The 218,831-nt window shown below is 47.5% G+C and overlaps 3 protein-coding genes, 1 long non-coding RNA gene and 1 other non-coding gene across 9 annotated transcripts; 2 read left to right on the forward strand and 3 right to left on the reverse strand.

Annotated features, from left to right (window-relative positions):
• The first annotated feature begins 67,599 nt into the window (after positions 1-67,599).
• PAFAH1B1 (platelet activating factor acetylhydrolase 1b regulatory subunit 1) lies at positions 67,600-175,803 on the forward strand. Its single transcript, XM_003912082.3, has 11 exons — positions 67,600-68,008; positions 118,863-119,085; positions 149,641-149,725; positions 150,279-150,353; positions 151,251-151,457; positions 160,147-160,315; positions 162,223-162,325; positions 163,318-163,546; positions 165,605-165,706; positions 170,336-170,492; positions 171,910-175,803. Exons 2-11 carry the CDS (start codon positions 119,054-119,056, stop codon positions 171,981-171,983), a joined length of 1,233 nt encoding a protein of 410 aa, XP_003912131.1. The 5' UTR covers positions 67,600-68,008; positions 118,863-119,053; the 3' UTR covers positions 171,984-175,803.
• LOC116271167 lies at positions 136,292-136,392 on the forward strand. Its single transcript, XR_004179602.1, has one exon. It is a non-coding gene; the product is annotated as a small nucleolar RNA U13 (small nucleolar RNA).
• Positions 175,804-179,823: 4,020 nt separating the features above from the next.
• Positions 179,824-202,785, reverse strand: CLUH (clustered mitochondria homolog). 5 transcript variants are annotated; one of them, XM_009189343.4, is made up of 26 exons: positions 197,398-198,241; positions 194,668-194,870; positions 193,690-193,861; positions 192,264-192,407; positions 191,970-192,094; positions 191,723-191,877; positions 191,498-191,623; positions 191,044-191,191; positions 190,747-190,839; positions 188,272-188,966; positions 187,103-187,326; positions 186,820-186,924; positions 186,543-186,643; positions 185,807-185,959; positions 185,651-185,713; positions 185,290-185,534; positions 184,935-185,019; positions 184,582-184,735; positions 184,359-184,498; positions 183,282-183,362; positions 183,082-183,207; positions 182,874-182,995; positions 182,518-182,611; positions 182,237-182,371; positions 182,075-182,148; positions 179,824-181,256 (listed from the first exon to the last, which is right to left on the reverse strand). In XM_009189343.4, the coding sequence occupies exons 1-26, from the start codon at positions 198,200-198,202 to the stop codon at positions 181,073-181,075; spliced, it is 4,752 nt and encodes a 1,583-aa protein (XP_009187607.2). In that variant the 5' UTR covers positions 198,203-198,241; the 3' UTR covers positions 179,824-181,072. The 5 variants fall into 5 exon arrangements, with proteins under 5 accessions (XP_009187607.2, XP_003912130.1, XP_031513134.1 ...); XM_003912081.5 differs by lacking the exon at positions 197,398-198,241 and adding an exon at positions 201,790-202,785 and having other exon boundaries at positions 181,073-181,256; XM_031657274.1 differs by lacking the exon at positions 197,398-198,241 and adding an exon at positions 201,790-201,889 and having other exon boundaries at positions 181,073-181,256; positions 186,820-186,921.
• Positions 202,786-211,618: 8,833 nt separating this feature from the next.
• LOC103878594 lies at positions 211,619-214,066 on the reverse strand. The gene is made up of 2 exons (XR_638823.3): positions 213,497-214,066; positions 211,619-213,051 (listed from the first exon to the last, which is right to left on the reverse strand). It is a non-coding gene; the product is annotated as an uncharacterized LOC103878594 (long non-coding RNA).
• A 1,157-nt stretch (positions 214,067-215,223) lies between these two features.
• On the reverse strand, positions 215,224-215,928 carry CCDC92B (coiled-coil domain containing 92B; the record flags this gene model as incomplete). The annotated part of the gene is made up of 1 exon (XM_031657216.1): positions 215,224-215,928. A coding segment is annotated over one exon (705 nt), but the record flags the coding sequence as incomplete, so codon positions are not given.
• Between the last annotated feature and the right edge of the window lie 2,903 nt (positions 215,929-218,831).

Below are 218,831 nucleotides of genomic sequence, written 5' to 3' on the forward strand. Positions count from 1 at the left end.
ATAGCAAATAATGTTTTTCCGCTTGGAAAAAAATTAAAATTACACCATACAAAAAATAATCCCATATGGATTAAGAAACAAAATAACCATAAAAACAAATAAAATTGACTAGGTACGATAACTCATTCCTGTCATTCCAGCACCTGGGGAGGCTGAGGCGGGTGGGTCGCTTGAGCCCAGGAGTTTGAGACCAGCCTAGGAAGCCAGCATGGCAAAACCCCATCTCTACAAAAAACACAAAAATTAGCCGGGGGTGGTGGTGTGCGCCTGTGGTCCCAGCTCCTTGAGGGGCTGAGGCAGGAGGATGGCTTGAGCCGGAGAGGTTGAGGCCACAGTGAGCCATGTTCATGCCACTGCACTCCAACCTGGGTGACAAAGCGAGACCCTGTCTCATTAAAAAAAAAAAAAAAAAAAAGGGAAATCTATATCTACTGACACGGAAAATTTCCAAAATACGGAATAAGGTAAAAGGAAATTGTGAAACAGTAGGTTCAGTTTGATATTGTTTGTATAAAGTAAAACCAGAACACATTTCAATATGAAAATTTAAAGCATAAAAGTAGCCATAGAAAAAGATCTGAAAGGAAAAACCCTAGACTGAAAACAGTGGTTACCTCAGGGAAACCTCAGGGAAACTGGGTTGGAATGTTAGAAGTGGGACATGAGAGTCTTTAATTTTGTCTATATCATTTGAATGTTTTACGATGATAATGGATTCATACATCATTTGTACGACTTAAAAATAGATTTAAGGCTGGACGCAGTGGCTCACACCTGTAATCCCAGCACTTTGGGAGGCCGAGGTGGACAGATCATGAGGTCAGGAGATCCAGACCATCCTGGCTAACACGGTGAAACCCCATCTCTACTAAAAATACAAAAAATTAGCTGGGAGTGGTGGCAGGCGCCTGTAGTCCCAGCTACTTGGGAGGCTGAGGCAGGAGAATGGCGTGAACCCAGGAGGTGGAGCTTGCAGTGAGCCGAGATCGCACCACTGCACTCCAGCCTGGGCGACAGTGAGACTCCATGTCAAAAAAAAAAAAAAGATTTAAAATAAGAAAAAGAAGAGAAGATCAAATCTGTCGGAAAAAAAACATCACAGCCTGACACTTACGCAAGAAAAGACAGTTCAGAGGGGAAGCAAAGCCTCCTGTGGCCTCAGCCTCAGCAGCTGCTCAGGACAGCCATCCTCCGTGTGATGATTCTGTGATCCACATAAGCCACAGCCTGTGGCACCACCATGTCAACGTGGGCTCCCAGGACCCCTGCAGCAAGGAAAGAGAGAGGATGGCTTTTCAGAGCTTCCACTCAGAAGTGACACACATCATTGACAACCAAATCAAGTCAGATGTCCCCACCTAACTTGGGTTGGGGAAGAGGCAGGTGCGCCGTCCCTCCATGTGCTCAAAATATTGCTGAAGAGTGATGATGTTCACTACACACGCCTCATCCAGAAGCACCACAGACAGACAAAACAGAATCAAAATGTAGACGAATATGGATTATACTCTAAAATAATCAACTCCTCAAAAAATTAAAGATAGGATTACCCTATCATCTGGCAATTCCACTTCTAGGTATATACCCCCCAAAACGGAAGGCAGAATCTCAGTGATATTTATACACCCTTGTTCACGGCTGCATTCTTAGCAACGGCCAAAAGGTGGAAGCCAGCCAAGTGTTCGATGATGAACGAATGGATAAACAAATTGTGGCACATACATACAATGGAATATTGACATTATTCACCTTCAAGAGGAAGTAAATTCTGACATGCTACAACATGAATGAACCTTGAGGACATTATGCTAAGCAAAATAAGTCAGTCACAAAAAGACAAATACTGTATGATTCCACTTCTATAAAGTACCTAGAATAGTCAAATTCATAGAGACAGAAAGCAGAAAGGTGACTGCCAGAGAATGGGGGAAGGAGGGAAAAAGGTTTTGTTATTTATTTTATTATTATTGTTTTTTTTTTTTTATTTTTTGAGAAGAAGTTTCACTCTTTTTGCCCAGGCTGGAGTGCAATGGCACAATATCGGCTCACCACAATCTCTGCCTCCCAGGTTCAAGCGAGTCTCCTGCCTCAGCTGGGATTACAGGCATGCACCACCACGCCGGGCTACTTTTTTGTATTTTTAGTAGAGATGGGGTTTCACCATTTAGGCCAGGCTGATCTCGAACTCTTGACCTTGTGATGTACCCACCTCAGCCTCCCAAAGTGCTATGATTACAGTCTCGCTCTGTCGCCCAGGCTACAGTGCAGTGGTGTGATATCAGCTCACTGCAACTTCCACCTCGCGGGTTCAAGCAGTTCCACTGCCTCAGCCTCCCGAGTAGCTGAGACTACAGGCACGTGCCACCACGCCTGGCTAATTTTTTGTATTTTTAGTAGAGACAGATTTCACCGTGTTAGCCAGGTTTGTTCCGATCTCCTGATCTCATGATTTGCCCACCTCAGCCTCCCAAAGTGCTGGGATTACAGGCGTGCGCCACCACACCCAGTCTGGAATTGTTTTCTTAATTTCCTTTCCGTGTTGCTCATTGCTAGTAAGCAGAAATGCAACTGATTTTTCTGTGTTAATGTTGCATCTGGCAACTTTGCTAAATTCATTAGTTCTAACAGTTTTTTGGTGGAATCTTTAGGCTTCCTACATATAAGATCATGTCACGTATGACTAGAGATACTTTTACATCTTCCTTTCCAATTTAGATGTCTTCTATCTCTTTTTGTTTCCTAATTATTCCAGCGCGGTACCATGTTCAGTGGAAGCAGCAAAAGCAGGCATCATTGTCTTGTTCCTGACCTTAGATGAAAAGCTTTTGGGCCAGGCACCATGGCTCACACCTGCAGTCCCAGCCATTCAGGAAGTTGAGGTGGGAGGATTGCTTGAGCCCAGAAGTTTGAGGCTGTAGTGAGCCCTGGTTGTGCCACTGCACTCCAGCCTGCATGACAGAGCAAGACCCTGTCTCTTAAAAAAAGAAAAAGAAAAAAAAAGGAAATGTTTTCGGTTTTTCACCATTGAGTATAATGTTAGCTTGAGATTTTCATATATGGCCTATATTATGTTGAGATAGTTTCCTTCTATTACTAGTTTTTTGAGTGTTTTTCTTAAGAAAGGGTGTTGAGGGCTGGGCGCGGTGGCTCCGCCTGAAATCCCAACACTTGGGAGGCAGGCGGAGGAGGCGGATCACGAGGTCAGGAGGTCAGAGACCATCCTGGCTAACTTTCACAGTGAAACCCCGTCTCACTAAAATGCAAAAAAGTGCTTGAGCTGAGGCGGTAGCCTGTAGTCCCAGCTACTCGGGAGGCGAGGCAGGAGAATAGAAGCGTGAACCAGGGCCGGAGCTTGCAGTGAGCGAGATGCGGCGCCATAGCACTCAACTAGGCGTCATGAGAGACTCTGTCTCAAAAAAGAAAGGGTGTTGAATTTTGTCAAATGCTTTTCTGCATCAATGGTGATAATCATATGGGGATTTTTTTCCTTCATTCTGTTAATGTGGTATATTCGTTGATAGATTTTCATAGGTTGAACCAGGCTGGAGTGCAGTGGCATGACCCTGGCTCACTGCACCCATGCATACCTGGGCTCAAATTATCCTCCCACCTCAGCCTCTTTTTTTTTTTTTTCTTTTTTTGAGACCAGGTCTCGCTCTGTCGCCCAGGCTGGAGTGCAGTGGCTCGATCTCTGCTCACTGCAAGCTCCACCTCCTGGGTTCATGCCATTCTCCTGCCTCAGCTTCCCAAGTAGCTGGGACTACAGGCGCCTGCCACCACACTTGGCTAATTTTTTGTATTTTTAGTAGAGACAGGGTTTCACCGTGTTAGCCAGGAGCCAGGATGGTCTTGATCTCCTGACCTCATGATCCGCCCACCTTAGCCTCCCAGTGTGCTGGGATTACAGGCATGAGCCACTGCGCCCGGCCTCCACCTCAGCCTCTTAAGTAGCTACAACTACAGGTGCGCACCATCACATCCAGCTAATTTTAAAAAAAGACAGAGTCTTGCTATATTGCCCAGGCTAGTTTTGAACTATTGGCCTAGAGCAATCCTTCCTTCCACCTCAGCCTCCCAAAGTGCTGGGATTATAGACATGAGCCACCACACCCAGCATGAATACCTTATTATTACTATTTTTTTTTTTTTTTTTTTAGATGGAGTCTCACTCTGTCACCCAGGCTGGAGAGCAGTGGCATGATCTCAGCTCACTGCAACCTCCACCTCCTGGGTTCAAGTGATTCTCCTATCTCAGTTCTCTGAGTAGCTGGGACTACTGGTGCATGCCACCACACCTGGCTAATTTTTGTATTTTTAGCACAGACGAGTTTTTACCATGTTGGCCAGAGCAGTCTCCTGACCTCAGGTGATCTGCCTGCGTCGGCCTCCCGAAGTGCTGGGATTACGGGCATGCGCCACTGCGCCCGGCCTGCGTGAATACCATTTTTAACACATCGATTTGAATTGTCCTGTTGGTAATTTATGTACTTCCCACATATGCTTGAGTTTATTTCTAGGCTTGTTTCATTGATCTGTCAGCTTATTTCTATACATGTACACATTTGTTTTAATTAGTGCAGCTTTCTATTACTATACAGTATCACATAACATAAGGCCGCTATGTTAATCTTGTTTTTCAGAATTTGCCTAACATGTTGATGCTTCTAAATAAACTCTAGAACCATTTTATTAAGTTTTCTACAAAAATCCTTTTGGGATTTTGTTATTGTCATTACATTTTCTGTAGAGAGATCGGTTTCGAGAGGATTGGCATTTCCTCAATATTGACTCTCCTACCCACATTTAATAAGACTTCACCCCAGAATCCAAGGCCATTCACAACAGTTCCAACCTACCGCCTCCTTCAGTGTTTAACCACCTTCCAGCCAACTTCACCATGGTCTGGTCTCTGAACACACTCTGTGTTCTTTTCTGCCCCTTTCTCTTCACCCAAACTAGTCTCTCTTTCTGAAACATCCTCCTCCTCTTCTTCCCACAGTTTCCTGGCCGGGCGCGGTGGCTCACACCTGTAGTCCCTAGCACTTTGCGGGGCTGAGGCGGGCAGATCACAAGGTCAGGAGATCCAGACCATCCTGGCTAATATAGTGAAATTCCGTCTCTACTAAAAATACAAAACATTAGCCGGGCGTGGTGGTGCACGTCTGTAATCCCAGCTACTCGGGAGGCTGAGGCAGGAGACTCACTTGAACCCGGGAGGCGGAGGTTGCGGTGAGCCCCGAGATCGCACCACTATACTCCAGCCTGGGCAACAAAAGCAAAACTCCGCCCAAAAAAAAACCAAAACCAAATCCCCACAAGTTGTCTGTGAACCCCTCGTTGAAACACTGTTTTATTTATTTCTTGAGACAGTGTCTGTCTCCATCATCCAGGATGGAGTGCAGTAGCGCAATCTTGGCTCACTGCAACCTCTGCCTCTCTGCAACTTCGACTTCCCTGGGCTCAAGCCATTCTCCCACCTCAGGCTCCCAAGTAACTGGGGCTACAGGCGCCCACCATCACACCCTGCTAATTTTTGTATGTTTTGTAGAGACAGGGTTTCACCATGTTGTCCAGGCTGGTCTCAAACTCCTGGGCTCAAGTGATCCACCCACCTTAGCCTCCCAAAATGGTGGGATTACAGGCATGAGCCACCGTGCCTGGCCCAAACGTTACCTCTTCTAATCTTTCTTTTCTCTCTCTCTCTCTCTCTCTCTCTCTCTCTCTCTCTTTCTCTCTCTCTCTCTCAATAGAGACAGGGTCTCACTGTGTTGCCTGGGCTGGTCTCGAACTCCTGAACTCCAGTGATCCTCCCACCTCAGCCTCCCAAAGTGTTGGGATTACAGGCTGGAGTCACCACGCCCAGTCGAGATTAAGAATTTTGACCGGGCGCGGTGGCTCACGCCTGTAATCCCAGCACTTTGGGAGGCCAAGGCGGGCGGATCATGAGGTCAGGAGATCGAGACCACAGTGAAACCCCGTCCCTACTAAAAATACAAAAAATCAGCCAGGCGCGATGGCAGGCGCCTGTAGTCCCAGCTGCTCGAGAGGCTGAGGCAGGAGAATGGCATGAACCCGGGAGGCAGTGGAGATTGCAGTGAGCCGAGATCGCGCCACTGCACTCCAGCCTGGGCGACAGAGCTAGACTCCGTCTCAAAGAAAAAAAAGAATTTTAAAGAAGGTATTGCAGCATTGCAGCCAGTAAGTGGCTGAATCAGAGCTCAAATGACTGTCTGGCTTTTAGGCACCATCTTCCCTCTCCGCTATGTACTTGTCCTTTCCAGCACCTCTGCAGAATAGGCTCTCCGATTACTTCCAGGGCCCTGTGTGCAGGGGTCTGGGAGCTTAGTAGTCTCTTAGGCCCTGGAAGAGTAAAGGAAAAGATGCACGTGGGGTATTGTGTTTTTAAATACTCTCGGCTGAGCGCGGTGGCTCGCGCCTGTAATCCCAGCACTTTGGGAGGCCGAGGCGGGTGAATCATGAGGTCAAGAGATCGAGACCATCCTGGCCAACATGGTGAAACTGCGTCTCTACTAAAACTCTAATAAAGATACAAAAGTTAGCTGGGCATGGTGGTGCGTGCCGGTAGTCTCAGCTACTTGGGAGGCTGAGACAGGAGAATTGCTTGAATCCAGGAGGCGGAGGTTGCAGTGAGCTGAGATCGTACCACCGGACTCCAGCTTGGGCGACAGAAGGAGACTCCGTCTCAAAAAAATAAATAAATAAAAAATAAATACTCTTAACTCAAAACATATATTTTATTGTTTAAGGCAGCTTGAGTTGGGTGTTCTCTTACAATTGAACGTTTCTTTTATTTATTTATTTATTTTCTGAGACAGAGTCTTGCCCTGTTGCCCAGGCTAGAGTGCAAGGTGTGATCTCAGCTCACTGCAGCCTCTGGTTTCTGTGTTCAAGTGATTCTCCTGCCTCAGCCTCCCAGGTAGCTGGGATTACAGGCACGTGCCACCATGCCCAGCTAATGTTTGTATTTTTAGTAGAGATGGGGTTTCACCATGTTGGCCAGTCTGGTCTCAAACTCCTGACCTCAGGTGATCCACCCGCCTCGGCCTCCCAAAGTGCTGTGAAATGGAATTTTGCTCCTGTTGCCCAGGCTAGAGTACAGTGGTGCAATCTTGGCTCACCGCAACTTCTGCCTCCCAGGTTCAAGCGATTCTCCTGCCTCAGCCTCCTGAGTGGCTGGGATTACAGGTATGTGCCACCACGCCTGGCTAATGTTTTGTATTTTTAGTAGAGATGGGGTTTCTCCATGTTGGTCAGGCTGGTCTCGAACTCCCAACCTCAGGTGATCTGCCCACCTCGGCCTCCCAAAATGCTAGGATTACAGGCGTGAGCCACTGCACCCAGCCAAGAATCTGCATTTTTTTTTTTTTTTTGAGTCAGAGTCTCGCTCTGTCGCCCAGTCTGGAGTGCAGTGGCCGGATCTCAGCTCACTGCAAGCTCCGCCTCCCGGGTTTACGCCATTCTCCTGCCTCAGCCTCCCGAGTAGCTGGGACTACAGGCTCCCGCCACCTCGCCCGCCTAGTTTTTTGTATTTTTTAGTAGAGACAGGGTTTCACCGTGTTAGCCAGCATGGTCTTGATCTTGTGACCCCGTGATCCGCGTGATCCGCCCGTCTTGGCCTCCCAAAATGCTGGGATTACAGGCTTGAGCCACTGCGCCGGGCCATGGAATCTGCATTTTTAACAACACGCCAGCTGATTCTAATGTGAGTGGCTTGTGAGCCACACTTGGAGAAACACTGTTCAAGAGTAGAGGGAAGTAAACAGAGTTCACCTGAGAAGCAGGAGAGGCTGTCGTGGGTCGGAGAGGAAACACAGTTACTTAGGCATCTTCAGTCATTCCCAGAGGATCAGGCAGTCGTGTGCTTTGGGTTAGAACAGAACTGTTAATAACAAATCCACCAGCTGGCCTCCACTCTCTAAGAAAGTCCAGGGATTCTGAGAGTCACATAGAAAGACCCCAAGTCCCCTAGTCTCTCCCTAATCTGGCAATTCCTCCCCTCCCTTGTCCTCTATGTCATTCAGTTAGGACTACAGGACTAGAAGTATCTCAGCATGTTCACTGGAGCATTAAAAAGTTCACTGGTGGCCGGGCGCAGTGGCTCATGCCTGTAATCCCAGCACTTTGGGAGGCCGAGGCGGGCGGATCACCTGATGTTTGGAGTTCAAGACCAGCCTGACCAACATGGAGAAACACCGTCTCTACTAAAAATACAAAGTTAGCTGGGCGTGGTGGTGCATGTCGGTAATCCCAGCTACTCGGGAGGCTGAGGCAGGAGAATCACTTGAACCCGGGAGGCAGAGGTTGCAGTGAGCCGAGATTGCACCACTGCACTCCAGCCTGGGCAACAAGAGTGAAACTCGGTCTCAAACAAAAATGTCCACTGGCTGTGGTTGGGAAAGGTGAGAGCCAGTCCGGGTGCACCAGCAGAGACAGGCTGCTGGAAACTGGGAGAACAGAACCTAGTCTTGGTGAGGATGTGGCACAATAGGAACACTGATGGGGGGAATGTAAGTGGGTCCGACCACTCTGAAAAATAATTTGACCCAATAGTTCCACTCCAGGGTACATATCCCAGAGAAATTCTTACACTTGGAGTCTAGGAAACCTAAACACCCAGGATGCTTTTAGCAGCATTGATTTTTCTTTTTCTGTTTTTATGAGACAGGGTTTCCCTTTGTGCCCAGGCTGCAGTGCCGTGGCACCACTGTAGCTCACTGCAGCCTCAACTTCCTGGGCTTAAGTGATCCTCCCACCTCAGCCTCCTGAGTAGCTGGGACCGCAGGTGCACGCCACCACACCTGGCTAATTTTTGTACCTTTTTTTTTTTTTTTTTTGGACAGAGTCTCCTCTGTCACCCAGGCTGGAGTGCAGTGGCACAATCTTGGCTCACTGCAACCTCCACCTTCTGGGTTCAAGCAATTCCCCTGCCTCAGCCTGCCAAGTAGCTGGGATCCTCCCACCTCGGCCTCCCAAAGTGCTGGGATTTCTGAGCCACTAGCTCAGGAAAAAATTAATTAATTAATTAAAAAGTAAATAAATAAAATGAGAGAAAGACAAAGTTCCTTTGCCACTACTGGAATCTCTTGAGGTTATTTACCCTCTGTACCTCATCTCTCCTCCATCAGGCACTAGCGACCAGGGAGCAAGATGTTAGGCCTCCGCCGGGCGTGGTGGCTCACGCCTGTAATCCCAACACTTTGGGAGGCTCAGGTGGGCAGATCATGAGGTCAGGAGTTCGAGATCAGCCTGGCTATTATGGTGAAACCCGTCTCTACTAAAAATACAAAAGCTAGGTGGGCATGGTGGCACAAGCCTGTAGTCCCAGCTACTTGGGAGGCTAAGCCAGGAGAATCGCTTGAACCCTGGAGGTGGAGGCTGCAGTGAGCCGAGATTGCGCCACTGCACTCCAGCCTGGCCAATAGAGGGAGACTCCATCTCAAAAAAAAACAAACAAGATATTAGGCCTCAAGAGGCCAACGGAAGCTTGTAAAACTCCACCTCCGCCTCCACCACGCAGACTGCGACCAGCCCCTGTCCTGCTCCTCCCAGTCTGTGTCTCACAGCCTACATCTGTCACGAAAGCATGGCCTCATTTCCCAGCCGAGCTGATTGCATGTTTGGCTAATATGACATTTTTCTCTGATGACAACAGGACTATGTGGGACACTGTATTTTTGGACAAGTAAGTCATTCCAGCATCTACCTTCTCCTATCGTACTGCCTCCAAACCATTCCCACTGTTCCTCTTTTGCATCCTCCAGCCTCACATCTGGCTGGGCCTCTAGGTTTCCTTTTGCATTTCTCGTGATGAGCCTTCCTTGGCTCTTTCTCACTGTTTGTAAGCTCAGCAGCTGGCCTAGAGCTCTCCTGAGGCTTGCTTTCTTTTTTCTTTTTTTTTTTTGAAACGGAGTCTTGCTCTGTCGCCCAGGCAGTGGCGTGATCTAGGCTCACTGCAGTCTCTGCTTACTTGATTCAAGCGATTCTCCTCCCTCAGCCTCCCCAGTAGCTCGGATTAAAGGCATGCACCGCCACGTCTGGCTAATTGTTGTATTTTTTAGTAGAGACGCGGTTTCACCATATTGGCCAGGCTGGTCTCAAACTCCTGACCTCAGGTGATCTGCCCACCTTGGCTTTCCAAAGTGCTGGAATTACAGGCATGAGCCACTGCACCCAGCCCCAAAGTGCTGGGATTTTAGATGTGAGCCACTGGGTCCAGCTCCATCTAGTTGTAATCATTTGTCTTAAAAATGGAAAAAGTAATGCTAGGGTGGGAAGGAGACTTGGATGGACCAGGGATGCTTAGCTCTTCCATGGCAGATTTTGGACCAGAACCCAGATACCCTGTGTCTCCTGAGGGATAGAGGTGAGGGAGAAGGACCCACAGCCACTAGCTGAGCCTTGCCCCAGCTCCTCCCAAGGCCTCAACACTCAGCCCTTTGAAGATGCTGGCTACTAAGCAGTTAATAAGGCTACCACTCTGGGGGCAGGAAGAGCCCGCCTCACCTGTCAGCCGGTCCATTGCACAACTTGACAAGTTGAGGCCAGGGACTCTTCCACACTAGGTCCAGCTGTAGAGGGGAAAGGTTAGGGTGCGGGGAATAACAAGGAAGCTGGACACTTGTCCTACCTCCTCCTCAGGTCCTACTCCCTCTCCCTGCAGGGATTGGCATGGGTTGAAGTTAAGAGAGGCCTATCAGAGAAGCAGGGGTAGGAAAATAGTTTCTCTGTAAGAGTTGAAGGGGGCAGGGCTAGTACTCTTTCTCACCTCTGAATTGTCTTTTATTTCAGGGAGGAAATTTGTGGACAAGATAGAAAAGAGGCTGGGTACAGTGACTCACACCTGTAATCCCAACACTTCGGGAGGCTGAGGCGGGAGAATCGCTTGAGCCAAGGAGTTTGAGACCAAACTGGGCAACATAGCGAGATCCTGTCTATACAATTTTTAAAATTAACCAAGCGTGGTGACGCATGCTGGTAGTCCCAGCTATTTGAGAGGCTGAGGCAGGAGGATGGCTTTAGGAGTTCGAGGCTGCAGTGAGCCGTGATGTGCACCACTGCACTCCAGCCTGAGTGACAGAGCAAGACCTTGTCTTAGAGACAACAACAACAACAACAAAACACCACGTAGGCCAGGCGCAGTTGTTCACCCCTGTAATCCCAGCTACTCAGGAGGCTGAGGCAGGGAGAATCTCTTGAATCCGGGAGGCGGAGGCAGCAGTGAGCTGAGACTGCGCCACTGCACTCCAGCCTGGGTGACAGAGTGAGACCTTGTCTCAAAAAACAAAAAACAAAACCATGGAAAGGAGAAGGAAGCGCCGGGTGCAGCGGCTCACACCTGTGATCTCAACACTTTGGGAGGCCGAGGCAGATGCATCACTTGAGGTCTGGAGTTCAAGACCCCCCTGGCCAACATGGCAAAATCTCGCCTCTACTAAAAATACAAAAATTAGCCGGGCGTGGTGGCGGGCACTTGTAGTCCCAGCTACTCAGGAGGTTGAAGCAGGAGAATCACTTGAACCCGGGAGGCGGAGCTTGCAGTGAGCAGAGATCCGGCCACTGCACTCCAGCCTGGGCCACAGAGCGAGACTCCATCTCAAAAAAAAAAAAAAAAAAATGAGGAGGAGGAAGAAGCTTTTGGCTGGTCCTTCTTTCAGGCCATGAGGTGTGAGTTTTTGTACAAAATGAAGAAATGAGAGATTAGACGGAGAGCTGACTTTGTTGGTGAGGCTGCCCATGTAGCCTCTAACAGAGGCACTGGAGAGTGGACTCAGTGCAAAGATGTCTGGGGTCCCAGTTTGGTTCTCTGAGCTGGGAGGCAACAAATGCAGAGGCCAGACACGCCTTTCCCAGGGCCACGGCCTTTCAGGTGTGCCATGAAGACGGCCATACTTAGCCACTGTTCAGCAATTCCATCACAGCCTCTGAGCAATCCAGTGAGAGGCTTTTTGTTTTGTTTTGGTTTGGTTTTTTTGAGACGGAGTCTTGCTCTGTCGCCCAGGCTGGAGTGCAGTGGTGCCATCTCGGCTCACTGCAAGCTCCGCCTCCTGGGTTCACGCCATTCTCCTGCCTCAGCCTCCCGAGTAGCTGGGACTACAGGCGCCCGCCACCACGCCTGGCTAATTTTTTGTATTTTTTAGTAGAGATGGGGTTTCACTGTGGTCTCGATCTCCTGACCTCGTGATCCACTGACTCGGCCTCCCAAAGTGCTGGGATTACAGGCGTGAGCCACGGCGCCTGGCTTTCATATTTTTAAAGTAGTGATAAGTGTAAAGAGCATTTCAACATAGTGCAACCATCATGATATGAAAATATCTGATTTCTGCTGAGGACAAAGGCACAGGTACCATTAATACTTCAGTAGTTTGTTGCCTATGCTCATAATGGAAAGAAATGCTATATTTTATTTATTTATTTATTTTATTTTTCACCATGTTGGCCAGGCTGGTCTTAAACTCCTGACCTCAGGTGATGCACCTGCCTGGGCCTCCCAAAGTGCTAGGATTACAGACGTGAGCCACCTCGTCCAGCCACAAGTCTATGTTTTAGATACAAATTAGTGAATACAAAGATGTAATTTTTTCGCTGGGTGCAGTGGCTCACGCCTGTAATCCCAGAACTTTGGGAGGCCGAGGCAGGTGGATCATGAGGTCAAGAGATTGAGACCATCCTGGCCAACATGGCAAAACCCCGTCTCTACTAAAAATACAAAAATTAGCCAGGCGTGATGGCGGGCGCCTGTAGTCCCAGCTACTGAGGAGGCTGAGGCAAAAGGATCGCTTCAACCTGCGAGGCCCAGGTTGCAGTAAGCTGAGATCATGTCACTGCACTCCAGCCTGGTGACAGAGCAAGACTCCATCTCAATAATAATTTTTAAAAAGATGTAATTGTTTTTCCCATCCATATTCAAGGACCCCAGGTCATAAGACATCCTGGCCTCAAGAAATTCATCCCTTCTCAATCCAACTCTTCCCCAGGAGTCCCAAGACCTCCAGAGACAAGCAGCCCAAGATCTATTACCTGCTTGAACGAAGAGCGGGAGACAGTGGGTTCGCAGTTCTCACCCAGTGCCAGCCCTTGGTGTGTCTCTGGGCTCCCTCTGGCAGGCCCCAGTCGAAGGGCAAAGTGGAGGACATTTGGCTTTAATTGGAAAAGATTTCAGAACTATGTGGTTTGGTGCTCTCTGACCATGAGTGGATAGGTGGGAGCCACTGATGGTTAATATCTCAATATAACATTTTCCCATGTTACCTTTACGGTGTTTACACACAATCCTAACATGCCTAATCATCTTCCCTTAGCTCCCATCCCCTCCCTTCCTCTCCCCTCCCCTCCCCTCCCCTTCCCTTCCCTTCTCTTTTTGAGATGGAGTCTGGCCCTGTTGCCCATACCAGAATGCAGTGGCATGATCATAACTCACTGTAGCCTTGAACTCCTGGGCTCACAAATAATCTTTTTTGTTTGTTTGTTTGAGATGGAGTCTCACTCTGTCGTCCAGGCTGGAGTGCAGTGGTGTGATCTCGGCTCACTGCAACCTCCGCCTCCCAGGTTCAAGCGATTCTCCTACCTCACTCTCTTGAGTAGCTGGGATTACAGGCACGCACCACCACACCTGGCTAATTTTTCTATTTTAGTAGAGACGGGGTTTCACCGTGTTGGTCAGGCTGGTCTCGAACTCCTGACCTCATGATCCACCCACTTCGGCCTCCCAAAGTGCTGGGATTACAGGCATGAGCCACCGCACCCAGCCCTATCTCTTTTCTTAAAGGAAAATAGAAGCAGCAGATTAGAAAAGTCCGATCAGCAGCTGCTAAGAAAACACATAGGCCAGGCGCGGTGGCTCAAGCCTGTAATCCCAGCACTTTGGGAGGCCGAGACGGGCGGATCACAAGGTCAGGAGATCAAGACCATCCTGGCTAACACGGTGAAACCCCGTCTCTACTAAAAATACAAAAACTTAGCCGGGCGAGGTGGCGGGCGCCTGTAGTCTCAGCTTCTAGGGAGGCTGAGGCAGGAGAATGGCGTAAACCCGGGAGGCGGAGCTTGCAGTGAGCCGAGATCTGGCCACTGCACTCCAGCCTGGGTGACAGAGCAAGACTCCGTCTCAAAAAAAAAAAAAAAAAAAAAAAAAGAAAACACATAATACTGAGGCTGGGCGTGGTGGCTCACACCTGTAATCCCAGCACTTTGGGAACCTCAGGTGGGAGGATTGCACAAGACCAGGAGTTGAAGACCAGTATGGGCAACATAGCGAGACCCCTGTGTCCACAAAAAATGTTTTAAAAACAAAACAAAAAACTAGCTGAGTGTGGTGGCATGCCCCTGTCATTCTAGGTACTTGAGAGGCCAAGGTGGGAAGATTGCTTGATCCCAGAAGTTCGAGGCTGCAGTGAGCTATCATTGTGCCATTGCACTCCAGCCTGGCCAAGACAGCAAGACCCTGTCTCTAAAAAAAAAAATAAAAATAAAAATGGCCGGGCGTGGTGGCTCACGCCTGTAATCCCAGTACATTGGGAGGCCGAGGCGGGTGGATGACCTGAGGTCAGGAGTTCAAGACCAGCCTGGCCAACATGGCAAACCTCATCTCTACTAAAAATACAAAAATAAGCTGAGCTTGGTGGTGGGCGCCAGTAATCCCAGCTACTCAGGAGGCTGAGGCAGGAGAATCACTTCAACCCAGGAGGCGGAGGTTGCAGTGAGCTGAGTTCGCACCACTGCACTCCAGGCTGGGAGACAAGAGTGAGACTGTTTCAAAACAAACAAACAAAAAACAATAGAAATAAATAAATAAATAACACATCATGCCTAAGATAACTGAAAACACCCTGAAACATACAGAAGATTTTTATTTTTGTTTTTTTTTTTTTGAGACGGAGTCTCGCTCTGTCGCCCAGGCTGGAGTGCCGTGGCCGGATCTCAGCTCACTGCAAGCTCCGCCTCCCGGGTTCACGCCATTCTCCTGCCTCAGCCTCCCGAGTAGCTGGGACTACAGGCGCCCACAACCGCGCCCGGCTAGTTTTTTTGCATTTTTTAGTAGAGACGGGGTTTCACCGTGTTAGCCAGGATGGTCTTGATCTCCTGACCTCATGATCCGCCCGTCTCGGCCTCCCAAAGTGCTGGGATTACAGGCTTGAGCCACCGCGCCCGGCCTTGTTTTTGTTCTTTTTTGACACATGTCACTCTGTCATCCAAGCTGGAGTGCAGTGGCGCAATCTCAGCTCACGGAAACCTCCGCTTCCTGGGTTCAAGCGATTCTCCTGCCTCAGCCCCCCAAGTAGCTGGTATTGCAGGCTTGCACCACAACACCAGGCTAATTCTTTTTGTATTTTTAGTAGAGATGGGGTTTCACCATGTTGGCCAGGCTGGTCTCGAACTCCTGACCTCAAGTGATCCACCTGCCTCGGCCTCCCAAAGTGCTGGGATTATAGGCATGAGCCACCACGTCCAGCCAAAGATTTTTTTTTTTTTAATAGCAGATGAGAATTCAAAAAATCATAGAAAATTGGAAAAGCCTGGGCAACATGGTTAAACCCTCATCTGTACAAAATATATATATATAAATACTAGCTGGGCATGGTCGTATGAGCCTATAGTTCCAGCTACTGGGGAGGCTGAGGTGGGAGGATTACTGACCCTGGGAGATTAAGGTTGTGATGAGCCATGATCCTGCCCCTGCACTCCAGCACTCAGGGTCGACAGAGCAGGACTCTGTCTCGAAAAAAAAAAAAAAAAAAAAAAAAAGCCAGGCGCAGTGGCTCACACCTGTAATCCCAGCACTTTGGGAGGCCGAGGCGGGCAGATCATGAGGTCAGGAGATCGAGACCGTCCTGGCTAACACAATGAAACCCTGTCTCTACTAAAAATACAAAAAATTGGCCGGACGTGGTGGCGGGCGCCTGTAGTCCCAGCTACTCGGGAGGCTGAGGGAGGAGAATGGTGTAAACCCAGGAGGTGGAGCTTGCAGTGAGCTGAGACCACACCACTGCATTCCAGCCTGGGTGACAAAGCGAGACTCTGTCTCAAAAAAAAATAAAAAACAAAGGGAAAGATTTAGTTGGTATAGGAGCAGATAATTATATGTATTATAATTTCCCTAATTGCTTCTCTGACATCGCAATAACTGATATTTATCACTATAATCCTATATTCTGAACAAAAAGCCAGAGAACATAGATTTGTTAACCTATACCTAGGAAAGAAGAGATGGGTAGAATATATTTAGCACAGTTTCCAAGCAAGATGGTAAAAATAAAAAGTTTTGGTGCTTAGAGAGGTAAATCTGTAGGTTCTGGATAGTTGAAGTTTTGAAATTAATATTACACTCAAGACCACATCTGCCCTTAATCCTGGGGTTCGTCTTACAGGATACTTTGCTTTTGTTTTTGTTTTTGAATAGGAGTCTCGCTCTGTCTCCCAGGCTGGAGTGCAGTTGCACGATCTCGGCTCACATATTGGCCAAGCTGGTCTCAACCTCCTGACCTCAGGTGATCCTCCCGCCTTAGCCTCCCAAAGTGCCGGGATTGCAGGCGTGAGCTACTGCACCTGGCCTTCTTACAGGATACTTTTAAGTTTCCTATGCTCCCCTACGAGGAAAAGGAGGTGGTGGGGATCATAGGACCCCTGGAGGAGCACCCACTTCAGTTCACATGGGAACATCCATGGCAGATTACAGACCATGGAGAACAGAGCCCAGGCGGCTTTCACTCGTCCTCTGATGATTAGCCGGTACCAAACCACACAACCTTTTTTTTTTTTTGAGACGGGGTCTCACTATGTTGCCCAGGCTAGTCTTGAACTTCTGGGCTCAAGTGATCCTTCCACCTTGGCCTCCCAAAGTGCTCGGATTACAGGCATGAGCCACCGCACCCCGCCATATCAAACCACAGAATTGTGAAGCCTTTTTCAAAGTGAAATATCTTCACCTTTGCTCTTGCCCCAGGCCTCCCAGTAAACAGCCAAGAGTGAAACTTGAATTTAGTTGGTCCAACACCTGCCTTACACAGATGAGAAAACTGAGGCCCAGGTATGAAGTTAGTATAAAAGTAGCATTCTTTCTTCTTTAACTATTTTGGTAGAATTCAATGATAAAGCCATCTGGGTCTGGAGTTACTTTGTGGGATTGGATTTAATTTCAATAATATTTCTTTCTTGGGACATTCTTTTACCATTCATCATTTCTTCTTGTGATAATTTTCGTTTTCCCAGATTGTGCCTGTTTCTACAATATACAGAAATTACTGAAATAATGTGGTTTGTAATGTTATATAAAAATATTTAAGGAGCTGGCTGGGCGTGGTGGTGGGGCCTGTAATCCCAACACTTTGGGAGGCTGAGGCAGGTGAATTACTTGAGTCCAGGAGCGTGAGACCAGCCTGGTCAACATGGCGAAACCCCGTCTCTACTAAAAAAAAAAACACAAAAATTAGCCAGGCATGGTGGCACTGGCCTGTAATCCCAGCTACTCGCGAGGCTGAGGCACGAGAATCGCTTGAACCTGGGAGGTGGAGGTTGCAGTCAGCTGAGATTGTACTTCACTCTAGCCTGAGCGACAGATCGAGACTCCATCTCAAAACAAACAAATAAACAAACAAACTGTCCTGCTACTTTTAACCATTTACATTCGCACCAGCAGTACATGAGGGTTCCAATGTTTCCACATCCTCGCCCACACTCTTAACTCTCTGCTTTTTTTCTGTAGTGGCCATCCTAATGGGAATGAGGTTTTGATTTACATTTCCTCAAAGATTAGTGACTTTGAGTATCTTTTCACATGTTTCTTGGCCATTTGTATACCTTCTTGGAGAAATGTCTGTTTAAGTCTTTTGCCCTTTTTTTTTTTTTTTTTTTTTTTTTTTTTGAGACAGAGTCTCACTCTGTCGCCCAGGCTTGAATGCAGTGGCACGATCTCAGCTCACTGCAAGCTCTGCCTCCCGGGTTCAAGCCATTCTCCTGCCTCGGCCTGCCAAATAGCTGGGACTACAGGTGACTACCACCACGCCCAGCTAATTTTTGTATTTTTAGTAGAGATGGGGTTTCACCGTGTTAGCCAGGATGGTCTCAATCTCCTGACCTCGTGATCTGCCTGCCTCAGCCTCCCAAACTGCTGGGATTACAGGCGTGAGCTACCACATCCAGCCTTGTCCGTTTTATTATATTATTATTATTTTCTGTTATTGAGTGAATGATGTACCTTTCTGCATCCTTATATTTAAAGTGTATATTATAAGTGGTGGCTCATGCCTGTAATCCCAGCACTTTGGGAAGTGGAGGCAGGCAGATCACCTGAGGTCAGGAGTTTGAGACCGGCTTGACCAACGTGGAGAATCCCCATCTCTACTAAAAATACAAAATTATCCGGGCGTGGTGGCGCATGCCTATAATCCCGGCTCCTTGTGGGGCTGAGGCAGGAGAGTCGCTTGAACCCAGGAGGCAGAGGTTGTGGTGAGCCAAGATAGCGCCATTGCACTCTAGCCCGGGCAACAAGAGCGAAACTCCATCAGTAAATAAATAAATAAAAGAAGCATATGCTTCTTTTCAAAATCCAGTTTGAGAATGTTTTTCTTCTAATCGGAGTGTTTAGCCTAATTGCAATTATTGATTGTTATCTTTTGCTGGATAACAAATTACCCCGAACATAGAAGGGGGAACATGTTAAGCAACAATAAACACTGATTATCTTACACAGTTTCTGGGGTCAAGGAATTTGGGAGGAGCTTAGATGGATGGTCTGGCTTGTGGTTGCTCAGGAAGGTTCAGTCAACATATCAAGATATCTGCTGAGGCTATAGTCATCATAAGGCTTCACTGGGACTGAAGAATCCGCTTTCCCAGCCTGGCCAACATGGTGGTCTCTACTAAAAATACAAAAAATAACTGGGCGTGGTGGTGCATGCCTGTAATCCCAGCTACTCAGGACGCTGAGGCAGGAGAATCTCTTGAGCCCAGGAGGTGGAGGTTGCAGTGAGCCGAGATCGCACCATTGCCCTCCAGCCTGGGTGACACAGCAAGACTCTGTCTCAAAAAAAAAAAAAAAAAGTCCACTTCTATCATATTTCATTCACACAGCTGTTGGCAGGAAGCCTCAGTTCCTCACCATATAGACCTTTCCACAGGGCTGCCTGAGGATCCTCACAGCATGGTGGACCATGGTAACCCCAGGAGTGAGTAATACAAGAAAGAAAGCAAGAAGGAAACCTCAATATCTTTTATGACCTATTCTCGGAAGTCACATAACCATTACTTCCACTACACACTATTAACCAGAAGCAAGCCACTAAGTCCAGCCAACATCCAAGGCAAGGGAAATTAAGCACTACTTTTTGAAAGTAAAAGTAGGAAAAGGATGGCCGGGCAGAGTGACTCATGCCTGTAATCCCAGCACCTTGGGAGGCCAAAGCGGGCAGATCAGAAGGTCAAGAGATCAAGACCATCCTGGCCAACATGGTAAAACCCCGTCTCTACTAAAAAATACAAAAAAATTAGCCGGGCGTGGTGGCGGGTGCCTGTAGTCCCAGCCACTCAGGAGGCTGAGGCAGAAGAATGGCGTGAACCCGGGAGGTGGAGCTGGCAGTGAGTCGAGATCGCGCCACTGCACTCCAGCCTGGGCGACAGGGCAAGACTCTGTTTCAAAAAAAAAAAAAAAAAAAAAGGCTGGGCACAGTGTAATCGTAGCACTTTGGGAGGCCGAGGCAGGTGGATCACAAGGTCAGGAGTTCAAGATCAACCTAACCAATATAGTGAAACCCCGTCTCTACTAAAAATACAAAAATTAACTGGGCATGGTGGCGCACGCCTGTAGTCCAAGCTACTTGGGAGGCTGAGGCAGAAGAATCACTTGAACCCAGGAGGCAGAGGTTGCAGTGAGCCGAGATCTCACCACTGCACTCCAGCCTGGGTGACAAAGCGAAACTCTCAAAAAAAAAAAAAAAAAAAAAGAATTGCGTTGCATGGTTTCAGCTTGCACTGTCCTATCTGTGGTCCTGCATGGCCATGCAAAGTGAAGGCTGCTGGGTAAGCAGTTTCTACATGGTTGTTGTCTTTACATCTGATGCTGGAGTTTGAGGTCCCCAGGGCTAGCTGGAGACCGTGTCAGTTCTTATTGCTTCTAATATTGGTGGTGTGGGTGTCCGGGAGAAACCAGGGCTCATTGCACAGAGATAAACACTGACACCTGGCCCAGGAGTCAGAGAGGCTGAAGGAAGATTCAGGGGAAGGTGAAGCAATTCCAGGTGTAGCTGCTGCCTCCTGCCAATGAGTTGAGGCATCAGATAACCAGCACCAAGTGTCACCTGCGGAACAGCTGCTGCTTCAATCCAGCCCTCCAGTCTCTCACAAGACTCTCTTGTGTAGTCTTCAATTGGGTTCAGGGGTGGGAAAAAAAAAAAAAAGAATCATCTGTGGCCCATGCTAACTGGAAACACACAAGAAAGGGAACTCGGGAAGGGATTCTGGGAAAGGGAATTCAGCCGCCATATTTACCATATAGTTTAATGGCTGTGGATGGAGGACCCGAAGTCGGACTTCTCAGATTAGATCTGTTTCCTTTATTTCAAGTCGTACGTCCAAGGGTAAGTTTCTTAGTGTTTCTGGGCCTCCGTTTGCTTGTCTGTAAAATGAAGATCTAACAGTAGTGCTTAGTTATTTGAGTTTCAGGGTTTTTAAAATTATTTTTATTTCCTTTTCATTTTTTGTTTTGTTTTTGTTGTTTTTGAGATGGAGTTTCGCTCTCATTGCCCAGGCTGGAGTGCAGTGGTGCAAACTCAGCTCACCGCAACCTTCGCCTCCCAGGTTCAAGCGATTCTCCTGCCTCAGCCTCCTGAGTAGCTGGGATTACAGGCATGCGCCACCATGCCTGGCTAATGTTGTATCTTTAGTAGAGACAGAGCTTCTCCATGGTGGTCAGGCTGGTCTTGAACTGCTGACCTCAGGTGATCCGCCCGCCTCAGCTTCCCAAAGTACTTGAATTATAGGCGTGAGCCACCACGTCCAGCCTTTTAAATTTTTATTTGTGTAAAAACTTCTATGCTAGTTTGAGGCTTAAATGAGATAATACATATAAATTGTTAACATATTATTGACACATTATCAATAAGACTTGCCTTATTGGAAATGTTTAATAAGCATCAGCCATGTCGGCCAGGCGCAGTGACTCACACCCGTAATGCCAGTACTCTGGGAGGTTGAGGCAGGAGGATTGCTTGAGTCCAGGAGTTTGGAACCAGCCTAGGCAACATAGGGAGACCCTATTTCTACAGAAAAATTTAAAATTAGCAGGACGTGGTGGTGCACACCTGTAGTCTCAGCTCCTCGGGACACTGAGGCAAGAGGATCGCTTGAGTCCGGAAGGTTGAGGCTGCAGTGATCCAGCATTGTGCCAGTACGCTCCAGTCTGGGCGACTGAATGAGACCCTCTCTCAAAACAGAACAAAACAAAAACAAACAAATAGACAAAGACACATCAGCCCCATGATTATTAGTTGTGTGATCTTTCTGGTCCTCAGTTTTTTTCATCTGTAAGGTGGGGATAACTTCCTTGGCCTACTTCACAGGCATGTATTGAGAATCAAATGAAATAATTCAAATAAAATAGAAATAATTAGACGAATAACATATCACCACTTCATGGCAGAGGTGGCGGTGAAAATGATGATAAGCATAGTTCTTAGTTACTTCCAGCCTCCATACTGGTATCCACTCCAGTGACTAATCGAAAGCCAGCTCTTCCATGATTATTAATCAAAAAAGCAGTTATCCACATGTACCATATTATTGTAAGGTGTTAATAGGGAAACTGAATGCAGAGGATATTGAACTGTCTGTACTTACTATCTTTGCCATTTTTCTGTAAATATAAAACTGTTTACCGAAAAAAAATAATAAGTTTACTGAACAAAATTTGATGTAAAAAAAAAAAAGAATGTCATTGTCAAACTTTAGCAGGATTCTCTGGAAGGCTTATTAAATACACTTTGCTGGGTCCCAGCCCCAGAGTTGCTGATTCAGAAGGTCTAGGGTGGAGCCAGAGAACTTGCATTTCTTTTTTCTCTTTTTCTTTTTTTTTTTGAGACTGAGTCTTGGTCTGTTGCCCAGGCTGCAATGCAGTGGTACGATCTTGGCTCACTGCAACCTCCGCCACCTGGGTTCCAGCGATTCTTCTGCCTCAGTCTTCTGAGTAGCTGGGATTACAGGCATGTGCCACCATACCCGGCTAATTTAATATTTTTAGTAGAGATGGGGTTTCTCCATGTTGGCCAGGCTGGTCTCAATCTCCTGACCTCGTGATCCACCTGCCTCGGCCTCCCAAAGTGCTGGGATTACGGGCATAAGCCACTGTGCCCTGCTGAGAAGTTGCATTTCTAACAAGCATTGCTGAGGCTGCTGATCTGAGGATGACACTTTGAGAGCTGCTGACTTAAAATGTAAAGTAGTACGTGGGTTTCCTGCCTTTCCTATGAACAAAGGCTCCTATTCATCACAGTCTGCCATTTCTTGGTTCGTTCTGTCCATGACATCACCCAACATTTACCACGAGGCAAGAAGAAGGAGACAGCTGATGACTGGCTGAGCAAGACGATACTAAACGGGGCCTGCAGAATCCCTTTTACTCTGCTTTTCTCCAGCCTCTTCAAAGCATTAAGCCATGGATCCAAACCATGCTTAAAATAACACACAAATACATATTTAAATATGTATATGTTAAATATATAATACATATATATTTGATGCATACATTTCATTACAGGTTGAGCATCCCAAATCCCAAAATCTGAAACCCGAAATGTTTCAAAATCTAAAAATTTTGAGCATCAACATGACACTCAAGGAAAATGCTCATTGGAACACTTCAGATTTTGAATTTTTGGATTTGAGATGTTCAACACATAAGTATAATGCAAATATTCCAAAATCTGAAAAAAAAATCTGAAATCTGAAACACTTCTGGTTGCAAACATTGCAGATAAGGGGATACTCAACCTGCAAAAAGAAATACATGGGCTGGGCATGGTGGCTCATGCCTGTAATCCCCCGCACTTTGAGAGGCTGAGGCAGGAGGATTGCTTAAGGTCAGGAGTTTTAGATCAGCCTGCACAACATGGCAAGACCCTGTCTCTGCAAAAAAATTACAAAAATAAGCCGAGTATGATGGTGGGTGCCTATAGTCCCAGCTACTCAGGAGGCTGAGGTGGGAGGATCACTTCAGCCCATGTTGTCAAGGCTGAAGTGAGCCGTGTTCATGCCTCTGCACTCCAGCCTGGGTGACAGATCTCAGGCTGTCTCAAAAATAAATAAATAAATAAATACATACATGCATACATACATACATGCATAATACATACATACATGTTCATAGAGGAAATTTAGGAAAAAAAAGAAAAAAATTACTCACAGCTTCCCAAAGACAAACACTTAACACTTTGTCTGTTTTGTCTATTGACTTCCCAAATTTTATTTCAACTATGTTTTGAGGGTTTTCTTTTAAACATCGCTTTTGCTTCTTTTGTTTTGTTTTGTGGTTTTCTTGTTTGCTTATTGTTGTTGTTGTTTTGAGACAGAGTCTTACTCTGTCACCTAGGCTGGAGTGCAGTGGTACCATCTTGGCTCACTGCAAGCTCCGCCTCCCGGGTCCCGGTTCAAGCAATTCTCCTGCCTCAGCCTCCAAGTAGCTGGGATTACAGGCGTGTGCTACCACGCCCGGCTAATTTTGTATTTTTAGTAGAGATGGGGTTTCACCTTGTTGGCCAGGCCGGTCTCAAACTCCTGACCTTGGATGATGCACCTGCCTCAGCCTCCCAAAGTGCTGGGATTACAGGCATGAGCCATCGCGCTCGGCCCAGGTAAACTGCCTTAATCAGACTCTGCTGTTCTCAAGTCTTCACCTCTCTGTTGCTGAGGGAGTTATGTAAATGTCACCAAAGAGCCAATGGGGAGGGGTCATGCTTCTTGATCTTGGTCGGCCTTGTTCCATGGTGGTCTCCTGTTCCAGGTGTACAAGATAAGTCATCCCTGTCTGTCTCAGGCTGGGGTAAAAGAGGGTAGGACAGCAGCACTGAGGGAATGTATGAGTGGGAGGCAGGAAGGGTCTGCCCTGAGTTTGGATAACCTGCTGTGTGGCCACATCCTCATCCATCCATGTGTCATTCTCTTATCACAGCCATGAGATCCCCCCCTCTCTAAAGGAGTAGAGTGTAGAAGCTGGAAGAATCTATTTCTTGTTTTTTTTTTTTGAGACGGAGTCTCGCTCTGTCGCCCAGGCTGGAGTGCAGTGGCCAGATCTCAGCTCACTGCAAGCTCCGCCTCCCGGGTTCACGCCATTCTCCGGCCTCAGCCTCCCAAGTAGCTGGGGACTACAGGCGCCCGCCACCTCGCCTGGCTAGTTTTTTGTACTTTTCTTTAGTAGAGACGGGGTTTCACCGTATTAACCAGGATGGTCTCGATCTCCTGACCTCGTGATCCGCCCGTCTCGGCCTCCCAAAGTGCTGGGATTACAGGCTTGAGCCACCGCGCCCAGCCAAGAATCTATTTCTTTTTGTTTTTGTTTTGAGACAGAGTCTTGCCCTGTCACCCAGGCTGAAATGCTGTGGCATGATCTCGGCTCACTGCAACCTCTGCCTCCTGGGTTCAAGTGATCCTCCTGCCTCAGCCTCCCAAATAGCTGGGATTACAGGCACCTGCCACCGTGCCCCACTAATTTTTGTATTTTTAGTAGAGACGGGGTTTCACCATGTTGGCCAGGTTGGTCTCGAACTCCTGACCTCGTGATCCACCTTCCTCAGCCTCCCAAAGTGCTGTGATTACAAGCGTGAGCCACCACGCCCGGCCGAGAATCTGTTTCTGATCCCAAGCCTAGACATGCCAAGCTACCATTTCTACTCCATAGTGTCCATGCCATTGTGGTAGGAGATTTGCCTCTGGGGCTTGCTGCCCTCCTGGGGCTTGCTCAGGAATCAAGATCTTTTCAATAGCCAATTAAAAGGGGTTTATTGAACTTCAGATGAGGCTGGGTGCACAGTTCCTGCTCTTTTGCTTCGTCTTCCAACGCCCCACCTGTCTTTCCTCTCTAATAAAATCTTATCTGGAGCGGAGGTGGGGAGAATTGTGTCCAGCTATAATACCTCTTCTGAGTCTTTTGGTTTTACTCTTGAATGCACAGCTTGTGCATTTAAAAGCCAAGATGTTGTTGACTTTTTTCTCTGGTTCTATCCTAGAAGGGATGGTGGCCTTGGATTCAAAGGGATTTTGAGAAAGGGAAAGAAGAAACTCGTTATCATCTTAAATTATTATCCCTCCTCATAATTAATGCTGCAAAAATATCTGGGCACATGTCACCAGTGACCTTTGGCAGACAGGGTGGGGCAGACAGCTGTGTATGAGCCAAGACCTGATGTCATTGAGGAAGCTAAGGAGAAGCTGGGGAGGCTGATAGTAAAGACAGCAGCATAGGCAGGTGGTTCACTCTGTGAAAAAGGAGAAGGGTGCGGACTGTGGGTGTCTGAACAGCCGTGGTTTGTACTGTCTGCGGAGCTGCAAGTTGTTGCCCGCCCCTCCTCCCTCAGTAAGACAGCTGGGACACAGACTCAGACAATTAAGGCCGCCCTTTCCAATCCACCCGATACAGAGATGATTGTCCAAAGCAATCGGCTTGCTCAGACAGCCAGAAAAAAAATCTACTAGTCTATCAGCATAAACTTTTTTTTTGTTTGTTTGTTTGTGGTTTTTTGAGACGGAGTTTCACCCTTGTTGCCCATGGAGTGCAGTAGCGCCATCTCGGCTCACTGCAACCTCTGCCTCCTAGGTTCAAGTGATTCTCCTGCCTCAGCCTCCCCAAGTAGCTGGGATTACAGTCGTGAGCCACCATGCCTGGCTAATTTTGTAATTTTTTTACTAGAGACAGGGCTTCACCGTGTTGGTCAGGCTGGTCTCGAACTACTGACCTCAAGCAATCCACCTGCTTTAGCCTCCCAAAGTGCTGGGATTACAGGTGTGAGCCACCGTGCCTGTGTAAACTATTTATGTGTATGTAATCACATAAAGAGTGATTACAATTTGCAGTGAGCCTCAGCATAAACTCTTTATGTGTATGTAATCTGGATATTTTCTTTAAAATTTTTCCCATTAGTAGAATTGCTGAGCCAAAGGATAAAACTTATGCAATTATGATGTTAAAAAAGAAAGGTCAGTGGCTCATGCCTATATTCCCAGCACTTTGAGAGGCCGAGGTGAGCGGATCACAAGGTCAGGAGATCGAGACCATCCTGGCTAACATGGTGAAACTCCGTCTCTACCAAATATATATATATTTGTGTGTGTGTGTGTGTGTGTGTGTGTGTGTGTGTGTGAGAGATGAAGTCTCGCTCTGTCGCCCAGGCTGGAGTGCAGTGGCACAATCTCGGCTCACTGCAAGCTCCACCTCCCGGGTTCACGCCATTCTCCTGCCTCTGCCTCCTGAGTAGCTGGGACTACAGGCACCCATCACCACACCCGGCTAATTTTTTGTATTTTTAGTAGAGACGGGATTTCGCCATGTTAACCAGGATGGTCTCAATCTCCTGACCTCGTGATCCTCCCGCCTCAGCCTCCCAAAGTGCTGGGATTACAGGTGTGAGCCACCGCACCCAGCCTACTAAAAATATATTTTAAAAAATTAGCCTGGCACGGTGGCGGGCACCTATAGTCCCAGCTACTCGGGAGGCTGAGGCAGGAGAATGGTGTGAACCCGGGAGCTGGAGCTTGCAGTGAGCCGAGATGGCGCCACTGCACTCCAGCCTGGCCCACAAAGCGAGACTCCGTCTCAAAAAAAAAAAAAAAAAAGTCTCGCCCTCGTGACACCTCTCTTAAGTGGCTCAGCCTGGAAAATCCTCTAGGAGAGTTGCCCTTGACAACAGACAGACTCAGAGGTCACAGGTCCTGTGGGGTGTGGGGCCCGGTGTGGATGAGGCTGTCAGCCAAAGTGGTACTTCTGGGGCACCTAACAATAGATTACACAAAGTCCACTGCCAAGTAGTCACTTGGGCTGGGCCGGTAAAAGGCCCTGATCAGCAGCCGGGAAAAGCTACTCTTCAACCCTTGGACTCCAACCGTGGCAGGACTCAGCAGAACTCAAGGTCGTGCTCATGAGGCTGGCTTTGGGTCTCGCGTGTGCCAGTTCCTGCCCTGAAACCTCAAGTTTGACAGTAAGATGGGAACAAATGACCAGGAAGACGCCCATGAATTCAGGAAGCGCCCAAAGATCTCAGGAGCAGCCCCTTCATTAACTGAGAGCTTTTACTTTCCTTTCTGATTTACTCCCCCAGAAAAATGTTAGGGCTGACACCTTCTTGGTGACTTTGGGTCATGAGCTTAAACAGGATCTCAGAGCTGGAAAGGCCATTAGCGATCATCTGTCCTGGCTGGTGCAGTGGCTCACGGTTATAATCCCAGGACTTTGGGTGGATTTGAGGCGGGTGGATCACTTGAGGCCAGGAGTTTGAGACCAGCCTGACCAACTTGGTGAAACTCCCTCTCTACTAAAAATACAAAAATTAGGGCCGGGCGTGGTGGCTCACGTCTGTAATCACAGCACTTTGGGAGGCTGAGGCGGGCAGATCACGAGGTCAGGAGTTCGAGACCAGCCTGGCCAATATGGTGAAACCCTGTCTCTACTAAAAATACAAAAATTAGTCGGGTGTGGTGGCAGGTGCCTGTAATCCCAACTACTCGGGAGGCTGAGGCAGGAGAATCATTTGAACCTGGAGGCAGAGGTTGCAGTTAGCCAAAATCATGCCATTGCACTCCAGCCTGGGCAACAGGGCGAGACTCCATCTCCAGAATAAAATAGGCCAGGCACAGTGGCTCACTCCTGTAATCCCAGCACTTTGGGAGGCCGAGGCAGGCGGATCACGAGGTCAGGAGATCGAGACCATCCTGGCTAACACAGTGAAACCTGTCTCTACTAAAAATACAAAAATAAAATTAGCTGGGTGTGGTGGCGGGTGCCTGTAGTCCCAGCTACTCGGGAGGCTGAGGCGGGAGAAGGCATGAACCTGGGAGGTGGAGCTTGCAGTGAGCCGAGATCGCGCCACTGCAGTCCTGCCTGGGCGGCAGAGCGAGACTGTACACATGCAGTTGCAGGTACTCAGGAGGCTGAGGAAGGAGGAATGCTTGAGCCCAGGAGTTCAAGGTTACAGTGAGCTACGGTCACACCACTGCGCTCCAGCCTGGGCGACAGAATGAGATGCTGTCTCTAAAAAACAAACATAAAATAAAATCAGGACTGTCTTCTTTGTAGACAGTTTGAAATTCTGAAAGAGGCCGGGTGCAGTGGCTCATGCCTGTAATCCCAGCACTTTGGAAGGCCAAGGCGGGCGGATCACCTGAGGTCTGGGGCTCGAGACCAGCCTGGCTAACATGGTGAAATCCCGTTTCTACTAAAAATACAAAAAATTAGTCAGGCGTGGTGGCACGCACCTATAATCCCAGCTACTGGAGAGGCTGAGGCATGAGAATCGCTTGAACCTGGGAGGCGGAGGTTGCAGTGAGCCACGATCGTGCCATTGCACTCCAGCTTCGGCAATAAGAGCGAAACTCCGTCTCAAAAAAAAAAAATTCTGAAAGATAGCTGTTGAATAATTGGCTCATCTGGATCACTGAGACCTGACAATTGCCAAATCTTAGAGCAGAAAATGACATCGAATCATAGTATTCTGCCCCTGGCTTCTAGGTTAGTAAATATCCCAGCAGTCCAAGATAAATGGCTATCCCTGCCCTTCTTGGCTGTCTCCAGGGATATGCTATCATGTCCTTTCACATATTCTGTAAAGAATTACACACCAAGCAAGAACAGGAGATGGAGTATACTAGTTTTAAGGGAGGAGACCACCCCTCATATTGTCTTATGCCCAATTTCTGCCTCCAAAGAAAGAAGAAGTAAAAACTAAAAGGCAGAAATGAAATCCACAGGCAGACAGCCCAGCGCCACGCCCTGGGCCTGGTTAAAGATCGACCCCTGGCCTAATCGGTTATGTTATCTATAGATTACAGACATTGTATAGAAAAGCACTCTGAAAATCCCCGTCCTGTTCTGTTCCGTTCTAATTACCGGTACATGCAGCCCCCAGTCACGTACCCCCTGCTTGCTCAATCTATCACAACCCTCTCATGCAGACCCCCTTAGAGCTGTGAGCCCTTAAAAGGGACAGGAACTGCTCACTCGGGGAGCTCAGTTGTTGGATACATGAGTCTTGCCGAAGCTCCGAGCCGAATAAAGCCCTTCCTTCTTTAACTCGGTGTCTGAGGGCTTTTGTCTGTGGCTTGTCCTGCTACAGTTTATTTATTTATTTTTGAGACAGAGTCTCAAACTCCTGCTTAGGCTGGAGTGCAGTGGTGCAATCTCAGCTCGCTGCAACCATCACATCCCAGGTTCAAGCGATTCTCATGTCTCAGCCTCCCGAGTAGCTGGGATTACAGGCATGTGCCACCATGCCCTGCTAATTTTTTTTTTCTTTTTCTTTTTTTCTCTTTTTTTTTTTTATGAGACGGAGTTTCGCTCTGTCGCCCAGGTTGGAGTGCAGTGGTGCGATCTCTGCGCACTGGAACCTCCTTCTCCTGGGTTCAAGCGATTCTCCTGCCTCAGCCTCCTGAGTAGCTGGGATTACAGGCGCCCGCCACCATGCCTGGCTAATTTTTGTATTTTAGTAGAGACAGGCTTTCACCATGTTGGCCAGGCTGGTCTCGAACTCCTGACCTCAAGTCACCCACCCGTCTTGGCCTCCCCAAATGCTGGGATTACAGGCAGGAGATGGAATATACTAGTTACTCAGGGTAGGTACCTGTGCCCTCCCCTGGGACTGGGGCCTGGCGTCAGCCACGCCCAATTATATGCATTGCAAGTAGGAGAGGTGGCTCCTCAAAGGAAAGCCTTCTATTATTAGAAGAAAGGGCTACAGAGAGCAGGAAGGGCAAAAATAGCTCTGCACATCACAGAGACCATGAGATTTCCTAGAGGTGACCAGCCTCTGCTGGATAGCGTAGGGTGAGCCTCAGCAGCTATTCCAGCGGGCCTTCCTGTGCTGTGGAGGCTGGGAGGAGAAAGCTGCCCTTCCCAGATTGCATGCAACTCAACCTGGGTTCTAGGTTGCTACTTATTAATAAATGCATTTCTTCGAGATTTGAAAAGTGGAAGTGGGCCAGGCATGGTGGCTCACGCCTGTAATCCCAGCACTTTGGCAGGCCGAGGCGGGTGGATCACCTGAGGTCAGGAGTTCAAGACCAGCCTGGTCAACATGGTAAAACTCCACCCCTACTAAAAATACAAAATTTTTTTTTTTTTTTTTTTTTTTTTGAGATGGAGTCTCGCTCTGTCACCCAGGCTGGAGTGCAGTGGCCGGATCTCAGCTCACTGCAAGCTCCGCCTCCGGGTTCCCCTACATTCTCCTGCCTCAGCCTCCGAGTAGCTGGGACTACAGGCGTCGCCACCTCGCCCTGGCTGGATTTTTGTATTTTTAGTAGAGGCGGGGTTTCACCGTGTTAAGCCAGGATGGTCGATCTCCTGACCTAAGTGATCACCCGTCCTGCGGCCTCCCAAAGTGCTGGGACCACAGGCTTGAGCCACCGCGCCCGGCCTAAAAATACAAAAATTAACCAGGCATGGTGGCAAGCACCTGTAATCCCAGCTACTCGGGAGGCTGAGGCAGGAGAATCATTTGAACCTGGGAAGTGGAGGTTATGGTGAGCTGAGATCACACCACTGGGTGACAGAGGAAGACTCCATCTCAGAAAAGAAGAAAAGAAGAGATGAGGGGAGGGGAATGGGAGGGAGGAGAAGGAGAGGGGAAGGAAGGGGAAGGGAAGAGGAGAGGAAGAGGAGGGGAGGGGAAGGGGAAGGGAGGGAATGGAAGGGAAGGGAAAGGAAGGGGGTCTTGCTGTGTTCTTGTTGTTCTTAGCTGTTTGCTTTTGGCAAGAAGGCCATGTGATACCCATGTCACGTCTCCAGGTCTGAGGAGGTAGCAGTGGCAGAATTCCACATTCTTGTGTATAGGTGGGGGCGGTGGCAGCAACCCCTTGGGCCCAGCTTCCTGGTACCTAGATTGTCACTAGAACAGAATGTCCTACGACTCAGCGTTCCTGTGGGTGACAGAGATCATGACTCCATTGGGAGTGTTCTGGGAGTCACTCCTGAAAGAAATCCTTGAGTCTGCTCCTCCTGCCCTTCCAGGGACTTGGTCATCTTTCAGTTGCGTAGATTACGTGTGCCTAGAACAGGCACGGTGGCTGATGCCTGTAATCTCAACACTTTGGGAGGCTGAGGTGGGAGGATCACTATAGCCTAGGAGTTGGACACCAGCCTGGGCAGCACAGTGAGACCCCATCTCTAAAAAAAAAAAAAATTTTTTTTTTTTTTAATCAGCTGAGAGTGGTGGCACACACCTGTCATCTCAGCTACTTAGGAGGCTGAGGTGGGAAGATCGCTTGAGCCCGGGAGGTCAAGGCTTCAGTGAGCTGTGATGGCACCACTGCAGTCCAGCCGGGGTGACAGAGCAAGACCCTGTCTCTACAAAGGAAAAACAAATTCCTCAGATTTTTCAAGGAGCTAGCTCGTTGTTGAATGTGTGGAGGTTCTCAGTCTCTACTCTGCCACTCCTATTCTGCTTTCCCACCATGCTGTTCCATGCTGTGCCATCTCATTCCTTCATTTCTCCCAAATACTCTACCACTTCTCTCAAACCAGGTGTACAGCAGACTTTACTGAAGATTTTTTTTTTCCTTTTTTTTGAGATGGAGTCTCACTCTTGTTACCAGGCTGGAGTGCAATGGAGCGATCTTGGCTCACTGCAACCTCTACCTCCCGGGTTCAAGTGATTCTCCTGCCTCAGCCTCCTGAGTAGCTGGGACTACAGGAGCACGGCACCACGCCCAGCTAATTTTTGTATATTTAGTAGAGACAGCTCACTGCAACCTCCACCTCCTAGGTTCAAGCGATTCTCCTGCCTCAGCCTCCTGAGTAGCTGGGATTACAGGCACCTGCGACCATGCCCAGCAAATTTTTGTATTTTTAGTACAGATGGGATTTCACCATGTTGGGCAGGTTGGTCTTGAACTCCTGACCTCAAGTGATCCACCCACCTTGGCCTCCCAATATGCTGGGATTACAGTCGTGAGCCACCGCGCCTGGCCTTTACTGAAGATTTGAGGTAGAGAAACACAACACACTACAGTGTGCAGTACGGCTCAAAATTGAACATTGGATATCACTGTCCAAAATAACCACCTGCCATTCTCTTGCCTGAAGATATTTCTTTTTTTTTTTTTTTTTTTTTGAGGCGAGTCTGGCTCTGTCGCCAGGCTGGATGCAGTGGCGGATCTCCAGCTCACCTGCAAGCTCTGCGCACTCCGGGTTTCGCAGCATTCTCCTGCCTCAGCCTCCCGAGTAGCTGGGACTGCAGGCCCGCCACCTTGCCCGGCTAGTTTTTGTGTTTTAGTAGAGATGGGGTTTCACCGTGTTAGCCAGGATGGTCTCGATCTCCTGACCTCGTGATCCGCCCGTCTCGGCCTCCCAAAGTGCTAGGATTACAGGCTTGAGCCACCGCGCCCGGCCAGATATTTCTTATTTAGTTATTTGCAACAGAGTCTTGCTCTGCCACCCAGATTCGAGTGCCCAGGTGTTGCTGACTCACTGCAGTCTCGTCCTCCTGGGTAAAAATGGGGTTTCACCATGTTGCCCAGGCTGGTCTCAAAATCTTGGGCTCAATCGAACCTCCCACTTTGCCTCCCAAAGTGCTGGGATTACAGGCGTGAGTCACTATGCCAGGCCTATTTATTTTTTCACATGCCTGCTGCCTCAAATGAAGATATTTCCACCTCATGGGCAGATCACTTAAAGTCAGGAGTTTGAGACCAGCCTGGCCAACATGGCAAAACCCCGTCTCTACTAAAAATAAAAAAATCAGCTGGGCGTGATGGTGCGTGCCTGTAATCCCAGCTACCCTGGAGGCGGAGGCAGGAGAATTGCTTGAACCCGGGAGGCAGAGGCTACAGTTAGCCAAGATTGTGCCATTGCACTCCAGCCTGGTTGACAGAGTGAGACTCTGTCTTTAAAAATATAGGCTGGGCGCAGTGGCTCATGCCTGTAATCCCAGCACTTTGGGAGGCTGAGGCGGGTGGATCACCTGAGGTCTGGAGTTCAAGACCAGCCTGGTCAACATGGTGAAACTCCGTCTCTACTAAAAATACTTTAAAAAATACAAAATTAGTCGGGTGTGGTGGCAGACACCTGTAATCCCAGCTACTCAGGAGGTGGAGGCAGGAGAATCACTTGAACCCAGGGGGCGGAGGTTGCAGTGAGCAAAGATCGTGCCATTGCACTGTAGCCTGGGCAACAAGAGTGAAACTCCGTCTCAAAATAAATAAATACATTAGTTAATTAATAATAAATAAATAGCTTCATGAGGTTAGTGACTACCATAGTAGACTGTGTGACTCTAGACACTTCTTCAATGTCTTTAATTCCTACCACTGCCTCCCGGCAAAGCATTTGATAGCCCTGTTTTTTCAAAAGCATTTTCTCTCCTGTGCTCTCTTAACCGCGTCCTGGGGCAGGCGGCACTTTTGCTATTCATCAACGGATGAGGCCCAACAAGCCATTTTCCTGCACAGCAGAATCTTCCTGCTGCTCTTCCGGGATCAGAAATGCAGCACCCCCGAGCCTGGTTTTCAAAATAGCATCCCCCCCGCCTCCCCCACACTCTGCCCTCTTTGATGTATATTGATGTGTAGAAAAAGACCAAGAAGATATCTACCAAAATGTCAATGGTTATGTTTGGGTAGAAAAATTATATATCACCTTTATTTTTCTTTCTTGTGCCTTTTTAGTTTTTCTACAATGAACCGGTCGGGCTTTTGAAAGGTATAAAAATAGTTATAAAACAATCCTCTTTGGGGTTCCCAGGAGGACAGCAAAGGAAAGTTTCAGAAACGGAACCTTGCGGCGGCCTGGAGAGCAGCCTGTCCAGGTGGGGTGAGGGGCTGCAGAGGGGCCCGCGAGGAAAACAGAACCGAGGGACTAGCTGGCAAGTTTGACTATGCGGAAAATTGGATTAGGACGGGTTTCCAGAGTCGCTGGAGAGTGTGGGAAGACTCAGGTTCCAACAAAGCTAAGCACGTGAAAAAAACCAAGATGTTCACCCCAGGGAAAACAAAAGAGAAATACATGTACTTGTCACTGGTATCTACATAGCCATCATAAGGAAGACGCTAAATACGGCTTTAGCCAAAACTGTGTTAAAAGAAGTTGAGAAGGGCCGGGCTCGGTGGCTCACACTTGTAATCCCAGCACTTTGGGAGGCCGAAGTGGGCGGATCACCTGAGGTCGGGAGTTCGAGACCAGCCTGGCCAACATGGAGAAACCCCGTCTCTACTAAAAAGGCAGAATTAGTCGGGCGTGGTGGTGTATGCCTGTAATCCCAGCTACTCAGGAGGCTGAGGCAGGAGAATCGCTTGAACTCGGGAGGCGGAGGTTGCAGTGAGCCAAGATTGCACCATTGCACTCCAGCCTGGGCAACAAGAGCAAAACTCAGTCTCAAAAAAAAGATGTTGAGAAGGTAGGCGAAGAGGTGAAGTAAGACAGTTAAATCCTTCAAGTTCATAAATCCTTAAGTTGCCTCCAAGGAAGCCCATGGGTGATATCTGCAACTGAAATTTTAAGAAATGCCGATATAAGCTTGTTATTGGAGATATGGTGATAAATACCAGAAAAAAATAGCTAAAAAGGAGTTCAAAGTGGTGGGATCTGAGAAGCAGGACTTGGGTAGGGAGTTGGGGAGCAGAAGGCGGCTGCTTTAAGGAAACTTTAAGCCTTTTCCTTCTAGTGGACTCTTAAAAAACTCTGTTCCTATATTATTTTATTAAAGATAAAAAATTTTGAGGCTGGGTGCGGTGGCTCATGCCTGTAATACCAGCACTCTGGGAGGCCGAGGCGGGCGGATCACCTGAGGTCAGGAGTTCAAGACCAGCCTGGCCATGGTGAAATCCCGTCTCTAATAAAAATACAAAAAATTAGCCGGGGGTGGCAGTGCACACCTGTAATCCCAGCTACTCGGGAGGCTGAGGCAGGAGAATCGCTTGAACCTGGGAAGCGGAGGTTGCAGTGAGCCGGGATCACGCCACTGCCCTCCAGCCTAGGCAACAAGAGTGAAACTCCATCTCAAAAAAAAAAGAGGTCGGACGCGGTGGCTCACGCCTGGAATCCCAGCACTTTGGGAGGCCGAGGTGGGTGGATCACGAGGTCAGGAGATCGAGACCATCCTGGCTAACACAGTGAAACCCTGTCTCTACTAAAAAATACAAAAAACTAGCTGGGCGTGGTGGCGGCACCTGTAGTCCCAGCTACTCGGGAGGCTGAGGCAGGAGAATGGCGTGAACCCGGGAGGCGGAGCTTGCAGTGAGCAGAGATCGGGCCACTACACTCCAGCCTGGGCGACAGAGTGAGACTCCGTCTCAAAAAAAAAAAAGAAAGAAAGAAAGAAAGGAGGATGGTGGGAGGGTAAAGGCTGGTTGAAGCTGCTAATTGTAATTTGTAGTGTTCCCTGCTTCTTCTCCTACCTCTCTATTTTGCCCCTTTGGTCTGAGGACCTTCCTCAGCCATCCCTTCTTCCAGGCAGCCTTTGCTCAGTCCCCCACACCGTGTGAATCCCGTGCCTTCCACCTCCCTGTGTAATGTCCCCTAAACTTCACTGGAGTACAAATTCAGCTGCACTGCGGTGCTCATTTAGTTGTCTTTGTTCTTCGCTCGATCAAATATTCTTGAGGACAGAAAAACGATTTCCTGTCAAGCGATTTTCCCTTCAAACCTTGGGTCTAGCACATGGCACATGATATTTACTAACTAAAACATACATTGAGTAGGTGGTAGGAATGATCAGTTGTTTACAAAGGTGGCTGTAATCGTTTTTTGTTTTTTGTTTTTTTGGGTTTTTTTGCAACTAAGTCTTGCTCTGTCACCCAGGCTGGAGTGCAGTGGCACAATCTCAGCTCACTGCAGCCTCTGCCTCCCTGGGTTCCAGCGATTCTCCTGCCTCAGCCTCCCGGATAACTGGGATTACAGGTACACGCCACCACGCCTGGCTGGCTGCAATAGTTTTTCCCATTCCTTTATGCAAATCCCTTTTGCACATGACTACGCTGCATCGAAGGATAGGGAGGGATTATTCCTCCACCCCTTGAATCTGGGCTTGGCCACCGGGACATTAGCAAATGTGATGCAAGCAGAGGCTTGAAAAGCGCTTGCACAAAAGGAATTACCCCTTTTTGACAGTGGCTGTAACCCTAAGACCGGTGATGTGAGCAAGCCTGAGCTGGCCTAATAGAAAGGCCTTATGCCAACAGGGCTGAGCCCAGGCAGCAGCCTGCCTATGTCCAACCAGCCAATTGCCAGACATGTGAGTGAGGTCATCTTAGGCCATCCAGCCCCATTTAAGACCCTAGAGGACTACAGACACATGAATGACTCCAGGAAAGACCAGCAGTGGAAGCACTGGGGTGACCCCAGCCCAAATTGCTGATCCAGATTCATGAGCAAGCCATTAAGTCTGGCCATGGTTTGTAAGGCAGTGATCAATAACTGATATAGACGGTACTTTATAGATGATCGTTCCTTCATTCGGTGTCTGTTCCTACCTTACCTTTAGTGGCTAGCTCTTGTTTTTGCCTGTCCAGACTTTATGTCACTTTCTTCTTGTAGCAGCAAGTAGGTACTTTCTATAGGAAAAATTCTTAGAAATCCAATGCTGAATCAAAGAGGAGTTGACATTCTGATTGTCTCTCCAGCGTCCACTCCACCTTCTCCGGGGTTAGTCATATCGTTTGGGTAGGGCCAGGCACGGTGGCTCACGCCTGTAATCCCAGCACTTTGGGAAGCCTAGGCAGGATTACTTGAGCCCAGGAGTTTGAGACAAGCCTGGGCAAAATAGTGAGACCTCACTGCTATTTATTATTATTATTATTATTATTTGAGACAGAGTCTCACTCTATTGCCCAGGCTGGAGTGCAATGGTGCGATCTCGTCTCATTACAACCTCTGCCTCCCAGGTTCAAGTGATTCTCCTGCTTCAGCCTCCCAAGTAGCTGGGATTACAGTTGCCCACTACCATGCCCAGCTAATTTGTTTGTATTTTTACTAGAGATGGGGTTTTACCATGTTGGTCAGGCTGGTTTCGAACTCATGACCTCAGGTGATCCGCCCACCTCGGCCTCCCAAAGTGCTGGGATTAGAGGCGTGAGCCACTGTGCCCAATCTGTTATTATTTTTTTAAACGAAAAAATGGTTTCGGTAGGATGTAACTCACCTGTAGTTCCAGATGCAAGCCACATTAGGTCTACACTTGATCTTAACCAAAAGGCCAAGAAGCAATACCACATTAGGTCTAAATAAATCAAGCAAAATAATCCTATCTTCCTCTCTATGATTGTGGAAAACCCTCCAGATTTGAATGAGAATCCACCCCCCACAGTCCTAAATGATCCCAGCCCAATATCTTGTTACTCTGTAGAAAGCCAGCCTGAGGATTTGACAGCACAGGAAGGAGGTGTAGAATCCAGAGAAACAGAACCAGGCTTTATTGTTCTACCCCTGAAGCTGCATTACCTGTGGACTTTCTTTTTTTTTTTTTCTTTTTTTGAGATGGAGTTTCACTCTTGTTGCCCAGGCTGGAGTGCAATGGCACGATCTCGGCTCACCGCAACTTCTGTCTCCCAGGTTCAAGCGATTCTCCTGCCTCAGCCTCCCGAGTAGCTGGGATTACAGGCATGCTCCACCATGCCTGGCTAATTTTTTTGTATTTTTAGTAGAGACGGGGATTCACTATGTTGGTCAGGTTGGTTTCGAATTCCTGACCTTGTGATCTGCCCACCTCGGCCTTCCAAAGTGCTGGGATTACAGTCGTGAGCCACTGCGCCTTGCTGACCTGTGGACTTTCAGTTACGGAATTTGTTATGTTATGTTTAGTATTCAAGCCACGTTGTTTGGGTTGTCTCTGACTTTCAATAAGAGCTTTCTCACTGACAAGAACAAAAGGTTATACACGTTGATCAAATATTTTTCCATTGCGTCACGAGGGTTATCAACTTCCTTGTTACTATAATTAGTAACACTCTTTGCTGTCAAAAGCCCTATTTTAAACATTCCAAGGCCGGGCGTTGTGGCTCATGCCTGTAATCCCAGCACTGTGGGAGGCCGAGGTGGGTGGATCACTTGAGGTCAGGAGATCGAAACCATCCTGGCCAACATGGTGAATCCCTGTCTCTACTAAAAATACAAAAATTAACCGGGTGTGGTCGCGCATGCCTGTAATCCCAGCTACTCGGGAGGCTGAGGCAGGAGAATCACATGAACACAGGAGGCGGAGGTTGCAGTGAGCTTAGATCTCGCCATTGCACTCCAGCTTGGGCGACAAGAGCAAAACCCTATCTCAAAAAAAAAAAAAAAAAAAAGAGAGAAATATAAGGATGTACGAGTGCCATGGCTCACGCCTGTAATCCCAGCACTTTGGGAGGCTGAGGCAGGTGGATAGCTTGAGTCCAGGAGTTTAAGACCAGCTTGAGGAAAATGGTGAAAACCTCTCTCTACAAAAAACCCACAAAAATTAGCCAGGTGGCCGGGCACGGTAGCTCACACCTGTAACCCCAGCACTTTGTGAGGCCGAGGCAGGCGGATCCCCTGAGGTTGGGAGTTTGAGACCAGCCTGGCCAACATGGTGAAACCCTGTCTGTACTAAAAATACAAAAATTAGCCGGTGTGTTGGTGGGTGCCTGTAGTCCCAGCTACTCGTGAGGCTGAGGCAGGATAATCTCTTGAACCTGAGAGGCGGAGGTTGCAGTGAGCCAAGATCATGCCACTGTACCACAGCCTGGGTGACAGAGCAAGACTATCTCAAAAAAAAAAAAAAAAAAAAAAAGCCAGGCATGCTGGCACAGGCCTATAGTCCCAGCTACTTGGGAGGCTGAGGTAAGGGGGTCACTTGAGCCCAGGAGCTGGAGGTTGCAGTGAACCCAGATTGTGCCACTCCACTCCAGCCTGGACAACAAAGTGAGACCCTGCCTCAAAACAACAATTTTTTTTTTAAAAGGAGTATAAGGGCAAGCAGGTACTGTAGGCAGAAGAGTGGCCCCCAAAGATGTCCATGTCCCAGCTCCCTGTATTTGTGAACGTGTTACCTTTCATGGCAGGAGGGATTTTGCAGATGTGACTATTGCAATAATTTTGAGATTGGGAGATTATTCTGGATTATCTGGGTGGATAATATGATCACAAAGACATTTATAAATGCAAGAAGGAAAACGGAGGGTCAGAGTGATACTGTGAGAGAAAGACTCTGCTGGCTGGAGGTGTGGAGTTTTTTGAGACAGGGTCTCTCTCTGATGCCCAGGCTTGAGTGTAGTGTCTCAGTCTCAGCTCACTGCAGCCTCGACCTCCTGGGCTCAGCCTCTACCTCAGCCTCCCGAGTAGCTGGGACTGCAGGCACATGCTACCATGCACAACTAATTTTTTTTTTTTTTTTGTAGAGACAGGGCTTTACCGTGTTCCTAGGCTGATATCAAACTCCTGGGCCCAAGTGATCCTCCTGCCTTAGCCTCCCAAAGTGCTGGGACTACGGGTGTGAGCTGCCAGGCCTGGCACACTGATGGCTTTGAAGATGGAAGGGGGCCACCAGCACAGGAGTGCAGGCAACTTCTAGAAAGTGGAAAATGTCAAAAAAAAAAAAGAATTTTCCTCTAGAGTTTCCAGAAAAGAATGCAGGGCTACCAGCACATTGATGTTAGCCCAGTGAAATTCATTTTGGACTTCTGATAGATTGTAATAAGATAACAAAAGTATGTAGCTGTAAGCCGTAAGATAACCAATGTATGTTGCTTTAAGCCATTAAAGTTGTAACATTTATGTCATGGCCAGTAAAATAGACCAAATTTAAAAATGAGAAATATAAGGATGTCTGGGTGCAGTGGCTTAAGCCTGTAATCCCAACACTTTCGGAGGCTGAGGTGGGCAGATCACCTGAGGTCATGAGTTCGAGACCAGCCTGGCCAGTATGGTGAAACCCTGTCTCTGCTAAAAATACAAAAAAATTAGCTGGACATGGTGGCGGGCGCCTTTAGTCGCAGCTACTCAGGAGGCTGAGACAAGAGAATTGCTTGAACCCAGGAGGCGGAGGTTGCTGTGAGCCGAGATCACGCCACTGCACTCCAGACTGGGTGACAGAGCAAGACTCTGTCTCAAAAAAAAAAAAAAAAAAAAAAAATATATATATATATATATACACACACCTTACCAGAATCAACAAGATCTTAGAGATAAAATTTAGCAGTAAGACCAAATAGAAGATCAATACTCTAAACTCAATAACAATAAACGGATGAGTGGATAAATAAAATGTGGTATACAGGTACATGAAATATTATTCAGCCTGAAAAATAAAAATTCTTTTTTTTTTTTAGATGGAGTCTCGTGCTTTTGCCCAGGCTGGAGTGAAATGGCGCGATCTTGGCTCACTGCAACCTCTGCCCTGTGGGTTCAAGTGATTCTCCTGCCTCAGCCTCCCGAGTATCTACAAAAAATGCAAAAATTAGCTGGGTGTAGTAGTGCACGTCTGTAATCCCAGCTACTCAGGAGGCTGAGGCACGAGAATTGCTTGAACCCGGGAGGCAGAGGTTGCAGTGAACCGAGACTGCACCACTGCACTATAGTCTAGGTGACAGAACAAGGCTCCATCTGTCTCAAAAAAAAATAAAATAAAGTAAAATAGGAAAAATTCGATAATGAATGTCTGGTTAAACATGCCTATCAAATCTTTTTTTTGTTTTTTTTGAGACAGGGTCTTGCTCTGTCACCCAGGCTGGAGTGCAGTGGCGTGATCTCAGCTCACTGCAGCCTCCATATCCTGGGCTCAAGTGATCCTCTTGCCTCAGCCTCCCGAGTAGCTGGGACTCTACAGACATGTGCTACCACACCCAGCTAATTTTTACATTTTTTTGTAGACACAGAATTTCATCATGTTGCCCAGGCTGGTCTCAAACTCTTGGACTCAAGCGATCTGCCTTGCTCGGCCTTCCACAGTACTGGGATTATAGGCAAGAGCCACAGTTCTGGCCTAAATCTGAATATTTATTTGGTTCTTCCTGTTACTCCAATAAAGTCACAGCAAAGAACTAAAAATGTAATAAATCCACAGGTCAAAGAGAACAGTTGCAGAGAAGATATATGAGTGATGTCGACCCCATTTTGGAAGACGGGAAGGATTAGCGATAATTGATTTAGGTTTCAGCTTTTTCTTTTCGGCTAGGTCCTGCAGAGAGGTAAGACCATGAGAAGCAAAAAACAGCAGGGTGACTGGAAAGATTTGGGAATTGGGAGCAGTGAATAACTCAAAGTGCAGTGGGGGTTAGTGCTAAACATCATCATTAGCTGACAACTTGTAAAAGAAGCAGTTCCCGGCCAGGCGCCATGGCTCATACATGTAATCTCAGCACTTTGGGAGGCCGAGGAGGGCGGATGGCGAGGTCAGGAGATTGAGACCATCCTGGCTAACACGGTGAAACCCGGTCTATACGAAAAAGAATACAAAAAATTAGCCGGGTGTGGTGGCACGGGCCTGTAGTCCCAGCTATTCGGGAGACTGAGACAGGAGAATAGCTCTAACCTGGGAGGTGGAGGTTGCAGTGAGCCGAGATCGAGTCACTGCACTCTAGCCTGGGAGACAGGGCCAGACTCCATTTCATAAAATAATAAAATAAAGGCCAGGTGCGGTGGCTCAAGCCTGTAATCCCAGCGCTTTGGGAGGCCGAGATGGGCAAATCATGAGGTCAGGAGATCGAGACCATCCTGGCTAATGCGGTGAAACCCCGTCTCTACTAAAAGAATACAAAAAACTAGCCGGGCGAGGTGGTGGGCGCCTGTAGTCCCAGCTACTCGGGAGGCTGAGGCAGGAGAATGGCGTGAACCCGGAAGGCGGAGCTTGCAGTGAGCTGAGATCCGGCCACTGCACTCCAGCCTGGGCAACAGAGCAAGACTCTGTCTCTAAAAAACAAAACACAAGCCAGGTGCAGTGGCTCAAGCCTGTAATCCCAGCACTTTGGGAGGCCAAGACGGGCGGATCACGAGGTCAGGAGATCGAGACCATCCTGGCTAACACGGTGAAACCCCGTCTCTACTAAAAAAATACAAAAAACTAGCCGGGCGAGGTGGTGGGCGCCTGTAGTCCCAGCTACTCGGGAGGCTGAGGCAGGAGAATGGCGTAAACCCAGGAGGCAGAGCTTGCAGTGAGCTGAGATCCGGCCACTGCACTCCAGCCTGGGTGACAGAGTGAGACTCCATCTCAAAAAAAAAAAAATAATAATAATAATAAAATAAAATAAAATTAAGAGATGTTCAAACTCATTGGTAAGCAATGCAAGTTAAAACAATGAGATACCATTTTATACCTCACAGAGGGGAAAAAATTAGCGTTAGAAAATAGCAGAGTGAAGATCAGAGAAATTATCATCCTTCTTTCTCATTATGGGAATGCAGACTGGTGCAGGTATTTAAGAAACAAATGTGGCTGAATTGGGGAAGTCAAGGATACAAGACCCAGCAATCAGCAATCTCAGCCTAGGTTGGGAGGTGAATTCTGTACATCTGAGAGTTCGCCCATCCACAAGGGGTCGTGTCCAGGGATGTTCACTGCAGCTTTGTTGTAAAAATGAGGAGCTGGTGTCCAGCACTAGTGGAATCTTTGGGTTTATCTCATGTGCTGCTGTTCGGCAGTAGGATCTAGGAGCGAGGTGGACAGGCAGCGGCTGGAGAAGGTCAGAAAAACAGTGTTGGGGCTGGATGCAGTGGCTCACGCCTGTAGTCTCAGCACTTTGGGAGACCGAGGCAGGTGTATTACTTGAGGTCAGGAGCTTGAGACCAGCCTGTCCAACATGGTGAAACCCCGTCTCTACTAAAAATACAAAAATTAGTTGGGCGTGGTGATGCGCCTGTTATCCCAGCTACTATGGAGGCTGAGGCAGGAGAATCACTTGAACCCAGGAGGTGAAGGCTGCAGTGAGCCAATACCGGGCCACTGCACTCCAGCCTGAGCAACAGAGCGAGACTCCGTCTCAAATAAACATGAAAACAGTATTGGAAAGGAATAGAAAAAGATTCTTGGACCAATACTGTTTATTTAAATTGAAAACATACAACAAGTGTGGCTTTTATTGCAGAAATAACAACAAAAATAGAAAAGAAATAAAAGAGGCCGAGCGCAGTGGCTCAGACCTGTAATCCCAGCACTTTGGGAGGCCGAGGCGGGCAGATCACCTGAGGTCAGGAGTTTCAGACTGGCCTGAGCAACATGGAGAAACCTGTCTCTACTAAAAATACAAAAAATTAGCCGGGCATGGTGGCAGGTGCCTGTAGTCCCAGCTACTCGGGAGGCTGAGGCACAAGAATCACTTTAACCCAGGAGGCAGAGGTTGCAGTGAGCCGAGATCGCACCACTGCACTCCAGCCTGGGCAACAAGAGCAAAAACTCCGTCTCCAAAAAAAGAAAGAAAAAAGAAGGAGGAAAAAAAAAAAACCATATACAAATAGCAGGAGTATGTTTTTCACTACACCTACGTTTCCAAGGGCACATTTCAAACACGTAACGGTGGGTGTTTATGTGGGAGGGGAAGGGGAATGTGGACTAAGGGTAAGGGTGGGGTTCAAATGAATGAGAGATCGTGCACGACCACGTGCACCACGAACAGAGGAACTTGATGAGCTCAACTCTCACCTCACAAGACAGCCTCAGCCCCCAATAGCCTTTCTCATGCAATTTCAGCAAAAACCTGAGTGGAATTTCTTTTTTTTTTTTTGAGACGGAGTCTCGGGGCTGTGTCACCCAGGCTGGAGTGCAGGCCGGGATTCCCGCTCACTGCAAGCTCTGCCTCCCAGGTCTCAGGCCATTCTCCCGCCTCAGCCTCCCAGTAGCTGGGATCAGAGCGCCGGGATGCGGCTCCGCACCACTCGCTAGTTTTTTGCATTTTTAGTAGAGACAAGTTTCACCATGTTAGCCAGGATGGCCCCCTGACCCCTGACCTCTGATCCTACCACCGCCCCAAAGTGCTGGGATTACAGGCTTGAGCCACCGCGCCCGGCCAACGAATTTCTTTTTTTTTTTTCTTTTAGACGAAGTCTCTCTCTGTCACCCAGGCTGGAGTGCAGTGGCATGATCTCGGCTCACCGCAACCTCTGCCTCCCGGGTTCAAGTGATTCTCCTGCCTCAGCCTCCTGAATAGCTGGGATTACAGGCAAGTGCCACCATGCCTGGCTAATTTTTTGTATTTTTAGTAGAAATGGGGTTTCACCATGTTAGCCAGGCTGGTCTCGAGCTCCTGACCTCAGGTGATCCACCCACCTCGGCCTTCCAAAGTACTGGGATGACAGGTGTGAGCCAGCGGCCCGGCCAAAAACCTCGGTGAAATTTCTGGAGGACTTTGCAATATAATTCTAAAGATTTTCTGGAAGAATACATCATGAAAGAAAAATATGAAAACTTTGAAAAAGAAGAGCATCTCTCAGTGACTTGGCCTCTACCAGATAATAGAATGTATAAATAATGCAGCAGTCCCTAGAACAGTATGCTATGGGCACTGGAATGGACACAAGAATCAATAGAAAAGAAAAAAGGGCAGAAATAGACCTCAAAAATTATCAAAAGCTATTAGATAATAAGAGTGGCATCACTCAGCCCGAACTTCGTGATCAATCAATTGACCGAAGCTCATGCCTGTAATCCCAGCACTTTGGGAGGCCAAGGTGTGTGGATCACTTGAGGTCAGGAGTTTGAGACCAGCCTGGCCAATATGGCAAAATCCCATCTCTACTGAAAATACAAAAATTAGCCGGGCATGTGGTGGCGGGTGCCTGTAGTCCCAGCTACTCAGGAGGCTGAGGCAGGAGAGTTGTTTGAACCCAGGAGGCAGGGGTAGCAGTGAGCGGAGACTGAGCTACTGCACTCTAGCCTGGGTGACAGAGCGAGACTCTGTCTCAAGAAAAATAAATAAATAAATAAATAATATACAAAAAATGAGCTGGTGTGGTGGTACGTGCCTGTAATCCCAGCTACTCAGGAGGCGGAGGCAGGAGAATTGCTTGAATCCAGGAAGCGGAGGTTGCAGTGAGCTGAGACTGCACCACTGCACTCCAGGCTGAGCAACAAGAGTGAAACTCTGTCTCAAAAAAAAAAAAATGGCATTAACCAGTGGAGGAAAGGCTGAATTGACAAATGCTACTTGAAAAAATGACTGACAATTTGAGGGTAAAGGTAGAAAAATACAGAGCAATGATTAAGACCCTTGAAAGTAAGGTGGGGCAACACAGGGAGACCCCATCTCTACGAATAATTTTTTTTTTTTTTTGTAACAGAGTCTCGCTCTGTCGCCCAGCCTGGTGTGCAGTGGCACGATCTTGGCTCACTGCAAGCTCCGCCTCCCGGGTTCACGCCATTCTCCTGCCTCAGCCTCCCAAGTAGCTGGGACTACAGGCGCCTGCCACCACACCCGGCTATTTTTTTCTATTTTTTAGTGGAGACGGGGTTTCACCACGTTAGCCAGGATGGTCTCGATCTCCTCACCTCGTGATCCACCTACCTTGGCCTCCCAAGGTGCTGGGATTACAGGCGTGAACCACTGCGCCCAGCCTCTACGAATAATTTTTTAAAAACAAGCCAGGCTTGGTGGCGCATGCCTGTGGTCTCAGCTACTCAGGAGGCGGAAGTGGAAGGATCACTTGAGCCTGGGAGGTTGAGGCTTCAGTGAGCTATGATCGTGCCACTGCACTCCGCTTAGGTGACAGAGGAGAAGCTGTCACACATGCACACACAAAGACCTTTGAAAGTAAACAGACTTGGGGTTTGAATGCCAGTTTTGCCACTGATTAGCTGTGTAAATTGCAGGTAAGATCCTTAACTTCCCAAAGCCGAATTTCTCCCATATTTAAAAGCAAGGTAATAAAAATGACTACCTCACATGACTATGAGGATTAAAAGGGATAATGAGTATAAAACAGTAAAACCATGGTGCCTATTACACAGAATGTGCCTCATACAACTTAGTGATTATTATGTCTACTCTGTACCACATGCAAGTAATGTGGAAAATGAAACCATAAATGTTCTAGAAAGAAAATGAAAACTATTAGGATTGTGGGTGGTAGAGAACTTCCTAAACATGGCCCTAAGGGTAGAAAACAGGAAGGAAAAGATAATACTTCTGATTACCAAAACAAAACAAAAAGCCCACCAATTATTTTTTTGAGGCAGGATCTCACTCTGTTGCCCAGGTAGTGCAGTAGCGCTGTCTCGGCTCACCCACAAGCTCCTCCTCCCAGGTTTGAGCAATTCTCCCGTGTCAGACTCTGGAGTACCTGGGATTACTTACAGGCACACTCTAATTTTTGCTTTTTTTTTGAGATGGAGTTTCACTCTTGTCACCCAGGCTGGAGTGCGATGGCACAATCTTGGCTCACTGCAACCTCCGCCTCCTAGGTTCAAGTAATTCTCCTGTCTCAGCCTCCTGAGTAGCTGGGATTACAAGCACCCGCTACCATGGCCTGCTAATTTTTGTATTTTTAGTAGACATGGGGTTTCACCCTGTTGACCAAGCTGGTCTCGAACACCTGACCTCAGGTGATCCACCCGCCTCGTCCTCCCAAAGTGCTGGGATTATAAGCGTGAGCCGACGCGCCCAGCCCTAATTTTTACATTTTTGTAGAAACAAGGTTTTACCATGTTGGCCAGTCTGGTCTCAAACTCCTGGCCTCAAGTGATCCACCTGCCTTAGCCTCCCAAAGTGCTGGGATTACAGGCATCGGCCACCACATCTGGCTCACCATACTTTTGGATGCCAAAATCTCTTCACAAAGTCAAAACACAAATGGCAAACTGAGGGAAATACTTGCAATATATGTAATAGATAAATGGTTAATGGTCTCTTACTATTAAGAGTCTGTAAGGAAAAGGTGGATATGGCAATAGAAAAATGCACCAAGAACATTAACAAATAAACAGGCCAGGGGTGATGGCTCACGCCTGTAAACCCAACACTTTGATAGCCCATAGCAAGTGGATTGCTAGAATTCAGGAGTCAGAGACCAGCCTGGGCAACATGCAGAAACCCCGTCTCTACCAAAAACAAATACAAAACAAAACAAAATATAAACAAAAAAGAGGTTACAAATATATAAATGAGGGGGGATGGTGGGGCGCGGCGGCTCACGCCGGTAATCCCAGCACTTTGGGAGGCCGAGACAGGTAGATCTTGTCTCCCTGAGGTCGGGAGTTCAAGACCAGCTTGGCCAACATGGTGAAACCCCATCTCTACTCAAAATACAAAATTAGCTAGGTGTGGTGGCGCATGCCTGTAATCCCAGCTACTTGGGAGGCTGAGGCAGGAGAATCTCTTGAACCTGGGAGGCAGAGGTTGCGGTGAGCCAAGATTGCGCCATTGCACTCCAGCCTGGGCAACAAGAGAGAAACTCTGTCTCAAAAAAATAAAAAATAAAAAAAATAAAATAAATGAGGAGGGATGTTCGACCTCCCTAATAAAGAATGTAAACAGAAAAGAAATCCCATTTACCAAATATTAAATTAGTACAATACGTTTTTATGATACTATTCCACTTCACTAAGCATAGTTTTTTTGTTTGGTTTGTTTTGTTTTGTTTACGAGATGGAGTCCCCCTCTGTCACCAGGCTGGGGTGCAGTGGTGCGATCTCAGCTCACTGCAACCTCCCCCTCCCAGGTTCAAGTGATCCTCCTGCCTCAGCCTCCTGAGTAGCTGGGACTACAGGTGTGTACCACCACGCCCAGCTAATTTTTTGTATTTTCAGTAGAGACAAGGTTTCACCATGTTGGCCAGGATGGTCTCGATCTCTTGACCTCATGATCCACCCACCTCAGCCTCCCAAACTGCTGGGATTACAGGCATGAGCCACCATGCCCCACCTTGTTTTGTTTTGTTTTTTTGAGACCGAGTCTCTCTCTGTTACCTAGGCTGGAATGTAGTGGTGCAATCTTGGCTCACTGCAGCCTCTGCCTCCCAAGTCAAGCGATTCTCCTGCCTCAGCCTCCCGAGTAGCTGGGACTACAGGAATCTTAGGACTAAGATTCCTGTAGTCCCAGCTACTCGGGAGGCCAAGATGCAAGGATTGCTTGAGCACAGGAGGTCAAGGCTACAGTGAACTATGATCGTGCCACTGCACTCCAGCTTGGGTGACAGAGCAAGACCCCATTTCAGGAAAAAAAAAAAAAAAAGGCATAAAATCCAGTGGAAGACAGTTGGCAGGAGCTGGAAGAAAGCTAAGCAGATGCACCCATCACAGAGATAAAGCATCACAGAGACATACAGAGCGGCCGGCTCCCAGTCGAATGACTGTCTCCTGCTCTCCCGGAGGCTCTGTGGTTCATTTTTGCTTGTCTCAAATTCCATTATCTTTCTCACTGAGCCTTCATTTACTTGACCTATTTCCAGCTGGTTTCTTTTCCTTGCAACCAAAAAGCATTCTGACTGGGACACGATATTGGTGAGACGGAGGCAAGACGGTTGCTTTCATATGACCTGGAGGCCAGTATCAGACGCTTTGAAAAGCAGATGCTGGCAAGGCACGGTGGCTCATGCCTGTAATCCCAGCACTTTGGGAGGCCGAGGCGGGCAGATCATGAGGCCAGGAGTTCAAGACCAGCCTGGTCAACATGGTAAAACCCTGTCTCTACTAAAAATACAAAAATTAGCTGGGTATGGTGGTGCGTGCCTGTAATCCCAGCTACTCGGGAGGCTGAGGCAGGAGAATCACGTGAACCCAGGAGGTGGAGGTTGCAGTGAGCTGAGATCTCACCACTGCACTCCAGCCTGGGCAATAGCGTGAGACTCTGTTTCCAAAAAAAAAAAAAAGAAAAAAAGAAAAGAAAAGAAAAGAAAGGGAGATCCCGTAATTCTGCATTTTTTTTCTTTTTCTTTTTTTTTTTTTTTAGATTGGGTCTTGCTCTGTTGCCCAGGCTGGAGAGAAGTGGTGTGATCTCGGCTCACTGCAACCTTCGCCTCCCAGGTTCAAGCAGTTCTCCTGCCTCAGCCTCCCGAGTAGCTGGGATTACAGGCTCCTGCCACCATGCCCAGCTAATTTTTTTTTGTATTTTTTTTTTTTTTTTTTGAGACGGAGTCTCGCTCTGTCACCCAGGCTGGAGTGTGGTGGCCCGATCTCAGCTCACTGCAAGCTCCGCCTCCCGGGTTCACACCATTCTCCTGCCTCAGCCTCCCGAGTAGCTAGGACTACAGGCGCCCGCCACCTCGCCCGGCTAGTTTTTTTTTTTTTTTGTATTTTTTAGTAGAGACGGGGTTTCACCATGTTAGCCAGGATGGTCTCGATCTCCTGACCTCGTGATGCACCCGTCTCGGCCTCCCAAAGTGCTGGGTTTACAGGCTTGAGCCACCGCGCCCGGCCTTTTTTTTTTGTATTTTTAGTAGAGACAGGATTTCACCATGTTGGCCAGGCTGGTTTCCTGACCTCAAGTCATCCGCCCAACTCGGCCTCCCAAAGTGCTGGAATTATACACGTGAGCCACCGCGCCCGGCCTGCCTCTTGTTATTAACACTCAGGATGAAATCATGGGGCCAGATAGAACGTAAGATTTACCGAGTGTTCACTATGTGTATAAACACTTTGTCATTTTGTCCTCATGACAACCCCGAGATTGAAAAATTCCCAGGCTTATTTTATAGTTGAAGAAACGGAGGTACTAAGAAGTGTGGCAGCAACAGTGCTGCTCACCAGAGTTCCACTTGCTTCTCTACATTTCTAGCCCTTCCCATCAGGCACAGGGCTGCCAGCCAGTAAAGCTCCAGGTTTCCGCAGGCTTCCCAGGCCCCAGAAGGCAATAAATTAAGAGACGCTTTGAGTGTCTCTTGAGTGAAGGGTCTCTCACTTCCCAATAGACTGACCCACACCGGGATAGGAATATAAACTTTATCGAAGGCCGGGGTGACTGCCCAGTAATCCCAGCATCTTGGGAATGTATGGGCTGACGAGGTCAGGAGATGGAGACCATCCCATGAACACGGTGAAACCCCGCCTCTGACGCTGGGGTGGCAATGCAAAATTAGGCCAGGGATGAAGGGCGGAGCTGCAGTCCCAGGCTACCTCGGGAGGCTGGAGGCGGAGAATGATGTGAACCCGGGAGGTGGTGGAGCTTGCAGGTGAGCCGAGATCGCCACTGCACTCCGTGCCTGGCTACTGCCGCAGACTCTTGTCTCAAAAGTTGAATATAAACTTCTTTTGGGAAAAGACAGAAAACTCATCTCTTGTTGCTTTGGGATAGCAGTGGCTGATTGTAGCTCATCACGCCTTGAGAAAACTTCCACATAAATCCCACCGCCTGGTGGCTGTCTATTATGGCATACCATGCCCTCGGCTAATTTATGTTATTTTAGTAGAGACAGGTCTAATACAGTTGTCCATACTCGATCTCTAGTCCGGCTCATGATACTCCTCGGCTGGCTCCCAACACGCCTGGAATTATAGGTGCCTGCCCTTATTCCTCTTTATGCATTAATAATACCTGAATGTGGCTATGGATTAATATATGTCACATTTTCATGGTAGCACGCACTCTGTAATCCCAGCTACCGAGGCTGGGAGGCAGGAGAATCAAGAACCTGGGAGGGCAGGAGGTTGGCAGGAGCTGAAGATCACACACTGCACTCCGTGGCCTGGTGACAGAGTGAGACTCACCCCGCAAGAGCCGAGACGACACGCCGTAATCCCGTACATCTTGGGGATCGGTACGTAGATCAATTTGCGTCAACAGACGAATTATCCTGATGGTCACCGACGGTGAAACTCATCTCTGAGCGAAAATGGCTGCAATTAGCTGGGCGGTATTGATGTTTTAGTCCTTGGCGTTTTCACGCCGGAGGCTGAGGAGAATGGCTGAACCCGGAGGTGGAGCTGCAGTGAGCCGAGATGATGCCACTGCACTCCAGCCTGGGTGATGAGCAAGACTCCATCTCAAAAAAAAAAAAAAAGAAAAGAAAAAGAAAAAATATATATATACCACATTTTGTTTATGCATTCATTCTTTGATGGGCAGTTGAGTTGTTTCCACCTTTTGGCTACTGTGAGTAACGCTACTATGTGTAAGTCCCTGCTTTCAACTCTTTTGGCTATACACCTGGGTGTGGAATTGCTAGACCATATGTTTATTCTGTGTTTAACTTTCTGAGAAACTGCCAAACTTGTTCTTGTTTTAAAAGTCAGGTTTATTAAGAAATGATTTACATGCAGTAAAATTCACTTTTTAGGTATACAGTTCTATGAGTTTAGTTTAGTTTTGTTTTGTTTTTTGAGACAGTTTCACTCTTGTTGCCCAGGTTGGAGTGCAATGGCGCAATCTCAGCTCACCGCAACCTCCGCCTTCCAAGTTCAAGCGATTCTCCTGCCTCAGCCTCCTGAGTAGCAGGAATTACAGGCATGTGCCACCACGCCCGGCTAATTTTGTATTTTTAGTAGATACGGGGTTTCTCCATGTTTGTCAGGCTGGTCTCAAACTCCCAACCTGAGGTGATCTGCCCATCTTGGCCTCCCGAAGTTCTGGGATTACAGGCGTGAGCCACCGCACCCGGCCAGTTCTATGAGTTTTGCCCAATACATGCAGTTGTATAACTATCACCACAATCAAATTATAGTAGAGCTCGGCTGGGCACGGTGGTTCACGCCTGTAATCCCAGCACTTTGGGAGGCCACGGTGGGTGGATCACCTGAAGTCAGGAGTTTGAGACCAGCCTGGCCAACAGGCGAAACCCCATCTCTACAAACTACAAAAATTAGCTGGGCATGGTGGCGGGCGCCTGTAGTCCCAGCTACTTTGGAGGCTGAGGCAGGAGAATCATTTGAACCCGTGGGGCAGAGATTGCAGTGAGCTGAGATTGTGCCACTGCACTCCAGCCTAGGCAACAGGGCAAGACCCTGTCTCAAAAACAAACAAACAAAAAGATATAGTATAACTCCATTCCCCAAAAGTCCTCTGTGCTCCTTTGTACTTCACCCTGTGCCCTTACCCCGGCAACTACTGACCTGATATCTGTCCTTATAATTTTTTGTTTTTCAGTCAGAATCTTGCCTTGCCCAGCCTTGAGTGCAGTGGTGCAGTCTTGGCTCACTACAACCTCCACCTCCTGGGGTCAAGTAATCCTCCCACCTCAGCCTTTCAAGTAGCTGGGACGGCAGGCGCACGCCACCACACCCAGATAATTTTTGTATTTTTTGTAGAGACAGGGTTTCACTATGTTGCCCGGGCTGGTCTTGAATGCCTAGGCTCAAGTGATCCTCTCACCTTGGCCTCCCAAAATACTGGGATTATAGCCATGAGCCACTATGCCCAACCTGCCCCTATAATTTGATTTTTCCCGAATGTTATATAAATGGAACCACTGGAGCTTGGTTCCTTTTGTTCAGTGCAATGTATCTGAGATTCAGGCAAGAGAGTGTAGTAATCATTTGCTCCTTTTACTGAGGTATAGTATTCCATTATATGACTGCTCTATGTGTACTTATGCGTTCACCAGTTGATGAACATCCATTTTTAAATTTTTTTCGAGACAGGCTCTCTCTCTGTCACCCAGGCTGGAGTGCAGTGGTGTGATTTCGACTTACTGCAACCTCTGCCTCTTGAGTTCAAGCGATCCTTCCACCTCAATCTCTCGAATAGCCGGGATTAAAATCATGCGCTGCCACACCTAGATAATTGTTGTATTTTTTGTAGAGATGGGGTTTCACCATGTTGGCCAGGCTGATCTCGAACTCCTGATCTCAAGTGATCCGCCCGCGTGAGCCACCACACCTGGCCTGTAAAGCAATCTTGCGTCTCTGTTCCCCCAGTCCTGCTACAGTCCTTTTCTCTCTGCATATCTGCTTTTTTTTTTTCTCCTCTGCTCCATTTGACAAGCGGAATATGGCTGCTGTGTAGCTCCCAGTCCACATGTTAAAATCCTAGCCACCTCCAAACTGATTCGCTGCTTCTCAGTCCAATCCTAAATTCCCAATGAAACAATCTAGTAATCACCTGGGTTGGGGCTGTGGTCCAAGCAGCCGTGGCCAGGGAGGCACAGTCAGATGAAGCGAAATGGCTCCCAAGAACCCATTCCCGTGATGTGATCTGTGGGTGTGCTTCCCAGAGAAAAGGCGTGGCTACGAGGCTGGGGAAATAACCCAAAACATAAAACAAATCAGTTTATTGCTCTGATGCTTGGAGTATTTGAAGCTCAGGATTTATTTTTTATTTTTTATTTCTATTTTTATGTATTTATTTTTCTGTGTGATGGAGTCTCGCTCCGTTGCCCAGGCTGAAGTGCAGTGGCACGATCTCAACTCACTGCAACCTCTTCCTCCTGGGTTCACATGATTCTCCTGCCTCAGCCTCCCGAGTAGCTGGGATTACAGGCACATGCCACCACGCCCAGCTAATTTTTGTATTTTTAGTAAAGATGGGGTTTCACCACATTAGCCAGGATGGTCTCGATCTCTTGACCTTGTGATCGTCGGCCCTGGCCTCCCAAAGTGCTGGGATTACAGGTATGAGCCACCACGCTTGGCCAGGAACGTTTTGTCTTGTTTTGTTTTGAGACGGAGTCTCACTCTGTTGCCCAGGCTAGAGTGCAGTGGCACTGCAACCTCCACCTCCCGGGTTCAAGTGATTCTTCTGCTTCAGAGTAGCTGGAACTACAGGCACCTGCCACCACGCCCAGCTAATTTTTTGTGTTTTTAGTAGAGACGAGGTTTCACTATGTTGGCCAGGCTGGGCTTGAACTCCTGACCTCATGATCTGCCTCCCAAAGTGCTGGGATTACAGGCGTGAACCATTACGCCCGTCCGACCAGGAATGTTTTAAAGAATATAATTCCAGTGATGTTTTTGTAAAATGAAGTTTGCATAACCACGGCCAGTTCATATAGCAGGGTGGAAACAAGAGACCACGTCTTGTGGGCAGCCCAAATGACCATCGTCTCAGATCCCAGCTACACCAAATCTCTGTACCTTTCCAGCCTTCGAGGTGCAGTAAACTCAAAATTAAATAGTGAGCATTAACTTTTGCTTCCAGGGCTCCCAAGTAGAGTCTATTTTTAGGAACAGCTTGGATCTTTGAAAATGCAGCTTGGCCCAGCGCGGTGGCTCACGCCTGTAATCCCAGCACTTTGGGAGGACAAGGCAGGTGGATCACCTGAGGTCAGGAGTTCGAGACCAGCCTGCCCAATGTGGCGAAACCCCATCTCTACTAAAAGTACAACAATTAGCCGGGCGTGGTGGTACACGCCTGTAGTCCCAGCTACTCAGGAGGCTGAGGTAGGAGAATTGCTTGAACCTGGGAGGCGGAGGTTGCAGTGCCCCGAGATCACGCCACTGTACTCCAGCCTGGGCGACAGAGTGACACTCTGTCCCCACCCCCAAAAAAGAAAAAAAAGAAGAAGAAGAAAATAGCACTGACTGCAGAAGACCTGGGTTTGAATCTTGATACTCTTACTGAATGCTTTGTCATCTTGGGCAAAGCACCCAGCTACTCTCCATCTCTTCATCTGAAAAATGGAAGTAATAATATTTTATTCTTACCTCAAAGGGCTAATTGAGATTCAAGTGAAATTATGTAATTAAATAAACAGTACTTTGTAAATTGTACAGAATAGCAAAGTGTGTCACTTGTATATCCACAAATCTCACCAGACTTTGGTACAAATAGGGAAGAAATCTGTTGTATGTAACATAATGTGATAGTTAAGAACAAGTTGGCTTCTGCAAATGGTGCTGGAACAATTGGATATTAATATGTAAGAAAGGGAACCGTGATCCATATCGTGTACCACATACAAAAATGAACCTGAAATGAATCATACATCTAAATTTAAACCTAAAACTATAAACTTTCCAGAAGAAAATATTTATAACTTATGGATAGGCAAATATTTCATAGATAAGACACACAAAAAACCATGCACCATAAAAAAATGTTTCAATTAGACTCAATAAATGAAAACCTCTGCCCTCCAAAAACACTGTTAAGAAAATGAAAAGATGGCCGGGTGCGGGGGCTCAAGCCTGTAATCCCAGCACTTTGGGAGGCCGAGACGGGTGGATCACGAGGTCAGGAGATCGAGACCATCCTGGCGAACACGGTGAAACCCCGTCTCTACTAAAAAATACAAAAAACTAGCCGGGCGAGGTGGCGGGCGCCTGTAGTCCCAGCTACTCGGGAGGCTGAGGCAGGAGAATGGCATGAACCCGGGAGGCGGAGCTTGCAACGAGCCGAGATCGCGCCATTGCACTCCAGCCTGGGCGACAGAGCGAGACTCTGTCTCAAAAAAAAAAAAAAAAAAGAGAAAATGAAAAGATAAGACACAGATTGAAAGGAAATATTTTAAAAGCACACATCTGATAAAAGCTTTGTATCCGGGGCTGGGCATAATGGCTCACACCTGTAATCCCAGTGCTTTGGGAGGCTGAAGGGGGCAGACCACAAGGTCAGGAGATCGAGACCATCCTGGTTAACACGGTGAACCTCTGTCTCTACTAAAAAATACAAAAAAATTAGCCAGGCATGGTGGCGGGCACCTGTAGTCCCAGCTACTCGGGAGGCTGAGAATGGCGTGAACCCGGGAGAGCCGAGATTTTGCCACTGCACTCCAGCCTGGGTGACAGAGCGAGACTCGGTCTAAAAAAAAAGTAAAATAAAATAAAATAAAATAAAATAAAAATAAATTCATAATATGAAATGTTATAAAGGATACAGAATAACTGGAAGTTTCATACATATACATTGCAAGTGGGAATATGAAAAGGGTACAGTCACTTTGGAAAACAGGCAGTTTATTATTTTTTAAAATTTATTATTATTATTATTATTATTATTATTTTGAGATAGGCTCTTGTTCTATTTCCCAGGCTGGGGTGCAGTGGCAGGATCACAGCTTACTACAGCCTTGACCTTCTGGGCTCAGTCAATCCTCCCACCTCAGCCTCCCGAGTAGCTGGGACCACAGGTGCACACTACCATGCCCAGCTAATTTTTGTCTTTGTTTCCAAGAGCTGGGGTTTTGCCTGCGCTGGTCTCCAACTCCCAGGCTCAAGTGATCAGCCCTCCTTGGCCTCCCAAAATGCTGAGACAACAGGTGTGAGCCATTAGCCAGGCGTAGTGACCCATGCCTGTAATCCCATCTACTCAGGAGGCTGAGGCATGAGAATTACTTGATCCCAGGAGGTGGAGGTTGCAGTGAGCCGAGATAGCGTCACTGCTTTCCAGCCTGGGCAACAGAGCAAGACTCCATCTCAAAAAAAAAAAAAGAATAGAAATGATAAAGATTGCTTTGGTGGTCCTGGTTCCAGATGCTTTCAGGACTCTGCTGCATACCTTTCCATCAGTGCTATGAAAGCACCTCTCTATCCTTTCAAAACTGCCCTTTCTTTTTCTTAGGCTCACTCAAATGGGTTTCTGTTCTTTAGAACCAAAGAGTCCTACCTACCACAATAGTAACATGAGTTATCATGGAGTAGAAAGACAAGGCTTGGACCCAGCCCATGGGGACTGAGAAGCAGAGCTGACTTTTTGGGCAATGGGTGCTGTGAGCCAGAGACGGAATCCTCCCCTCTTCTGTTCCTTATAAAATAAATTGCATGAAAGGTTTAGGCCAGCTGGGTGAAGATGAGCCCTACAAAGTGAACAAAGGAGGGTATTATCCAGGTTAGACTATCATTTGTTTCCAGCTGGGAAGGAGCAGAGAGGATGAAGAGGAGGAGAGAGGAAAAACTGGGAGGAAGAAAAGGCAGTGGAGCGGGGAGGAAAAAAACTGACACAATGTGGTGCCAGAAAATGTTTATATATTCACGTTTGGAGGCTTCTTACCTTCGGATGAAAAATGCTGGTCAATTGCCAGGTATTCGTTTGTAAATTAGGAATTTACAGTACGTTTAAGTTTACTGTAAATAAATGAACCTTCCATAAAATCAGCTTTCTGACACATTTCCAGACATCTCTCCAAAGCAGCCCGTGAGAAATCCTGACTCTCCTTACAAGCAGAATTAAATAGGAGTTTTAGTTTCTCTGCCATGTTCCTGCCTTTGCCGTTAGCTGGGATGAACAGAATGAATGATGTTAGCTGGGATGAACAGAATGAATGATGTTAGCTAGGATGAACAGAATGAATGATGCACAGAGACGGGTGAGACAATGGGGCTGATTCATGGTTTGGGAAAACAGAGAATTGTCACAGAGCTAACACTGGCCCTCCTTTTTGCCGAGGACACTGCAATGTTTAGCTGAAAGCATCGTGTTTAGATTCTTCCAACCACTGGGTAAGCATCTAAATGAGAAAAGCAATATGGGACTCCCAGGATCCCTGGAGACGCTTAAAACAATCCTGAGATACGCTGGCAAAGCTTGTGATCTTTGTAAACAAGTGGAGAGATGTTTTTCAAACAGCTGTTAATTTCATTAAGAAGCCTAATTTTAAGGTCCCAGAACAGGCATTTCTTTTTACGCCAGGATAATCTCTGAGTTTTATATTTCCATCCAGTCCTGGTAGCTTAGCTTGGATGTCAGTGTTAGTTAAGCTTACATTTGGATGGGCATTTTCACTTGTGCTCTGAAAAGAATTTACCCTTAGAATAGACTACATTTGACCAAACTAAAGTTAATGGGCAATTTAGAACTACTTATTTATATTTTTATTATCATATTGCACAAACTGTTTTGTGACTTTTTCATTGAACACTGTAGTTTGAAAACATTAACTTGTCAACAAATTTTAATCTATAAGATAACTTCGGGCCGGGTGTGGTGGCTCATGCCTGTAATCCCAGCACTTTGGGAGAAGGCAGGCAGATCACTTGAGGTCGGGAGTTCGAGACCAGCCTGACCAACATGGAGAAACCCCGTCTCTACTAAAAATACAAAATTAGCTGGGTGTGATGGTGCATGCCTATAATCCCAGTTACTTGGGAGGCTGAGGCAAGAGAATCACTTGAACCCAGGAGGCGGGGGTTGCAGTGAGCCAAGATCGTGCCATTGTACTCCAGCCTGGGCAACAAGAGCAAAACTCTGTCTCAAAAAAAAAAAGATAACTTCGAATAAATGTGTAGTGTTTGATTCTGTGGATCATTTGTTTATCTGCTCCCTTGTTGTTGGACAATTAGGTTGTTTGTATTTTTCATAGCAATAAACTATGCTTCAGTAAAAATTACTGTAGATAAATCTTTGCACACTTTCTTATTTTCCTAAAAAAAAAAATTCTGGGCCAGGCACAGTGGCTCATGCCTGTAATCCCAGCACTTTGGGAGGCCAAGGTGGGGGGATCATCTGAGGTCAGGACTTTGAGACCATCCTGGCCAATATGGCGAAACCCCATCCCTACTAAAAGTACAAAAATTAGCCGGGCTTGGTGGCAGGTGCCTGTAATCCAGGTAATCAAGAGGCTGAGGCAGGAGAATCGCTTGAACCCGGGAGGTAGAGTTTGCGGTGAGCCAAAATCGCATCATTGCACTCCAGCCTAGGTGACAAGAGTGAGGCTCTGTCTCAAAAAAAAAAAAAAAAAAAGAAAAAAAAGGTTCTGGATTTTGTGTTGCTGGGTCAGAAGAGAAGCATTTTTTAATGTTTTTTGTTTTGTTTTGTTTTTTGTTTTGAGACGGAGTTTCGTTCTTGTCACACAGGCTGGAGTGCAATGGTGCGATCTCGGCTCACCGCAAACTCCGTCTCCCGGGTTCAAGCAATTCTCCTGCCGCAGACTCCTGAGTTGCTGGGATTACAGGCATGCACCACCATGGCTGGCTAATTTTTATTTTTAGTAGAGACGGGTTTCTCCATGTTGGTCAGGCTGGTCTTGAACTCCCGACCTCAGGTGATCCGCCTGCCTCGGCCAATGTTTTTGACTCATTTCATACTGAGAAATTGTCCTCTGGAGTATAATTTATACCTTTGCCAAGCATAAGAGTGCTTTCCTTCACACACACTTGGCTCTCCAGTTTAACTTCATTTATTTATTTTATTTTATTTTTTTTAAGAGAATTTTCTTGAGTTTTCCAGGAAAGTGAGCATATAATCTACAAATAATAATAATCTTTGGGTTTTTTTGTGTGTGTTTCATCTAGTAGATGAGCAAAGTTGCAAGAATTTATGTTTCAGCATTGGTAAGAATGGGAGTAAATGGATGTTCTCAAACCCTATGAGTATACATTGGTAAGTATTTTTGGAGGATAATTTGAGACTGTGAAAAATTTAAAATTGCATATCCTTTCACCCAGCGATTACACTTCTAGAAGATTATTATTCACAAGTGAGCAAAGACACATGGATAAAGGTATTCATTAAGCACTTTTCCTTAATAGCAAAGATTAAAATAAAATAAAACATTCATCAGTAAGAAATGGTTAAATAGGCCAGGTGCAGTGGCTCACGCCTGTAATCCCAGCACTTTGGAAAGCTGAGGTTGCGGATTACTCGACCTCAGGAGTTCGAGACCAGCCTGGCCAACATGGTGAAACCTCGTCTTTACTAACAAAACTGAAAACAAACAGAAAAAAAAAAAAAACAGAACAAAAAAATAGCCAGGTGAGGTGGCACAAGCCTGTAGTCCTAGCTACTCAGGAGGAGGCTGAGGCAGGAGAATAACTTTAACCCGGGAGGCGGAGGTCGTAGTGAGCCAAGATCGCACTACTGCACTCCAGTCTGGGCAGCAGAGTAAGACTCTGTCTCAAAAAAAAAAAAAAAAAAAGAAATGGTTAAATAAATTACAGTAGCTAATACTATGAAATACTATGCAGCCATTAAAGAGAATAAGGTAGATCTCTAGGACTAAACTGGAAATTGGTCCATGCGATTTTGTCAAGTTGATAAAATATGTTGCAGGATAATAATATTTTATGATCCCAGTTTTATTTTTCAAAATCAATGTATATACACTCAGAAATATATACGCCTAAATATGCATAGAAAAGCATCTGAAAAAGACACATTGAACTGTTGAAGGTGATTACGTCTGAGAAATGAAATAGATACAATAACGGGAATGTTCACTTTTAACTTTACATGTTGTTTTAACTTTTTTTTTCTTTCTTTTTTTTTTTGTTTTGAGACGGAGTCTTGCTCTGTCACCCAGGCTGGAGCGCAGTGGTGTAATCTTGGCTCACTGCAACCTCTGCCTCCTGGATTCAAGCGATTCTTCTGCCTCAGCCTCCAGAGTAGCTGGGATTACAGGCGTGAACCACCATGCCCAGCTAATTTTTTGTATCTTTAGTAGAGACGGGGTTTCACCATGTTGGTCAGACTGGTCTCAAACTCCTGACCTCATGATCCGCCCACCTCGGCCTCCCAAAATGTTGGGATTACAGGCGTGAGCCACTGCGCCCAGCCATTTAAACTTTTTATGAATATTTATTCCTCTAAAAAAGAGGAAAGTAACATGTCTCTTCCTTTCCAATTCTATGTCATTTCTTTTTCTTATCCTATTGCATTAGATTAGAATTTTGAGAGCAGTTGTTACTATGAATAGTAATAGATGACATCCTTGTCTTGTTCCTGACTTTATTTTATTTTTATTTTTGAGAGCACGTCTTGCCCTGTCACCCAGGCTGGAGTGCAACGGCAAGATCTCGGCTCATTGCAAACTCCGCCTCCTAGGTTCAAGCGATTCTCCTGCCTCAGCCTTCGGAGTAGCTGGGATTACAGGTGCAAGTCACCATGCCTGGCTAATTTTTTTTTTTTTTTTTTTTTTTTTTTTTGAGATGGAGTCTTGCTCTATCTCCCAGGCTGGGGTGTAGTGGCTCAATCTCAGCTCACTGCAGCCTCTGCCTCCCGGGTTCCAGCGATTCTCCTGCCTCAGCCTCTCAAGTAGCTGGGATTACAGGCACACACCACCACACCTGGCTAATTTTCGTATTTTTAGTAGAGATGGGGTTTCACCATGTTGGCCAGGCTGGTCTCAAACTCCTGACCTGAGATGATCCTCCCGCCTTGACCTCCCAAAGTGCTGGGATTACAGGCATGAGCCACTGCGCCCAGCTGTTGCTACTGAGTTCAATAGTTACACCTTTGGCTGGATGTGGTGGCTTATGCCTGTAAAGTCCTACTTTAAACCACTCCTTCATGAAACCTCCTTTAAGCCTTCTAGGTGACAATTAATCTTTTACTCCACTAGTTAAATAAAACTAGCAGAAAGGGACAGAAAGTTTGTTTTACCTGGCCAGGTGCAGTGGCTCACACCTGTAATCCCAGCACTTTGGGAGGCTGAGGTGGGTGGATCACCTGAGCTCAGGAGTTCAAGACCAGCCTGACCAACACGGAGAAACCCCATCTCTACTAAAAATACAAAATTAGCCAGGCGTCGTGGCACATGCCTGCAATCCCAGGTACTTGGCAGGCTGAGGCAGGATAATCGCTTGAACCTGGGAGGTGGAGGTTGCAGTGAGCTGAGATCACGCCATTGTACTCCAGCCTGGGCAACAGAGTGAGACTCTGTCTCAAAAAAAAAAAGGAAAAGAAAGAAAGAAAAGAAAAGAAAAAAGAAAGTTTGTTCTACCCTTTGCCTGGTCTATGTGGTAGCATGCCAGATCAATTTAATACATCCTTTTGTACTGTTTCTTCATATTAGAACTTCAAAAATTATATATATATATACACACATATGTTTGCCTCAAAAAGTGACAAGTATCCAAAGAAAAAATGACAAGATGTTGATCCCTTGGCCCCCTTCCATCCCCCTTCCTGCTGCTCCTCAGCCGCCTGAGATTGAACCCTGGCTGGGGCTGGGTAGCAGGACAGCCCCTCAGATGAGGTCAGCAACACTGAGAGACATTTCCTCAATGGGGGTGTTGTAGACGGTCTCGATGTCTCAAAGAGTCCTCTTGTCTTCTTCTATCACCATGTTAACAGCCACACCCTTACGGCCAAACTGTCCACCTCAACCAATTCTGTGGATATAGCTTTCTCCGTTGGTGGGAAGGTCATAGTTGATGAGTAAAGAAATCTGCGGCACAGCAATGCCTCTGGCCAGCAGGTCAGTGGGAACCAAAACTCTGCTACAGCCAGAACAAAACTCCCTCATTGGCCAGGCGCAGTGCCTCGTGCCTGTAATCCAGCACTTTGGAAGGCCAAGGTGGGCAGATCACCTGAGGTCGGGAGTTCGAGACCAGCCTCACCAATATGGAGAAACCCCATCTCTACTAAAAGTAAAAAATTAGCCGGGCGTGGTGGCGCATGCCTGTAATCCCAGCTACTTGGGAGGCTGAGTCAGGAGAATCACTTGAACCCAGGAGGAGGAGGTTGTAGTGAGCCGAGATCGCGCCACTGCACTCCTGGAGTAAAGTGGTGCGATCTCGGCTCACCTCAACCTCTGTCTCCTGGGTTCAAGGGATTCTCCTGCCTCAGCTTCCTGAGTAGCTGTAACTACAGGTGTGGGTTACCACACCCCGGTCATTTTTTTTTTTTTTTTTTGAGATGGAGTCTCACTTTGTCACCCAGGCTGGAGTGCAATGGCATGATCTCGGCTCACTGCAAGCTCTGCCTCCCAGATTCACACCATTCTCCTGCCTCAGCCTCCCGAGTAGCTGGGACTACAGGCGCCCGCCACCACGCCCGGCTAATTTTTTGTAGTTTTAGTAGAGACAGGGTTTCATGGTGTTAGCCAGGATGGTCTCGATCTCCTGACCTCGTGATCCGCCCACCTTGGCCTCCCAAAGTCCTGGGATTACAGGTGTGAACCACCACGCCCGGCCCTTTATTTTGTATTTTTAGTAGAGATGGGTTTTGCCCCATTGGCCAGGCTGATCTCGAACTCCTGGTCTCAGGTGAGCCACCTGCCTTGGCCTCCCGAAGTGCTGGGATTACAGGAGTGAGCCACCATGCCCGGCAAGTGCTGCTTTTAAATATTCCTTCTAGGTCTAGGCTGAGTTTCACTCTGTTAATAGCCTTTAATTTGTTTTTATGGACGCACAGTGTTCGTAACACAGGTGGATGTCATGATGCTGAGATGAGGAAGGATGGGTCTAGTTGGACTTGCCCTCACTGGCATATCCACACCTTGGGGAAATGCAGGTACACACAATAATTAGTAAAATCTCCCAGAGTGAGTCCCATGACAGGTGGGTTGTGATTCTCCTTTAAATGGGACTTTGATTCACATAACTTGTATGCCCAAAAGCTTCCTTCTCACAACTTGCTAATTGCTTTCTATCAAATTTGCACACATAACAACGTACATTTACCTATAAATTATAAAGAACAGTTCTCAAAACAACATTTTAATATTTGCACTTATCATAAATAGACTTTTACTCTGGAGATACCTTAGAAGAAGATACTCCTCTTCCCAATAGAAGTATTTTTGGAGTGCTTCTTCCAGTCAGCTTATTTGCAGAATTGTTTAAACTGACACTAATTTTACTACAGCAATTGAATAAATGTTTCCAGGCTGGGTGTGGTGGCTCACGCCTGTAATCCTAGCACTTTGGGAGACTGAGGTGGGCAGATCACCTGAGGTCAGGAGTTTGAGACCGGCCTGGCCAATGTGGTGAAAACCCGTCTCTCCTAAAAATGCAAAAATTAGCTAGGCGTGGAGGCGGGCATCTGTAATCTCAGCTTCTCAGGAGGCTGAGGCAGGAGAATCGCTTCAACCCAGGAGGCGGAGGTTGCAGTGAGCTGAGATTGCGCCATTGCACTCCAGGCTGGGTGACACAGTGAGACTCTGTCTCAATAAATAAATAAATAAATATTTCAATTTTGAAAATGTCTACTGGAAAAATAAAGATTTGCAATTAAAATGAATGGGGAGATTCTTAGATTGTGGTAAGTAAAATGGATGTTTACACTTAATTTTTTTTTCAAGAAACATCATCTAAAATGTCCATTATTAAATATTTCCTGGATGGATATAGTAAGTTCTATCTAAGTCCTTACAAATTCTGATTGATAGCATAGATGTCCTAATTCTACATTTTCAATAGACAAGGGTTTATTAAGATAGATCTGTCATCCTAGCAGCTAACTGAAGGGAAGGTGCATAGAACCATAACACATCACTTCACATCAAGGTAAGCACATTAACAGTTTTCTGTTCAGAAAAATCATAATCCAGGGAGAAAGTTTTATACCTTCCCCCAAAGGGAGTTTATTATTTTTTGAAGGACCGCTATAGAAATAAAATTTGATATAAATTTAGTGCATAATTACATAATATAGATTTTAAATTTTTCTAAGTATGAGTCTGAGAGCTCAAGGTTTATAGGAGTTAGTGCTACCTATTTGTATGAAGTCAGTGTTTATAAAAGTGTTTCTGATTTCTTTCTGGGCAATTTTGTTTACTTTTAGAGCATTCGTTTAAAAAATAAAGAACTGATTTACTCAGCTAATTAAATATTAAGTAGCATGATATCAGACCATAATAAATATTTTAAAAGGTAAAAATGAAGGGAGGGTGGATTCTTAGAACAAAGGGATGCTAATTTATTGTATGTTTATTGACTGTTACTGAACCAAAGCAATAGCACAGACCAAAGCTCTATGCCTCATTTTATTGTCCTTATCTGAAAATCCCAGAAATGTAAAACTGGACAAGACTTTCTGGAGACAATTTGATTCATCTCTGGCAAATCTTCGTGACGCAAAAACCCAAGCCCTTCATGCAATTGGCTCATGTTCCCTTTGAACACTTACAGGGATAGAGACAATCTTTCTTTTTTACTCATTTTACTTATTTAATTTAACTTTATTGTGAGACAGGGTTTTGCTCTGTCACCCAGGCTGGCGTGCAGTGGTGCCATCTCTGTTCACTGCAGCCTCCACCTCCCGGGCTCAAACGATCCTCCCATCTCAGTCTCCCAATGGGAGGAACCACAGGCGCGAACCACCACGTCTGGCTAATTTCTCTATTTTTCCGTAGAGACGGGGTTTCCCTGTGTTGCCCAGGCTGGTCTCGAACTCCTGGGCTCAAGCGATTCTCCCACCTTGGTACCCCAAAGTGCTGCGATTACAGGCTTGAAGGACTGATCCCAGCCTATTTTTAGAGATGGGGGGCCAATCTGCCCAGGCTACAGTGCAGTAGCCTGACCGTGATTCACTGCAACCTGGACCTCCTGGGCTCAAGTGATCCGCCTGTCTCCACCTCCTGAGTAGCTAGGACTCCAGGCACGGGCCACCACACCCAGCTAATTAAAAGTTTTTGTTTTTGTTGTTTGTTTTTCTGAGACAGACTCTCGCTTTGTTACCTAGGCTGCAGTGCAGTGGCATGATCTTGGCTCATTGCAACCTCCGCCTCCCGGCTTCAAGCGATTCTCATGCCTCAGTCCCCCAGGTGGCTGGGATTACAGGCGCACACCACTATGCCTGGCTAATTTTTGTATTTTTAGTAGAGATGGCATTTCACCATGTTGACCAGGCTGGTCTCGAAATCCTGACCTCAAGGGATCCGCCTGTCTGGGCCTCTCAAAGTGTTGGGATTACAGGCATGAGCCAACGTGCCCGGCTGTTTTTCTTTTCTTTCTTTTTTGTTTTTAGAGATGAGATCTTGCTGTGTTGCCCTGGCTGGTCCGGATCTCCAGGGCTTAAGCAATCCTCCCATCTCATCCTCCCCAGTAGCTGGGACTACAGGCACGTGCCACCACACTTAGCTAATTTTTAAAATTTTTTTGTAGAGATGAGGTTTCACTATGTTGCACCTGCTGGTCTCCAACTCTTTGGCTCAGGTGATCCACCACCCCCGCTCCCAACCTCCCCATCCCTGCCTTGGCCTCCCAAATTGCTGGGATTACAGGGGTTAGCAACCTGTGCCTGGCAGAGATAACCTTTCTTTTTTTTTTTTTTTTTGAGACGGAGTCTCACTCTGTTGCCCAGGCTGGAGTGCAGTGGCACAATGTCAGCTCACTGCAAGCTCCGCCTCCAGGGTTCACACCACTCTCCTGCCTCAGCCTCACCAGTAGCTGGGACTACAGGCGCCTGCCACCAGGCCCGGCTAATTTTTTTGTAGTTTTAGTAGAGACAGGGTTTCACGGTGTTAGCCAGGATGGGAGATAACCTTTCTTGATCAAAGGAAGCTTGTTTTGGTATCAAGCAACAGTAATAATGTTTACATGAGTTACCGATGAGTCCCCATGAAACTGGGATACTTTGCACAGGCTGCATCCCCTCTCTAATTCTCACAAAAGACGGGTTAGTTATTAGGTGTCTTTTATTGAGAAACTGAGGCCAAAGAGAGGTATGATAATTTGCCCCAGGTCTGGCTTCTGGCAAGTGCGGGGTCCAGGATTTACACCTAAGTTGTCTCTTTCATTAACTCTGTTGCTTCTCAAATGCAGTGTATATATATTTACCTATATAAAGTGATGCAATAAAATCAGTACACATAAGGTTAAGCCTGTTTGAAGAAAAGAGCTTCCTTGGACAATAAAATTAATGATAAGATAATCTCATTTAAACCTGTTATTAAAATAATAGCCCATATTGAATTATTCAGAACCCCAAATCTCGCTTTTTAAAAATCAAGGGTCGGCAGGGCGCGGTGGCTCACGCCTGCCCAGCACTTTGAGAGGCTGAGGCAGGCGGATCACGAGGTTAAGGGATCGAGACCATCTTGGCCAACATGGTGAAACCTTGTCTCTATTAAAAATACAAAAATTAGCTGGGCGTGGTGGCAAGCGCCTGTAGTCCCAGCTACTCGGGAGGCTGAGGCAGGAGAATCGCTTGAACTCGGGAGGCGAAGGTTGCAGTGAGCCGAGATCGCGCCACTGCACTTCAGCCTGTCGACAGAGCGAGATTCCGTCAAAAAAAAAAAAAAAAAAAAAGGAAAAAAAAAAAATCATGGGTCTCTGTGCGGAATAAATTAACTGCAAATCCCCAAGACGACTCTCTCATCAATATTTCAATCCATAATTTAACAAACACACACAGACATCCCTTATAGTGATACAGTTCCAGGCCTTTCTTTGGGCATCCTCTGATGTGTGTGTGTGACTAAGAAGAAGAATAGCTGAATCACATCCAAAAGCGAGTCCTCCCAATTAAAAATCTATAATAAAAATCAAGACAATGACAGCATTCCATCTGCCTTTTAACCTCAACAGCTCCTCCTCCCAAGCCGACCAACCTACTCCCTTCCCTCATTTCCCCCCAAACTGGGAAATCATCTCGGAGGCCGGAGGCAGAAAGGGACGGTAGGTGGCCGGGCCCCGCTGCCTCTCGCGCCTCCCGGGGCCCGCCACGCACGGTGCCAACCGGTCCCCGCGGTCGGCCGCATGAGCGCAAAAGCAGGGCAGGGAGGTGAGCAGAGCCAGAGTTCAGAAGGGGCCACAAGTTAGACGAGGGGCTGGGAAAAAAGAGCCTTTCCCAAGGTTACAGAAGCGTGCCGAGCGTGAGAAGCAGCACCTCGCGCGCAGACTCGCCCGCCGGCCCGGGGGCACCGCGGAGCCGCCCACCCGCTAGAAGGCAGCGCGGCCCCGGCTCGGCCCAGCCCGGCGCATGCGCCGCAGCCCCTCCTCCGCTCCCGGCGTCCGCCCCTCCCTCTTCCTGGCGGGTCTGGGGCGGCGGCGGCGGCGGTGGCGGCGGCGGCGGCGGCGCGGTGACGTCAGGGCGTTGGGGCAGCTCCTGTGACAGACGGAGCTGGAGCGGCGGGGCGGCGGCGGAGTCCGGCGGCCGGGAGAGCGAGTGAGCGAGCGGAGGAGCAGCGACCCGGGGGTCTAGGGAGCGAGAAGGAGAAGGAGGGGAGCGCCCGGGCGCGAGCGAGAGAAACCGCGAGCGCCGAGCTTGGGCTCGAGCCCCGGAACGGCTGAGGAGCCCGCCCGCTCCCCTCCCCTCCCCCTCCCCGGGCCCGGGCCCAGCGCGCCATCCTCCCCCCCTCCTTCCCTCCCTCCCTCCTTCCAAACTCGCCTCTTCCGCCCTCCCCCCCGCCCCACGATGGGAGTGAAGGACGGAAGAGGCCCTGCGGAGGCGGCGGTGCAGCGCTCCGGTAAGGCGGCGCGGGTCTGCGCCCTCCCCTCTGTCTCCTCCACCGCGCCCGGGCGGCTGCAGGCCGGACCCGGCGGCCTGACGATGTGGCTGCGCCGGTCCCCTCCCTCCCATTCTCCCCTCCCCCTGCCGCCGCCGCCGCCTCCTCCTTCTTCTTCTCTCCTCGCTCTCAAAATGGCGGCCGCGACGGCCGTTGAGTGAGAGACCCGGAGGAGGGGGACTGTCCGGGGAGGGCGCTGCCCTCGCTGCTCTCTTCCCGGGCCCGGCTTTGGGGGCTGCCGGCGCCGCTGCGACCCTCCCCGCGGCCCTCCCCAGGAAGGGATCGCCCTCCTCCCTGGGTGACTTAGCAAGAAAAGTATTCTTGGGTAGGAAGGGCGTGGGGACCAGGTAGCTCTCTGATCCCGGAGAAAGGGCTCGGCCCTGCTCTCTCCGGCCGCAGAGACGAGCACCGCAGTCCCCACCCCACCCTCAGTTGTGGGCTCGGGGACCGGCTCAGCCCCTCGCCGCCGGGGCACCCATTGGGCCTTCCAGGCATTCCGTCCCCGACTGGTCCTTAAGATGGGGTGGCCCAGCGTCTCCCCGGCCCCCAGTGCGGCGGTCCAGCCTCAGCACCCGCCGAGGAGAGGCAGCCCGGCCCACCGAGCAATCCGCAGCATCCACCCACCGAATCTGGCAGGATTTTCTTTCTGCCACCGGCTCCTCGATCGGGAGTTGCCTTTTGATGCTGTTAACATTCAGCTTCGAGGCTCCCTGCCATTCCCCTTCATCTAATCTCCTCTCCCTGCCCCTTTGGGAAACGCAGTGCCTGTGCATATTTACCCTCTTAGCCTCCCACATGAGAAAATGCCTTTGAGGTGGTCGGCACATTTTGACTCTGCCCCTCTAAACGTAACAGTAGAGGGGAAGAGGTTTTCAGTATTTAGTAGGAGAGAGCAAGGTACCTTCGCTTTATTTGTTAGGCTGCCTTTCTTCAGTGACTTAGCAAGAAACTCCTTGGGAAGAGGGCAGGAATTTTTCTTTTGGGGTTTGGGTCCAGTTTATATCAGTCTTTTGGTTAAGAAAATATGCCTTTGAAGCGGAGGACCAGATTTGTGGTCTCGTTCTCAATGGGCGATGTCATGCCAAGGTCCCCCCTCCCTCTTTCCTTAAGTGGCAGTCCGGACAAATAGAGATACTACTGTTATTCCCATCTCTCCTTTAAGCACACAGTCTTTGAGATTCATAAGGTTTTAAACGCCAAACAAAAAATTTATGCCATTTTTGGCAATTCTGTTTTTGTTGGGGGAGTGGGTTATTTTGTGTGAATTTCTTTTCGAGGCTAGGGCGGAGGAGAGACACTGCTTGGGCCTTTCATACCAATAATAATGTCATCCCTCCCTTTTTGCCATAGGAGTGTTTGCTTTTTTTTTTTTTTTTTTTTTTTTTTTTTGCTGCAGCAGGGCTTGATCGCTGCGGGGTCCAGTCTCATCATCAGGAAAATTTCTTGTTGACTGTGTCATAGTGATGTTGAATATATAGTAAAAGCTTTTACTTAAAAAATTCTGATTTGGTTTTAAGGCATCAGCTAGCTTTTAATCTCTAACGGGTGTCTTTTAGGACACGGTTTCATAAAATAATTGGCAGTTGGAAATTGCAGTTTTTAATAAAGCAGAAGAGTAATCTGTATTTAGGGTGATTTCTTTCGTGTTTATCAATGATCATTGTTTGGATTGCTCAGAAGGGGGGAATCTCCTAAAAGAAATTTAAGGCTGGTATATATTTTTTAAAACCAGAAAGGAACCCGGTTTTTCACATGAAGTATTTCTGTATATGCTGATTTTGATGGAGCAAGCCCTACGTTGGTACCTCCCCCCACATCCTTTTTTTAAAAAATGGGCTAATATTTGTGGATGCTGTGAACAGCCATTGAGCCGAGAAGACTGGGTGGAGTAAGGGAGCAGAAGCTGTGAAATGCTGGATTGCCCTTTCAGAGCGCCTTTCTCTAGCTTGTGTTTTGTAAGGTTATTTGATATGAATGGTTGCTACAACTAAGTAATTTCTCTGTCGTAAATCTTAAAATCTAATGTTTTCCACCTTTTTTTCATGATGGGCATTGAATGATTGGAATAAAAAGCAATGTCCTTGCTTTAAAATAGACACTTATTGTCTCTGTATTTGTCCCTGTGTGTGTGTGTATATATTAATATATAAAGATACACATACATCTACACTCTTGTTGATGTTTTTTATTATTCTAGTCATGTAAGTATAAATTAATGTCAGAAATATTTGGCAAGAAATAGGAGGTACAGGAAAACTGCAAAAATCTAAGAAGAATACTGCAATTGTTTTACTTAAAACAGTAAATCTATTTGCGATTTTAAAATAGTGAACATAAAAGGTGGGAAAAAAAGGAAAAGATAATTTGCACGAAAGGCCCTTTGGACCTTTTCTCTTCTGTTGCTCCTTGAAAGGGACCTTTTTGTGAGATACTGTCATAAGAGGGTAGGTCATTTTAATGCCTTGTATCAAGCATTCACATGAGTAGACATCTTCAAAAGAATTTCACCTATATGTGGTAAATGTGATTTTGATTTAGCCTTATGAATGCTTGTCAGTGTATGATTTGCTTTTGCATTTTTGTTCTTTTTAATATGATTAGAAAGTAGAAGAGTTAGTATGGTGAGGAAATGAGTAAGGTTGGGAATGATAATTCACTTTATTATGTGTCTGACATATCCCTATTCCTACTGTTTGTAGGTATCAAAGCACACTAAGGTCCAGGTGCAATGGCTCACGCCTGTAATCTCAGCACTGGGGAGCCCGAGGCGGGTGGATCACCTGAGGTCAGGAGTTGGAGACCAGACTGACCAATATGGTGAAACCCTGTCTCTACTAAAAATAAAAAAAATTAGCCGGGTGTTGTGCCATGCACCTGTAGTCCCAGCTGCTTGGGAGGCTGAGACAGGAGAATAGATTGAACCCGGGAGGCGGAGGTTGCAGTGAGCCGAGATCACGCCACTGCACTCCAGCCTAGGTGACAGAGCAAGACTCCGTCAGAAACAAACAAAACCCTACACACTAAGAGTGGTGATTTTTCAGTAGCTTATTAATCAGGAGCTTAAGATAATTTGACGTAAATAAGAGAGCTTTAGTTCCAAGTGTATGTAGTGTATGTAGTGTTTTTTGATACATGTTGCAGAATATTATACTTAATTTGGACATTAATTTTAAAAATTATTCATAGTTCTTATATACAACTTTTAATGAGGTTGGAAGGAATTTTTTAGTACAATTATTTGTTACCTATTTTTCCAGATAAAATATCTCCAGTTTAAAGAGATTTTGAGATGTTTCTGGGAAGGAAAAATCAGAACCATAATTTTTGGTTTTCTATTTAGAACGTTCGTGTCTGGTTTTTCTTTTTTTTTTTTTTTTTTTTTGAGGTGGAGTCTTGCTCTCTTGCCCAGGCTGGAGTGCAGTGGCGTGATCTCAGCTTACTGTAACCTCTGCCTTCTAGGTTCAAGCGATTCTCTTGCCTCAGCCTCTGGAGTAGTTGGGATTACAGGCGCCTGCCGCTACACCTGGTTAATTTTTGTATTTTTAGTAGAGATGGGGTTTCACCATGTTGGCCAGGTTGGTCTTGAACTCCTGACCTCGTGATCCGCCTGCCTCTGCCTCCTACAGTTCTGGGATTACAGGCGTGAGCCACCACGCCCTTCCCTATTTTCAATTTTTAAAAATAATATAAGTGTCTCTCTCTCAGTTGTATACTAAGTGACAGAGAGAGAAAGAGTGTGTGTGTGTGTGTGTGTGTGTGTGAGACTTCATGGCTTATATTTTAAGTATCCAGCAAAAAATAAGACCCTCTTGTTTACACGTGGTTCATCTTATTCATAGTTTGTCATCTTTGTAAATAAGCCATGGACGCTATAGAAATTGTGAACATTAAGATGAAGCTGTCTGGCCAGACACGGTGGCTCATGCTTATAATCCCAGAAATTTGGGAGGCCGAGGCAGGTGGATCTCCTGAGGTCAGGAGTTGAAGACCAGCATGGCCTACATGGTGAAACCCTGTCTCTACTAGAAATACAAAAAAATTAGCCGGGCGTGGTGGCACACACCTGTAGTTCCAGCTACTGGGGAGACTGAGGCAGGAGAATCGCTTGAACCCAGGAGGCGGAGGTTTCATTGAGCCGAGATTGCACCATTCCACTCCAGCCTAGGCAACAAGAGCGAAACTCCATCTCAAAAATAAATAAATAAATAAAACAAGATGAAGATATCTTAAAAAACAAACCTAAAGCAAAATCTTAGGGCAGAGTGAATTTTCCATATCTTCCCATTGAGTTCTAAAGCAGTGAGTCATGCGCTCTTTTGCCAAAGGGACTTGAGGCTGGGTTGGTTTTAAACCAAGCTGGCCATTTCTGCTTCTGGTCCTAAAGTATTTTTTACTTGCCTGTACGTCCCTGTTACAAAAAAATTTCATTATGACAGGTAACTTATTTTTATGTGCTTTGGAAAGAGAGAAATAGTTAAGTTTTGAAGTGGAAATTCTTTGCCACTGTTCTTATTATGTCATCTATAATACAACTGTTACTTTTTTTTTTTTTAAACTTAGAAAGTTGCTCTATTTAAAATAAAGCTAATGGTATATAATATGAGCTCTGAAAAAAGGCGAACCTACCGTTCTCCAGAAGATGTTTAGCTGTAAATTGAATCCTCGTCATTGAAGGCCAAACATTTTGAGAAATCTATATTTCATGAAGAAAGATGCTGCATTATGTAAGCATAATAGTTAACTGCAGTGAAGGCTTTTTGGGTTGTTCTGACTTTGTTTCTGATTTGATGTGACACTTTTTGGCTAGTCATTGAAATGGAACCTTAGTTTAACTTCTGTTACATATGTAATTTTTAACCTTGGCATGGCAGTTATAGAATTTAATTGATATTTGTGAAATGCTTTCTATTCATTGGTGGCAGGCATCGTAAGCACTTATTTTATTTCTTGTTTTCTTTTTAAAAGATGGTGGCTTCTTGTTGAAACTTACCTAGATAGGACTAATCTGCATTTGTCAAGGATGCTTCTGGAACGGTACTCTCTATTGTCATTTAACATTGTCATAAACATTTCTCTAGAACTTTATAAATATTGAGCTTGGTACTCATTTTCATTTGTTCTTCTGTCAGCTGCTTTTTGAGGTAGATTGGTATTTTTACGGATGAGAGAACTAAAATCCAGAGAATTTTCCTGTCAAATGTTAGGTTAGTGACTAGAATAAGGTAAATATTGTAGTCACAGAACTCTTGGGTACTGCTTTGTAAGATCACACGTTCCTTCTTTCTATAACGATTGGACTCCTTAATCTTTGTTAATCTCTTCTAAAATGGTGAAAGTTGGTGGCATTTATTGCCTACATCATTTAAATTGGCGTTTATTAACATATGGTCTTGTGTTGTTGACTGCTTTGCATGCATAAGCCTTTTAGCATTTGAGTAGCTTCTCCCAAAAATGCCTAATACTGCTTTACAGATAGTATTAGTAAGTAAATAAGTACTAGTTGCATTTGACTGAACGAAGGATTATATGAAAGGAAATGTGCTATCCTGAAGATCTCTGTAATAGCTCCAGTGATCTCGAGAGAATTAAGGTGATGGAAGGAAGAGTGGCCGCCTTTCCTATATGGAGATTTTATGTTCTCTGAGGGAACGGTATTACACTTTGACAGAATTCTTTTTTTTTTTTTTTTTTTTGAGATGGAGTCTCTGTCTGTCGCCCAGGCTGGAGTGCAGTGGCGCAATCTCGGCTCACTGCAAGCTCCGCCTCCCGGGTTCACGCTATTCTCCTGCCTCAGCCTCCTGAGTAGCTGGGACTACAGGCGCCCGCCACCTCGCCCGCTAGTTTTTTTTTTTATTTTTTAGTAGAGACGGGGTGTCACCGTGTTAGCCAGGATGGTCTTGATCTCCTGACCTCGTGATCCGCCTGTCTCGGCCTCCCAAAGTGCTGGGATTACAGGCTTGAGCCATTGCGCCTGGCCCAGAATTGTTAAGTATAAAAAGTGAATTAACTCAACTGGACAAATTACCTATACATTTTGATTATCTGCTTTTGGGGCTCTTATGTTAAACAAGAATTGACAGTTAACTGAGGCCATTCAGAAGTTTTCTGAGACTTTTTACAAAAGTAAAATTAAGAATCTTTGAATATTTTAAGAAATTTAATTTTTGGAAGCATTGTAGAAAGTTATATGTTTATTAAAATTTTACAGTGTGGATTAATCCATTTTTAACCTTTTTTTTTTTTTGAGGTAAGAGTCTCACTCTATCACCCACGCTGGAGTGCAGTGGCTCGATCTCAGCTCACTGCAACCTCCACCTCCTGGGTTCAAGCGATTCTCATGCCTCAGTCTTCTGAGTAGGTGGGACCACAGGTGCATACCACCACGGATGGCTAATTTTTGTGTTTTTACTAGAGAACTCCTGGCCTCAAGTGATCCGCCTGAGTTGGCCTCCCAACGTGCTGGGATTACAGGTGTGAGTCACCACGCCCAGCCCAATCCATTTTTAATCTAAGGCAAAGATAGAAGAATATGTTTTATGGGCTGAGTGCGGTGGCTCATGCCTGTAATCCCAGCACTTTGGGAGGCCAACGTGGGCAGAAGGCGATCAGGAGTTCCAGACCAGCCTGGCCAACATGGTGAAACCCTGTCTCTACTAAAAATACAAAAATTAGCCAGGTGTGGTGGCGGGCGCCTGTAATCCCAGGTACTGGGGAGACTGAGACAGGAGACTCACTTGAACCCAGGAGGCGGAGGTTGCAGTAAGCTGAGATTGTGCCATTGCACTCCAGCCTGGGCAACAGGAGTGAAACTCTATCTCAAAAAAAAAAAAAAAGAATATGTTTTATGATATGCTAGTGTTTTATCTATTTCTCTTTTCTTCTCTTTTCATATTTTTATAAAAAATATGCTAACTACAAAAGAAAGAAGGTGGAGATAAATGAGTCAGATGTTTTGATTATTTAGTATTTTGGTTTTCTTTTTCTTTTTGAGACGGAGTCTTGCTCTGTTGCCCAGACTGGAGTATGGTGGCGCGATCTCGGCTCACTGCAACCTCCGCCTCCTGGGTTCAAGCGATTCTCCTGCCTCAGCCTGCCTAGTAATAGCTGGAATTAACAGGCGTGTGCCACCACGCCCAGCTAATTTTTTATTGTTACTAGAGACGGGGTTTCGCCGTAATGGCCAGGCTGGTCTCAAACTCCTGACCTCAGGTGATCCGCCCACTTTGGCCTCTGAAATTGCTAGGATTACAGGTGTGAGCTACCATACCTGGCCTTGGTTAACTTTTTATGCGTGAGAAAAGGCTATACATTTAGCATAGTCAGAGAAAATGAAATAATTTGTTGACTAAACCCATATATGAATATTTATTTATTTATTTATCTTTCGAGAATGAGTCTCGCTCTTGTTGCCCAGGCTGGGATGCAATGGTGCGATCTTGGCTCTCTGCAGCCTCTATCTTTTGGGTTCAAACAATTCCCCTGCCTCAGCCTCCTGAGTAGCTGGGATTACAGGCGTCTGCCACCATGCCCGGTGAAGTTTTTTGTATTTTTAATAGAGATGGGGTTTCACCTTATTGGCCAGACTGGTCTCGAATTCCTGACCTAGTGATCTGCCCTCCTTGGCCTCCCAAAGTGCTGGGATTACAGGCGTGAACCACCGTGCCCAGCCACACCTGGCTAATTTTTGTTTTTTTATTTTTTTGTTTTTTGAGACGGAGTCTCACAATCTTGTCGCCCAGGTCGGAGTGCAATGGCGCGATCTCGTCTTACTTCAACCTCCACCTCCTGGATTCAAGCAATTCTCCTGCCTCAGCCTCCCAAGTAGCTGAGATTACAGGTGCCTGCCACCACGCCTGGCTAATTTTTGTATTTTTAGTAGAAATGGGGTGTCACCATGTTGGCCTGGAAGGCCTTGAACTCCTGACCTCAGGTGATCCTTGTGCCTCGGCCTCCCAAAGGGCTGGGATTACAGGTATGCACCACTGTGTCCTGCCTAATTTTTGTATTTTCTGTAAGAAGTGAGATCTCGTCATGTTGCCCAGGCCAGTCTCAAACTCCTAGCCTAAGCAAACTGCCTCAAGCCATCTGCTCACCTCAGCCTTTCGGTGTGCTGGGATTACAGGCATGAGCCACTGCTCTCAGCCTAAGAAAAAATATTTTTAAAGTTGACAAATGTAGAAATAAGGAGCTAAGATTTGTCAAAGAGATGAATAAGTAATGAAATATTCTGGTTATCAAAGTTTATCATATATGAATGAACAGTGAAAAAATTGGAAATAACAGAATTAACAAATTTTAATTTGTCTTTAATGGTTCAGCAGTCACTTAAAAATTTTTACAGTATTACCATGATGCTATAATCTTTATCATCACAAATCCCAACGTAAAAATAAAAAAACCCCCACATAATAAAATGATTATTCATGCTTTCTGGCTCTTCGACTTGGGCTAAATAAGTGTTCTGCATAATGTATGTCCTTAAAGAGAAATTATCTCCACCTACTGAAAAAAAGAAAGAAGACAGCAAGGACCTGTAAATGTGAGAGTTTCAACAGGCCTGTAGTTCCCATTTTTATGGAAGCATCATAATACCACCCCAAGACATCAAATGCCACTAGCACAGAAGACACCTAAGATCCGAAGTTCTTAGAATAATATTGCTTTTAAAAACAGCAGAAATAATACTTTACATGGCACTCAACCTTGACTTTTTTCTTTCTTCCTCTGTATTTAATTACCTTGTCTTGCCAATTTTACCTTCTCAATATTTGTTGAGTTAGTCCCGTTCTATCCATACTTACCGTTACTACTACTACCATCATAGTTCACATAATCTCTTACCCAACGAATTTCACATAGTCTCTCTAACTCTTGTCTTGCCCTGTTAACATCTTTGTGCTACGTAGTCCCCAGTCATCTATCTAAAATGAAATCTGACCATATCACACTTTGCTACTTAAAAAGAACCGTTCCTTGGCTCCCTTTGTATTTATTTAACAAATATTTACTTAGCACTTACTAATATGCCAGGCACTGTTTTAAGTGCTTTACAAATACTCCTTTACTCCTCACAACATTCTAGGAGAATTTAGCGAGCCCTTTGTAACAGCTTTGTAAATAGCAGAGCTAAAAGTCTAACCTCAGGTACGGAGGCTCCACAGTTGGGGCTTTCAGCCACCCTACTGTGCTGACTCCCTCTTTCCTGTAGTCCACATACTTTAACACAGTTTTCAAGGTCTTCGATCACTTCGTTTCATTTCTAATCAAGCCCCACCTTACTCAGTCTAGTATATATGTGCCTTCTCCCTCCCCACTGTGTGATCTTTATGATTCTACTCCTGCTGTTCTCTCTGTCTAGAGCAACTTCTAGTATCTCAGAACAGAGTGCAGTGAATACATTTTGACAAAAGAATGATTTTTTTTTTTTTTTGAGACAGGGTCTGGCCCTGTTGCCCATGCTGGAGTGCAGTGGCTAACTACAACTCTGCAAATCCTGTGCTCAGGCAGTCTTCTCGCCTCAGCCTCCCAAGTAGCTGGGTCTGCAGGCCTACGCCACCATGTCCGGGTAATTTTTGTGTTTTTCAAAATATAGGCCAGGTGCGGTGACTCACGCCTGTAATTCTAGCACGTGGGGAGGCTGAGGCAGGTGGATCACCTGAGGTCAGGAGTTCGAGACCAGCGTGGCTAACATGGTGAAACCCCGTCTCTACTAAAAATTAAAAAAAATTAGCTGGGCATGGTGGCGGATGCCTGTAGTCTCAGCTACTTGGGAGGCTGAGGCAGGAGAATTGCTTGAACCCAAGAGGTGGAGGTTGCAGTGAGCTGAGATTGCACCACTCTACTCCAGCCTGGGCAACAAGAGCAAAACTCTTGTCTCAAGAAAAAAAAAAAAGTGTGTATATGTGTATACACACACACACACACACACACACACATTGTTTTTATTCAATTTCATAAGAAGGGGGACAATCTTCATTGACATTGGGTACTTTGAAATTTTCTCCAGATTCTTTTTTTTTTTTTTTGGAGACGGAGTCTCTGTCTCCTATACTGGAGTGCAGTGGTGCGATCTCGACTTACTGCAACTTCTACCTCCCAGATTCAAGTGCTTCTGCCTCAGCCTCCTGAGTAGCTGGGATTACAGGTGTGCGCAACCACGCTCGGCTAATTTTTGTGTTTTTAGTAGAGATGGGGTTTCACCCTGTTGGTCAGGCTGGTCTCGACCTCCTGACCCCATGATCATCCCACCTTGGCCTCCCAAAGTGCTAGGATTACAGGCATGAGCCATTGCACCCGGCCAGTTTTTTTTGAGATGGAGTTTGACTCTTGTCACCCAGGAGTATAATGGCGCAATCTTGGCTCATTGCAACCTCCACCTCCCGGGTTCAAGAGATTTTCCTGCCTTAGCCTCCTGAGTAGCTGGGATTACAAGCGTGTGCTACCACGCCCAGCTAATTTTTGTATTTTTAGTAGAGACGGGGTTTCACCATATTGGCCAGGCTAGTCTACAACTCCTGACCTCTGATCCCCCCACCTGGGCATCCCAAAGTGCTGGAGTTACAGGTGTGAGCCACCGCACCCTGCCAAGATACTTAATAAAATGATTAAATGGCTAGGAAAGTCATTGTGCTTGCTATTTTAAAGCTGTCATGAGTTGTTATGGTATACCTTGTATATGATCTATGTCACTTAGGCTATTGCACAGCCCATCAGATCTCCCCACTGAAAACAGCCGAAAGATGATGCTTGATCTGAGTCTTAAAGAATGAATAATTGGGCCAGGCATGGTGGCTCATGCCTGTAATCCCAGCACTTTGAGAGACTGAGGTGGGTGGATCATTTGAGGTCAGGAGTTCGAGACCAGCCTGGCTAACATGGTGAAGCCCTGTCTCTATTAAAAATACACAAGCTGGGCGTGGTGGCTCACGCCTGTAATCGCAGCACTTTGGGAGGCTGAGGTGGGCGGATCACGAGGTCAGGAGATCGAGACCATCCTGGCTAACATGGTGAAACCCCGTCTCTACTAAAAATACAAAAAATTAGCCAGGCGTGGTGTCGGGCACCTGTAGTCCCAGCTACTCAGGAGGCTGAGGCAGGAGAATGGCGTGAACCCGGGAGGCGGAGCTTGCAGTGAGCCGAGATTGTGCCACTGCACTCCAGCCTGGGCGACAAAGTGAGACTCCGTCTCAAAAAAAATAAATAAATACAAATAAAAATACACAAATTAGGTGGGTGTGGTGGTGCATGCCTGTAATCCCAGCTACTCGGGAGGCTGAGGCTGGAGAATCGCTTGACCCGGGAGGAGTATTGGAGTGAGCTGAGATGGCCACTGCGCTCCAGACTGCTGAGCGACAGCAAGACTCTGTCTCAAAAAAAAAAAAAAAAAAGAATAATTGGAGTGAACGTGGGAGGTCGTTTTAGGTAGAGGGAACAGCAACAGCAACATACATAGTCAGAAAAGCTTGAGAAACTATTTTGTGTATGCTGGTAATAGTTTGGAAGAGGGGATTGTAGAATTTGAAATTGGAGAGGCATGTCTGAGCCAGATTGATATAATTTGTATATTCTGTATAGCTTGTAGGCAAGTTGGAAGTCATTAAACAATTTCAAGCAAAAACAAACATTGTGAGATGATGTGTATTTTAGAGAGATTATGTGGGTGGCAATGAGGAATGTGGATTTTGGAGGTCATGTAGACCTTTTCAGGAAATAACGATTAGTACTTGAAGCAAGACAGTGACAATGAAGGTTGTTGCGTGGAGAAAGGTTTAGGAGGTCCAGGTGTGAATGAGTAGTGTGATGGGAGAGGCAAGTTTAAGCAATTCAGATTTGTAGTTTGGGTGACTGAGTGGAACTGAGAAACTAGGTGTTATTAGCCAAAGCAGAGAATAAGAGGAGGAGTTGTATAGAATATTACATAAAGCAGCCAGATAAATGTTCCTGAAACACAGTTTTCAAGTCACTTTGTTGCCAGAAACCCATCATCAGCTTTTTACTGTCTTTAATGAAAATGCAAAGAACACAATGGCAAAACATGGGACTGAATAGGTGTTTGTTGACTCCTAAATGGGCACTCAAATACTTTTCCTACATGGCCTGGCTTTTCATTCTTTTTCTTATTGCCTTCCACGTCTACTGTGATTCAGCTTTGGGAAGATGTTTTCTGTTCCTTTTGCTACTTTGTTCCTGCCCCACCCCCCTTATGCTTCAAATATGCCTACCACGTTTTCCATTTCCAGGCAGTCTGTTCTAATTTTTTCCACCTGGAAGAAACTTTCTTTTCTCTGAGTTCGTAATCTTATAATAAGTACCTATTTTTCTCTTATAGCATATATAAAATATATTATCTGACTTGTGAAGTGAGTTAGTGCATTTAAAGAGTCTAGGAATGACACCTGGAACATAGTAAGTACTCAGTCAATGTTGTTATGGTGATGATTGGTGATGATGATGATTAAGATGAGGTGACCTTTACTTTCTGCTTTCTTGTGATGGCAAAAATGATTTGTTGTCTATCCTTAGACACTAGGAAAGCAAAGTCGTTTACTTTGCTTATGTATATAAAAGTGCAAAAGTGAAATGATTCTTGAGCTGTAGGTGAGGGATATTAAAAGGTAGACAAGCCCTTACATATTGACTGTTTTGTTAAGCTTCACCACAGCTGTTTGAGGTAGGTGGTAGTATTGGTCCCTTTTTAAAAAATGGGTAAAGGGGTTAGGAAGTTTGCAAATTTCCCCAAGGTCACACAGTTTGTAAGGAGCCAGATTGATGTATGAATCTTAACTATTCGACTCCAAAGTTCTTCACAGGAGGGCTTCATATATGTAGGACTTACCCTTCAGGGCTTTCATTTCATTTATATTTCCAACTTGTTACCTGTCAGAAAGCCTATCATGAGACCTATGCCCAATGAAAAAAGTGCTTTTTGAGTTTTCTTTAATTTTTTTTTTTTTTTTTGAGACGAAGTTTCACTCTTGTTGCCCAGGCTGGACTGCAATGGCGCAATTTTAGCTCACTGCAACCTCTACTTCCCGGGTTCAAGCAATTCTGTCTCAGCATCCTGAGTAGCTGGAATTGTGGGCGTCTGCCACCATGCCCAGCTAATTTTTGTATTTTTAGTAGAGATGGGGTTTCACCACATTGGCCAGGCTGGTCTTGAACTCCTGACTTCAGGCCCGCCTTGGCCTCCCAAAGTGCTAGGATTACAGGTGTGAGCCACTATGCCTGCTAAAGTTTTATTTTGTGTATTTATAGTTTAATTTATTTTTTATTTTTATTTTGGAATATGTCAAATATTAAAAGTACCTGCAGTAATATAACAAAATAGCCATGTAACTATTACCAGAATTGACAATTGACAGATGTTAATTAACATTTTGTCATATTTGCTTCAGAGCGGTTTTTTTTTTTTTTTTTTGAGATGGAGTCTTGCTCTGTCACCAGACTAGAGTGCAGTGGCGTGATCTTGGTTCACTGCAAGCTCCGCCTCCCAGGTTCATGCCATTCTCCTGCCTCAGCCTCCCGAGTAGCTGGGACTACAGGTGCCCGCCACCACCCCCGGCTAATTTTTTGTATTTTTAGTAGAGACAGGGTTTCGCCATGTTAGCGAGGATGGTCTTGATTTCCTGACCCTAGTGATCCACCTGCCTCAGCCTCCCATAGTGCTGGAATTATAAGCGTGAGCCACCACACTCGGCCTAGAGCTTTTTTTAAGAAGACATTATTACAGTTGATGTCTTTTTGTTTTTTATTTTGAGACAGAGTCTTGCTCTGTCACCAAGCTGGAGTGCAGTGGCGCAATCTCCGCTCACTGCAACCTCAGCTTCCGGGGTTCAAGAGATTCCCCTGCCTCAGCCTCCTGAGTAGATGGGACTGCAGGCACGCACCACTACGTCCAGCTAAATTTTTTGTGTGTTTTAGTAGAGACGGGGTTTCACCATGTTGGCCAGGATGGTCTCCATCTCCTGAACTCGTGATTCACCTGCCTAGGCCTCCCAAAATGCTGTGATTACAGGTGTGAGCCACCATGCCCGGCCTTTTTTTTTTTTTTTTCTTTTTCTTTTTTTTCCTTTTTTGAGATGGAGTCCCGCTCTGTCACCCAGGCCGGAGTGCAGCGGCACCATCTCGGCTCACTGCAGCCCCCACCTCCTAGGTTCAAGCGATTCTTCAAGCGATTCTCTGCTTCAGCCACCCGAGTAGTTGGGATCACAGGCCTGTACCACCACACCCAGCTCATTTTTGTACTTTTAGTAGAGACAGGGTTTCACCATGTTGACCAGGCTGGTCTCAAACTCCGGGCCTCAAGTGATCCTCCTGCCTCAGCCTCCCAGAGTGCTGGGATTACAGGCGTGAATCACCACACCTGGCTTGATGTCCCTTTTGTACTTCTTTCCAATCGTGTCCGCCTTCCTCTTCTCAGTAGTAAAGTTTCTAAATGTTGTATGTAGCCCTTTGTTTCATGTTTTTATGCATTTGCATTTGGGTGTATCCATAAACAATATATAGTAGTGCTTTATAGATTGTTAGAATTTACATGAATATTCTACTGTATACCTATATTCATCTACTTGGTTTTCTTTCCTGTGTTTTAGATGCATTATTGATATATATAGATCTAGTTTAGTTGTATAATTTCTTATGTATGATACCATATTTTCTTTTCTTTTTTTTTTTTTGTGAGACAAAGTCTCACTTTCTTGTCCAAGCTGGAGTGCAGTGGCGCAATCTCAGCTCACTGCAACCTCCACTTTCCGGATTCAAGCGATTCTTCTCCCTCAGCCTCCTGAGTAGCTGAAACTACAGACACGCACCACCATGCTCGGCTAATTTTTGTATTTTTAGTAGAGACGGGGTTTCACCATGTTGGCCAGGCTGGTCTTGAACTCCTGACCTCGTGATCTACTGGCCTCAGCCTCTCAAAGTGCTGGGATTACAGGCGTGAGCCACCACACCTGGCCCTATACCATATTTTCTTAATGTTTAGACTACAGAAATGGGCAATTAGGTTGTTTACAGCTTTTTACTATTACAGACAATGCTGCAGTGAACATAAGGAAGGTATTTGCTAATGAGATAATATGATGTGTGTGTTTGGGCTGGGCGTGGTGGCTCACGTCTGTAATCTCAACACTTTGGGAGGCCAGAGCAGGGGATCGCTTGAGGCCAGGAATTTGGCACCTGCCTGGGCAACATAATGAGACCCTGTCTTTACAAAAAATAAATTAGCCGGATGTGGCGGCGTGTGCCTGTGGTCCCTAGGAGTTTGAGACTGCTGTGAGCTGTGCTTGTGCCTCTGCACTCCAACCTGGACAACAGGGTGAGACCTCATCTCTAAAAATTAAAAATGATTGTTTTTTGCACTGCAGAATTCACCCTTAGGTTAATTAAATAAAATATTTCTTCTTTGGTGATATTTATGCCTTGAGTTGAATAAAGAGAATGGATAATATTATTGCATCAATTTTAGAGTATAAATTTCTAAACTTTGTTCCATTTTCTTCCATCTCTTCAACCATTCAAACAACCCGACCGGGCGCGGTGGCTCAAGCCTATAATCCCAGCACTTTGGGAAGCCGAGATGGGCGGATCGTGAGGTCAGGAGATCGAGACCATCCTGGCTAACACGGTGAAACCCCGTCTCTACTAAAAAATACAAAAAACTAGCCGGGCGAGGTGGCGGGCGCCTGTAGTCCCAGCTACTCGGGAGGCTGAGGCAGGAGAATGGCGTAAACCTGGGAGGCGGAGCTTGTAGTGAGCTGAGATCCGGCCACCGTACCCCAGCCTGGGCGACAGAGCAAGACTCCGTCTCAAAAAAAAAAAAAAAAACAAACCCATATTTATTTATTATCTAGCCTGGGATTGAATACTGGCAGCCTTATATTTCTCTTTGCATTGATGGTTAATATTTTTTTGAGCCAACATTTAAAAACTAGCTGTTTTACATAAAGTCGCTATTTTTTGGTTATCTTGTAAAACTAGGAGCTCTCTCAACAGGCAGCCCACATTTTCCCGTGACAACTGTTAACCTAAGCTGAATTACAGCTGCCTTCTTGAATTTTTTTTCCCCCCCCGTGCTGGAGATAGGGTCTCATTCTGTTGCTGGGGCTGGTCTCAGACTCCTGGGCTCACGTGATCCCCCTACCTTGGCCTGCCAGAGTTCTGGGATTGCAGGAGTGAGCCACTGCACCCGGCCCCAGCTGCCTTCCTTTAGATGAGCACAAGCTCTCCAGTGGAACAAGTTTCTGGTACTCTCTGTTGGTGTTTATTATTGCCCTTATATTGTTTATGGTGGAGAAATACTTCTCTATTGATAATGTTTCTTTCAAAAATGACAAAAAGTATAGCTTGACAGCTGTAATATTCAAGAAAAGTGGAAAAGAGTATATTTTTCTGGAAATGAAGAATTTTTTTTTTTTTTTTTTTGAGATGGAGTCTTACTCTGTGGGCTGGAGTGCAGTGGCACTATCTCGGTTCCTGCAACCTCTGCCTCCTGGGTTCAAGCAATTCTCCTGTCTTAGCCTCCCGAGTAGCTGGGATTACAGGCGCGAGCCACCAGGCCCAGCTAATTTTTGTATTTTTAGTAGAGACAGGGTTTCACCATGTTGGTCAGGCTGGTCTCGAACTCCTGACCTCGTGATCTGCCCGCCTCAGCCTTCCAAAGTGCTGAGATTACAGGTGTGAGCCACTGTGCCCGGGGCCGAAATGAAGAATATTTTAATATATATCTTTTTTAAGACAGAGTCTTGTTCTGTCGCTCATGCTAGAGTGCAGTGGTAGGATCTTGGATCACTGTAGCCTCTGCCTCCTGGGTTCAAGCAATTCTTGTGCCTTAGCCTCCCCAGTTGCTGGGATTATGGGCGTGTGCTACCACGCCCTCCTAATTTTTATATTTTTAGTAGAGACAGGGTTTTGCCATGTTGGCCATCTGGTCTTGAACTCCTGGCCTCAAATTATTTGCCCGCCTCAGCCTCCCAAAGTGGTCAGATTACTGACTTGAGCCACTGTGGCTGGACAGTAATTTTGGTTTTAATTGAACTTTGAAAACGCAACTGTATCACTGGTGTTCCATTTCTAGCCGACTCAGACTTTCACCTGGCAAGTTGGTCTCTGTATTTGATTTGTAACTCCTTATTTAAAGCAAATTTATGAGGATGCATAAAACTACAAAATGCCTCAGATTAAAAGTGAGGAGAAAGAAGAAACAAAAACAAAAGGTAAAGTCCAGTCAGGATATGGGCAAAAAAGGTTTGTTATAATTTTCTTGCTACAGGCAGAGCACAGATTTGACTCTGAGCTTTCTAGGAGCCAGCAGGAGAGAAAAACTTGGTAGTTTATTTTTTTACAGTGTCCTCAAGATAAAAAATAAACTAGATAGTTCAGAAAGATAGCTAACCACTTGGCACTATCAGGCTAGAGCAGGAGTGTCGAATATTTTGGCTTCCCTGGGCCGCACTGGAAGAAAAAGAATTGTCTTGGGCTACACATAAAATACACTAACAGTAGTTGATGAGCTTAAAAAAAGTCACACACAAAAACGTCAGTGTTTTAAGAAAGCTTACGAATTTGTGTTGGACCACATTCAAAGCCATCCTGGGCTGTGGGTAGCACAAGCTTGGGCTAGAGTTTCTCATGGGGTTCTCATAAAGAGGATTATATTGTAATTATTATTATCCTCTTCAACATCTCTAAGGTAGATGGATGACAAGTATTTAAGTAGTGTTAGTATGGGAGACCAATCACATCACATGAGTCAGTCTTGAAAGAGTGGATAGATTTGTCTTTCAGTGTCTGATGAGTGGATGAGTTTCCCTCAACCCAGCTTTTTAACCTCCTCGGCAGGTACCTCCATACATCAAATACAGACCATTCATATGTAGGATTTAAATTATTCTGTGAAAATCTAATTTTACCCAGAATAGAATTTGTGGGAGTGACTACATTAAAATCCTTGTTAGAAAATAATTTCAAATCTTCTTCATCCTTGTCTTTCTTCTAATTCGAAGGTGGGTAGAGAATATTCTTCCAGAATATCCAAAAGTGGTAAAACATGAAGAAATATAGAAAAAGGCCAGGCGCGGTGGCTCACGCCTGTAATCCCAGCACTTTGGGAGGCTGAGGCAGGCGGATCATGAGGTCAGGAGTTCGAGACCAGACTGACCAATATGGTGAAACCCTGTCTCCACTAAAAATACAAAAATTAACCCAGTGTGGTTACGCGCACCTGTAATCCCAGCTGCTCAGGAGGCTGAGGCAGGAGAATCGCTTGAACCTGGGAGGCGGAGGTTACAGTGAGCCAAGATCGCGCAGTGCGCCACTGCACTCCAGCCTGGGCGACAAAGTGAGACTCCGTCTTGGGGCAAAAAAAAAAAAAAAAAAGAAAAATAAGAAATATATATATATATATATATATATATTTTGAGACTGAGTCTCATCGCCCAGGCTGGAGTGCAGTGGTGTGATCTCCACTCACTGCACCCTCCGACTCACCGGCTCAAGCGATTCTCCTGCCTCAGCCTCCTGAGTAGCTGGGATTACACTGGCATGCCACCACACCTAGCTAATTTTTGTATTTTTAGTAGAGACATGGTTTTACCATTTTGGTCAGCCTGGTCTTGAACTTCTTTTTTTTTTTTTTTGAGACGGAGTCTCACTGTGTCTCCCAGGCTGGAGTGCAGTGGCGCGATCTCGGCTCACTGCAAGCTCCGTCCCCCGGGTTCACGCCATTCTCCCGCCTCAGCCTCCCAAGTAGCTGGGACTATAGGCGCCCGCTACCGCGCCCGGCTAGTTTTTTGTATTTTTAGTAGAGACGGGGTTTCACCATGTTAGCCAGGGATAGTCTCGATCTCCTGACCTTGTGATCCACCCACCTCGGCCTCCCAAAGTGCTGGGATTACAGGCTTGAGCCACCGCGCCCGGCCTGGTCTTGAACTTCTTACCTCAGGTGATCTGCCCACCTCAGCCTCCCAAAGTGCTGGGATTACAGGTGTGAGTCACCTCCCTGGCCAATTTTTTTTTTTTTTTGGAGACGGAGCCTCTCTCTGTTGCCCAGGAGTGTGCAATGCGCCATCTCAGATCACTGCAATCTCCGCCTCCCGTGTTCAAGCGATTCTCCCTGCCTCAGTCTCCTGAGTAGCTGGGATTACAGGTGCCCACCACTACGGCCAGCTAATTTTTTGTATTTTTAGTAGAGATGGGGTTTCACCATGTTGGCCAGGCTGATCTCAAACTCCTGACCTCAGGTGATCTGCCCGCCTCAGTCTCCCAAAGTGCTGGGATTACAGTCGTGAGCCACCGCATCCAGCCCTAATTTGTTGTTTTTGTTTTGTTTTGTTTTGTTTTGTTTTGTTTTTCAGCCCTAATTTGTTACGTCTTACTTTCAAAGCTTGATTCCTTACAAACATTTGTTGAATGCTAGAAACTGTGCCTGATGCTAAAGATGCAAAGATTGAATTTAGTTTAGTGTTTGCTGCTAAGCAGGTCAGTCTGGTACTAGTGACAACTTAATATACGGTTACAAATAATGTGAGAGGTAGCACAGTTTAGAATGAGTGATCTTTCAAATTTGTCTTAATAGTGGAGAAGTTTCTCCAAAAAACTATGCAGAAGCCAAATGTATAAACAGATAAAAACAGAATCTTGCCTACTTGGCCTCCTCTATGTCTTCATGCCTACTGTTTGAACAGTTGGTGTGGAGACAAAAAAAACCAAACCTGGTGTGCATCCTGGCCCTGCTACTTTCTAGCTGTTTGACCTTGACCTAACTTAGTTTCCTTGCTCCGTATTGTAAGAATTAATGTAGGAAGCGGCCTGGCATGTAATGTCAACCAGTAAATGATAGCTATGAGGATTATACTTATGTGGCGCAGTGAGACTAAAGGAGACTGGATTTACCACTGCCAAGGGAGATGGGCTAGTCAGGGAAGGCTTCACAGGAGTGGTGATAGGCTGCCTTCAGGCCGAATCTTAAAAGTGATCAGAGCTGGGCACGGTGGCTTGTGCCTGTAATCCTAGCACTTTGGGAGACTGAGGCAGGAGGGTCACTTGAGCCCAGGAGTTCAAGACTAGCTTAGGAACAAAAAAATGAAAAAATTAGCCCAGCATGTGGGCATGTGCTTATGTTCCCAGCTATTTGGGAGGCTGAGGTGGGGAGGATCACTTGAGCCCAGGAGTTCAAGACCAGCCTAGGAACAGAAAATGAAAAAAATTACCCCATGCGCTTGCCTCAGCAGCACATATACTAAAATTGGAAAAAATTAGCCCAGCATGTGGACGTGTGCCTATGTTCCCAGCTACTTGAGAGGCGGAGGTGAGGAGGATCACTTGAGCCTAGGAGGTCCAGCCTGGTCACAGAGTGAAACTCTGTCTGTGAAAAAATAATAATAATAATTAAAAGTGAATGGAAAATGGTCAGATATAAGAGTTAGGGACACGTACCCAAAACAAACCATTTTAGTAATGAAGACTTGTGAATGTGGAATGCATCCTCATTATACCTTTTTGAGGATAAGAGCCTTCACCTGCATTCTAGGATGCTTTTCTGTGTGTGTGTGTGTGTGTGTGTGTGTGTGTGTGTGTGTGTGTGTATTTGGAGACAAGGTCTCACTCTGTCTTGCGGACTAAAGTGTAGTGGTGGGATCATAGCTCACTGCAGCCTGGAACTCCTGGGCTCAAGTGCTGCTCCCACTTCAGCCTCCTGAAGTTCTGGGAGAACAGGCGTGAGCCACTGTGCCTGGCTCATCTACAGTTTTTGACTCAAATTTTACTGTTACGGTGGGTCAGGCCAAAGCGAGAGACTAACTTGCTTTGGTAAACTGAAGTACAGGTTGAGTATTCTGTATTTAAAATGCTTGGGACCAGAAGTGTTCTAGATTTGGTTTTTGGATTTTGGAATATTTGCATATACCTGATGAGCTATCTTGAGAATGAAACTCAAGTCGAAACACAAAATTCATTTGTATTTCGTATATTCTTTTTTTTTTTTTGAGACGGAGTCTCGCTCTGTTGCCCAGGCTGGAGTGCAGTGGCATGATCTCAGCTCACTGCAAGCTCTGCCTCCCGGGTTCACGCCATTCTCCTGCCTCAGCCTCCCGAGTTGCTGGGACTACAGGCGCCCGCCACCTCACCTGGCTAGTTTTTTGTATTTTTTAGTAGAAACGGGGTTTCACCATGTTAGCCAGGATGGTCTCGATCTCCTGACCTCGTGATCCGCCTGTCTCGACCTCCCAAAGTGCTGGGATTACAAGCTTGAGCCACCGCACCCAGCCTATATTTCGTATGTTCTTTATACACAAAAGCCGAAGGTAATTGTATACAATATCTTAAATAATTTTGTGTATGAAACAGAGTTTTAACTTTGACCTGTCATATAAGTGTGGAATTTTTCCACTTGAAGCATCTTGTTAGCACTAAAAAATTTCGGATTTTGGAGCATTTCTTTTTCTTTTTCTTTCTTTCTTTCCCTTTTTTTTGAGACAGAGTCTTGCTCTGCCACTCAGGCTGATGCAGTGGCACGATCTTGGCTCACTGCAGCCAACCTCTGCCTCTCAGGCTCAAGCGATTCTTATGCCTCAGCCTCCCGAGTAGCTGTGATTACAGGCATGTGCCACCACATTCCGCTAATTTTTGTACTTTCAGTAGATACAGGGTTTCACCATGTTGTCCAGGCTGGTCTTGAACTCCTGACTTCAAGGGATCCGCTTGCCTCACCCAAAGTGCTGGGATTACAGGCGTGAGCCACCATGCCTGGCCCATTTTGGATTTTTGTGTTAGGGATGCTCAACCTCTACTGTAAACCTGAACTTGTAAGCTGTGTATGATCATAATGTAGTGATGCGTTTATAGACAAGTTCTTCCTAAGTGCAGTTGAAAATTAGAAATCTTTATATTCTCCTCTGAGGTCTTAGGTAGGAGATTTAAGTTAAATGGGAGTACTGCTATGGTTAAATTGCAGGTGAATACTTAAAATTTTTTTAATGTGTGGGGGCACATGAAAATTTTAATTTGTGTGGGTACGTTAAAAATTTTTATTTTTAATTTTTGCAGGTGGATACATTGGATTTCTGAGAAAGAACTAGAAAATTAGTTTCTAGGAAAAACTGATGACTCATAATTGGATACTTTTTCTATCTTAACAATGAAAGATCTTTCTTTGTTTATAACAGTCCGATTTACGCAAAACATTTTGATGTTAGAGGCTAACACAATGAAGGGTTATTAAACAAAATGGAGGCGATAAACTAAGAGTGACATACATATGGATAAAATCATATAGAATTTAATATGTACCAAGCACTGTGTTCTAAGTATTTTACATGAATCAACTCATTTAATCTTCCTGACAATCTTTCTTTTTTTTTTTTTGAGACAGAGTCTTGCTCTGTTGCCAGGCTGGAGTGCAGCAGTGCGATCTTGACTTACTGCAACCTCTGTCTCCTGGGTTCAAGTGATTCTCCTGCCTCAGCCTGCCGAGTAGCTAGGACTACAGGCGTGCACCACCACGCTTGGCTAATTTTTTGTATTTTTTAGTAGAGACGAGGTTTTGCCATGTTGGCCAGGCTGGCCTCAAACTCCCGACCTCAGGTAATCCACCCACCTTGGCCTCCCAAAGTGCTGGGATTAAAGGGGTGAGCCACCACGCCCGGCCCTATCTTCCTGACAATCTTATGAAATAGATACTACTATTAGAAGTAGCTGTATCTGATAATTTCTAGGTATAAGAGGGTTTGCAGACTATAGCTAGCAAGTCAAATCCTGCTGTTTTTGTTTTGAGAAGGGGTCTCTGTCCCCCAAGCTGGAGTCCAGTGGCCTGAACATGGCTTTTCTGCAGCCTTGACTTCCTGGGCTCAAGCAGTCCTCCTGCCTCAGCCTCCTACGTAGCTGGGATCACAAGATGCACACCACTACGCCTGGCTAAGTTTTGATTTTTTGTGGAGATGGGGATCTCACTTTTTTGCCCAGGCTGGTCTCAGACTCCTGGGCTCAAGTGATCCTCTTGCCTTGGCCTTTGCAAGCGCAGAGATTACTGGTGTGAGCCAGCATGGCCGGCCTGCCACCTGATTTTGTACCATAAGCCTAAAAATGTTTGTTGTTGTTTTTTTCAATTTTTAGTGGTTGAAAAATCAAAAGAAAATATTTTGTAAAATAATTTTATAAAATCCATTTGATAAACTAATAATTTAAAAAAAAAAAGTGAAATTCAAATTTCAGCGTCCATAAAGTTTTGTTGGAATAAAACCATGTCTTCTTCTTTTTTTTTTTTTTCACATTTTCCTTTAAAAATTTTTTTGTTTTTGTTTTTGTTTTTGTTTTTTGCATCTAAAACTGAAAGAAAGCAAACAAGCTGTGGGAGGCAGGGCCGTCACATCAAGTGGTGGCTCCTGGGAGTTTGTGTGGCCCCACCCGCCACCCCTGGGCACCTCAGCACAGAGGCTGGGAAGGGTCGGTGGCCCTTGGAAGCAGAGCCAGGGTCCCATTTTCTTGCTTGGGTGAAGCTCGGCTCACAGGGGCGTGACCCCCTCCATAGGGGGAAGTGGCCGTCATGGGGGACAAAGGCTGCTCTCCTGTGCTGAGTTCCCGCTCCGGGCCCGCAGGGTTGGTGGCTGCAGCGGCAGAACCATGGGGAAGCTGGCCATGTAGAAGATGCGGCCCAGGCGCCTGGCCACCTGGGCCTGGGCCTTGAGGGCGGGCTCCAGCTTCAACCCCATGGTGGTCAGCAGGTGCTCCTCTGTCAGCAGTGGCAGGGTCTCCCCATCGATCCCCTGCTCCCTGAAGACCGCAGTGTACTCTCCACAGCCAGACAGGACCCCTGCACGAAGCTGCAGGCATCATCCACGGTCCACTTGCTGATGTCCTCAGGGGCCAGGACCTCATTCCCATCCATGGAGAGTCTTACGGCGCCGGGCCAGGTTCTGCTTCTGCAGGAGCTCCTGCTGCCGGGCGAACATCTCCCGGGCAGGGGGCAGGAAGCCATATCCTGGGGTCTGGCACAGAGGTGAGGGCACCCCCAGAAAGGGGGCCCTGAAATGGGGGCCCAGGGTGATGTGAGGGCATTCTGGGGCGACAGCAAGCGGGGGCGGCTGTGGCAGCTCCCTGTGGACAGTAGCTCAATGAACAGCCTCTATATCTTATGTATTGTTTGTATGTTGGGGTTTTTTGTTTTGTTTTGTTTTGTTTTTTTGAGACATAGTCTCACTCTGTCGCCCAGGCTGGAAAGCAGTGATGTGCCACCATTCCTGGCTAATTTTTAAATTTGTGGTAGAAACAAGGTCTTGCTGTTTTGCCCAGGCTGATCTCAAACTCCTGAGCTCAAGGGATCCTCCTGCCTCAGCTTCCCAAAGTTCTGGATTAGTGAGCCGTGGCACTTACCTAGCCAATACATAGTTTATTGTTGCTTTCTTACTACAGTGGCAGAAGAGTTGCTACAGAATCTGAATGGCCCACAAAACCTAAAATACTTACTATCTTTGCAGAGTTTGCTGATCCCTGGTCTAGATACAAAGGGGAGAGAATATAAGATAGAAAGCAACAAAGTTAATATAGATGCAAAGAATGTGTCTTTATTACAACTTCCCAGAAAGACTAGATAGTTATATAAAGAACAAGGCAACTGTGTTTTCTTCTTGAAGGATTTTTAAAGACGACTTTTATAAAAAGCCTAGGCTGAAGTGTAGTGGTGTCATCATAGCTCACCAAAGCCTTGAACTCCTGGGCTCAAGTGATCCTCCCACCTTAGCCTTTTGAGTAGTTGGGACTATAGGCACATGCCACCATGCATGGCTAAATGTTATAATTTTTTCTTTTTTTTTCTTTTTTTTTTAGAGATGGGTCTTACTGCATTGCCCAGGCAGGTGTTAAACTTCCGGCCTCAAGCAATCCTCCCACCTCAGCCTCCCAAGGGGCGGAGATTATAGTGTGCCACCACTGCAGGCCAACATTAAAGTAAATTTAAAAGAAAAAAGTGATCCACAATCTTGAAAATCATACTAAAACAGTGAATGTTTGTCCTCACATTCCCTCCCACTATTTGTGGCATATGCAGTTGGCCCTCCATATCTATGGGTTTTGTATAGTGGATTCAACCAACTGCAGGTTGAAACTATTCAGACAAAATGATAGTTGTGTCAGTACTGAACATGAAGTTTTCCTGTCATTATTCCCTAAACAATACAATATAATAACTACTTATATAGCTTTTATTTTTTTTTAGGTATTCTGAGTAATCTAGAGATGATTTAAAGTATATGACAGTATGTGTGTAGGTTATATGCAAATACTACGCCATTTTATGTAAGGGATTCGAGCATCGTTTTTTTGGTATCTGAGGGGTCCTGGAAGGACTGTACATGTGTATGACACACAACAGCTGAGATAAAAAGTACAAGGAAAAAGCGATTTATGACATAATCTAAAGTCATAATTCAGTTTCTTTAGAACCTTCAGGTGTTCAAAATGGCTTCATTTCGAAGACAAAAGTAGGAAACTTTTCTTTTTTTTTTTTTTTGAGACAGAGTCTCGCTTTGTCGCCCAAACTGGCATGCAGTGGCCGGATCTCAGCTCACTGCAAGCTCCGCCTTTCAGGTTCACACCATTCTCCTGCCTCAGCCTCCTGAGTAGCTGGGACTACAGGTGCCCGCCCCCTCGCCCGGCTAGTTTTTTGTATTTTTTTTTTAGTAGAGATGGGGTTTCACCATGTTAGCCAGGATGGTCTCGATCTCCTGACCTTGTGATCCGCCCGTCTCAACCTCCCAAAGTGCTGGGATTACAGGCTTGAGTGGGAAACTTTTTATTTTTTTTTTGAGATGGAGTCTCATTCTGTCGCCCAGGCTGGAGTGCAGCAGTGCAACCTTGGCTCACTGCAACCTCTGCCGCCCGGTTCAAGTGATTCTCCTGTCTCAGCCCCCTGAGTAGCTGGGATTATGGGGGCCTGCCACTGCGCCTGGCTAATTTTTGTATTTTTAGTAGAGACATGATTTCACCATCTTGGCCAGGCTGGTCTCGAACTCCTGACCTCATGATCCACCCGCCTCGGCCTCCCAAAATGTTGGGATTACAGGCGTGAGCCGCCGCACCCAGCCTGAAACTTTCTCTTTTTTGAGGGACGGTGAAGAAGTAGTCTTTGAGCACCCATCAATAACTGAACGCATCTGGGATGAAGATTATCCCTAATGTGTTTGATCAGTCTGGTGTGGCAATAAGGATGCACCCAGGAGGTGATAAGGAAATCCGCGAGGTGATAAGGAAATCCAGGAGGTGATAAGGTAGACCGACTGAGAGAGAAGACAGAAGGAGAGAAAAGTAAGGAAAGGAAAGATCGGCAGTAATGAGAGGGTGCTTACAAGCTGCAGCGGCAGTGAATGTTAAAAACTTAGTGGAAAGAAAGCAATGAAGGAACAAGAATAGGATGAGTTCTCAGTTACCTACTTTGTTCTTCAAGTAGCCCTTCTTCAGCACATCTTTCTTGTTTGTTGTAGAATGGAGAGCAGTTTATTACATTTGATAATCTTTGAAAGCATTAATTTGCTTGGAGGGTACCCAGGGAGTAGAGTTCAAGCAGTATAAAGAGTGAAAAATGTTCATTCTGGTAGAGTTTACGGACAGACTAAGCTTATATTAATAAAGGTTCTATATTATAGGAGAAGAATACTGCTGCTGGAATATGGCAGTATATTAGGGTTCTCCAGAAAAACAAGACCAGTAGGGTGTGTGTGTGTGTGTGTATGTGATTGTGTATGTGTGTGTCTGTTGTGAAGGCTTGCAAGTTCAAAATCTGTAGGGTAGGCCGACAGGTCGGGGACCTGGAGAAGAGGTGATGTTGCATCTCAAGTCCAAATGCAGTCTGTTGGCAGAATTGTATCTTCCTTGGGAAATCAGTCTTGTCTTTTTCTATTAAGGCCTTTAACTGATAGGATAAGGCCCACCCACATTATAAAGATAATTGACTTTACTCTGAGTCTGCTGACTTAAATGCTAATCCTATCTAAAGAAATATCTTCACAGCAACATCTAAACTAATGGTTGATCAAATATACTGGGCCTAGCCAAGTTGGAATGTAAAATTAACCATCACAAGGCTATAATAGAAACCATCTGGCCGGGCGCGGTGGCTCAAGCCTGTAATCCCAGCACTTTGGGAGGCCGAGACAGGCGGATCACGAGGTCAGGAGATCGAGACCATCTTGGCTAACACGGTGAAACCCCATCTCTACTAAAAAATACAAAAAACTAGCCGGGCGAAGTGGCGGGCGCCTGTGGTCCCAACTACTCGGGAGGCTGAGGCAGGAGAATGGCATAAACCCGGGAGGCGGAGCTTGCAGTGAGCTGAGATCTGGCCACTGCACTCCAGCCTGGGCGACAGAGCCAGACTCAGTCTCAAAAAAAAAAAAAAGAAACCATCTCATAATGTATATTTGGGACTTCTGGTGAAAGGCAAAGGGCAGGCCGGGCGCAGTGGCTCACGCCTGTAATCCCAACACTTTTAAGAGACCGAGGCGGGCAGATCACGAGGTCAGGAGATCGAGACCATCCTGGCTAACACGGTGAAACCGCGTCTCTACTAAAAATACACACAAAAAAATTAGCTGGTCGTGGTGGCGAGTGCCTGTAGTCCCAGCTACTCGGGAGGCTGAGGCAGGAGAATGGTGTGAACCCGGGAGGCAGGGGTTGCAATGAGCCGAGATCACGCCACTGCACTCCAGCCTGGGCGACAGAGCAAGACTCTGTCTAAAAAAAAAAAAGGCAAAGGGCAAAGCCAAACATGATTGCTCTTAATAAGAAAAAAATGGACATCCAGATATGACTTACATTGTGTTACTTAAATCTAAGTCTGATTGATTTCAAAACCCCAAAACTATTTCTACTTTTTATTTCTTCAGATTTAAAGCTGTGGACCACCTATTTGCAGCACTTGCCTTTAATGCTGGAGTTAGGAGATTTGAGGTCGGTAGGAATGCTTCTCAGTGAAAAAAGTGGTAGCTTAATCTTTGGCTCAAGGCTAATTGTAAAATAGAAAATATTTTCATATGTAAATTTTGGATGGGTAGCTTAAATCTTGCAAAATGAGTGAAGTATAGTGGTTAGCTGTAACTAATAGAAAAGTGAAGAGTGGTGAAGCTGTCAAATAAATTTACATCTTTTTCAATGAACCATACCTGAGCTCAGTCCATTCCTCAGTGATTTTACCATACTGATAAACCAACCTGATCTCTTTTTTTGTTTTTGTTACCTGCCGACAGCAGATGCTAGTGAATCATAGATGGGCTTCTAAGCTGAAGCAGAATAAGAAGTTAGATATGTTCAAGTCTCAGTGTTTGAGGCTGGATGCAGTGGCTCACGCCTGTAATCCCAGCACTTTGGGGAGGCTGAGGCAGGCAGATCACTTGAGGTGAGGAGTTTGAGACCAGCACAGACAACATGGTGAAACCCCCTGTCTCTAATAAAAATGCAGCATTTAGCCAGGCGCGGTGGTAGGTGTCTGTAATCTCAGCTACTTGGGAGGCTGAGGCAGGAGGATTGCTTGAACCTGGGAGGTGGAGGTTGCAGGGAGCGGAGATTGCGCCACTGCACTCCAGCCTGGCCGACAGAGCGAGACTCAGTCCCCCATCAAAAAGTCTCAGCATTGGATTAAAAACTTTCATTTAGGCTGGGTGTGGTGGCTTACGTCTGTAATCCCAGCACTTTGGGAGGCCGAAGTGGGTGGATCACGAGGTCAGGAGTTCGAGACCAGCCTGTCCAACATGGGGAAATCCTGCCTTTAGTAAAAATACAAAAAATTAGCCGGGCGTGGTGGCAGGCGCCTGTAATCTCAGCTACTCAGAAGGCTGAGGCAGGAGAATCGCTTGAACCCAGGAGGCAGAGGTTGCAATGAGCCGAGATTACGCCATTGCACTCCAGCCTGGGCGACAGAGCAAGACTCTGTCTCAAACAAACAACCAACAACAAAAAAAAACTTTCATTTATCATTTGTAATAGTGTGAATGGGAGAAGTCTAAAATCTCTCGTGTCTTCAGTTATTCATACAGAGCACATGATACTTCAAGAACGTGAAGTTAATCTTTTGATAATTTTGCCACCATTTTTTCAGAAAACAATTTTAAAACTCTAGAAACTCACCTCTCTGGGTAAGAAAGGAAATACAAAGATTGATCTCAGGAAATGAAGTTACTCTCCTGGAGTGCTTTGTCTTTCTGTGTAATCTCTTGGATTTAGCTATGGACTGGAGTCTTTCAGATACGTGATGCAATGATTTTATAGGAAAATTTACTTTTTTTAAAGAAATCATTTGACTGCATTATACTACAGTGTTAACGATGGAGTTTTATTTATTTATTTATTTATTTATTTATTTTATTTTGAGACAGAGTTTTGCTCTTGTTGCCCAGGCTGGAGTGCAGTGGCGCAATCTCGGCTCACTGCATCCTCCACCCCCTGGGTTCAAGCGATTTTCCTGCTTGGGCCTCCTGAGTAGCTGGGATTACAGGCGCCCGCTCACTTGGGAGGCTGAGGCAGGAGAATCACTTGAACCCAGGAGGTGGAGGTTGCAGTGAGCCGAGATCATACCATTGCACTCTAACCTGGGCAATGGAGTGAGACTCCGTCTCAAAAAAAAAAAAAATGCCAGAGCAGCAGTCATATGACACTCCCACAGGAGATAATTCTTCATGATGTTGAATGAAAACAGTGTCACAAAGTAAGCCAATTTCAGGGACTTTTAAAAGAAAGCATGTCTCAAGTTCATTGTTTTAGCTGGGGTTTTTTGCTTGTTTTTTTTTTTGTAATTTTGTTATTTTTCTTTATTTATTTTTGAGACAGGGTCTCACTGTGTCTCCCAGGCTTTTGTGCAGGGGCGTAATCACTGCAGCTCACTGTAGCCTCCAACTCCTGGGCTGAGGTGATCCTCCCACCTCAGCCTCTGGGTAGCTAGGACATAAGTATGTGCCACTACGCCCGGCTAATTAAAAAAAAAAATTTTGTTTGTAGAGATGGTATTTCACTAGCTGGGACTACAAGCATGTGCCACCATGCCTGGCTAATTAAAAAAAAATTCGGGCCAGGCACGATGGCTCACGCCTCCCGGGTTCCTGCCATTCTCCTGCCTCAGCCTTCCGAGTAGCTGGGACTACTGGCGCCGCCACCACACCCAGCTAGTTTTTTTGTATTTTTTAGTAGAGACGGGGTTTCACCGTGTTAGCCAGGATGGTCTCGATCTCCTGACCTCGTGATCCGCCCGTCTCGGCCTGCCAAAGTGCTGGGATTACAGGCTTGAGCCACCGTGCCCGGCCAAAATGCTATTATTTTGAAACTACCTTTTAAAGCTCAGGGGTGTATGTGCAGGTTTGTTACATAGATTAAGCCTAGTACTCATTAGTTATTTTTGCTGATTCTCTCCTTCCTACCACCCTTCACCCTCCGGAAGGCCCCAATGTGTGTGGTTTCCCTCTATGTGTCCACACGTTCTCATCATTTAGCTCCCACTTATAAGTGAGAACATGCGCTATTTGGCTTTCCGATCCTGCGTTAGTTTGCTAAGGATAATGGCCTCCAGTTCCATCCATGTGGAACTACTATTCTAAACATCTAGTAACTTGCAAGGTGTCATGGAACCCAGCTTATCGGGAGACATTGCTTGACAGATTCTTGAAAGCAACTGGTCTGAAAAGATACTCGGTTCTTGACTGAGAATAGCTTCTGCCTTGCTTCATTGTTGCATCTGGAAAATATTTGGATTAAGATTAGGAGCCATAATATATAATATGTGCTATTCAAGCACGGTGTAGATAATCCGTGTTTTTTTTTCTTTTTTCTTTTTTTGAGACAAGGTCACCCTCTGTTGCCCAGGCTGGAGTGCAGTAGTGTGATCTCAGCTCACTGCAACTTCTGCATCCTGGGCTCTGGTCCTCCCATCTCAGCCTTCTGAGTAGCTTAGACTATAGGCGTGTGCCACTATGTCCAGCTAATTTTTGTATTTTTTAGTAGAGATGGGGTGTATGTATTAGTTCGTTTTCACGTTGCTGATAAAGACATACCCGAAACTGGGAACAAAAAGAGGTTTAATTGGACTTACGGTTCCACATGGCTGGGGAGGCTTCAGAATCGTGGCAGGAGGCGAAAGGCACCTGTTACGTTGTGGTGGCAAGAGAAAAATGAGGAAGAAGCAAAACCGGAAACCTGATAATCCCATCAGATCTCATGAGACTACCATCACCAGAATAGCATGGGAAAGACCAGCCACCATGATTCAGTTACCTCCCCCTGGGTCTCTCCTGCAACATGTGGGAATTCTGGGAGATACAATGCAAGTTAAGATTTGGGTGGGGACACAGCCAAACCATATCATTCCACCCCTGGTCCCTCCATATCTCATGTCCTTACATTTCAAAACCAATCTTGCCTTCCCAACAGTCCTGCAAAGTCTTCACTCATTTCAGCATTAACCCAAAAGTCCACAGTCCAAGGTCTCATTTGAGATAAGGCAAGTCCCTTCTGCCTGTGAGTCTGCAAAATGAAAAGCAAGCTAGTTACTTCCTAGATAAAATGGGGGTACAGGTATTGGGTAAATACATCTCTTCCAAATGGGAGAAACTGGCTAAAACAAAGGGATTACAGGGCCCATGCAAGTCCAGAATCCAGCGGGGCAGTCAAATTTTAAAGCTCCAAAATGAACTCCTTTGACTCCAGGTCTCACATCCAGGTCACGCTGATGCAAGAGGTAGGTTCCCATGGTCTTGGGCAGCTCTGCTCCTGTGGCTTTGCAGGGAATGGCTTCCCTCCTGTCTGTTTTCACGGGCTGGCCTTGAGTGTCTGCAGCTTTTCCAGGCGACAGTGCAAGCTGTCGGTGAATCTACCATTCGGGGGTCTGGAAGGCAGTGGCCTTCTTCTCACAGCTGGGACTCACAGTAGCGACTCGTGTCGAGGGCTCCTCTTCTGCACTGCCTTAGCAGAGGTTCTCCATGAGGGCCCTGCCCATGCAGCAAACTTTTGCGTGGGCATCTAGATGTTTCCATGTATCTTCTGAAATCGAGTTGGAGGTTCCCAAACCTCAATTCTTGACTTCTGTGAACCCACATGCTCAACACCATGTGAAAGCTGCCAAGGTTTGGGGCTTCCACCCTCTGAAGCCACAGCTTGAGCTGTACATCGGCCCCTTTAAGCCACGGCTGGGCGGCTGGAACACAGCATGGGGACCCTGGGCCCAGCTCATGAAACCACTTTTTTCTCCTGGGCCTCTGGGCCTGTGTTGGGAGGGGTGCTGCCAGGAAGTTCTCTGACATGGAACGGAGACATTTTCTCCATGGTCTTGGGAATTAACATTGGGCCTCTTGCTTCTTATGCAAATATCTGCAGCCAGCTTGAATTTCTCCCCAGAAAATGGGTTTTTCTTTCCTTTTTTTTTTTTTTCTGAGACAGAGTCTTGCCCGGTTGCCCAGGCTGGAGTGCAGTGGTGGGATCTCGGCTCACTGCAAGCTCCGCCTCCTGGGTTCACACCGTTCTCCGGCCTCAGCCTCCCAAGTAGCTGGGACTACAGGCGCCTGGCTAATTCTTTTTTTTTTTTTGTATTTTTAGTAGAGATGGGGTTTCACTGTGTTAGCCGGGATGGTCTTGATCTCCTGACCTTGTGATCCGCCCGCCTGGGCCTCCCAAAGTGCTGGGATTACAGGCATGAGCCACCGCGTCCAACCAAAAAATGGGGTTTTCTTTTCTATCATATAGTCAGGCTGCAGATTTTCCAAACTTTCATGCTCTGCTTCCCTTTTTTTTTTGTTGCGGGGGGGATGCAGTCTTGCCTGGAGTTATCCAGGCTGGACTGCAGTAGTGCAGTCTCTGCTCACTGCAACCTCCACCTCCTTGGTTGAAGCTATTCTCCTACCTCAGCCCTCAGGTAGCTGAGATCCCAGCCACAGTAGCTGGCATTAGCCACCACTCCTGGCTAATTTTTGTATTTTTAGTAGAGATGGTGTTTCACCGTGTTGGCCAGGCTGGTCTAGAAACTGCTGACTTCAAATGATCTGCCCACCTTGGCATCCCAAAATGCTAGGATTATAGACATGAGCCACTGCCCCTGCCTGCTCTGCTTCCCTTTTCAAATGAAATACTTTTAAAACACCCAGGTCACCTTCTGAATGCTTTACTGCTTAGAAATTTCTTTTGCCAGATACCCTAAATCATCTTTCTCAAGTTCAAAGTTCCACAGATCTCTAGGGCAGGGGCAAAATGCTGCCAGTCTCTTTGCTGAAACATTACAAGAGTCACCTTTGCTCCAGATCCCAACGAGTTCCTCATCTCCATCTGAGACCACCTCAGCCTGGACCTTATTGTTCATATCACTATCAGCATTTTTGTAAAAGCCATTCAACAAGTCTCTAGGAGGTTCTAAACTTTCCCATGTTTTCCTGTCTTCTGAGCCCTCCAAACTGTTCCAAACTCTGCGTGTTACCCACTTCCAAAGTCACTTCCACATTTCTGGGTAACTTTTCAGCAATTCCCCACTCTACTGGTACCAATTTACTGTATTAGTTCGTTTTCATACTGCTGATAACAGACATACCCGAAACTGGGAACAAGAAAAGGTTTAATTGGACTTACAGTTCTACATGGCTGGGGAAGCCTCAGAATCATGACAGGAAGTGAAAGGCACTAGGCACTTCTTACATGTCAGGGGCAAGAGAAAAATGAGGAAGAAGCAAAAATGGAAACCCCTGATAAACCCATCAGATCTCGTGAGACTTACTATCGCAACAATAGCACGGGAAAGACTGGCCCCGTGAGTCAATTACCTCCCCTGGGAATTCTGGGAGCTATAATTCATGTTGAGATTTGTGTGGGGACACAGCCAAACCATACCACCGGGTTTCTCCATGTTGCCCAGGCTGGTCTTGAACTCCTGGGCTCAAGTGATCTGCCTGCCTCAGCCCATCAAACTGTTGGAATTATAGGCTTCAGTCACCGCGTCCGGCCTCTGCTGACCTTTTTTTTTTTTTTTTTTTTTGAGATGGAGTCTCGCTCTGTAGCCCAGGCTGGAGTGCAGTGGCGGGAACTCAGCTCACTGCAAGCTCCGCCTCCCGGGTTTACGCCGTTCTCCTGTCTCAGCCTCCTGAGTAGCTGGGACTACAGGCACCCGCCACCTCGCCCGGCTAGTTTTTTGTATTTTTTAGTAGAGACGTGGTTTCACCGTGTTAGCCAGGATGGTCTCGATCTCCTGACCTAATGATCCGCCCGTCTCGGCCTCCCAAAGTAATGGGATTACAGGCTTGAGCCGCGCCCGGCCCCCTTTTTTTTTTTTTTGAGACGGAGTCTGGCTGTGTCACCCAGGCTGTAGTGCAGTGGCGCGATCTCGGCTCACCGCAAGCTCTACCTCCTGGGTTCACGCCGTTCTCCTGCCTCAGCCTCCTGAGTATCTGGGACTACAGGCGCCCGCCACCACGCCCGGCTAATTTTTTGTATTTTTAGTAGAGACAGGGTTTCACCGGGTTAGCCAAAATGGTCTTGATCTCCTGACCTCATGATCCGCCCACCTCGGCCTCCCAAAATGCTGGGATTACAGGTGTGAGCCACTGCACCCAGCCTCTGCTGACCTTTTAAACGAAGCTTTGGCAAGTGACAATTTGAGGTTAGGAACCATTGATAATTGATGAATTACCGGAGAAGTCTTTATTTCTCCCTTCTACATCTAATAATAAACCTGATGATTTCCATTTTCATGTCATTGTGCCTCTACTGTTAACATATAATTTGTTAATTTTTGTCTTCCCTCACACACATCCTTTATTTTCTGTATTTTCCCATTTCATAAACTTCTAGTTGTCAGGGACCAGTGTAAAAAGTAGGGTTTTGTTTTTTTTTTTTGAGACAGTCTTGCTCTGTCACCCAGGGTGGAGTGCAGGGGCGCTATCTTGGCTCACTGGAACCTCTGCCTCCCGGGTTCAGGTGATTCTCCTGCTTCAGCCTCCTGAGTAGCTGGGATCACAGGCATGTGCCACCACGCCCGGCTAATTTTTTATGTATTTTTAGTAGAGACGGGGTGTCGCTATGTTGGCCAGGCTAGTCTCGATTTCCAGACCACAGGTGATCTGCCCGCCTCGGCCTCCCAAAGTGCTGGGCAGGTGTGAGCCACCGCGCCCAGCCAAAAAACAGATTATTAATGATTATTTTGTAAAGGTTGTTTTGATAAGTGTGAAACTTGTTTTGTTTAACACATTTGGAAACATAAGATGGGAATAATTTAATAAATGATCACCATCTTGTTTTATAAAATTATTTTAATGCTCTGTTGTTTCCTTTCTTTTTTTTTAACTCCTCCACTTTCTCTTTTTGTGGTGGGGTACTTACCCTAGCAATAAACACATTGTTGTTTTAGGTGCTGCACTGGATAGCAGGTACATGGATATAGTACTAGAATAGAGAATGCTTAAGAATTCTGCATTCCAAAAGCATACCAAAGCCTGTGTTTCTACTGCTTAAGCAACAGTGATCTTGATCTCTAAGATAGTCTGGATATTGACATGCAAATGAAAAAGTCAGACTGTTCTTTGAATTATGTTTGTCATATATACAAGTTGCTTAAAAGAGAATATTTGGATACTGCCAAAATACATTTCAAAAATATTAAATCATCTTATTCATTATTTTGACTTTGGAAAGATTTGTGAACCCCCTTAAAATACATGCAATATTTTGTTTATTTTCATATGTGCTTCTTTGAGAGGAAAGATCTTAGCTTTCATTATATCCTCAAATGAATCCAGTAACCTCAAAAAAGGTTGAGAACTTCTATGCCAGGTAGTTTGAAAATATTACCTGATTTATTTGTACTGTTTGTTAATGTAGACTGTTCATTGCAAAATATTAATTCTAAACTCTTTCTTTAAAAATGTTCACTCCATTTAAGAACCATTTATTAGAGGCTGGGCATGGTGGCTCATGCCTGTAATCTTAGCACTTTGGATGGCTGAGGTGAGAGAATCGCTTGAGCCCAGGAATTAAAGACCAGCCTAGGCAACATAGCAGGACCCCATCTCTAGTGGGGGTTGGGGGGAAAATTAGCTAGGCATGGTGGCATGTATCTGTGGTCCCAGCTACTCAGGAGGCTAAGGTAGGAGGATCTCTTGAGCCTAGGAGTTAGAGGCTGCAGTGAACTATGATCGATCATACCACTGTCCTCTAGCCTGGATGACAGAGTGAGGACCCTGTCTCAAGAAAAACAGAAAAACATTAATAAAAACTGGGCATGGTGTTTCACGCCTGTAATCCCAGCACTTTGGGAGGCCAAGGCAGGTGGATCACTTGAGGTCAGGAGTTGGAGACCAGCCTGACCGACATGGTGAAACCCCATCTCTACTAAAAATACAAAAAAAAAAAAAAAAAAAAATAGCTGGGCATGGTGGCATGTGTCTGTAATCCCAGCTACTCGGGAGGCTGAAGCAAAACAGTCGCTTGAACCCGGGAGGTGGAGGTTGCAGTGAGCTGAGATCGTGCCACTGCATTCCAGCCTGGGCAACAGTGAGACTCTGTCTCAAAAAAGAAAAATTATTTCTGTTTTCATGTGGTATTTTGCAATTATGTGTTAAAACATTAAAAGGCAACTGGAAAGGTATAATTGTATTCTTAAAATAAGTATGATAGCTCAATCATATACTTGCGCTTTCTGATAGCACAAATACATGTTAAAGGTTAGAAAGGTTAAAGTTAGAAAATTCACAGGATGAAATGATCTGAGTTAAAGGGTGCCTTAGATGTTATCTACTATGTAGAAAATTTAGATTAATTACTCGGGTTAGATAGTTGATGATAAACTTGAACCAACATCATCTTTCTTTTTTTTTTTTCCCCTGAGGCGAAGTCTTGCTCTGTCACCCAGAGCTGTAGTGAAGTGGCGTAATCTCGGCTCACTGTAATCGTCACTCCTGGGTTCAGGCAATTCTACTGCCTCAGCCTCCCAAGTAGCTGGGATTACAGGCGTGTGCCACCTGTATTTTTTGTATTTTTCGTATTTTTAGTAGAGATGGTTTCACCACGTTGGCCAGGCTGGTCTCAAACTCCTGATCTCGTGATCCAGCCGCCTCGACCTCCCAGAGTGCTAGGATTACAGGTGTGAGCCACTGCGCCCGGCCAACACCTTCTTTCTTAATCTGCATCCAGTGCTCATCATACCCATCATCTCTCTTTACTGTGTATCACCAATACTTCGTTTCTAATCAAAACATGAAGTACTCATCATTACACTGGGAAATATTAAATGTAGTTCGCTCTTACTGTAACCTTCCAGGTTATAGTCAGGACGAAGAGACCTCTAGTTTCTTGACCCCTCTAATCGCTATTTCAGCTGTCTTCATCGTGCATTTATTGCATATACCTTGCAAACCCTCAACCCAACCCTAGATTCTTTTAAATGTGTGCCATTTCAGTGTCTGCTTTCAGACTGTCCATACTTCCTGAAGAAAAATCACGTCTTTGGAGATTGACACCACTAAAAATTCATGGTCTCTAATCTAAAAAATGTCTTTTCTCTACTTACTGTTCAGTTTCTTTTCTCTTATTATTCATTGTAACTATATCGAGCCTCTTAATGTCTCTTCCTTATTCCTGCTCTTCAGTAAATGACCTTGCTGTCTGTTTTCCAGAGATGTAAAAACATATATACATCTTTTTCTCCTTTCTTTCCAACACCATGTAAGAAGTGACCCATCTTTATGTGTAACGCTTCTGTCCTACACCTGGATCCCATTCTTTCCCCTTCCTCTTCCCTTAGGTCTTTCTTCTACTGAGTTCTCCTTCCGATCTTTTTTTTTTTTTGTTTTATTTTTCCATAAGTTATTGGGAAACAGGTATTGTTTGGTTACATGAGTAAGTTCTTTAGTGGTGATTTGTGAGATTTTGGTGCACCTCTGTCATCCGACCAGTATATACTGGACCATATTTGTAGTCTTATCCCTTGCCCCTCTTGCACTCTTCCCCTCAAGCCCCCAAAGTCGATTATATCATTCTTACACCTTTGCATCCTCATAGCTTAGCTCCCACGTCAATGAGAATATATGACATTTGGCTTTCCATTCCTGAGTTGCTTCAATTAGAATAGTAGTCTCCAGTCTCATCCAGATCACTGCAAATGCTGTTCATTCGTTCATTTTTATGGCTGCATAGTATTCCACTGTGGATGGATCGATAGAGTTTGGTGTGTGTGCGTGTGTGTATATACATGTATATATGTGTATATATATATACTCACACATACATAAAACATATACACACACACATATATATAAAACATACGTGTGTGTGTATATACATATACACACACACACCAGTTTATTCACTAATTGATGGGCATTTGAATTGGTTGCACGATTTTGCAGTTGTGAATTGTGCTGCTGTAAACACGTGTGTGCAAGTTATCTTTTTAGAATAATGACTTCTTTTCCTCTGGGTGGATACCCAGAAGTGGGACTGCTGGATCAAATGGTAGTTCTCTTTTTAGTTCTTGAAGGAATCTCCACACTGTTTGCCATAGTGGTTGTACTAGTTTACACTCCCACCAGCGGTGTTCAAGTGTTCCATGTTCACAATATCCACCCTAACATCTGCTGTTTTTTCATATTTTGATTGTGGTCATTCTTGCAAAAGTAAGCTGGTATTGCATTGTGATTTTGATTTGCATTTCCCTGATCATTAGTGATGTTGAGCTTTTTTTTTTTCTTTCATTCTTTTTTTTTTTTTTGAGATGGAGTCTCGTACTGTTCCCCAGGCTGGAGGGCAATGGCACGATCTTGGCTCATTGCAACCTCCGCCTCCCAGGTTCAAGTGATTCTCCTGCCTCAGCCTCCCTAGTAGCTGGTATATCAAGCGCCTGCTGCCACGCCCAGCTAATTTTTTGTATTTTTAGTAGAGATGGGGTTTCGCTATGTTGGCCAGGCTGGTCTCTCAAACTCCTGACCTCGTGATCCACCCGCCTCAGCCTCCCAAAGTGCTGGGATTACAGACATGAGCCACCGCGCCTGGGCGCAGTTTTTTTTTTTTTTTTGAGACGGAGTCTGGCTCTGTCGTCCAGGCTGGAGTGCAGTGGCCGGATCTCAGCTCACTGCAAGCTCCACCTCCCGGGTTTATGCCATTCTCCTGCCTCAGCCTCCCAAGTAGCTGGGACTACAGGCGCCCGCCACCTCGCCCGGCTAGTTTTTTTTTTTTGTATTTTTTAGTAGAGACGGGGTTTCACCGTGTTAGCCAGGATGGTCTCGATCTCCTGACCTCGTGATTCGCCCGTCTCGGCCTCCCAAAGTGCTGGGATTACAGGCTTGAGCCACTGCGCCCGGCCCTGGGCGCAGTTTTTTTTATATGTTTGTTGGCCATTTGCATATCTTCTTTTGAGAATTGTCTATTCATGTCCTTAGCCAACTTTTTGATGGGATTATTTGTTTTTTCTTACTGATTTGTTTGAGTTCATTGTAGATTCTGGATATTAGTCCTTTGTCAGATGTATAGATTGTGAAGATTTTCTCCCACCCTGTGGGTTGTCTGTTTACTCTGCTGACTGTTCGTTTTGCTGTCCAAAAGCTCTTCAGTTTAATTAGGTCCCAGCTATTTATCTTTGTTCTTATTGCATTTGCTTTTGGGTTCTTGGTCATGAAATTCTTGCCTAAGCCAATGTCTAGAAGGGTTTTTCCAGTGTTATCTTCTAGAATTTTTAGTTTCAGGTCTTAGGTTTAAGTCCTTAATCCATCCTGAGTTGACTTTTGTATAAGGTGAGAGATGAGGATGCAGTTTCATTTTCCTATATGTGGCTAGCCGATTATCCCAGCACCATTTATTGAAAAGGTTTATGTGTGTGTTTGCTTTGTTGAAGATCAGTTGGCTATAAGTATTTGGGTTTATTTCTGGGTTCTCTATTCTGTTCCATTGGTCTATGTGCCTATTTTTATACCAGCGCCACGCTGTTTTGGTGACTATGGCCTTATAGTATAGTTTGAAATCAGATAGCGTGATGCCTCCAGATTTGTTCTTTTTGCTTAGTCTTACTTTGGCTATGCAGTCTCTTTTTTGGTTCCATATGAATTTTGGAATCATTTTTTATAATTCTTTGAAGAATGATGGTATTTTGATGGGGACTGTGTTGAGTTTGTAGAAAGCTTTTGGCAGTATGGTAATTTTCACAATATTCTACCCATCCATGAGCATGGGATGTGTTTCCATTTGTTTGTGTCATCTCTGATTTCTTTCCGCAGCGTTTTGTAGTTTTCCTTGTAGATGTCTTTTGACTCTTTAGTTAGGTATATTCTTAAGTATTTTGTTTGTGGCTGTTGTGAAAGGGGTTGAGTTCTTGATTTGATTCTCCACTTAGTCGCCCTTGGTGTATAGAAGAGCTCCTGATTTGCATACATTAATCTTTAATCCAGAAACTTTGCTGGAATCTTTTATCAGTTCTAGGAGCTTTCTGGAGGATTCTTTAGGGTTTTCAAGGTAAACAATCATATCGTCAGCAAACAGTGACAGTTTGACTTCCTCTTTACCGACTTGGATGCCCTTTATTTCTTTCTCTTGTCTGATTGCTCTGGCTAGGACTTCTGGTACTATGTTGAAGAGGAGTGGTGAGAGTGGGCATCCTTGTCTTGTTCCAGTTCTCAGAGGGAATGCTTTCAACTTTTCCCCATTCAGTATTATGTTGGCTGTGGGTTTGTCATAGTTGGCTTTTATTATGTTAAGGTATTTCCCTTGTATGCTGATTTTGCAGAGAGTTTTAATCATAAAGGGATGCTGGATTTTGTTGAATGCTTTTTCTACGTCTATTGAGATGATCATGTGGTTTTTGTTTTTAATTCTGTATGTGTTATATCACATTTGTTGACCTGTGTATTTAAACCATCCCTGCATCCCTGGTGTGAAACCTACTTGATCATGGTGGATTATCTTTTTGATACGTTGTTGGATTTGGTTAACTAGTATTTTGTTAAGGATTTTAGCATCCATGTTCATCAAGGATATTGGTCTGCAGTTTTCTTTTTTGGTTGTGTCCTTTCCTGGTTTTGGTATTAGGGTGATACTGGTTTCATAAAATGAATTAGGGAGGGTTCTTTCTTTGTCTGTCTTGTGGAATAGTATCAGAAGGATTGGTACCAACTATTCTTTGAACATCTGGTAGAATTCTGCTGTGAATTCGTCTGATCCTGGACCTTTTTTTGTTGGTAATTTCTTAATTACCGTTTCAGTTTCACTGCTTGTTATTGGTCTGTTCAGGGTATCTTAATTCTTCCTGATTTATGCGAGGAGGGTGTATTTTTCCAAGAATTTATCCATCTCTTCTAGGTTTTCTCATTTATGTGTGTAAAGGTGTTCATAGTAGCCTTGAATGAACTTTTGTATTTCTGTGGTGTCAATTGTAATATCTCCTGTTTCATTTCTTAGTGAGGTTATTTGGATTTTCTCTCTTCTTTCCTTGATTAATCTTGCTAATGGTCTATCAATTTTGTTTTATGTTTTCAAAGAACCAGCTTGTTTCATTTATCTTTTGTATTGTGTTTTTTTTGTTTGTTTGTTTCAATTTCGTTTAGTTCTGCTCTGATCTTGGTTATGTGTTTTCTTCTGTTGGGTTTGGGTTTGGTTTGTTCCTGTTTCTCTAGTTCCTTGAGGTGTGACCTTAGATTGTCTGTCTTTGCTCCTTTAGATTTTTGATGTAGGCGTTTAGGGATATGAACTTTCCTCTTAGCACTGCCTTTACTGTATCCCAGAGGTTTTGATAGGTTGTGTCATTATTGTTATTCAGTTCGAATGATTCTTTAATTTCCATCTTGATTTCGTTTTTGACCCAATGCACATTCAGGAACAGGTTATTTAATTTCCATGTATTTGCATGGTTTTGAAGGTTCCTTTTGGAGTTTATTTTCAATTTTATTCCATTGTCTGAGAGAGTGCTTGATATAATTTCAGTTTTCTTAAATTTATTGAGGTCTACCTCGTTTTGTGGTCTATCTTGGAGAAAGTTCCATGCGCTGTTGAAATTCAGAATGTATAGTCTGTGTTTATTGGATGAAATGTTCTGTGTATAGATTAAGTCCATTTGTTCCAGGGTATAGTTTAAATCCATTGTTCCTTTGTTGACTTTCTGTCTTGATGACCTGTCTAATGCTGTCGGTGGAGTATTGAAGTCCCCCACTATTATTGTGTTGCTCTCTGTCTCATTTATTAGGTCTGTTAGTAATTGTTTTGTAAATTTGGGCACTCCAGTGTTAGGTGCATACATATGTTTAGGATTGTGGTATTTTCCTGTTGGACAAGGCCTTTTACTATTATATAACGTTCCTCTTTGTCTCTTTTAACTGCTGTTGCTTTAAAATTTGTTTTGTCTTACATTAGAATAGCTGCCCCTGCTTGCTTTTGGTGTCCATTTGCGTGAAATGCCCTTTTCCACACCTGTACTTTAAATTTATGTGAGTCCTTATGCGTTAGGTGAGTCTCCTGAAGGCTGCAGATGGTTGGTGAGTTCTTATTCAGTCTGCAGTTCTGTATCTTTTTTTTTTTTGAGACAGAGTCTCGCTCTGTGGCCCAGGCTGGAGTGCAGTGGCCGGATCTCAGCTCACTGCAAGCTCTGCCTCCCGGGTTTACGCCATTCACCTGCCTCAGCCTCCCGAGTAGCTGGTACTACAGGCGCCCGCCACCTCGCCCGGCTAGTTTTTTGTATTTTTTGGTAGAGACGGGGTTTCACTGTGTTAGCCAGGATGGTCTCGATCTCCTGACCTCGTGATCTGCCCGTCTCGGCCTCCCAAGGGCTGGGATTACAGGCTTGAGCCACTGCGCCCAGCCGGTTCTGTATCTTTTAAGTGGAGTATTTAATCCATTTACATTCAATGTTAGTATTGAAATGTGAGATATCCTTGCATTCATCATGCTCTTTGTTGCCTGTGTACTTTGGGTTTTTTTTGTTTTTTGCTTTTGCTTTTTAACTTGTATTTTTGTTTTGTAGGTCCTATGTGATTTATGCTTTAAAAAGGTTCTGTTTTGATGTGTTTCAAGGATTTGTTTCAAGATTTAGAGCTCTGTTTAGCAGTTATTGTAATGGTGGCTTGGTAATGGTGAATTCTCTCAGCATTTGTTTGTCTGAAAATGACTGTAGCTTTCCTTCATACATGATGCTTAGTTTCACTGTGTATAAAATTCTTGGCTGATGATTGTTTTGTTTGAGGAGGCTGAAGATAAGGCCCTAATCCTTTCTAGCTTGTAGGGTTTCTACTGAGAAATCTGCTGTTAATCTGATAGGTTTTCCTTTATAGGTTACCTGTCTTCTGTCTCACAGTTCTTTCCTTCCTCTTAACTTTGGATAACCTGATGACAGTGTGCCTAGTGAAGATCTTTTTGCAGTGACTTTCCCAGGTGTTCCTTGTGCTTCTTGTATTTGAATGTCTAGGTCTCTAGCAAGGCCTGGGGAGTTTCCTCAGTTATTCTTCCAAATATGTTTTCCAAGCTTTTAGAATTCTCTTCTTCCTCAGGAACACTGATTATTCTTAGGTTTGGTCATTTAACATAATCCCAGACTTCTTGGAGGCTTTGTTCATATATTCTTATTCTTTTTTCTTTGTCTTTGTTGGGTTGGGTTGGGTTGGGTTACTGTCTTCAAGCTGGTAATTGAAAATAGACATGATTTAAATATCTAGCAATAAAAGATTGTTAAAAATAGTACATCCACATGATCAAATATCATGCAGTCATTAAAAATTAAGACAAGGCCAGGCGCGGTGGCCCACGCCTGCAATCCCAGCACTTTGGGAGGCTGAGGCGGTGGTTCACCTGAGGTCATGAGTTCGAGACCAGCCTGACCGACATGGTGAAACCTTGTCTCTACTAAAAATACAAAAATTAGCCAGGTGTGGTGGCGTGTGCTTGTAGTCCCAGCTTTGGGAGGCTGAGGCAGGAGAATCGCTAGAACCCAGGAGGCAGAGGCTGTGGTGAGCCAAGGTGGGACCACTGCACTCCAGCCTGGGTAACAGAGCAAGATGCTCTGTCTCAAAAAAAAAAAAAAAGAAAAGAAAAAAAAAAAAGAAAAAGAAAACTTGGCCCAGGCTATCTGCCTTCCAGCAGTGAAAGAAAAGGGCCTTAGTTCTTCCCCAGCCTGTGATATCTGCATGCCGGATTTGCACCCTCCCCTGAGTTCTGGCCAGGAGGCTTCCCACCCCATTCAAATGGGTACAAAATTTGGCTAGAGAATTCCTTCTTCCTGTGGGGTTTTACCCCCTGCTCCTCTGGCCACCCTCCCTGTGGTGCCAGGCAAGAATGGGCTGCTTGGGGACCCAGTGAGCTCCCAGGGCCTTTTTGCTGCTTCCTCTACCCCTGCATTTCGCTTGGCTCTCTAAGTTAAAGTCTGAAACTTCAACCGCAAACAGACCTTCAGTTTCTCTAGTGGGGGTGTGCTCAGGAGAGGAGGGGCTTTCTTTCTCAATTCTGCAGCTGGGGCACTCACAGTACTTGGGGTGTCTCCCGGGTCCTGCAGGAGCAGTCCGCTTCCTTCAGAGGGTCTGTGGATCCTCTTGGGACTGCTGGTTGGTTCTTGCAGTGGATCTGGAGCTAAAATTCACAGTGCAAGCCTCTGCATGCTGCTCTGTCCGGAGCTGCAATCTAGTCCTGCCTCCCGTCTGCCATGATCCTTTAATTCCTCTCCTTCTGATTTTTAAAACATGTTTTATTATGGAAAACGTCAGACCCTTACACAAAGTTAGAGAATAATGTAATGAACCCTTATGTACCCGTTACCCAGCCTCAACAGTTAGCAGTTCAAAGCCTGTCTTGTTTCATATATCTGTCTCATTCACTGTCATTACCCAAGTCACAGACATGATATTATTTTACTTTGATTTTATGTAGTTTTTTCATTGTGTATCTTCTTTTTGTAGAGATGGGGTCTTGCTGTGTTGCTCAGGCTGGTCTTGAACTCCTGGCCTCAAGCAATCCTCCTGCCTTGGCCTCCCGACATCTTAGGATTTCAGGCGTGAGCCTCCACACTCAGCCTCATTGTGTATTTCTGAAAGACTTTTAAAAATAACCACAATACTGTTATCACTTCTTTAAAAATTCAGTTATTTAGTATTACCAGATGTCCAGCCAGTGTTCAGATTTCTCCAAGTTTGTTCGTTGGTTTATATTACAATTTGTCCAAATCTAGATCTAAATTAAGTCTGTAAATTGCAATTGGTTGATATGTCACTTGTCTCACTTGATCCATAGGTTTCCCTTTCTATCTCATTTTTCTTCCCTTGATATTTATAGAAGAAATTTGGTCATTTGTTTTATAGGACTTTTCACAGTCTAGATTTTGCTGATTGTATCCTCATGGTGTTCTGTAACATAGAGTTGGTCCTCTGTATCTGTGGGTTCTGCGTCTGTGAATTCAATCCCGGATCGAAAACAGTAGAAAAAATACATCTGTACTGAATATATACAGACTTTTATTCTTGTCATTCTCTTAATAATATAACAACTATTTACATAATATTTACATTGTATTGAGTATTATATGTAATCCAGAGATGATTTATATTATAGGGGAAGATATGCATAGGTTATATGAAAATACTACACCATATTATACCAGGGACTTGGGCAACCTCGGGTATCAAAATCCTGGAGGTCCCAGAACCATTGCCCCATGGATACTGAGGTGTACACTGTATTCATCTACCCTCTATCCTTCTTGCAGATTGATAGTTGAAGCCAGAGGCTTGATTCATGTTTGATTTTTGTGGCAAGAATACTTCATAGGTGGTAGTTGTTATTCTATCACTACACCAATATAAACTACAGTTACATAGATATAGAACTGTAATCATACCATGATCTGGTTGTCTTGTTGTTTTACTAGGCTTTGGTTAATTCTTTCTTCATTTCTCCTATGGTCTTTTTCTCCACCATCAAGATTTCTTTTTTCTTTTTCTTTTTTTTTTTTTTTTTTCTTTTGAGCTGGAGCTTCACTCTGTTGCCAGGACTGGAGTGCAGTGATGCAGTCTCAGCTCACTGCAACCTCTGCTTCCCAGGTTCCAGCACTTCTCCTCCCTCAGCCTCCCGAGTAGCTGGGATTGCAGGTGCCTGCTACCATGACTGGCTAATTTTTGTATTTTCAGTAGAGATGGGGTTTCGCCATGTTGGTCAGGCTGATCTCGAACTCCTGACCTCAGGTGATCCACCTGCCTGGGCCTCCCAAAGCGCTGGGATTACAGGCATGAGCCACCCCGCCCAGCCAGGATTTCTCTCTCTCTTTTTTTTTTTTTTTTTAAGTTGTAAGGCGTCATACCTAGATTATTAGGATTTAAGTATCTAATTTGGCTGGGGGGGGGGAAAAAACAGGGAAAAACTGCTTTTCAATATTTTCATCTACTTTAAAAATATTTATTTATGGTACCATCACTGCTTCATCTCTTTCCTCATTTAAATATTATTTCTGCCACGTGAAACCATTCTCATCAAGGTTATCAGTGAACTCCTTGCTGAATACAACAGACCCATCCAACCTTACTTTGCTTGATAGTTGGACAGCTTTGGATACTGTTGATTGCTTCCTTGAAATACTCTCTTGGCTTTTGAGACATACTCCCTCCTCTTTTTCTTTTACCTCTTGAACTGTTACTTTTAGCCTTAGTTGTAGGCTCTTTTACATATAGGTGTTGCTCTGCACAATCTCCATGGGTAATCTTATCCACTGCTGTGGTTTCAGTAAACATGTCTAAATAGTACCAAATCTTTTCTTTTTTTTTTTTTTAAATAGGTTGGTTCTCTTCAGAACTAACTTGTTTGTTACAGCTTCGTACTGGAAATTTCACAGGCATCTTAGAATCAACATACCTAAAATGGAGTTAATCATACTTTCCTCATCCCCTCACACATTCTACTTTCCTGTTCAATTTAGTTTAGTTTTTTTGTTTTTTGAGACGGAGTCTCGCTCTGTTGCCCACCCTGGAGCGTGATTTCGGCTCAGCTGCAACCTCCGCCTCCCAGGTTCAAGCGATTCTCCTGCCTCAGCCTCTCAAGTAGCTGGGATTACAGGCGCCCGCCACCACACCCAGCTAATTTTTGTATTTTTAGTAGAGACAGGGTGGTTTCGCCATGTTGGCCAGACTGGTCTTGAACTCGTGACCTCAGGTGATCCACCCACCTTAGCCTCCCAAAGTCCTGAGATTACAGGCATGAGCCACCGCACTCCGTCTCAACTTAGTTGTAAGCCAGAAATCACTTGACTCCTTGACTGACTTTCTCCCTTTCTTACTGTCCACATTGAGTCACTAGTCCTGTAAGATTTACCCAGTAAACAACTTTAATGCATCTCATTCTCTTTATTTACTCCTGTTGTCCTAACATAGACCTCTGTCATCTGTCACCTTCATTACTGCAAGCTTCCTTTCTGGTCTATTCTTCACTATGTAAATGAGAGTGATTTTTTTTCTAAAAAACTTATCTAATGGCTCCCCATTGGCCCTGGGATAAATTATAAAGACCTGAGTTTATTTTGTGGCCTGTTTGCTTGCTGAGCTTCACCCTGTGCCATCGCCCACAGGTGGCAATACTTGTCACATTATTCACGCTGTTTTAATTGCCCTCTTGGCTGACTCTTCCAGTAGACTGTAACTTCTTGAATGTAAAGACCAAGTTCAGCCTGGCGTGGTGGCTCACACCCGTAATCCCAGCACTTTGGGAGACCAAGGCGGGCGGATCACTTCAAGTCAAGAGTTTGAAACCAGCCTGGCCAACATGGTGAAACCCCGTCTCTACTAAAAATACAAAAAGTAGCCAGGCATGGTGGTGGTTGCCTGTAATCTCAGCTACTCAGGAGGCTGAGGCAGGAGAATCACTTGAAACTGGGGGGTGGAGGTTGCAGTGAGCTGAGATTGCGCCACTGCACTCCAGCCTGAGCAACCAGTGAAACTCTGTCTCCAAAAAAAAAGACCAAGTCCTTTTCCCCATTAAACATGGTATTTAAGACAATACCTAGCACGTAATATAAATTAAGTGTTCTTTATATGTTTGTTGAATGAATAAGTTTGTTCAGTACACCAATGTATTTAATGATTTGTGTATGTGTTTTATCATTATTAGATAATCCTACTGTGCCAGTACTGTCATCATTCTTTTATTTTTATTTCTTAAGAGACAGAGTTTCTCTCTGGCACCCAGCCTGGAGTACAGTGCCACAATCATGGTTCACTGCAGTCTTGACCTCCTGGGCTCAAGCAGCCTTTCTGCCTCTGCCTCCTGAGTAGCTGGGCCTGACTACAGGCGTGTGCCACCATGCCTGGCCAATTTTTTTTACTTCTTGTAGAGACAGGGTCTCTCTGTGTTTCCCAGGCTGGTCTCAAACTCTTGGGCTTAAGCAGTCCTCCCACCTCAGCCTCCCGAAGTGTTGGGATTACAGGCATGAGCCACCATGCACAACACTGTCATTATTCTTGTACATTGATTTCCTTTTTTGGCTAGCAGAGGTCTGTTTATAATTAAATTGGACTCTGTAATATACATCATATGGGGGGAGTTTTTTCTGATTAAAGCAGGGATTTTTGCCATACCTCATTTTCACTCTATATAATTGGACCAGGCATGGTGACTCACGCGTGTAATCCTAGGACTTTGGGAGGCCGAGGCAGGAGGATTGCTTGAGTTCAGAAATTTGAGACCAGCCTAGGCAACGTGGCAAAACCCAGCCTCTACAAAAACACACACACACACAGAGAAAATTAGCTGGGGTTGGTGGCACATGCCTGTAGTCTTAGCTACTCAAGAGGCTGAGGTTGGGGGATACCTGAGCCCAGCAGGTTGAGACTGCAATGAACCATGATTGTGCTGCCACTGTATGCCAGCCTGGACAACAAAATAAGACCCCATCTCAAAAAAGAAAAATATGAAGAAGAGTGAGGCTTGAATAATTGGGAGTTATTAAGTACCAAAGAAGTATGGTTTACTGGGTTGTTTGTTGTGTTTGGTTCCACTTCCACTATTTCTTAGTGATACCAATCATATTTCTCAGAATTTAGATGGAGTGATAGTGATGGCTTTCGGCTGTCATTTGTAGTTAGCTGGACTCCAGGTCAGAAGAGTCATTAAGGATTATAAAATAAATTCCTGCTTTTATTTACTAGAATTGTTCTTCAGATGAGGGTCTCTAATGGAATAGCAGTTGCCATAGTGAGCTGTCACTCTGTCACTCAGGGCTCATGTTCGTTTTTTGTTTGTTTGTTTGTTTTTGAGACGGAGTCTCTCTCTGTTGCCCAGGCTGGAGTGCAGTGGCATCATATCAGCTCACTGCAACCTCTGCCTCCCAGGTTCAAGCGATTTCTGGCAAATTTTTGTATTTTTAGTAGAGACAGGGTTTCACCATGTTGGCCAGGCTGGTCGCAAACTCCTGATCTCAGTGGTCCGCCCGCCTCAGCCTCCCAAAGTGCTGGGATTACAGGCGTGAGCCACCATGCCTGGCCTCAGGGCTCATATTTGAAACCCGAAGGTATGCTCCCCTCCCCCCCCCCCCGCTTTAAAAGAAATTGGGTCTCGCTTTGTCACCTTGACTGGAGTGCAGTGGCATGATTTTACCTACCATAACCTTGAACTCCTGGGTGGCGAGCACTCCTCCTGCCTTAGCTTCTGAAGTAAGCATGCACCATCACACCTACCTAATTTTAAACATTTTCTGTAGAAACGGGGCCTCCTATGTTTCCCAGGCTGGTCTTGAACTCCTGGGCTCAAGTCATCCTCCTGCCTTAACCTCCCAAAGTGCTGGGATTACATGTGTGAGCCACCATACCCGCCTCTCATTTTTCTTTCTTCACTGGCTTCATTACTGTATTCCCAGTGCCTGGAGCAGTGACTACAATGGCATTTGAAAGGTACTCAGGAAATGGTCCTTTAACTCTTCTGTCCATGATAGGTTTCTAGATTGGTTATCCCACAGGGTCTTCATTATATGTTGATTTCATATCATTTGGAGGATGGTTTTTTTTTTTATTGCTTTGAATTGCCTTTTCCACTGGTAGCCTCTATTTTATATAAGACCATCTCAAATACGTTTCTTAATTCGGTGCATTGGTTAAGAGAGCATAAGATTCTAGCACTTTGGGAGGCTGAGGCAGGAGGATCCCATGAACATAGGAGTTTGAGATCAGCAATGTAGGGAGACCTGTCTCTACAACAAAAAAATTAAAAATTAACTGGGCATGGTGGTGTGTGCCTGTAGTCCCAGCTGCTTGGGAGGCTGAGGTGGGAGGATCGCTTAAGCCCAGAGGGGAAAGGCTGCCATAAGCTGTGATCATGGCACTGCGCACTCCAACCTTTGTGAGAACCTGTCTCCAAAAAAAAAAAAAAAAGCCTAAGATTGCTAAGCAGTAGTGTATGTTATAAATACCGGCCATTCTCAGGTTGTTGGTGACTAACATTCAACATTAAAGGTTACTTCAGTTATAGTTGGCACTGTTGGGCTTGTGCAGTTCATGAAACCCTTATCTGTTTTACCTTTTATACCTTTTTTGTAAATACGAAATTTTACTTTTTGTCTCTAAGAGAGAATTACAGTCTTTTAGAGTTATATGTTAATATTTGAAATCAAATGTATCTGGCAGGTTAACATGATTGGGATTGGGTAAATGTATGTTAAATTTAAAAGTAATGCTGTTTTGGCTCATTGAATTATTAATTTAAAAGATATAAAACAGTATGGTTTTTGACATTAGTTGACTTTTACTGTAAGTTGAAAATCATCATGTGATATTTATACTAACATCACAATAAATTTTATCTTTGAAAATGAGTACTACAACTAATAATTTAGAAATAAATTTTAAGTGAAATAACCTTTTTTTTTTCCTTCTCTTTTTCTCCTTAGGTGGAATGAATCTTACTTGTTGAATATCTCCTGGTTACTAGTTGGATTCATTTGTAAAAGAATCATTTTCCCCTGTGTGGAAGACATTTAGTGGCATATTTAAATTATAAGTCCACGGATCAAAAAGCTTTTTGATTTCCCAAAGGAGGGACATTACCACTATATCAGATAAGCTTGACATTACAGCCAAGATGGTGCTGTCCCAGAGACAACGAGATGAACTGTAAGTTTCTTTGTTTTGTGCTTTAAAAAAAAATTGCCCTCATGAGAGAGAAAGTAGTAAATTAAAATACAGCTTTGGGAGGTCTCTTCTAAGATTAAAACTATTTTTACTAGTGTTCCAATATTGGTTTAGGCAGTTTGGTCTGATTTTAAAACAGAGTCTTGTTATGATACAGCATTATTTTTTAAATTTATTCATTTTTTTCTGAGAAGGAGTTTTTCGCTCTTGTCACCCAGGCTGGAGTACAATGGCACCATCTCGGCTCACTTCAACCTCCGCCTCCCGGGTTCAAGCGATTCTCCTGCCTCAGCCTCCCAAGTAGCTGGGATTTCAGGAACCCGCTACCATGCCCAGCTAATTTTTGTATTTTTAGTAGAGATGGGGTTTTACCATGTTGTCCGGACTGGTCTCGAACTCCTGACCTCAAGTGATCCACTCACCTCGGCCTCCCAAAGTGCTGGGATTACAGGCATGAGCCACTTTGCCTGGCCATGATACAGCATTATTCACCCTTGTGACTTCATTGTATGTAAGTTTAACGCAAAACAGACAAGTCAGTTGGGATAAGTTTTACCCTAAGTGTATCTTTTTTTGTTTGTTTTTTTGAGACAGTCTCGTTCTGTTGCCCAGGCTGGAGTGCAGTGGCGCCATCTCGGCTTACTGCAGGCTCTGCCTCTCGGGTTCATGCCATTCTCCTGCCTCAGCCTCTCGAGTAGCTGGGACTACAGACGCCTGCCACCATGCCCAGCTAATTTTTATATTTTTAGTAGGGACGGGGTTTCACCGTGTTAGCCAGGATGGTCTCGATCTCCTGACCTTGTGATCCGCCCGCCTTGGCCTCCCAAAGTGCTGGGATTACAGGCATGAGCCACCGCGCCCTGCCCTGAAGCTTATCTTTTAAAATATTATGTTCAATAGGAAGTTAGGTACTTCAAAGCTCTTCTAAACTTTTTTTTTTGGTCTGGAATCTATGTCTTAGAAAAGTGAAAGCTGTCTTGTTCTTGTTATCACTGATGCCTTTCCTTTGCCTTGTTGTGTTTCTGTTATCTTCCAATGGCCATTACAGAATTTGAACTTCATGAGGTAGCTAATAAAATAATTAATGCGGATGCTTTAATGAGAGAGGTGTGCAATGGTTTGACCCCTTCTGTTTTAGAGTATTTTATAGCATTCCTTTTTTTTTTTTTTTTTTTTGAGACGGAGTCTTGCTCTGTCGCCCAGGCTGGAGTGCAGTGGCTGGATCTCAGCTCACTGCAAGCCCCGCCTCCCGGGTTCACGCCATTCTCCTGCTTCAGCCTCCCGAGTAGCTGGGACTATAGGCGCCCGCCACCTCGCCCGGCTAATTTTTTTTGTATGTTAGTAGAGACGGGGTTTCACTGTGTTAGCCAGGATGGTCTTGATCTCCTGACCTCGTGATCCGCCCGTCTCGGCCTCCCAAAGTGCTGGGATTACAGGCGTGAGCCACTGCGCCCGGCCAGCATTCTATTTTTATAGGTGAAGAACATAGGGGGATTTTCCACTCCTCCTGCTTCACCTGACTAGCCTTAAAAACAAAAAAACAAAACGGGAAAATGTGGCTTTATGTTCTACTTTTTCTTTTCTTTTTTTTTTTGAGACGGAGTCTCACTCTGTTGCCTAGGCTGGAGTGCAGTGGTGCGATCTTGGCTCACTGCAACCTCCGCCTCCAGGGTTCAACCAATTCTGCTACCTCAGCCTCCCAAGTAGCTGGGATTACAGGCGCCTGCCACCGCTCCCAGCTAATTTTTGTATTTTTGGTAGTCAGGGTTTCACCATCTTGGCCAGGCTGGTCTCTGACTCCTGACCTTGTGATCCACCCGCTTTGGCTTCCCAAAGTGCTGGGATTACAGGCATGAGTATGTTCTACATTTTTAAAATTAAAAAAAAAATTTATGTGGCTTTTCAACAATTTTTATTCGAAAGTAATTTCAGATTTATAAAGTTGCAAGATTAACACAAAGCATGCTAATGTTTTTTGAAATACACCCATTGTTAACATTTGTACCATTTGCTTTATCATCTGCACTCTGTGTGTTGGGGGTGTGCGTGTGCAGTACACAATAGGTTTTCCTTAAACCATTTGAGAGTAAGTTGCATATATCACAGAAATGCCTTTTCCCACAAATAAACGTAAGTAGTTCCCAAGAATAAGGATATTCTATAAAACCACAGTATAGCTAGCAGTTTTATTAAATTTAACTTTCCATGTTCCAGTTTTGTCAGTTGATTCTGTAATGTCTTTCGTGGTGCTTTGTGACTCTGGTGCATCATCCAGTCCAGGATCAGGCATTGCATTTAGCCCTCATGTGTCTTCAGTCACACGTAATCTGGAACAGTTCCTCAGCTTTTCTTTGTCCTTTTTTTTTTTTTTGACCTTGATGTTTTTGAGGAATAGTCTTTGTTTTAAAATAGAGTATTTCTCATATTGTCCTTTTTTTTTTTTTTTTTTTTTTGAGACAGAGCCTCGCACTGTCGCCTGGGCTGGAGTGCAATGGTCCAATCTCGGCTCATTGCAACCTCTGCTTCCTGGGTTCACACTATTCTTCTGCCTAAGCCTCCCGAGTAGCTGGAATTACAGGCACCCGCCACCACACCCGGCTTATTTTTTGTATTTTTAGGAGAGGCGGGGTTTCACTATGTTGGCCAGACTGGTCTCAAGCTCCTGACCTGGTGATCCGTCCACCTTGGCCTCCCAAAGTGCTCATATTGTACTTTTCTAGTGTTTCCTCATGATTAGATTCAGGTTATGCATTCTTGGCCAGAATACTACGTAAGTAGTTTGTATTCTTCTTAAGACAGTTGCATTTAGAGAGAGATATGGTCATCTGCCCCTCAATTTTCATCCTCAACCAAAATGATTGATTTTTCCACTGTGTAGTTACTGTTGTTTTCTTTACCACAAATAAGTGGGAAGTACTTTTAAGACCATACAAACATTAATGTTTTCCGTCAGTATTTCCCTTCTGGATTTGACATCTGTTGATGAGTCTCGCCTGAACCATCATTACTACAGCGGTTTTTATAGAGATTCCACACTACAGGCGGCACTCATCATTTTGCTGTAAGCAAGGGACTTTATTTTTCTTCTCTTTATTTACTTGTCTTTCTTTTCTTTCTTTTTCTTTTTATTTACTTGTCTCCCTCCCTCCCTCCCTCCCTTCCTTCCTTCCTTTTTTTTTTTTTTTTTTTTTTGATGGAGTCTCACTCTGTTGCCCAGACTGGAGTGCAGTGATGCGATATTGGCTCACTCCAACCTCTGCCTCCTGGGTTATTCGATTCTCCTGCCTCAGCCTCCCAAGAAGCTGAGATTACAGGCACCTGCCACCGCGCCCAGCTAGTTTCTGTATTTTTAGTAGAGACAGGGTTTCACCATGTTGGCCCGGCTGGTCTTGAACTGCAGACCTCAGATGATGCGCCCACCTTGGCCTCCCAAAGTGCTGAGATTACAGATGTGAGCCACCGCGCCCGGCTGTCTTTTCATCATTGATGTGAACTCATGAGTTCTCGTATTTTCCATCGTTTATCATGCATCACTGTTCTCACTGTTTTCGTACTTGAATTGTCCCATGTTTGGCCCGTGAGAGCCCCCTTAGTTGATACTTTTGTATGCTCCTATCATTTTGGGGGATTACTTCCTTACCTTCTAGAATAACAAGATGTTCCAGGTTTACTATGTACCTATCCTGCCTTAATTCTAGAATCAGCTCTTTCTCCAACAAGCTTTGGTTCTTAGTGGCGCATGATATGTATTAGAGACCAAGATACGGGCACTAGGTATGGACATTATTACTGGGATGTCTTTGCTTCTGAGCTCTTTAAGTAGAGACAGAGGTAGAAAATACATGCATGTATGAATACATATACCGACACCCTGGTAGAGACATATACAAGTGTTTTCTCAGTCTTGGCAAGATTGACATTTTGGGCCAAATAATTCTTTGTTGTGGGGGCTGTCTTGTATAATGTTGGTTGTTAGCAGCATCTCTGGCTTCTACCCACTAGATGCTACAAAGAAAATTATCTCCAGACATTGCCAGTGTCACCAGTTGAAAACCACTGATAAGTACCTACATGTACACATACTTACTTTAGAAATCATTAGGCTACAGTGATGCTTCTAATTCCGGTCTGTCCCCACAAAATTCTTTATCTTCTCTCATTCCATTTATTTATATCCCTCTTCTTCCATAGCGAGAACCCTGACTCCCAATAATATCAATAGATTGACTCATTTGCTCAATTTTGTAATATAGAATGAGCACCCCAAGTCCAAAAATCCAAAATGCTTCAAAATCCGACACTTTTCGAGTGCCAACATGACACTACAAATGGACGGTTCCACACCTGACTGACCCCATGTGACCAGTTGCATATGTTATTTAAAATATTGTATAGAATTACCTTCATTAGAACTTGGGGATAAGTGTTCAGAAAAAAATAAATAAAATTGCCTTCAGGCTGTATGTATAAGGCATTTATGAAACAAATGAATTTTGTGTTTAGACTTGGTTGAGGCTTATCCCCGAGATACCTCATTAGATATATGCAAATATTCCATAATTTAGAAAAAATGTCGAAATCTGAAATACTCCTGATCCCAAGCATTTCAGATAAGAGATACTCAACCTCTACTTCTAAAATAGTTTTAGAATTGTTTCCCTCATACTTCTACGAAGACCAAACATCCGGGAAAGGATTGAGAATGCGTATGCAGCTCTACTCCTGCCTGTCCTGCCCACGACATGATCATCAAATGTGTTACTAGGTTACTTAGAATTTGTTTTGTTGTTGTTTTCCCTCTTTGCATGATGGTATTACTCATTTGAAATATAGTTGAGTTCATCTTGTTTATTTTGATCCTCCCCCTTACTCCCCGCTGTCCTGTCTTTAATTTTTTTTGAAAAACATATACCCAGAAGTGTTATTCTCTTCTGAATCCCTTTCACCATGTTACCCCTAACTCCTTTCATCCCTTGAGGGAATCAAGCTTATTGTTTTTAAAAATATGAGATATATGTCTTCTTATTTCTCCCTTTTTCTTAAATAAAAGGTAGCATACTATATATGTTTTTTGTTTGTTTGTTTGTTGCTTGGTTTGTTTTGGAGACAGAATCTTATTCTGTCTTCCAGTCTGGACTGGAGTGCAGTGGTATGATCATGGCTCACTGTAGCCTTGACCTCCTGGGCTAAAGTGATTGACACATTTCAGCCTCCTGAGTAGCTCCGACTACAGACACATGCCATGCCACCATGCTCAACTAATTTTTTCCTTTGCCTTTTTTGTTTTCCCCCTTTTGTGGAGAATGGGGTCTCATTATATTGCCCAGGCAGGTCTCGAACTCCTGGGCTCAAGCTATTCTCCTGCCTCTGCCCCCCTAATAGCTGGGATTACAGGCATGAGCCACTGCGCCTGGCCACACTCAACTGATTTTTCTTTCTTTTTTGTAGAGACGGTCTCACTGTGTTGCCCAGGCTGCCTCTGGACTCAGGTGATGCTCCCACCTAGGCCTCAGAAAGTGTTGGGATTATAAGTGCGAGCCAACACACCTGGCTTCCCCCTCCCCACCCCGGAGACAGAGGCTTTCTCTGTGGCCCAGGCTGAAGTGCAGTGGGGCGATCTCAGCTCACTGCAACCTCTGCCTCCTGGGTTCAAGTGATTCTTGTGTCTCAGCCTCCTGAGTAGCTGGGATTATAGGTGGGCACCACCACACCCAGCTAATTTTTTGTGTTTTTAGTAGAGACAGGATTTCACCATGTTGGCCAGACTGGTCTTGAACTCCTGACCTCAAGAGATCCACCTGCTTTGGCCTTCCAAAGTGCTGGGATTACAGTTGTGAGCCACCGTGCCCGGCCCATACCTGGCTTTTTTTGATGTTGTTGTTAAAGACAGATTCAACCTCTTTTGCCAAGCTGGAATACAGTGGTGTGGCATTTAATTTCTGGGCTCAAGTGATCCTCCCACGTCAGTCTTCTGAGCAGCTAGGACTTCAGGCTCCTGCCACCACATCTGGCTAATTTTTTATTTACAAATTTTTTTTGTGAAGATGAAGTCTTGCTATGTTGCCCAGGGTGGTCTCACTCTTGGGCCCAAGCCTCCCAAGTTGCGGGGGTTCCAGGCTCAAGCCACTGGGCCTCTCTTGCTCTTTTTTTTTATCTTACCAATCCAGTATCTCCTGGAACTTTCTCCATGTAAGTTCATAAAACTTTTCCTCATTTTTCTCTTTAAAATAGTTGTAGGCTGGTCACAGTGGCTCACGCCTGTAATCCTAGCACTCTGGGAGGCTGAGGTGGGTGGATCACCTGAGGTCAGGAGTTCAAGACCAGCCTGGCCAACATGGCAAAACCCCCTCTCTACTAAAAATACAAAAAATTAGGTGGGCTTGGTGGCAGGCGCCTGTAGTCCCAGCTCTTCGGGAGGTTGAGGCAGGAGAATCACTTGAACCTGGGAGGTGGAGGTTGTGATGAGCTGAGATCACACCATTGTACTTCAGCCTGGGCAACAAGAGTGAGACTCCATCTCAAAAATAAATAAATAAATAAAACAGTTGTATATGTAGCACCTAGTTCTCGACTTATACCTTAATGTATTCAAGCAGTCTCCCGTGTTTGGTATATTTAGGTAGTTTTCAATATTTTGTAACTCCAAATAATACTGTATATAATACATAACCCTGTATAAGTGTACCTTTGTGTTACTTGGAGCTATATCTGTTTTTTAGTCGTTGTTATTTCTGAGTCAATTCAGATCTTCCAGATGCTTTGTATGAACTCACTGTAGTCACACTTACTACCGTCATAATCGGGATAAGTATTTAAACATTATGACATTATGACCCACAAGAGAGCTTTTAATTTGAATAAAAATGAAGTGAAAGAGGAGAACCTAATTTCAGATGACTAAATGTGTGGAGAGCTTTAGATAAATAAGTTAAAATGTTCATCAGGCCAGGTGTGGTGACTCACACCTATAATCCCCAGCATTTTGGGAGGCCGAAGTGAGAGAGTGGCTTGAGCACAGAGGTTCAAGACCAGCCTGGGCAACCTGGTGAAACCCCGTCTCTACAAAAAATACAAGAATTAGCCAGTCGTGGTGGCACATGCCTGTAGTCCCAGCTACTCAGGTGGCTGAGGCAAGAGGATTGCTTGACCTTGGGAGGTTGAGGCTGCAGTGAGCCATGATCATGTCATTGCACACCACCCCGGCAACAGGGCAAGATCCTGTCAGAAAACAAAAACAGAAGTGTTCATCAAGCAAAGAAAATTTGTCTTATGATAAGATTTAAATGTAAATCTGGGGCTGGGCGCGGTGGCTCATGCCTGTCATCCCAGCACTTTGGGAGGCTGAGGCGGCAGATGACTTGAGGTCAGGAGTTGGAGACCATCCTGGCCAACATTGTGAAACTTCACCTCTACTAAAAATGCAAAAATTAACTGGGCGCGATAGCGCATGCCTGTAATCCCAGCTAGTCGGGAGGCTGAGGCACAAGAATCACTTGAACCCGGGAGGCAGAGATTCAGTGAGCCGAGATTGCACCACTGCACTCCAACCTGGGGGACAGAGGCAGACTGTCTCAAAAATATATATATTTCTCTTTTTTTTAGACGGAGCCTCACTCTGTCACCCAGGCTGGAGTGCAGTGGCACGATCTTGGCTCACTGCAGCCTCCGCCTCCTGGGTTCTCCTGCCTCAGCCTCCCGAGTAGCGAGCAGCCTCCGCCTCCTGGGTTCTCCTGCCTCAGCCTCCCGAGTAGCTTGGACTACAGGCGCATGGCACCACGCCTGGCTAATGTTTTGTGTTTTTAGTAGAGACGGGGTTTCATTGTGTTAGGATGGTCTCGTGATCCACCCGCCTGGACCCCCCAAATTGCTGGGATTACAGGCATGAGCCACCACTCCCGGCCAAATATATGTATATTTCTAAATAGCTCCGGAGTTGAGATTAAAATAAAACTTAGGAACTGAAGACATCAGTAATAATGAGGGTACTGACAACAAAAACTTATCAGATACAGCCACCATAGCCTACAGAAAGTCTTCAGTGAATCTTTATAAAAATAATGACAAAAAATGAACTATGTATTCAATTTAAGAATAAGAATGACAAGATAAGTCTAAAGAAAGCAGGAAAGGGGAAGAATTAATAGTAAAAGCGACCGGGCGCGGTGGCTCAAGCCTGTAATCCCAGCACTTTGGGAGGCCGAGACGGGTGGATCACGAGGTCAGGAGATCGAGACCATCCTGGATAACACAGTGAAACCCCGTCTCTACTAAGAAATACAAAAAACTAGCTGGGCGAGGTGGCGGGTGCCTGTAGTCCCAGCTACTCGGGAGGCTGAGGCCGGAGAATGGCGTGAACCCGGGAGGCGGAGCTTGCAGTGAGCTGAGATCCGGCCACTGCACTCCAGCCTGGGCGACAGAGCGAGACTCCGTCTCAAAAAAAACAAAACAAAACAAAAAAAACACAATAATAATAATAAAAGCAGACCTTAATAAAACAGAAAATAGTCCAGTAAACTTAATTAATAAAACCAAAAACTAGCTTTTTAAAAAGACCAGTAAAATAGACAAACCAATTTAATAAAGAGAAAAGACATAAATGAACTATATAGGAATGAGAAATTCAACATAAAATGAATTCAGATGATGTTCAAACTTATGAGAGTACGTTACCCTATTTGAAAATCTGCCGGGCGCAGTGGATCTCTTGAGGTCAGGAGTTTGAGACCAGCCTAGCCAACATGGCGAAGCCCCATGTCTACTAAAAATACAAAAATGTATTTTTTTGTATTTTTATTGTGTGGTGGACACGCCTGTAGTCCCCACTACTCAGGAGCTGAGGTATGAGAATCGCTTGAACCTGGGAGGCGGAGGTTGCAGTGAGCCAAGGTTGTGCACTCTAGCCTGGGCGACAGAGTGAGACTCTCAAAAAATAATAAATAAATAAATAAATAAATGAATAAATAAATTTGAAAATCTAAATGACCTGGGTGCTTTTTCTAGGAAAATATGTGATAACATTGGTTCAAGAAATAGTAGGAAACTTGAATAGATAATTAAATGTAGAGGACATTGTAACATTAAAGACTTCAAGCCCAGGCAGTTTTTAAGCCTAGATGCTAATTTTTTCAAATCTTAAGGACCATTTACTTCCCAGATTCCATTGTCTTTTCCAGGACATAAAGGTAGTAAATTTAGGAGCTTATTCTATAAGGCGGGCACCACCTTCATAGAAACACTGGGCAAGGCCAGGCATGGTGGCTCACACCTGTAACCCCAGCACTCAGGCCAGGGTGGGTGGGTCTTTTGAGTCCAGCCTAGCCAACGTGGCAAAACCCTGGCTCTACTAAAAATAAAAAAATGTGGCTGGACACAGTGGCTCACGCCTGTAATCGCAACACTTTGGGAGGCTGAGGCAGGTGGATCACCTGAGGTCAGGAGTTCAAGGCCATCCTGGCCAACATGGAGAAAGCCCATCTCTACTAAAAATACAAAAATTAGCTGGGTGTGGTGGTGCACACCTGTAGTCCCAGCTACTTGGGTCAGGGCTGAGGCATGAGAATCGCTTGAACCCAGGAGGTGGAGGTTGCAGTGAGCCGAGATTGTGCCACTGCACTCCAGCCTGGGAGACAGAGTGAGACTCTGTCTCAAAAAAATGAAAGTACAAAAATTAACTGGGGTTGGTGGTGCACACCTGTAATCTCAGCTACTATTTTGAAGGCTGAGGTGTGAGAGTATTTTGAACCTGGGAGGCAGAGGTTGCGGTGAGCCGAGATCATGCTGCTGTATTCCAGCCTGGGTGACAGAGTAAGACCCTGTCTCAAAAAGGAGAACAAGAAGGTTACAGTCTAATTATTTCTGTGAACTCAGATATAAACATACTAAATAATATAATAGTGGAATCCAGTAGAATATGAAAAGCATTATGCATGGCCAAGTGTATTTGTTCACTCATGCTGCTAATAAAAACATACCCAAGACTGGGTAATTTATAAAGGATAGAAGTTTAATTGACTCACAGTTCAACATGGCTGGGAGGCCTCAGGAACCTTAAAATAATGGCAGAAGGGGAAGCAAACATGTTGTCCTTCACATAGTGGCAGAAAGGAGAAGAATGAGAGACGAGTGAAGGAGGAATCCCCTTATTAAGCCATCAGATCTCATGAGAGCTCACTGTCATTAGAGTAGCATGGGGGAAACCGCCCCCATGAGTCAGTTACCTCCCACCGGGTCCCTCCCACCACACGCGGGGATCATGGGACCTACAATTCAAGATGAGGTTTGGGTGGGGACACAGCCAGATCCTATCACCAAATACAGTTTTCCCCATGATTACGAGGTTGGTTCAACATGAAGAAATTTATGGCTGGGAATGGTGGCTCACGTCTGTAATCCCAGCACTTTGGGAAGCCGAGGCAGGTGGATCACTTGAGGTCAAGAGTTCAAGATCAGCCTGGCCAACATGGTGAAACCCCATCCCTACTAAAAATACAAAAAATTAGCCGGGGCCGGGCGCGGTGGCTCAAGCCTGTAATCCCAGCACTTTGGGAGGCCGAGACGGGCGGATCACAAGGTCAGGAGATCGAGACCATCCTGGCTAACACGGTGAAACCCCGTCTCTACTAAAAAATACAAAAAAACTAGCCGGGCGCAGTGGCGGGCGCCTGTAGTCCCAGCTACTCGGGAGGCTGAGGCAGGAGAATGGCGTGAACCCGGGAGGCGGAGCTTGCAGTGAGCTGAGATCCGGCCACTGCACTCCAGCCTGGGCGGCAGAGCGAGACTCCGTCTCAAAAAAAAAAAAAAAAAATTAGCTGGGCGAGGTGGCGCACACCTGTAGCCCCAGCTACTTGGGAGGCTGAGGTGGGAGACCATGAGCCCAGGGGGCATGATCGTGCCATTGCACTCACTCAACAGAGTGAGACTGTATCTAAAAAAAAAAAAAAAAGTGAAACACCATATGATTAATCCAGAAAGATGTAGAAAATGATAATTTTTAGTACCCATTCCTGATTGTTTAAAAAAAAAAAAAAAAAACCCTGTAGAAAATAACAGGATATTTTCTTAACTTGATTATGGCTACCTACCAGAAATTTACAATAAACATTAAAGTATAAATAGTAGGTGCATTCCCATTAAAGTCAGGAAGAAACTAAGAGTTCCTGTATCTCTGCATCTGTTTTAGGTATTTGAGATTCCAGCTCATGTAGTAAGGCCACAAAAAGAATTAGAAATATTGGAAAGGAAGCAACCAAACATTTATAGGTGACAGCATCTACAGGGACAACCTAAGGGAACCAACAATGAGAATTAATGGGTTCAGGGCCAGGCGGGGTGGCTCACACCTGTAATCCAAGTACTTTGGGATGCCGAGGCTGAGGCAGGAGAATTGCTTGAAACTGGGAGCGAGATCATGCCACTGCACTCCAGCGTGGGCAACAAAGCAAGACTGTCTCAAAAAATATTAATAATAATGAGTTTAGTATGGTGACCTGAAACAAGATGGCATACAAAAATAAACTGTTCTTGGCCAGGCACAGTGGCTCACACCTTTAATCCCAGCACTTTGGAAGGCTGAGGCGGGTGAATCACCTAAGATAAGGAGTTCAAAACCAGCCTGTCCAATATGACGAAACCCCTTCTCTACTAAAAATACAAAAATCAGCCAGGCGTGGTGGTGTGTGCTTGTAGTCCCACCTACTTGGGTGGTTGAGGCAGGAGAATTGCTTGAACCTAGGAGGCAGGGAGGTTGCAGTGAGCGGATATCATGCCACTGCACCCCAGCCTAGGCAACAGTAAGATTCTGTCTCAAATAAATAATAAACTGTTCTTGTTATTGGATAATACAGTAGAAAAGATTTTTTTCCTTGTTTCTGGATGAAAAAGTCAGTATTGGACAGATACCACAACTCTTAAAATAATAAAATGCAATCCCAATCAAAATTAAAACTAAATTTCTCATTAGCTTGACCAGCTTGATCTTAAAAATCATTTGGAAGAGAAAAATGAATATTTTAATTGATAGATGGGAAAGGAACTGTATCTATCAGATACACAAATATGATTGTAAAATGTGGAATAGGCAAATAGGTTAGGGGAACCAAGTTGAAAGACATGCCCATTTATGAAATTTAGAATGGGATAAAGGTGGTATTATTAAAAGCGTTAATGTTGAACACATACAGAGTAACAGTATAAAGTGGTAGAGAAAGTATAGACTTTGGGTAGAAATGAACTTCCTCAAGGTATAAAATGTAGAAACAAAAGGAAGAGTGGTAAGTTTGACTATATCAAAATAGAAAACTTCTGTGTGAAGAAAGGCCTTAAAACAGGCCAGACACTGTGGCTCAGGCCTGGAATTCCAGTACTTTGGGAGGCCAAGGAGGGAGGATTGCTTGAGGCAGGAGTTTGAGATGGGCCTGGGCAATGTAGGTACAAGATTTTATCTTTACAAAAAATTTGTTTAAAAAATAGTCTGGTAGCCAGGGGTGGTAGCTCAAGCCTGTAATCCCAACACTTTGGGAGGCTGAGGCAGGTGGATCACCTGAGGTCAGGATTTTCAAGACCAGCATGGCAAAACCCCGTCTCTACTAAAAATACAAACATTAGCCAGACGTGGTGGTGTGCACCTGTAATCCCAGCTACTCGGGAGGCTGAGACAGGAGAATCACTTGAACCTGGGAGGTGGAGGTTGCAGAGAGCTGAGATTGCACCACTGCCCTCCAGCCTGGGCGACAGAGCGAGACTCCATCTCAAAAAAAAAATACGGGGATGTCGGGTACGGTCTTGGGACCTACTTGGGAGACTTCAGTGGGAGGATCTGGGGAGGTCTTGTGCCACTGCACTCTAGCCTGGATGACAGAGCAAGACTCTGTGTCAAAAAAAAAAAGTAAGTTAATTGAAAAAATCAAATTTTATGTGGGTATATAAAAGTAATCCTACAATTGATACAATTTTTTTTCTTTAAAATTATTGTGAATTCAAAACTTTTTCTGTGTGTATAATGCCATTCTCTTACTCTGTGAATTGCCTGTTTGGGGTGTTGCTACATTTTTGTTTTGTTTTGTTTTCTGTTGTAGTGTTTACATTTTTCTTGTCAATTCATAAGAGGACTAGTGTACTAAGTCACTCATGGTCATATGTTGCAAAGAAATGTTACAGAGTAAAACTGTGTTTTCCTTGATACTACCTTTAGATTCATGTTTGGGAAGACCTTCGCAATTCATGACTACATAAGTATTCACTTTTACTTTCTTAAGGCATTTTTGTTTTCGTTTCTTTTTATAGTAATGTCTAAGCCATCTGGAATTTATGTTTGTGGATTATACAAGGAAGGGATTCAAGTGCTTTTTCTCTGAGTCATTATCCACATGTCCAAACATTTATTGAATAGTCCTTTCCTTATTGATCTGAAAACACCTTCTTATAAAACCTTGCATTGGTTTTTGGACTTGCTGTGCTTTCAGAAGCCAGAAGAACACTCTTGATTATTGTAGCTTTATATTAATAATATATTTTGGCCGGGTGCGGTGGCTCACGCATGTAATCCTAGCACTTTGGGAGGCTGAGGCAGGTGAAACACCTGAGATCAGGGTTTCAAGACCAGCCTGGCCAACATGGCGAAACCCCATCTCTACCTAAAAAAAAAAAACATTAGCTGAGCATGGTGGCGCCTGCCTGTAATCCCAGTTACTTTAGGAGGCTGAGACAGGGAGGTAGAGGCTGCAGTGAGCCGAGCTCGCACCACTGCACTCCAACCTGGGTGACAGAGTGAGACTCCATCGCAAAACAAAAGAAAAATACATTTCAATATGAGGTGATAAATTCTCCTAAATTTTTTGTTTTGTAAACCACCTTGCTTCTCTCAAATTATTTTCCCAAAAAGCCTTAAATGTTTTCCATAGGAATTCTGATTTGGGAATAGAGTGAATGAGTTGGTAGAGGGTGCCAATATGCCTTTTGTCATGCCCCACCTCTTAATTTTGCCTTTCCCCAGTTTTCCCTACTGTTACCATCTCACATTTATGTGGTATATTTATTATAATTGATGAGCCAACATTGACACATTATTACTAAATCTACAGTTGACATTAGAGTTTACTCTTTTTGTTGTATATTCTGTTGGTTTTGACAAATGCCTAATGTTAAATATCCATCAATCGTACAGAATAAATTCACTGCCCTAAAAATCTCAGCCTCCACCTATTCATCCCTCCCTGCCTCCCTAAAACCCTCATATTTTTACTGTTTCCATAATTTTGTCTTTTCCAGAAAATTACAGTTATATAGCATGTATCCTGTTCAGATTGGCTTTGTTGACTTAGCAATCTGTACTTAACATTTCTCAGCCGGGCTCGGTGGCTCACACCTGTAATCCTAGCACTTTGGGAGACCGAGGCGGGTGGATCACGAGGTCAGGAGATGGAGACCATCCTGGCTAACACGCTGAAACCCCGTCTCTACTAAAAATACAAAAAATTAGCCGGGTGTGGTGGCGGGCGTGTGTAGTCCCAGCTACTCGGGAGGCCGAGGCAGGAGAATGGCGTGAACCCGGGAGGCAGAGCTTGCAGTGAGCCGAGATTGCGCCACTCACTCCAGCCTGGGCAACAGAGCGAGACTGTCTCAAAAAAACAAAACAAAACAAAACAAAAAACCAAAAAACATTTCTCCATGTCTTTTCATGACTGTAATATATTTTTAAGCTTGTTTTTTTGTTGTTGTTTGCTTTCTTGCTTTAAAAAACTGACCTCTGCAGTTAGTTGAGGTATTCAGGGTTTCTCCTGTGAATCTGTTTGAACATCAAACATACTTGGCAGTGATTGGAGAGTGGTTTTTCCCTGGCCTGTGTGAAATACACTGAAGGTCTGCACCTGCCCGCGCACTTCGCATTTTACATGGGAATATACTATAGCTGCACATGTTCATGCAGTGGTGTCAGATGCCAGATAGTTCTAGGGCTTAGTTTAAGATTTGGGTAGTCTTTGCCTGACTTTGTGATCTATAGAAAGGCATGAAAGGAATTTTTAGATCTTGTTAGTGACTCAGCTTTCTAACAGGTATTTCCCACTCCTTTTTAAATCTTCTGGCTCAGTTTAATTGCAGAATACTCTGAGACTGCAAGTTGAGCTGTTTAAATCCAGGTACTGTTTGCACTGTTTACCTGTGTGAATTTGAATTTTATTAACATGGGGCCACAGAAGCAAAGTACATGAAAATGAATTGGATAGTAAGGTTGAAATAAGACTATAACTGTAATCTAAATTTCAGATGTTTGTTTATATTTATAAAAACACCTATGTATTTTCATTTACTGTCAAAGTAAGTATACATTTTTTATTTTTATTTTTTAATTTATTATTATTATTTTTTGAAACTGAATCTCACTCTGTTGCCCAGGCTGGAGTATAGTGCAATCTCGGCTCACTGCAACCTCTGCCTCCCGGGTTCACGCGATTCTTCTGCCTCAGCCTCCTAAGTAGCTGGGATTACAGACGGGTGCCACCATGCCCGGCTGATTTTTTATAATTTTAGTAGAAACAGGTTTCACCATGTTAGCCAGGATGGTCTCAATCTCCTGACCTTGTGGTCCACCCACCTCGGCCTCCAAAAGTGCTGGGATTATAGGCATGAGCCACTGTGCCCGGCCAGTAACTATACATTTAAACATAAACTATTTAATATGCTGCTTCTCTCCAGCTTACATGTTGAAGTCCCTGTTGTCTTTAAACTTTTTTTTTTTTTTTATAAGACAGTTTTGCCCTTATCGCTTAGGCTGAAGTGCAATGGCGCTATCTTGGCTCACTGCAACCCCTGCCTCTCAGGTTCAAGCGATTCTCCTGCCTCAACCTCCTGAATAGGTGGGATTACAGGCACACACCATCACACCCGGCTCATTGTATTTTTAGTTACACCATGTTGGCTAGGCTGGTCTCAAACTCCTGACCTCAGGTGATCCACCCGCCTCAGCCTCTCAAAATGTTGGGATTACAGGTGTGAGCCACTCCACCTGGCCTGTCTTTTCAACTTTAAAAGTTTGATAATGATGGAATCTTTAATCAATTGCCTATATTTTCACTTTCTATGCAGTGACTATTGTTTCTGATTATTACGGTAAGGTAAAAAATTTAAAAGGCCCTTTCGGTCTTCAGAGGAGGATTAAAATATTCTCAGTGTGTGTTTTTGTTTGTTTTTTGAGATAGTGTCTGGCTCTGTTACCTGGGCTGGAGTGCAGTGGCTCGATCTTAGTTCACTGCAGCCTCCGCCTCCCGAGCTCAAACCATCCTCCCACCTCAGCCTCCCAAGTTGTTGGGACTACAGGTGTGTGCCACCATGCCTTGCTAATTTTTCTGTTTTTTATAGAGACAGAGTTTTGCCATGTTGCCCAGGCTGGTCTTGAACTCCTGGGCTCAAGCAATCTGCCTGCCTCAGCGTCTCGCAGTGCTGGAATTACAGGTGTGAGCCACCCTGCCCGGTTTTTTTTTTTCTTCTTTGTCTTTTTTCTTTTTCTTTTTTTTTTAAAGAGACAGGGTTCAGGCTGGAGTGGTGCAGTGGCATGATCATAGCTCATAACTCTGGGGTTCAAACAATCCTCTCACCTTAGCCTTTCAAAGTGCTGGGATGACAAGTGTGAGCCACCACGCATAGCCTGTGTTAGATCTTTCTATTCTTTAGAAATTTTTGATTTCCAGAATGAAATTGCTCATCATTTAAAATATATATATATGTTAACTTTTTTATAAGAGTGAAATGTAGGCATCTATAAGGATGATCAAGATATGATCAAGGTCAAAATAGTTGACTTTCTGGAAAATTCATACAAAACCCTTTTACATACCACATCACATTGCATTTCATTGAAGGATGGAGGGTATTCTAGAGAATTGTATTAGAAAGAGAAGACACATGGTAGGCCAGGCACAGTGGCTCACTTCTGTAATCCCAGCACCTTGGGAGGCCGAAGCAGGTGGATCACCTGAAGTCAGGAGTTCAAGATCAGCCTGACCAACATGACGAAAACCTGTCTCCACTAAAAATATAAAAATTAGCTGGGTGTGGTGGCACATGCCTGGTAATCCCAGCTACTCTGGAGGCAGAGGTTACAGTAAGCTGAGATTGCACCACAGTCCTCCAGCCTGAGTGACAGCGAGACCGTGTCTCAATAAAAAATAAAACACATCATAGAAGAGGAAGGCAGATTCTTTTGTAGTTGCTAAGTGTGATGGTTATGTGTTCACACACATGTATAAGATGTGCCATCCTCCAACCTTGTTATAATGTCACATTACCCGACTGATGTGGAAAAAAAAAATACAAGAGGAAAGCAGTGCCAGAAACACAAGTAACTACATTGAGAAAGTTATATGCTGAGTAGCTTCTATTTTCTGTGTGGAGTTGGAGGTCAGCTGAAGGGTGGGATGCAGTTAGGTGGGTTTTTTCATTTGGTTTTTGTTTGTTTGTTTTGAGATTGAGTCTTTCTCTGTCACCCAGGCTGGAGTGCAGTGGTGTGATCTCGGCTCAACTGCAACCTCCGACCCTGAGATCAAGCCGTTCTCCTGCTTCAGCCTCACAAGTAGCTGGGACTACAGGCGTCTGCCACCATGCCTGGCTAATTTTTTTGTATTTTTAGTAGAGATGGGGTTTCACTATGTTGGCCAGGCTGGTGTTGAACTCCTAACCTTGTGATCCGCCCGCCTCACCTCCCAAAGTGCTGGGATTACAGGTGTGAGCTGCTGTGCCCGGCCAAAATTAGGTATTTAAAAGGGAAAAAAAGGACCAGTCTAGGCAACATATTGAGACCGTATCTCTACTTAAAGAAGAAAAAAGAATGACTGATCATGGTGGCATATGCCTGTAGTTGCAGCTACTCAGGAGGCTGGAGCAGGAGGATCCATTGAGCCCAGGTGCTTGAGGATGCAGTGAGCCATGATTGTGCCACAGCGCTCCAGCTTAGGCAGCAGAACAATACCTCATCTCTTTTTTTTTTCGAAGAGTGAGGAAAGGGGCCTGGGACAAGTAAATGATTCATCAGGTGGCAATGGAATGACAACCATATACTATGACTTGACCTATCCTAATTCTAAAAATATAAATCGGTTATTAGCAGTATTGTAGATAATTGAATATCCTGCTGCTCAGTGCAGAGTAAAAACTGCTCCATCAACAATTGGAAGCTACATTTAATCAGATAATTCAGGGGATGCCTATTATGAATATGACCTGATTTTAAGGGATCTTCATTGTTTTTTAGGGTTTGACTTACTATGCAGTGGTCTTCCTTTGTTTGGTTTGCTATTTCATGTAATCTGCCTGTATACTTCTGATACTTCTGATAAATAGGTCTTTTAAAATTACTGCTTTCATTAAATTGCTTTTTCTTGCCTTGAATGTCCTACATAGTCTGTTTCTCTTTCTAGCCATTTCTCTCATTATTTTAATGCCACCTTTCTAATGTTTTTGTCTATTTTTTAGATAATTTGCTTTTAGAGCAGTTTTAAGTCATGGTAATGATTATAGCATCTTAGCCTTGTTCTTTAACACAAGTGTTTCTAGTGTTCTGCCATTAACTATTAGATTTATTGGTTGAAGGTTTGAGAGATTTCTTTTTCCTGATGTTAATGAACATTCTTAAGACCTTTCCGTTAATAAGGAATGTTTTAAAATCAAGAATGTTGAATTTGTTTCTGTTTTTTGAGAGAGAGTCTCACTGTGTCACCCAGCCTGTAATGCAGTGGCGCCATCTTGGCTAACTGCAATACTCCACCTCCCAGGTTCAAGTGATTCTCCTGCCTCAGCCTCCCAAGTAGCTGGGATTACAGCTGTGCGCTGCCGCGCCGGGCTAATTTTATATTTTTAGTAGAGCTGAGGTTTCACCATGTTGACCAGGCTGGTCTCAAACTCCTAACCTCAAGTTATCCACCCACCTCAGTCTCCCAAAGTGGTGGGATTACAGACGTAAGCTACTGCACCTGGCCGAGAATGTTGAATTTGATCAGATGTTTTTAGATAAACATTGAGATCTCCATAATGTACCATTCTGATTCACTTGGTCCGCATCAGCTCCCTGCCTAGGTAATACCTACTACTTCCTTTAAGGCCTCGCATCTTACCTTTATAAAAAGATTCTTCCATCCAGTCTCTCTTCTCTTGGTTTTGAATTAAATTTCATAGACTTCAGTAACTTTTATTTTGCTCCTCCAATAGGTTTACAAGATCCCTAGGAGGCAAGGGACCATATATAACTTAACCTTCTTTTATATTCCCTTGTATAAAACTGGGAATAACAGACACTCATCCCTTCTTCCTCTCTCCTTTTTTCTTTACATGTTTTATAGTGAAATTTTGGTTTACATTTTAAAAATACAAATGTTTCAAACTATTCAATACATGACAGTTGTACTGGCTATCTTATTGTACAACCTGACTTTTCCTTATGAGCTTTTGAAATAATGCAAAATATTTTTACAGGAATATATCCTGAAAGGATCTCACAGTTGTAAATTATGCTGAACAACTAAGGCAAAATCTCTCTGTCTCTGGAAACATAGCTGACTTCTGGCCTGTAGCAGGCCATGCAGGTTTTTTCTAAGTGTCAGTCAATAATATAGTAACTTTAAAACAACATAATTAGGAGTTCAGCCCGGTTAGTGTGACATTCTCTCTCCCACTCCCCCAACCCCCTTTCTCTCTCTCATACCTTTAAGTATTTTAGTTTTCAGTAAAGTTATTTTTCTTAACAGGTTAAAGGGTAAAGAGGGAGACACAATAAAAAAGGGTGGAGGCTGAAAACAACTGTTCAGTGACTGCCCTCTGTTTTGTGTTTCTGTAACTCAAGAAATTTAATCCAAATATGAGAATGAACAGTAATGCATATTTTTTGTTTATTTATTTGGTTTTGCTTTTTTGAAAATGCAGTGTGATATACTTATTTGGTAGATCATTTTTGGCTTTTGTTGCTGCTGTGGTCTGGAGGGTATATCAGGATGTTACCTCAGACCCAGCTGTCTGATGAAAAGAAATGGGAGCCAGCAGGCTGGGTACCAGGTACAGGGTTCTTTTTGCTTGATGGGGAAGATAAAGTTCCACTCACCCGGAGTTGCCTGAATTTCGTTCTTCTTCATTTTGTCTCTGCCATGGATAAGGTCTCATTATAGCCTCTTGCTGAACTTGTACTTGTCCCAAGATTGGTAGTAGTTGTAGTAGTTGAATCCTGAACTGCCTTTTGGAAGTAGTTATCTTAAAATGTGATGGTGAAGGATGATAATGGCAATCAGTTTGTCAGACAGATTTCTTAGAGTACCTGAGGTTGGAGGAGGTATAAGACCTATGGCCAGGAACTCATCACATCTGTGCTGCCCTTTCCCTGAAGACGCGGTGGGGTATTTTAGCATAAGAATTTAGGAAGTCTTGGCTGGGCACAGTGGCTCACACCTGTAATCCCAGCACTTTGGGCCAAAGTGAGCGAATCACCTGAGATGATGAATTCGAGACCAGCCTGGCCAACATGGCAAAACCCCATCTCTACTAAAAATACAAAAATTAGCAGGGTGTGGTGGCACACACCTGTAGTTCCACCTACTTGGGAGGCTGAGCCAGGAGAGTCGTGAGGTTGTGGTGAGCTGAGATTGCACCACTGCATTCCAGCCTGGCGACAGAGTGAGACTCTGTCGCAGACAAAAAAAAAAAAGAAAATATTGGCAAGCCTTGGCCGGGCGTGGGGGCTCATGACTGTAATTCCAGCACTTTGGGAGGCCAAGGCAGTCAAATCACTTGAGGCCAGGAGTTCGAGACCAGCCCAGCCAACACGGTGAAACCCTGTCTCCACTAAAAATACAAAAAAAAGTAGCTGGGCATGGTGGTGCTCGCCTGTAATCCCAACTCTCAGGAGGCTGAGGCATGAGAATACTTGAACTCGGGAGATAGAGGTTGCAGCAAGCTGAGATCATGCTACTGTACTCCAGCCTGGGTGACAGAGTGAGACCCCATTAAAAAAAAAAAAAAAGGCCGGGCGCGGTGGCTCAAGCCTGTAATCCCAGCACTTTGGGAGGCCGAGACGGGCGGATCACGAGGTCAGGAGATCAAGACCATCCTGGCTAACATGGTGAAACCCCGTCTCTACTAAAAATACAAAAAACTAGCCGGGCGAGGTGGCGGGCGCCTGTAGTCCCAGCTACTCGGGAGGCTCAGGCAGGAGAATGGCGTAAACCCGGGAGGCGGAGCTTGCAGTGAGCTGAGATCTGGCCACTGCACTCCAGCCTGGGCGACACAGCGAGACTCCGCCTCAAAAGAAAAAAAAAAAAAAAAAAAATTAGGAAGGCTTGATACCTGTTTGAGACTTGGTTGATACCCTGTGGCCGCAGCTTAGGGAATGATCCCCTGTATATTTCTGCCCTGGAAATAAATTTTATTCACATACTCTCCCAAGACTATAACAAGTTTCATCTTGTTATCTAAAATGGTATATCCTGGGTTGGTGTGAGAGATGGCTTTTGGAGGAGAGTACTAAAGATGACTCCAGGTGTGCTCCTGGTGGTGTCATGCTTGATACTGCCTGGTCTTCTGTGTTACCTTCACAGAGCCTTCAACAGCCCTGCAGACATCTCAGATTTGTTGGGCCCCTGGACCTTTTAGAGTAATGCATGTTGTCTCCGTTGTTGCCCTGAATATGCAAGCTTAGCCTTTTCAGTGTATCTTTTTTTTTTTTTTTTTTTTTTTGAGACGGAGTCTCGCTCTGTCGCCCAGGCTGGAGTGTAGTGGCTGGATCTCCAGCTCACTGCAAGCTCCGCCTCGAGTTCATGCCATTCCCCTGCCTCCAGCCTCCCGAGTAGCTTCCTGGGACTGGTAGCCACCTGCGCCCAGCTAGTTTTTTTTTTTTTTTTTTTGTATTTTTAGTAGAGGCGGGGGTTTCACTGTGTGTTAGCCAGGATGGTCTCGATCTCCTGACCTCATTGATCCACCGTCTCGGCCTCCCAAGTGCTGGGATGAGCTTGAGCCACAGCCCGGCCCTCTTTTTTTTTAAGTTTTTATTTTACTTTAAGTTCCAGGATACATGTGCAGAATGTGCAGGTTTGTTACACAGGTAAATGTGTGCCATGGTGGTTTGCTGCACCTATCAAGCCATCACCTAGGTGTTAAGCCCCACATGCATTAGCTGTTTGTCCTGATGCTCTCCCTCCCTTTGGCCCCCGCCCCCACCAACAGACCCGGGTATGTGTTGTTCCCCTCCCTGCGGTCCATGTGTTCTCATTGTTCAACTCCCAGTTAGGCGTGAGAGCATGCGCTGCTTGGTTTTCTGTTCCTGTGTTAGTTTGCTGAGGATGATGGCTTCTAGCTTCATCCATGTTGCCGCAAAGGACATGATCTCATTCCTTTTTATGGCTGCATAGTATTCCATGGTGTACATGTACCACATTTTCTTTATCTAGTCTGTCATTGATGGGCATTTGGGTTGGTTCCATGTCTTCGCTATTGTAAATAGTGCTGCAGTAAACATAAGTGTGCATGTGTCTTTATAGTAGAATGATTTATATTCCTTTGGGTATATACCCAGTAATGGGATTGCTGAGTCAAATGGTTTTTCTGCTTCTAGATCGTTGAGGAATCACCACCCTGTCTTCTATGATGGTTGAACTAATTTATATTCTCACCAACAGTGTAAAAGCATTCCTATTTCTCCACAGCCTTGCCAGCATCTGTTGTTTCTTGACTTTTTAATAGTCACCATTCTGACTGGTATGAGATGGTATCTCATTGTGGTTTTGGTTTGCATTTCTCTAATGATCAGTGATGTTGAGCTTTTTTCCATATGTTTGTTGGCCACATAAATGTCTTCTTTTGAGAAGTGTCTGTCCATATCCTTTGCCCACTTTTTGATGGGCTTTTTTCCCCCCATTCTGTAGGTTGCACATTCACTCTGATGATAGTTTATTTTGCTGTGCAGAAACTCTTGAGTTTAATTAGATTCCATTTGTCAATTTTAGCTTTTGTTGCAGTTGCTTTTGGCATTTTCATCAAGAAATCTTTGTTCATGCCTATGTCCTGAATGGTATTGCCTAAGTTTTCTTTTAGGATTTTTATGGTTTTGGGTTTTGCATGTAAGTCTTTAATCCATCTTGAGTTAATTTCTGTATAAGGTGTAAGGAAGGGGTCCAGTTTCGGTTTTCTGCTTATGGCTAACCAGTTTTTTGAGCACCATGTATTAAATAAGGAATCCTTTCTCCGTTGCTTGTTTTTGTCAGGTTTGTTGAAGATCAGATGGTTGTAGATATTTGGTGTTATTTCTGAGGTCTGTGTTCTGTTCCCTTGGTCTGTTTGTTGGTTTTGGTACCAGTAGCATGCTGTTTTGGTTACTGTAGCCTTGTAGTATAGTTTGAAGTCAGGTAATGCGATGCCTCCAGCTTCGTTCTTTTTGCTAGGATTGTCCTGGCTATTAGTGTATCTGTTTAAATGGGTCTAGTAAGAAAACATCTCAGTTCATCAGCCTTTGACTTAACCTTGTTTTTTCTTCATATGAGCAGTGAAAGTAAAATGGTTACAGAACTCTTAGAACTTTTTTCATTCTTAGAATGCTAGAGTATACAGTTTGTAAAACACTATTATTGGCAAGGCATGGTGGCTCATGTCTGTAATCCCAGCACTCTGGGAGTCTGACGTGATGAAACCCGATCTCTGCAAAAAATACGCAAAATCATCAGGACGTGGTGGCGGGTGCGTATAATCCCAGCTACTCAGGAGGCTGAGGCAGGAGAATTGCTTGAACCCAGGAGGCGGAGGTTGTGGTGAGCCAAGGTCGCGCCATGGCACTCCAACCTGGGCGACAGAGCAAGACTCCATCTCAAAAAAAAAAAAAAATCTTATGGGTGGTATTGATGAGGTGTTAAGACTAGTATTACAGCTGCAGAAATTACCCTAGGGGATAAAAACAACAATGAAAAGAGTGTAGGAAGTCAGATAAAATCAAATCCTGGCATTTTCATAAACTTCTGATAGTTTAGAAAATAATTTCATTCGTTATGTTTGTAATAGTTTGATATTTAAGCCTAGGCTATGTCTAGCTAGGATCTGTTTGCTCATGGATAAAAGTCCTTCATCTCAGTTTTGATTTTAACCATTTTCTTTTTTATTTTGCTTAACCATTTTTCTTTTTTTAACCTCTCTCTGTGTGTGTGTGTGTGTGTGTGTGTGTGTGTGTGTGTATGAGACAGACTTTTGCTCTGTCGCCCAGGCTGGAGTGCAATGGCGCAATCTCAGCTCACCGAAACCTTTGCCTCCCAGATTCAAGCAATTCTCCTGCCTCAGCCTCCCAAGTAGATGGGATTACAGGTGGCCACCACCATGCCTGGCTAATTTTTTGTATTTTTAGTAGAGACGGGGTTTCACCACGTTGGCCAGGCTGGTCTGGAACTCCTGGCCTCAAGTGATCCGCCCTCCTGGGCCTCCCAAAGTGCTGGGATTATATGCATGGGCCACCGCACCCAGCCTTCTCTGATTCTTTACAGTATTACTGGTTTTGGTCTACTCTGTTTTACTTCTGTGTGAATTTCTGTTTAATTCTAGTGACTGGTTTTAAAGAGGCAAAGATTCCATCCTTAATAAAGCTGATGAGGCCAGGTACAGTGACTCACGCTTGTAATCCAAACACTTTGGGAGGCCAAGGTGGGCGGATCACTTGAGGTCAGGAGTTTGAGAAGACGAGCCTGACCAACATGGAGAAACCCCACCTCTACTAAAAATACAAAATTAGCTGGGCGTGGTGGCGCATGCCTGTAATCCCAGCTACTGGGGAGGCTGAGGCAGGAGAATGGCGTGAACCCGGGAGGCGGAGCTTGCAGTGAGCCGAGATCGCGCCACTGCACTCCAGACTGGGCAACAGAGCGAGACTCTGTCTCAAAAAGAAAGAGAGAGAGACAGAGAGAAAGAGAGACAGAGAGAAAGAGAGAAAGCAAGCTGATGAAAATCTACTCTAGGTCAACTGAAATTACTAGCAAGCCTTAGAAGCACTCTTTAGGCTGTTAGAACCAAGAATTTTGTGGGTTTTTATTTTGTTTTGTTTGTTGCTTTTTTGAGAGCGGGTCTTGCTCTGATAGACAGTCTAGAATGCAGTGGCTCACTCATAGCTTGCGGCAACCTCAACCTGCCAGGCTCAAGCCATTCTCCTGCCTCAGCCTACCAAAGTGCTAGGATTACAGGCGTGAGCCACTGCCACCTGCTGAGGTTCTTCAGTCTTTACTTATTTCTTACTTTTAGTAATAGTGGTAAACCTTGCTGAAGTTAAAGGTTCTGCATTAACTGGATCCAGTTGTTGGCTTAAATATTGAGAGGCAGGGCATCAAAGGTGGTAGTGCTAAAATTCTCTGGATGTTTTTTTATGTTGTTGGTTTTTTTTTTTTTGGAGACAGTCTCGCTGTGTTGCCCAGGCTGGAGTGCAGTGGCGCAGTCTTAGCTCACTGCAACCTCCACCTCCCAGGTTCAAGCAATTCTGCCTCAGTCTTCCAAGTAGCTGGGACTATAGGCGCATGCCACCACACCTGGCTAATTTTTGTATTTTTAGTAGAGACGGAGTTTCACCATGTTGGCCAGGCTGGTCTCGAACTCCTGACCTCAGGTGATTTGCCCACCTCGGCCTCCCAAATTGCTGGAATTACAGGTGTGAACCACCACGCCCAGCTGGAGTTCTTTCCCTAACCCTGACAATATTACTTACCTGATATGTGGCTAGAAGTGTGGCTGTGGCTACATTGCTGGTAGGAGAAGATATATATATATATATATTTTTTTTTTTTTTTTTTTTTGAGACGGAGTCTCACTGTCACCCAGGCTGGAGTGCAGTGGTGCAATCTTGACTCACTGCAAGCTCCACCTCCCGGGTTCATGCCATTCTTCGGATGCCTCAGACTCCTGAGTAGCTGGGACTACAGGCACCTGCCACTACACCTGTCTAATTTTTTGTATTTTTAGTAGAGACAGGGTTTCACCTTGTTAGCCAGGATGGTCTCGATCTCCTGACCTCGTGATCCACCCACCTTGGCCTCCCAAAGTGCTGGTATTGCAGGCGTGAGCCACCGCGCTCGGCCGAGAACAGAATTTAATAGAACTAAAACAGTGTTATTATTTCTATGAAAAAACAAAAACAAAAAACCTGTACTGCTGTACTTTATGGTTGTTTTAGAATGTGCTCCTTCTTCTTTAAAAAAAAAAAAAGATTAACTGTGAAACAGCCTCAGGTCTTCAGGAGGTATTCCAGAAGAAGGCATTGTTATCCTAAGAATGGTAGTTCCATGCATGTTATTGCACTTGAAGACCTTTCAGTAGGGCCTGATGTGGAGGCAGAAGAAGTGGTACCGAAGATTCTGTCCTACTGATTTTAAGAAGGAAAAGGGAGTAATCATTTTTCTTATTTTTCCTTTAATATTATCTTTACCTGGAAAAGTGTCACCATTTAACTTTTCCTTTACAAAAAAATGTTCCTTAAGACCGTAATTGTTGGCCTGGCATGGTAGCTCATGCCCATAATCCTAGCACTCTGGGAGGCCAAGGTGGGAGGATCTCTTGAGCCCAAGAGTTTGAGACAAGCCTGGGCAACATGGCAAAACCCTGTCTCTACAGAACAACAACAACAAAAATGCCTACATGGTGGCATGCACCGGTGGTCCCAGCTACTCAGGAGGCTGAGGTGGGAGGATCACTTGAGCCCAGAGGGGTTGAGGCTGCAGTGAGAGCCATGGTGTGTCATGCACTCAGCCTGGGAGACAGAGCTTGAGACCATTTCTCAGAAAAAAAAAAGATTACAGTTGTTGTAATTTGTATATATGTTACACATATGGATTATGTGTTATGTGAGCTTCATTGTTTTTTTTTTTTTTGTTTTAATTTTTTTTTTTTGAGGCGGGTCACCGGCTGTGTCACCCAGGCTGGAGTGCGGTGGCGATCTCGGCTCACTGCAAGCTCCGCCTCCCAGGTTCACGCCATTCTCCTGCCTCAGCCTCAGTAGCTGGGACTGCAAGCCGCCACCGCGCCCGGCTAGTTTTGTATTTTTAGTGGGGAGGCGGGGGTTTCACCATGTTAGCCAGGATGGTCTCGATCTCCTGACCTCGTGATCCACCATCGGCCTCCCAAAGTGCTGGGATTACAGGCTTGAGCCACCGCGCCCGGCAAGCTTCATTGTTTGAGCTGTGTAGTGTGTTTTCAGGCAGAGTTTCAGGCATTAGGACTTGACCCCAAAATAGCAATTGAGCTAATAGAGTTTGGTAGGAACGTTAAGTATTTAAGAATAATATATATGATTTCTTGACATATTCTTCTTTATTTGCTTGAAGTTTGTTTTTTATATTAAAAGAAAATGAAGCTAAGAAATAAATGTGTTGCAGCCTTTTTTTCCTCTTACTACTTTGGAATGCAGGTTTTTTTTTTTTTTTTTTCCTTTTTGGAGACAGGGACTCACTTTGTCACCCAGTCTGGAGTGCAGGTGGTGCAATGACAGTTCACTGCAGACTTGACCTCCCAGGCTCAGGTGATCCTGCCACCACACCCAGCTAATTTTTTGTACTTTTTGTAAAGAAGGGTTTTGGCCATGTTGCCCAGGCAAGTCTCAAACTCCTGGCCTTGAGCGATCCGCCCAACTTGGCCTCCCGAAGTGCTGGGATTACAGGTGTGAACCACCATGTCCAGCCAGGATGCAACACTCTAACAAAAGGAAAATTTATTTTTGTTGAAGGTTTGTAGTACAGGCTTTGACAAAAGAAGATATTTGATTGCACCTCGTGAGAGAGCCATTGCCTTCTTAACATTGACTTGGGGTCAGGCGCGGTAGCTCACATCTATAATCCTAGCACTTTGGGAGGCCGAGGCGGGCAGATCACTTGAGGTCAAGAGTTCGACACCAGCCTGACCAACGTGGCGAAACCCCGTCTCTACTAAAAATACAGAAATTAGCTGGGTATGGTGGTATGTGCCTGTAATCCCACCTACTCAGGAGGCTAAGGCAGGAGAATTGTTTGAGCCCGGGAGGCAGAGGTTGCAGTGAGTCGAGATCGACCCACTGTACTCCAGCCTGGGTGACAGAGCGCAACCCCTGTCTCCAAAAAATATATATGTATATTGATTTGGAAGGCCCAAGTATAATTACTTGGTGGAAATCAAAAAGTAGAGTCAGCTCTGTGTAAAGAAGATACTTCAGCATGAATGGAGTTAGCCATTAGTAGAAACAGGCCAGAAGGAAGGTACAAGCTGTAGTATGAGTAACACACAGACACAGACTTGTAATAACATTAAGATTTACCTCTCCTCAATGTCTTTGAATGTGATTGTCTAACACTGTAATTATTTTTAATTACTGTTATTATTTTTTGAGACAGAGTCTTTAGCTGTGTTGCTGAGACTGGAGTGCAGTGGTGCAATCTCGGCTCACGGCAACCTCTGCCTCCCAGGTTCAAGCAATTCTCCTGCCTCAGCCTCCCAAGTAGCTGGAATTACCGGCGCCTGCCACCATGCTCGGCTAATTTTTGTATTTGTAGTAGGGACGGGTTTTCACCATGTTGACCAGGCTGGTCTTGAACTACTACTACTTTTTTTTTTGTTTGTTTGTTTTTTGAGACAGTCTTGCTCTGTCACCCAGGCGGGAGTGCAGTTGCACAATCTTGGCTCACTGCAAGCTCCGCCTCCCAGGTTCACACCATTCTCCATGCCTCCAGCCTCGAGTAGCTGGGACTATGAAACCCACGCCATCTTGGCTAATTTTTTTTTTTTGAGGCGGAGTCTCCCTCTGTCGCCCAGGCTGGAGTGCAGTGGCGGATCTCAGCTCTGCAAGCTCCGCCTCAGTTCCAGCCATTCTCGGCCTCCAGCCTCCCGAGTAGCTGGGACTGGCCAGCCACCTCGCCCGGCTAGTTTTTTGTATTTCTTAGTAGAGCGGGGTTTCACACGTGTTAGCCAGGATGGTCTCGATCTCCTGACCTCGTGATCCACCGTCTCGGCCTCCCAAAGTGCTGGGATTACAGGCTTGAGCCACCGCGCCCGGCCTGCGCAGCTAATTTTTTTTAATTTTTAGTAGAGATGGGGTTTCACTATGTTAGCCAGGATGGTCTGGATCTCCTGACCTTGTGATCTGCCTGCCTTGGCCTCCCAAAGTGCTGGGATTATAGGCTCACGTGAGCCACCGCTCCCAGCCTCTGGTCTTGAACTTCTGACCTTGTGATCTGCCCACCTCGGCCTTCCAAAGTGCTGAGATTACAGTCATGAGCCACTGCGCCCGGCCTAACCCTGTAATTATTATACGTTGATTTTTGGCATGCTGATAATTACCTGGAACATAAAGTGTTTGCTGGTAATTCCCTGTTATCTTTGTTTGCTGATTTGTTTTAAACATACCATTGAGTTAAAGTCAGTAATCCCACCAGTTCTACAATACTACTGGAACGTGTTTTGTATTGTTTTTTGAGATGGAGTTTTCACTGTTGTTGCCCAGGCTAGAGTGCAGTGGTACGAACTGGGCTCACCACAACCTCTGCCTCCCAGGTTCAAGTGATTTTCCTGCCTCAGTCTCCCAAGTAGGTGGGATTATAGGCATGTGCCACCACGCCTGGCTTTTTTTTTTTTGAGAAGGAATCTTGCTCTGTTGCCCAGGCTAGAGTGCAGTGACAGGATCTCGGCTCACTGCAATCTCCACCTCCCAGGTTCAAGCAATTCTTCTGCCTTGGCCTCCCAAGTAGCTGGGATTACAGGCATGTGCCACCACACCAGCTAATTTTTGTATTTTTAGCAGAGATGGGCTTTTCACCATATTGGCCAGGCTGGTCTCCAACTCATGACCTCGTGATCTATATCTATATATCTATCTATATATCTCTATCTATCTGTCTGGCTGGCTGGCTGTCTATCTGTCTATCTATCTGGCCCAAAACATTTTTGGTCCCAAGCATTTTGTATAAAGGGTACTCAGACTGTATAAGGCAAACATGAAAAGGCTAATTCAGCTTCTCTAACCTTCAAGTTCTAATTCTCAATGAATGTCTCATTCTACGACAGTAGACTAAGTTTATAGTGTGTGATTTCTTTTCTTCACCGACTCCAGTGGTTCAAAGTTATTTCTAATATGAAAATACTTTAGTTTTCTCAAAACTTTTCTCTGCAAAACTAAATTCCAGCTGTCAGCCTTTGAGTGTATAACAAGTAGTAAAGAAAGACTAAATGTAAATGTTAGCAAAATTGATGATTGTTGTCACAGAGCCATAGCTTGATCTATAGAGTGCCTACAGCTTGTGAGGTAAGCAACACATTTGAAACTTATAAATATGTAATTTCTCTTCTGATGTTTAAAAAAAAAAAAAAAGAAAAACTTATAACTAAGAATATAATATTATGGATGTACTATGACAGGGGCTAAAAGTTCTGAGGGCTTTGCGGAGGTGTCCTTTTTAATGAAACACTTGTATGATTTGAAAGGGAATACTCTCAAGAGTATCTTGGCTTAATGAGATTTTAAATAAATTCTATTTCTTCAAAATAGAAATGAGGTCTTTTTTTTAGGAGTCATTTGAATTTGTTTTCTTTCAGAAATCGAGCTATAGCAGATTATCTTCGTTCAAATGGCTATGAAGAGGCATATTCAGTTTTTAAAAAGGAAGCTGAATTAGATATGGTATGTTTTACTTTTTAACAATTCTTCAAAGTAGAGTTAATGAGTGGATTTTTACTCAGGTATCTGTAGTTAACAGTTATGCACAATTTTGTCATTTGTTATTGTGGTCTACTTGGTACTGAACTTGATTTTCACTCCCTTTTTTTATTTTTTATTTTTATTTTTGAGATGGAGTCTCGCTTTGTCTCCCAGGCTGGCGTGCAATGGCGTGATCTCGGCTCACTGCAACCTCTGCCTCAAGCGATTCTCCTACCTCAGCCTTCCGAGTAGCTGGGATTACAGGCACGCACCACCACACCCATCTAATTTTTGTATTTTTAGTAGAGACGGGGTCTCGCCATGTTGGTCAGGCTGGTCTTGAACTCCTGACCTCAGGTGATCCACCCTTCTCAGCCTCCCAAAGTGCTGGGATTACAGGTGAGCCACCGTGTCCAGCCACTCCCTTTTTTTATAATCAGATTTTTAGTAATGTTTGGGCTTAAAGATGAGTAATCTTTGGCTTGAGGATCATAGTTAAGCCATTCTTAAAAGGTTCTAACTTTATTTTCTCTAGAATGAAGAATTAGATAAAAAGTATGCTGGTCTTTTGGAAAAAAAATGGACATCTGTTATTAGGTTACAGAAGAAGGTAACTAAGTCTTGTTTCTTTAAAATTAGTTGTATTCAGTTATATAAACTTTCTGAAAATAGCTATTCATCTACATTAATTAATAATTGCATCTAATCTTTAAAAAGCAAATAAAAATACATTTTCTGTGCTTTATGAAAAGTATGACCTAGGCATATTATTGCAGATACATGGTAACTCGCATATCCGGAGTTGCTGACTGGGTGGAATCTGCATAGTCCTGACTTGGAGGAATTGATACTGAAAGAACTCATTTGTGCACTTAGAAGGAAAGAACACATGGAGCCATTGTGATTGATGCTGGGAAAAGAGCACTACAGTGTGCTCTTAGACAAGTCATTTTTATCTCTGAGCTTTTCTTCTTATCTGTAAATACAACAAATAATATTCCAGTCCTAAAATGTATACTTCATAGGCAAAGTTAGAATAAGTAAATAACATTGTTATGAGTTGATCATTTATTACGAAGCTCTTAGAAAAGTGCTTAGCACATAGTAGATGCTCAATAAATATTAGCTTTTATTATTAATATGATTACCATATATAATGTGGTTTGGAAAGAACTTACTAAGAGTAGCAGCCTTAGAGGGACCAAGGTAAATTCACTGCCCTTCTTTGATTAGAAGACTCTGTCACCAGATATAAATTGAAGTTTTTCTTTGTGTTAAAGAGTTAAGGCAATTGTACTGAATTTTTCTCAGTTTTTAGTTTCCTCATGACTTAGGTTTTGATGCTGTATAAAATAAATAATTTTCATTTAAATTTGACAAATGCTTGGAGATTACTGAAATTTTTTCAAGTATCCTGCATATATAGTTGCAAAATGCAGTTTTTTAAAATGTCACATGCTGTTTTTATTGAAATCTATCTGTACATAACTACGTGCTCTTTTTCAAGGTTATGGAATTAGAATCAAAGCTAAATGAAGCAAAAGAAGAATTTACGTCAGGTGGACCTCTTGGTCAGAAACGAGACCCAAAAGAATGGATTCCCCGTCCGCCAGAAAAATATGCTTTGAGTGGTCACAGGAGTCCAGTCACTCGAGTCATTTTCCATCCTGTGTTCAGTGTTATGGTCTCTGCTTCAGAGGATGCTACTATTAAGGTAATTTTTTGCTAAAAGCAGACTTAAAGTTAATAGGGTGAAGAAAATTAAAAGATCCTGAAAATAAGCGGGCCGCGATTGGCTCAAGCCACCTGTAATCCCAGCACTTTGGGAGGCTGAGGCAGATTGGATCAGTCAGGAGGTCGAGACCATCCTGGCTAACACGGTGAAACCCGTCTCTACTAAAAATCGAAAAATTGGCGAGGCGAGGTGGCTGAGCGCCTGTAGTCCCAGCTACTCAGGAGGCTGAGGCAGAGGAGAATGAAGTGAACCTGGGGCCGGAGCTGCAGTGAGTGAGATCCGGCCACTACACTCCAGCCTGGGCGACAAGCGAACTCCGTCTCAAAAAAAAAAAAAAAAAAAAGAAATGTAGTGATTTGGTTCTGAATCTTAAAGACAGAATTGGAATAAAATACCATTGTGGCTCCTGAGAGGCATGCTGCCAGGTAAGTTCGATGGTGAATTTGAGAAAGTCGGGTGTCACTGAGTTGATGTCAGTAGATCACCTTGTGCTTGAACAGTTTTTGTTCTTAGAGGATGAAAAGTGTGTGCCTTACCTTTAAACAGAGGTTGTGTGTGAAATACCATTTGACAAAACTAGTAATTGATAGGGTGAATCTATACTGCAAACGAATTCAGTAGAGGATTCATTTAAATTGGACTTTCCTTGATGTATTTAAAATTGGCTTTCCAGGAGTAGGGGAATATAAGAGCTTTTCATTTTATAAATTATATATTTCATTAAAAATTTTTTTTCCACAGTAAACATATAGTACCTTTTAATGTTGTGCTTTTTTAATTAGGAAAAGCGTTGTTTTTAAGTTGCCTTTGTTCCAGACACAGTAAAATGACAGTTGTATAAACCTCCTACAGAAAGATAAGATAGTTGCAATATAGGTAGATTTAGGTAGGTCTCTCTATACTAAGGGTTGTTTCAAAGTAAGTTAGTTACAGATATTAAGTTTCATTTACAAAAGTGTAACCAATCGGCTGGGCGCAGTGGCTCACGCCTGTAATCCCAACACTTTGGGAGGCCAAGGCGGGTGGATCATGAGGTCAGGAGATCAAGACCATCCTGGCTAACATGATGAAACCCCATCTCTACTAAAAAATACAAAAAAATTAGCGAGGCGTGGTGGTGAAGCCTATAGTCCCACCTACTCGGAGAGCTGAGGCAGAAGAATAAGCGTGAACCGGGAGGCAGAGCTTGCATTGAGCCCGAGATCCATGCTGCACTCAGTCTGGGTGACAGAGCAAGACTCTGTCTCCAAAAAAAAAAAAAAAAAAAAGTATAACTAAGAAAATGTGAGTAGATTGTATATGTCATATAGCAGTTCAGCATAAAATGCAGGCATAGGCCTGGCGTGGTGGCTCAAGCCTGTAATCCCAGCACTTTGGGAGGCTGAGGCGGGTGGATCACAAGGTCAGGAGATCAAGACCATCCTGGCAAACACAGCTGAAACCTGTCTCTACTAAAATACAAAAAATTAGCTGGGTATGGTGGGCGGGCTCCTGTAGTCCCAGCTACTCAGGAGGCTGAGGCAGGAGAATGGCATAGACAGGAGGTGGGGAGCTTGCAGTGAGCGAGGCTCAGCGCCACTGCACTCCAGCCTGGAGGGCAGAGCAAGACTCCATCTCAAAAAAGAAAAAAAAAATACAGGCATAATTTAAATGCGACTGTACTTAACTAGTTCTTCAAATTAAACATTGTTTTACAGTGTGTTTATGTGATTTCTTTAGTTTCTAAATCAGTGACTTGCACCCTGTGGGCAGCCCTTGTGATTTAGGAGGGTGGCTGTGGAGTCATTGTAAGGGAGTCTTACATTCATACAAGCATCATGGATTTCTAGAGGGTAAAATAATTATATGCCTAATACATTAATATACTCCATTTTTAAAAATAGACATGCATTTAAATTTTTTTCATTATAGTCTTTCATCGTTATGTACTAAAACACTACAACTGGTCTTGTGAGGTTTGGGATGGAGGTAGACATTCTTTAATAGATGGAAAATTGGCCAGCCGTGGTGGCTCATGCCTGTAATTCCAGCACTTTGGGAGACTGAGGCGGGTGGATCACGAGGTCAGGAGTTCAAGACCAGCCTGGCCAAATGGTGAAACTCTGTCTCTGCCAAAAATACAAAAATTAGTCGGGTGTGGTGATGGGCATCTGTATTCCCAGCTACTCAGGAGGCTGAGGCAGGAGAATTTCTTGAAGTCCGGAGGTGGAGTTGCAGTGGCAGGCAGTTAGCATACTGCACTCCAGCCTGGGCGACAGAGCAAGACTCTCTCAAAGAAAAAAAAAAAAAAAAGGTGGAAAATCTAGAATCTAGGCTTAACTGTTGATTTTATAACAGTATTATAAAAGCATAAACAGAACTGTAAATGTACCCCCTTAAAATGTATCTATTAAGTCTGATTTAAAATTATTACAAATGGAAGTTTTAGAACTTTTTATTTGTAATCATACCACGTATCACAGCAACTACTTAGAGTCCACCCTTCAACTTGGTCTTTTTATTTTTATTTTTTTCTGGCCACAGGAAACCTCCTCATACCATTTAGTCTTTAAATGTGCACACATGTGGTTGTTTCATTAATGAAAAGTAGTTATATATGGTTTTGTTAACTTTTGACTGATTTATTTTAGAAATACTTTTCTTTGTTTCTAATGAATCATCATTTTAGTAACTTTAAGCTGATCATCTTATTTATATAGAGAGGCTTTGTAGGATAGTTAGTGGTCAGGGGCACTGGCTCTGGGTTCAAATCCTGGCTCTACCACTCAATAGTTAATGTGATTATGGGCAAGTTAACTTTTTGTGGCTTTCTTGATTTATTAAATGAAGATTATTAATAAATACCTACCTCGTAGGGTCTGGGGGAGGATTAAATGATTTAGGACATGGAAGCTGTTTAAAACAGTTTTTGCTGGCCAGATTCCAGGGGAGCACTCAGTGTCAGCAGTGTATCAGCATCAGTAACAAGCTGTCCTCTTTTGGACTTCGCCTCCCGAGTAGCTGGGATTGCAGGCACCCGCCACCACGCCCAGCTAATTTTTGTATTTTTAGTAGAGATGGGGTTTCACCATCTTGGTCAGGCTGGTCTCAAACTCCTGACCTCATGATCCACCTGCCTCAGCCTCCCAAAGTGCTGGGATTACAGTCATGAGCCACTGTGCCTGGCCAGCTAAGTTATTTTTAAATGACAACTGCAATAGAATGATTTTCCAAAATACTCAAAGGACAACATACAGAAAGTGTTTTGTAATTTTATGACTATCTTGGGCAAAGGGGTTGATACAGTTAAGGCTCAATTTTCTTATTTAAAAATATCTGTGTGGTCAGGTGCTGTGGCTCAGATGCCTGTAATCCCAGCACTTTGGGAAGCTGAGGCGGGAGGATCACTTGAGTCCAAGAGTTGGAGGCCAGCCTGGGCAACAAAGTGAGACCTCGTCTCTATTAAATAAGTAAATAAATAAATAACTGTATTATATTCTGCAGTGTAAAAGTAATGCATATGTAATGAATGTAACAGAACAATGCCTGGCAAATAGATGGTAAGGGCTCAATAAACTGTTGCTGATATTATAATTATTAATAACAATAAAATTGTCTTAAATAATGTCTTACATGCATTTGATGAATAAAACTGGTTTCTTTTAAAAACATTCAGTTGTCATCAACCTTTGAACAATAATTTATGAAAAATATTATAGAGGGATGTATATTTAGACCAGTTCATGACAGTATTTTTAATTACATTATTTAAATTTTTAGATTGATTTTTCTGATTGTCATTTAGAGCTAATTTATTTTGAGATGCTCTGTTGCCCAGGCTGCAGTGCAGTGGTGCGATCTTGGCTCACTGCAACCTCTGCTTCCTGCGTTTAGGCAATTCTCTTGCCTCAGCCTTCTGAGTAGCTGAGACTACAGACGTGCGCCCCTAAACCTGGCTAAATTTTTTGTATTTTTAGTAGACACGGGATTTCGCCTTGTTGGCCAGGCAGGCTGATTTTTAACTCCTGACCTCAAGTAATCCACCCGCCTTGGCCTCCCAAAGTACTGGGATTACAGGTGTGAGCCACCGTGCCCGGCTAGAACTAATTTAAACATGGAGAAAGAAGAGGTGAGGTGAGAGGATCGCCTGAGCCTGGAAGGTCAAGGCTGCAGTGAGCTATGGTCATGGCACTACACTCAAGCCTGGGCAACGAAGCAAGACCCTATCTCTAAAAGATAAGTAAATAAACAGCAAACAAAACTGGAAAATATGTTCAACTAATAAGCAATTGAAAGATTGCCGGCTGGGCGTGGTGGCTCAAGCCTGTAATCCCAGCACTTTGGGAGGCCGAGACAGGCGGATCACAAGGTCAGGAGATCGAGACCATCCTGGCTAACATGGTGAAACCCTGTCTCTACTAAAAAATACAAAAAACTAGCCGGGTGAGGTGGTGGGCGCCTGTAGTCCCAGCTACTCAGGAGGCTGAGTCAGGAGAACGGGGTAAACCCGGGAGGCGGAGCTTGCAGTGAACTGAGATCTGGCCACTGCAGTACAGCCTGGGCGACAGAGCGAGACTCTGTCTCAAAAAAAAAAAAAAAGAAAGATTACCAACTTTTTTTGTGTGTAAAACAAGGTCTCATTCTGTTGCCTTGGCTTAAGTACAGTGGCACAGTCATGGCTCACTGCAGCCTCGACCTCCCCAGACTCAAGCTATCCTCCCACCACAGCCTCCTCAGTAACTGGGACTATAGGCATGTGCCACTATGCCCAGCTGATTTTTTATTTTTTGTAGAGAGGGGATCTTGCCATGTTGCCCAGGTGTCAAACTCCTGAGCTCAAGCAGTTCTCCTGCCTTTGTCTCCCAAAGTGCTGGGATTACAGGTGAACCACCTTGCCCAGCTGGATTGCCAACTTTAATATATAACATGAAGAATTCAGATGTGTAAACCACTAACATCTCAGAAAAATGGACATAGTACAGGAGCAGACAATTCACAAAAAAAGGTAGTAACAGGCCAGGCGTGGTGGCTCACGCCTGTAATCCCAGCACTTTGGGAGGCCGAGGCGGGCAGATTGCCTGAGCTCAGGAGTTCAAGACCAGCCTGGGCAACACGGTGAAACCCATCTCTACTAAAATGCAAAAAAAAATAGCTGGGCATGGCAGCGTGCACCTGTAGTCCCAGCTACTTGGAAGGCTGAGGCAGGAAATTGGCTTGAACCCAGGAGGCGGAGGTTGCAGTGAGCCGAGATCACTCCACTGCACTCCAGCGTGGGCAACAGAGCAAGACTGTCTCAAAAAAATAAAAGGTAGTAACAACTAACCAAATAGTAACAACAGTTTGGCCTTACTACTAACAGCAGAAGAAATAAACACTGAAATTATGGGCCGGGTGTGGTAGCTCATGCCTATAACCCTAGGACTTTGGGAGGCAAAGGTGGGAGGACTGTTAAAGCTCAGAAGTTAGAGACCAGCCTGGGCAACATAGCAAGACCTCGTCTGTACTTAAAAAATTAGCCAGGTGTGATGGCCTATGCCTGTAGTCCCAGCTACTCGGAAGGCTGAGGTGGGAGGATCACGTGAGCCTGGGAGTTGGAAGCTGCAGTGAGCTATGATTGAGCCACTGTACTCCAGTGTGGGTGACAGAGTGAGACCCTGTCTTAAAAAAATTGCGCCAGGCCCGGTGGCTCACGCCTATATTCCCAGCACTTTGGGAGGCCAAGGCACGTGGATCACAAGGTCAGGAGATCAAACCATCCTGGCTAACATGGTGAAACCCTGTCTCTACTAAAAAATACGAAAAATTAGCCGGGTGTGATGGCAGGCACCTGTAATCCCAGCTACTCGGGAGGCGGAAATTGCAGTGAGCCGAGATCACGCCAGTGCACTCCAGCCTGGGTGACAGAGCGAGACTCTGTCTCAAAAAAAAAAAAAAAAAAATTGCCGTGTGTGTGTGTGAAATTGTCAAGATATTTTACCTATTAAATAAGAATCCCCAGTGATGAGTTTGATAAAGTAGTCATTCTCATTACATTTGATACAGTCTTATGGGATATCAGTTTAACAGAGTATATGAAGGCTTTAAAAGTTTATACTTTTTGACCCACTAATTCTTTTTCCCCATTGCTGTCTGACCTAAGTATTATAAAATGAGGACAGAATTTTTTTATATTCAGAAATGTTCACCATAATGTTTTCTATAATGGTGGTTTAGCCTGCAATTTTTTTTTTTTTTTGAGACGGAGTTTTACTCCTGTTGCCCAGGCCGGAGTGCATTGGTATGATCTCGGCTCACTGCATTTTCTGCTTCCTGGGTTCAAGCAATTCTCCTGCCTCAGCCTCCCGAGTAGCTGGGATTACAGGTGCCCACCACGAAGACCAGCTAATTTTTTGTATTTTTAGTAGAGACAGGGTTTTACCATGTTGGCCAGGATGGTCTTGACCTCCTGACCTCAGGTGATCCACCCGTCTCGGCTTTCCAAAGTGCTGGAATTACAGGCATGAGCCACCATGCCCAAAGTAATACTTTCTGAGTTTTAATGGCACAGAAAAATATTTGTGATAAGAAGCAGGAGGAGGGATGAGCACAGTGGCTCACACCTGTAATCCTAGTGGCTCAGAAGGCGAAGACAGGAGGATCAATTTGAGGCCAGGAGCTCTAGACCCACCTGGGCGACATAGCGAGGCCCCGTCTCTACAAGAAAGAAATAATTACCTGGGTGTGGTGGTGTGTACCTGTAGTCCTACTTCCTGTGGAGGCTGAGGTGGGAACAACACTGAAGCCCAGAATTCGAGGTTGCTGTGAGTTGTGATCACACCACTCCACTTCACCACGGGCCACAGAGGGAGACCCTGTCAATTAAAATAAGAGAAAGAGAAGAAAGAAAATAGGGCCAGGTGCAGTGGCTCACACCTGAAATCCCAGCAGAAATCCCAGCACTTTGGGAGGCCCAGGTGGGTGGATCATGAGGTCAGGAGATCAAGACCATCCTGGCCAATGTGGTGAAACCCATCTGTACTGAAAATACAAACATTAGCCAGGTGTGGTGGCACACGCCTGTAGTCCCAGCTACTCAGGAGGCTGAGGCAGGAGAACTGCTTGAACCCGGGAGGTAGAGGTTGCAGTGCGCTGAGATTGCGCCACTGCGCTCCAGCTTAGGTGACAGAGTGAGACTCCATCTCAAAAAAAAAAAAAAAAAAAGAAAATGGAAGAGTTTGAGATAAGCCTGGGCAACATACTGAGACCCCATCTCTACAAAACATCAAAAAGTTAGCCAGGCATGGTGGTGCACACCTGTGTAGTCCCAGCTACTCGACAGACTAAGACAGGAAGATCTCTTCAGCCCAGGAGTATGAGGCTACAGTGATCTCTGATCATACCACTGCACTCCAAAATTATCTTTTTAAAATGTGACTGTTCTTTTTTTTTTTTTGAAACAGTCTGGCTCTGTCGCCCAGGCTGGAGTGCTGTGATACAATCTCAGCTCACTGCATCCTCCGCCGCCCGGGCTCAAGTGATTCTCCCACCTTAGCCTTCCATCCCGATTAGCTGGGACCACAGTCACGCACCACCACACCCAGCTAAGTTTTGTATTTTTAGTGGAGACCAGGGTTTTACTATGTTGGCCAGGATCGTCTCCAACTCCTGACCTCAGGTGACCCGCCCACCTCAGCCTCTCAAAGTGCTGGGATTACAGGTATGAGCCACTGCACTTGGCCAAAATCTTTATATATATATATATAATTATATATATTTATATATTTTTATATATAATATATTTTTATATATATAAAAATATATATATATAGTTTTTTGAGGTGGAGTCTTGCTCTGTCGCCCAGGCTATAGTGGATCTCAGCTCACTGCAACCTCTGCCTCCCAGGTTCACGGCGATTCTGCCTCAGCCTCCCAAGTAGCTGGGACTACAGGTGCCCGCCACCATGCCCGTCTAATTTTTTGTATTTTTAAGTGGAGACGGTGTTTCACCGTGTTAGCCAGCATGTTCTCGATCTCCTGACCTCGTGATCCGACCGCCTCGGCCTCCCAAAGTGCTGGGATGACAGGCTTGAGCCACCACGCCCAGTCATATTTCACTTTTTAACTCAAAATGACATATGCTTTTGTTCATTTGCTATTCGTGAACAGTTTACATCTTCTGAAATCTTTCCTTGGCTCTTCAGATGTCTGAGTTTTGCTGGTCTAGTAGGATTGAGTATTGATCATTATTCCTCAAATACTCTACATACAAATACCTGCTATAGCCCCCTTAAGGTCCTTTTTCCCTTCCCCTTCCCCTTTCCTTTTCTTTCCCTTTCCTTTCCATCTCTTTCTTTCTTTTCTCATATTTCTTCCCCTAAAATTTCCTTATTTACATGTCTTTCCTGCTCTGAGACAGGAAACGGACTGTGTTTTGTGACTTTATTATACTTTATCACTATTACAGTTGGTTATGTGATAGAAACCTTGCAAATGTGGTACTAGAGATAGATTTTAATAATTGCAACGTTCGTTTTCCCTGTAGAAAAAAGACCAATTTGTACATGAGATACAGTATTTCTAAGTTAGTTATCTTTTGTTACTTGTTTGGTTAATTGCTCAATAAGGTGCCAGATTGGCCTGCTGAGTGCAAATATGAAACAAGAAAAGAGTGATGGAGTTGGTGTTAAACAGTTTTCTGTTCACTTGACAGGTGTGGGATTATGAGACTGGAGACTTTGAACGAACTCTTAAAGGACATACAGACTCTGTACAGGACATTTCGTTCGATCACAGCGGCAAGCTTCTGACTTCCTGTTCTGCAGATATGACCATTAAACTATGGGATTTTCAGGGCTTTGAATGCATCAGAACCATGCATGGTAAGGGGTAGAGGATAGTACTTTAATAGTAATTTCTATCATGGTACTTCAGAAAGAATATTGTTTCTAATAGTGTACGGGGTTCCTTTATGCACCTCTTAATTGTCTGTATTGGTGGAAGAGTGTACGATGTAGATAGTCCAGGGATAAGTCACAGTAGTTGAGAGTCGTTTCTATTACGAGGTTTTAAGTACTTTATATAAAATATTTGTATGAGTATTTTTTGATAAGAAAAACTGCCAGGTTGTTTATCTGTATTTGAGTTAAAAATGGTTTTGTTTGTGTTTTATTAATTTTTCGTAGTTGGGAAACTGAAGACCAGAGAGAGTAGGTATAGTGAAAACTGGAACCCAGTTTATCTTGCTCACTTAAATGAAATAAGGGTACATATCCCGTGCCCTCATTCATTGTTAAGTTGTTTCCTGGGTCTTGTTGTGGGAACTGTTTTCTGAGGCAGTATGTTTGTGGAACGAGAGTATATTTGCTTTAGAGACAGATACCTGGGTTCAGATTCCTACTTGTCTCCTTATGGCATTAGAAAATTTAAACCTCTTTCATCAGCAAAACAGAGGTAATAATACCAGAGTCATACAGTTGTCATGAGGATAAAATGAAGTCATAAGATAAATCATCTTGGTGTAGTACCTGCCACGTAGGAGATGCTCATTACGTAGGGATTTTTGTTGTTTCTTTACACATGATGACATTTGAATGTTGGGATTTTGTACAAGGAGTGCATACAGATTATCCATGATGTTAACACATGAGTAAACTGTGTGTTTACCTAAAGGGCATAATTTGAAGATTGTGTTCTCCTCGCCCCCCGCGCCCAATTAAATGCATTGGGGAAGTTTATAATTACAGGAATTCCACACATGAACACTTTTTTTCTTTTTTTGAGATGGCCTCTTGCTTTGTCACCCAAGCTGGAGTGCAGTGGCGTGATGTTGGCCCACTGCAACCTCTACCTGCCGGGTTCAAGTGATTCTCCCACCTCAGCCTCCCAAGTAGCTGGCAGTACAGGTGAGCACCACCACACCCAGCTAATTTTTGTATTTTTAGTAGAGACAGGGTTTAACCGTATTGGCCAGGCTGGTCTTGAACTCCTGACCTTGGATGATCCGCCCGCCTTGGCCTCCCAAAAGTGCTGGGATCACAGGCGTGAACCACTGCGCCTGGCCCACCATTTTAAACAGAGAACCAGTTCCCCATTTTTCTTACCCATTCGTTTTATCTTTTTTATATTTTAGAATATCAGTCTAGAGGCTAGGCACAGTGGCTCACACCTATAATCGCAGCACTTTTAGAGGCCAAGGCAGGAGGGATTGCTTGAGGACAGGAGTTCAAGACCAGTGTGGGCAAAATACGGAGATCTTGTCTCTACAAAAAATTAAAATATTGTGGGTGTGGTGGTGCCACACCTGTGTAGTTCCAGCTACTCAACGGCTGAGGCGAGAAGAGCTCGTGGGCCCAGGAGTTTAAGGCTACATGAGCTGTGATTGCGCCACTGCACTTTAGCCTGGGTGACAGAGCAAGTCCTTGCCTCACCAAAAAAAAAAGAAAGAAATTGTTTTTCCTAGCGTTTGTATGTAAACATTCAGACTCACTGAGGTAAGTATATGAATATATTTCAAATGTTGATAATCCTGATGCCTTACATTTTTAAACCATTTGTACAGGTTGAAATTTAATCCTAAATGGAGTTGACTGTTTCCTTGTGGATTGCTTTTACTGATTTTTTTAACTTTATCGTGTAAATCCAGGTTTCTTATCAAATTTGTATAAAATCCAGTGTATTTAGAACTTGCTTTGACGTGGGGAGACCCCATGGTGAATTGATGTCTCGCTGCTCTTGGGGGTGCTGCTTCCTAATGTGCCGTAACGTCCCGCCGTGCTGTGTGTTTCAGGCCACGACCACAATGTCTCCTCAGTAGCCATCATGCCCAATGGAGATCATCTAGTGTCCGCTTCAAGGGATAAAACCATAAAAATGTGGGAAGTGCAAACTGGGTAAGTAAGCTTGGTTGAAAAGGCATCAGTGGCTCACACCTGTAATGCCAGTGCTTTAGGAGGCTAAGGCAGGCAGATCACCTGGTCCGGAGTTGAAGACCAGCCTGACCAAATGGTGAAACCCCGTCTCCACTAAAAATACAAAAATTAGCCAGGCTTGGTGGGGCACACCTGTAATCCCAGCTACTTGGGAGGCTGAGGCAGGAGAATCACTTGAACCCGGGAGGCGGAGGTTGCAGTGAGCCAAGATCATACCAGTGCCCTCCAGCCTGGGCAACAAGAGTGAGACTGTCTAAAAAAAAAAAAAAAAAAAAAAAAGGCATCAGCTTAAAGACATATTTATAAAAAACAAAACAAAATTGTGTTCTGGTGTTTCAGTCATTTCAGCTTTAACCCAGAATGATCACTATGACAGTCATATTAAATATACTTTAAAACTAAGCTTGGTCTGTATCTGTCTTCCAAAAAGGAGCACAGAGACATGGTAAGGAGAGACTCCATGTCCTCGAGAGGCATTTCTGTGTAATGGCTTCTTTCCTCTATGGTCTTCTTTTAGGTAATCTCTCTGTGGGTTTTAATGAAAATGTAAATAATGTTTGTGCTGGTATACCTCTGTTAGACTGAATTTGGTTGTGCGTAGAATTACACTTGATTTTTGTCACACAAACTTACTAGTTTTACTCAGATTAGTAGAGCATAGCTTTTTTCCAATATGGCTAGAAATATTTTTAAGTATGTGTTTAGTTTTGAAATATTTTATTTCTTATATATATTTTATCTTCTAGATGTTGATTTTGTTAGCTCCTTAATGATGCGCCTGTTAGCTTGTTGTTCCCACTTTAATTAGCCAGGATTGTACATTTATGCTGTCGACTTGCATCTCTGACTTGGTACCATTCTCTTCATCCCAGTACATAGCTATTTTTATATCACTTCTGGAAAGTGTCCCGATGATTGTCATTCATAGTGTAAGTTATTATTTATATTGACAGCTACTGTGTGAAGACATTCACAGGACACAGAGAATGGGTACGTATGGTACGACCAAATCAAGATGGCACTCTGATAGCCAGCTGTTCCAATGACCAGACTGTGCGTGTGTGGGTCGTAGCAACAAAGGAATGCAAGGCTGAGCTCCGAGAGCATGAGCATGTGGTAGAATGCATTTCCTGGGCTCCAGAAAGCTCATATTCCTCCATCTCTGAAGCAACAGGATCTGAGGTACTGTATATATAAACTTGTCTTCACGGTTTTACTGCTGATATCTTAAATCCTTAGATAACTTTGCTGATTCCCAGTTTCATGGCTGTTAATGCATTTAAAAATCTGCATCCCAGATTTCTGAATCTTGAAATTCTCTACTCTTCACAGTATCTGTCAGAAAAATAGCCTTCATTAATGAACATAATAATTTTATTTATAAATTTATGGTAAAATGCAGTTCAGTATTTATTTTTTAAAATTAATCCCAGATGTGATGGTATAAATGTTTCTTTAAATGAAGACTATTTCATATGGTGGCCTCTGATGTTCTTGATCATTTAAAAGTACTAGCTGAGTCTGGAGCTTTAACACATTTCTTTGTGATTCTTTGTGCTCTTTATGATTTTGGTCTTTCTGATTAACATGTTAAAAATAAATTACCTACAAGGTACAGCGGCACATGGCTATAGTCCCAGCTACTCAGGAGGCTGAGGCAAGAGGATCACTTATGTCCAGAAGTTAAAGTTCAGCCTGGGGCAACAGAGCAAGATCCCTGTTTCTAATAAATGAATGAAAATGAATGGTCTAAAAGTTTTGGTTGTTTTTGAGACAGTCTCACTCTGTTGCGCAGGCTGGAGTATAGTAGCGTGATCTTGGCTCACTGCCACCTCTTTCTCCCGGGTTCAAGCGATTCTCCTGCCTCAGCCTCCTAAGTACCTGGGACCATGGATGCATGTGCCACCCTGCCAGCTAATTTTTTATATTTTTAGTAGAAACAAGGTTTTGCCATGTTGGCCAGGCTAGTCTCAAACTCCTGACCTCAAGTGATCTGCCTGCCTCAACTTCCTGAAGTTCTGGGATTACAGATGTGAACCACTGTGCCCAGCTCCACACTGATTTTGATAGAGGCATTCCTATCGTGTATTTTTAAAACTACATTTCAATAAAGAAAAGAGGCAGTTCCCTCTTAAATGAATCTTCTCTTGTGAGTTCTCTTTATTTTGGTTGGCCCATTGCATTTTCAGATTCTGTTTACTGCCCTTTGGTGGTGGTTACATGCTGTGTGTCATAAATTTGATTCTGGTGCATCACACCACCAGAGGTATGATGACTCACGCCTGTAATCCCAGCACTTTGGGAAGTCAGGGAAGGAGGATCACTTGAGCCCAGGAGTTTGAGCAACATAGCAAGACCCCTGTCTCTACAGAAAGCTTTTTTTTTGTTTTTGTTTTTAAACTCACCACTATACTAATGAGGAAAAAATTTTCAATAACTCAGCCAGGTGTGGTGGTGCACTCCTGTAGTCCCAGCCACTCAGGAGACTGAGGCAGGAAGATTGCTTGATCCCAGGAGTTCAGAGCTGCAGTGAACTGTGATTGTTCCACTGCATTCCAGCCTAGGTGACAGAATGAGACCCTGTCTTGAAATAAATGAATATTCCCTAATCCAGATCAAAAAAAAAAAATAAATTTGATTCTGGTTGGATTTGTAAAAGCTAAATTAAATAGTGATTACAGAAATGTTGAAAAGTAAATGTATTATCTGTTGGTTTTATGAAAACTGAGTCCTAGCCTAAACAGAGATTTTCTGTTCTTATATTATCTGGGTCCTTCCTGTATAGCCTAGGTATGGTGTTAAAGACTTGTGTATTTCAACAGATAAAAACAAATTGGGCTGGGTGCAGTGGTTCAAAAGCCTGTAATTCCAGCACTTTGGGAGGCCGAGGTGGTCGGATCACCTGAGGTTAGGAGTTCGAGACCAGCCTGCCCAACATGGCAAAACCCCATCTCTGCGAAAAATACAAAAATTAGCCTGGTGTGGTGGTGCACACCTGTAATCACACCTACTCAGGAGGCTGAGGCAGGAGACTCGCTTGAACCCGGGAGGCGGAGGTTGCAGTAAGCCGAGATTGCACCACTGTACTCCAACCTGGGCAATAGAGCCAGACTCTGTCTCAAAACAAACCACCAAAATGCAACAAAATTGGAAATATAGATCATTATTAGGTAGAAACCATTTAAAGTCTGTACCTAACTTCTTGTGTAGGCAACTTAATTTTTATTATGTTTTCTGTAGACTAAAAAAAGTGGTAAACCTGGACCATTCTTGCTGTCTGGATCCAGAGACAAGACTATTAAGATGTGGGATGTCAGTACTGGCATGTGCCTTATGACCCTTGTAAGTTTGCATAATCCTACCGTTTCTTTTGTATCTTCACTGTTTATACCTTTTTGGATTAATTCTTTGTGATATCTTATTAAATCTGAACTATACTGGGTTTTAAAATAACTTCTTTATAAATATAGTTTTCCTTTAGCTTTTGTCGTTACAGTGATGTGAAAGTTACTTCTCTAGAATGCAGGTTCTATAAAGAATCTGTAGAGCTAGTCGGTGTTTGAGGGAGAGATGCTAAAAAATTGTGTTATATCTCTTATGGAGAAGCAGCAGCATTCTTAGAGACCTGTTCACTGTTGAAGATGTTTGTTTGTCTGTTTCACTTTATTTGAATCCTTTTAACTGTTATATATCCTTGCTCACATAATCTAGTTTATTTGGCTTACTTAGGAGCATATTTCCATAGAAAGATATGTCAGAACTAGTAAGGGATTGTTGACACTGCTGTGTGCCTAAAGGAGTTCCAAAAAGATCTATGGATGTTCATTTAGTAGTAGTTTTTATAATTTGGCATCCACGTTTGTTTAGAGATTTTTTAGGTGCTAACCATACCTTGAAGTGATTGTCTCTCTGTAGGATATGACAGACACATGTAGAAGCATCTTCAAGAATTGATTAGAAAATGAAACTTTCCTCTAGTAGTATTCTGAGTTCAGCTGTACCATGTTGCTGTTAAGAAAAGATGATATATAATTAAAATAAAGCTGGCCAGGTGCAGTGGCTTACGCCTGCAATCCCAGCACTTTTGGAGGCTGAGGCAGGTGGATCACCTGAGGTCAGGAGTTCAGGGCCAGCCTGGCCAACGTTGTGAAACCCCGCCTCTACTAAAATTACAAAAATTAGTCGGGCTTAGCTGGGTGCGGTGGCTCATGCCTGTAATTCCAGCACTTTGGGAGGCCGAGATGGGCGGATCACCTGAGGTCGGGAGTTCAAGACCAGCCTGACCAACATGGAGGAACCCCGTCTCTCCTAAAAATACAAAATTAGCCGGGCTTGGTGGCGCATGCCTTCAATCCCAGCTACTCAGGAAGGCTGAGGAAGGCGAATCACTTTAACCTAGGAGGCGGAGGTTGCGGTGAGCCAAGATCAGGCCATTGTACTCCAGCCTGGGCAATAAGAGCAAAATTCTGTCTCAAAAAAAGAAGAAAAAAAGCCGGGCATGGTGGTGCATGTCTGTAATCCCAGCTACTCGGGAGACTGAGGCATGAGAATTGTTTGCACCTGGGAGATGGAGGTTGCGGTGAGCCGAGATCGCACCATGGCACACCAGCCTGGGCAATAAAGCAAGACTCTGTCTTAAAAAAGAAAGAAAAACATACTCTTGGCCAGACACAGTGGCTCACGCCTATAATCCCAGGACTTTGGGAGGCAAAGGCAGGAGGAGCCCAGGAGTTTGAAGACCAGCTTGGGCACCGTAACGAGGCCCTGTCTCTACCAAAATAAAAATTTTAAAATTAGTTATGCATGATGGTGCATGCCTATAGTCCTAGCTACTTGGGAGGCTAAAGCAGGAGGATTACTTGAACCCAGGAATTTGAGGCTTTAGTGAGCTGTGATCATGCCACTATACTCCAGCCGGGGCAACAGAGAGAGTTGCTGTCTCTTTTTAAAACAAAACAAAACTTTGCAATGCTGTGCTATAACCGCACTATCCAGCATGGTAACTGCTAGCCACGTGCAGCTGTTATACTCTTGAAATGTGGCTAGTGAGACTGAAGAACTGAATTGTTGGTTGTATGTAATCTTAACTATTATATATTAAAGTAGGCATACATGGGCCGGGCGCGGTGGCTCAAACCTGTAATCCCAGTACTTTGGGAGGCTGAGACGGGCAGATCACGAGGTCAGGAGATTGAGACCATCCTGGCTAACCCGGTGAAACCCCGTCTCTACTAAAAAATACAAAAAACTAGCCGGGCGAGGTAGCAGGCGCCTGTAATTCCAGCTACTCGGGAGGCTGAGGCAGGAGAATGGCGTGAACCTGGGAGGCGGAGCTTGCAGTGAGCTGAGATCCGGCCACTGCACTCCAGCCTGGGCGACAGAGCAAGACTCCATCTAAAAAAAAAAAAAAAAAGAATTATCTCTTTCAAAATATTTTAAAGTAAAAACTTTCTTTCTCATTGCCGAGTCTAGTGCATGAGAACTTTTAGATGTCAGAAAATTTGTGAACACTCTGCTACTCTCATGCCCCACTGTTACAGGGTTTGAATTTTATGCTACAAGCATGCTTCTACAATCAGAAAAATTAATAAAGAATTATCTCTTTCGGCCAGGCGCGGTGGCTCAAGCCTGTAATCACAGCACCTTGGGAGACCGAGACGGGCGGATCACGAGGTCAGGAAATCGAGACCATCCTGGCTAACACGGTGAAACCCCGTCTCTACTAAAAAATACAAAAAACTAGCTGGGCAAAGTGGCGGGCGCCGGTAGTCCCAGCTACACGAGAGGCCGAGGCAGGAGAATGGCGTGAACCTGGGAGGCGGAGCTTGCAGTGAGCTGAGATCCGGCCACTGCACTCCAGCCTGGGCGACAGAGCGAGACTCCGTCTCAAAAAAAAAAAAAAAAAAAAAGGCGTACATGGACAGTAGCTACCATGTTCAACTGTGCAGTTCTAAGCCTTTTTCTTAAATTAATGTGTAGATGAATGTGCTGTTTTTTATAAAAATGGTATCATACTTAATGTAGCTTTGTAGCAAACCTTTAATTTAGAAAGTATGTGATCCTTGCTCGTGTTGTTAGATGCTCTTCTTGTACATTGATCTACAGACAGCACTTTACAAACATCTTTGTTAACTAAATCTCTGGGCATGTGCTTAAAGATAAATTGCAAGAACAGAACTGCTGCGACAGGGGAAATACGGATGGATGGATGGATGGATGATTAGATGGATGATTGGATGGATGATTGGATGGATGGATGGATGATTGGATGGATGATTGGATGGATGGATGGATGATTAGATGGATGGATGGATGGACGCATGCATGCATGGATGGATGGATGATTAGATGGATGATTGGATGGATGATTGGATGGATGGATGCATGGATGGATGGATGCATGGATGGATGGATGGATGGATGATTGGATGGATGGATGGATGGATGGATCATGGATGGATGGATGATTAGATGGATGGATGGACGCATGCATGCATGGAGGGATGGATGAGTGATTGGATGGATGGGTGGATGGATGGATGATTAGATGGATGGATGATTGAATGGATGGATGATTGGATGGATGGATGAATGATTGGATGGATGGATGGATGGATACATGGATGGATGATTGAATGGATGGATGATTGGATGGAATGGATATAGACAATTAGATGAATGGATAAGATGGAATACATGATAGATGAATACATATAGATAGATGATAATTACATAGATAGATACATAAGATGATTAGATAAGATAGATAGATAGATAGATAGATAGATAGATGGTCGTCGTCGGCGTCGTCGATCGATGGTCGTCGATCGATCGTCGTCGATCGATCGATGGTCGATCGAATGTCGATCGATCGATAGTCGTCGATCGGCGTCGATCGATCGATAGTCGTCGTCGATCGTCGATCGATCGATGGTCGATCGTCGATCGTCGATCGATCGATCGATCGATAGTCGATCGATCGGCGTCGTCGATCGATAGTCGTCGATAGATCGATCGATCGATAGTCGTCGATCGATCGATCGATCGATCGATAGTCGATCGATCAGCGTCGATCGATCGATAGTCGATCGATCGATCGATCGATCGATCGATCGATCGATCGATAGTCGATCGATCGATCGATCGATCGATAGTCGATCGATCGTCGATCGATCGATCGATGGATGGATGGATGGATGATTGGATGGATGATTGGATGGATGATTGGATGGATGGATGGAAGGATGGATGGATGGATGATTGGATGGATGGATGGATGATTGGATGGATGGATGGATGGATGATTGGATGGATGGATGGATGGATGGATGATTGGATGGATGATTGGATGGATGGATGGATGATTGGATGGATGGATGGATGATTGGATGATACATGGATGGATGATTACATGGATGATTGGATGGATGGATGGATGGATGGATGATTGGATGGATGGATACATGGATGGATGGATATATAGTGAATGCCTGTATATCCTTCACCTAGTTAACATTTGTTTGTTTTCCTTCATGTATGTGTGTATATTTTGCTGAAATCATTTGAGAGTTCCTTGGAGACATCATACACTTTACCCCCAAGTATTTTACCATGAACCACCTAGGAACAAGGATAGTATATAAATAACCACAATAAAATTAATCACACTCAAGAAATTTACCATTGATAGACTACATATTCAGATTTGTTCTTGTTATTTCCATAATGCCCTGCGTGACTTCTCTTTAACCCTCATCCAGGACCCAGTCAAGGATCATACATTATATTTGCTGGTCATGTCTTACGAGTTTTCAGTTTCCTTTAATCTAGAATTCCCTAGACTTTTATTTTCTTTTGGTCTTTCGGTGTCTTTTGATGTTTTTGGTATGTATAGTTTTATCGTATTATTAAATAGATGCTATTTAAACATTTTGTCCTTTCACTAAGTCAAGTAACTTTTTTGTTTTTAAGGTGGGTCATGATAACTGGGTACGTGGAGTTCTGTTCCATTCTGGGGGGAAGTTTATTTTGAGTTGTGCTGATGACAAGACCCTGCGTGTGTGGGATTACAAGAACAAGCGATGCATGAAGACCCTCAATGCGCATGAACACTTTGTTACCTCCTTGGGTATGTACGCCTCGTGACGTCTCTGACATTAGATTTTGGAGTGCCAGACGTAACAGTGTTTTACATGATCATGTGAACTTTGCCAGGTAAGAAATGACCATGTGCTTTCAGAGCAGAATAGAGAAGACAGATGAAAATTTTGTGGATTCCTACCATTTGTTTTAAATTCTCCTTTCCTTAACTCTTTGTATCGTTAGCCTTATAATAAAAACATTACTTTCTGCACTGCACAACATTGGTTTTGGAAACCAGAGTTTATGAAGAGGATACTTAACACTCTGATGGGTAATTTTTCCTCCCCTATTAGTTTGTTTCTCAAAATCTTCCTCAGCCTTTCCCTCTGGCAGGTATATACTGTCAGGTACTAGAAACTCAGAAAACTGTATTTGATTTTAGTAAACATCCTCACTGTCATTTGGACTTGCATCTGGAATTTAAGATAGTGAATACAGTCAAGTCTAATAAATACACTGAAAAGTATAATGGACCAAAGCCTCGGTAAGGTGGAGCTAATGCCTGCCCCACAGGATTGTTTCAAGGATTAGACACGAATATGGAGCATTTGTGCTATGCCTGGAACTTAGTGTTCAGTAAATAGATACGGTGAGACTCTTTATTGTTAGATTTGAGCCCTGCTATGCCTTTAGTCCCAGCTACTCAGTAGGCTGAGGCTGGAGGATTGCTTGAGCCCAGGAGTTCTGGGTTACAGTGTGCTGTGCTGATCGGATGTCTGCACTAAGTGCAGCATCAATATGGTGACCTCCTGGGAACAGGAGACTCCCAGGTTGCCTAAGGAGGGGTGATCTGGCCCAGGGCATGAACAGAGCAGGTCAAAACTCCCCTGCTGATCAGTAGTGGGATCATACCTTTGAATAGCCATTGCAGTCCAGCCTGGGCAACACAGTGAGACCCTGCCTCTAAAAAAAGAAAAAAAGAAAAAAGATTCGAGCACCATTTGGGATGGGCCAAACAGGAACAGGCGTGTTTGTAGAGATGTTAATACAGGTTTTGATCATTGAGTCTCAACTTCCCTAACTAAATTGGCAAACTAGATACCTTCTTGGAGTGTGTGTATATTGGAGAAACCTGAAAACTCCTGGTATTTGGGCTTTCTTATTTTGTGGCTCATTAAAAATTGTATCTGGCTCAGAGTGATGGAGGGTTGGGGACCAGGCAGGGTCTTGCTCTGTCACCCAGGCTGGAGTGCAGTGGTGCAGTCATGGCTCGCTGCAGCCTCGACTTCCCAAGTCAGACAGTTCTGCCTCAGTCTCCCGAGTAGCTAGGACTACAGGCACACACTACCATGCCCGGCTAATTTTTTTTTTTTAATTTTGTATTTTGTAGAGAGGGAGGTCTCACTTTGTTTGTTGCCCAGGCTTACTGTGGTTTTTAAATAAACCGTTTCTTTTTCTTTCAGATTTCCACAAGACGGCACCCTATGTCGTCACTGGCAGCGTAGATCAAACAGTAAAAGTGTGGGAGTGCCGTTGATTGCGTCTCCTTCGGCCCCTCCTCCCTCTTTTCCTCTGGATGCACTCTGATGATACCATGGTTACCCCCATTGAGCTCTGTTTAAATAAATATTGTCCTTTCATGTAAATTATTCTGGATGTAGATTGAGCTTATTAAATGTTACACACAAAGTATTCATGCATGGTGAATCCAAATTGTATACTGTAAATTTACATACGTTGTCTAGAAGTACCATAGGGGTTTAAAAACCTGGGCTGGCATTGGTCACACCAGGCCTAAGAAGGCAGAAGTTGAATCATTGAATAGTTGACAGTGTCATTTTATGTTGGATTATTAATTCCTGTTTTTCTTTCTGCTATCTGTTGGTGCCTGACTTGATGGCCTCATTTGGGGAAAAGTGGTGGTTATTAGGGCTTTTTCTGAAATGTGTATCTATGTAACATCACTTAAGTGTGCTTAATAAATCTTTAAGGATTTTAGATAATAAGGCAACAATTCAGAATCTTCTGAACCATCTATGTAATGAATGGGGATTACACATTGGATTTTTCTCATGACACATTTGCCAAATCAGTAGGATATATTTGTTTTGGCAGCCTATCAAGCAAAGGCTAGTGGTATATTTATGTAAGAAAATGACTGTAAATCTCAAGAAAAATCTCAGCAGCTAATTGCAACTCATTTATTTCATTTCGGTCTTAATGCTTTGTAAACAGGTCAAAAAATCCTATCATACTCTAAGCTTCTATTTTACACACTAGACATACTTCTAGTTGTATTCTCCATACTATTAGACTGTAGTGATGTGACTTCCAAGTAGAATGTAATCTTCCCATTGAGTGTGTCATGGTACAAATCACTATTTGTTTTTGGTGTTTTTTAGGGATGTGCAATGTGCATTACATAATGACAGAAGTACTGAGAAGGTTCTGTGTGCCCATTTGAAAGGAGAGGGAGGAATACAGCAGTTGGTTTTTCAACATGAATCTGATAATTGATTTAAACTGTGTTTCACTTACAGGTTTTTAAAAATGACAGGGTTTAATGGAGCGTGCATAAAAATGTACTGTTTTCACCTTTTGTTTATATGTAAATGTTTGTAAGTATATGGGCCTATCTGTAAGTGGATAAGTCTATATGTGTGTATCATACACATCAACCTCCACGTCCTTAGTCCTGGGTTTTTGAAAAAGTGCTAAAACGGACAAGTAGAATAAATCTTGCTGTGGAATGCCATGCTTTAGAACAAACCCTTTTTGATCTTAATGCTTCTGAAAACTAGGTCTGACTCTGGGGATTTTTTTCCAGCCGAAGGAAAATCACTTCCATTATTTCCCCCTCTAATTTAGCCGCTTGACATTTTACACAGCCCAGATGTATTGTATATTTTGACCCAAAGTTACAAGTAGGTTTAAGAGAATGTTTACCCATGACTTTTGGAGCACTAGTCCATTGTCAGTTATTAATAAAGAATTCCATTGCTTAGCTAACCAACGGGTTTTTTTTTTTCCCAAGAAAGTTATTTGAAAAGTTAACAGAACAGTGAGATAACAGTGACAGTTTAACAGAGAGAAAATTCTGAATTGCATTTTATTCATTTGTGTACTATGTGATTTTTTAAATGTCCCCTTTAGCATTTAATGGAAATTTGGTTCCTGCAAAAGACGAAGGGTGAGAGTTAACGTCCTGTAGATACACACAGAGACTAGGCCGTCTATTAACTAGAAGCAACTTTATGTCTAGCTTGTGTCTTTTTGTTTGTTTGTTTGCTTGTTTGTTTTTAGATTCCTGAGATATGTCTCTGGAAGGGAAAGTTTTGAGAACTAATGGCTATTTTTGAGGACAAAAATTACATCTTAATTAAGCTAATTCCTTAAATACATACAAGTAGGTGAATTTTCAGGACAATATTGCCTCACAACCCTGCTTACATTGAAAAGTCTTTTTCCCTTAGCTCTTCTGACTGGATTTTTCTACAAAAACTATGGAAAATATCTTTGTTCTTGTTTGCTGCTATTTTCTGTCCTATTTTGAGAAATATAAATACATAGAAATGGTGCATCTTAACATTTGTTTGTACATGTATAAATGTCTTGTATTTTAATTCATTTTTAGCATGAATTGTTTAAGGGTAAGCCACAACATCTAGAAATCACTCATAGATAATTGAACAATAAAGGAGAATGGTACCGATGCAGGAGGAAGCAAGCGTGTCTTCCCCTGCGGCACACAGCGACTTGCGTTGAGAAGGAGGAGGAAACGATTACTCTAAACAAAGTTATCCTTACTTGGGAGATTGCCACAGCCTGCTGCTGAGTTGAGTTACCAGACATCCTCCATGTGAGAAGCAGCGAACATTGAATCTCAGGGATGGCCCACAACTGGGTCCACATGTAACGAGCCCTGTTTAATAACGAAGGGGTTGGGGAGAGCAGTCCGTCTACAACCTGGAATCAGATTTGCAAAGGTTTCCTGCACTGCTGTCTGACACTGTCCTGTTGATGCCCTTTCTGACTGTGTTCTCTGTTTTCTCTGTCTGCTGTCTAACCCTGTGCCTTGCCTGGGATAAGGACAATGATGAGGTTACTGGTTTGGATTGTAAGTAGAGGACTTTTATTAATTGGTTTAGAGGTTCACTGCTGCTTTGTCACTTTCTCAATCAAATTGGCCACTTATTTAAGAAATAAAAAGCTGGTAGAATTGCATCCTCAGATGATTATTGACTGTGTGTGTGTGTGTGTGTGTGTGTGTGAAAACAGACATTCCAGTGCCACCCAAGTATCTCTAACGTGCCCAAGAAATCCTAGCTGTGCTCTGGAGAGTGCAAGCCATGGAAACTGTTCAGACAGCGTGTGGCGCCTAGTTGCCTGTTGTCACAGCAGCTTGTGCTTTAGGAGACTAAGACCGTCCTGGTTCGTCTGTGTGTGGTGTGACCAGTGGTGTGCCCAGAGCACTCCTCTCAAAATCACTAGTGTTAGCAAGTCGTCCCAGGCTGGGGAGCACTCGCTGTAGTCTTTGGAAAGCTTTGGCTTTAGATTTACCAAGCCCCGTCTCCCCACTGCCAGTGCCCTGCTCTCCCGTTCGCCTCTTTCTGTTTCTGTGTGAACTTCCCAGTAATATCACTCGTTAAATAGATTTTCTTTAAATTTATTTAAAGAACAACTATTTAAAAGTAAAGGATATTTTGTTGACATTGGTGGCTTGATCGTCCTTAAGCAACTGAAGTTAAAATTGTTGAAGGAAAAGGCACTTAAACTGGTTACTCTTTCTTGTCCAGCTGTATATAAGTCCAGTGTGTTCATTAATCTAGCTGACACAAAGAAGAATCTCCTGGTAGAGAAGCGATGTGTAAAAAACTGGTGGAAAAAGGTTTTGGATTTTTTTCCAGTGGGGTGGGGGGAGGGCAAGCTGGATTTACAGGTCACGGCTGGACTGAATGGGCCTTTTTATCTTCCCACCGTATCATGGAAGTAGCTGCTTGCTTGTACTGCCTATCCTTCAGGCATCCCTAAAGCTCACTCTGAAGATGGTAGAGACAAACACAGACTCTTGGAGTCAAAGTTGATCCTGACACTGACACGAAGGCAAGCCTTGATTTCATATGAACATTGCAGAGGTGACGATTGAGAAAACAGTTCCCCAGATTGTAAGAGTTCCCTGAAGATATTGACACAATTTAAAAAAAAAATCAGTAAAGGAATGTATATAATATTGCTCTCGTGTTTTACAGTAAGATTTGTTGCTCTCAGACTGTGTAAAACAAAATTTATTCATGTTTTCTGCATATTAAAAAATCTTATTGTACCAATTGGTAAACTATTAAATGCCTATAAAACTAGATGTGATTTTTTTTTGGGGGGGGGTCTTCCTTTGCACAGGTGAAATCCTGACGGAAAGTGGGGCTGTATGTAGCACCAGTCACAAAGAGTGACACGAATTGGTGTGAGGGCGGTAGGGCCTGATGAGCTGCTTTTCTTGAGGGCAGCACCCGGACTGGCTTTGCTGTCCCCTTTCCCCCAGGTGGAGGAGGGAGTGCCGTAGCGTGGGCCCTTACCATGGCGGGCGTCTGTGGCACAGGCCAGCTCTCCCCCACCCTCCCAGCAGCCCATTCTGACGATGGCTATTGCTGTGGCCAGAGTCAAACCCAGGATGACCGGTTACAGGCCCAAGACTAGACTCTTGGGGTCAGAGTCTAGAGATAAGGGACCCTGCCGGGCGCGGTGGCTCACGCCTGTAATCCCAGCCTTTAGGGAGGCAGAGACGGGAGGATAGCTTGAGCCCAGGAGTTCAGTACCTCTGGGCAATATAGCGAGACCCCGTTCTCCACAAAAATGGGAAAAAAAGAGATGGGGCCCTACCCTCTTTGTTCTGTGAGTGAACCTCTTGCTCAGTGGTCTTGGATTCATGAAGGTAAATCCTTAATACTGTTTTCAATTTTGGTTGCAACATACCAAAATAAGAATGTTCATCTTTGTCCCAGAAACCCCAGCTCTGTACTTTACACGGGGCTGTATCTTGTATTCGGGGCAGCTACCAAGGACAGTTTGGTGATGTGCTGGTTCCTTTCTTACAGCCCAGCTGTTTTCCTGCCTCCTGTTGGGAGTAGTAGCCTCCCCCAGAATAGGAGCCTGGCCCAGAGCGAAAAAGAAATGGGCTGGGCGCAGTGGCACGCCTGTAATCCCAGCACTTTGGGAGGCCGAGGCAGGCAGACTGCCTGAACTCAGGAGTTTGACACCAGCCTGGGCAATACGATGAAACCCCGTCTCTACTAAAAATACAAAAAATTAGCCAGGCGTGGTGGCGCGCACCTGTAGTCCCAGCTACTTGGGAGACTGAGGCAGGAGAATCGCTTGAACCTGGGAGGTGGAGGTTGCAGTGAGCCGGGATTGCACCGCTACACTCCAGCCTGGGCAATAGAGCAAGATTCCGGCTCAAAAAAGCAAGAAAAAAGAAATGGGCCTGAAGTTAGTTCACTGCACTTTTGCAGCTTTTCCATCTCCTTGCAAGACTCTTCAAGGCTGAGATCCAGATGACAAGGCTCTGGGGCAGCATTAGTATCACTATCCAGAAATGCTATTAGCTGTTCAAAACCTGGCAAGTAACTCGCTGGCAGGTGACAGCCTCAAACCTCCTTCAGGAGTCATGACTGTATGGCCTTTGATGCAGGGGGAGGGTAGCTGGCTGTGGCAGCTCTGTCTGTCCCTGCCTAGCCTGGCGAAACCTGACTTGTGTGCAGACAGTTCTTAACTGCTGACACACCAGAAGCTCTAGGACAGGGATCCTCAAAGTGTGTTCCTTGGTTCAGCAGCATTAGCAGCAGCTGGGAGCTCGTTAGAGACGCAGGTCGTAGGCCCCACCTCAGACCCCCGAATCGAAAAGGTGCAGCCTGCTTGCTTTATTTATAATCTACTTTAACAAGCCTTTCCAATGAGTCTGAGGCAGGCTCAGGTTTGAGAACCACTGAGCTAAATGATTCAGCTTCTCACGAAAGAAACTTGGGCACATCACTGGTCCCTTGGCCCCACAGCTCAGGTTTGGATCCTGATTTTTCCTCTTTCATCCTTTGTTTACTTTTTGAGACGGGGTGTCACTCTGTCACCCAGGCTGGAGTGCAGTGGGGTGATCTAGGCTCATGGCAACCTCTGCCTCTGGGGTTCAAGCAATGCTCCTGCCTCAGCCCCCCAAGTCGCTGGGATTACAAGCGCGCGCCACTGTGCCTAGCTAATTTTTATATTTTTAGTAGACACACGGTTTCACTATGTTGGCCGGGCTGGTCTTGAACTCCTGACCTCGTGATCTGCCCGCCTGGGCCTCCCAAAGTGCTGGGATTACATGTGTGAGCCACCGTGCCCGGCCCATCCTCACTTTGAACATGTGGGGTTTATTCCTTTGTGACAATTTCCTATCATCTTCGTTCCCACTTGATCACCTGACCTTGAGACTCTGTCTCAAAAATAAAATAATGGCTTACTCACAAATGAGGGCATTTCACCTGCCATTCAAGGATGGCTGCGCCTGCACTCTGGGCGGGGTGAGGCGTTGGAGGGGGAGCCTGATTGATTTGGTAGTTTAGACCTTAGAGGTAGGGGAGAGGAAAATTTGGGCCACATCAGGATACCTTACTTTCCAGCTGTAGGATATGTAGAAATTTCCCCAATTAAATATGTGTGTGTGTGTGTGTGACAGTCTCACTCTTGTTGCCCAGGCTGGAGTTGGAGTGCAGTCGTACGATCTTGGCTCACTGCAACCTCTGCCTCAGCCTCCCGAGTAGCTGGGATTACAGATGCCCACCACCACACCCGGCTAATTTTTGTAATTTTAGTGGAGATGGGGTTTTGGCATGTTGGCCAGGCTGGTTTCGAACTCCTGGCCTCAAATGAGCTGCCAGCCTCGGCTTCCCAAAGTGCTGGGAATACAGGCATGAGCCACTGCGCCTGGCCCAGGACCCCACTTTTTAAAAAATTGAAACCTGTCACCTAAAAGAAGGGAAGGCAAAAGAATGGATTTCATACCTAGAGCCTCCACTTGCTTTATGGAAACAGCCCCTTGTGATTTGGGTGGTGAAAAGATGTCTGAGGGCACTAATACGCGTAAAGGATCAGCCAGGAAACAGGTGACGGGAGGTACAATGGTAATCACACCTGATCCGTTCGCACCTTCACAGGAGGCCCCATTTTGAGAGGTGCGTGAACGTGTGGTCCACATTCCCAACACTCAGGAGAGGGGAAAGCATGTGTAGGAAACGCCGGTGAGATGGCGAAAGCTGCTGGGGCTGGGGCTGCTGGAAGTACGGGAGGTTTCTGGAGCAGGCCACTTGCTGGTGGCTGTCCCCGGCTGTCACCTAAAACCTCCAGGTCAGAAGCACCTTTTCTCCAGTTGGCTCAGGAAAACTAACAGACTCAGGGTTGGAATTTTTTTCTTTTCAGAATTTCCGAGACGTACAGATCTCTCCAAGCATCCCAAAAGGCGTTTGTTCCTGGTGGGGCCGAGGGCCTGTTCTTGGAGACAGATGGCGAGCCGCGGCCAGCAGCTGCCCTGAGTGCTCAACTTCCCCTCTAGAGACAGGCTTTGCCAGGCGCGGTGGCTCACGCCTGTAATCCCAACACTTTGGGAGGCTGAAGCGGGTGGATCACGAGGTCAGGAGTTCAAGAACAGCCTGGCCAAGATGGAGAAACCCTTCTCTGCTAATACAAAAATTAGCCAGGTGTGGTGGTGCATACCTGTAGTCCCAGCTACTCGGGAGGCTGAGGTAGGAGAATCATTTGAACCCGGGGGTGGAGATTGCAGTGAGCTGAGATTGTGTCACTGCACTCCAGCCTGGGCGACAGAGTGAGACTCTCAATAAATTAAATAAATAAACAGAGACAGGCTTTGCCCCTCAAGTCCGCCTGAGTCTCGGCTCTCTAAATCCCACCCAAGGGTGGCAAACTTGAGGCCCTCCTCCCTGCCCCCAGTGTCTCACCTCTGTGAGTGCTAGTCAACCTCCTTTCCACCTCGAATGAAGCGACATGGGCAGGTGCCCAGCCGGGGGTGTGTTAATGACCTCACGGGATCAGCATGCACAGGGCCTGGCCCCACAGCCCAGCACCCCTCCCCACCTGGCCTTCACTGCATTTCTTCTATGCCCAATGACAGGTGACATTCGCCTGCACGACACTCCAGCGAGCCTGGTGACTGGCAGCTCGGTGAATTCCAGCTGAGTGCCTGTGATTCCACCCCCTTACCTCCTGCTCGAGTGACAATGTAAGCATGACCTCGAAATTGACCTCACTTGTATCTATTCCTCTCCCAGTCACATTCCTGTCAGCCTTCACCATCCACCCAGACCGGGTTACAGAACACACAGGTGAGCCTGCGGCCGCAGGTTTCAAAAACTCACTTTATTCCAATGTGAAATGAGGACGTGATGGTTTAAAAACAAGAAAAAGTTCTTGCTCAGCGGTGGGGATACTTTGCTTGCTAGCTCACGCCCATCCCCTCTGAAACAAGGTGTCTGCACAGACCACACCCAAAAGCAGCTCTCCGTAAACCCAGGCGGACGCCCGTCTCCTCCAGGTCTCAGGGTGGTCACATCCTCCCCAACCAGGGCTCTGACAGCAGGCACAGAGCAGCAGCACAGGAAGGGGGGAGCGGGAAGAGCGAGGCCTGTGGGGGCCCCCACCACCCCCAGAGCTAGTCTCAGACCAGGAAGGGAGCTGGGCTCCAGAGAAGTGACATCACGTCGGCACCTGTAACTTCCCCCAGCCCCGCCCCCCGCCCACTGTGCGTTAGGCAGCTCAGGTTCGAACGAGGAGAGGGATACATTCAGACTGCAGACCCCAAGGGTATGCCCAGCTGGGTGCAGGGAGCAGGGAGCCGAGTCAGAGCCTACGGCAGCGCCACCCACTGGGCTTGAGGGCAGACAAGCCAGGGCCGGGCACACGGGCTCTGAGGGCCCAGCACAGCCAACCCCGACCCCTTCATTTGAGAGCAGCAGCCAGACCAGGCCAATCACAACTAAAACAGCCCTGCGGCTCCTGCCCTGCCCCAAACTAAAGTGCACCCCAAACCCTCCAGCCCTGCCACAGAGCTCTGGCTCCCCATCCCAGGACACAGGAAAGGCCCCTCCCCACCATGCTTTTTGGCTTTAAACCTGAACTTTCAGAGAGGTTGGGCCTAGGGGTAGTGGCAGCAAAAGCAGCAGCCATCATGTCGACCATACAAACGACCTGAGAAATCCCACCTGTGCACCACCCACGCAGGACTGGCTCGGGCTACGTACAGGGGAGAGGAACGGCCAACACGCACAGCCACGGGCGCACGCGCACACACCTGCTGGAGGGTGGGGGCCTGAGGAACACCTGCCCCCCGGCCGGGAACGGATGGCTGCACGCGCCATTCACGTGTCTTCCATGGGGCCTCTGCATCATATATTCATTGAACCAGTGCAAAAACACCATTTGCGGGGCAGGCAGGCCAGGGTCCCAGGAAGATACGGGGGTGGGGTGGGGTGAAACGTGGAAGAAGAGGGCCTTGCTTCCTCTTCCGCCCGCAGGCACGCCCCCTTCTCCTGGAGTCTGGCTCCCTGGTGACGGGGCCGCTGGCTGACTGTCCGTCTGTCTCCCTCTCTATCCCTGCACGCTCGGAGAAGGGTCCTTGGCAGCCGGGGGCTGGGAGCCCAGGTCCTCTGGGGCCCCCGCTGGCGCGGGCTCGGTGGCCATGGGCTCCTCGGCCCTATCCTTGTTTCTGCTGGCCTCCTGGAGCTGCTGCCGCCGCGCCACCTCGGCTTTCAGATTCTCCAGGTCTTTTTGGCTGAAGAGAAGGGTGGGGATGGAGGTGGGTCTCAGGAGTCCTGGGCCCTCCACCACCCTCCTGGCTTTTGGGATAAACTCAGGCTCTGTGCTCTATTCAGTGGGAAACGTGTGTGAACAAGTGCTTCCCTCCTGAAGGCCGAAGGTCCCTGGACATGGAGAAGGTAAGGACCCCGCACCTGACCCAGTCTCCGGGCTCCCCTCACACCCAATTCCAGTCACTGCCCTCTGCGGCCTCCCTCCAGAACAGATGGAGGAAAGTGGAGTCGCGGCGCTGCTCCCAAGCCCTGCGGACCATTTTAAATCCACTCCCCCCATGAGGCCACACTGCTTGTGAGCACCCGGGGAGCCCGGGGCCTGCTCCTCAGGCACACCCCGCCGTGGAAGGGGAGGCGGCGGGGAGGGAACGAAGCGGCTTCGTAGGTACTGGATGGGAAGACGCCAAGATACACTGTGTGAAGCCGAAACAGCAAGGTCTTCACTCACGGAATAGGAGGATGCTGAGTAAAATAGGGGTGCGGCGCGGTGGCTCACGCCTGGAATCCCAGCACTTTGGGAGGCCGAGGCGGGCGGATCACGAGGTTAAGAGATTGAAACTATCCTGGCCAACACGGCGAAACCCGGTCTCTACTACAAACACAAAACTCAGCCGGGTGCGCGCCTGTAATCCCAGCTTCTCGGGAGGCCGCTGAGCCCGGGACCCGGAGCTGGCAGTGACAGAGATCGCGCCACTGCACCCCAGCCTGGGCGACAGAGCGGGGCTCCCACTCAAAAAACAGAAACCACCAGGACACGCTTCTGAGCGGGGCGGGGGCTCACCTGAGAGGAATGAAGAGGATGCCGTTAATGACGTTCAGCTGCTCCAAGACGCTGGCCATGCTGGGGGCTGTGAACTGCGGGGCGGGGAAAGGAGCCGTGAGCGGGGCTCCCGCGCCCGCTGGGCTGCAGGGGCCGCTCCGCCCGGTCTCCGGCAGGTCTCACCTTGAGCGGCGGGATGTTGGCGCTGGAGCCGTTGCGGTAGATCTCATTCATGGTGCGCTGCAAGGCCACGGCCTGCTGGGTCAGGCACTTGAGGTACTCGGAGCTCTCCTTGGTCTTCTCATGGTCCTCGCCCAGCTGCGGGGAGGCGGGCGGAGGCAGGAAGGGATCGCGCCCCGCCCCGTGGCCCCTGCCGCAGCCCCGCCCCGTGGCCCCTGCCGCAGCCCCGCCCCTGCCGCAGCCCCGCCCCGTGGCCCCTGCCGCAGCCCCGCCCCTGCCGCAGCCTGCGTCTTGTAGATGGTGTAACCCTCCTTCTCGTGCTGCAGGGCCGACCGGAACTCAGCTTTGCTCTCGTAGACGCGGGCGACAAGGTGGTGGCTGCCGGGAGGCGCCGGGGCGAGGAAAGGGCATAAGAGGGCTGGGCGTGGGGGCCTGACTCGGGGGCCGGGGGTCTCCTCTAGATCCCTCCCTGGAAGCCACCGAGGGGAAGATCAAGTCCAGGCTCAGCAAAGAGGGGGAGGTGGAGAGAAATTTTCTCGGGTGTCCGAGGAAGCCAGAGCACTGGGCCGCTCCCATGCCCCCACCGGACGCCCCCACCGGCCTCTGTGGCCCTTGGAGTTTGGGCGAGCGGCCGCCTCACCTGAGGGCCACCTTGAGGGCCTTGGGCCCGTGGTACTTGGTGCTGACGGCCAGCGCGTTCTCCAGGAAGCGCAGCGACAGGTCGTACTCCATCACCCCGTGCAGCACCAGCCCGATGTTGTTCTGGGGGCAGGCGGGGGGGCCCTGGTCAGCTCCCGGTCCCCTGGGACAGAGGTGGGTCCCTGCTGCCCCCCTGCCCTGGCACTCACGTCCAGCAGCGCCATCTCGGGGTGGTCTTCCCCGAACACCAGCAGCATGAGGTAGCGGGCGCGGTACAGCAGGCTCAGCGCCGTGGACAGCTGGCTGCTGGCGAAGCAGTACAGGGCCAGGTGCATCTGCGGGCAGAGTCGAGACAGGTCAGGGTGGCCGCGGACCCCAGCCCCTCGCGGCCCGCCCAGGCGGCACTCACGTATTCCTGGATGGTGTTGGGGTGCTCGATGCCCATCACCCGCTCACTCATCAGCACTGCCTTCTGCTGGTTACTCAGGGCCTGGGGAGAGACGGTGGTGGTTGCTGTGGCGTGGGAACACCCCTGCACCCAGAGCCCGCCTGGCCCCCGCCCAGCAGCCCACACGGCACTGCTCTGCACACTCCTGTCCTCTCCAGCTGCGCTCTGGGTCTGTCCCTTGCACAAGGCAGCAGGGGGGTCAACAGCAGCTGCTGCAACACCTTGAGGGGCGGGTCACACTCACAGAGAGCTCCACACACCCGTGGTCTTACGCCCAACATCATCTCCACAAATACCCAAACACAAACCTAAAACTACTAAAAACGTTAGAAGAAAAAAAAAGCTGAGCGGGGGCAGGTCCCTTGAGGTCAGGAATTTGACACCAGCCTGAACATGGCGAAACCCCATCTCTACTAAAAATACAAAAATTAGCCAGGTGAGTGGCGGACGCCTGTGGTCCCAGCTACTCCGGAGGCTGAGGTGGGAGAATCGCTTGAGCCCAGGAGGTGGAGGCTGCAGGGAGTCGGTATCACGCCACTGCACTCCAGCCTGGGTGACAAAGCAAGACTGTCTCAAAAACCAAAAACACCCCTTTATAAACAAAAGACAAAACAGTCCCTTTGACTGCAGGGATGGGGATCCTAAGACATGTGGACCCTGAAACAGCCTCCGCCGGCCCCCGCCAGGCAGGGCACCCAGAACCCCACAGCCTGCACTGGGCACAGAGGACGCGGGAGCTCGGTGGCATGCTTCCTGCCCACTCACGGAGTCTCAGTAGGCAGTCTTGCTGACACCCCGTGGGGGATCCCCTGCCATCGCCTCCCAGAACTGACCTCACCACAGCACAGGGGGCTCCTGAGCTCTCCCCAGGACACAGTTACACAAGGGTGGAGCCAGAGGTGACCTGGGCAGAATGATCAACTTCCTGGGGTCTCCCTGGACTCCACCCATTCCTCCGCCGGGGGCCCCCTCACTCCCCATCCCCCAACAAGAGGCCAGGCCTTTGCTGCCACAGCCCAGAGGGTGCCTGAGGCCCACCTCTGCATAGTCGCCCATGATGTAATGGAGGCGGGCGAGGAGGCGCAGGCAGGCGCAGGTCTCCACGTGCATGGCTCCGTAGACGTTGTTAAACAGGTTCAGGGCCTCGTTGATGAGCTCACAGCCCTCCTTCAGGAAGCCTGCAGGGCACCCCCAGGGGTGGCAAGGTCAGGACGGGGCATGAGGAGCCCCCGCCTCCACCCAGCCCCACCCGGCCACACACCCTGCTGCACTTTGGCCTGGCCGCTCTGGAAGAAATGGAAGGCATCCGAGGCCTTGGGGTTGACGTGCTTGACCACGGGGAAGATGTTGAGCACGTCCTCCTCGGTGAACGCGGGCTTGTGGCGACTGTCGAAGCTGTACTCCTTCAGCAGGACCTGGAGAGCAGCCCCCACACACAGGAAGCCTCAGCCCCAGGCTCAGAGAGTTGGCACCTCCCAACCCACCAACGCTTGCGCACAGATGGCTACTATGAAAAAGCCACCTCCCCTGTGGCCCCGGTCGGGGGTGGGAGCCTGCAGCAGGGACGCGGCGGGGATGCAGTGGGACGCAGTGGGGACGCTGAGCCATGCCCACCTGGATCCCTGTTTTCAGCGAGATCTCCCGCAGGAGTGTTATCTTCTGCAGGCCGTAGGTCTCCACAGCCTGGTCCACAGTCTCACTGAGGAGGGAGCAGGAGGCCTGAGCAGCCCAAGCACCACTGGGCCCCCCAACACTGTCCAGCCCGGGCCCCCAACACTGCCCCACCCTCCACCCAGTTCCTGGGAGCCTCCGGGCTGCCCTCACCCTCCAGCACCCAGTGATCTCCACACCTCTTCTCTCCTCTGACTCCCTGGCCTATGACCACAGGCCTTAGATGCCATCTGGGAGCCAGTGGTGGCCACCTCATTTGCCCCACCCCAGCCATGTCCCAGCCACGCCCTACACGCACCACTCGAGGTGGAAGTCAAAGTAGTTCTTGGCCTCCTGGCAGATGTCCTTCCAGAGCTCCTGGGGGGTCACGACAGCCCAGGCTGTGTTATCTGCAGCCCCAGGGGGCCGGTTTTTCCTCCTCTTATTCCTCTTCTTGGAGACCAGCTCGTCGGCGGGCAGGTGGGCCACGGGGTTAGGGTAGGAGCTCAGGAAGCAGTTCAGGAAGTGGCTGATGGCGGCTGAGAGGCCGGAGAGCTCGACTCCCTGCAAGACAGGTTGGATCCAAGTCACAAGGGCCCTCAGCCCCACCTCAGGCTCTTTCCCGAGGCCCCACACCATGCTGGCAGGCCATGGCCAGCCACGGGGCGGACGGGTGGCACCTGTAAGTACGTCTTGAAGATGTGCTTGGCCGAGCGGGTGATGAGTTCTCCAATGCCGATTTTCTGGAAGGATTCAGAAGGGAGGTCTCGGTCAGGCCCCCCGCCTCCATCCCAGCCCCGCAGCTCCCGTTCTGCCCCCGCCCAGGCAGCACTCACGTAGACGTGGTCCAGCTGGTGGCGGGCCGGGCTCCGCAGCACCAGCTCCAGCACCTTGCCCAGGTAACGCATGTTGATGCCACGCTGGCGCATCACCTCAGCCAGCGTCGCCCCGTCCATGGGCAACACCGCGTGCTCCACGCAGTCCTTCACCTGCGGGCTGCAGCAGGTCAGGCCCCCCCCCGGCTCCTCTGCCCCCACCCAGCGGAGTCTTTCTAGGGGAGCACAGCTATCCTGGGAGCCTCTGGAGAAGGACCCCCAAGGCTCTAGCTCCCAGTCAGGATGTGGGAATGTGCCCAGCCTCTGGCAGAAGCAAAGGTGGGAGACGCAGAGGTGCCTGCTTGGGGCCACTACCTGACCCCTAGCCCCGTGTCCTGAGGCTTGGAGGCCACGGTGTTGGGGGAGCACCCAGCACCCCGGGGCCAGGCGCAGAGCCTGCGAGAGGAGGAGGATGGGCAGCCCCCACTGAGCTCCTGCCCCATCCCCCAGCCGTGTCACCACCCAGGGGTCAGAAGACTGGCTCCCCAGCTGCCGGTCCACCCGGTGGGCTCAGCAGGGCCCGAGCCCTTGACCTCCGGGAGTCAGGCTCCCCATCTGTCAAACGGGGAGGCCCACTCAGGGAAAGATGAAGAGGTCACTCCTGCAATCCTGTGTTCATGGGCCTCCAAGTCGGAGACGGATGAGGGACCAGCACCCACCACACAAGCCCCACCTAGCCCCGCAGCCCCTCCCTCACCAAGCCAGGGATCTGGCAGGAGAGCAGGAAGGCAGCCGCGTCCTTCAGCAGCTGCTTCTGGTCCCGAACTTCATCCTGGCAGGACTCAGGGAAGCGAACCCCTGGAGAAGGGAGAGCAGAGAGGCTGAGCCAGGCGGTAGCAAGACAAATGCTGCCTGTGGCTGGTGGGGGAAGCGCTCAGATGGGGGACAAACCCACCAGCCCCAAGAGGCCCAGTCCCCCCCAGAGAAGCTGTGGTCCTGGAGGGCTCCTGCACTGGCCGGCCCCTACCACTTGCCTGGTGAGAAGATGTCAGGATTGAAGCGAATGTCGAAGGCGGTGCTGCTGATGGAGCCGACCGCCTTGCACGCGTTGCGGATCACCTCCCGGCTCCGAGGGTCTGCTGTGGAGACACGGCTCCATGAGACGCGGGTCCCCTCTGCCACCGGCGGAGCTGGGCTGCCCCACGCCTCGCCCCCTAGCTCCTCGCAGAGACGTCTGCCAGCCTCTCCCAGGTGGGGTCATGAGCCACCCTGGCAGGGCCAGCCCGGGCTCTCCCCCGGCATCTGCAGCAGCCTCACCTGTGCCGTCGTCTGCGGCGATGGTCTCTGCCAGCTCCTTCACCTTGGCCAGGCCGCTGGCACTGCTACCCTCCTCCTCACTTCCCGCCTCCGGTCCTGGAGGGTCCTCAGACTTGGACTCCAAGGAGGAAGGACCACCATTTTCCAGGGAGGAGGGGGTCTCCAGCTGGCTGGCTTTCTGCTGCATCAGCTGCAGGGCAGCCAGCTTCATAAAGAGGAGGTACCTGGAGCAGAAGAGACAGGGCAGAGCAGGAGCTGGGAATCGGGCAGAGGAGCTCTGCTGGCCCAAGGCTCCCGGTGGCTGGGGCTCCACACCCCGCAGGCATGAGGCACCTTCTGGCCGGTGTTCACGAGTCAACGCAGAAAAACCAAGATCTCCCAAGAGAGGAAATAGAAGGTGGCCGGGGGTGGTGGCTCATGCCTGTCATCCCAGCACTTTGGGAAGCTGAGGCAGGTGGATCACCTGAGGTCGGGAGTTCGAGATCAGCCTGACCAACATGGAGAAACCCTGTCTCTACTAAAAATACAAAAAGTTAGCTGGGCGTGGTGGCGGTCGCCTGTAATCCCAGCTATTCGGGAGGCTGAGGCAGGAGAATCACTTGAACCCAGGAGGCGGAAATTACGGTGAGCCTAGATCACGCCATTACACTCCAGCCTGGGCGACAAGAGCAAAACTCCATCTCAAAAAAAAAAAAAAAAAAAAAAAAGGCTGCATTATGGAGGGGATGGGACAAGAAGGGCTCCCCATCCGGCTCAGGGCTCTCGAAAGTGACAGGAAGCCACTGGCATTTGAAAGAGTTACTTACACTGTGGGACCTCTGACATGGCCATTTCCTAATCCTACACACCAGCGGCAGGGACCCCCGGTGCCCCACCTGCCCGCCCCAGCACTGGGAGTCACAGCCACCCAGACTTCCTAACGCTCCTTAAGAGAACAGCGCCGTTGCAGCCGGGTCACCCGCCTGGGTGCTCACGAGTCTGCAACCCTGGTTTCTGCACTTAGGAGCCTGACAACAGGGCAGGTGGGGACGGGTCTCCAATGACTGTGGCCAGACGGAGCCCTTCTTCACTCGCCGGCGCTTCTCCAAGGACCCAGCCCTAGCCCCACCCAGGGCGCCCACATTCCCTGCAGCTGGCCCTGGCCCTGGCCCAGCAAGGCCGCCCCTCACCTGTGCTCCACGAAGGCGTCCACCAGCTCCTGGCGCAGGCAGCAGAGCTTGTGTCGGTGCGCGCGTGGGAAGCCGGCGCGGGCGCATTCCTCAGGCAGGTCCTCGCCAGGCACCGGCAGGAAGTTGAGGTCTGGGGGGAAGGTGCGCAGCAGGTCGAGGATATAGTGGCGCCCGTCATTGCCAATGATGCCCTTGCACTCGACCGAGGAGCAGAGCTCCACCTCCTCGTCCCGGTCGTTGAGCACCCGGTGCCGCAGGATCTTGAGGGGCCGACTCGTGCGCTCCAGCAGCTCCAGGTACCGCGGGTGCGACACCACGGTCTTCCCGAAGTCGATGGAGCCGTAGATGACGCTCTGCTCCTGGTCCCGCTCCAGGATGCCGGGGATGATGGACTGGGCCGTGACGCGGTAGCCGCGGTAATCCACCACCACCGTGCCCAGCGTGTACAGCCCCTCCACGTCCACCGCGTTGTAGGTGCGGACGCCGTTCAGGTCGTTGGTGGGCGCCACGTAGGCTGCCACGTCCCCCCCGAAGTCCTTGTAGTGGTCTCGGACGTCGAAGCCCAGGCTGAAGAAGATGTTGTTCCAGATGAACATCTGCATCTTGGTCTCCTCGCTGGGGTTGATGGCCATCACATTGCCGTCAATGACGGCCATGGCACCCCGGGTGGCTGCCGCGGTGAAGTCGCTGTGCACCTGCGGGGGTCGAGGAGGGGAGGGTAAGAGGCCCTGCCCAGGAGAGCCTGCATCCACCTGGCCAAGCGCACCTAGACCGCCAGGGCAACCAGCCCTGCCTTGGAAACCCAGGGACCCAGAGCCTGAGTTTCCTCATTATGTAGAAAAGGGCAAGAAAACCATGTTTTGGCCGGGCGCGGTGGCTCACGCCTGTCATCCCAGCACTTTGAGGGACCCAGGCGGGCAGATCACCCGAGGTCAGGAGTTCGAGACCAGCCTGACCAATATGGTGAAACCCCATATCTAATAAAAATACAAAAAAAAAAAAAAAAAAAAAAAAAAAAAAGCCAGGCATGGTGGTGCACGCCTGTAGTGCCAGCTACTTGGGAGGCTGAGGCAGAAGAATTGCTTGAACCCAGGAGGTAGAGGTTGCAAGGATCACACCACTGCACTGCAGCCTGGGGGACAGAGTGACACTCCATCTCAAAAAGGCAAGCAAACAAACAAAACCTCCATGTTTTGAAAATACACTTGTGCTCAGGGAGACAGCAGAGCTGAGTGATTAACAAGTGTGGGCAAGTTTGGGACCCACAAGTTATGTGCCAGGTGAACTTGAACAGATAAAGGTATTTACAAGTCCAAAATATTACACAAAATAGTGAAAATAGTGTCTATAACACACTTGGCACCATCTCTAGGGGAAGTTGGTAACTGAGAAATGAGTTTTTGTTTCTACAATTATCATCTCTAGACAGTAAAACGATGGAAAGTTTTGTTTTTTCTTCAGACAGGGTCTCATTCTGTTGCCCACGCTGGAGTGCAGTGGCACGAGATCTGAGCTCACTCGACTTCCCCTGGCTCAGGCGATCCTCCCACTTCAGCCTCCTGAGTAGCTGGGACTACAGGCACGTGCCACCATGCCCGGCTAATCTTTTGTATTTTTTGCAGAGACAAGGTTTCACCAAGTTGCCCAGGCTGGTTTCCAACTCTTGGGCTCAAGTGATCCCCCCGTTTCAGCCTCCCAAAGTGCTAGGATTACAGGCGTGAGCCACTGTGCCTGGCTGAGATGTTTTTTGAGATGCAGTCTTGCTGTCGCCAGGCTGGAGTGCAGTGGTGCAATCTCAGCTTACTGCATCCTCCGCTTATTGAGTTCAAGCGATTCTCCTGTCTCAGCCTCCCGAGTAGCTGGGACTACAGGTGCCCACCACCACGCCCAGCTAATTTTTGTATTTTTAGTAGAGATGGGGTTTCCCCATATTGGCCAGGCTGGTCTTGAACTCCTGACCTTGTGATCTGCCCGTCTCGGCCTCCCAAAGTCCTGGGATTACAGGCATGAGCTACCGAAGCTGGCCTGAGATTTTTTTTTTAAGCAACTACTTCTCCTCATTTCTCTTACTAACCCAGTGCTAATAACTTTTAAACCCCAGCCAGCTAAAAGTGTTAATGCAGATGAGCTCCCACCCTAGAAGGGCCACGGTTGGCCAGCGCTCGCCCAGGCAAAAGCCCCGCAGCAGTCAGTGGAGGGCGGGAAGCTGGATGGCCCTGGACACTCAGTCCCTACGGGAAGTAGGGCCCGCTCCTCCCAGGGACTCAGCCTCAAAGAGACCAGAAAAAGGTACTGGGATGGTCTGCTGGGAGGCAGACGGCTAGCAGACCCTGCAGGACACCCTGACTGGCCTTTGGGGAACCTGACAGGGTTAGGGCTGCCCCTGCCTCCCTTGCTTTCCTCCTGTCCACAAGAAAACCCGCCAGCAGGTAGACGGTGGGCCTGAGACTGCCGGTCAGCAGAGGCTGCAGGCACCTTGAATATGGCCCTTTCTCGGAGCAGCCGCTCAGGCAGGTTCTTGCGAGGCAGCTCCCTCGTCGTCTGCAGCTCCTCATTCCAATCTCGGGTCTGCAGAGCGATCAGAGAGGGAGATACGGGCTCAGCCTGTGCCCTGTGACCTGCTCTGGGCAGTCCCTCCTTCCACCTTCCTGAGAAGAGCCCCAGACTCGCAAATGAAGAGTCAAGCATGGGGCTTCCAGGAAGTGCATGGAACCAGCCCAGCACCCAGGAGGGCAGGGGTGCCCAGCGAGGGCAGGGCCAGGCCGCAGGCACCTGTCCAGGAATGTGCTCCTCGTAGCCCAGCCTCGAGGTATAGGCATCCTCTGCGCGCACGCAATCCATGGCATGCTCCGCCTGGGGTGCTGTCCAGCTGTACACCTGGAATGGGGTGGCGATCCTCTCGAACGGGTGGCGCTGGACCCTGTGGCAGGCAGGGGAGGGGAAGATGGCGCAGCCCACCAAGCTCAGAGCCCTGCCACGGGCCCTCTCCTCAGGCCCCCGCCTGCCCCGGCATCTCCTACCCTGAGACACCGCCCTGAAGTCCGAGGGAAGCGCACGCGCCCTCTCCCGCAGCTGCTGTCTCGGCACCGACTGACAGCTCCCTAGAGCGGGGAACTCCAACACTGGGGGCCCAGGGCGGCTTCTCCAGACAGAAGCACTGGAGTGCAGGGCCGGCTCACCCCATGCCCCGTGTGCCATGAGACAGGCGGGAGGGCGAAGGCACTACCTTTTCTTCTGCAGCACGGCGAAGTTCTTCCTGAAGGCCGGGCTGATCTGGTTGAGCAGCTCCACCAGGGAATGGCTGAGGAAGCGGGGACTGGCGGGCTTGGGGTTGAAGTGATAAGCCGTGGACCTGCAGGGAGAGGGGGGCACTGAGCGGGGGCCCAGGTGTCTGCCCAGACCCAGAACAGCCGGCAAGGCAGGGGGGCGTGGTGGGCTGGCAGGGACTCACTGATTCAGGTAAAAGCCCCGTGTGGACGCGGTGATGCTGACTTGCCGGTCCTCGGCCGTGATCACAAACAGGTACATGAGGTCCCCATGCATCTTCCGGTTCCCCGGGGGCGGGTTCCAGCCGCTCATGGTGAGTACTTTCAGGCACTGCAAGGGCTGCGGGAGTGGCTGAGCCTGAGGGGCCAGGCCTCTGGTGTGGGGCCTCCACCCCGCCAGGGACCCTCTTCCTCCCTCCCCCAGGATCCTACCTTCCAGTCGCGGTTTTGGGGCTGCAGGGGACACAGTGGCCGCTCCCGGCTCCCTGGCAGGATGTACTCGGGTGGTGTACAGTCGATGGGATCCATCTCCAAGCCCTTCTTCCGCTTCCCGCTGTCTGAGGGACCCGAGGCTGGTCCTCAGCACAGAGCCACCAGGGCCAGCCGTCTCCCCACCTGCCGATGCCCTGGTCTGGGTGCCTCAGGCCCAGGTCCCTCGGCCCCTTCTCCAGCCCCCCACCTTTCCCCGCCCCTTGGTCCAATCCCCGGCCCCAATGCCGCCCGCACCTCCCAGGTCGCCGTCGGTGAAGACACTCAGGAAGGACAAGGAGTTGCAGTCAACCCCGTTGAAGGCATCGGATGGGTCCAGGCTCTTGAGCAGGTCTCGGACGTGGCGCACGTGGATGCGGGCCTCACGCACCGTGTACGGCTCTGTCAGGAAGGCGGGAGGGGACGGTGTTACCAGAGCCCTGAACCCTGAACAACCTGCTCAGCACCAAACAGGTTTCGGGGGTGCTAACATAGTGGTTTTAATTTTCAACTCTAGGCTTCCGTTTTCCAATTCCACTATGAACACATAAGCTGGAGTTCTGGTTTTGACACCACACACGCGCGCGCACGCACACACACACACACGCACGCACACACACACACACGCTCTGCCTACTGGTGAGCAGGGATCTTTGTTCATAAAGAACTTTCTGCCAAATGCCTCGGAAGCACACACAGGCCTCAGGTGTCCGTCCACACGGCCGCCTGCTTTTGTGCGCCAGCGTCTCGGGGGGACAGGGCCTCTGGAGCTTCGGGGCTTCCACAGCACAGCCTTGCCCTGCTCTCCCGAGGCAGCCTCGTGGAGGGGTGGCCTGAGGACTTTCCAAGGCCCCCAGTGTCGACACTGCCCACTATGCGGTTTCATGTGATTTTAATGGCGGCTCTTTTGGTGGTGGGGAGAGGTTCCGTGATCAACCGTGGGCGCTGTTGAGCTACAGATCTTTTCCGTCACTGCTTTCAACAGGCCCTGGGTGGGGAACCTGAGCAGCTTCTACCCAGAAAACTCAAGGCCACGGACCAACCTGATGGCACCTCACTGTGCCCGCCCTCCCCACTCCAGGGCTAGGGAACTTTTGGGACTTCTCATTCATCTCTACAGAACTGGCCTGGGCTGGCTGCAAGCCCTGGCATGGTACTGCCGGATTTTTCTGTTTTAGAATCATGGCTCTGTTCTTTTGTTTGTTTTTTGAGACGGAGTTTCGCTCTTATTGCCCAGGCAGGAGTGCAGTGGCACGATCTGGGCTCACTGCAACCTCTGCCTCCCAGGTTCAAGTGATTCTCCTGCCTCAGCCGCCCAAGTAGCTGGGATTACAGGCGTGTGCCAGCACGCCCGGCTAACTTTTTGTATTTTTAGTAGAGATGCGGTTTCACCATGTTGGTCAGGCAGGTCTCCAACTCCTGACCTCAGGTGATCCACCCACCTCGGCCTCCCAAACTGCTGGGATTACAGGCGTGAACCACCACGCCCAGCCCACGGCTCTGTTCTTCAACCCATGGGCTGTGAAGTTGGCAGATACAGGTGTGATGGCCTGAGAAGCAGACCTGCGCTCCAATCCTGCCTCCATGAGCTCATCTGTGACACAGGGACCCTGGCATGGACGGTGCTGCCTGCCTCTGCCTCCGTGGACCCTCCCCTGGGCAGGCGCCCAACTTCCAGACCAACCTTCCACCACGCGCAGCACGGAGCCCTCCTGCAGCCCCTCAACGCTGCGTAGCTCCGAGAAGTGGTCCAGCACGTTGCCATCCAGGTGCAGCGAGAAGCAGGTGCGGTGACACGTGTCCTCACGGTCCATGAGCACCTGGTGGATCTCCTGCACCATCTCCTGCGGGGACACCTGCAGGGAGAAGGCCCCGACCACCCTGGTGAGAGGCCATGTAGCAGAGAGCAAGGACAATACCACCTTGTCCCCAGCCCAAAGTACCTTGGTCCCCAGAATAAATGCCCCAAATACTCGACTTCCCACTTTCTGGCTTTTAAATCCAGGCCGTGTCCACACATGCCACGCCCTGTGTGTGCAGCCTGGAGCCTGGCCCACCAACTCGGCCCTGCAGACCAGGAGCAACCCCCAAGCGGAGAAGGGAGATGGAAGAACAGGGGGTCAGAATTCTGACGGCAGCCTCACCCCCATTCTTGCCCAGTGCTAAGGTGCCTGGAGCAAATGGCTTTCACTTTCCAGAAGGGGTGCTCTGGGGCCCAAGCCTGTGGGTGCTGAGACATACGACAGCCCTGCCTCATTCCCTAGTGAGTCACCGGTTTGCAAGACCTCCACGTTGGCTCTGCCCTTGGAGATTACCCAATACCACCCTCCCCTCTGGCAGATGGTAAAATCATGGCCGAGAGAGCTGACTTGCCTGAGGGCACAGAGCAAGAGGCTGGGGAGTCCTGGGATGCCAACACGACCCAGCCACCATCACTCCCCTCCCCACATAGGGCTGGCGGGCCCAGCTGGTCGCCGTCCTCTAGCAATGGGGCAATGACCTGACCCTGGGCTCAATTCCCACGTCTACCACGCTAGCTGGGCGACTCCGGGGAGCGCACGGGTTCCTCAGTTTCCTGCCACAGTGTGGGGCAGGAGGAGCTTTCCAGCTCACCCTCCCCAGCAGGCTCAGGCCTGGTCCCCAACAACTTCCTCCATCTTACCTGCAGGGAGAAGGGCTCGATCCCAGGGGCGAGGATCTTCACAGAAAAGCCCGTGTCCTGAATGACAATGACTTCCTGGCCGGTGGTCTCGTCTCCCGGGTCGGCCTCATCAAGCCCATTTTCCCTGGGTGGCTCGGCCGCCCCTTCCTCCTTCTTCAGGCTCTCTGGGCAGTCCCCGTTTAAGAGCATGACTGATGGCAGCTCTGTGGGACAAGAATGGATCAGAATCAGGCAGCCTCGCTGGTCCGGGGTGCCGTCCGCCTGACCTCACACGCCCCAGCCGCGCGGTCTCGCCCTGCCCTCCGCACACCTGCAGGCCACTCACACACCCAGCCGCCCTCCCAGCCACTGCTCCTGGACCCACTGTAGTGTGGAACCTGAACACGCGGCCCAAACCACTCTCCCCAGGGTCACCAAAGCTACCCTTCAAGCCAAACCCAAGGGTTTCCTCCGGCCCTAACACACCTGGCTTCCCAGCAGCAGCCCCTCTTCCTCTCGTCTTCTCTGACCCACGCAGTGCCCTTGCCCCTCCCCGTCCAGCCCCATCCTCTTCCATCCCCACTGAGCTGAGGTCCCAGGCTGCAGCGGGGCTGCAGGGGTGTGCCTGGGCCCAGCCCCTCCTCCTTCTGACCCCACCCCCTCCCATACACGCCTGCCTCGTGGCCTGTCCCCTCTCCAGCCTTTTGGACCAAGGAGATCGCTGCCTCCCAGGCATCAACAAGTGGCTGGCCCTGAGGCATCACTGAAGACTCGTCTGGCAGGAACGGAACTCATCTTCCTCCTCAAACCGGCGCCTGCTCCATCTAGTCCCCCACTAGGTATCTCCCAACCCACCCACAGGACCTGGCCTCTGCAGCCACTGCCCTGGGGCAGGCATTTCCTCTATTCAGCAGGGCCACCTTCCTCCTAGGAAGCCCACTGCTTACAAGACCAAGCTTCTTAGGCCAGTGCTCTCAGGCACCCATCTGAAGTCAGCCTCGGCTCCTGCCTGCTCCCTGCTGAGGTCTAAGGACATCACACCATGGAAGCCTGGGACCGCCTACTGCCCTCCCACCGCTGTGCTTGTGTGTGTGCTGCCCCTGACATCCCACTGTGTACAGCAAACACTGACTCACCCTTCAAGGCCTAGGAGAAATAAACCTTTTCGGCAGCCTGCCCAAACGACCCTTAACGGCGGGATCACACCGCACCCCCCTTTCATTCCCAGAGACATTCGGCTGCACCCAGGGTGGCGTCCTCACCAGCTCTAACCACCACGTTCCATCTTGCCCAGGCTCAACAAAAAAGGCAATAAATAAGGTACTTACTGCAAACCTGTAGCTAAGTCCAATATTTGTACACAGCACCCAATCCAGCAGGGTGGGGAGGAGGTGACAAAACCTTGCATTCCTACCCAGGCACCAGTGGAACAAAGGAGAGCCCCTTGTTCCGCGGAGGAGCCAAGGACCGCCTCTCATCACCTCCAGCAGACACAGGCCTGCCTGGGCACCCATCTGGGAGACGAGGACCTTGGCCCCAGGATCTTCCCATCAGCCAGGCTCACCTGCCTGGCTTGGCTTGAAGCTCAACGGTGCCAACTCCGAAGAGGGCCTGGGTTCCCTTCCAGAAAGAACAGCTCACCCAGCTCTGCCCATCCCATCGAGACCCCACCTCCCCTTCCCTGCCCAGCTCTCAGGAGTGGGGACAGGTACATCTCCCAGAACTGTGTGGTCCCAGTCCGGACCCACCAGAAACGCGGAGCAGAAGCCTCAGGGAAGGGATGAGGCCGGCACAGAAAGGCAGAGCCGGGGGCCTGCAGAGCCACTCCCTTTCCCTGGAACCCCACGAGTAAATGAGAAAACAGGACCTCTGAGAGCCCAGAGAGCCTCTTCCCCCTTCCCCCAAAGAGGGGTATTTGAAGGCCAGAAAGGCTCGGTGCCTGGCCTAAGGTCAACCAAGTCAGAAAGGGCCCAGACCCCCTCCTGCGGCCTGCACCCCACACCGCGGCACCGCCCTCCACTCTGGCCGCTGAGGACTTTCAATGACTGTGTCTGTCACGCCTCTCCATCCCCACCCCGCCCTCTCCAAGCCTGCCGTGGACTCCCAGGAACCACAAGGATGCACAAAGACCTCCCTGCCAGGACCCAACCGCCCCGGCAAGGACACCCCCAAGCCGCTAGCAAGGGAGCAGCCCCCCTCCTGGCGAACACCTGCCTGACTCTAGGGACACAGCAGATGACAGCTGGGCGGTGGTCGGTCAGCTTTCAAAAGGCAAGAGCAGGGCAGCCAGGTGGAGGCACCTGCAGCCAGGAGCCAGGAACCCCCCACAGGGTCCCTGAGAAAGGCTGTGCCAGCTGCCAAAAGCCCCTGGAAGGAGGAGAGAAGCAGGAAGAGCCCCCACCCAATATCGAACAGCGGTTTTGCGCTGTGAGAGCCCAGAAGCGGGGAGTCAAATACCTAGACAGAGACAGCCTGTGTTCTTCCGCCTGTCTGGAATGGGAGGACAAGGCAAGGCGGCCCCGGCTCCCACTCTCCTTCCCCAGCCCAGGGAGACCACCCTCAGGGGTACCTATTCCCTGATCTGGTTTCAAAGGAATGTGACTGGCTGCCCATGGACCTCCTCTCCCCAGGACAGCATGTCCTGCCCCGAACCTTCCTCCAAGGAACCCCAAAGGTCTCCCCACCCCTGGATGAAGGCTGAGCAATCTCCCCCACACACAACTGGCTGTCTCACCAGGTCCCGGTGCTCACCTGGTGCAGTTGGCAGCTGCCCTGCCCTCAGCTCTGGAGTCTCAGGATGGCCATGGCAGCAAGGCAGCCGGCTCTCCACATCAGCCCCAGCATTGCCCGGGTGCCTCGTTCCAGCCTCAGCCGCTACCCTTGCCCTAATGCAGCCAGTCGGTCCGGGGCTGGAGCTCTGGCTGGCTTCGGGTTTCAGCGGGGCCAGGCCTGCCGTGGCAGCCCCAGGAAGGGCACACTCCCCCTGCCTGGCATCCCGCTCAAGGTCGGCCAGAAGGACAGCTGTGGGCCAGGATAACCCAATGGCCCCAGGACCCCAGGGGGAGCTGCTATCAGCACTCAGGCCCGCCTCCCTATGCCCCCTAGAGAGGGGGTCACTGCCGGCAAAGCTGCTAGGGGGATCAGAGAACCCAGAACTTGGAGTACCTGGACCCCTCAAGATTGAGGGCGTAGGAGACTGGCTGGCAGGGGCAGGGCCCAGTAAGGGGGTCCTCTCCTCAGCTCCCACCCCAGTGGGGGTGAACAGGACCGCTTCCACCAGCTGCCGCCAACAGCTGGCACAGACCCGGGCCCAGGCCATAAGGTGGCTGCCTCTGCCCACCAGTCCCAGACACTGAGCACCCCACTGTCCCTGGGCCAAGGGCCTGGCTGGGACCTCTGGCTCCTGCTGCCCCCTGCAGGTGACCTGGCTGCCAGCCCCTTCCTGGGAGTCACTGGTTCTGCTGGGAGGGAGGGGGATGGGCCCCCAGCTTCCCAGAGGACAACTGCACCCGTGCCCCTGGCCTCCAGGCTCCATCAAGAAGCTGGCAGGCTCCATCTTCCCTTCCCAGCAGCCCCAGCCCTGCAGGAGGGAACCAAGTCTCTCCCAGGGGAGAACAGAGCTGGCAGCAAGAGGCCGGCGGCCACGCAGCGGGGGAGGAGCCCAGCTGGCCAGGGCGCCTTCCCAGGGCCTCTGACATGCTGCCAGGGCCCAGTGAGGAATGCCCCAGCAGCCACCCTACCCAGGGTGGGCGGGAGTCGGGCTTTCACTCCATCCCCTCCCCCCTCCAGGACCAGGGATCAGGCAGACCCTGGGCTGCTTCACAGCCCCCATGGAAGGTTCTGTGTCTCACACAATGACCAGAGGAGAAGGACCAGGCCTAGGCAGAGCCCCTCTGCTCCTATCCCCTCGCAAAATACACCCTAACCCTCCGGAGGCAGGGCTGGGGGAGGGCAGCCTGGCAGTGACCCCAGAGCAGTGTTGACAACCACCTACGTTCTGGTTACTACAGAGCCAGGACTCACGCTAGGCCCAGCCCACAGCAGCTCCCTGAACCACCATGCCAGCCCATCTCACCTACGGCAACTCCCTAAATTGGCTTGGCCAGCCCATCTCACCTGAGGAAACTGAGGCTCCAGAAGGCTAGGAAGCAGCTGCCCAAGGTCACAGAGGCAAGAGGCAGCCAACCCAGAGCAAGAAAAAACCAGGTGTTACTATCACATTTGGGATTAAGTTTAAAAAAAAGAAAAAACAGGTGTGTCAAATGCCCAAGCCCATGGCTTTTGAGTCACTCCCACAGAGCGCAGGCTACCGACCAGCCCCTGCCAACCCGCTCCTACTGACCCACTCCCGTGCAGCACAGCCCACCCACGCCCTCCCTAGGGGCCCGGCAGCACCCACAGGTGGGCTGCACCTGCTTCCTTCTCCAGGCCTCAAGACTCTACCCGGGGGCAGATCTATCCCAGGCACAGCATTCCCCAAGGCCTCTACACCCTCGGGCCACTACTCCCTCCTCTCCCGCCCGCACCTCTGAGGATGTGAGCTTTCGGGGAGGGGAAAAGGAGGCCTTCTGCAGAGCGGGAGAACGGGGCCCAGCAGCACTCTGCATACACACAAACTCAGATGCCAGTGAAGAGGTAAAGTGCACCCCAGCAGGCCTGGAGGCGCAGGGAGCCCAAAGGCGGCAGACAGGAGGAACTAGAAAAGAAACTTAGGCCTCCTGAGAGGGCCTGTGAGCTGCCCAAGCCAGGCACAATCTCACTCAGAAGATCGTGCCAGGGCCAGGCCACGCCCCAGCCAAGGCCTCGGCAGGTGAGGCTCCAGCAGGAAGTAGGGTCCTAAAAGGTGCATCACCCGTCCCAGGAGCCCAGGGCTTCAGGGAAAGGCAATGGGGCAGGCAGGCGGCCTATCGAAGAACCCACAGACCAGGCACTTGTTTGCCTCCTTCCTGTCCCACCCAGGCCAGAGGCAGGTGTTCAGGGCCTGAGGACAGTCCAGAGTTCCTCAAGCTGCTCTCCCCACATCCCATCCAAGACAGGAGCTTTAGGATACTCTTGGGGAGCTCCCATTAGCCCCTAGACTCCTTCCCCAGCTGCCAGCCTCCTCCTCCTCCCCCTCTGGGCCTCAACTCCAGGGAGCTCTCCCCTGGGCAGAAGGAACCTGACACACCACTGTGGACCTGAAAAACCTGCCTGTTCTCTTAACCCCTAAAAGCCACTGTATTCCCAGGAAGGTAACCAACCCTTGCCCCCCACCCTCAATGGCCTTGATCACCTCCTTCTTAAGGGGACTGAAGAGCCTTCCAGAGCTGGATCTCAGAGGTCAGAAGCCTTGGTTCTGATGCTCAGGTGGGCCCCAGCTTGCAGGGGGGTGGGTCTTCATTAAGGCTCCTTCCTTTCAACAGATCCGGGCTGGCTGTAATGTAAGTCTTAGCTACCTGTACTAGCTTCCCAGGGACGTAGGAGCCCATGTCCTGCTCACGAATATGCTCCCAGTTTCCCCAAATAGCTGTGCCCTTCCCTGACTCAGTTTACCCCAGACAAAGCCCCACCACCAGCACAGTTAGGAAGGGGCTTCACTGACTCCCTCACAGAAATCCTCCAACAGATGCTCCTCGGCCCCCTCGTTCTCAGCATGTGACCCAAACCAACACGCCTGTCCCAACTTCCTCTGGGCCTGGCCACGGCAGCCTTGGCTTGCTGGCCATGAGCTGGAATCTAAACACTTCCCTTAACAACTAAATCGCTGTGTGACCTTGGGCAAGTCACTTCGACTCTTCAGGTCTCTGCTAAAGGGGAAATCAGCCAAACTCCTCTTAATCTAGCCTGCCCACAGGGATTCAGAACCACATCAGCACAAAGCCTGGTAGGTTGGGGCGATCAGCATTTGCTATGCTGCCCAAACCTTGGCCTTGTCTAGGCAATCAGCAGTACTGCCCCAGCACCTGTCCCTCACCCCAAGGTAACTCTGCTATGATGGGAACAGGGTCAGAGGGCCGAAAGCTGTCCCCATCCTGATTCCCAAGTCAGCCCTGGCGCACTCACTGAAGCTGGGAAGGGAGATGATGAGGCGTTAAGACCACAAGTCCCAACTGAGGACAGTGGACAAAGGCGGGAGGAACTGGGGGACAGGAGTAGCTCTGCACCCCCACTGCCACCCGGAGCAAAGAGGACCGCAGCCCAGGCCTGAGGAAGATGACGACTGAAGGTCTGGGAAGGGGATTCCAGCCCCAAAGCTGGAGTCTGAGACACGGCGGAGGTAACAGAGGGAAGAGAAGGGGCTCAGGAGAAAGGGAAAGCAGGCTCCCGCCCCCCGAGACAAGCTGCAGCCACTGCCACAGTCACCACCACACAGCCACCATGGGGGATAGCTGGGAGCTTGACTCCACACTAACGACCTTTGCTTTAAAAACAGCAACTCTGGTCTGACCCACTTTTCGCAATAAGGCAGGTTAATGATCAAGTTCTGGCACAAACACTTCCCCCTGCCAAGGAGTTCGGTTTTGCCCCATGCACAGGCAGACGCCCCCTACACCAGGTCGGCGGAGCGGGCCAACACACCTGAGAGTCGCCGCCACAGCCTGAAGACCTGCGGTTACAGCCTGGCCTCAGGGCATGAACCAGGGACGCCCCGCACCTCGTGCTCTTCCCACAAACCAAGTCTGGGAAGCCTCGAGCGGAGCTTCACTCCCAGGGCTGCAGCCGTGCGCACCGGGAATGCCTGGGAGGCCGACGCGGAGCAGGTGCCGAAGGGGGCCGTCCCGCAAGCATCGGAGCGACCCCAGCTCAGACAGCTCGCATGCCCGGGCGCAGAGGGGGTGGGGCCGCCGATTCTCTCGGTCTGCGGCGGCGGCGCACCCCGAAACCGCGTGTGCGCGCACGTGTCCCTGCGATGAGGCGCGCGTGTGCCCGCCGAGGGTGCCAGCCGAGGCTGCCCTCCCCGGGACCCCACGTGCGAAGCCCGGACTGCAGCCGGGGGCGACTGTGAAGGTGACCTTCAGGGCGGGGGCGACCCGGTGGAGGCCCCAACGAGATACAAGCGGGCCAGGCGCGGAGGGAAGGCGACGGTCCCCGCGGAGTCCCGAACCCGCCCGCCCTCGTCCGGCGCCCCCCGCCCGGCGGCCCGCTGGCCCCGGCCCCGCTCACCGGCCGCGCCCGGCCGCCCCTTGCCCCCGGCCTGCGAGCCGTGATCCCGGGCGCTGTCGGCCGGGGCGGCCGCCGGCAACTCGTCCGTCTTGATGACCATGGTGGCGGGAGCGGGCGTCCGCTTCGGCTGTCCGCGCCGCCCGCCGCGCCACTAACCCAAGTGCCCTGCGCGCCGCGGCCGCTGCGGGAAGGACGGAGTCACCGGCCCACGTGGTGCGCGCCGTGGCCTTTGACCCCCCCGCCGTTCCCCTGCCCCGCCCTCGCGCCCGGCCCGGCCCACGGCAGCCCGCGAGGGACAAAACGCGCCGCGCCTCGTTCTCCGCCCACGGACGCGGTGACTTTCCCAAACGTCTTAAAGGCAACGCACCCTGACTCAAGGCCCAGGGAGGCTGGGCGCCCTCTCGGGGCGGGGCCTCGGGGAGACTCCCTGCCGCTCGCTGCCCGTCGGGCGGGCACCGTGACCTTGGGTGGAGACTGGTCTGGGTCGGCCATGGCTAACCCTCCCTTGCCCAATGATCCCCTGTTTTCTTTTGCAAATTTGCTAAATGACCGCGCAGTCTGTCATCTGCGGTGTTCGCGTGACCGTCAGCGCCCTCCCCCCCGGGCAGGCCCTTTCCCGCCTAATGGGTGCGGCGGGATTATTGAGGGAGTGGAGGGCCGCGTAGGGCACGGGCACGAGAGGCGAGGGCGGGACATGGCAAATGGGGCTCAAGTGTCAGAATGGACCCGCCAGACTGTGTTCCGAGCCAGAACGGGCCCCCTGCTCGTGTCCTCGACCCCTGGGTCCTCACCTCCTGGCTGGTGTCCTCATGTGACAGGGGAGGAGGCCGAGACCAAGGTCACGCAGAGAGCGAGGGATGGAGCCGGGTCCGACTCCATCCACAGCCAGGACGCTTTACAGTAGCTCGTATTTTTCACTTGGCTGGGGCTTGGCGGGGACTGAACAGTGAGGTCAGGGGACACTGGAACCAGCTCTTGCAGTGAGTTGAAGTGCCCCAGGCGGTCTTTCCTGCCCAGGCCCCAGAGGGCTTTTGTGAAGCACCTGAGGCGTTTTCCCTTAGGAGCGTTTGTCAAGCTCTAATGGGAACTGGGAGGACTGGGAGGGCCCCAGCTAGGGCCTCGTGCAAATTGCAAAGGAAAGCCGACCTTGTCCTGGAGAGCACGTGGTGAGGAAAGTCACGATAGGATGTGAGCATTTAAACAGGAGGAAGGAAAATGGGAAGTGGTAAGATTCTTCTCGGCCTGGCGGCGCAGCGGCTCGCGCCTGTAATCCTAGCACTTTGGGAGGCCGAAGCGGGCGGATTACTTGAGTTTAGAAGTTTGAGACCAGCCTGGGCAACATTTCAAAACCCCCGTCTCTACAAAAAATACCTGGCTTTTTTTTAAAGCCAGGTGTGGTGGCACGCGCCTGCAGTCCCAGCTACTCGGGAGCTGAGGTGAGAGGATCATTTAGGAGGGCTCAGACTGAGCCCAGGAGTTCCAAGCTGAGGTGAGCTATGATGGCACCACTGCACCCCCGCCTGGGTGACAGACAGTGTCTCAAAAAAAAAAAAGCCGGACGCAGTGGCTCACGCCTGTAATCCCAGCACTTTGGGAGGCCTAGGTAGACAGATCACCTGAGGTCGGGAGTTCAAGACCAGCCTGACCAACATGGAGAAACCCCGTCTCTACTAAAAAATACAAAAAAATTAGCCGGGCGTGGAGGCACATGCCTGTAATCCCAGCTACTCGGGAGGCTGAGTCAGGAGAATCCCCTGAACCCAGGAGGCGGAGGTTGCGGTGAGCCGAGATCACGCCATTGCACTCCAGCCTGGACAACAAGAGGGAAACTCCATCTCAAAAAAGAAAAAACAAGTGTATATATATATATGTACATATACACACTTATGTGTGTGTGTATGTATATACGTATGTGTATACACTTGCTTGTTCCTCCTTTGTTACACAAATGTGCGGCAAATTGTACCTGCTATTCTTCACTCTGATTTTTTTTTTTTACTTTACACACTTTCAGTAGGTGTTCTCATTCCATTTATGCTGGAATGTTCTATTGTGTGGTTGTACCTTAATTATTTTAGCCAGTCACCTGACTGATGGGTGCTTAGTTTGTATTCAAGAAACTAAAGGGTTTTCGAGAATGGTACCTAGTAGTCCAGTGTAGCTAAAGTTGGAAGCCCTTCAATGTTGGTAATGCTACTCATAATAGGAAGCTCCGTTTTAACCCTGGGGGTTGGGGAAGAGCAGCAAGCCTGGGGTTAGAGAAACAGACACGTATTAAAAGTATCATCCAGGCCGGGCGCGGTGGCTCAAGCCTGTAATCCCAGCACTTTGGGAGGCCGAGACGGGTGGATCACGAGGTCAGGAGATCGAGACCATCCTGGCTAACACGGTGAAACCCCGTCTCTACTAAAAAATACAAAAAACTAGCCGGGCGATGTGGCGGACGCCTGTAGTCCCAGCTGCTCGGGAGGCTGAGGCAGGAGAATGGCGTGAACCCGGGAGGCGGAGCTTGCAGTGAGCTGAGATCCGGCCACTGCACTCCAGCCTGGGCGACAGTGGGAGACTCCGTCTCAAAAAAAAAAAAAAACAAACAAACAAAAAAGTATCATCCAGCCGAGTGCAGCGGCTCACGCCTGTAATGCCAACACTTTAAGAGGCTGAGGAGAGCAGATCGTATGAGCTCAGGAGTTGGAGACCAGCCTCGGCAACATGGCAAAACCTCATCTCTACAAAAAATACAAAAATTAGCTGAGTGTGGTGGTGTGCGCCTGTAGTCCCCGCTACTCAGAAGGCTGGGGTAGGAGGATCACTTGAGCCCAAGAGGTCGAGGCTGCAGGATCTCGCCACTGCACTCCAGCCTGGGCAACAGAGCAAGACCCTGTCTCAAAAGAAGAAAAAAAAGGCTGGGTGCGGTGGCTCACGTCTGTAATCCCAGTACTTTGGGAGGCTGAGGTGGGCGGATCACGAGGTCAGGAGATGAGACCATCCTGGCTAACACAGTGAAACCCCGTCTCTACTAAAAAAACAAAAAAAAATAGCCGGGCGTGGTGGTGGGCGCCTGTAGTCCTAGCTACTCAGGAGGCTGAGGCAGGAGAATGGCATGAACCCGGGAGGCGGAGCTTGCAGTGAGCCGAGATGGTGCCACTCACATTCTCTGTAGTCTGGTCTGACCTCTCACCACACAGTAAGCAGACTGATTTTTGCTTTCACACTGCTTCCACCAAAGTCTTTTCATCATAGTCCTCTTTTTAAATTTTCTTTTCTTTTTTTTTTTTTTTGAGACTGAGTCTCGCTGTATAGCCCACGTTGGAGTACAGTGGCACAATCTCAACTCACTGAAACCTCCGCCTCTCGGGTTCAAGCGATTCTCCTGCCTCAGCCTCTCAAGTAGCTGGGATTACAGGCGCCCACCACCATGCCTGACTAATTTCTGTATTTTTAGTAGAGATAGGGGTTTCACCATGTTGGCCAGGCTGGTCTCGAACTCCTGACCTCAGGTGACCTGCCCACCTTGGCCTCCCATAGTGCTGGGATTACAGGCGTGAGCCACCGCGCCTGGCCTCCATCATAGTCTTAACAGCACATACTCCCAGTTTCCCCAGCTATTTCCACCATTGCCTGTGACAATGTGCTATGGTTCAGGTGATTGCATAGTTTATTGTTAAAACCAGAACACTTTTGAGAGTGCAAGTGGACCCTATTAATAATGACACAGGGGCAATAGGCATAAACTGAGACCCTCTTGGCCATACTGGGATGTCTGGGTCTTGGGTGAGGAGTCCAGCCGCTAGACCTGGGGACTTTTTTGTTTTTTTTTTTGAGACGGGATCTCGCTCTGTCACCCAATCTGAAGTGCAGTGGCGCGATCTCGGCACACTGCAAGCTCCACCTCCCAGGTTCAAGCCATTCTCCTGCCTCAGCCTCCCAAGTAGCTGAGACTACAGGCACGAGCCACCACGCCCAGCTAATTTTTTTTGTATTTTTAGTAGAGACGGGGTTTCACCATGTTGGCCAGGATGATCTCGATCTCTTGACCTCGTGATCCACCCGCCTCAGCCTCCTAAAGTGCTGGCAGGCATGAGCCACCGCGCCTGGCCTTTTTTTTTTTTTATGACAGAGTCTTGCTCTGTCCCCCAGGCTGGAGTGCAATGACGTGATCTCAGCTCATTGCAACCCCTACCTGCCAGATTCAAGTGATTCTCCTGCCTCAGCCTCCCAAGTAGCTGGGGTTACAGGCATGTGTCACCACACCCAGCTCATTTTTGTATTTTTAGTAGAGACGGGATTTCACCATGTTGGTCGGGCTGGTCTTGAACTTCTGACCTTGTGATCTACCTGCCTTGGCCTCCCCAAGTGCAGGGATTACAGGCATGAGCTACCACGCCCAGCCGACCTGGGGACTTCTTGAAGGCAAGAACCACAACTTATTTATCTGGGTATTCCCAGCATCTTTCCAGAGTCCAATGCCTGGTAGGTGTTTAATGCACATTTATTTATTTTTAATTTTATTTTTAGAGACAGGGTCTCATTCTGTTGCCCAGGCTGGAGTGCAGTGGTATGATCACGGCTCACGGAAGCCTCCAACTTAGGGGCTCAAGTGACCCTCCCGTCTCAGTTCCCTGAGTAGCTAGGATTACAGGTGCACACCACCACACCCCACTTAATGCACATTTGTTGGTTGGGTGGATGATTTCGGTGTAGAGGGTGCCAGGTTCTGAGGGATCCATAGGATGTGGGGGGGCAGCATTGCTGGCAGCCTGGAGTTTCACCTTTAAGCCCCCTATTATTTATTTATTTATTTTTTATTATTATTTTTGAGACGGAGTTTCCCTCTTGTTGTCCAGGCTAGAGTGCAATGGCTCAGTCTTGGCTCACCGCCAAGGCAGAGGCCACCGGGGTTCAAGCGATTCTCCTGCCTCAGCCTCCCCAGTAGCTGGGATTACAGGTATGTGCCACTAGGCCCAGCTAATTTTGTATTTTTAGTAGAGATAGGGTTTCTCCAAGTTGGTCAGGCTGGTCTCGAACTCCCAACCTCAGGTGATCCGCCACTTCGGCCTCCCAAAGTGCTGGGATTACAGGCGTGAGCCACTGCGCCTGGCCGATCCCCCCATTATTTATCACAGCTGGCTTTCCTTTCAGATACTCGTTTTGTGTACTCTGTGCTTTGACCTTTGTGTCTAAAACTTTCAGATCATTTCCATAATGCCTGGCTGAGACCCACCAGCCTGAGCCCATGCAGGATGCCCAGCGGAGGCACCTCTCCCTGTCCTCTTCAGCGTCAGTGAGTGTCCATAAGTGCCTACTGGTCGGCATGGGGACCGGTGACCAGTTGGTCCATGGGCCTAGTGATGAACCAGTCCCAGCAGCTTTGGAATCTGCAGTTTAAGGCGAGGCGCGGTGGCTTACCCCTGTAATCCCAGTACTTTGGGAGGCCAAAGCAGACGAATCACCTGAGGTCAGGAGTTCGAGACCAGCCTGGCCAATATGGCGAAACCCTGTCTCTACTAAAAATACAAAAATTAACCTGGTGAGGTGGCGGGCAGCTGTAATCCCAGCTACTCCCAAGCTGAGGCAGAAGAATCACTTGAACACAGGAAGCAGAGGTTGCAGTGAGCCAAGATCGCGCCACTACATTCCAGCCTGGGTGACAGAGCAAGACTCCGCCTCAAAAAACAGAAACAAACAAAATCGTCTTCAGTTTATCTTCAGTGGCTCCCTTCCCCTTTCCCTCACAGGGTCCTGCTGCACAGCAGGCATCCTCAGGGCTACCTCCTGGCTTCCTGAGCACTGCAGGTTTCTCATCTTTTGGGTCCCTGCATAAAGATAAGAAGGGAGGGTTATCTAGTCTGAGACCCAGCCTGCATAATTAGCCGGCTCAAAGCCTCCCACCTCCCTAATTACCGTTATCATGGATACACCCACTCAGCTAGCCATTCCTACATTCCTGCTTCCCCCTCCTTTGCAGAGTTCCCTAGGGGGCTGGAGAGGTGACGAGGGAACCTAAATCCCTTGAACTGTGGCAGAGAGTCCCCTACTTCCCTGGCCAATCTCTGGGAACCCCTAGAAAGGAAGTGCTCCACCTCCCTCAACCCCAAAACTACATGGGCAGAACTGCCAGGAAGGAAGGAAGGGAGGGAGGGAGGGAGGGAGGAAGGAAGGAAGGACCGCCAGTAAGATGCCCTGAGCTTCAGTCTCCCCATGTGTAAAATGAAAGGGTTGCATAGATGATCTTTAAGAGTTACCTGAGGCCAGGCACAGTGGCTCACCCCTGTAATCCCAGCACTTGGGGAGGCCCAGGTGGATCACTTGAGGTCAGGGGTTTGAGACCAGCCTGGCCAACATGGTGAAACCCCGGCTTTACTAAAATACAAAAAAAAAAAAAAAAAAATCAGCTGGGCGTGAGTGGTGCATGCTTATAATCCCAGCTACTCAGGAGGCTGAGGTGGGAGGATCGCTGGAGCCCAGGAGGAGGAAGTTGCAGTGAGCTGAGATTGCGCCACTGCACTCCAGCCTGGGTGACAGTGAAACTCCCTCTCAAAACAAACAAACGAACAAAACAGTTATCTGCTTCTGACATTCCATATCTCCACCCTGAACTGTGACTCTGGGATGGGCTTAGCTAAGCATCCCCAGGGGTCTGTCTGGGGAACCCTAAGGCCTGTGCTCTGCCCTGCCCTTCCCTTCTCTTTCCTTTTCTTTCCTTTTTTGAGATGGAATCTCACTCTGTTTCCCAGGCTGGAGTTCAGTGGCACGACCTCGGCTCACTGCAGCCTCTGCCTCCCAGGTTCAAGCAATTCTCTTGCCTCAGCCTCCGGAGTAGCTGGAATTATAGGGTCGCGTCACCACGCCAAGCTAATTTTTGTAGTTTTAGTGGAGATGGGGTTTCACCATGTTGGCAAGCCTGGTCTCAAACTCCTGGCCACCTGCCTTGGCCCCCAGAGTGTTGGGATTACAGGCGTGAGCCACTGTGCCCTGCCCCCTTTCTTTTCTCCTCTTCTGAAATTGTACCTGAGACTCAAGAGTCTTGGGCAGATGTATATCCAAGGCTGGGCCTTTGGTTCCCTCACTGCCCCAGGAGATAAAAGGCTAAGAACAAGAAGAGGCCTGGGCCAGCCTTCCTGGGCTTGCTGCAGGTCCTGGTCCCAGCCCATCCTGGGCCCAAACCTGAGCTTAGAGGCTTAAGCAAGAAACTAAGTTCAAAATAAAAAGCAGGGAAAAACTGGCTGGGCGCGTTTTTTTCCACGTAGCCACTGCACTCCAGCCTGGGCAATAGAGCAAGACTCTGTGTCAAAATATGTATATTTTGTGTATACATATACGTGTGTGTGTGTGTGTGTTGTTAGCTAGGCCTGTACTCTCAGTTACTCAGAAGGCTGAGATGGAAGGATCCCTTCGAGCACCAGACTTCAAGTGCAGCTTGAGCAACACTGTGAGACCTTGTCCCTAAAAAACAGAAACAGCCAGGCGTGGTGACTCACGCCTGTAATCCCAGCACTTTCGGAAGCCAAGGTGGGCGGATCACCTGAGGTTGGGAGTTCAAGACCAGCCTGACCAACATGGTGAAACCCCCTCTCTACTAAAAATACAAAATCAGCCGGGCGTGGTGGCACGTGCCTGTAATCCCAGCTACTCAGGAGGCTGAGGCAGGAGAATCGCTTGAACCTGGGAGGCAGAGGTTGCAGTGAGTTGAGATTGTGCCATTGCACTCCAGTCTGGGCAACAAGAGTGAAACTCTGTCTCAAAAACAAAACAAAACAAAACAAACAGAAACAAAAAAAATTCCACACCTGAGTTTGGGAGGGGGAGGGGATTTATTGATCCATGTAACAGAAAAGGGTAAGAGTCTGTGAGCTTTGGGTATGGCTGGATCCAGGTGACTTGATTATCTGAATTGTCTCTCCATATCTCTTTGTTCCATTTCTCTTTTTTTTTTTTGAGATGGAGTCTCACTCTGTCGCCCAGGCTGCTGTGCAATAGCATGATCTCGGCTCACTACAACCTCCATCTCCCAGGTTCAAAGGATTCTCCTGCCTCAGCCTCCTGAGGAACTGGGATTACAGGTGCCCACCACCATGCCCGGCTTTTTTTTGTGCTTTTCATAGAGACGGGGTTTTACCATGTTGGCCAGGCTGGTCTTGAACGCCGGACCTCTTGATCCGCCCGCCTCGGCCTCCCAAAGTGCTGGGATTACAGGCATGAGCCACCACACCTGGCTGTTCTGTTTCTCTTATGGTAGCTTTATACACAGGCAGCTTTACCCCTTGTGGTGGCAAATGACCTGCCAGATTTCTTGGGTGCCATTTTAGCCACCCAAGTGTTTGTCCTTCTCCATAGTCCTGCTTTGTTCGCTGCTGAACTAAATAGCACCTAACATTGGGTGCTGAATGAATGGCTCCAGCAAAAGGCCCAAGATTGACTCTTGTTGGCTCAGATGGAGTTGCATGTAATCTTCAGCCCGATCAGTGTGACCTGCCCTGCCTGGGCCACACGGGTGGAGTTGGCCCTCCCAAAGCATGGACTGAGATGGGTGCACAGCAGTTCCCCAGAAGGAAGAGGTGGGTCCTGTTATCAGGAGGGTTGCAAGCAAAGCCATTTTTTTTGGTTTTGGTTTTGGTTTTGTTCCCCTGCGTCCTTAGAACAGAGAGCTGCTGCCTTTTTCTCTGAGTCATCCCTAACGTAGACCTGCACTGAAAATGTACCGGCTTGAGTTCTCATGGGTGCTGGCTGCGCTGAGCTCCTAAAGCTGCAGTCCCAGGATAACCTTCATTAGTGGAGGATAAGAATAGGGTTCCTGCTGGGATGCCAGGCGTCTGGCAGGTGGATCAGGTGGGGGGCAGGGCACCAGCGTGGCCAAAGATGCCGGAACCCAGGATTCCTTCTGGGAAAGGATAGTGGGGCAATTCCAGGCACTGGGCCCTTCCAGTCTTCTCCTCTCCACTCTAGTCAGGAGCCTGTGATCTAAGATTCTGTTTGTTCCTTTGGATTGGGGTGGGATGGAGAGAGGGGCAGGGCTCAGCTGAGGGTGAGGACACCTCAGATGGGTGCCTTATACTTGATCTGAAGAACAGCTTTTTTTTTTTTTTTTTTTTGAGATGGAGTCTCGCTCTGTTGCCCAGGCTGGAGTGCAGTGGTGCCATCCCGGCTCACTGCAAGCTCCGCCTCCCGGGTTCACGCCATTCTCCTGCCTCAGCCTCCCGAGTAGCTGGGACTACAGGCACCCGCCACCACGCCTGGCTAATTTTTTGTATTTTTTAGTAGAAACGGGGTTTAGCCAGGATGGTCTTGATCTCCTGACCTCGTGATCCACCCGCCTCGCCTCCCAGAGTGCTGGGATTATAGGCATGAGCCACTGTGCCCGGCCGGAATAGCTTTCTTTTGGGGATCGTCTCACTCTGTCACCCAGGCTGGAATACATTGGCGTGATCTCGGCTCACTGGATCCTCCGCCTCCCAGGTTCAAGGGATTCTCCTGCCTCAGCCTCCTGAGTAGCTGGGATTACAGGCACGTGCCACCACACCTGGCTAAATTTTGTATTTTTAGTAGAGACGGGGTTTCACTATGTTGGCTAGGCTGGCCTTGAACTCCTGACCTCAAGCAACCTGCCCACCTTGGCCTCCCAAAGTGCTGGGATGGCAGGCGTGAGCCACCGTGCCCGGCCCATCTGAGGCTTATCTACTGAGGGTACCCCAGAGTCTCAGCTCCTGGTCTCATCGTACCCACTGGCTGACTCTGAACCACCTCCCGGCTCCTCCACATGCTCTTCCCACACCTGCAAGAACCGAGGTGCGGTGGGGCCGAGTGCCCAATGTAAGAGATTTTTGGACTCACATGTTTTTCAGAGATTTTATTAAGAATAAGGCATATGACAGTCACCCCTAAAGCACAGGGCTCTATTTCTGTGGGTGAGTGAATACACTCTGAAAAGCATTGGATTCGAAAGCGCAGCCAACAGAGAATTTGGAGCAGGGTTCCTCTGCCCTGTCCACAGGGCTCCTGCCAGGTGGGTCTGAAGCCCTGCGCGCCCCCCATTCAAGGCTGGCATGTCCAGGAGAAGGTGCTTGGAGACCCCTGGCTCCCCACGCTGAGAAGAAGCTGCCCCACACCCTCTAGGCCTCCTTCCTCTCTCCACCAGGGAGAACGCCATCCTACTGCTTATATGGGGAAGGGCTACCCCATTTTGACCCCGGACTAGTCCCCCAAGCTAGAGGGTGCTGTGGCTGGGCTGTGGGGGCCAGGGGTATAGAGCCTCAAACTGCACTGCCCAGTGCTCCCTGGCTGATTTCCAGAGCAGGGGGAGGTCCCTGCCTGCAGCTGTCTGTCCTGGAGCTGTCCACACGTGAGGTGTGGCAGGAGCTCCACCTAGGGACCCTGAGTGTCCTCTTCAACTCTCTCTCTCTCTCTCTCTCTCAATGGGAATTCGTGCAGCAGAGGAGAGAGAAATACAATCCTTTCCCTTCTTAGTCACCAAGGCATTCCAGGGGCGGGCAGTGCATGGGGGTAGGAGGCTTCCCTTTGGCCAGGTGGGCTCTCAAGCCAGACCCAGGGAGGGTGGGGCCTCTCCAGGGCCCTGAAGCTGAGGAGTGTTGGGCCCCTGAGGCCAAGAGCAGACCACTGACTCCAGCTCCCAGTCTCATTCTGCTGCACAGAAGCTCCTGTGCAGGTGGGTGGAGGGAAGTCTCCATTATTTGCAGGAGGGCGAGGAGGGGAATTTCTGTGAAATTGGAACCATGTGTCTGCCACAGGTGCTCCCTCAGCTTGCCTTATTTCCTTTCCCAGGCACCTCCGGCACCTCAGCTGAGTCAGTGAGTCAGCTGCCCCAGCACCCAGAACCTTTCATCTAGGGGATCTCCAAGCACCTTCCAGTGGTTGCTGGAAGAGGGACGGGAGTTGAGTGGCGCTGATGGAGTCACTTCGGGAGAGGCAGGTAGGCCACTGGAAGATCCCTGGGGCCAGAGTGCGGTGGGGGCCCCCAGCTGGACACCCTGGATGCCCAGGAGGGAACGGGGAAGGGGGCTATTGCTATAGAGCTGGGGGAGGACAGGCAGATGGAGCTATGGCTTTTAGTGGGTGGGTGGGCAGATAAAGTACTTCACCATCTCTGCAGAACAATTGACTTAACAAAGTCACCCTGTTCACCCCAAAAGTGTGGTTGTGGGAGGTGAGGGTCTGTGTGGGCTCCTCTGGAAAGAGACTTATCCCTCCTTCCCACGGTCCTCTGGGCACCTCCGAGAGAGGACTGAGGCCCTCACACACAGACAGGTTCTGAAAGGGAGGACAGAATAGGGGTGCAGTGAGTTACACACACTTGAGGTGGGGCAGAGATGGCACAGGCGCAACTGCAGGACTAGCAGAGGGTAGAGGTGGGGGCAGGCAGAGCAAGGACCCCAGGCCACCTTCTTGACCCAAGCTAGACTAGAGAGCACTGTCCCAAGGGTGCCCCAACCTCAGCCATCTGAATCCCAGGAGCTGGACACCCCAGACCAGGCGTGGTTATTGCTCAGTGGTCTGGGCAGTCCCCGGTGGGGTCAGCTGGGAGAGCCCACATTGCTTGGCCCTGAGTGTGCTCGCTCACTGGTCTCTACTTCTTGCCAATTTCCTGCTCCCTCTAACAAACGGAGGGAAAGGGGATGTGATCGGGGACTCCCCCCTCTTCATGGGGCTGTGATGGGAGAAGAGCTTGTCACCCCTAGAGCTTAACTCTGCTCACCTCCCAGACCCCTGCGTGACACAGAATGTGTGGCCTCAGCCAGGGTCAGGACCTGTCAGGAAAGGGGTGTCTGTGAGGGAGGTAAAGGACTCTCCCTGCCCCACGTCCTCCCCTCGAAGCCCCTGGAAGACCTCACAGGCACTTAGGACTTGATGCAGGACCCACACAGGAGGGATGGCATGGGCTGGAGGGGTTTGTGTTTCCTTCTAGGCTGGGCTGGGGGTAGGGGCAAGAAGCTGCACTGAAACTGTCCTTCCTGCCTTTGGTGGTGTCAGGGGAGCTTAGGAGACGGGGTGTTAGGAGGTGGGGCTTTCCCCTTTCCACATCGCCATTCCCCAGGCTAGACAGCAGGGAACTGAGCAGCCCGCCACTGCCAGATTCTGACAGGCTCAGGGGCATCTGTGGAGGGGGCCAGGATGGGGACTAACCTGGGCTCCCACCATCCCCCCAGCAAACCCAAACTCCCATCAGTAGCTGCTGCTTCCAAGAAGCCAGGCCCTCCTCCTTTCTTTCCTTTTTGAGACGGAGTTTTGCTCTTGTTGCCCAGGTGGAGTGCAGTGCCGCGATCTCGGCTCACTGCAAACTCCGCCTCCCAGGTTCAAGCGATTCTCCTGCCTCAGCCTCCCGAGTAGCTGGGATTACAGGCGCACACCACCGCGCCCGGCTAATATTTGTATTTTTTTAGTAGAGACGGGGTTTCACCATGTTGGCCAGGCTGGTCTCGAACTCCTGACCTCAGGTGATCCGCCCACCTCGGTATCCCAAAGTGCCGGGATTACAGGCGTGAGCCACCGCGCCCCGCCAAGGCCCTCTTCTTGTCTCTGGATGCAGCCAGCTGATTAGGAAGCCGAGCAAAATTAGCACCAATAAACAGGACTAGGAAAACCCCTGGGGCTACCTCCTGCGGGGGAAGACAGCTCCTGCCTTCGGGAAGCCTGGCTGCCAGCAGGCCTGTCATCTCCCTTCCCCAGCACAGCTCCCAGTCCCCGCGTCCCCAGGGGGGTGGCGGACTCGGGAAGAGCTGAGCTGGAGACGGCTCTAGACCAAGTCCGGCCACCCAGGCGGTTCTGTAATCCTCTCCCAGGGCCCATGGATGCTACCTTCCAGAAGTTACGCTTCCATCAGGCGCACTTTTCCCACCAGGGGCTCTGGGAGGACATGTCTTCTAAAGTGTTCCGTGCTCACCTGCAAGGACCTATCGGCAGGGTCGGGGTGGGGGTAGAAGGACCAGCCCCTAGCCCGGGCCTCTCCTGGAGAGGAAGGCTTGGTGGGAAGGGCGTCGGCCTGGGGGTGGGGGAGGCGGGGGGAGCTGGGGGGCCTGGGGCGTCAATGCCACTCTGCGCACCTTTCCGTAGGCCAGCCCAGCCCTCCCCACCCCACCAAGGATTGTCGGCTTTCCCGGGGCAGGGCGTGGCCCCCGTCCCTCCTGTCTCGCTGGCAGGTGGGACCAGGCCAGGATCGGGACTGCGAGTCCTCTCGGTAGAGAAGGTGCCCCGCTCGGCCCCACGGAGGAGCTCTCGCGCGAGGAGAAGGCTCGAAGCTTTGGAAACGTCGGGAAGTACAAAAGGCTGGCGGTTCGGGGGTTTGGGGGAAGCCGGGGTCGCTTCGCCCCGCTTCCTGGAGGAGGGGCGGCTGTCCTCCGCCCCCTGGACCTGTCTGCGGGGCCCGAGCTGCGTCCCTGGCTGGCCCTCCCCGTCCGCCCCGCGTCACCCAGGCCAGCCCCGCGCCTACTCCGGGTCCCCGGGCGCGCTGGGCGGGCAGGGCGGGCTGGGCGCGGGCTGCGGGCCGGCCCGGTCCGGGGGCTCCTGCGGAGGCGGCTGGCGCGGGCTGCGGACGCTGGGCCGCAGCGGCCTCCGTGCGCTGCGGAGGAAGAGCGCGGGGTCGGGCATCGGGTCGGTGTCGTCCAGGGCGCCGGCCCCGCGGTCCCAGGCGGCCCAGTCCCGGCCGGGGCCCTTGGCGGCGGCCTCGTGGGCAGCAGGTGGGCGGCGGGCCCGCGGTGCGCGGCGGCGTAGCCGGGGCTCGGCTGCGGCGCCGGGGCCCGGACGCGGGGCCTGCAGTCTCTGGCGCGCCGCGTGCAGCTGGCAGGAGAGGTAGGCGGCCGCCTCGGTGTGCTTCTGCAGCTCGGTGCCCAGCACGGTGGCGCGGTGGCTGCGGCGGCGCAGCTCCTCCAGGAAGCGGCGCTCCTCGGTGCGCAGGCTGCAGCGCAGCGCGGACACCAGAGCCTCGCGCTGTGCCACCTCCCGCCGCAGCTCCGCGTTGGCCGCGGCCCGCGCCTCCAGCTGCGACTCTAGCGCGCGGCACTTGCTCTCCAGCTCCCGTGACGCCGCCTCTGGAACGGAGCAGAGGCCAGAGGTGACGTTCTCCACCTGGCTTGGAACAGAACCTGCACGGCTCAGCCCTCCGAGTAACAAACCCCCCAGGCCGGGCGCAGGGGCTCACTTCTGCAATGCCAGCACTTTGGGAGTTCGAGGTGAGCGGGTCACTTGAGGTCAGGAGTTCGAGACCAGCCTGGCCAACATGGTGAAACCCCGTCTGTACTAAAAATACAAAAATTAGCCGGGCATGGTGGTGGTGGGCGCCTGTAATCCCAGCTACTCGGGAGGCTGAGACAGGAGACTCGCTTGAACCCTGGAGGCGGAGGTTGCAGTGAGCTGAGATTGCGCCACTGCACTCCAGCCTGGGTGACAAAGCGAGATTCCGTCTCAATAAGCAAAGAAAAAACCAAATGGAAGCCCCACTCCTCCCCATGTCCCCACCTACACATCCTACCGCGCTCCCCCTCCTTCCCCACGCGTCGGCTCAGTGGCCTGCCTTGTTCTGCCCTCCTACCTGTTCTACACTCTGTTTGGCCTCGCCTCTAATTCTTCAGGTTTCAGCTTAAGTGCAAACCCATCCCTGGCCCTTTATTCATTCCACAGATAATTTGTGGAGCCCTGACTTGGTGCACTGTGTTAGGTATTGGAGATAGGGCTCATAATAAAACGGTCTCCGTGAAGCTTACTGCATAGTGGGAGAGACATAATAAATAATCACAAATAAGTGTGAGGTTGCAAATGTGATGTGGAGAGTCAATGCTGTGACTGTAACTGGAGAATGTGACCTAATCAGGGAAATCTTCCCAGCAGAAGAGACTTGAGCTAAGATCCGAAGGATAAACAGTTAAGTTGTGAAGACAGGAGAGAAGGATGCTGCAGACGGAGGGAGCAGCTTGTGTAAAAGCCCAGAGAGCAAGAGACGGAAAGAGCTGCGAGTGTGCACAGGAAGGGAGTCAGTGTCCTTGTTTCCTCCATAGGGCATTTCTCACATGTCTTTTTTTTTTTTCTGAGACGGAGTCACTCTTGCCCAGGCTGGAGTGCAGTGGCGTGATCTCGGCTCACTGCAGCTCTGCCTCCTAGGTTTAAGTGATTCTCCTGCCTCAGCCTTCTGAGTAGCTGGGACTACAGGCACCTGCCACCACACCTGGCTAATTTATTTTTTTATTTTTAGAGACAGGGTTTCAGGGTTTCATCATATTGGCCTGGCTGGTCTCCAACTCCTGACCCAGCTGGAGCCTTCAAAGTGCTGGGATTGGCCGGGCCGTGGCTCAAGCCTGTAATCCCAGCACTTTGGGAGGCCGAGGCGTGGCTGGATCACAAGGTCAGAGATCGAGACCATCCTGGCTAACACGGGTGAAACCTCGGCTCTACTAAAACACAAAAACTAGCCGGCGAGGTGGCGGCGCCTGTAGTCCCAGCTACTCGGGAGGACCGAGGCAGGAGAATGGCTTGAACCCGGGAGGCGGAGCTTGCAGTGGCCGAGACTGCCAGCCACTGCACTCCAGCCTGGGACAGAGCAAGACCCCGCCTCAAAAAAAAAAAAAAAAAAAAAAAAAAAAAAAAAAAAGTGCTGGGATTACATGCGGAGCCACCATGCCCGGCTTTTTTTTTTTTTTTGAGACAAAGTCTCCCTCTGTTGCCAGGCTGGTGGGCAGTGGCATAGCTCACTGCAGCCTCTATCACTGGCTCAAGTAATTCTCCCACCTCACTCCCAGGAGCTGGGACTGGTATGCACTTTTTTGTAGAGATGAGGGTTTGCCATGTTGCCTGGGTTGGTCTCTAACTCCTGGGTTCAGGCAGTCCTCCGCTCTAGCCTCACGTAAAGTGTTGGGATTATAGGTTTGAGTCACCCTGCCTGGCCACATGTTTGTCATTTTGTTTACTTGTTTATTGTTGGCCTTTGCCACTGCAGGTTGAGATATTGTCCACCCAGAGAGCTTTAAAAATGCTGCTTCTGGCCGGCTGCGGCTCAAGCCTGTAATCCCAGCACTTTTGGAGGCTGAGATGGGCGGATCACAAGGTCAGGAGATCGAGACCATCCTGGCTAACACGGTGAAACCCCGCCTCTACCAAAAAATGTACAAAAAACTTCAGCCGGGCGAGGTGGCGGGCGCTTCGTGGTCCCAGCTACTCCGGGAGGCTGAGGCAGGGAGAATGGCTGTGAACTCGGGAGGCGAGCCAGAGCAGCCAGATCCCGCCACTGCACTCCAGCCTGGGCTTAAGAGCCAGACTCCAGTCTCAAAAAAAAAAAAAAAAAAAAATGCTGCTTCCAAGTACCACAAGACCAATAATTGAACCATCATCCCTGGAGTTGGACCTGGGAACTGGTGTTACCAAATCTTCCCTCCTCGGGTGGTTCTCGTGGTGCAGCTGGAGTTGAGAACCCCTGCCTCCTGGAAGCTCTATCTCAGCAGGACCATATCCTAGGACTTGGCCCAGGTGAGTGTAGGGACATAGGCAGCCGAAAGTGGCAAAAAGTAACCCTGAAAAGATGAAAATCACCAAGTGATAAGAGGACAAAGAGGGCCGGGTACAGTGGCTCATGCCCGTAATCCCAGCACTCTGTGAGGTCATTAAGGTGGTGGATCACGAGGGTCAGGAGTTCGAGACCAGCCTGGCTGTTAGCTGAAGCGAAACCCGCTCTACTAAAATACAAAATTAGTTGGTATGGCAAAGGCATGCCTATAATCCCAGCTACTTTGGGAGGCTGAACTAGGAGAATTGGTTTGACCCCTGCAGGTGGAGGCCGTAGCGAGCTGAGATCACCCGCCACTGCACTCCCAGCCGGGCGACAGGAGCGAGACCCGCCTCAAAAAACACACACAAAGAAAGTTCTTAAGCCCAGTAGGTTAGCACACTCATCCCAGTGACCTTACAGGAGGGCTGGAGGGGCAGGAGGATCTCTGAGCCCAGGAGCAAGCTGCAGGACGCTATGATTGTGCTACTGCTGAGTGGCGCACGAAAAACGCGAAAGCGTTTCAATTATTGCAATGGTGTCTGTTAAACACCTAAATTTCCAA

This window comes from Papio anubis, chromosome 17 (genome assembly GCF_008728515.1).
Source record: "Papio anubis isolate 15944 chromosome 17, Panubis1.0, whole genome shotgun sequence".
Lineage (NCBI taxonomy): Eukaryota > Metazoa > Chordata > Mammalia > Primates > Cercopithecidae > Papio > Papio anubis.

Bases quoted from the DNA above. Each gene is read 5' to 3' on its own strand.
- PAFAH1B1 (XM_003912082.3), top strand. From the start codon at position 119,054: ATGGTGCTGTCCCAGAGACAACGAGATGAACT. The intron at 165,707-170,335 runs GTAAGTTTGCAT...TTTGTTTTTAAG, and splicing joins GCATGTGCCTTATGACCCTT to GTGGGTCATGATAACTGGGT. The intron at 170,493-171,909 runs GTATGTACGCCT...TTTTTCTTTCAG, and splicing joins ACACTTTGTTACCTCCTTGG to ATTTCCACAAGACGGCACCC.
- CLUH (XM_009189343.4), bottom strand. From the start codon at position 198,202: ATGGAGCCTGCCAGCTTCTTGATGGAGCCTGGAGGCCAGGGGCACGGG. The intron at 194,871-197,397 runs GTGAGCACCGGG...CTTGTCCCACAG, and splicing joins GCAGCTGCCAACTGCACCAG to AGCTGCCATCAGTCATGCTC. The intron at 183,208-183,281 runs GTGAGTGCCGCC...CTCTGCCCGCAG, and splicing joins CCAACACCATCCAGGAATAC to ATGCACCTGGCCCTGTACTG.